The sequence below is a fragment of the Cryptomeria japonica genome, chromosome 2 (assembly GCF_030272615.1).
Source record: "Cryptomeria japonica chromosome 2, Sugi_1.0, whole genome shotgun sequence".
In the NCBI taxonomy this organism is placed as follows: Eukaryota; Viridiplantae; Streptophyta; class Pinopsida; order Cupressales; family Cupressaceae; genus Cryptomeria; species Cryptomeria japonica.
This window is the reverse complement of record NC_081406.1, coordinates 78577515-78865872: the sequence shown is the minus strand read 5'-3', so window position 1 is coordinate 78865872 and position 288358 is coordinate 78577515. Positions and strand designations below refer to the sequence as shown.

The window sequence follows — 288358 nt, the reverse complement described above, 5'->3', positions numbered from 1 at the left end:
GAACTTGAAGAAACCAGGAAGGAGAATGAAGAGCTTGAAGAACTTGAAGCACTATTTGCAAGAAAAATGTCGATTAATTGTTCCGGTGGGGTTGGTTCTCCCACCCATCCGTTATATTCCCAAGTATGAAGGTAAAGCACCCTTTAAATGTTTCAACTGCACTAAGATTGGTCATATGGCTTCAAGATGCCCTGATCGACATGCTAGACTAAGAGAAGAAGCTAGAAGGACATACAAACCTAATCCTGAATATCAAAGATACAGATTTAAGAAAAACAAAGATAAATCTTGTTACATTGCTGATGAAGGTGTGACTGATGATTCTGATGAGGATCCAGCAGACAACAGATGGGTCTTTGTTGCTATAATAGAAGATCAACCGGTACCTATTGCTCAACCGGTAGAACAAGCCCTAGCAGCTAAAGTTGAATCAAAGGATGAATGGATTATTGACTCAGGATGCTCACATCACATGACTGGAGACAAAGGCAAATTCTTGAACTTTCAAGAATACAATGGAGGTTTAGTAAGATTCAGAGATGACAAAGCCTGTTCAATCAAAGGTAAGGGTTCAATATCTCTTGATGGTAAACATAACACTGACAATGTTTACTATGTTGAAGGATTAAAACATAATCTTTTAAGTGTTGGTCAATTAGTTGAAAAAGGTTTTCAGTTACAATTTAAAAATGGAAAATGCAAAATCATGAATAGAACTAGTTTGGAAATTGCAACCGGTAATCAGACTAGAGGTAATATCATTCATTTGAATAACAATGAAAAGGCATGCTTAATTGCACATATAGATGAAAGTTGGCTATGGCATAAAAGACTATGTCATGTAAATTTTGATTTCATGGTAAAAATCAGTACTTCTAAGGCAGTTAAAGATCTACCTAAAATTATGAAACCTCATAATACAATTTGCAAGGAATGTCAATTTGGAAAACAAGTTAGAACTAGTTTCAAAAATATTCCAGAAAAATCCAATAATGCTCTTGATTTAATTCACACTGATTTATGTGGTCCGGCTAGAACTAAAAGCTTACAAGGTGATAGATATTTCATGCTAATTATTGATGATTATTCTAGAATGTGTTGGGTTACTTTTCTCAGGGAAAAATCAAAAGCACTTGGGAAGTTCAAACTATTCAAAGCAATGGTTGAAAATGAAACCGGTAAGAAAATTAAATGTTTAAGATCAGATCAAGGAGGAGAATTCACATCTAGAGATTTTAATACATTCTATGAAGTAAATGGAATCAAAAGACAGTTATCAGCACCTCGGACACCACAACATAATGGAGTTGTTGAAAGGAAAAATAGAACTATTTTGGATGCAGCAAGAAGTATGTTATCATAAGCAAATCTACCACATGTGTACTAGAGAGAGGCAGTAAGCACTGCTGCCTATACATTCAACAAAGTTCACATCAAAGGTGAAACCAGTAAAACCCCTCATGAACTATGGTTTGGTAATACTCCTACTCTTAAGTATTTCAGAATTTTTGGAAGTAAATGTTATATTAGAAGAGATGAGTATATTGGCAAGTTTGATCCTAGAAGTGATGAAGGAATATTTCTTGGTTATTCATCTAAGAGTAAAACTTATAGATGCTTTAATAAAAGATTACAGAAAATTGTTGAGACTACAAATGTAAAGATTGATGAACAATTCAGAGGAACTTCAAGGTATATAGACTCTGAACCGGTAACAAAAATTATGACAATGAACCAACAGTAAATCCACCGGTACAAAATGATGATCCAGTTACTCCGGTATCATCGGAGGATACCATAGTAATTGAAGAACAACAACAGACTAAGACACCCCGGTATGTAAGATTGAATCATTCTAAAGATCAGATAATTGGAAGCAAATTTAAAGGAGTCATGACAAGAGGAAGATTGGCGAATGAAGAAGTATGTCTTATTTCTCAAATTGAACCATTATCTATCAATGAGGCATGTGAAGATAAATTTTGGATTAAAGCTATGGAAGAAGAATTAGGACAAATTGAGAAAAATAATACTTGGACATTAGTTCCCCGGCCTGAAAATAAAAATGTAATTGGAACCAAATGAGTATTTAGAAACAAACTCAATGAAGATGGTAAGGTCGTTAGGAATAAAGTAAGACTAGTGTGTAAGGGATATTCTCAGAAAGAAGGAGTTGATTACAATGAAACCTTTGCACCGGTAGCCAGAATTGAGGCAGTTAGATTATTCTTGGCCTTTGCAGCTCACAAGGATTACAAAGTTTATCAAATGGATATTAAATGTGTATTTTTGAATGGAGATCTTGAAGAGGAAGTCTATATTGAACAACCTGATGGATTTTCTTTGATAGATAACAATGATATGGTTTGTAGATTAAGAAAAGCTCTGTATGGACTAAAACAAGCTCCAAGAGCCTGGTATGCAAGATTGGATAAGTATCTTTTAAAAATTGATTTTACTAAAGGAAATGCAGATAGCAATTTATATTACAAAGTAACTAATGATGACATTTTGATTATGGAAGTATTTGTTGATGATATAATCTTTGGAGGAGAAGATGGATTATGCAAAGAATTTTCTCTTAAAATGCAGCATGAATTTGAAATGGCTATGATTGGAGAAATAAAATTCTTTTTAGGATTGCAGATTTTACAGACTGATAAAGGCATATTTTTGAGTCAATCTAAGTACTTGAAAGAACTACTCAAGAAATTTGGGATGGAGAACTCTAAACCGGTAAGCACACCTATGACTACAAATGACAAATTATCTCAAAGGGATGAATCTACACCTGTTAATCCAACTAGATACAAATCTATGATAGGAGGTTTACTGTATTTGACACAAACCAGACCTTATATTATGAATGCAGTATGTATAGTTTCTAGATTTCAGAGTAATCCCAAGGAAAATCATGAATCAGTAGTAAAAAGGATTTTCCGATACTTACAAGGCACAACAAATCTTGGATTATGGTATCCTAAAGATGAAAATTTTGATCTATATGCATACACAGATGCAAATTGGGCAGGAGATGTGGATGATAGAAAGAAAACCACTGGAGGAGCATTCTTTCTTGGAAAGAGATTAGTTTCTTGGTTAAGTAAGAAACAGAGTTGTACATCTTTATCAACAGCAGAATCAAAATATGTTGCAGCAGCAACAAACTGTACACAGGTACTTTGGCTTAAGCAAATGTTGAAAGATATAAAGGTAAAATGCAAGGAACCTATTGCTATATATTGTGATAACACTGCAGCAATTGATATATCTAAGAATCCAATATTACATTCTAAAACAAAACATGTTTCTATCAAATTGAATTTTCTAAAGGAAAAAGTTGAAGAAAAGGAAATAAAACCGGTTTATGTGAATACTAAAGAACAGCTTGCAGATATTTTTACAAAACCTTTGCCTAAGGAAACTTTTGAGTATCTCAGAGATCAGCTCGGAGTCTTACCTCCACTGGTAGAGACTTAGACAGATGATGATTGTCATCAACCAGCATAATTAAATGGACAAATCTTTTATTCCAGTATTTGATGAGAAAGCTACCTCTCAGGGGGAGTAGTTGGTATATTGAATTGGTTGGTATTTTGTATGAACTTGACCTTTTTGTGACTTTGGCATTTGATGTCAAAGGGGGAGAGATATATGGAAAAACATGAAGAAAAAATATATGGAAAAATGCATTATCTTTTTGAGGAGAGATTGGTATTGTAAATAAATCTTTGTATAAACACATATTACTCCTAGGGGGAGAATTGGTTTTTGTACTTGGCATTTCTATTTTGGCACTTTAATGGTTTTTCCATCTTGTGTTGCCATCAATGCCAAAGGGGGAGATTGTTGGTATTTTGGTATGGTTTTGTCATTGATGTCGACACCTGCTAAATACACCTACTTTGGAGATCCAGCAACATTCACCGGCAATCAGTAAACTATTCAAACAATCACTGGTATATGGTTAACCAACAGGATATAATGTTCAATGGTACCTGCAATGACATGGAAGACACTTGGTAATGTCGAAGACATCATGTGGACACTTTTCCTTGAAGTAATATCATTGGTATATTCTTATTTGCATATTTGCTTTTACCGGCAAATAGGTCCAGGTTATCTAGGGTTACACCGACAGGTTTATCTTTTCCAGATCAGCATGGCACGCTATGGAGATGATTTATTATTGTTATAAAAGCATTAAGCCGACATGTTCAATTGGTTATTGCATCGGATAATGTATTATTTGTAAAATGTTTTATTGTAATATCTTGTAGAGCCGACCTACTAAAATTGGTCTTAGGGTATGGTATAAATGTAGGATCTTATTTGTAAGATCAAATGTGGAATGCGAAAAAGATTTAAGGATATATGTGAGATCAAGAAGAGATATACACGAAGACATCATTTGAAGGTGAAGTTAGGTTTTTGTAGAAGCATATCAGCATTACACCGGTACTGAATCCAACATATGAAGATGTTATTTTGTGCAGTACATTCTCATTGGATTTAACCATCCAACTGTAGTCAGTGTGACTCCCATTTGTGTTTGAGCAATGAGCTCTAGGCTATTGGCCTTTCTACATGTGCAAACCCCTCTTTGTACACTTACTATCTGTAATAGTATCATCTGATTGTGGGTAAGGTTTCCCACCATGGTTTTTCCCCTTACAGGGTTTCCACGTACAAATATTTGTGTCATGTGTTGTGGTTGACTTTGTGCTTATGTTTCATGCATTAATTCTTACCGGTACAACATTTCCTGTTAACACTGTTTACTGGCACATCTAATTGTCTTACCGGTATTAAGCATTAAGTTGGTTAATAAGATTTTGGTTTGAATTTATTAGACAACTGATTCACCCCCCCCCTCTCAGTTGTCCCCAGGACCTACAACCTTTAGTCTGCTTGCCGGTTGCAATCAGTTCACCTTTTCTCCCATAGATTTTGCACATACCATTCTTAAACTCCAATGGGTGTCCTTTGCCATTGAGTTGAGCAACACTCAAAAGATTGTACTTTAATCCTTCAACCCAGTAGACATCGTCTGCACTACTCTTTTCATTAAGAGAAATAGTTCCCTTACCTTTTACCATGCAGGGTGAGTCATTACCAAATCTCACAACTCTGCCATCAAATTCCTTCAAGGTAAGAAATTTGCTCCGGTCATCGGTCATGTGATGTGGACAACCACTATCAATGATCCAATCATCAGAATTATTCATGCAAGAAACTAATGCTTTCTTATCAGATGCCTCTTATTTAATGGCTACAAAAACAATGTCTTCATTAGCATCACCCTCAGATTCCTCATCAGTGATACGACCATCAACTGCAATAAGACAATCTCTCTTGCCTTTTCCTTTGTACTTCTTTAACTTTTCTCACTTGTTCTCATTGTCATCATTAGGACAGTTAGTTGCAATGTGTCCAATCTTGTTGCATGCAAAATATTTCAAAGGTAATTTACCTATATATTTACCAATACCTCTAGAAAACTACTTGGCCAACAATGCTTCAAGATCAACCAAAATGTCTTCATCATCAACTTCTTTTCTGGATCTAGAGTCATAAATGTGACTGACATCTCTACTTTTCCTAATAGATGGGTTAGAAACTGAAGCTCTAAATGCAAATTCATATTTCTGAACACTACCATCATAACCATTTAATTCAAAAGCAGTAAGCTTACCAATGATGGAGTCAAGGGTTACCTTAGTTTTGTCAATTGACTTTAGCTCCTGAATGGTTGCAACTCCGATAGCATAGACCGATAGAAGGGTTCTCAAAACCTTGCTAACCACTGTGGAATCTTCCACTTTACCACCAGTACTCTTGATCTCACCAACTATCTATTTTATCCTCTGACCATACTGTTGAATATTCTCACCTTCAACCATCTGCATGTCATCAAATTTTCCTCTTAGACTCTCTTGTTTGGTAATCTTCACATGTTCATCATTGCTATAAATCTCTTCAAGTTTCTTCCATACCTCACAAGTAGTCTCCAGACCATGGACATCTACATATTCTACATCAGAGAAAAAACTGATAATAGCCTCCAGTGCTTGATTGTTTTCTTGTTGCTCTTTCTTCTAATCATCAGTCATAATCCCACTAGGTTCAACATATTGAGTACCAACATGTTCCCAGTATTGACTTCCTAGACTCTAAATATAATTTTTCATTCTATCACTCCATATCCTTTAGTTCTCTCTATTAAACTTCAGACCTTTCTTCTTCATCATGTTCTACAAGATCATTACCTCAAGCTGTTAGGCCTAGACCTTAGTGGACCTGAGAAGCTCTGATACCAATTGATGGTATGATGAAAGAATAAGGATATGGTCAACTTCTAAGAGGGGGGGTGAATCAGTAGATAGGAAACTGATATAAACTTTTACCAATCTCAAAACCAACCTCTCAAACCAAACTCAAAACTGACAAAGTCCAATATCACTATCAAGTTAAACCGGTTGACTGTTATAACAGACTAATAGTAAAACAACTTGAAACTCACAAACATCCAAATACTTTACTGACATAAGTAAAACCTCATTTCAGATTGTTGTCGGTTATCATAACATATCAAAGTGGATTTAGTAGTTAAGCAATTCAACTATAGTAAACATAACCACAAAAACATTTACTACTTGAAACAATATTTTTGACGTGGAAACCCAAATGGGATAAACCACGGTGGGGATGAATACCCACAAGTATTCTGAACTCTTCTGAAGTTCACCCTGTTAGGAGCCAAGTCTGTTAAAGCTTTTCAATAAGTCCTGTTAAGAACATATCATGTTAGGGACCACTCAGTTAAGGGATTGACTATACTACCCTATTAGAAGTAATACCATGTGAGGAGCAACCTCGGTAGAGAATTTTGAGATTCAAGATAATGGACCACCTGGTTAGAGGATTTGAATAACACTAAGCTTGTTAGAGCTTACCCAGTTAGGGGATTTGATTATTGTAATTGTTCGAAAACAATAGGGGTTTGTTGATCTATTTGAATAGCACTAGACTTGCTTGTTCAGATACCTTTCTTCCTCCTAACTACCTTTTCACAAACTGCAGATACATCATCCGATTTGGCAACCACACTCTCACTCTCAACTACAAATTGCCAAATCTGAAACAAAACAACTCATCGACCTTATAAACAAATGAATAGGTTGGTAACACAACACAAACCTAATTCTCTCATAGAGATTACAAACAAATCAGTTCAAGTATGACCGTTGGATTACATAATAATCTCTGCACATCATTCAAGATAGCCTCAACTGCTCCTTGATCATCGCTTCATCGAACACTGTAACTCATCATGCGGTTTGTATTACATGCAATATACTTTCTCATTCCCAAGATAAAAACTATTATCTCAATGCACTAAAAATCATTTGAAACTCTTCTCATACAACATGCATACATGTCATAATCATTATCGCTCATCATCAGATCATAAACCAATACAACCAATTCACCCAACTTCATCGGTTAGGGTTTATCATATCAACAGGTAGGGTTTACCAGTTGATCTCACTTCTTCTCTAGTAATATCGGTTTCCTCCATAAATTCACTTATTGATTGTAGATCCCTTCACTAGCTCTTCCTACCATTTACAAAACAATATTATAATAACATCATTACTGGTTAATTGACATCAATGACAACATAATATTTCATTAATGCAATCTTCATGCAAATGCCAACACCGGTTAATTCCACAGTATCAGTTAAACTCTTCTTAATCCTTGCCTGCTATTGCTTCTTTCTTGATGCTACTTCTTTCTGACCGGTTCAAGCACTACCAGTTGTCTTGACTGATGCACTTCTTGCAGCTTACCAGAATCTCAGACCTTTACTGGTTGATCACCTTCTAAGCTTTCTTACCAGTTGCACATTCAAATCCTTAGTTGCTTAACTCTCATAGTTAGATCAACTCTTTTCTTTCAACTGGCATCACACCTTCTGGCCGCATACTCTAACAACACCACCCTCATCGATTTGAATTGCATATTTGTAGGCAAATCTTCCCACCAAAACCCAATTCAAACTTCAGTCGGTTAGGGTTTCTTCATTGACCTCGAGACAAAAAAGATGCAATCATATATCCTTCTAGAGATCGACCACCTACAACAAATCAATCAAGCTTCATCAATCTCGCGTTGTCTAATACACATTTGCTAAGTTTAGCAAACATAGACAGTTTATTGGAAAGGCACTAGGTAAATCACCATAAATGGTTCAGCAGATTGCATCACCAACCTCGTTCTGCACCTGGACATTTCACATCAATCAATGCCTCCCTTCGATCACCTTTGTTCATCCTTCCTCAAGCCGCACACCTCTACAACACATCCCATGATTTTCAGCGTCTGCATTTAATGTTGAACAACTCTGCAACAACCTCATCGGTGCACATACCATCCACTACTGCATGCATGTCCACTACCTTGACTCCACATGGAACCTTTGTCGACATCCACCTTATCTCACCATGTCAATCCAACATGGTCACTAACCAATTACACACAACCGGTGTATGCGTCATACTACTGGTCCCCCTTTACCTATCGATTCTCTAACCCTGCCGATATATCTTGCCTTGCTGGATAACCTTCATACCTTCACCTTCCTTGTGTCGATGGATCATGTCAACCTGGTCATCAATCATGTTGGTCCTCAATAGAAATCTCAAATGACACATCATGTGCATCTTCATCAGACAGAGATCACTTCACTTTTGTCTCTCAGTCCACATGGAAGTATGTCGGTATGTGCCTTGTTTACCAATCGGTATGTTTTGCCTTCATACCAATAGTGTGCATGATATCTTCATGCCATCCATCTCCAATAATTATGCATATGTGGCAACACCACTTTCCATCTACATACTAGTAACTCCATGTGTGCAATTGCAAATCCTCATCTTCATTTGACCGGTTCTCTTCCCAATCGGTTTGCCAAGGAGGCAAACTCACCATCTTAACTCTTCATTCTCTACCCTGGTAGCACATCATGTCTTCACGTGCTAATCCAATGTACATCTCTGAACTCAACCTTAGGGGGCTTCCTCATCTTCTTCATTACTCATCTAGTCTATGCATCCAATTACCTGCATTTTCTTACACTGTCTTATCCTAGAGAGCCATAATGCATTCCATGCATGTTAGGAGATAAGCTAAGCAATTACCACTTACTGGTAGAAGTGAATTCTTGTCTCCTACGGGCCAATGACAAAAGAGAATCAGTTATCAACATATTGTGCTCTCCAGCTTCTAGTGTTGCACTAGTATGACCTCCTTGTATGAGCAGCTACATCTCCTACACATAATTCGGTAGACATCCCCTTTGTCTACATTACTAACTTGCAGCAATCCAAACTCTGTCGGTCATGTCACCATCCTATGATGACCTAGTCTTCCTATGGGAGTCCTGCAGTTTCACATCTACCTGCATACTAGTTTTGCACATTATCATTAGCTCACCCTACTAACTTACCAAACACATGCTTACCGATTGGCAACATCTCAATGCCAACACATTACTTTACCAGTAATCATACCATACGGTCTTCAATACTTATCATCAACGCAAGTCAAAATTAACTTGTGTATCAGTGATCTGCAATACTAGTTGACATCAAGGATAACAATACACTTCAACCTCCCATACCAGTTACCATACAGTACTAGTTGACATCAATGACAACACAATGCCAACAATCTCCCCCTATGGCATTGATGTCAACACATGAAGTATCTGATATACTACATATTCTTTCTCCCCCTTTGACAATAATGGCAAAGAGTCTTAACATCTAGTAAACTGCAAGATCTCTCTTCCCTTTTTGTACTAGTTGTTTGTTCCCTTTTTACCACTATGCTCTACAACTTCTCAACTAGCAGCACTTGAACCAGAGAGCTGCCACCAATCTATTTGACAAATTCTCCCCATGTGTAGGTAACTCACATCTTGTTCACATCTCCCTGTATATTGGTTCATGATGCAACACCAATGATACTTGAATTCCTCTGGTGTCAAGTGTATCAGATACCAATTGTAAAATATGACGATGAACACCTCCTGAATCATAGCCCTCTGGTCTTCATTTTCTATTAAGTCCTAAATGGATACCCCAACTATACTGTGTACTAGTGGAAGTGAGCATCTATACATGTTGATGGTCTTTCACTTCCATGACATCCATCCCATCTTCATGACATGATCTTACCTGACCACAATGCCAAGTCACACACCGGTTGACATCATTATATCTCATACATGTGGTATTGGCTACTGGTCGAACACATTGTTATTAAGGACAACTTAAAATATAATAAGAGACATAAATTCATCTCTCCAGGCCACCGGAGCCACTGCAACACAACAAGAACATATTGACTCACATATTCTTCAATACCGGTAGCTGCCCCTACCGGCAACATACTGCACATAATGGTTTACTGTACCAATCCAATATTTTTGCCAGTATACATTATCCACTGGATGTCCTTCCAATGTCACATTCCACATTGACACTTGCAGCAATGATCCATCTTGCCTATGTGAATGTGTAGCCAAGATACAAATTATACAAACTTTTTCATCTCAACTTTCTTCTCATGTCAGTAACTGCCCATCCTTAATCTTTGTCCTTCTCAACATTGTGGGTGAATGATCTGATCAACATTTAGCTCCCCCTTAGGATCTGCATCTCCTTTAATCTTTAGAAGATATCACCTCTGCATTGAATGTATAGTGTTGGTCCATGGTCATATTCTCTTCCTTCTTCCTCCATACTGGTTTGGACTCCCTTCTCTTCTCATTTGTATCCTTTTGAGCATGTCTCATCTTCTTCTGCTGATAGGTCTTTGCTTTACCAGGTTCTATAGTATGACTGGACACATTGCCATAGAAGCATACTACACTCATCCCAACTAGATGATTGGAAGACCTTCAATCAGACTGGTTTGATCTTCCTCTCAGGGTCATGTCATTGTAGCCCGCTACCAGTTTCAACTGGCTTCTTGATCTTGCAAGAGCAGTTCTCCTTTGGTAATAGCTGTTATGTCGGTTGCCATATGCATGAATCATCTTCTTCCTACACTCATTACTTCTATGGCCAGATCCATTGCAGTTATAACATATATAATTTATATTTCTTGAAGTAGCAAATGGACTCTAGTTAGCATAACTGGGAGTGGGCTTATGCAAGTTTCTACATTATGATGTTCTATGCCCAAATGCATTGCATCTTTTACACACTGAATTTCTATTCTTGGGAAAAGCACTTTTTCTATTCCTAGACATCATTTTCCATTCCTCTGCCCTATGGCCATATCCTTTACAAGTAAAATAGTAACTGAAGAATGAAGACTTATTACTTACCAATTCATTCTTCCAAACATGAGATGATCTGACTGGTTTGGCTTCTCCACTCCTACTTCTCTCAGGTGTTGCATCTCTTTGTCTTCCACAGTGGGGAGTCTCTTAGGCTACCTTCTTGTATTCTTATTTCCGATGAACCTATCTTCTCTCAGCTCTCTTTTTCTTTTAGGATTTGCATTATTTCTTCTTACTGCACCAATATTCATTTTTAGCCTCAAGTCCTCACCGATTATAGATAAGTTGACCTTCTTTCTTGGAGCACTTCAGATTGTGAAGTTCTAACCCTCGTTATCTCCATTAGAGGAGACAAACTGAATGTCCTCATGAGAGACATCCTCACTTGTGGAGCATTCACCAGCAGCATATCCTAATCTTCTGGTATCCTTGGTGTGTTTTTGTTTACTCAACATATTGTCCAAGGCCTTAGTGCTGCCATCATACCAAATCCTTACCTTGAGTTCATTTTGACACTTCTCAAGGTCTTTCTTGATGTTCTCAATTTCTCCTTTTAGGTCCTAACATTCTTTGTCCTTTGTCTCCACTTCTAGCTAGAGTTCCTCACATCTTCTCTCCTTAGCATCAAAGACTGATTTAAATTCACTAGTCAAACCTTTTGCCTCTTCTAGTTGAGTTGTCAATATGCAGATATTATTATTTGATTCTTCAAGGCATATTCTCAACCAACTGCAATCTTCATGAACTGAATCTTAGTACCTCTTAAATTCCTTTCTAACATTTTGCAGCTCTTCTAGTGCACTTACCAGTTCACATTCAAGATCAAATTCGACTTTATCTTCATCATCACTCACAAACACATCTAGCCGGTGGGATTTATCTGCATTGTCACCTTCTGATGTGTGCTCCTCACTTTCTATCTCTTGATCCATGAAGAGGTGGGTTCCTTCTTCATCATTTCTGCTGCAACAACTGGCTTATCTATATTCATCATTTGCACATGTGTTTGTTTCATTGATCTTCTTGCCCTCATAAACTGATTGTACAGTGCTAGGTTCATTTCCATAAATCTTCTTCAACTGGTCCCACAAACTCTTTGTCGATTTGCATCTATCCACTTGAGAGGAAAAATCATCCAAGAGCCCATGGAGTATAGCCTTCATTGCCTCATCATTATACCATTATCTTCTTTCTGCTTCTGAATTGGTGGGAGGACTGACATGACTAGGGAGACCATTAACAACTGACATCCAAATGTCATAACCTAAAGAGGATAGATAGACTTCCATTCTGCAACACCAAATAGAATAATTAGACCCATTGAACACTAGAGTTGGGATTGACTCAATCTTAACCATTGTGTCCTAATACCAGAATCTACCCAAGTTGGAGAAAGCTTATCTAATAGGGAACCTAGGCTCTGATACCAATTGTTGAACATAATGTACCACTGAGAGGGGGGTGACTCAGTGGTTTCCAAAAACTCTTTCACCTTTTGATCCTAAGAGAGATTATTGATTAGCAAAGAAAACACAATTAAACCTACCAGTGAGATAATACAAGACTCCACAATGCAATCACACAAAGGCACATCACATGACACTGGTATATACGAGGAAAACCCAAGATGGGAAAAACCACAGTGAGAAAAGTTGTTGGAGTCTACTACTCCAATCCAGCCTCACAATGAAAGCACTGGTTACAACATTTAGGGAACCAACCCTTGAGCAACACTACTCTTGATTTAAGGAACCAACCCAAGGAGCATCAACCCCTGCATTGAGATCCAACTCAATGAGATACAATAGATTAAATCTATATAATGATTATAATCTACTTACAAATGAGTTTTGTAACTTCAAAGATATGTTTCTTCACCGGTCCACCTCTACTCTAATCTCTATCGGTTCTCTTCTCACTTTCCCTAACTCTTCCTCTAAATGACCTCTGCCTTGTCTTCCCTCCTCTCACTCTCTTCCTCTTCTCACCTCTGCTCACTGCAACTCCCTTATCGGTTCAAGATCTACTGGTTGTCTACTATTCATCCTGGTTACCGCTTGCTTCCACAGTATCAGTTAAATCCTACTTAATCCTTGCATGTTTCTGCTTCTTTCTTGTTGCTACTGCTTTCCTACCAGTTCAAGAATTACCGATTGTCTTGACTGATGCACTTCTTGCAGCTTACCGAAATCATAGACCTTTACTAGTTGATCACCTACTAAGCCTTCTTACCGGTTGTACCTCCAAATGCTCAGTTGCTTAACTCTCATAGCTAGATCAACTCTTTTCTTTCAACTATCATCACACCTTCTAGTCGCATACTCTAACAACACCACCTTCATCGATTTTGACTTGAATATTTATAGGCAAGTCTTCTCACCAAAACCAAATTCAAACTTCAGTCAGTTAGGGTTTCTTCATTGACATCAAGCCAAACCTGATCCAATCAAATCTCCTTCCAGAGATCGACCACCTGCAACAAATCAATCAAGCTCCGCCAATCTCGCGACTTCCAATATATGTTTTCTAAGTTTAGCAAACATAGACAATCTATCAAAAAGGCACTAGGTCAATCACCATATATGGTTCAGTAGATTGCATCATCAACCTCGTTCTACACTTGGACATTTTGCATTGATCGATGCCTCCCTTTGATCACCTCTGTTCACCCTTCCTCAAGCCGCACACCTCTGCAACACATCCCATGATTTTTGGGGTTTGCATTTAATGCCAACCAACTCTGCAACAACCTTGTCAGTGCACATACCATCCATTGTTGCATGCATGTTCTCTACCTCGACTCCACGTGGCACCTTTGTCAACATCCACCTTAGCTCACCATGTCGATCCAACATGGTCACTAACCAATTACACACAATCAGTGTATGCCTCATACTACCACTCCCTCTTTGCCTACCAATTCTCTAAACCTGATGGTATATCTTGCCTTGTTGGATAACCTTCATACCTTCACCTTCCTTGTGTCGGTGGATCATGTCTACCCGATCATCAATCATGTCGGTCCTCAACAAAAATCTCAGATGACACATCATGTGCATCTTCATCAGATAGAGAGAACTTCACTTTTGTCTCTCAGTCCACATGGTAGTATGATAGTATATGCCTTGTTTACCAATTGGCATTTTTTTGCCTTCATACCAGTAGTGTGCATGATATCTCCATGCCATCCATCTCCAATAATTATACAAAGCCTCATCTTCATTTGACTGGTTCTCTTCCCTACTGGTTTGCCAAGGAGGAAAACTCACCATCTTAACTCTTCCTTCTCTACCCCAGTAGCACATCATGTCTTCACATGCTAATCTGGTGCACATATCTGAACTCAACCTCAAGGGGCTTCCTCATCTTTTTCATTACTCATCCGGTCTATGCATCAAATTACCTGCCTTTGCTTACACTGTCTTATCCCGAAGAGCCATAATGAATTCCATGTATGTTAGGAGATAAGCTAAGCAATTGCCACTTACTAGTAGAAGTGAATTCTTGTCTCCTATGGGCCAATGGCAGAAGAGAATCAGTTATCAACATATTATGCTCTCGAGCTTCTAGTGTTACACTAAAATGACCTCCTTGTGTGAGAAGTTACATCTCCTACACATAATCCGATAGACATCCCCTTTGTCTACATTACTAACTTGAAGCAGTCCAAACTTTATCGATCATGTCACCATCTTATGATGACCTAGTCTTTCGGTGGGAGTCTTGTAGTTTCACATCCACCTGCATATTGGTTTTGCACATTGTCATTAGCTCACCCTACTAACTTTCCAAACACATGCTTACTGGTTGGTAACATTGCAATTCCAACACATTACTTTATTGTTCATCATACCATACAGTCTTCAATACTTATCATCAACACAAGTGACCACTACCTTGTGTACTAGTGATCTACAATACTAGTGGACATCAAGGATAATGATACACTTCAACCTCCCATACCAGTTACCATATAGTACCAATTGACATCAATGACAACACAATGCCAACAAAGATGTCTATTCAATTTGTCTATCTATCAAAGTCATAATCAGGTTGCCCAGAATTATAATAGAACAGTAAAAGAATTTGATCATCTGTCATTGGGCCATCGGGTGATAGGAAGTGGAGTCTAGTTTACAAGAAGAAAACCTGCAAAGGAGAAGAAAAGAACTCACTTAACCATTTGTGAGCACAACGAGGGAGAGTTACCTACATAGGGGGATTATTTATCAAATTGATACCTGATTGCTACCAACAGATTTGTGTTAGTGCAGCCCTCACAAATTAAGATTGTACCATTGGCATCAGATTAGCACCAATTGTTATCAGATGGAGAAGATCTAGTCTGACCGATAGGTAAGTAGTATTCACTGACACATCTTTCAACAATTGGGTGTTTCTACAAATTGGTATCAGACTGGTATATAAGATTGGAATCAGTTAGTGTTTAAACCCTCCATCTCAAGTGTTATTGTTTGAGATGATGCAAAGTATATTTGTCAAAAAAAAATGGAGAAGCAACCAGTAGGAAGAGGGAGACATAATGCCTGTAGTTTACCAGATTTCAGTGCCCTTTCCCATTGTTCTCAAAGGGGGAGAAATAATCTGTAGTATACGGGATACTAAATGTGTTGAAATAAATGCCATAGGATGGAAACCGATAAGAGAGATTGATGAGTAGTATTGTCATTGATGCATACCAGAAATGGTGTCATTGATGTCAACTAGCATGACAGGTCACTAGTAAGGAAGAGAGTGTCATCTAGCATAATGGCCATTGAAGTCGCCGGTACACAAGTTAGTGTTGACTTGTATTGAAGACATCTACTGGAGCCCAATATTGGATAACAACTGGTAAGTGGTATGTTGGCAGTGCATTGTTGACAACCGACAAGTGAGAAAGAAGGGTGAGATAATGAAGAAGTGGCAACTGGTATGTTGTTGGATGTTTGGATGTGAAACAACAGGACTCCCATCGGATAAAGATGCAGTCACTAGATGATGTGAAGACTCACAGAGAGTGTGCCCAACTGGATCATATGTGTTTGTTTGAAAATATGCCTACTCAAACAGGGAAGCCATATTGGTGCATTGCAAAATGCAGATGTCAAGGATCCACTCCCACTGGTAAGTGGAGCTTATCCCCTAACATGCTTGGAATGCATTACATCTCTTCGAGATAGGTTGCCAAGAGTTAAAGGCAGGAGATTGAAGGCCCACACCAAATGAACTGGTGAAACACTAAGTTGCCTTAGCTGCAAATAATCAGAGATGTACACCCGATCTGCAAGGGCAAACATGATGAGTGGTCGGTACAAAGATTGAAGGATATGTTTGTCACTTTGATAAACTAGTTAATAGGAGAACTGGTCTATTGATGAAGAAGGCAAAGTTGAAGTTGTTGAAGATAGAGTGTAGTACCCCTACTTGTTTGAACTCATTAGACTCACATTTTATTATTGGTTGTTTTAAGTGGATACATTACCATGATATATTATTTAGATTTTTATGACATTATGCTTCATTTGGAGATGAGATGTATAATTTATTTGCAGTATTTCAGTATTTGTAATTTATGGCATTTTATGGATTATTGCTATGTACTGACATCTTACTTTATCTATGCAATGTGTAATTATATGTTGTGTGTTTGCGAGTGTATTGGATGCAAGGGGACGATTTTCCTTCACTCATTTCGGTGAGACAGGGAACATTGTGATTCTCCTTCATCGGTGTGTAAGCCATGTTTTCTATATTGTATATATATGCATGTGTGGTTTGATGATGCAGATTATTATAGGTACAAGTACCGGGTAGGTATGGGGTATCATCTCCACCTGGCTTCACAGGTCTGAGCATGCCTTATATTTTCTGATGGAAGTGGAGGAGATAGTAGTTGACCCTATTTTACTCAGTTACACTCGTATGAGTTTCGTCAGTTGGTCGTCTTGTCAATTAGTTCGGTCTTCGTATTTTGTCATTTTATCTTTTATGGTAATTGCTTGAGATTTGTTTAATTTGAGTGTTTTAGTGGATTTAATTAATTAATTAATTAAGTTTATGAAATTATCTCATTATTGTATTGTTTATGCATTGAGATTATAAATTTAGTTAATTAAAGAAATTATTAAAGTAAGCTGCATGGTATTAGAAATATATTTTTATTTCAAAAATAAATTAGATTAATTGTATTTATTATTTTCTAAAGTTATAATTAAATAAATGAATAAAAGGATTAATTGGAATTAAAATATTGTTTTAATTCTTTATTTAGAAAATTAATTAATGTGAATGAGAAAAGAAAAGAAAGAATAATGTTTTTTAATAATTGCATGTTAGCTTATCTTTTGTGATAAATTTAGAAAATAAAATAAAAATTACTATTATTCTAAATTTAGGTTTTTTGTGAAAAAGCTATTGAACCTAGAATTTTAGTTTAAATAGGGCAATAGGTCTTTATTTTAGTTACACAGGAACAGGTCAAGAATTTAGGTGAAGAAATTTATTGGAAGTTATTGAAAGGATTAGGGCTCTTCTACATATATCTTCCACGAAAGCTATACTAGGTTGGATGATTTCTTAGTTGTGGGTTTTTAGTAAATATTTCTATTTTTCTCTGCTTGATGTGTGTGTAAAATAATTGTCAAATCCAAAATCCTCTTCTGGTGAATCCGAGTTTTTGTTTTTAAATTCATGCCTGACGTGTATTTCTAGTTTATGGGAAGAATGTAATTTTGAAAAAAATTAGGAAAATTATTATAGAAAATTCATCAAGATTTTGTGATGCATGGAGAATTGTAAGATTTGTGAGAAAGGGTATTTACCTAAGAAATTATCTCCTTTCGTTTGATTTTGTTTTGGCTATGGCAGTTTTGTTTATTGATGGAATCTCTGAGAAATGGTTTTATTACCTTAAGAAAATAAATTTAATTACACATTAAATTTATTTGGGTTAATTAAATCTTTAAAAATATATATATATGTGTGTGATGAAGGATTAAATTCTGTAAAAATGGAATTATTGGAAAAATATTGTTTTTTATTATTACTGTTAAAATTTTATTAAAAAAAATATATTAAAAAAAAAAAATTTAAAAGGAGGCTATGCCTCTACCCACGCAGCAACTACCAAAGGTAGCGGCTGCTGCCATAAGGCAACAACGCTACCCAAAGGTAGTGGTTGTTGCCTACCCAGGGGTAGCGTTCGCTGCCATATGGTGGCACCGCTACCTTAGGGTAGCTAGTTAAAAGTTTAAATTCAATGTTAATTTTAATTTTATTTATTATTTTATTTTATTTATTTAGTTTTTAAAAAAATAAAAATAATAAATAAATAATAATAAAATAATTTTAATGTGTTAATATATATATATATAGTTGTTTGTCAATTTAAATATTTTTTTTGTTATATGAATAAAGAATTTAGAATTTAGTAATTTTCGAAAAAAACTTATAATTTTAAATTCGATATACATATTTTAAATACATTAAGAGATTAATACATATGTGAATTTATTTTACTTTATTGGACAAATGTCAAGTTTATGTATTAAATAGTTGTAAATTCTTGTTATCTGGAAATTCTTAAATTGCATGTTATTTGTGCTTTTTGGTTGTTTTTAAGGAAAGATTGTCTGTAATAGGATCTTGTGTATATTGTGTTCTTAGTCAAGCTTAATTTCATTGCAATTTTGGTTGATTTGTCATTGTGTCCTATGTTATTATTTCTCCTAGACCAGGTGTTGTTGTATAACCTATTTGATATGAGCCATTGTGTGTTTTTGTCCAAATGGTCAATCTTGGGTTGGTATTTGTGTATCCTTCACCTGTGCTTGTCAGGATTGTTTATGGTTGTTTGCTTCACCATATAGTTCTCGTAGAGAGAAACATTTCCTGTTAGTGTTCTATGAGAGAGAGTGGCTTTCGAGTGGGGGCCGTGCCTGAAGTGGATGACAGGATAACCCATCGAAAGTTAGTTAAAAAGTGATAACCTAATAATTGATTAGGGGGTGGGTAGATTAAATATTAATTAAGATAAATGTACCTCGTGCATAGGTGAGTGCTAGTACAGGGCTCATAATGTTACGAGAAGGCTTGGAATGGCAAACTTACCACCTTGTCTTCACGAAAGGATTGGTAGGGTCTGCATGAGACTTAGTTGGAACCAGAGGCTCGGGAGAGGTTACCAGGAGAAACCCGAGGATGGGGGCCGGGACCTATGGAGGCTGTACCATGGTAACCATCAAGCTATGTGATGACACTCTCTTCTTAGAGTCACTTGTGTTTTATGAGTTGAGTCACATGGATGTTTGCAGAGTCTTGTAGTCCTTTCCTACTTGTCTTACTTTGCTTTCTTGAGGGTTTTCTACTATCTCCTAGCACGGTGGGGTGGTTCCATTTCGGGATCACATGGTCGGGTGGTAGTGCCACTTCCCATCGGATGTTTTGGATTGTATCTTCAAGCGAGGAAAGGCTTCGCTAGTGTTTCTTGGTTCGTGGTTTATGTACCAGCTCTTGTTCGAGATCATTGTTCAATTGAAACCTTGTGGTCATTGTATTAGACTTTTATGTAACCTTGATATTGTATCTTTGTAATCAGTGGTATTATTGGAAGCCATGTATTTATGGATATTGTAATATTATTATGTCAGTGAAATGAATGTTATTATTTTGATCTTATGTTTAAAAGGTTTATGGAAATTGGATACATTGGAATACTTTTAATTCTTTATTATGAAATTTGGATGTATGTGTAGTTTTAAACTTAAGTTTTCAATTTATCTAATTAAATGGATTAACTGTGGTGTTAATATAATCTACAAAATTAATCTTCGTTGGTTACCCTTAGGAAAACATATGGTAGACTTCCGTTGTGTTGTTAAACGTGCAATGGTTTTAGTTAGTGCACTTAGTGTTTAACAAAAAAAAAATCATTTCACCCTTTAGTTGCCTAGTTGTGTTGTTTTCCTTTAGGGTTCCTGGCAAGGCATTACATAGAGAGTGCAACTGGATTGCAGATGTAGACAAATGGACATTGTTGATGGCTGATGACATGGTGTCTTCAAGGTTATTACCGGTAAAGTATGTCAACCGGTAATCTGACAAAGTACAGATACAAAAGCCTCCTATCTAATGAAGATGTGCATACTGCAGATTGGCATGTTTGATGACTGAGCAAATGTGATTCACTAGCAAGGAGAGAAGGCATGAAGGTTAATCGATTAGGTCTAATCGGTAAGGCAAGATATACCAGCAGGGTTAATGTGTCAGTAGATAAAGATGAATTGGTTGTGTGAAGCATACACCAGTTGTGTGCTATTGGTCGATGACCAAGTCAAACCGACATAGTAAGCCAAGGTGGATGTCGACAAAGGTGCCACGTGGAGTTGAAGTAGCAAGCATGCAGAGGTCGGTGAAGTGCCTGTCGGTGAGGTAGTTGGCAATTGATCGACATTAAATGTCGACTGTGTAAATCATGGGTTGATGACAGTGGTTTGTGGCTCGAAGCAGAATGAAAGATTGAGATCAAGATTGGTGACGCAAGGATCAATGAAGGATGCCTTGCTGCAGATAGGATTTGGTGGAGAAACCAAAGATATCATTTATGGTGAGTTGACCAAAACGTCAAGCCGACATACAGATAGTAGCTTGCTAAGTTTAGTAAATGTGCACTGGAAGGCATGATAATAGCGGTGATGTGAAAACTATCATCTCTGAGACAAGATCTGAGCTGATTTGATACACCTCGAGGGTGGTGGAAGAAACCCTAGCACAGAAATGTTTGAACTCAAGTTTTGGCAGGAAAAATTGGCTATATATGTAGAGACTGAAGAATGAGAAGATTGATGATGTTAGAGATAGAAAAGGAGGGCATGAGCATGTGAGTAGACCGGTCAAAATAAAAATAACAGAAGATCATAGTGACTGAGTGTAGGAAAGACTCAACCAACAATAGGTTTTATTTGAGGCTTAACTAGTAAGGTTAAAAGTAACCGGCAAGAAGCAAAAGAGGATAAGTGAAGAAGTGAATTGGTGGTGTTTAATCCATCTAGAAGGAAGTGCAGAGTGAAGAAGCTGCATGTGTCGATGGGAGAAAAGATCTGGCAAGTAGAGTGTAGAGAAAGGATAAATCGATGAGCAGAGTAACCGCTAGCAGGTATATGATCTGACTATTCATCCAACAGGAAGAGGTAGAACCGGTGTGTTAGTAGTAGTAGGTGAAGGTGAGAAGAGAGATAGAGAGAGATAGAAGGAAGAGTAGGAGTCAACCTGTAAGGAAAAGGAGGTGAGAAACTGGCAGGCTATAGTGTATGCGGTGGTTACAAGATTCACTTGTAATCAGACTATTACTTTTGTATTTGATTATGTTAATTGCATATCACTGAGTTGGAGCTCAGTGCAGGGGTTGGAGCTCCTTGGGTTGGTGCCCTAAATTAGAAGTTGGTTCTCTTTGGGTTGGTGCCCTAAATCAAGAGTGGTGCTCTAAATATTGTAACCGATGTTTTATTGTGAGGTTGGATTGGAGCAGTAGTCTCCACCGACTCTTGTCACCGAGGTTTTTCCCATCTTGGGTTTTCCTCGTATATACCAGTGTCATGTGATGTGCCTTTGTGTGATTACATTGTGAGGTCCCGTATTATCTCACTGGTAGGTTTACTTGAGTTTTCTTTTCTAACCGGTACTTTCTCTTAGGATCGAAAGGTTAAAGAGTTTCAGGAACCATTGATTCACCCCCCTCTTAGTGGTACATTGTGTTCAACAAAATGATGAAACCAGAGTTCATATGGAGTCTTACCGGAATCATTTTTTATATGCACTAGTTGAATGTGTAAACAACAGTGCTAACAAATTCTCTCCAAAAGGTTTGTGTAACATTTCCTTAAATCACCATAGTCCCAACAACACCCAAAATTGTTTTGTTCCTTCAACAACTTCATTTTGTTGAGGGGTTCTAGGAGCAGATAATTGTCTTCTAATTCCATTCCTCACAAAATAAATCAAACTCTCCTAATGTGAATTCTCCTCCTTTGTCAAATCTTAGGCACTTCAACTTCAACCCTATCTCAGTCTCCACCTTAGCTTTGAATATCTTGAATTTCTCTTGTGCTTCAGATTTCTCCCTTAGAAAGATAACCCACATCATTCTAGAGTAATCATCAATCAACAACATGAAATATTTGTCACCCTACATTCTTTTCACTCTTGTAGGACCACATAAGTTAGTATGCACAAGATCCAACATTCAATTAGATGAATACAATTTACTCTTGAATGCAGTTCGTGTTTGCTTTCCCAAGTGATATTATTTACATATCGAATTAGATGGCTTCACAATATTAGGCAAATCTCTAACAGCTTGAGTAGAACTTATCCTTATCATGCAATCAAAATTAACATGACACGTTCTTCTATGTCATTACCAACTTTCATCAATCTGAGCAATTAAACAACTTTTCTCACCAGCATTCAAGTGAAAGATATTACCTTTACTCTTAGTCCCTTATGCAATCTCTATACCGGAGGCATTAAGAATCTTGCACTTACCATTCTTGAATTGCAAATAATATCCCTTATCAACCATCCATCCAACACTCAAAATATTATGCTTCAAAGCTTCAACATATAAGACATCATCAATATTATGCTTACCATCAAAATAAATTGAACCTCTACCACAAATAACACAAGCTTTATCATCTCCAAATCTCATTATACGACCATCATAACTCTCCATATTCACAAATTTGCTTTTATCACCTATCATATGATGTGAACAACTGTTGTCAATTACCCATTCATCTTTCTCTTCAATCTTAGTAGCCAAAGGGTTCTCCTCAACCATGCAGCTTGTAGGATTCACTGGTACTGGAGCATCTTCCTTGATAGAAACAAATACAATCTCATCTCTAGAATTTCCATTCTTAGACTCTTCATTTGTCACACCTTCATCAGTAGTATAATAACATCTCTTATGATATCTGAACTTCCAATTAGTCTTATAGGGCTTATCATTCTTTTCATGCTTCTCATATCTATCATACTTATCAGATCTATCATGCCTTTCAAATTTATCATGCTTATCATACCTAGACATTCTTTCAGGGAACCTAGAAGCACAGTGTCCTATCTTATTACAGGAGAAACATTTCAAAGGTAACTTTCTATCATACTTATCGACTCCCTTAGGCAATCTCTGAGCAATAAGTGCTTCTATCTCATCCAACTACCTTTCTTGCTCTTCCATCTCTCTTCTCTTTCATATCTAGAAACCCAACATGAACTATCTCCCAGATCATACTTTTTCTTCCTAGATACAAAGTCTTTAAATGCAATCTCACATTTACCATGTGATTCTCCAAATTCACTTAGCTCAAATGCAGTAAGCTTACCAACCAACATGTCCCTTGTCACACTCTAGATTTCATCAATAGAAGCTACTTTATGCTTGTAAGCAGGAGGCAATAATCTCAGCACTTTAGCAACAATATCATATTCTTCAAGAGTTCCACTGACACGTCTGATGTTCATGACAAGTTCATTCACTTTAGCCCTAAAGAATATTATGTTTTCATCTTCTCCCATTTTCAATGCCTCATACTTTCCTTTCAAACTCTGCAACTTAGCTACTTTAACTTGTGCATCTCCTTCATACAAGGTTTCTAAATTTTTCCAAATCTCATGTGCAGTCTACAAACCCATCACATTAGTCAATTCTGAATCATTCAAGGCACCCAACAATGCTTCCTTGGCTCTTATGTTATGCTCAATATCCTTGATCTCAGCAGAAGAAACTAGTCCATTCTGAAAAACATTGTAAACATTCTTTTTGATCTTCCAATATTATTCTCCAAAACACTTCAGGTGAACTTTCATTTGGTCCTTCCATACAATATAGTTGCTTCCATCAAATCTTGGACTCTCCTTCTTGAACACATAGGTTGCCATCCCGGATCTCCTCAAGAAGTCAAACTTCTTCTAGAGGATCTACCTTTGATACCACTTGTTGGCAACAACAAAGAAGGAAAATTGAGATGGGGGGGGGTGAATCAATTTTCACCGGATTGAACAAATTAAGCACAATCCCAAATTTGATCAACTGCAACAAAAAGAAAGATAAGAGCAACAATAGAAACACACATAACACCAATATTTTGACATGCAAAACCTCGTTAAGGGAAAAACCACCGTGGGAACCTACCCACAATAACATGATACTCTGTAGTAGTATATGTAAATATTAGAATGGGGAATGCACATGCATTCAAACACACTACCTAGAGCTCACTGCTCAAAATATGATGGTCTAGAAGACTCCAACCCTCAGGGAAGGTTCACTACCTTACAATAATATTCGGGCTACAATTTGAATTACATGAACTAAAAGAATAACATCTGCTAATGCCTGATGACAGTTACGATTAAGTACATTTATCTACCCTGCACCAATCTCTGCTAAATACACCATACCAAAAGGTAGATTCTCTTATGCACACATACATCACTCTCTGATAATGCAGACACAACCACCATATCCGAATTACATGAATCTAACACCTATTTATACAGATCATCGACCTTGACTACAAGGTTGGCCAAATCCTCAACCCTTAATTACAAAATTACATCCTACGATACATAAATAAAACACTGGACCAATACAATGCCATAGACAATATTACATAGACCTAGATCAAATCCTAGAACATGCAACACCACCAGAAATCTCACCAAGGTCAACTGCAACATGTTTCATCACCAAAAATACCACATAACACGAAGAATATCACTGGACCCAAAAGATCTTCAATACCATGCATAATGATCAATGCGGACCACCAAAAAAAATAGGAAATGATTAGGAAACACCAACAAGCACGTGAGAACCATCCATAATAGCTACACCAACACCACTTAATCAAATCTTCATCAATCAACACGCTAACACTCAAGAGCACGTAACAACAACATTTCAGACTAGAAAGATAACTTGCAGAACACCAAATCACGAACCGTCTGAAATGTAGATACACATAAATATCCAAAACACTCTCCCAAATCCACAACCAAAGATCAGATCATATCGGAGCACAACAGATCAAATACCAGAATACTGCAACATTTAATGGAAAAGCCAAAACCTCAAACCAGATCAAATGATATGATCAAGTAAACTTTTGGATCACTGAAACTAATAAAGAATGAAATATCTTTGGTTGATTCAGCATCCCAAACAGATAAACCAACCAAATCAACTCACTACAATCATCGGATTACGAAACAGCTCTCTGCAATATAGGAATATGTTGACATCAATGACAACAGATCCTAGAAACAACAATGTCCAACAAGGAAAAGTGGATCCTTAGAAAGGATAAGAAAGACAAATCATGCCCCCTATGTGTAAGGACAATAAGAAGAATTACACAACCTCTAGGAGAGATTAGATATAAGTAAATGCATAATGTACTCAGATGAATAAATATTCCATGCAAGAAAATACATTATTATATGTAAAATGCAATTCTAAAGAAGAGGTAATCTTCAGAGAGAAAAAGAGATAATTAGAAGAAGGGATCACATATTTCGCTAAAGAGAAAGATTAATCATAAAAGGCATACCACAAGAAAGGATATTAATCAGTTTGTTGTGTATGCTCTTAAAATCAAGTAGAAATGATGCAAATGCTTTGAAATGAATGTCAAAAGATCCAACAATAAGCTGAGAATGAAATGCACTTGTTTTTTCTCTTTTCAAATGTAAATACATGAGTTCTAGAGGTAAAATGCATACCTACAACCAAGGAGCATTTTTACAAACACTTGGCATGTAAACTAATGTGCATCTACAACACGTTATTATATCTGATATGACAGTGTAAACTACATCTAAAAATCATGAAGAACCTGGTATGAATAAGCGCCCATATCTAATGAAGAGGTGGCAACATTAACTCATACAATGAGTACTCCTTGATGCCAAAGTACTGTACCATTTTATTGTTCACTTGTTATTGTAGCAGCAATAAGAAAAACTTGAAACTTGATCAACAATGTTTGTCAATGAATAATATAGGTCTGCTTGTTAAGGAGTCTTCAATCTGCAATGTTTGCCTTTTTAATTTGCTCTCAAACCCTGTTGTAACATTCTAGGATAAATATGCAACTGATAATATGAATTTGTTTGCAAACCCTAGCTGCCATTATGCTAAAAACATGAATTAAGAACCTGCAATAAACTCCATTGTGATTCCTAAGTGAAACCACCTCACAATGGTGCTTGGGTTTCCGTCCAACACCAAGAAATCCAAGGGACTTTGTCCTTAGAATATCCACTGACTGATTTCCAGCAACAATGAAGGAATAGTTTCAATATCCAATTCTCGTAACTCCTCTCAAAAGAAAGGATAGAGTTGCTTATATGGCTTCTTAAGTTGATGAATGCTTGTACTTTTAGCAATGTGGGATAAAACATTCTTTACCTTTAATTTCTCCATATGAAGTAGCTTCTCAAACAAGCTAGAGAGCTTTATGAATTAAAGTAACTTTATATTGTCAATTTATAAAGTCACTTTATGAAAATGACTTAAATACATTTTAACCCCCACCTTATGTCAACATTTCACAAAGTCATTTAATGCTATAATGACCCCACTCTTAATGACATTTTATAAAGTTAAATAATAACTTTATAATATAATCATTAGCAAATAATATCATTAAATGCCATTATAATTTTAATATCTCATTAATTAATCAGTAACTCTCTATCCCGTCTAAAACTAGAGGTCAACCATTGTTCCCACTATGCATCAAATTTCCTTACTAAAAATAGTAAGGGTCCCTCTTGATCAAATAGTAACTTACTATAAATATTAACTGTGTGAAACAGAGTCAAACTAAACCAAATGAAGAGCAATCCTAAACACTTCTGACCTCTGGAATAGGAATAAGCCTCCTGCACTACCAACTGGGACCCTCTAACCATCAATCTTAGCCTACGAGGGCTAATAATAGGCTAATCCAATCATAAATTATATCATCCCAAAAAGGGGACATTACACATTGTGCTAGGGTATGTCTATGAGAGGAAGATGATGTCATGTTTTTCTTCAATGCTTGCTCTCCATTAGAGAGATGATTGATAGGAATATTAGTTGTTTCTTCATTCACATTAGATACCCTAGGAGAGGTACAAGTATAAGTATAAGGTTTTCCATTAACGTCTCTAGGATTGGTATCTACAAAAGCCTTAATGTGATCTATATATGCAATGCATTTTCTTAAAAATATCACAATAAATCAACATGCACTATAAATGAAACCTTTTCAGATTTAATTGATTGAAAGGAAGAAATTTGGAGATTCTAAAATGCAATATGCCAAAGTGCTATGAATGAAAAGAAGCAATATGAAAAAACTCATTATCCAACACATAATTATGATAAATATAAGTGAATAGCAAAGTAATCATATGTGAAATAGCAAATAAATTAGATCTATTAATTACCATTATTAATTTTTTTTAAATCAGTTATGAAAATTAAAGTGATGAATTATGCAATCCAATTAACCAAAAGAAATTAGGGTTTTGATGAATAAACCTCTAAATTTATGTAGTTTGATTAAGATGAGATCTATGAATTTGAATTTGAGATTTAAAGTGTTTCTAAATAGGATCTGAAACAATTAATCCAAATTAAACAATCTACAAGCTCAATTTTAATTTTAAAGATTAGGGTTTTTTGTGAAATTAACCTCTAAATTTTTTAAATTCAATTGGAAATTAAACTTGTAAATGAAAATTTAAATTTTAAATTGCATACACTCAGATCTGAGAACATAAATCAGAATTAAATGTGCAAGGCGTCAGGTTCACCAAAATGTAATGGTAGAAAATTTAGGGTTTCCACCACAAGAAAGATAAAAAACTCTAATTTTACTTGGGGATCATTACATTAGGGAAAGATAGGAATAAGATAGATCTAAATTCAATACATCTAGATTCTGGTATGATTTCAGGGGTTTATGTGTGCCTCTTCTTTCCCTTGAGTTGTATTCAATTGTTGAAGATACTGGAATTAGGGTAAATGTGTTGGAATTGACGTAAAAATACATTAACAGTTGTTGGCATTAGGTTGTCACTGATGTCAACTGGTATGGCATGGTCACCGGTGAGTAAGTAGTCATGATAGGTATGGGTGAAGTAAGACATGATGATGTCAATCCATATGTGTGTAAGCAGACAGAAAAGTATGTTATCAGTACACATGAAATGCATCATCTATCGGTAAAGTAGAACCACCGGCAAGGCAAAGCAAGCAAGCAAAGAAGAACAGAAGAATGTGAATTGGTATACATAGAGATGTTTAATGTTACCGGTAAATGGATTTAGTAGATGGACCATCATGTTTGATGGAAGGCCAAGTTGATCCACCGATAGAGAAGAGGTTAGTAGGTATGAAGGACCACAAGTGATTTCGGTGATGAAGGTGAAGAATCTCAGTCAAACAATGAACCAGAAGAAGCATCCAATAAAGTCCCTAACTGGTATGTGCAGAAAAACCACCCAGAAGAGAATTTTTTAGGTAATAAGAGTGATGGTGTGCAGACTAGGAGAAGACTTGCCCGGAATGATGAACAAGTCAATTTTTGCCTTATAATTGAAGTAGAACCTAAAACATTCAATGAGGCCAGCAAAAGTCAGAAATGGATGGATGCCATGGAAGAAGAGTTGCAGCAGATTGAGAAGAACAAGACTTGGGAATTAGTCCCTAGACCGGAAAACAAGAACATCATTGGCACCAAATGGGTCTATCGAAACAAGATGAATGAAGAAGGTAAAATTGTTAGGCATAAAGGTAGACTTGTGTGCAAGGGTCACTCTCAAGTAGACGACATTGATTTTGAAGAAACATTTGCACCGGTTGCTAGATTAGAAGCAATTAGGATGTTTTTATCTTTTTCAGCCTACAAGGGTTATACGGTATATCAAATGGATGTAAAATCTTCCTTCCTAAATGGAAATTTGGAAGAAGAAGTGTACATGGAGAAATCAGAAGGGTTTCTGTTACATGATGATGAAACCTTTGTGTGTCGATTGAAGAAAGCCCTATATGGTTTAAAGAAGGCTCCTAGAGCATGGTATTCAAGGCTAGATCAGTACCTGAAGGAGCAAGGATTCAAAAAGGGGAATGTTGACAACAATCTATACACCAAGGAAAATGTAAATCATATGATCATTGTGGTTGTGTATGTAGATGACATCATTTTTGGAGGCAACAAGGACACTCTTTGCAAAGATTTTATTGATCAGATGCAATCAAAATTTGAGATGTCAATGCTTGGAGAATTGACATACTTTCTTGGTTTGCAAATATCATAGATGGATAAGGGAATCTTTATTCACAAACCAAGTATGCAAAGGATATGCTAAAGAAGTTTCAAATGGAGGACTACAAACCGATGAGTATCCCCAGTGACCGAAAGCAAATTAAGTAAGAATGATGAATCACCGGTAGTGGATCAGACCTTGTATAGATCCATGATAGGCAATTTGTTGTATCTTACTGCTTCTAGACCGGATATAGTGCAGGCAGTGTGTATGGTGGCTAGATTTCAAGCAGCACCTAAGCAGTCACATATGAATGCAGTAAGCATAATTTTTAGGTACCTGCAAGGGACACTCAATTATGGATTATGGTACACTAAACAAGGGGAATTCATCTTGGAAGCATATACTGATGTTGATTGGGCAAGTTGCATTGATGATCAGAAGATCACAAATGGTGGTGCATTCTTCCTAGGTGACTGGTTGGTCTCATAGCATAGCAAGAAGCACGATTCAGTCTCTCTATCAACTACTGAAGCAGAATACATTGATGTTGCTACATGTTGCTCTTAGGTGCTTTGGATGAAGCAAACCCTCAAGGACATACAAGTGGACATATTTGATCCTATTCCCATCCAATGTGATAATTCAAGTGCCATCAACATATCAAAGAACCCGGTGATGCATTCAAGGACAAAGCATATAGCCATCAAGTATCATTTTTTTAGAGAGAATGTTGAAGGACATGAAGTAAAGATGGAATATGTCCCTACAGAAGAACAAGTAGCAGACATCTTCACCAAACCATTATAGATAAGCACTTTTGAGTACTTAAGACACAAGTTGGGAGTTGCATCACCTGCCTCATATACTTAAGTTTGTAAGGAGATATATGGTTCAGGGGGAGTTCATAGCGGTATCTATATCTCTTGAACCATATGTTGATCATAGGGAAAGTTCAGGGTTGTATGTCTCAATACAGGTTGTAATCACTAAGAGAAGATTTGACTAAGGGGGAGATAAGTATGAATCAAAGGGGGAGAATGAAGTACCCTGACCCTTTGTCATTGTGTCAAAGGGGGAGAAATCTACCGGTGTGAAGACTTGCAGTGAGTTGGTGAGTTGACATCAATGCCAAAAGGGGAGATTGTTGGCATTAGGTTATCATTGATGTCAATAGGTATGGCATGGTCACTGATGAGTAAGTAGTGGTGACAGGTATGGGTGAAGTAAGACATGATGATGTCAATCCATATGTGTGTAAGAAGACAGAAAGGTATGTTATCGGTACACATGAAATGCATCGTCTACCGGTAAAGAAGAACCACCGACAAGGCAAAGAAAGCAAGCAAAGAAGAACAAAAGGATGTGAACCGATATACACAGAGATGTTTAATGTTATCGGTAAATGGAATTAGTAGATGGACCAACATGTTTGATGGAAGGCTAAGTTGATCCATCGATAGAGAAGAGGTCAACAAGTATGAAGGACCACCGGTGAAGTTAGGTTAATTTGGTAAGGTGAGTTGAACCGGTAGTCTATCTTGGTCAATGAAGGATGTCAAATCTAAATAGCAGACTGAAGATGATGCCAAACCGAGAATAGGTGGATGTCGACAAGGATGACAGATGGAAACCAAGTGGTGAGCACACAGAGGTTGGTGAAGTATTCATCGACGTAGTAGTCAACAAGAAGGTCAACATTAATGAAGAACTCAAAAATCATGGGAGGATGGCAGAATATTGCAGCTCGAGGAAGACAAGGTGGAAAAGTGATTGAATTGACCTTGTAAGAGGATCTGATCTTTGTACCCGTTTACCAAAGGAAATAGTCGAGCCATTAATGGTGATTGACAGAGAAATGCAGAAAAGCATGTCGTAGACATCCAAAAATAGAAAACACACATTGAAAAGAGAGGAGATGGTAGTGTTGTTTGGTGTGATGCAGATCACCATTCCAAAAAAGCAAATCAGATCAAATCTAATACGGTTCGAGTTGGTGAAGGTAAAACCTAACACGACACCATTTTAATGTTGCTTTTAGCGGGAACCCTCACAGATAAATATGTCAGCTCGAGACTGAAATTGATTGATGCTAGATGCGATCTGTGAGAGAAAAGAGAGCTTGAGCAAGAAGAAATACTATCTACCTTAGAGTTATTTCTCAGAGAGTTACAGTGTGTGTTAGCAGGCTGAATCGGTCAAAGGGTCTAACTGATAGGGATAGAGTAACCGATGAACTATTATAGTCTTAACAGTCAAACATACTAATAGGTATTGAAAGGTTAGGAAGGCATCCAAGAGTGATACCGTGTAGGGTGAGGTTCTGAGAAAGACAAGAAAGTCAGAGAGCAACCGGTAAGAGATCAGAAAGAGTAATCTGATAACCGGCAGAAGAATTGGTGAAACAAAGGAAGTTTATAACCGAAAAACTTTTGTTGATCAAGTGTTGTAGAACTCATTTGCAACTAGGTGTTATCATTGCATTAAAATTGTATTACATTATATTACACCGAGTTGGTGATTGGTGCAAGGGTTGGTGCTCATTGGGTTAATGCCCTAAATCAGTAGGGGTTGGTGCCCTAAATCATTGTAATCTATTATTTCATTGTGAGGTTGGATTGGACCAGTAGACTCCAACAACATTTCTCACTGAGCTTTTTCCCATATTGGGTTTTTCTCGTACATCTGGTGTTGTGGGTTATGCATTTGTGTGTTTGTCTCTTTTGATATCCACTCTTATCTTACTGGTTTGATTGTTTAGTGTTTAGGTTGTTAACCGATACTCAAGGCTTGGTTTTAAAGGAAAATTTTTAGGAACCACTGATTCACCCCCTCTCTCAATGGTACATTGTGTTCAATAACAGTAAGTTACGGTCATCGGATCGAGCTGCGAACCTGGATCTAAGGATTGTCAGAGGATTCAGACCTGTTCCGAGAAGGAGCTTCTAATTTGTCAGGACTAGTGTAACAATCACTCTGGTCCTCCACACTTTTTGCACTCCAATGGGGGATCAATTCATCTCTATAAATAAAGCTTATTATGAAGATCACGGCTTCATACCCACTTCCTACGCATAGAAAGGAGGGGAAATAGGTTGGAAATAGGGGTTTGCCTAAGTCAAACCCCTATTTAGGAACTAACCTTAAATGAAATATTGCAAATATTAAAATAAATAATGGAAAGGAATACATCAAATTTGCAATGGCTGATATTGGTGCTTTGCTTCTTGAATGTAATCACATATGTTGTATGAAATGGTATGAACATGAAAAAACCTTAATCACACACACATGCTTGCATATGAATGTTGTAACTTACTCCACAATGATTGAATAAAGGGAATGAAACCTTGGAGACCTCTGGAAATGCTTGAGATTGAATACTTGGAGTCTTAGGGCTGAAATGAATTGATTAATGCCTTTATATATGAGATCCTAGGTCAATTTACCGATTAGGCCAAACCCCAACGATCACATAGAGCCGTCAAATTCATTCTTGTCAGAGAGATAGGTCACACCTCTCCCTTCAAAGATAGGGGCCAGGGTGCTAGTGCCTTGGTCCTCCTCAATCACGGACCAAAATTAGGGTCCAGGGAGGAGGACATAGCCCCAAGGAATCATTTGGTAGGTGTGTGAGACATAAAAGTTGGAATTAAGGCACTGAACAGACCCAGATAGGAGATGAGGGGGAGATGCACTAAATTAGGGGAACAAACATGAGGTGTAAATTGTCCCAATGGCAATTTATGATGCTACACTACAATCTTAAGTTTGTCATTGCATTCCTTACTTTTTGAAATCTAAGCTTTAGCTTGATGATTATCCTTTTAGCCTTTATGAATTTGTTTTTGTATTCTTCACTTTTTACTTTGGCATTATCAAGAGCAGACAAGAGTTGTCCAAGATTTTTACTTGGAAAACCCCAAAAGGGAAAAACCATAGTGAAGATTAACTCACAATATATGAAACATGTTTTTACAAAATTTGATTTAGGCTCTCTCTCTCTCTCTCTCTCAATATATATATATATATATATATATATATATATATATATATATATATATATATATATATATATGAAGATCACTTCTCCATAGTAAGGTACAATGTGAATACAACAATATATATATCCCAAAATATTATGTAATACAAATTTAGCACACTTCATAATCATCTAAGAAATTAATACTATATTTCACACTTGAAAAACCTCCCATCAACTCTCACATGTTCACCAATGATTTGTTCTCCCTTATATATCCTTTGCACCATCCAAAAACATCACTTAGATTGGCTCAAATAGGACCTACCAAATGAAACATGTACCCCAAAATAGGTTGGTTCCAAACATATGCATCAACCACAAAATTAAGATGTGGATTATCCCAACACATAACTAAACACTAATCATATCAAAACACTTCTTTCAACACCAATGAAAAGGGTCTGGATGAACCACAATTGAAGGAACATATCGTGTTGGCCAATTATCAATACCACTATCAAGATTGCTTACTGTTAACCCCTTGATCATTAAGGAGAAACTTGAAACATCATGCAGACCAAGAACAAGGTATTGAAGACCATCTATAACCTTCCTACAGTAGCTCCTAAAGAAATCAATCATCAAGTGTTAGCGTAGAGGAATATTATTACTAAACTGGTAAATATTGTGCAGACTGAACCAACTCTATGAAGTCATCATGAAGAATACCATGCACCGAAGCACCAACAACCTTGGAAGTCTTAATATTGATCCAATACATTATCTTCAACCTCCTCCCAAAACTGCAAGATCATACTAATCATCGTTGTAGAATGCAAAGCTTTCTAATGATCCAACTGAGACACATTACATTGACAAGCTATGAATAGGAGATCCAACAATAACTTTTTCTATACAAATAATTACAACCTAGAAATTAATATAAAGGTACATTACATACTTCTAAGGATGATTCCAGAATACAACATCAAAATCATGCAAGGCGAAAGAATGCAAAGCAAAATACCAACACACAATCACAAGGAACTAGACAATTTTGTGCTTGGACAAATTCCCTTAAGCAACCAATCAATGTACTAAACTCAAACATCATAGCATTGGCACGTAGAGCATGTAGACTTTGACCAAGACATGTCAAGAATCAAATAAGCCAATACATACTATCTTCTCTATACAATTTTCTCTAGACCGGTATAATGTCATCGAGTGGTTCTCCTGACTGTCTTCTACATCTCTAATCAATGGCACAACTACTCTCGAACATCTTCAACATATACACACATTGTCAAGTGCATCAATGACCTCTACACATACTCCAATTATCTCCTTAATAACAATACATACTATCAAGCGTCAGGTTGACATTGCCAAGAGATAGGGCATTGAGGATTGTGTAGACACTTAAAAATAATTATTTTAATTATTTTTAATTCCTCGCATAATTATTTAATTAATTATGTTAATTCAAATTCCTCTCAATATTAATTAAATATAATTAATATTGTCACTATAGCATATGATTGATTTATTTAATAAGTCAATCCCTTTCTTTATTCTTCTAAAAAATCAAATCCTCACAAATCTTCCTCTTAGCTAAATAATTTCAATTAATTAGTTAACCTACATGATTCCTACAAATCATCTTCTTAATTCATTATTCTAGAAACTCCCTAAACTCACTTAACATTATTCTTCTAATTTTTTATTCCCTCCACTCATTCTCTCTCCTAGTCAAATTCTCCTACAAATATTAATCCCACCTAACATTTCCTTTAATCCCCCTCCTAATGAGTCGTTAATGGTTAATCATCATGATTAGTCACAAAGTCAACTCTTTGTCCTTTTCATCCAGCCACTAGCTTTAAATGCTCTTTTCCTAGGTGAATGTAAGATTTTCGAAATCACACATTCCTCTAGGCATCCCCTCTCCCAAAGAATTTTAAATTCCTTTTTATTCCTCCAATCCCCATGATATCCTTTTTTGGAGAATTTTTAATTCCTCCAATGCATCTTGTGGAGTGTGGAGATACGAAATGCCTTTAAGGAATATTTCTTGCTCTCCACACCCTCTCTTGGACCTTGTGTGAGCTCACAAGTAAATCTTAACCCTTCATCTCAAATTCATCCTAGCCATTCGTTTTCCTCTCCTCTTCCTATAAAATAGGGTTCCATCTCTTCATTCTAAAAACATCTTGAAATCTAGTAAGTTTATGCTGCCCTTTTGAGCCCAGGAAATCATCTTGGCAACTTGATCACCTCATCCTTATCATTTTTCAAATCAATTCCATTTGTGCACAACATTGGAGAGCCATCCACATCCAGCAATCAAAGGAGCACATCAAGTGGAGCATTATCAAGGGGCGCCTTCACTTCATCAAACTCAATCCGAAGGAGAAGATAAAATAGCAAGGTGAAATGACCTTTTAATGATATTTTAGCATTTTGCATGTTTGTTTCGTTATGTTTTGATCATTTGACATTCAAATTTGTTTTCCCCTCTTCATTTTGGTACGCCTGGTGAGACCTACGTCCCTAAGAACTAATGTTTTTTTTAGGTTTTTGTGAGTTGTGAGACGCAGGTTCCAGAATAGTGCGACTGCAGAAAAAAAAATCTTTTTTGCAAGTTCCAAAATAGCGCGACTATAGAAAAAAAATTAAAAAGTCTTTTTTGCAGGTTCCAGATTAGCGGCTCTGTATTTTGGCACAATAGCTTCTTTTATGTTTCTGTTGCGTTTTGGTTTCTATTCTTTTTCTGTTTCAGTTTCAGCATGATAGCTCTGCGATTAGTGCGAGCGTTTTTGTGGGAATTTGAATTCTTGTTATCCGATCTATTATTTGCTCTATTATCTGCTCTGTTTAATTATAATCTGTGTGAAAGTAGGAGAGTATGCTCTTGTCTATATAGACAATTTGAAATCTAGACCTTTCACTTTTCTATTCTGTTTAGCGTGACTGTATACTCTGACCGCAGGAAAGTGTGAAAATAGGAGAGTATGCTCTTGTCTATCTAGACAATCAAAAATCCGGACCTTTGGCACTTTTCTATCTGTTTAGTGCTACTGTCTGCTCTGTTAATCTATCTGAAATTTTTAGGCGCTAACTATAGTCTGCATTTCTTTTTTTTTCATTTCCTGTTATCTGCTCTGTTTAAATATAATCTGTCTGACCGCAAGAAAGTGTGAAAGTAGGAGATTATGCTCTTGTCTATCTAGACAATCAAAAATCCAGACCTTTGACATTTTTTTTATTCTGTTAAATTTAGGGTTTCTGCTCTGTTAAATCTAGGGTTTCTGTCTGCTCTGTTAAATCTAGGGTTGAGTAAATTTTGTCTATTTTTTCACCATATCTTCTTTATCTGGACTCCATTTTCCTCCAAACTCCACCAGATTCTCCGCATTGCCATTTTCCACATTTCCTTCCTTGGAGGCCTTATCCCAAAAATCCACTTTTTGAAGCCCAAAATCCCATATTTCTCTATTTTTAGGGTTTGTCATAATTCCTTCCCCTTTTATCCAATCACCTCCAAATTTTTCTCATATTATCCATCTCCAACTTTTGCTTCTTTGTCCCTCTTGGACAAATTTTTCCATTCCTTCATCTCTCCTCCAAAATCCCTATTTTTCGCTTGCCTATCCCTTGGAAAGTGGCAAAAACCTAGTCAAACCCCATTTACCCATCAAAGTTTTCTTCAAATCCACATTTGTCATTAGTAAAAAAGTTTTTATTCATGTTTTTCTATTCATTCCCAAAAAATCAAAAAATTAATATTTTTGTCATTTTGTTGTTTTTTGCAGGACGTTTGTTGAAGACTCTATTTTTCCAAACTAATCAAATTGTTTTGTAGGACGCTTGTTGAAGACTCTATTTTTCCAAACTACTAATCAAGTTGTTTTGCAGGATGCTTTTTGAAGACTCCATTTTTCAAACTACTAATCAAGTGGTTTTGCAGGTTGCCTAGCTGATTCAACCAAATATTGTGCATTTATTTAAATTAGGCACCTAGATATTAATTAAAATGGAATGAACCATTGTCTTATGTGTCTTTAAGAAAAGCGTAAAGGTAGGAAAGTATGCTCTCGTCTTACTAGACGATCAGAAATCTAGACCCTCCAACCTTTTCTTGTTTGATTGTGTGTTTACCTCTAGCGGGTCTACCCTCCCAACTTGCTTTTTGAGAAGGTAAGAGGGGAACGACCCAAGTGAGTACACCCGGACCTGGGGTTCCCAACTCACTATAATAAATAGGCCATTGACTACAAAAGGGTTAATGGTTGGGGCTATATGAGAATTCACTCTCACATTGGGTGCTTAGTAGGATCCTAGAGATCTCTATCATGCTTGCGTGACTACTAAGTTCTTGGTGCTTCGTTGAGCTATAGGCCTCAATTGCGCTTGCGCAACTTCGAAGGGTAGCTCCTAACGGGAAGACTTACTAAACACCTTGTTCATAGTGGCCAAAAAACCTTCTAGTCATTGGTGCAGGAGGTCGAACCTCTGAAGCGGCCCATATTCTTACGGCCCTTAGTAGAGACACAAAGTTCGCCATGAGGAGTTTTCATGGTAATTGATGCTTGGCTGCTCCGAGAAGTGAGTGCCGTGGAGGGGAGCCAATGGGGTCAAGCATCTAAGTGTCCACTTTGGGTAAGCGTAAATGGGAAACCAATTGGGATTCAATGACTATTGTCCTTGCCAACCTTAAGAATGTTGTATATGAGCATGAGTGTCTTTGATATAATATGCATTTGATCACTGTGTTTTCTTTGTTTGATACATACTTTGCCAAGAGTAGACTAAAAACACATCACTATCCCCAAACACTTTGCAAAAACATTTGTCAAGACACAAACAATTGTCCAAGTCATTACCCACACAAAGTCCAAAATTGCGTCAAAACTCTGTCTGTCCCATTTTTCATAAGCCCAAGAGAGAAGCTAAGAGTTTATCCTCTACGTCAACATTCAAGTTTGTCCTTTGAAACACCTATTATCGTCCAAATCAGGGTGGTCATATCCTTTCATACAACTTGCCATTCAAATCGATCCTCCATCACTACCATACCTTCTTCATCAATCATCCTCAAATTTCTTAAATCCTTTCATCCTCAATTTTCTTAAATCCTTTCATCACAAATTTCTCAAGTCCTTTCATCACAAATTTCTTAAATCCTTTCATCACAAATTTCTCAAGTCTTTTCATCCTGAAATTTCTCAAATCCTTTCATCACAAATTTCTCAAGTATTTTCATCCTCAAATTTCTTAATCCTTTCATCACAAATTTTTCAAATCTTTTCATCCTCAAATTTCTTAAATCCTTTCATCCTCAAATTTCTTAAATCCTTTCATCACAAATTTTCTAAGTCCTTTCATCACATTTTTCCTGTCTTTTCATCACAAATATCGTGTATGGTCACAACTCGATCCCAAAAGAAAAAGATGGCTGAATAACAATATGGCATGCCGGACATTGATGTCCTATATGAAGATCCCACGCAAGATCATACACAAAGTGGGCAACCTAGCGATCAAGATCAAAGTCAAAATCTTGACATGGTTAACCAAGATGAACTTTGTCCGGAAGTGCAAACTTTCCTAGCGGATTCTTATAACCAAGAGATAATGGAAAAGTTTATTAAACACAATCCTACTGCACTTCTAAAAACTCTCCTTGAACATGGAGCTCAACTTCCGCCTAAATTTAATAGATCCGCTCTCACCCAACAACCACAAGGAGACCTCGCTCCCACACAAAGTGCTGCACCTACTATTCAAACTCAATCAATTGCAACCCCATCAATCATCCAGGCTCAATCAATGCCACCCGCGATACCTCCCACCATGGTCTCCATCCCACCTTCTTCCTCCTTACCATCCATACCACTATCAAATCCGATCTCATCCATTCTCCAACAAACTTCTATACCACCTCCTTCTATTCAACCACAAATTTCTATTCCACAAACTTCCCTTCCTCCCAACAATGTCGCAAATTTTATCCGGGCCGTATTCAATCCCGTCACAACAATTGGCAGACCACAACCAACTGTCCCTCAAACCCCAGCGACATCGGTCATCACATCCCACATTCCCACCTCCTCATCATATCAATATGTTGGTGGTAGTGCACCTTCTTTGGTTCATCCAATTCTTGGGGCAAATACAATTCATCAATATCAAAGTCCACAACAAGACCTCATCAAGGAAATTCAAGACATGAAGAATATCATCAAGGACATGAAACAAAGGACTAATAAAAGGAAAACTTACTCATTCGAAGAGTTTTTCCCTTGTCCTTACGACCCGTCTATATCAGTTGCACCATATCCCCCGGGATTTGAGATCCCTAAATTCATCAAGTATGAAGGCAAAGGAGATACCTGCGACCATGTCCGAGAATTCCACATCTTATGCCAAGAAGTCTCCTATAGTGACCTTTATCTTCGCAGACTCTTTCCCAAGAGTCTCACGGGAGACGCCTTGGCATGGTTCTCATCTTTACCACAAGGTTCCATTGTCTCTTTTCCAGACTTGGCAGAAAAATTTGTGGTCCACTATGCATACAACATGGGTAATGATGTTTCTATGATGGACTTATGTAATACCAAACAAAGGCCCGGAGAAACCTTCGCCAATTTCCTACAAAGATGGCAACATCTTATCAAGAAATTCCAGTGGGACATGCCAGAACAACATCAAATTGAGCTAGTCCAAAAGAACTTGGTGCCTGAACTTTCAAGGCCTTTAATATCTCAATGTATCAAATCCTTCCAAAAATTGACAGATAAGGGCCTCGCCCTCGAACGTGTCTTGTTGGAGGAAGGAACCTTGAAACATTACCAGAAATCAACACAAAGTTCTCCCTCTTATTATAACGACAAGCCAAAATTCTGGTACAAAAACAAAAATGTGGTCAATGATGGTATAACTGATGCAAAGCAGGTCCAAACCGTGGCTGCTCCCCCAAAATCCACCATCAACAATCATCAATTCAACAACCAAAATCAATCACAAAAAACCTCACAACAATGTCTCAATCCGGGGACGACCACCTCGATCGAATAACAGGACTCCAACAGATTTCACTCCTTTGGCTGAGCCTATTGAAGTGGTGTTTCAAACAGATGATCAAGGGAAGGAACACGCCATTTACTACATCAGTCGGATGTTGGTAGGATATGAACTCAATTACACCCCCATTGAAAGAGCATGTTTGGCATTAGTGTTCAATACACAGAAACTACGACACTATATGCTAAATAATAAGACAAAAGTAATTGCTAAAATTGATCCACTTAAATATCTCTTGTCTAAAGCTGCTCTCACTGGCAAAACCACCAAATGGGTCATGCTCTTAAGCGAGTTTGACATTGAATATGTGGACAAAAAGGCAATCAAAGGACAAGTCATTGCAGATCAGTTGGCTGAAGCTCCACTTCCAGGCGACCATCCTCTTCTCACAGAATTACCAGATGAGTTCATTATGACTATTACCACATCCTCCACATGGAAATTGTATTTTGATGGCTCCTACAGTCAAAATGGATCGGGGGTAGGAATATTATTGGTCACACCTCAAGGAGATGGCATCCCCAAATCATACAAGATAACCTTTGCATGTACCAATAACATAGCAGAATACGAGGCCCTCATCACAGGTTTACGCTTGGCTATCCACTGGAAAATAAAGGAATTACAAGTCTATGGCGATTCCCAACTCATCATAAAACAAGTCAATGATGAATACCAGACAAAAGATGATAAACTCCTTCCCTACCATACCATGGTTGAAGATCTTAAGCAACATTTCATGACAATCAAGTTTGACCAAATCCCACGAACAAACAACGGGGTTGTAGATGCAATGGCCACCATTGGCTCTCTCCTTCAAATGCCAACACACAGTCAGAAGTGCGAGTTCTTTGTCGAGCAATTGTTTATACCGACATATGACCTACTAGAGTCTGAAATGGTGTGTGTTCTCGTTGGTCCCGAGTCCCCTTGGTACCAAGAAACCTTCACTTTCCTCAAAGACAACACCATTCCCCCACACCTCACCAAAACCCAACAGCAAACCTTCATCCATTGATGTGCCTGTTACACCATCCTTGCAGACACCTTGTTCAGAAGGCATTTTGATGGTTCCCTCCTAAGGTGTTTAGATAAACAAGAAGCGGAATGGGAATTACGCGAAGTACACGAGGGTATCTGTGGGGCACACTCAAGTGGACTCACATTGGCTAAAAAACTTTTGAGAACAGGATACTATTGGCCTAAAATGGAAGAAGATGTATACAGTTATGTGAAAAAATGCATCCCTTGCCAGCAGCATGGCGACAAGATTCATGCACCGTCACAAGAATTGTAGCCATTCATTACACCATGGCCCTTCTCGCAGTGGGGGCTCGATTTCATTGGGAAAATCCATCCTTCATCTTCCAACGGACATAAATTCATTATCACCGCCACCGAATACTTCACCAAGTGGGTAGAGGCTATCTCTCTTACTTTCACCACCGGCAAGCAAATATCCAAATTCATCCTGAACTACCTAATCTGCTGATATGGCATCCCAAAAGTTATCATCACAGATAATGGTAAACAATTTAAGAACCAAGATGTCAAAGAACTCTACTAAAAATTCAACATCCAACACCGCTTCTCCACTCCATATTACCCCCAAGGCAATGGCCAAGCTGAGGCTTCTAATAAAACCTTAATAAAAATCCTCAAAAAGACAGTCAATGAAGCAGGCCATGATTGGCACCTCCAAATCCATCCTGCATTGTGGGCCTACAGCACCTCCATCCGCACCCCCATAGGTGCCACTCCTTATTCCCTAGTATTTGGTTCCGAAGCCATCCTTCCCCTTGAGATCGAGATCCCCTCTCTAAGGGTATCGTTGCAAAACATCCTACCAGAGGAAGAATATAGAATTGTCTGCTTACAAGAGCTAGAATTGTTAGATGAAAGGCACCTCAAGGCCTTGAATCATCTCCGGGTATATCAAAACCGTCTGCGCATGAGTTATCATAAAAAGTCAGAACCCGAGAATTCCAAGTTGGAAAATCAGAAAAATCTACAAGAAAGAGAAAAGAAAGGCAAGTTCGAGCCTAATTGGCTTGGACCATATGTAATCACAGCGAAATATGGATCAGGAGCTTATCAGTTGGCTACTCCTGAAGGCGATCCTTTGGATGATCCAATGAATATCATGCACCTCAAAAGATTTTTTGCTTAGTCCTCAAAAAGTCTTAAATGGTCAAAAAAGATAAAAAATAAAGCAAAAAATTAAAAAATCAGAAAAAGATCCTGAAAAAATCATCACTTTGGTGAAAACCTGGCAAACAGGCACCTTATGACACAAAAAAATTTAAAAAATCAGGAAAAAAAAAAAAAAAAAACAATTTGTCCATTAGTGAAAATCACTTGGTGGCGCTGTGGACAAGTACCTTGGTGAAAACCTCTATGCAGACGCCAAGGTAAATAACTGGATCCACTATCTATCATGTTGATACTACAAATCATCTGCCATCTAGCCCACCCATGCGCGACATTCCTTCTTTTTTGCCTCCCAATAAAACATGCGTATGATGATGAAGTCTTCGCCTGAGTTATGAACAAGGAATGTCCCATTGAAACTGAGATTTTATGCCTCTGTGTGTAAGCTTCAAGAAGTCTTGAGAAACAATCCCAAGTCCATCCTAGTTCTACTCTTGACAAGAGGTATCATGTGGTCACAAGGAAGAGACTTGTTAGATTTTGTTAGATCTTTTCATATAGGCTTGCATCTTTTGCCCTACGACTGCCTGGGTTCTTCCATATCCAAGTACGTTATGATAGGTGCATACTGGGGCATATTTCATAGTATGGCATGTTTTGGATCCTCTTGTATAAATCGGCAACCTGGTACTAGTGTTTATCAACACTTACCTTCTCGTGTACAAGAGGTATCGGTGTATTTGAGAGTTTCCTTGCACGAACCCACAACTCTGTATTAGTGTTTCTTAATACTTGCATTTTTGTGTGCAAGAAATTCCCGTTTGTCTACAGAGGCAATCCATGCCCTGCATTTCTCATGGCATCCTGATTTCTATAATCAATGGTGCAAGTCACTCAGGGCAACATCAAACTAGGTTGGCTCTCCACATTTGTTGTGCACAAAATCTCGCCATCATTCCATCAAATCCTAAACTCAATAATCCCATGGAGTTCTCAATTGCCCCCATTTTCCTCCGCGGTCTCACATCTCGTATTCTTCTTTCCAAATACCTCACGACTACTTCATATTTGTTCCTCATATATCCCTTCCACCTTAATTTTTCTTCCTCTATTTTTTTTTCCCTCACATAATCAATTCTGATCCTGATTCATGTCTTATACAGGATGTATCCTTCCTAAAACCAGACGCTCTGATCATGTCTTATACAGGATGAATCCTTCCTGAAACCAGACATTGTGATCTGATCATGTCTTATACAGGATGAATCCTTCCTGAAACCAAACGTTGTGATCAGTCATGTCTTATACAGGATGTATCCTTCCTGAAACCAGACACTCCGATCATGTCTCATACAGAATGAATCCTTCTTGAAACCAGACGTTGTGATCAATCATGTCTTATACAGGATGAATCCTTCCTGAAACCAGACATTGTGATCTGATCATGTCTTATACAGGATGAATCCTTCCTGAAACCAGACGTTGTGATCAGTCATGTCTTATACAAGATCTATCCTTCCTGAAACCAGACACTCTGATCATGTCTTATACAGGATGAATCCTTCCTGAAACCAGACGTTGTGATCAGTCATGTCTTATACAGGGTGTATCCTTCCTGAAACCAGACACTCCGATTACGTCTTATACAGGATGAATCCTTCCTGAAACTAGATATTGTGATCAATCATGTCTTATACAGGATGAATCCTTCCTGAAACCAAACACTTTGATCATTTTTGTCTTATACAGGACGAATTCTTCTTAAAACCAGACTGAATCTAGATCTTATCAATCGACTCAAATCAAATCTATCAGGATATCAATTTCGCAAAACTCCAAAGATCAAATACCTCAATTGATCTCCCGAGGGGGCATCACCATACCATAATCTATTAATCAAGAGCCAAGGCATCCTATCAAACCAATATCAGCATCAAAACAAGATTATTCTTTGAATCAATGTGTCATCACACCTCGCTTCAAAGAGGGGCAAAATGTAGACACTTAAAAATAATTTTTTAATTCCTCGCATAATTAATTAATTAATTATGTTAATTCAAATTCCTTTCAATATTAATTAAATATAATTAATATTGTCACTATAGCATATGATTGATTTATTTAATAAGTCAATCCCTTTCTTTATTCTTCTAAAAAATCAAATCCTCACAAATCTTCCTCTTAGCTAATTAATTTCAATTAATTAGTTAGCCTACATAATTCCTACAAATCTTCTTAATTCATTTTTCTAGAAACTCCCTAAACTCACTTAACATTATTCTTCTAATTTTTTATTCCCTCCACTCATTCTCTCTCCTAGTCAAATTCTCCTACAAATATTAATCCCACCTAACATTTCCTTTAATCCCCCTCCTAATGAGTCGTTAATGGTTAATCATCGTGATTAGTCACAAAGTCAACTCTTTGTCCTTTTCATCCAGCCACTAGCTTTAAATGATCTTTTCCTAGGTGAATGTAAGATTTTTGAAATCACACATTCTTCTAGGCATCCCCTCTCCCAAGGAATTTTAAATTCTTTTTTATTCCTCCAATCCCCATGATATCCTTTTTTGGAGAATTTTTAATTCCTCCAATGCATCTTGTGGAGTGTGGAGATACGAAATGCCTTTAAAGCATATTTCTTGCTCTCCACACCCTCTCTTGGACCTTGTGTGAGCTCACAAGTAAATCTTAACCCTTCATCTCAAATTCATCCTAGCCATTCGTTTTCCTCTCCTCTTCCTATAAAATAGGGCTCCATCCCTTCATTCTAAAAACATCTTGAAATCCAGTAAGTTTATGTTGCCCTTTTGAGCCCAAGAAATCATCTTGGCAACTTGATCACCTCATCCTTATCATTTTTCAAATCGATTCCATTTGTGCACAACATTAAAGAGCCATCCACATCCAACAATCAAAGGAGCACATCAAGTGGAACATTATCAAGAAGCGCTTTCACTTCATCAAGCTCAATCCGAAGGAGAAGATAAAATAACAAGGTGAAATGATCTTTTAATGATATTTTAGCATTCTGCATGTTTATTTCATTATGTTTTGATCATTTGACCTTCAAATCTGTTTTCCCCTCTTCAGATTGATTATAGTATGGTTATCTTCCTAGTTAGAGTCAACCATTTATGTTTCCATGAAAGAATTCTTTTTGAGATGGATGCAAGTGTTTTATCCAAAATTCATGTTTTCCTTTCCCTAAGTAGAAATGGATCCCTAAATATTCACATGGAAGAGATCCAACAATGAAGCCCCAAAATTTTAGCAATCTCTAATGAATAAGGTAAGGCACATGAAGAAGGAAGACTTTAGATTTTTCTTTATTGATTTCTTGTCTTGAGAGGGTTGTGTACTCCTCTAATACTTTATTTATTACCTCTGTAATTGGATTGTTGTTTTAAGGATAATAACTACATAAATTGCATCAACATTGCCATCCTTTAGTCCTACAAATATATAGCCTACGAAAATACTTTTCAACTCTTGTTGCAACAAAAAAATAATATCTATGCCTTCTTAGTGATATCCTTTCATTGAGAAACAATGATTTGACTTGTATTCACCATGTGTTTTCCTTAATGCTTTAATGGGTGATTTCAAAAACCTTAGTTTTTGATTTCTAATAAATGGTTAAGAGATCTTTGTGCTACAAAAAAACATTGTAGCCCTTAGACAATCTTCTTGGCCTTTGCAATAATATTAAGACAAGATTAACATGTAATGTAATTGGTAGAATTAAATAGATAAGCAATCACAATAAAATAATGAAAGATCAAAGAGAGAGACTAGATACGATAGTACCTTAGTATACCAATTACAATTTAACATTTCGATAGTGAATGGTAGACAAAAAGGAAATATCTATATTTTTATATGTTTTGAATATCTACTCTTCAAGTAAATTTACCATGTCTCAAATTTGTAATATACAAAGTGTCCCACATTTAATTCGGATCATAAGGTAGAATGCATAAAGGGCGTATTTAAGAGGTCCATTAATAACAATAGGGCAAAAACACAAAAAAGAATCATGGAGATAATAAATCTCGATATAAAATCAAGGGGAAAAAAGCATGATTACAAGAGTACAAACTAGTTATGCATCTAACACCCCCTAAATCTTAACTTGCATGGAAGTCAAACCCACAAAAGTTTTTTTGAGAAAAAAGGCTTTCAAAATAGCTTCAAAGAGGTAAGGATGACTACAACAATATCTTGAATGAAGAAGACTTTCACTACACATGTTTGAAGAAGTTCAATCCTATGACTTGTAGGCCACATAGCTAGTACTTGCAAACTTTTGTGAGGTGTACTATTCTCACACTTTCCGTAATGAAAACATTTAACAAATGACTAAGTCCTAGTGAAAATATGCTAGTCATCCATGTCATCTCAAAAGGCCCAAGGCTACCATATTGTCACTACACACATAAGAGGGGATGACTACTAAAAACAGTACCCAAGCAGCCCCAAGGACACTATTGGTGTCATATGTAGGGCACAAGGATAGCTACTTGGAATGCCGACTATTTCTAAATGAAGGATGGTGATCTCTAATTAGAAAATAGTCCTATTTTTAAAAAGATAATAGATGAACAATCAACCTCAAAAGAAAATGCTACAAAAGAATCATCAAACGAATTCAAGCTTAGAGACAAATCTAACCACCAAACATAGCACCAAACAATGTTTTATAAATTGTGTGATCCTTAAAAGTAGCACCAAACATAGATTGCAATAAAAGCATATCAAATATCCCATTTTATCAATCAAGGACGGAAATAATATCAAAGTTTAGACCATGCATATAGAGAGGCAAATCACACTAGCATGACTCTATATCTCAACCACACTACAAACCAAGCTAGGAAGCACATGCCTGCATCAACACACATATGCTCTATATGAAAAAAAGAAAACATCAAGATGTGAAAGTAACTAATTGTTCAACTAAAGCAGAATATGATTTTCCCTTGGAATACAAGAGCCTTCTAAAAATGTCTCATAAATCAACTCAAACTCTTCTAGCTCTACAACTCATCATATCCAACAATAAGCCTTAAATGGACACCATAGAATATCATTAAATGCTGTTGTGAGAAAGACATTAATCAACTCTCAAATAAAAACATGTCTCTCAACCCTCTTCCTTCACTTGGGTCTAAATTTACCAAGAAGCTACACAATTAGATGTAAAAAGATTTATTTAAAAAAAATGCACTAGAAACAAACCATTCTTAAAGCAAAAAACTTGATTATGTATTCATAATAGGCAACATGACATACATCTAGTTGATGAGCAATGAGGACACTTTCTAAGGTGTGTAGCACTTCATCTACACTAAACATTTTTTTTTAATCTGTTCAGATAGAGTTTTAACATTTATTGGAAAGTCGCAAATTAAATAAAAACAGAAATAATATAAAATAAAACGGAAATATACATAGTGTTAAAGGTTACCACTTGTGATTTGTTTATTTAATTCAAGTTTCCTATATCTCTACCTTAATTGGAGATGTCTTGTACCCTTTTGATACTTAACATATAAGATGAATTAATGAGACCATCGACAAAAGTGGCCATATGTGAACATCAGTATATCCATTTTGTTTTAGTTAACACTTTAGTAAAAGATACATATACAATACCCAAAAAAGAAAATTGCATATAATACAAGCCATCTTTCTCCTCAACAATGCAAAAGTTGATGTTTATCTCTTCTTCCTTGCCAGTGGCCATATGTGAACACTTGTATCTCCTTCCATACCAGTGGCCATCAGTATATTAGTTTTGCTTTTGTGAACACTTATAGTAAAAGACATATACAATACTCAAAATCACATATAATACAAGAAAGCCATCTTTCTCCTCAACAATGCAAAAGTTGACGTTTATATCTCTTCTTCCATACCAGTTAAATCTTCCTTTGGCACAATCATTGGAGCAAACTAGAAACATATTCCAAAGAGAATCATTAAAACATTCCAACAAAATGAAGAGAATAATTAATGTTCTAAAGACCTAATTTGTATGCATAGAAACAACTGTATAACAAACCTCATCATTTTCTTCATAGCTGTAGGTAACATTATCTTCGAAAGACCATCCAAGCCTGCCTTCTAGCATCTCCTTTAATCTTTTTGCCTGTTGAGAAAAATGATTCTGTTATGCACTTCTGTGAAAAGGGACAGCAAATTACATTTTAATTTTAATATTGTATGTAATTATCTTTATAAATGACCTCTAGAAACACAACCCAACATAAAAAAGGAAAAATATCAATTATCATAATCATTTTCTCTAGTACTGCTAAAAGTTGCAAGCTATAACATTAGTTAATATTCTAAGTAAAACAAAAGGGCATCCTATTTAAAGAGGTAACTATCCACAATTGAACATCCTGTCTTGTTCGATCTCTACAATTTGGTTATGATTCCAATGAGTTTAAACTACATACATGTACCACTACCATGCTTTGGCCTACAAGATAAATACATTTTGAAATATTGAAACTTATCTAAATGATAAGAAAATTTTGAATCCTTGCAGGTGTTTTTCTTTTAAACTTAAATGCTAAAGTGAACATATTGATATCAATTTGCAAAAGTTTCAATTTTTGGCATGATGTTTGGAGATATTGCTTTCTCACTAAACCTTGCCTCCAAAGAAAGAAGACAAAAGCATTTGATTATTAAAAATTTAACTCAAACTCAACCTAGCATTTACTTGGTTGTAAGGTTTATTCCACCTTAAAAAGTTGTTATCTTATTGCTAAAAGAGCTGTTGTTGAAGAAGAGTGAGAGAACACTTCCTCAAGATCAGAAGGAAAAGTTATTTTGTCATTCTGATATCATTCCAGTCATTCAAGTAATTAGGTTCTGATGCAGACAAGACTGGAAGGTCTTATCAAACTGCCCAATCTTGCAGCCTTAGCATGCCAACCAATCCACTATGCCAGAACAAAATCTGAAACATATATTTATTTCAACCATCATATATACATTCATACAATAATTTCCTCAAAAACAATAACATCTACAAAGGATTTCAACAATAAACACACTTCAAAAATTTTACAATGTTTCTAGGCACTTCATACCTACAAGGATTTAAATCTTTATGCCTTTACACCTTCTTGGCTCCAGTCCTCATCTGAGGTCTAATATTTTCTCTATACTACAGCTCTCATGGCTGCCTTTAACACCTCCAATGCACCTGCAAAACTCTTCTTTCTCTTCTTCTATCTTTCTCCTCTTGACAAGCTAATTGCCTACACTCTTCCTTAAGCAATTCCTTGGAGCGACCTACAAGTTCTTTCTCCAACCTTGCTGCTGTTGATTGCTACCTATTAAGACCATTAAAGGCTGCATTTCATAGAGGTTAAAACATTTTTGAGACACCAAAATGTGGCGACCATATCTGCTCTTTCATTTCCCTCAACCTCACAAATTCCTTCAAAAACATGAAATAAAATATACTTTTTGCTTTCAAAATGTTGTTGCACCATATACAACACCTTGCTGATGTATTTTCCTTTGGAAAATAAATAGAATATTCAACCAAGTCGCGCTCCTTCGGTAATTGAAGTATTGATTTTTTTTCCAATATTTACTAGTTTTTCCCTCCATTTTGGAACTGAATTGAAAGAATAAGACAAGAATGAAATACCATAGGTTACTTTCTTTATGCAAAATTATAACACTCCTTCCACAAGATGCTATTGAAACCCACCTACACTAAAAATGCAAAAATTAAACAAGGAGATCCTAAACTTCGTCTCCATAGGCATCCCTACTGAACTATACAATATCCTCCAATTTCGGAATGTTGGCTAGAGGTGTGTATCCATTGCATGAGTCAAACCAAAAAGATGCATCACAACCACAATTTATCATCCAAGTGAGGTGATTGGTCTTGCATTTGAGAATGAAATTCCAAATTTGTGATCCTTTCAAAGGGTTGGCAATTAATTATCGATATTCACTTGAGGTCAACATCATCTAAGTACTTCATTCTAAGTAGCCTGCTCCACTATGCATTGGGTTTGGGAAATCTCATATCTGAGTTGACTTTTGGTTTATTGTTCCTGAAATTCTTCTTTTGGGGCTATGGACTAGGATGTGAAGTCTCAAGGTCTAATGCCATCAAAATAGCATCCTGTAGAATATTAGGCTTGAAAGCCTTTACCAATCCTCTCAAATTATGATTCAACCTTTATGTGAACAACATTACCACTCTTCTCTTTGGTATATCAGGAACCATAACTACCACCACATGAAATTCATTGATGTAACTATCTACGTCCCCATGCTGTTTGATCAAAGCCAACTCACGGAAATACTGTAGTTGGCATAAACTGCTTATTGTTATATTTGATAATATTTGTTATCTACCGAAGTATTAATTATTTGTATTAAGTGGGTTGTCACTCTTGGGTAGTTAGGTGTCGGTTGGTTGACGGTTGTGTACCTCTTGGCAACCGTCAGGTTCTTTAGATATATTGTGTACTGCCAAGGAAGGTAGTACAGTATAGTCATGTCTATTGTAATCCTTGGCCGACCATCTTTGGTCTCTTCTCTGTAATAATTGTATGTGTGAATAAAGATATATTTTACTATTGTGTTTGGTATGCATTGTCAAGTACATTATTATTTTCTGCATTTAATTTATCAGTTGTACCAGCAAACATTTTCGCATTGTTGCCTTAAAAGAAATCGGGTCAGCCTTGTGTGATTCATGCTCGTAGACCCCATTAAAGGTGAGAAGAGGCCACAAGGTGGTCAAGACCAAGCAATTAGGTGATCCGGCGACCCTCGGCCAGAGGGAGCACAGAGATAAGTCGGAGCCTGGAAGTACTCGGAGTGTTCAGACGCTGGAGGTGGACGTGTAGAGGACGCGCACGTGTCTGAGAGTGCAAGGAAAGAACTGGAACGTAGTGGTCAGAACAGTCCACCAGAGTGTTGGGGACGCTGAAGGTGGACGTGTAGAGGACGCCTACGTGGATGAGAGTGTAGGGAAAGCACTGGAACATAGTAGTCGAAACAGCCCACCCAAGTCTGGCACATAAGGCGAATACACATGGCACCTTCTGAGTGAAAACAATGGTGAACACCCAGGAGAAGCAAAAACTGTTGAAGTTCACGAGGGGTGGATCAGAGGACCCCGTACGACATTGTAAGACATGTATAACAATATGGGAGGCGAGTGGCCAAGATGACAAGGACTACTGGTTGAAGGCATTTCCTGCCACCCTTCGGGGGATTGCCATTGGCTAGTACACAGACCTCGACGCCCAACACAAGACGAGATGGAGTGATCTAAAGAAGCCAGTCCAGGAGAAATTCAAACTCCTAAGGGATGACAACGAGATCGTGACCAAAATCTATAACACCAAGCAAGGGAAAAAATGATAGTGTACGCGCTTACAATCGTAGGCTCAAAGAATTGTTGAACAAGATGGAGAACCAGCCAACCGACAGGTTGAAGAAGAGGTGGTTCACGGAGGGATTGATACCCTTATTGCGCAAGAAGATGAAAGTAGTACCTCCGTCTTCGTACGTCGATGCTTACAATCGGACGATGGACAACGAGAGTGAAAACAAAACCTCCTCTCGAGGGAAGAGGAAGACTGACGATGACGAGAGCACCGAAGGTAGCAGTGATGAAGAATCCAAAACCATACAAGCCCTTCAACAGGATATGTTGAGAATAATGAAAGAATTGAAGTCTGAGAAAGGAATCAGCAAAGAAGGTAATGAACTATGGTGTACTAAGTGCAAAAGTGAGGGGCACATGAAAGGTAATTATCCTAGAAATATGTTTTGTGAGATTTTCCTAACGCTTGGGCATTCAATCCAGTAGTGCCCATACACTTTGAAGATGAGAAGTGCACAAGTACTCTTCACATAGGGAGAGTCTAGCCCATTGAAATCACAGAATGTATCACCAAGCAGTTATGGAAATCAACGAGGGCGAAACCAAATACAGTACAACTCCAGAGGACGTCCTATCATACAATGCCGACAATGTAGCAAATGGGGACACTTTGCGAGAGACTGCCACAATAAGAAAGACATTGTACAATTATTGTGCAAATGGTGTGGACCAGGTGACCATGAACACACCAACTGTCCAAAGCAGAAAGGGGTAAATATGCTAGACGTCAAAGAGCCAGACGAGGAGGTACTCACAATCACGAGGTTACAAAGCAAAAAAGCAGTTTACCCTGATCCCTGTACAGAGACGAAAAAGACTCCGAGAGGCAAAGGCGGATGTTGAACGAGAGATGGCGGAGGAGCGAAGGGCCTCACATGATGCCGCCAGTACTCCACCACGGTCGAAGTCCGAGAAAACTATCATAAAACAAATGTTGCAAGCTACCGTACTAGTATGGGTATCTAACCTTCTGCAAACTATGCCACAATTGAAAATGGCCCTCACAAATGTAGTTGGCGATAATATCATCAGCCAAGAACGTTGCGAGCTAGCAGCAAAATCACCTGGCACATCTTCCATGGACCAGCCAGTGGCAAAACCATCTAGCACATCGACAGCGGACCCCATGTTGCTCACTATGAGTATTGGTCGAGAGCCAGTTGTAGTAGAAATGGAGATCATGGGACAGAAGCTGACAAATACCATCGTGGACGGCGGCTCTGGAGTAAATGTATTGCCAGAAGAAACATGGAGGGGTCTGGGCAAACCAACTCTCTGGCCACCAACATTATAGCTTGTAGGTGCCGACCAACATGGTATCAAACCCTTGGGAACACTTATGGCAAAAAAAGTTGTTATCGGCACCCAACATTTCTTCCTCGACTTCATTGTCATTCCACTAGAGAAAAAGGCCTATGATGCCCTCCTCAGAAAAGGTTGGCTGATCATGGCGAGGGCAAATCATAACTGGAAGAAGAAAAAACTCTCCATTGAGAGTAAAGGGCATAAGTCTATACGAACTAAACCCTACAAGGATTCTTCATGGCATTTGAAGAAGTCTGTACAACAGCATGAAAATATAAATCCATACAAGGAGTTTGTACGCCGATTGGAGAAGCATATATGGTTTTCAAAGGGAGCAAATCCGTACAAGGAGTTCGTACGCCGATTGGAGAAGCATGTACAGTTTTCAAAGGGAGCAAATCCGTACGAGCAATGGCAATCGAGGAAGTTCTTAAGACATGAAGCAAAAACCGTACGTAGGGGTAGTTTGCAGAAGGTCATAAGGGTTCAATATAGGAGACAAATTGGCAAGTTGTACACATAGAGAAGGCAGAGAGAACCGTACGGCTAGTTATACATTGCGAAATCTTCATTTTCTGGCTTCATCAACGATGTTTTTGGCCTCTTAAAAAATCAGAAAAATGATGTATGCAATGGAGTTTCCAATATACGATATAGGAAGGGGCGCTGCCCCTTGACCTCGTTGGCGGTGTTGGCCCCAAACCCCCATTTGATTTGGCAAGTACATTACCTACACTCTTGTCATTAGTCTTTCCAGTACAAGTCATTTCCTACACTCTTGTCATTAGTCTTTCCAGGTGTTACTTGATGTTTACTTGTCGTCTGGAAGTTTTTCCTTTGGGGGGGGCAATGTAGTTGGCACAAATTGCTTATTGTTATATTTGATAATATTTGTTATCTACCGAAGTATTAATTATTTGTATTAAGTGGGTTGTCACTCTCTGGTAGTTAGGTGTCGGTTGGCTGACAGTTGTCTACCTCTTGGCAACCATTGGGTTCTTTAAATATATTGTGTACCGCCAAGGAAGGAAGTACAGTATAGTCGGGTCTATTGTAATCCTTGGCCGACCATCTCTGGTCTCTTCTCTGTAATAATTGCATGTGCGAATAAAGATATATTTTACTGTTGTGTCTGGTATGCATTGTCAAGTACATTATTATTTCCTGCATTTAATTTATCAGTTGTACCAGCAAACAAATACTCCTCTATATCTTTCATGTCAAAGCAAGCAATTAATTTGCTGCAAAATTCCTTATAGGACTGAATTAGTGCATGATTTTGTGTCGCCAATCCATGAAGCCACCAAGCATATGCAAACTTAATTGCTTTAATCTTCGGTATTGGTTTCAGATTTAGGAAAGTGTCCAACTTGTGTATCTAGGCTTGAGTTGTACCTTTACCACTACCATCAAAATTGGGAAGAGTATGTTTTCCCAAAGCATGCTGATATTCCCTTTGTAGCCAAGTGATCTTTGCTCCTATTGTGTCCATTTTTTGTCCCTGCATTGAGTCATATACTGGTAGTGTGATCTCATTTTTCAATGCATGAGGAAGTGAATTATATTCATCATACACTTACACAACCTAATCTGCCATGGGCTGCTCCTCTTCAGGCTGTATCCCTTCCCCTTCCTCTCTAGGTACAAATGTGGGTTGGAAAGGTCTACTAGAGCCTCTTGCACTAACTCTCCTAGGTGTACCATTACCTACATTGCTACCTTTCTGATGCAGGAGCATCCAGGGTGTAAGAGAAATCTTGCATCACCCAAACATATTGTTTAAATTTTCAATAAGGGCTATTTTTGACAAGGTTACTATTTTTAGTAATTTTGCATTTGGGCATTTATGGACTTGAAATTCTTTTTATCTCAATATCATGTATCGTTTGGGAGATATTAATGTTTCAATGTTCAAAAATCCTAAAGAAAATATTCAACTTGAATTTTGGAACCTTAAATGATCAAATTGGACCTCGATTAAAGTCTGATCAATTGATGATCTAGGGAAAGCATGATGTAGATCTCTTTGAGATCTTCAGTTTAAAAAATGAGCAGCAACCTCGTAATAAATTTCTCAAACACTCAAAACTCGTTAGTGCATAAAAAAGTGGTTGCAGGTCTGCAATATTGGACTTTTTCACAGATATGAAAGGTAAACAGGTTTAAATCATAGCCAAAAGCACTCAGAAATATGAATAACAGCTTGGTAATGAATTTCACAAACACCCAAAACTTGATAGTACTTAAAGAAGCGGTTGTAGGTCATAATAGTAATGGAATACTATCAAAATATCTGCAACCAGAAAGAAACAATGAACTACATGCAAACAAGTGCTGGCAGATTGACAATGAATTTTCAATTATGAATGTATATTGAGAATTGACAATCAATTCTGAATTATGAATGCATATTGAGTATTGACAATGAATTCTGAACACAAATGTGGTATGTTAAGGTTCTATAATGTACATATACATGCTTTATCCATGTTTTCATATGAATATAAATTAAATAATGTATATATGCATGGTTTATCTATTTTTCATATGAACATTTAAAATTTCCCTATATATAATTATATTTTAAATTCTCCCTATATTTTATATAGTTGTCCCCCCGTCGTCTCCATAATTGGCAAAAAAAATTGCCGTCTCGGAAACTCATCTCGCCATCCTCGTCCTGAAAACTCAAGGTAACATAGATGATTACTTTAGGCAACATATAACTGGGCATTAATCCTTGCTCAATATTGATCTATCAAACTTTCTTCCGCACAAGCACATAATAATAAACCCAATAAATATTTGTCTCCTTAATTATCATATATCCTTGGCGTATCAATAGGCTCCTCTTTATTAATTGCGGAGAACAATAAGATAAACATAATTCCCCATTTCATCAGAGTAGCCAAACATTAAATAATTTGGGCCTTTCACACACAATAATGTTCAACGGCATTCAGCAAAGTTTGCCCATAAATAAACTCTCCTAGTATAATTGTTATCAAAACAAAGCTTCCATCACACCTCTTATGCTAAACATAGGTGGCCATTACTCCATAATTGTAATGTCCCCACTTTGAAATAGAATTTAATAATAAATAATAATAATATTAAAATACAAAAGAATAAAAAATAAAATTAAAATTAAAATATAAAATAATATAATTAAAATTTAATCAAGTTAATGAATGGTCAAAAGACATGGAAAGAAAAGTTGTGACTACCTCAAACATGGGATATGAAAGGGACAAGAGAACCTCATTTGAGAAGGGGATAATAGTGGAATCAGAAGTGCAGATCTGATCATGAAAGGTCGTGTCCCTTTCAAAGGGCAGATATAATGAAGAGTTGCACTCTTTCAAAGGGTGCTAGTGGTGGAAAGGGCATGTCTCTTGCCAAAGGGCATACATGATAAAGAGGTCTGACCTCTCTCTCACATTGAGAGATATAAAGGAAAGGAATCAAAAGCATCTAGTGACATCACCATGGATCGGATCAGATCAGATCAGAACTGTTATTAAGTTATAGGCAGTAACATCTTTGTTCTTGGTGGTATGCATGGGGATGAGCTGAACATGCATGCTTAATATATGAAGCCTGATAATATTCTTATGCAGAATTTAATAGTACTATTAATATAGACTGCAATATGTATGACAGTTTAATAATGCCTTTCTATCACTAACTGTTCATATGATGATTAAGTAAATTATATGATGGATTATGTAATATCTCTCAATCTCACCATCCGATTATGGAGGGAGAATACAAGGAAGCAAGAGCACTAGGCTCCAGCAGGTGCGCCAACCCCGAGTGTGGTCCAAGAGGCCAAGTTGATGAGGTCCTTGGTGCTCTTGGGCTTGTTGCAGAGGGATAGACTTGAGGCGCCTTGGGTGATTCTCCTTGAGCTCCATAATGGAATTGGTGTAGGGAGAAAGGGTTGTTGAATCCTTCATATAACTATGCAATATATAAGAATGTTGAATATATAATATATCAAGGCATAATGGAAATGTTGACTAATCTGTTGTGCAAGGTCCAAACCAAGCTTAGTTGACAACAGTGTCCCTCTATTGCAATCACTATGCACTAAAATTGTGATTCAAGGTCAGAATATAAGAGGGTCCCTTTAGGGGACATTACAATAATATAGAGCCCACATCAAGGAATCTTAACCAGAAGATTTGAATTGCCCAATAATATTTGTTTAACAATGACTTTTATTTTATTCTCCATTCACAAGATATACGATCCCTCTGTCTTGTTGCTTTATTCAGGGAAATATTAATAATATTCTATTTATTTCAGATAGAATTCATCACACCAGCAATAATAAATGGTTATTCTAAAAACTGGATTCGTACCAATGTAAATAGTCCATATTCACTGTTGAATTTGATGATCAGAGATGTAAGCAGTCAGATATGTTTTATGGGTGCTCACCTACATATTGTCTATTCATTCGTTGTATGTGTTCATTACTTCAATTATATATATGTTGGTGGTGTCCCTTCACTAAGGGTCACCACTTTTGGCCTAATAATTATATTATGTTATTATATAACATAATTATATTATTATATTAATAATATAATATAATCTTCAATAATATAAGATAATTATATTATATAATATATATAATCTCAATAATAATAATAATAATAATAATAAAATTATTATGTCATAATAATTATATTATCACAAATATTATCCCAATATAATAATTATAATGCCTATCAATATAGTTATTATATCACAATAATTATCACAACCTTTAGGTTATCTATGTCAGCCTGTAGGAATCTGATCAACACTTCATCTTCCTCAGACTGGAAGTGATAACCAACGCTGCCAATCTTCAACACTCCCTCTCAGCTAGGGAGGATACTTCCAACTGCACAAAACATATCACCTCAAAGTAATGTTGACCACAATGGCTACATCGATATGTGGAAAGGAAAGATATCACCTTACTGTGATATCAACCATCATGACTCATCCATAGACATCACCTCACGTGATATCAACCATTATGGCTTATCCACGGATATCACCTCGCGTGATGTTGACCACAATGGCTATATCCATATGTGGAAAGGAAAGATATCACCTTACTGTGATATCAACCATCACGACTCATCCATAGACATCACCTCACGTGATATCAACCATTACGGCTTATCCACGGATATCACCTCACGTGACATCAACCATAGATATCTCCTTATGTAATATCCACCATTATGGCTTGTCCCAGATATCACTTCACATGATATCTACCCATTATGGTATATCTAAAGATATTACTTCATGGCATGTCCACGGATTTCATGTCACATGAGATCCACCATGAATATCTCTTTATGTAATATCCACCATTATGGCTTGTCCACAGATATCACTTCACATGATATCCACCATTATGGCATATCCATAGATATTACTACTAGAGATATAAACCATTATGACATATCCATAGATATCACGTCCCATGATATCCATCATAATGGTATGATCAATCAATATCGTAAGATCGTCACCTTACGATAATGATCAGATGTACAAATGTTCACTATTGAGAGATCGTCACCTCACAATAATGTTCACAGGGGCTCATCAAGTTCTGAACCAAAATTGTCATCCACCATGAACCATATCAGAGGGTGTAGATAAGGGCGTTCTCCTTAAGTCTCTCTCAAAGAGAAATGCAATCGCTAGAGTTTACACTTTAAAACATCTTTTGAAAAGAAGAATACATTAGTGAATAGCATACCTTTCCACCATGTCTCTAACATAGTGATACTTGATCGCTACATGCTTTGACCTTTCATGAAATACAAGATTGGAGTCTACATCACTCTTGATGTATTCCAAGCTCACCAAGTATCCATCTATCCAGGAATATCATGAACTAGGAGTAAACATAAAGGCCTTCCAACCTACATGCATGGGACTCCATCCCATGAATCATAGTCCTCTGACTATTGATCATTAAAGAAACCATCTTGACATGGTCCACAACCTCTAAATCAATATGGTCAAGATCCTCGAATATCAATCGAAGCATATCTTCTCAATTGCTCCCTCTAAAGCTGGAAAAGTCAGGCTCCCTATTCTGACCTCTTCATCCAAGGTTACTTCTAATGATATATCAAACTCCCACTGAATGTTGATTCTTCTGTAATATCTCAGATAAATTTTTATTTTTTTTTAAGTGCAATAGGAATTATCAACCAACACATAACCTGTTAAGGTTAGAAAGCATAAACTCAAAGCTTGTGGAAAATGCAACCCTTCCACTTTTTGATCACCAAGTGCCCAATGTGGGAAGGTGAGAGCATACGGTGAAGAGGGGATCGTTAGATCACAAATCTATTGAAATGATAAAGTAAATACAATACTGGGTGGCAAGCCAGCCCCTTCCACTTATCCAGCAGGAAAGCAAGAGACTTGGCGGTGAACCAACCAAGAGAACCAAACAGCAAACACAAATCACTCGACCACAGTATTTCAGCGGGAGGACTGAATTACAAAATACTCAACTCGACCGCTTATACAACGGGAGGACCATTACAACCAATCATCACTCGACCGCTTATGCAATGGGAGGACTGAATTACAATTTAACAGATGTAGGCGGCAAGCCAGCCTCTTCCACTTTCCAGCGGGATGAGAGATTACAATCCAGAATGGGTTAGTAGTACTACTACTTAACCTTACAATAAAAGTGAGAGTGAGAGTAGAAGAATAATGCTGAACATAAAAGATAATGATCATGAAACTCTTCTAACATCAAAAACAGCAAGCTGGAAATGCATAACCAGCAGCTTATAAACCCACTAAATCACTCATATCTCTCTCAATACTCACTCAAAACACCCCAAATCACTCCCAAACTAACACTTTAACAGCAGCGACCAAAACAAAACAAATGGAAGCCCTCAAAACCCCCCACATTATTTGGCACGCATCCCAATGCACCCTCGAAAACCCATGCCTAGCTAGGAAAATTTGATTTTCTTTAATAAATTCAATACTCAATGAAAGGTGCCACAAAATTATAGTATGAATCACCAACACCAGGAAAGATGGTTGAGCCAGTACCCAGAATGACCAGACACCCAGGCAGAGAGGTGTGATAAAAAAACGTGCTTCAGCCACAGGGAAACCAACAACTCCAGAAATCACTCCAAACACCAAAAAGACTGCGATATGCAATGAAAGTATGGTAGATTACAGCACACAGCTAGGTACTATATTTCAAGTACGAAACTGGAAAGCACTAGCGAGCCAGACTCTGAAACCTCAGAGTTTTGATGCCAATCCGGCAGCATAACAATGCAAATTTTCAAGATAGCTAGAATGAGAGCCCAAGGCTCATATTTATAACTCCACGCCTTCCCAAATACAAATGCAAATGGCGCCAAACTCTATTCAAATTCACCTTCATTTCGCCTTATGTCTCCCCACTAACATGGCACCCACTTAGCTTTCCTAGGCAAGTTCGAACTTCCTCAAGGTGGCGTCTTTTTTGCAATATTAAACATTAGGCCAAAGATGTTTAATTCCCTAAATGGCCACCACAAATTTGCCTTGTGACTTAGGAAATAATCATATGAATATTAATTAATTATTTTTCCTAAGTCATCTCCACAATTAATCAGTAACTGCAAATATTTAAATATTAAACCTTTGACAAGGAAATAATATTTAATTAAATTACTTATGACTTCCATACTAATCATTAATAGAAACTAGGATGAAGCGGAGTAAAGAAGACCAAAGAACTACTGCAAGACTAGGACCCTGTCCACTGCCAAAATTAGAAATACTCCATATTGCCACTTACTAAAAATATTAAGTCATGAATTATTGCTCCAAAAAGCATGATCTTCGCACCCAGTGACAGAGCATAGAAAGCTCAGTAGGATAGTATCATCAAAACAGCCAACCCCTAACTTACTAAAAATAGTAAGTTCTCGCCGCAACAATGTTTGAAACCCTAATTCTTCATTCCACATAGCCTACGGGTCTCAGGAATAGGCCAATGGACCACTGAAAGTACATCATCGAGAGGGGACATTACAGTCCGCCCTCCCAAAAATTGCTTGTCCTCAAGCAACTGTAAGGCTGGATGCAATTAAATCTCCTCATTTTCCCATGTAGCATCCTTTGCTAGTAAATTTTTCCATTTGATCAAATATTCCTTGATCACCCTTCTCCTCAAAGAACGTTCCCTGAAATCAAGGATAGCTTCAGGAACCAAAACTAGCTCTCCCTCCTCATCAAGCGGGGGTAACTCAGCTAAAGCAACAACATTGTGTCCCAAAGCCTTCTTGAGGCGTGACACATGAAATACATTATGAATCTTGCTGCTTGCCGGTAATTCCAACTCATACGCCACTTCTCCAATTCTTTTGTTGACTCTGAACAGGCTCATAGAATCATGGCTTCAATTTCTCAACCCCACTCTTCTTGAGAGTAGATTATCTTTTGGGTTGGAGCCTCAAGTAAACCATGTCGCCCACCTCAAAGGTGCGCTCCATTCGCTGCTGATCAGCATACAACTTCTGCTGATTCTGTGCATGTTGGAGATTGTCTATCAGAATCCTTAGAATATCCTGACTTTGTTGCATCATATCCTTCGCCTGAGGGGTTCTGCTATCACCAAATACTAAGTCAACGAAGCTAGGAGCTTCATAACCATATAGTGCCATGAATGGTGACATCCGAATGGACATGTGATAGGAGGAATTGTAGCAATACTCTCCCAGGTGAAGCCATCTCAACCATGCATTCTACTGCTCTGAGACATAGTTTCTAAGATATCCTTCCAACCACTTATTCACTATCTTGGTTTGCCCATCAGTTTGTGGGTGATAACTTGTGCTTGGAGTGAGCACCGTACCACATAATCTGAAAATCTCCTGCCAAAAAGCACTTAGGAACTTGTTGTCCCTATCACCCACAATGTTCTTCGGTAACCCATGTAACCTGAACACCTCCCGGAAGAACACTTCAGCAACCTGAGCTGCTGTAAAAGAGAAGGTGATTGCGAAAAAATGAGCAAACTTAGTTAGTCTATCCACCACCATATAGATATTGTCCTTCCCTTGAGCCTACGGCAGCCCAGTGATGAAGTCCATGGAAATACTTTCCCATTTTTGACTGGGAATGGGCAAGGGTTGTAACAAACCAGCTGGCAGAGTGTGCTCATCTTTGTTTCTCTAGCATGTGTGACACTCCTTGATGTACCTCAAGACATCATTTTTAAGTCCCTTCCAAGAAAATCTCTCTCGGATCTGCCTGTATGTTTTGAAGTAACCTTGGTGACTAGCAAGGGGAATATCATGGAAAGTCTTCAAAATCTTCTCCTTCATCTTAGATTTAGCCACAATGAAGATCCTTCCTTTGTATAGGATCAACCCCTCAACCAATTTGTACCTTTCATCATGAAAAGTACCTTCTATAATGCTGGTTGCAAACTGATTTTTGGCATAATCAGCAAGCAACAACTCCCTCCAATTAGCAGTAAGCTCGCACAGTGAGCTCAAATGGGGCTTTCTAGACAAGGCATCAGCCACAACGTTGTTCTTTCCCTTAACGTACTCAATATCGAAGTCATAAGCCTGTAGCTTACTCACCCACTTCTGCTGCCTTTCATTCAAATCCTTCTGACGCATGAAGTGTTTAAGACTATTATGATTAGTCTTAACAATGAACTTACTCCCCACCAGGTACTGCCTGAACTTCGCAAGGGCATGCATTATGGCAAGCATTTCCTTGCCATATATCGAATACAGCCTTTTAGGTCCTATCAACTTCCTACTCTCGAAGACTATAGGATGCTTATCCTGCATGAGGACTGCACCAACACCTTCTCCAGATGCATCACACTGCAGTTCAAAAGGTTTGGTGAAATCAAGTAAAGCCAAAACGAGGCAGGAACTCATGATCCCCTTAAACTGATCAAAATCTGTCTGTGCCTTTTCGGACCATTCAAAAGCTCCTTTCCTTGTAAGATCTGTGAGGGGGGCAACCAACTGTGAGTATCCCTTCACAAACCTACGATAAAAACCACACAGACCCAAGAATCTCTTCAAGTGTGTTATGTTTTCAAGAGGAGGCCAATCAATGATGGCTCTAATCTTTTCAGGGTCTACCTTCACACCACCTGCATTGATAATGTGACCAAGGTAGAGAAATTCTTCCATTCCAAATTCACATTTGGACTCCTTGGCAAACAGGGATTCGGATTCCAGTATGCTTAGCACTTCATCCAAGTGTTGTAAATGCTCCTTCCAAGATTTGTTGAATATGAGTATGTCATCAAAGAATATAAGTACGATCTTCCTCAGCTATTTCTAGAAGATTTTGTTCATGCATGACTGAAATGTGGTAGGTGCATTCGTCAAACCAAAGGGCATGACTAGGAACTCAAAATGCCCAAAGTGGCATCTGAAAGTGGTCTTCTCCACATCTGAAGCTCTCATCCTAATTTGATGATACCCTGACCCGAGGTCAATCTTAGAGAAAAACACTGCACCATGTAGCGCATCAATGAGCTCATCAATTCTCGGGATAGGATACCGATTCTTGATAGTTTTCTGATTCAGGGCCCTGTAATCCACGCACATGTGCATGGTCCCATCCTTCTTTCTCACCAAAACAACAGCCGAAGCAAAGGGGCTTTTGCTTGGCCGTATGAAACCCATGTCAAGCAATTCCTGGATTGCTTTCTCAATCTCATCCTTTTGCTTCTTAGGATACTGATAAGGAGTAGTCATAACTGGCTTAGCTCTTTCTTCAAGCTCAATGATGTGTTCTGCACCTCTCTCAGGGGTTCTGCCAGGAGGTGGGTTCTCAAACACCTTGCTTCTCTTGGTTATCAAGGCTTGAATATCTTCAAGATAGTTCCGATTTTCTTTTAGTGGTTCTGAGGGCATGACCATGACCTTACTTCTGTCCGTGATCAATGCTTGAATGTCTGCGGAATAGCTGCCCTTGTCTACCAATGGATTTGAAGGTATTATCAAACACTCTGTTGCCCACTCCACATGGTTATGGCGGATCAGCCTCTCCATCCTTTTCAAAGATACAATTCTAAGTCCACCATGCGACATTCCTCTCAATACTACCTTCTTCCCTTCAGACATGAATTTCAGCTCCATGGTTTGCAAGTTTAATGTAATCTCACCAAGAGATCTCAGCCATTGAATCCCAAGGACTGCATCATCAGTCCCACCAATGCTAACCATAAAGAAATCATCTCTGATTTCATGATTTCCCAACTTAAGAGACATGTTGGAAACCATCCGGTTGCAAGATATAGTGGAGCCATCTTCTACCACGACTTTGAAGCCCTCAACTTCCTTTGCCACTAGTCCCCTCTTAACAACAATCCTTTCATCAATGAAATTGTGAGTCGCTCCTGTGTCAATGAGAGCAATAACACGATGCTCTCCAATCACACCCCGAACTCTAAAGGACTCATTCTTGTGAATGCTCGAGAGTTAAGCAACCACTCCTTTGTCTTCTGACCCAATTATAGGCCCTTCAGGAGCCTCTTCATACTCGTCCTCAACTTCAATTTGCTATTCGGAAATTTCAGAATCTGACCCATCCGCAGAATAGTACTCCATCTGATGCAAATTGCCCTTTCCATGACACTTATGTCCTGGGGCCCAAGGTTCTTTGCAAGAATAACAAAGATTCTTCCTTCGAAGCTCTTGACGGAGCTCATCATCCATTCGCGAAGGGAACCTCTTGGTCTGATTTGTGAATTTATTCTTATCCTTTTTGAAAGGAAAAGGCTTGGACTGAATTTTATTCCTTGGGGCAGCCAACTCCATGCTTCGAGATTTCTTAATAGCTTCTGCTAAGGTGGGCAAATCAAATGCTTTAACCCAACCTTTCAAAGGTTCCCCAAGTCCTTCAGTGAAAAGGACAACTAACCGCTTCTCAGAGATGCTACTTACCATAGCTGATAGATTTTGGAATTCAGTTGCATAAGTGTCTAACGAACCTTGTTGTTTGAGTTGAGCAAGTTCTCTAAATTTCACCTCTAGATCCTTGGTGTCAAATCTCTCAATCAGCTTCTTGGTGAAACCCGCATAGGTGGTGATTAAGTTATGACCAAGGGTGACCAACCCATGGTACCACCATTCGTGGGCCACTCCATCCAAGTGCAAGGTAGCGAACTTGATGACGTCTTCTTTCGGCGAAGGCCTCAAGGACAAGTAATTGTCCAACTTCTACACCCATGCTCTAGCTGTGCTTTTAGTGCTTCCATCAAAGTGTGCTAAAGTCACTCTTCCAAGAGCTTGCTGATAATCTCTTGGGACAGCAAATCTATTGTCATTCCTCCTTCCTAGCTTCATTTTTTGATTCATGAATTGGTCCAAAGTGAGGATATCTCAGATCTCTCCAAGGAGAGAAGCATACTCCATATAGTTGTTCCTTATTTCATCAGTTGTAGGTATCTCCATTTCAGCTTGTTGTGCTTCTCTTGGCAAGAATACAGGTTGTAGAGGCCTTGGGGCTGAACCTCCACTACTGCTCCCGTTGTTACTCCCATTTCCATTGCCTATAGGAGCATTAGAAGTGTTGGCTTCCGGTCCATTATTGGGTTGGTTAGGGGTCCCAACAACATTTTGGTTAAGTTTGACCAGCAATAGAGACATCATGTCCATCATGCCATTGAATTGTCTCTCAGCCTTCTTATCAGGTACCTCATTCTATTATGCAGCCTTGTCTGCCATTGAATCCACTGAATCTGCAGAATCCAAATCCTTCCCCCTGTTTCTCAATACCTCTGAAAATGTATCCTCTTTCGGCACTATCCGAATCTGAAACTGTTGTCTCTTTTGTTCTCTGTTCTAGTATCGAACGTCTCTATCACTCATGGAGAACTCTGACTCCTCTGAAACTCACAGGCTGGCAGGAAAACCAGCTCTGATACCACTGTAATATCCCAGATTATTTTTGTTTTGTTTTTTAAGTGCAATAAGAATTATCAACCAACACATAACCCATTAAGGTTAGAAAGCATAAACTCAAAGCTTGCGAAAAATGCAACCCTTCCACTTTCTGATCACCAAGTGCCCAATGTGGGAAGGTGAGAGCATATGGTGAAGAGGGGATCGTTAGATCACAAATCTGCTGAAATGATAAAGTAAATACAATATTGGGCGGCAAGCCAGCCCCTTCCGCTTATCTAGCGGGAAAGCAAGAGACTTGGCGGTGAACCAGCCAAGAGAACCAAACAGCAAACACAAATCACTCAACCACAGTATTTCAGCGGGAGGACTGAATTACAAAATACTCAACTCGACTGCTTATGTAGCGGGAGGACCATTACAACCAATCATCACTCAACCGCTTATGCAATGGGAGGACTGAATTACAATTTAACAGATGTAGGCGGCAAGCCAGCCTCTTCCACTTTTCAGTGGGATGAGAGATTACAATCCAGAATGGATTAGTAGTACTACTACTTAACCTTACAATAAAAGCGAGAGTGAGAGTAGAAGAATAATGCTGAACATAAAAGATAATGATCATGAAACTCTTCTAACATCAAAAATAGCACGCTGGAAATGCATAACCAGCAGCCTATAAACCCACTAAATCACTCATCTCTCTCAATACTCACTCAAAACACCCCAAATCACTCCCAAACTAACACTTTAACAGAAGCGACCAAAACAAACCAAATGGAAGCCATCAAAACCCCCCACATTATTTGGCACGCATCCCAATGCACCCTCAAAAACCCACGTCTAGCTAGGAAAATTTGATTTGCTTTAATAAATTCAGTACTCAATGAAAGGTGCCACAAACTTACAATATGAATCGCCAGCAGCAAGAAAGATGGTTGAGCCAGTACCCAAAATGACCAGACACCCAGGCAGAGAGGTGATAAAAAACGTGCTTCAGCCATAGGGAAAGCAACAACTCCAGAAATCACTCCAAACACCAAAAAGACTGAGATATGCAATGAAAGTATAATAGATTACAACACACAGCTAGGTCCTATATTTCAAGTACGAAACTGGAAAGCACTAGGTAGTTGCACTCCGAAGCCTCAAAGTTCTGATGCCAATCCGGCAGCATAACAATGCAAATTCTCAAGATAGCCAGAATGAGAGCCCAAGGCTCATATTTATAACTCCACGCCTTCCCAAATGCAAATGCAAATGGCGCCAAATTCACCTTCATTTCGCCTTGTCTCCCCACTAACATGGCACCCACTTACCTTTCCTAGGCAAGTTCAAACTTCCTCAAGGTGGCGTCTTTTTTGCAATATTAAACATTAGGCCAAAGATGTTTGATTCCCTAAATGGCCACCACAAATCCGCCCTGTGAAATAATCATATGAGTATTAATTAATTATTTTTCCTAAGTCATCTCCACAATTAATCAGTAACTGCAAATATTTAAATATTAAACCTTTAACAAGGAAATAATATTTAATTAAATTACTTGTGACTTCCATACTGATCATTAACAGAAACCAGGATGAAGCGGAGTAAAGAAGACCAAAGAACTGCTGCAAGACCAGGACCCTATCCACTGCCAAAATTAGAAATACTCCATACTGCCACTTACTAAAAATAGTAAGTCATGAATTATTGCTCCGAAAAGCATGATCTTCGCACCCAGTGACAAAGCATGGAAAGCTCAAGAGGACAGTATCATCAAAACAGCCAACCCCTAACTTACTAAAAATAGTAAGTTCTCGCCTCATCAATGTTTGAAACCCTAATTCTTCATTCCACATAGCCTACAAGTCTCAGGAATAGGCCAATGGACCACTGGAAGTACATCATCGAGAAGGGGACATTACATCTTCCTCTGTAAAGAAATGCAATCTCTGATTCGTCCTTTTATAATTTTGCTCAACAATGGAATTTCCATCCATACCAAAGCATCTAGCGAATATCTGATGGTTGTGTGGCCTTCGGCCCTCGCCATCCCTCATCATCTATCTTTAGCTCAATGACAACATATAGGGATCGCTCAGAGCTCTCAACACAGCAGACTGAAATATTTTGTGACCATCCACATAGAGTCTGCTCAGTTTTCACTAAAGAGGATAAACCTTAAGGCCATCAGGCTTGAAAGAAGGATTCTCAAAGAACTCTCTGAAACTCTCTGTATCTCGTTCCACGCCAACATTATTCCACGCGGCCAGCATATGGGAAGCTACTAACACAAAGGATACGTTGTCTTGATGTATTGGAGCAAGAGGAATTTCTCTGATTTAGACAGTTCGAATTTGCCATCGGATTTCCAAGGAGGAGAGCTTGTTGCTCTGTGCAGATCGCCCCACTGCTATCTCTATTCGATCTCTATTGCTGCTGAGGCGTGTCATGATGTGGATGACCCATGACTGTCGTGGAGCCTTGGGTGCCGTGTTGCCTATGTGGCGGGCCGAGATAACTTTTATTTTTTTCTTTTCGCTTTCCGCAGGGTGGCTATGCATGCCAAGGGGTGTCGCCTGAGTGTTGTAGACCCCCGCTCGTCGCCGCTCTGCAAAGGCCACGCGGAGGAGCCCCCATAGACCCCTTTCGCCTCTCTGTGCAGCCCACATGGAGGAGGTGTGATGCGTTGTTGCGTAGAGCCACTGGCTAAGACGTATACCTTGCCTAGAGGATGAGTGATGGAAAAGACGAAGGTGTGGGTCGAGGGTGAATGCGCACAGTAGCAGTCAGATGCGCAGCGTGGATGCACAACACCGTTTGTCGATCACCAAGGGCATAGGTGGGAGGGTCATGGATGGATGACAATCCGCCCTTCAAAACCCTTCGCACGGATGATGGAATGTAGGTTTGATGCAAGGTCCAAGATACAATTCGAGTGTCATCCATGACTCCCAAACATCCATGATTCCCACTCAATGAAAGAAACTGACACCACAAAAGCTCCGACTTAGATGAGGAGATGTATAGATTGCTTCAACAAATCTAATCAAATTTCGCAACCTGCTCTGATACCATGTTGAATTTGATGATCAGAGATGTAAGCAATCAGATATGTTAATTGGGTGCTCACCTACATATTGTCCTAGATAACTCCTTGCACATTGATAGGATCAGTTGTTCAAACAAATATCGCGATCACCGCCCTCCTTCTAGCGCCAATTCTGTTGACGTGTATTTTGTACACCATCATACACAGAATAAAATACCTAAGGGTATCTTATCCTCTCTTGAATAAAGTCGCTAACTGCTGAAGATTCGCATGAAGGATCAGTTAGGATGACTTCAAGGTTCCTTTTGGTAGGGTCTCTACATGTGGATAAGCTCTTCGTGGTACGATGTGATTTGCTGGAATCACAAGGGGACTTACATTGAACTTCCGATCTGCTTTGCTGGACACAGGCTCTGACTAACTTAGATTAAAAAAATGGAAAAAGGATAAGGGCGAAGAGAGGATCTAATCCTAATACTAAGAATGTAGGAGCAATGATTGATTTTTGATGAAACTCTAACTAGGTCTTGTTTTGACATCAATGGAACATCTACACAAGACTAGTGCGATCTTCTATGGGAAGCTTTATGATGTTCAAATCATCACCGCAGGCATAGATACCATCCAAGTTGATGCATATCAATGAAGAGGCGACAAATTGAAATTGAGCTTAGGCTGAACGATTCCAGTTGACTACGCAAGGCAAGTCTGCAATCAACAAACTGCTAGTAGTATGGATATACGAATTTCACCATCAATCAAGCACATTTCCTCCATTCATCTAATTATCTACCATCTAAGATTGAAGACTCAACAAGAAACCATGCAAATTGCAAGAAAACGACATATTTCACCATTACTTCAATGAAAATGGAGTTTGTTTACAATCAATGGCAACAATTTCTTGCCTTGTCCTCCTATTCTACTCTCTATCTACTAACTACTTTCAACTATTTCTAACTATCTCTCTAATTATCTCTAATTAACCTTTACAAAATGAAATGTCTGGGCATATATAGTGCCCACAATACAATTTGATGGCTTAGATCAATTCAAGATCAATGGCCAAGATTCAACAACGAAAACCCTAATTAGGGTTTGTTACAACCATTACATAACATTTAATGCTTGACCAATGATAAAATTGTATTGCTTGGACACATGTCCCTTCTAGAAAAATCGACCAATGGACCGCCAGGGTAGGTACATCGGAGTTTGTGCCACCTTCCATGAGTTAAGTACATTGAATCTGGACATGCTGAGGTGGACCTCACTGATTGGAGAAATGATGACTAGGACGCCACCTCATTTGACACTTGTAACTTGGTAGATATTCAACTTGATGTTGTTGAGAAGCTTGCTTTAATTAATTCATCTGGAACTATTTTGCTTCTTCAACGAGCCCTTGTTCTAACTCCTTGCATCCTTGATGTGCAGGAAGATGATGTACCTCGCCTTGGAACGCTGGATTGAAAGAGGTCGCCCATGTCCTGGCTAAGACCGTCCCGGCGAAGACCGTCCTGGCGAAGACCGTCCTGGATCCGGCTTGATTTTCCTTGAAGAGACCTCCATTTGATGCCTACAGAAGATTTCAAAATTAGTACCATGATTTTGCAATACATAACATAAATTAGAGAGCAATTTTTTAGGAAACTTAATGATAAGTCCTTCATTAATCATTTCCTAAAAACGATTGAGCTAAGGAAAAACAAAATTTCAAAATTCAAAAAATAAGGCAATGACGATCAAAATTCGAGATTAAAACAAGAGATCAATATCGCCATACCTCTTTGAGAGCTTAACTCTAAAATGCAAAATAAATAAAATTGCCTAGGCAAAATTTGAAATAAGATGGTCTTGATGTGATCTTCAAAAGAACGTTCCTCTTATCAACTTCGCCACCCTTCAAGTCTTGGACGTGATCTCCTCTTCAAGTTAGCAATTTCGCCATCTTTGATATGTCTTTGACGTCCTAGGCAACTTCGCTCAAATGGAAACTTCAAGTTCGCACCACCTTGCTTTGAAATAAAATTCGCCCCTTTGAATACAACTTCGCACTTCGCCCTTTGATCGCATTTGAATGATAAAATGGTGATGTAAAAATGAAATCTTTCACCCCCCTTATATAAGCGCTTACACCATCAATTCATTGAGGCCGACTTGGTAAAAATAAAGCAATTATAAACGATTTTTTAATAAATAAGAAAGGCCGACTTTCATAAAACAATAAAATACCAAGCGCTCCTTTTGATTTTTTTTAATTAATAAATAATTAATTAAATGCCTTTGTTTTTAATTTATAAATTTCGATTTTTAATAAAGGCAAAATAATTAATAAATGATCAACGCCATATTAAATGCTAATTTAAATAGGATTTTCAATTTTATCGAACTTAGCATTTAAGGAAAATTTGAAATGTTTATTTGGCGCCAAAATTATGAAAATGAAAGGGACGTACCTCATCGCCCTGGTCCCTTGGAGAGGGACAGGAGCGATCCCCATACTATCACGTTCAATATGCATCTTTGATCTTCGATCTTTCATTGTGAAGCGAATAACATCTTTGTTCGTTCCTTCTATGCTCGTTCCATTTGTTTGCATGTGGTGTTTGGACATTTAGAGGGATCATCGCCCTTGTCCCTTGGAGAGGGACAGGAGCGATCCATGTCTTTCTCTTTAATCTTAGCAACTTTAAACTTCGATCTTCGTTGTGATGTCTTCCAAACGCCGTCCTTCACCTTGCCCATCCTCGCCTTGCCTCAACTTTGAAGGAATATGAGTGTTTTTGATGGGATCGCTTTGGTCCTTGTCCAAAGGACAGGAGCGATATGAGCTCTTTAGCATGATTAGCAACGTTTGGACGTTCAAAATTCTTGCATGTCCTCTTCAAACGATGTCTCGAACCTCGTATGACCTTATGAAGTCTTGACTTAGCACGCATTTGAAACAAAATGGAGAGTCCAAGGCAAATCACCCTGGTCCCTTGGAGAGGGACAGGAGCGATATAGTCTCTATGTTCAACTTGGTGATTATTTTACGTTTGAAATCTTCATGCATCACCTTCCTATCATACCATGGACCCTCTGAGACCTTGCAAAACCTTGACCTTACGTAAATCTTGCATGAAGTGGCCAATATACCTAATATCGCTCTGGTCCTTTCCTGAGGGACAGGAGCGAAGTTCATCATTTTGTGCTTGTTCTTGTTTTTACCAATTTGCAACCATCTTCATTACGTGAAATGATGTCCTTTCGACCCTCTTGGTTGCTCGAAACTTGTTTGTCCTTTGAAATTTATGCCATTCTGTAGATATCGCTCTGGTCCTTCAGTGAGGGACAGGAGCGAAATTGACCCTCTAGGCAATAACTTCATCATTTCATTGTTTTTGATCAAGTCTGGATGTTCTATCATGCTCATTTCGTCCTTCACCATGCCTTTGATGTCTCGATTCGTCCAAACAAGGTCAGGAATGGCTCAACTAAGCATTTTCGCTCTGGACCCTTGGTGAGGGACACGAGCGATTCACCTTGGTCCCTTGGAGAGGGACAGGAGCGCATTTCGCTCTGGACCCTTGGAGAAGGACACGAGCGAAATTTGACTTTCGAACTCTCTATCAAGATAACTTTTATGGAATATAACATTTAAGTATAAGTTTTCTTATACTTTAAGTTATATTCCATATATACTTTCAGGATGTTTGAGAGTGGTTTCAGACCTCCAGGAGTTATATTGCAAAATCTAGTTTTTGGAGGTTTTTTCAGTTTCCAAACTTAGTCAAATTTCAGGGTCAGGACATTCCAGACTTAGCCAAATTTCAGGATCAGAACCTCACTCAAGCCGGACTTGCTTATCCATGTGATCTCCCCGACAGCACTTCAAGTTATATTCATTTGATAAAATGTACCTCTTTGGACCTTTTCACATCGTCAAGACGTTAAAATCCTGCAAGGACAAAGCAATATTTGATTTTAAGCTCCGGTCCTTCACTGAGGGACAGGAGCGATTTTGCTCCTGGAGGCATTTCTGTGCTCATGAAAATCTTCAATTTATATTCAATGGAAAGATCTCGCCTTTCTCCATCACTTCCAATTCGTAATTCATCTTGACCCTGCAGGAATAGTAAGATATTTGAAAACGAGCTCCCGTCCTTCACTGAGGGACAGGAGCGATTTTGCTCCTACAGGCCAAAATATCATGATTTTACACATTTTATCACTTCACAAGGCGAAAACAAATCATTTGAAATGCCTAGGATCAAAATTCAAAAAAGTCAAAATTTGGACAAAAATATTCAATTGGACAAAAATTCACATTTCATCTTCAACACTTAGACAAATTTAAGCTCTGCATCAACATTCCAATTGAAAATTAGACCATTCTGGCGAATTCATTTCATTCAAAATTTGTATCCTACGAAAGGAAGCTCAAAAAGCTCTCAAAACTGACTGGATTTTGGTCCGAAAAGACGGTAATTAGAACCCTAAGGCTTGACCCTAAATCCAGACAACTAACAAACTAACAAAACCCTAGAAAAAGCAAAGCGAAAACGAGCAAAACGAGCAAAAAACATGGGTCCCCATTTGCAATGGGACGATGTGTGAAAACGTCACAACAGGTCTCCAATAACTCTATAATAAATTCCCCTATGCAATCCTCTTCTCGTCTCTGCCACCTTTTATAAATTATTTTGGGCAACTGTTTTGGCAACTCCCAATAACAATTATTTAATTTTTAAGCCACAAAGTGATTTTACAAATATTATATTCTCAACCAAAAAATCACTTTATTTAAATAATTATTAATTAAATATTGATTGCCTTAAATAATCTAAGACAGATTAATAAATAATTTAATTTCTCATAGCCGCCAAAAAAGGAACATTACAAACTAAAACATGAATATAAGGAAAAAGATAAAAAAGACTAAGACATCATACAAAGAAAAAAAAAAGAGGTTTTAGCAGAACAAAGCCATGGAAAGCAGCAGCAAATGGTAGTGAAAGGATGCATTTGCAGATTTAGAGCAGCTCGCAGTGCATTTGAAGCAGCCATGGTACATTTGAAGTAGTAAATTTCAAGAGGTATGAATTTCTTTAAATCCTTTTGCTTTCTTTTCTCATTTACCATTCTATTTTATATTTAAGCTAGGTAACTGATCTTAGTAAGGGTTCAGGGGTTCAGTTTATGGATTCGCTCGAAAAAAATTTGGGGTTGAGTTTGTACATCTAAAAATCACAAATTTATACAAATTTGGAGCCAGCCTAAAATCTGAAATATTAGAGGCATCTAATATTTTTTAATGTACAAGAATATTCATAAGCTGTATACAATATTAATAAGGTTAATATATGATATTATAGCATAAGTTAATTATTAATATTATTATTTCTATTGATAACAATAAAATATACAAAATGAGATGTATGGCTTTACATCTACTAATTGTATTTGCTTAAGTGTTTCCAAGGCCTTCTCAACAAATTATATCAAGCATGGCATTCCAAGAGACCACAAGTTATTGAGGCATTTTGTCAAACAATTCACATGCCAACTGTATACTTCCACACTTGGCATACATATCTATCAAGGCCCTGGAAAGTCCTACTACATGATTAAAATTTACAATCAATTATGCTTTAATGGATATATATACCATAGTTGGCAAACTCTGCCTTTACTCAGATTAACAAACCAAAAAATTCCTAAACCACTTAAAAAATATTTAAATTTCTTTAAAAAGATATAAATTATGCAAAATAAAATTACAAAAAATATCAAATGAGTCATGAAGCCTCATCAAGAACATTATTTTATGCATATCTTGCAATCATTGTATTCTATGATACCACATTTTTTGAGACATCTTGTCAAACTGTTTGTGTGCCTTGTGTATGCTTTCACATTTTGCATAAATATCTACCAAGGCATTTCCAACTACAATACCTAATTAGAAAACCCCTTTCCATTATGGTTTGATATATGATCATATCACGATTCAAGTCTCTTATATTAGCATAGTCCAAAGTATGCTGGCAAAAGTGAACTGATCAGTCTAGACATTTGTTTGTTGCATTTGATAAATAGTGTCAATCCTTGTGAGGATCCCTATGATTTCTATTAGCTGCAATTAAGGCATTCCATGATAAGACATCTCATTCTATTGGCATGAATGACGCACTAAATACAAAAATAGAAAAAATCACAGAAAAATGAAGGGTTTGTCATGGTAGGAGCAACAAAAGCAAAAATTGGGACGAGTTCATCTTGGGCATAGACCTATTTTATCAAGTATTGCTCTTCCAGGCTAAGTATGCATACCGGTATGGTTCGAATACTAGTTAAGTTTTGATTTGCCCAGGGTACACCTAGGCGCTTCGGTTCATAGAAGGCCCCACAACAAACCCAGGTGCCCAAGTGGTACCTTCGGTGTACTTGGGGTGAACCCAAGTGTATCGGCAGCTTTGGACACCAAAAAAGTAACTTTTTCAACAAAACTTAAACTCACACTCCCTACAATGCATCCATTCTCCCTAAAGTGAGGGTATTTGGTGTTTGCAACTCATTTGACAAACACAAAACACCAAGAAGATCATTTTTTTTCTCCAAGCTGCCATTGTTTTTTTTTTAGCAAAAATTGCTACAAAGGAGGTAGCTCCCATTCAAAGAAATGGGACTCGGACTCGGCTCGAACTTGGCAAGGCCGACCCGGACTCGAACTCGGGACTCGGAATCAAACTCGACTTCAGACTCGGCTGGACTCCGAAAAGTGAAAAACTCAAGAAATTTAGAGATTTTTAAAGATTTAAAACTTGTTTCATGCACCCTTTATTGAATACACCTTAAAGACACAATAACATCATCAAACTTGGCTCATTTGATTACATACACAAGTATACATCAATCACATAAGCATAAACGCAAATTGTAGCTAAAGGAAATAACAAACATAGATATATAGATATTGTCAAATGTATACGATATTACAAAACTCATGGAATACAAAATCCATGTCATCATATGATCATCATCAAATGTTCCATACAAATACCAAAGGTAAATACAACTACAAGCCTATGGCTCAGAGGAGCATGCACCCTCCGGCCCCAGCCTCGGCCCCCTACGAAGGCATCTAAGGTAGGTCCCGATGATTCGACAACCATAGCTGCTCCACGTGACACCATGGCATGCTCACCAACATTAGGAACATTTGTGTCACTATCTGCCTCTGAATCTCCTGTCTCTGCTCGTGCTCTCCACTCCTCTACCATGGCTACAGTCTCAGCCTCTATATCTACCTGGTCAATCCAATCAGTGTTAGACTCAGAGGTTAAATTTTCCCTACTTCTATCAACGCAATTTCCCCCCATATTTTTTGATGGGGGTTTGGGGGCAGCGCCCCCAAGGTGTTATTTTATTATTTAATAAAGGCGTCGGGTGTTATTTTTTTATTGGCTGACATGTTCTAACCCTAATTTTTCTCATTCTCAGGTGGAGGTTGTAGTGAACAAAGACGAGATCATTCATTTAAAAAAAACTTTTTAAAATGTGTTCTTTTTTGTCATTTTATTTAACCCAGCCGACGGCCGAGTTTCAAGCACTGGACTCGCTGAGTTTCGCGATTTTAGGCCAAACTCGCCAACTCGGCGAGCCTGGCGAGTTCACCCCCTGGACTCAGATGAGTCCGAGTCTGAGTCCGAGCTCACCAGACTCAGGGGGCATAAATCGTACTCGGACTCACCGAGTTTGGCGAGTCCTGGGCGATTTTCCAATCTCTGCTCCCATTAGATTAATTTCGAAACAAAATTACAATTTGAATCCAATACATTCTTTCCACTACTTGGGCTAATTAGTTAAAAAATTAATCAGCCCTATGGCAAGCTCGATCATCTTATCTATTTCTACATCGATGAGTAGTCCCTTATTGGATTTAGTGTTATCAAAAAACGGTTGTAGATTCTTCTTAATACAAAACACTATTGTATGAACCAACATATATCAACAACGTATACAAGCTAACAACTAAAGCAGTCATATCCCAGTTCTCTACGCCAAATTTTAAGCCCTACACCATAGATATTTTCAAATAAATTTTGTAATTAACGGTAGCAGTAGTAACAACAATGAGAACAATAGCACTACAACAGAAATAAAGAGGGAATTAATATTGATGAGTACCTGGAAAAGAAGTTCTCCATCAACTGGTTGAGCTTCCTTTATCATAGAAAAGAACTCCTGTAGACAAAATTCTTAACCTTTCTGATAATTGAAAGTGATTAATATTTCAAGACACAACTGTAAAATAGTGAGTGATCTCCTAGGCAAAACACGTGAGGAAGTACCTTGCATATAAGTTGTAAGAAGTTGTCCTCGGAAAACCAAGATTCATCTACGAATGGAAAGTTTCCTTTCTCATGCTCACTAGAATTCATTTGAAACCCCTGCTTAAGTTGAAAGTAAACCACTTCAAGGAACTGCAAGATGGGGTACAATGAACAAGAGAAGAAATGAGGTAACTATGAAAAGTCTTATTAGCATTAACCAATCACAATAGGATCCAGAAAGTAAGTACATTCTAAGAATAAAATAAAGCAATTACAGTCCATCTAGCAAGATGATTAAACCATAAGCATCATCACAATTTCATAATGAAGAGAGGGGCTTCCATGAATCAACTAGATCAAAATCATTGCTATAAGTTTAGAATTCTTCACAAGTAACCTACATCACAGAACTTGGAAAAGCTACTATTGTAATTCAGTTGTCTTAGTGCAAAATAGAGCAAGTTTCATTAAATCATTTACATTCTACCTTGAAAAATTAATCTTGGACCTTTATAGTCCAAAAGGATTTGAGTATTTGATGAAATGACAATGTAATGTCCCCCCTATGGTATTGCTTAGGAAATAAGGGAACAGTTGATTTGTAAATCTCTTGCGAGAAACTTATTTCCAGAAACCTCTTAAAACGATGATAATTAATAAGAATGATAGATTATATTTCATAGTTGTTATAACTTATAATACGATGATATAAAAACAACTATCTCTGCAATCTCTGATTCAACAATTAAATATACGCAAGATGATCTTGATCCATGTATCTGATACTAAATTATGTAATCAATATAGTGTTATCACTGCTGTCTCTAAAATGACAGTGTATTTTATGCTACCTGTTATCTCTCAACCACTGGTAGGTATAGTGTGTTGTAAACTCTTTCCTTAATTGCTTATAGCGATGTTATAGATATGTTGTTCCGATTAGAACCTTGAAGTATGTAGTGATCTTCTCAATATCGCTTACAGTAATGTTGTAACTGCTATGTCGGACTGGGCTATATTGATCTGTATAAAACTGGTAATGATTGGTTAAGACCTTCAATCTATATATGAATGTTTGACAGTTATGTATGACTGTGTGACAGTGGCGATTGCATCTGAACTTCCGGAATGGCTGCTTGCCGGAATTTTTATGCGTATTATATAAACTCTAAAGGCGTTACTCCTGATATGTATTGCTGGAGAATATACATCCGGAACCACCGGCTGTATGCCTAATGATGATTTACAGAATAAGATATCCTCCCATGTCCTTTTCTAAGTGGACCCAATTGCCATAATATATCATGCAATATGAATGGATCGCACCTCCTAACGAACGATGAGACACATTCTTTCTTCATCATCTCTCTTCATAAAATACCAATTAGTTTATAATTGTTTTTTCTAAATGACTAATCGATGTTGGCATTAAGTAAAGTAATCACTGCCTAACATTGGAAAAGATGGTTATCATTTCATTAGAGATTACTGTCATTAGCAATAGTAGCATTATGATCTTGGCTGCATCTCAAGAGGCTCAAAGCTTCTACTTGTGTCCACATCCTCAAGACGAAATATTCACACCACAACAGAAGATCAAGTTGCTGCGAAGTCTAACACACGACTCTTAATACCGCGGTGTGTGTATTCCCTTCTAGCGGAAGATATCAACATCGTCTACATTATTAGTTCGACTTTTCACAAGGTAATCGTCGTCTTCCTTAATAGACTGCAACACTATCACATATAATCTTGTTTACTTTTAACACATGCTGTTATGATCGGTGATCATGGCTTAATCAATTGATATCATTTGGTAGCGATACTTAATGGAACTGAGTGTTTTTCTAAATATCGTCATCTTCTATGTTATTCCTCCCCCATCCCCCTTATTCTCCCCATCCCCGTCCCTAAATACTCTGGGATAATCAGCTATACAGATGTGACTCCTCGGGAGAGGCACCGCTGACAAGAGTCGTGTCTTACCATCGGTCCTCACTGCCCATGGTAACGCGACTCCAAGAGCCGTCGCATAACAAGTATTTGTTAATATTAACATTTGTTATTGATATTACTTTAGAAAGGGTCATTGCCTAATAGACTTGGGAAATCCTTGTTAATATTGATAATTGATTATTAATATCGATATTATTATTATGTTTTTTTATATTGTTAGAATTAGAGTTGTTATAGCTTTATTTATTTAAATTAATTTGACAAGTTTTTAAGTAATTTTTATACAAAGAGAATATAGGGGATAACAGAGATGCATTATAATTGTTTGATAGTTACTATATAATAATAAATAATAATCATATATAACAATAATAATAAATAATAATCATAATAAATAATAATAAACATTAATAAATATATATATTAGAGGAAAATCATGAAGTCTCATAAATGAGACGATTTTTCAATATTATTAAATGTTAATTTAATAAATGTTTTAATTATCGTATTTATTTAATCCAATGTCCAAAGAGGGGTTATGACAGACAATAGCTTTACTAATTGTTGATTTAGTGACTACTAAGAGAAAACTTCTAGCACCAAGATTTTGCAGGAAAAACTCCCCAAGTTGCAATCATGAGTTTCTTAATGAGTTTTGGGTAATTTGTTGGCAAGTTTTGAAAAGATGTCATGTCCCCCCTTGATCGGTATATATATCCTAAATGAGGCAAGTATTACTATTGATTAATACTATGATTAACAAATGATTATTTTTGAAATTTATTTATTTATTAAATAAATTATTTAATTAATATATATATATATATTAATATTTATTCTGGAAATGTGATAAAGTCAATTATTAAATATATATATAAATATTAATATATTAAATAATCTTAATATATATAATAAATTATTAGAAAATACTAATATATTTAAATATATTAAAAGATGAAAATATGAATTATTAAATGTTAATATTTAAAATTAAAACATGTTAAAATGACGGGCATAAGTATGGGATGACCCCACGTGGAGAGCTAAACTCCACGGTGGCCCCTCCCCACGGGAAGTGGTGGGACGGGGGATGCAGCCTGGGCTGCGACCACCATCACACACCTTCCTGCGGAAGGGACCCCGTGGGGGGATGCGACCCTTCCCCTCCACGGGGTATTAAGGGAGGATCGTCGCAAGGGGGAGGAGAGGGCAGGTGGAGAAAAAATGAAGGGAGACGAAAGGACATGAATCAAGAACTGCGGACTCCATTTTGCAAAAGGCAACTACAGGGGCGAACTCCAACAGCAGGTTGCGATCTGCCAACAGGTAAGGGATATCACAAAGTATATGTAAAGGAATATAGTTGATAAATATTCTAATATATATATTAATGAATATTAGAAAATATATATATATTAATGAATATTATTAATAAATATTTTAATATATATATTAATGAATATTATTAATAAATATTTTAATATATATATTAATGAATATTATTAATAAATATTTTAACATATATATTAATGTATATTAATAATGAATATTTTAATATATATATTGATGAAGATAAATAATGAATATGTTAATACATATGTTGATGAATATAAGTAACGAACATTTTAATATATATGTTAATAATTGGTTCTTAGATGTAAGGAATGTGTATAAACATAAGTAGGAAATACATATCAATGAATAGTAGGGATATATGTAAGGAATAAATGTGAATATTGGTTAATGAACATTTTATATATGTTGGGGAATACATGTTAAATCAGGAATATGTACATTTGGATTATGGAATAGGAAAATGGTAATAAAAGGCAAAAATGTAATATAAATGTAATCACATGTTGGAGGCTATAGGGAGGGAACTCCCTTAGTCTAAGGGAGGGATTATGATAATCCCTAGGGTAGTATATATACTGAACATCTATATGCATATGTATGGCTTGGTTGACTAAGTTCAACCAAGAAGAGATGGATCCGGTCAGTCCCCTCTGAGGACTTGGGTGATGAGGTGCATCACCCAAAGCAAGGAATGGACATAGGGTCCTCCTTGGATGGCTTGGGTGTAAGAAATTACACCCAAGACAGGAATCGAATTAACCTTCGATTTCCTGGAGGGCTTGGATGTAAGAAATTACACCCAAGACAGGAATCGAATTAACCTTTGATTTCTTAGAGGGCTTGGATGTAAGAAATTACATTCAAGACAGGAGTCGAATTCACCTTCAACTTCTTGGAGGGCTTGGAACTAAGATGGGTTCCAAGAAGGCGAGCCTCACGGCCGCCTAAGGACATATCTTCGTATGGCATTCGTATCCTTTTTATTAGATGAGAATTGTGATTATGTAATTAAGTATTTTAAACTTAGATTGCAAGTTAAATTACTTATATATATATATATATATATATATATATATATATATATATATATATATATATATATATATATGTTGTATTCTAACAATCTGTTTAGCAGGACAGTGATCTCTAACTAGTAGGGACATTACAATGGTATCAGAGCATAATCCTGCCATGCTGTGGGACAAAATTACAACATTATTCTTTTATATGTGTGTACTTTACAAATGAGAAACACCAAACTTATTGTGCATTTATGTTCCTTACCTAGTGGGTATTCATAGGTGTATGGCTCAGGACATAAAGGTTTCAAATGCTTCGTGTTCTACGTACTAACGCACATGTTTCCTGCTTTAAAGTCTAGTGGCATGAATACATGTGTTTGCAATGAGTGCCTTACTTGTATTTATGTGTTTCACATGTGTACTTCATACTACATGTGTATGCTTTTGAAAGCTTCTTGCCTTAATAATTGGCAATACAATAGTATCAAATTAAATTGAATTCTTAACCTAATGATTCCAGTGTTCTGATTCTTCACCTTTCTCTAGATGCTTGCAAAGATAGGGAGTGTGTGGGGGGAAAGGTAGAATAAATCAGTCACATAGCAAAAATGTCCCAAGACAGGTAGCAAACCTTGGGGGAGCCACATGTAGACTGTGTCATGCGCCCTTGGCGCACTAAATCTACCCTCTTGTAAGGTAAAGGAGAATGAGGAAGGGGAGACTCAAGCAATCTATGTGAGCTAAGCATCCAACAGATTAACGACTATTCACCATATTTGATAATTCTTTAACCTTTCATTATAGGTGTCTTGTATGTCTATGAGATTGCTCAATGTTGTCATGTATGCCTTGTGTCTTTATGTGTGCCTGTGACTAATGTGTCTATAGCACGATCACAACCTGACTGCCTTTTCTTATACATACGTGGTACCTTATGTTTATTTAAGTACATACTCCATGCCTTGAATTAATGCTTGCAGACAATTCACCTATACTCCTATATATGATTCACACTTGTGTTTAGATGTATATCCCATGCTTAAAACGATTTATATGTGCTATATACATTCACTTCTTGACCTAAGTGAGTGCCTATGTGAACTCCATGTTACTTAAGCAAATTCAAGTGTATACTCCATACTTTATATACTACATGTATTTCACATGTGTGCTGCATGCCTTAATTGTATCCATGCGCATTACATATGTTGCACACCTTGAATGTACTCACATACATATATGATGAATACAGGTATTGTGCATAAACTTCACGTGTGTCTCATACCCTTACATATGTATACCTGGTGTTTTTATTGGGAGACGATTTAGTTCGAGAAAATTGTTATTTGCTTGAGGACAAGCAATTTCGGGAAGGATGGACTGTCATGTCCCCCCTTGATCGGTATATATATCCTAAATGAGGCAAGTATTACTATTGATTAATACTATGATTAACAAATGATTATTTTTTAAATTTATTTATTTATTAAATAAATTATTTAATTAATATATATATATATTAATATATATATAAATATTAATATATTAACTAAAATTAATATATTAAAAAAATTATTAGAAAATACTAATATATTTAAATATATTAAAAGATGAAAATATGAATTATTAAATGTTAATATTTAAAATTAAAACATGTTAAAATGACGGGCGTAAGTATGGGATGACCCCACGTGGAGAGATAAACTCCATGGTGGCTCCCTTCCGCACGAGAAGTGGTGGGAAGGGGGTCACAGCCTGGGCTGCGACCACCGTCACAAACCTTCGTGCGGAAGGGACCCCGTGGGGGGATGCGACCCTTCCCCTCCACGGGGTATTAAGGGAGGATCGTCGCAAGGGGGAGGAGAGGGCAGGTAGAGAAAAAAGGAAGGGAGACGGGAAGACGTGAATCAGGAACTGCGGACTCCATTTTGCAGATGCCAACTATAGGGGCGAACTCCAACAGTAGGCTGCAATCTGCCAACAGGTAAGGGATATCACAAAGTATATGTAAAGGAATATAGTTAATAAATATTCTAATATATATATTAATGAATATTAATAATGAATATTAGAATATATATATTAATGAATATTATTAATAAATATTTTAATATATATATATATATTAATGTATATTATAAATGAATATTTTAATATATATATTGATGAAGATAAATAATGAATATGTTAATACATATGTTGATGAATATAAGTAACGAACATTTTAATATATATGTTAATAATTGGTTCTTAGATGTAAGGAATGTGTATAAACATAAGTAGGAAATACATATCAATGAATAGTAGGGATATATGTAAGGAATAAATGTGAATATTGGTTAATGAACATTTTATATATGTTGGGGAATACATGTTAAATCAGGAATATGTACATTTGGATTATGGAATAGGAAAATGGTAATAAAAGGCAAAAATGTAATATAAATGTAATCACATGTTGGAGGCTATAGGGAGGGAACTCCCTTAGTCTAAGGGAGGGATTATGATAATCCCTAGGGTAGTATATATACTGAACATCTATATGCATATGTATGGCTTGGTTGACTAAGTTCAACCAAGAAGAGATGGATCCGGTCAGTCCCCTCTGAGGACTTGGGTGATGAGGTGCATCACCCAAAGCAAGGAATGGACATAGGGTCCTCCTTGGATGGCTTGGGTGTAAGAAATTACACCCAAGACAGGAATCGAATTAACCTTCGATTTCCTGGAGGGCTTGGATGTAAGAAATTACACCCAAGACAGGAATCGAATTAACCTTTGATTTCTTAGAGGGCTTGGATGTAAGAAATTACATTCAAGACAGGAGTCGAATTCACCTTCAACTTCTTGGAGGGCTTGGAACTAAGATGGGTTCCAAGAAGGCGAGCCTCACGGCCGCCTAAGGACATATCTTCGTATGGCATTCGTATCCTTTTTATTAGATGAGAATTGTGATTATGTAATTAAGTATTTTAAACTTAGATTGCAAGTTAAATTATATATATATATTGTATTCTAACAATCTGTTTTGCAGGACAGTGATCTCTAACTAGGGACATTACAAAAGACTTGATCAATCGAGGTGTAGAACTCATGGAGGAGATCATCAATGTAAGTTTTGAAGCTTCAATTGACAATTTATTTTTTAATTTTCTAATATTACTATTTGCTGATTTTGTTATTATTGTTATATCTAGGTGTCAGAATCATTGGTGAGGGTTCTATGAATGGTGGATGGGAATCAAAACCCCATGGGGTATCTATATGAGGCCATGGATAAAGCCAAAGAGGGGATTCAAAATTTGTATGGGTCAAACAAGACCAAATATGAACCCATATGGTGCATAATAGAGTAAACAATGCAATTTTGGAAAGCAATATAGAAACAACTTACAACTACTGAAATTGATTTTCAGAAAGTTTGATTTATTAACAGCAACTAACAAATACCAAGAATAAATGAATTTCAACACTAACATGCCAATTTGGCCTACCAAGGGTCCAACACCTTGCTTGGAGGGCTTCTTTATTGACTTTATTGAATGTAATTGCTACTACAAGAGCTTCCAATGTGCATCAACAGCTCCAATGGGCTTTATTCTTCATAACAATAATTATCAAAAACAATTTAATGGAAGAATGGCTGATCTGGAGCTTATTCTGAAATCTTGCCAGGAGAGACCACCAAAATTGCTTCCTTTTCCTCTCTAATTTGCTGATATCATCCAAATATGTTGGGGTTTCACCAAATTGACTACAAATCTGCATTAGTTATCCCCTGACAATAATTTCACAAGCAAGAGCTGCTCCAAAACCCTTTTTATTTATTTACTTGCAATCCTAGGCTGCTGAAAGTGGTACGGCTGACCTAGGAATGGTATGGCTGACTTGAATGTGCTTCAAACTTGCTGAAAAGTGTGACCAAATTGCTCAGATTTGATTGTCATTACTAACCCTGCAATCTGATACAAAATTCCACGTGATTTGACCCTTGAATGGCCTGAAAATTGATCTTTCCTGAGTGTTGAAGAAGGATTAATGGCTGGGGTATCGTCCAACCTGCCTGTAATTGAAGGTTTTCGTCTCCAATTTGGGCTCAGACACCTACAATTGCTAAATGCTCTCAAAATAATAAAATTCCAATGATGCCAAATTGTACGTTCAAGGCTCTTTTATGGTTTCCAGCCCTAATCGAACTTCTTTAGGGCATCCAAAGAATATTCCAAAGCATCTGTTTTCCTCCATGTGGTTCGCCCAGTTTGAGGATCAACTTATCATTGCATAATGAACACCTTTTATTATAATATAATCTTCTAGGGTGATGTGCAAGGTAACTTTTTAAATAAAGTTACTTTTATTAACTTTTGAATCATAAGGTTATAACGTCATAAAGTTACTTTTATTAAAATTTTCTATTAATAGAAAAAAGTAACTTATAAGGTCTTATAAGCTTTTATAAGCTTTTATTATAAACTTTATTGAATAATTTCCCACCAAGCTCCAAAAACAGCTAAGTATAGCTCCTCCTGGTGAACCAAACATCTCATAACCCCATCATTTGCCTACGAAGACGGCTCACAGGCAAATCTAAGATTCTTGAGTGATTATTGGAAAAATGGGGACATTACATTGCACTATCCCTGTGAAGTTGTGAGTATATCTATGGTGAAGCAAGGGTTAGTTTATGGAAATCTATCTACCTTTAGCACCAGTTGTTACCATCACTGTACTTAGAATCCCCAAACCCTTCTCTTTTGCATTTGTTTTCCGCAGTCTGAGAATCGCAACATTGTCAGATGCAAGCCAGCTTGTTGTAAATATAAGCCCCCTTGTGATACCACCAAAACACATCATCGCTGAGTTATCCTTCAGTCAAGACCTGACATTTGGAACCTTGAGGTTGTCCCCTTTGATCATCTAAAACAGCATTAGGGATTTCCTTATTCAAGAGAGGATAGGATACTCAGCATTCTATTATGTGTTGACCGGAAAGAGTCGAAGTGTGACTTTAGCCACATCAACATGTTCCTAGTTGTTTAAACTTGGACATATAGAACTAGATATCAATAAAACTATTAGGATATCTCCTAATCTTGTCATTTTTACCATAAAATATTTCAAGAGTGTCCCAAGCCTCCTTAAGTGTTATAGATGACTCAAAAATAAATTGTGAATCAAAAGACACTAATGAGCAAACATAACCAAGAGCTTTCTCATATTGTCTTTCCCACTCCTTGGCTTCATTCTTTCCCATGCATTGTAGATAAATTCCTTCATAGTTCTTATTGTAAAGCATTGATCCTTGTACCATGTATCTTTGACTTTTGATTCATAACGCCCTTTTCTATATTGGGTTCAAATGTGAGGGGCACCTTTGGTTTAACAGATAGCATATGATGTCCTTGTACCATTCGTCTAGCTAATGTCTTGAAGCTGATACACATGTTGCACCAATCTTGGCCCATCAATTGTAATCGTCTATGTGAGTGCTTGTCCTCGCACTAGCTTCATAGGTTGTATTTCAATATCATACTCTTGGATAGTGGGGGCGCACTTTCCTCTTCTTTCACCAAGCTCATTTTGCATCAACAATGTCTTGATTGCTATGTCTGGGACAATGGAATGCACTTTACTTCTTACAATGTAGTGACGAAATTTCTTGACTTAGCGTCCTTAAGCGATGAACTCATGAATGCGATCGGATGTTCATCCCTTTCCTCGGATTTGTGTAAGAATGGTCGCGCAAGTGTGTTTTGATGCAAATGAATATAAGTAAAAGGGTCTTGTATAGTCTGGACTTATGAGGACAAGAGCATTGGCAATTGTTTGTTTGATCTCTTCAAATGCTCTCTTGGCTTGCAGAGTCCATTCCATCTTTGCATCCTTTTTCAACATCTCATTTAATGTCCTTATTATCTTTGCAAATCCTATTATGAACTTCCTGACAAAATTGATCTTTCCAAAGAAAGACTTCAATTCTTTCTTACTAGTAGGCATGTTGATCTTAGATATAGCTTCTATTCTATTGGGATCGATGGATAATTCCCTTTTTTGATATTACATATCCTAGCAATTTGCCCTCTGTAACCCCAAACATGCACTTCTTTGGATTAAGTTAAATTCCATATCTCCTATACCTTCGAAATATTTTCTTGAGATTCAGGACGTTGTGTTCTCTTTCTTTAAGAATACAGTGAGGTCGTCCATATAGATGATGATGCACTTTCCTACCAAGTCTTGGAATGCAATATCCATAGCTCTTTGAAATGTAGCTCCAGCATTTATCAACTCAAAAGGCATCCTTCGGTATGCAAATGTATCCCATTTGGTTGTGTTGTGCGATCCACACCCTACCCCATCTTTGATGACAACCCCCTGCTTGTAACCTGCTCCGCTAAAAGAGAGAATTGATCCCAAACAAGTAGGTAGAAGTGAGAAATTTTGGACATTGCCTTCATATCCCTAAACAAAATGTCGAATGATATCAAGCAAGCACTCAAGAAGAAGCGAATTCAAATGTCTTCTTTTTAAGATCATATTTGCTAAGGTATGTTTGCCATCACCTCTGAAAAACGCCAATGAATAAGCCGAAGATAGTTCTGGAGAATGAAAGGGGGCTTACAAATATTGTGCCCCTCTAAACTCCTCCAGATGGCATGACAAATACCGAAAGGTAAGCTCAAAAATGGGTTCAAAAGCACAATTTCAAGCTTTCTGAAACCAATGCAAACCTTGTCAAAAATCCGAAGAAGGGTCAAAAGAAATTCATAAGGCCAAAGTAAAAGTCGAAACTACATTAACATTCAAGCTCAAACCAGAACAAAAATTCAACTCCTTTCTTTTGACGTCCTCATTCGCGCCAAACTAAACGCTGAAAATGCTAACGCAATGAGAAGAAAGCAATGCTAAGAGCAAGAGCAAAACTATGTTCGAGATTTCTTGCTTCGAAAGGGTAAAAGTCGCATTTCGGCCTCCTTAATTTTGCTGATAAAAATACTAAATCATGTCCATACGGTATTAGAAAATTGAACAAGATTAAAACGTTGGCCTTTTTAGATGCGAGGGTCAAAATTGAAGGTCATCTGTCATGTCCCCTCCTTGATCGTTACATATATCCTAAATGAGGCAAGTATTACTATTGATTAATATAATGATTAACAACGAATGATTCTTTGAAATTTATTTATTTATTAAATAAATTATTTAATTAATATATATTAATATTTATTCTTGAAATGTGATAAAGTCAATTATTAAAATGATGTTAATATATTAAATAATGTTCATTGTAATGGACACCCTGGAATGCCCAAAAACCATACCAACTGCTGCTAGGAATTTTATCAAACAGTTTGCATCCAACTCCTTATTTCTCCGTTTAATGTTTTAAATTCCCTTATGGCTCCGGAAATGGAATGTTGGTTTGTTTTACATGGAATTGAAATCACAGAATATGAACAAGAATGAAACTACAATAATATGCAAGCTGGAAATTGAACTACTACTGATAAGATGTTATTTTCAGATTTTAATAAAATCAAATACATGGCAGATTATCAACTCACTGATTACTCCAACATTATAGACAAAATGCTCCAACAAATATTTTCAATCCTGCTGCTACAGTGACATGAATAGTACCCGCGTGAATAGTGACCGTGTGAACAGTACCCGCATGAACAGTACAGCGTGAACAGTACGGCATGAACAGTACCACGTGAACAGTGTTGCGTGAATAGTGTCACGTGAATAGTGCCTGAGTGAATAGTGTTGTTGCCTGTAGCTAGAAATGTGCCCAATCTGCCTGATAATGAAGCTGATAGCAATGGATTCCAAAGGCCAAACCCCAAAGGAATGACGTCTAGAATGTCACAAGAGAGGATAGGCGTCCTCTAATGCCAAGAACGAATCTACAACTCACACATCAATTTCTTCTCATATCCAACCTGCTGAATGAAGCCACAAAAGCTTCCTTTTATTCTTTTTCCAAGGGTCGACCCAACTCACTTGAGCAATGTGTAATAAAAGATGTGCAATATAAAACATATTAAAATATTCACTTATGTCTCCCTTGGGTGCCCCTTTGATTTGCACACATCCCCATAAAATAAATATTAAAGTAACACTTTAATATTTTACAATTAAATTAAATGTTACTTTAATAACACTTCAGGCATTAAAATATATTAGCAATCGGACTCCGAATGGCATGAGTGATAGCTCATCAGAAAGCTCTCACCGAGGAGTATCGAATCCAATCACCAAAACTAGTCTCCGTTGTGTCCTGCTGACTTACTAAAAATAGTAAGTATGCCTGAAACTAAGTAAATCAACTCCATTTTGGCCCAAACTGGAAATGATTAGGCCAAAACACTCCAGGATCCCCTTAAACCCTTCGTTAGCCCTCGGGACCATGTAGAGCTAGGCTAACGCACATACACTTGGTCAACTGCTAAAGTGGGGACATTACATTCATATATTAAAAGAGGAAATGAATTATTAAATAATATTAATATATTAAATAAAGTTAATATATGAAATAAACTATTAGAAAATGTTGATATATATAAATATATTAAAAGATGGAAATATGAATTATTAAATGAATATATTTAAATATTACATGACATATGGTTTAATAAGTTACGTGCATAAACACCACGGGGGGCCTTCCCCCCGCGGGAAGTGGTGGGACGGCAGTCGCAGCCTAGGCTGCAACTACCGTCACACCCCTTCCCTCCGAAGGGAAGTGGTCGGACGGGAGTCGTAGCCTGGGCTGCGACCACCATCACACCCCTTCCCTTCGGCTGCGACTACTGTCACACCCCTTCCCTCCGAAGGGAAGTGGTGGGACGGGAGTCGTAGCCTGGGCTGCGACCACCATCACACCCCTTCCCCGGAAGGAACCCCGTGGAGGGACACAACCATCCCCCTCCATGGGTATATAACAAAAACAAACGCATGGCTAGTGGGGGGCACGGGAGAAGTAATAAGGGAGGAAAACGGGAAGGCTGCACCACAGACAGCGAAAAGGTAAGCGGTCAGTCTGTAGGTCACAAGGAAATATGTGTGTGTGGACGTGTGTGCCACACACACACATATATGGTACAAATAGCATTGTCGTAGGTGATTAATCACAAATCACGTTGACAGAGTTGTAGTTTTTTTAATAAATCTGTTTGTCTCAGGTATATGTATGCGGTATATATATATATATGTATGTATGCAGCATGTATATATATGTATGTATGTGGTATTTATATATGTATGTATGCAGTATGTGTCTATATGTATGGATGCGGTCTTTATATATGTATGTATGCAGTATAGATATATGAATGGATGTAGAATATTTATATGTATGTAGGATCAATAATGGGAATTAAGGAATATGTAAATGTAGGCATAAATTATGGATTGAAAAATGATAATGAAATGTAGAATGTTATATGAATAATGTGGCTATATGATGGAGGCTATTGGGAGGAAATCCCCTTAACCTAAGTCAGGGATTATGATAATCCCTGGTAGGCAGTATATACTGAGTATTCATATGCATATATGTTATGGCTTGGGTGTCAAAGGCTCACCCAAGAAGAGACGGATCTGGCCAGTCCTCTCTGGTAGACTTGGATGATGAGATGCATCATCCAAGGCAAGGAATTGGTCATATATGATGGTCTTCCTTGGTAGGCTTGGATGTAAGATGTTACATCCAAGACAGTAATCGAATTATCCCTCGATTTCTTGGTATGGCTTGGAACCAAGATGGGTTCCAAGAAGGCGAGCATTACAACCGCCTAAGGACATGTCCCAGTACTACACTCATATCCGTTTTATTAGATAAGAATTGAGATTAGTTTTAATTAAGTAATTGAAATTTAATTGCAAACTAGATTAGTTATATATATATTGTTGCATTCTAATAGTTTTTTTTGCAGGACAATGATCTCTAACTAGTAGGGACATTACATCATCATTAGGATTGGTCAGAATCGAAGGTCAGAATCGAGGGGCGAGTTAGGATTTTTGTAGCATTGGCTCTTAGCATTGGTTTCTTTTTAGATTCGTCTCCTTTCTTTTGACGTCTCCTTGAATATAGTTAGTTTGGGTTTTTCTTTTCTGTTTTAGAGTAGTTTGTTTTTCTGTTTTTAGTTTGGCTTTCTTGTTTTCTACTTTAAGGTAGTTTTGCTTCATGTGCTTTAGCGTAGGTTTGCTTTCGGAAGGGGTTGTCTCCCTGTCGTTTTTTGTGGGGGTATGTGAGTTTTGCTCAACTTTGGTGTATGAAGTCAGGATGTTTTCCAGTTTGTTTCCTGAATGTCGACTTTTGTAGGGCACCTAATTGACGGTTGACCCCATAGTCAATTCATTTGGTCCAAAGCTTACTCATTTTAAAAATATAGTTGCATATCATGTCTTGTCACCAATGTTGCGATCACCGCATATTTTACGCTTAATATTGCTTAGGTATGTTGTTTTGTCAAAAGGAAGTCATTGCAAGTGAAAAATATGAAGCTCTGCTTCAGTGACCACTGTAACGCTCAATCCCATGTAGGCTTCATTGCTTACATCCCAAAAGAGTGAAAATAAAAATAAAAAGAGAAATAATCAAAAGAAATATCAAAAAATGCTTGGCTTTGAGAGTGTAGACACCTCTACTAGTATTCAAAAAGAAAATTTATTGGAAATAGAGCAATCTCTATGAGCTTACAGGTGATAACCTCACTGAGGCTATAGACGCTCGTTGGCAGCAGGGCAATAGCTAGGTTTCTTTTGGAGTTCGAGTTGCCCCACGTAGCTTGCTATGAGTGAACAATGATGTTTCAACTTTCTTTAAGCTGGAATGAACTTCACTGCACACACTTGATTCCCAAGATCAGTGACTTGACTCGGTTTGTAACTTCATTTTTGCTTTGAGTTTGTCTTTTGTCATTTGGTTTGGTCTGTGGGGTATAGACCAAAGATTTTGGGTTCGAACTAGATAGTCATCCTTGAAATGTTAAAGAAAATTTCCCACCCAAATGGCCATTTGTTGTGCGATGCACAGCCCACCCCATCTTTGACAAGGACCCCCTGCCTATAACTTGCTCCGCTAAGAGAGAGAACTGAGCCCAAACAAGCAGGTAGGAGTAAGAAAATCTGGACATTGCCTTCATATCCCCAAACAAAATGTCGAAGGATATTAGACAAGCACTTAGGAAGAAGCGACTTCGGATGTCTTCATTTTAAAATCATATTTGCTAAGGTCCGTTAGCCATTGCCTTTGAAAAATGCCAATGAATAAGTCGAGGATAATTCCAGAGAATGAAAGAGGGCGTAGCAATATCATGCCCCTCTAAGCTCCTCTAGATGCCATGAGAAATACGGAAAGGTAAGCTCAAAAATGAGTTCAAAACCACAATTTCAAGCTTTCTGAAACCAATGCAAACCCCATCAAAAATCCCAAGAAGCGTCAAAACAAATTCATAAGGCCAAGGTAAAAATCGAAACTATAATAACATTCAGGCTCAAATCAGAACAAACAAAAATTCGACTCCTTTCTTTTGACATCTTCATCCGCGCCAAACTAAACCTCAAAAATGCTAACACGATGAGAAGAGACCAATGCTCACAGCAAGATATTGCATTTCGGCCTCCATAATTTCACCGATAAAAATACCGAATTATGCCCATACGATATTAGAAAATTGAACAAGATTAAAAAGTCGACCATTTTAGATATGAGGGTCAGAATCGAAGGTCGTCGTTTTGACCTCTTGTAATATGCCAAAAAACAAAGATATACGCCAAGAAGGAGAGATCGAATTAATAAAGCTCATATTCTTTTCAAAAGCCAATCACCTTCACCTCACCCCATAAAGGGCCGATAAAAAGCCTGAAGGGAACCTTGAAAATGGTCAAAAGAGCGATTTTGAAGAAATATGGATTCAAGTTGAAGTGTCAAGTAAAATACTGAGCATTGCAAAAAATAAACGCTTCACAAGGCCGAAAGAAACACCAGGTATGGTATTCAGATATTCAAATTTGAAGGGCCCAACAAAAGTTCAAAGTCAAAGTTGAGCCAAGGCAATAAAGATCAAAATATTACAAAACAAAGCCACTCCATGTTGCCTACTAAACCCGATAGAAACCCCCCCCCCCCCCCCCTCCCACATAATTGTCATAGTTAGAATCATTGAGCTTAGGCGTTCTTTTAAAAAAAAATGGGGGAAATGAAAAGTTTCTCCTTAGCAATGCCAATGAAAACACCAAAAGGTGTCAAGGCATAATTAATGAAATAAAGATGAAAAATAAAGTTCAGCACTTTCGAGTAATTCATTTGTCATTTCGCCTTCTTAAGAAGCCTTGGCTAATATTGATAATAATCCCAAGGAAGGTCAAAAGACTTGAAACAAATCCATAAGGCGTTTAAAAGTTGAGGTGCTTAGTGTTAGAAGGCGAAAACAAAATTGACCTAGAGCTCCCTTTAAGCAATGAAACACCAAGCATTAAATATGTTAAGATCAAGGAAAATATCATTGTTTTAAGGTTTGTTGAAGCCAATCAAAGCCCAAGTAAAACCCTGAAGTAAGTAATTGTGAGGCATAGGAAAATTGATTCGAAAACAATAAAGTTCGAATCTTGGTGATATGCAGTGAAGTTTGTTTGCGTTTTTGTTCGTCCTTATTATCCTGTCAAATGCATAATTTCAGTCTTTTGGTTTTGGGGGATGAAATCGTAGAAGACATATAAACTATCTCCACACCTGAGAATACCTTCATGGAGTCTCAAGGGGCATTTCCAGATCAATAAAGAGAAAACCAGATTTTATTAGCATTCATGCGTTGACATCAACTCACAGCGATGCTGAATAATTTTCTGTCTTTTCAAGTCTAAGGCGTGAAATGACTGAGTGGTCATAAAGAAGAACATCTCAGCGGCTTGCAGCGCCAATGAAGAATGTGTCCCAAGGATAGAAAGGGCAACCACCCGCAAGACAACAAGTTGAAGTCCAGAGCATGAGATTGAAGGTTGATGATCACACATAATGCTACAAGAAGGGTAGAATCAGAAATGCACAGCTGGAATTGACAGCAAATTGAATCTGTTTGTAAAAAAATGGCCTTATTGTAAAATGGCTACTTGTCGGCCCTATTTAATGCAATTTAAAACAAAGGGGACACAAGTTAGTTATTTCTTAGCTACTTGATTTACTTCATGCCCAGCAAAACTTTGTCCTCTAGCAGAATTAATTGAGAACAATTGCAAGTAGTTGAAGAAGTGGTTGAAAAGGGGGAAGTCGGGAGAAATGAGAGTTACTAGGCATGGGCTAAAGCTATCAGGCTTCTAGAAGGTAGATCAAAGCCATTGGATGGTTTCAATCCTAGCCTTTGATTCAAAATGTAAAAGCTATAAAAGGGCAGTGCCTCTCTCTTTGCAAAGGGTTAGATAGTTAGATTTTTAGGAATTAGAACAATTAGACAACTAGCAAATTAGGAGTAGAAGTAGAGTAGGACAGCTGAGTAGTAATTGTTGTAATGGCAATTGAAACAAATAAATAAACATTGAAATATGGTGTTTGTCATTTGTTCTCTTATGTTTGCATGGTTTCTTTTCATGTGGCTAGTTAGAGTTAGAGTTCAAGTCTTTTATGGTGAAGTGTGAGGGTATTTGATGTGATTTCAAGTTCATATCATTGGAGGCTTGTTGATTGTCGGTCCCTATGCATAGTTAGTGTGAACCTAATGATTGTTCTTAGTTCAACTGTGGGTATTTGTCTCAGACTGCACCAGAATTGGGTGCCTGAATGAATATTTATAGTCTGAAAATCCTTTTATCCCTTGGAGCTTGCACTATTCTTGTGAAGTTGCGAGTATATCCCTGGCAAAACAGGAATTAGTTATGTGAAATCTATCTACCCGCAACACTAATTGTTACTATCATTGTCCTTATGATTCCTAAACCCTATCCCTTTTGTTATTTATTTTTCCATCTTGAGATTCAAAGCATCGTCAAATCCAAGTCAGCTTGTTGCATTTGTACGTCCCCTCATATTTACCAGCAAAACACATCAATCACTGAGTTATCCTGAGCAATCAAGACCTGAAAGTTTGAACCTTGAGGTTATCCCCTTTGATCAGTCCGAACAGCATTAGGGATTTCTTTATTCAAGAGAGGATAGGATACTTAGCATTCTATTCTATGTTGAAAAAGGACTAGCGCGTACTTGACCTCTTCATTAGTCCCCAAATTTATCGTTTCGCATTTGTCTCCTTGGGTACTCTAGTACTTGAGCGAATTCAAATTATCTGCATCGAAGATCCTTTCAGATTGAATCATCCCTCTTGGGATAGTGTTCGTCTTTAGGTTCATAATTCCTTCTGGATTGAACTTAGCTTCCTCAGCTTCTTCCTCATCAATGATTTGTGTAAGGAATATGTCTGAATTTGTCAAAAATTCTAGAATATGCTTGTCGTCATCAAATCCCTGAAAGTTGGTAATGTTATCTGGGACAAATGGTACCGATGTCAATTCAACCGTGAATTTCTTCAATCCTTCCATATTGAGTGGTTCCAACGAGCTTGCAACTTGGACTAGTGAATTTGCCACTTGATTCTTTGAGCGATAAATTGATTTGATATTAAATGCCTCGAAGTTCTCTATCAAGTCCCAAACTCTATTGCAATAATGGGTCAATCTTTTATCATGGCAGACATATTTCTTTCTTACTTGCTTGACGACCACTTCAGAGTCTCCAAATGCATGTAGTGTCTTGACTCCTTTTTTGATGGCTAGAAGCAACCTGTGAATCAAGGACTCATACTCCACTACGTTGTTGGTACATGGAAATTGCAACCTATGAGCAGCGAGATATGCCTCTCTTGATGAACTGATTAATTCAAAGCCAGCCCCAGCTCCCTTCTTGGAATCAGATCCATCAAATCGTAGAGTCCAAGTTTGATTTTCATTTTGTGGAGGCTGGCATTGCTTCTGACAGTCATAGGGTTTTTCAGGTTCTTTTAGCGATGCAATTTTCTGTACTATAGGCATCTCTTCTGGATTATTGCATCATCATCAGGTAGCTCGATCTTTTCTTCCTTTAGTGCGTGTGGGATCTTATTGTATACTTGTTCTAAAGCAAGTTTGCACATGGCACATGTAAATTCTGAATGAAAGCCACAATAGTAAGTTGGAAATATTGTCATTGATGTCAAAGGCCAAAACAAGATTGTCATTAATGTCAAGATAAAGGGGACAGGGTATATGATGAAGAATGAACATGTTTGTTATTGTATTAAGGCATAATTCATGTCAGTTATGCATGAGTGACAAAGAAGCATTGATTAGATCTTAATGGCAAGATGTTAAGAAACAAAGATATATGTATTAAAGTAGCACTTACACTTGAAAAGAACAGTGACTAGTCAGAAGATATGTCAGCAAACAGACTGCTAAATGGATGAAGATTATAGATAAGATTATTATGTTGAAAATGCTGACGAATTAGAAGATTATATTCTGGTCCATTTGGTTAGTTGCAGTGACAAATTCAATCTTCTGATCTTCATGTTACAAAAGCCTCTTGCACCTGTTGATGAAACTAATGCACTAAAAAATCCAGATACATTACAGATCCGGTTACTTTGAGGTAAATAGAGGCAGCAATTAGACATAAACAGATTAATTTTTATGTATGGCTGACTTCATTGGAGGATGGTATCATTAGGAATGGAGTCGACTTCATGTTTTATTGCACCATTCTATGGATATGGTCGACATTTTAAACAGCAAATGGAGCAGCGACTTCATTAAGATGGTAAAGATGATCTTAATGAATTTGGTTAAGGCAGCTGTTATTAAAGACAGTGATTGTGTCTTAAGGAAAAAAAATGATGGCAAATTTAATAAACAAAAATAGGAGGCTACCATTGTCAAGTTCTGAATTAATAAACATTGAATGACTGAACAGCAACTAGTGTCCTTTATACTGTCGACTACATGCTTGAATGATTTCATTATTAACAGCAGTGAATTTCTGAGCGGATTAATAAAGGAAGTTATGCGCAACAATTGAAGTAATCGACAATGCACTCGACTGAAGAATATGGTGAAGCATCGACTGCAAAGAAATAGCGATCCTCCTTATGACAAATAATAGCAACAATCTATCTACATGGTGGCAGGTTGTCCAAAGTTCAAACTATTAAAGCAATCTGAAATAATCAGCGATCTGCAAAAGTCAGAAATCTGTATGAAGACTCATTAATGAAAAGGTGTAAACAACGATTCATAAAAGACCAAGGTGAGTGCTCTAATTATGACAAATAATAGCAACAATATATCTGCATGGTGGCAGGTTGTCCAAAGTTCAAACTATTAAAGCAATCTGAAATAATCAGCGATCTGCAAAAGTCAGAAATCTGTATGAAGACTCATTAATGAAAAGGTGTAAACAACGATTCATAAAAGACCAAGGTGAGTGCTCTAATTATTGTTGAAGACCGAGTTAAGTGATGGTGCGATTAGTAAAGAGTCAAATGTGCAATTCCTAGAAAAGTGATATATGAATTAATGGTAGTGCTTTTGATTAATGAAGAAAGCAGCAATCACAAAGCCAACATTTATATATATCAAATGGCAGCAATAAATGTTTGTTAAGCATCAATAAGCCTCAATGATTTGATTAGAGGAATCGATTATGTATAAGAGCAACAATTGAAGATTTATAAATATACAACAGCAAGGTCAATGCACGTAAGCAATGTTTGAAGAAAAGATACTACAGTCGACTTTGCAAACCGACTAAGCAACATTAAGATAAGCAACAGTGATTAAATGATGAATAAATTACAGCATTTAGAATATAATATAACATTATAGACAGGCAGCGATTCCATTGGCTACAACAGTCTAAAGAACACTAAGTTTGAGATTCAGGATAAAACGATTCATTATTATGATCATCTTAGAGACAAGCCACGATTCATTAAGAAAATTACAAAATAGTGATTTAATATTAATTTGCATGAGATGCGATTTGATAAGAAAATGTGCAAACAACTAAACAACAATTCATTAATGAGAAGGTGTAATTTGAAAAGGTACGATTTGCAATACACATTAGAAGATAGCATTTATTCATGAAGAGGTGCGGTTAGAGTATAGAAAAGGAATCAATCAAAGTTTGTAATAATTGTTAATATACAAGGTACGGTTAGAGAAGAGAGCAGATCAATTAGCAAGGAAAACAATATGATGGTTTAGAAAAGTCACCACCGATTGGGTTAAAAAGTCACAACCTTTCTATGAAAGGTTATGTGAAAGATATAAAAGGGAAATGCAATTCATTGTTTGGATTGTGCGTGGGGGTTGTGTGTAATGCTGGAAAGAGAGTCAAGGCATAAGGAGAATATATAATATGCAGATCTGAATCAAAATTACACCAGATCCAATTAGAAGAACATCTGCAGATATGCATAAGGTACTGCAGTCAATATAAGAAGTTTATGAATAGATTACAAGCAATGGTCATGAGCAGATTTATAAGATTATTGTAATCAGTGTTGTTAAAAGTTTTATACAAGATTGAGAAGAGTTTGGGTAGATTTAAAAAAGAGAATAAGAAGGAAATTTTAATGAAGACATAGAGAGAGTTTTTGTCATCCATTGAAGAAAACATAATTTGTGGAGGAGTTTGCAATTGTCCATCATCCGTTGAGATAGCAACATTGTCAAGGTGGAAATTAATATTGTTAAGGTTGGTGACTCATATTGGGAGTTGGTGCTTCCAGTGGGTTGGTTCTCACAAATTGAATTAGGGGTTGATGCCTCTAGTAGGTTGGTGCCTACAAATTCAGAAGTGGGAATTGGTGCTTCCAGTGGGTTGGTGCTCACAAACTAAGTTAGGGGTTGGTGCCTCTAGTAGGTTGGTGCCTACAAACATTGTAAAAGAGGAAATATATAAAAGGATTAAATTGTCATGGTTTTTCCCATCACAGTTTCCACGTAAATATTGTGTTCTCCTTATGTGCATGATTATTTAAAGTTAGTGAATAATGTTATTGTGATTGATAAAGTGGAAATTGGTAAAAATTTATTGTTATACTGATTCACCCCCCACCCCCTCTCAGTATAACCGTGTGCTCTTTATAGTATACTTTGGGAATTTAGAAGACAATCTTAACATTGAATGTATGCATCATTAATGTGGCTCTGTTTAAGTTTATCTGATTTAAATACCCCTAGTTCCAAAGTTCACAGTCAATCTCTTAGGTTTAAAAGCTGTATCCCGTTGTTACTCTGTAATAATAAGCCAATTGTCCATTCCCCCTGTATAAAGACTCCTTGTAGTCCATTAACAAATGTATCTTTAAGATCAACAAAGTTAATCTTCATTAGAGGAATAATTGCAAATATGCTACTAAGTTGTACACCATACCTTTACAAAAAATTGTGTCCTTGTGCGCAAGGGCTGCAGATAAGTACAGTGAAAACAAAAAAATGATTTAGAATTTAAAGTACGGATTAGTAAAAGAACATAAAGATTCAAATCTTTTATCAATTATTAATAAGGAATATATTTGAGACCTATTTCTTTTCATTGTCAATATAATCATTTTATTGCAAGCCTGAGAATATAGGAAGTATAAACCTAGTCACTAGGAAGAATAAATGACATGCAATTAATTAGGAATTAAGCAATTCTCCTAACAATGAAAGACTACTCTAGTTCCGTCGAAACAAAAAATAACAACAAAGATCACGGGGATCGTGTGAATTGATGAGATGAAAAAATTTAAATCAACTTCAAAAGATGACCACAAACAATCTCTGCTTTAATCAATAGATGGTACTATCATATAGCTGCATTAATAGAAAATCATCATTCTGCATTATAGAACTTTCAAATCTTGTGCTCCAACCTTTGAGATCGAAAAGATGGATCAAATTTGTTTTCCAGTATTTTTTTTCCATGCAAACCCCCATAATAAAATTGTATAGTGGGCATAAATGGCAAGCTTTAGCACCCACCATGGGGCATGCATTGCTGAAAATCTCTTTCACATGAGAAATGACCATTTGGGCTCATGAAGCTCCTATTTTGCAACCTAATTAAAATCAGAATTGAACAAGAACAAGATAACATTCTAGATAGTCTAAGGAATTTTGCTTCCAATCAAAAGAAAAATCCTAAAAACTGAAGAGCAACCACCATCATACCAGACAAAGAAAAGAAAAGAGCTCCTTGTATTAAGGAAAACAACCTCCTGCTTGGAATCAAAGAAATCTGGCTTATAAAGTTTACACAATGTCTCAAAGGAAAGTGGATCCTTCTCAAAATACCTTTCCATCTTTTGATCAACCATCCACAAGCAAAAGTTATCTTCCATCCATTCATGAACTCATCAAAGTACATTTTGCACTAGACAAAGAATCACTTGATCATATGATGGGTGATCACAACAATTGTGACAAGAATCAACTTCCACCTCTTCTCCTGCCTTAGGGAAATAATATTGGGCCTCTTGCATTTCAAGCTCACAAGATTTCAGAGGGCTCCAGAAAGGAGTCTCCAAAATTCAAGGATGATGGCATTCAACACCTAAACGAACACATTTCAACCTTCACCACACCTTGCAATATATCTGCAGTTTCTCACGAAAATGTGGCACCTCAGCTTTTTGTTAAAACTTGGGAGGGACATATGAATGGTTTCACCATCTTGCTACTAGTTCCATCACGGTTTGGGACCACATGACTGAAAATTTTCTTACCCCTTTCAAGCAAACTAAAGATGGACATTGCTTGCTTGTGCTGTTATCAACTTCAAAGAAATATTACAATGAGTCTATGTGAGAATTCATTCCCTATTTCCACCATGTTGTTGGAAAGATCAACATGACACTAAGCCACTTCTCCTCAAACATTGTTAAGCCACTTCATCAATGAACTCCCTTTCAAGATCACATTTTTAATCAAAACATGTGAAATATATCAACTTGAAGAGGCTCAATCCCAAGTAGTCAAGCTGGAAACTGATATGATCACCATTGTGGAACTCAAGAGAAATTCAATCTGTCCTCTAATCCAAAGTTCAGTTCATCCACTATTGCAAAATGTGGTGAACAAAATGATCTCATGGAGCATCAATTTTTTGAAAAATACACCAAATCAGCCATATAAAGGTGCACCTTGCAAAAACTTCAATCCCTCAAATGTAATGAACAGACCCAAATTACCTACTACCCCTGAGAGACTTGCTAGAGAACAAATAATTATCACCTTTTCATGATACAATGATGCCAACAATGGCTTGTGATACATAAGATGTTGCTACTGATTTCTCTATCCAAAGTAAATAATCAAGGGTTATCAAGTAACCCAAATCTTTGTCCAAATGAACCTGATGGCAACTCTAGAATAGGTGTCATGTCCCTTCCCTGATCATTATATATATAAAACCTAAATGAAATTATTATTACTAATTAATATAATATTTATTAATGAATGATTAATTGAAATTATTAAATACTTGTTTATTAATTAATATTATTATTTAATTAATATTCATTAATGATAATATTCTGAAGATAGATATTCATGTATTATTCATAACTAACAAAACCATGGCCACAGTGGCACTAATTTAGAAGAAGTCGATGTCAACTAAGTAGGACTGATTCTATAAACAAGCTACGTAATTATCAGAGTAAGTGATCAAAGAAAATTCAGAGATTATGTTTTCTAAATAATCAGTTCTGGAATGACGATCGTATTATGAGGCCCATACACAGAACAGCAATATCCATGCAGCAATTTGTTTAAATTTATCTAAGCGATTCATGGTCCAAGATTACAACAAGTTGCCATACCAAATATAAATAATATGGAATTGTTTTATAAGTTAGCGATTTGTTAAAGGAAGTATAATGAGAATACAGTAGACGTGGGCAAAACTCATTCACAAGGAGGACCTGGACAGAAGAATTCAAGTGGTAAGTGTATAACTTGGTCAAAACATAAACCGTAAATATTTTGAAGTGGTGAGATCTATATCAAACAAAATGATTAATGTGTTGCAAATGAAATGGTGGCTATTAAGTAATGTCTCTTCTCAAAGAGATCTCTTTTGTAATAAGACGTGTCTCTTCAAAGATAAATGAGACACATATTAATAGAGTTTGGAATTAGAAATAAAAGCAGGAAAAAAGGGGAGAAGACCAGTTCAGAACGGTTATAAAGTTTACAGATAGCAACGTCCTTATCCTTGGTGGAATGTACAGAGATGCGTTCAATAAGCATGCTTAATATGTGAAGCCTGATAATATTCTGATGCAGAATTTTAATAATTATATAAATATTAATAATAATATAATTATTATAATAATTTCTGGAAACTGCTCTGCAGTATTATTTAATAAATCATATAATAGGTAACTCCGATCCAAAATAAATAAATAGGTAACTAATAAATATATAAATGATTTATAATACAATATAATTCATTTATTTGTTTATTTAGATGCTCAAATCAGAATAAGGATTATATATATAATGTCTAAATCAGACAAATAAAAATATTAGATTTGGTTCATGTTAAGATGGAATTGTTTCCTAATCAATCTAGTTAAGTCATAAGTATATGGAAATAGATTAATTATGGTTAAACAGGCCTAAACTTAGTAGGGGACATTACAGTAGGCTATATCAAAGATAAACACTCGTGTAAGGAGTGATGGATTGGTCCCCAAAATCATTTATTCATTGTTCTCACTTGTACACAAAATCAAAGATTCAAAAAAGAAATGTTGGAGAAAGAGAAGTTAGATCAAATGAAAGAAAAGAAATCTTAGTTCAGGCCCAGCTTCATCTCAGATTTATAAGTAAATCCCTGAATCAATCGAAACTGCTCCAAATTTTCATATCTTTGAATATATGGTTAAGACCAAAGATAGATATCTCAACTTCAACTATTTGAAAATCATCTAAAGCTGCCGGAACAAGTACTCAACTGTCAATAATGGGTCTAAATCAACTCAAATCCCTCAAATTTGGTAGAAACATATGTAATTCTTCAAAGAAAAATAACAAAGCTTGAAGAAAAACCAAAGCTCTTCTATGTTTCTTCATACATAAAAGGCTATGTATTCATCAATAACTACCAAATTTTTAATTTCTCAGAAAGGTAAGTTGCATCCTTTCTCATCTCACTCACAATCTGATTGCAAAAAATAATACTATTTATGATCTGATGTTAGGATCGATGACTGTTGCACGTGAGATGCTAACTTTTACAACGAATAAATTGAAGGTCTTGAAATTCAAATTGAAATTAAAATGCTTAAATAAACATCACAATGATTAAACAACGAATTAACAACAAAGAGAAAGAAGAGAAGACAAAGAAACACGAGTTGATAACGGAGTTCACCAAACGGCTACGTCTCCGGGTCTCTCTCCAACAGAGTGACCAATCCTTGATTATGCTCCAAAAAAAGGTTACAAGGTCTTCAACTTGTTACAAAGTCTCCTCACGTCTCCTTGAATGATAATGAATTACAAAAGTCCTTCTCCAACAAGTACAACAAGCTTGAACTCAAGCTCCCAATGCATAGAGTCAAACAATCCACTATCACAAGCTAACTCTCCAAATTACTTAGCTCTCCAAAAATTCTCTCACAATTCACTCACAATTCTCCCATGTCCTTCAACACAAAAATCATCCCCCTTAGATACTATTTTACATGCCCCAAAATGGGTTAACAATATTATCTCCAAAAATCCCCTTAAAATAACCCTATAAATTCTTTTTTTAAGTTTTCGGGCTTGGTTTTAAAATAATGTATTTTTTGGGGGGGGTGTGTATGTGTGTGTGTGGGCTCAACTAAACCCGAGTCCCTATTTCCAAGGCTCACCCCAAACACTTAACAAATATTAAACCCACTACGATATATTGCGCGATCCTCAGGGCCGCACTAGCGGAGAGCAGTGTGCGGGAAGTGGAGGGGGTTGGTGGTTCGATCTCCACGATCCCCATTATGTGGATCATTTTTACATCAAATAACAGTCGCGCCCTGTATATAGCAGCAAGGATCTCGAGAGGCAACGGTGAGGAGAAAAAAATAGGAGATGTGAGGTTGGGGGTTTGATTCCCCCAACCAGCTTTTGACCAAATAGACCAAACCGTCCGCTACAGGAGGAGTCTACAGAGGTGCCACATGGAGCATCTAGAACAATCTATTTTGGTGAAACGTTTATCCACCCGGATCAATCCTCCCCACTAGAGAACTTTTGGACCTCCAAAAGTTGCATTTATCCAGAAATTAAGTGAGGGCATGACCTCCCTACTTGTCCTGTATCATTTGTCCATCTATACACCTAGCTCATTACCACAATCAAGATTGCAACGATATTGTTGAACATATGCATCATTCGATTACTTCCATAAGCATCTACATCAATTGCTATAGCCATTAACGAATAACCACTGACTAATATCAAGCTGACTAACAATGTAGATACAAAAGCAAATGAATCAACAACATCTATTTTTCACAACAGGAACATTTTTACCCAAGGGAACCTTGTAATGTCCCCTACTTGATCTATTTCAATATACTAAAATTGATTAAGAAACTAATCATGAAGCCAATCATTGATATTCGTCTTCAACTTATTAGTTAGTAACAAGTGCTTATTTATTTTCCTCATTAGACGATTAATTTCATTATTCATAATCGCTTACTATAGATATCAGACCCTGCTACTACTTCAGTTTTAAGGGAGAAGGGTTTATAGCGCTTAGAGACCAAATACAATAGGTTCCCTCAAAGTTTACAGATCCAAGCCCTTACCTATCTTGGGTCTATACCCTCAAGGCTTATGGGTCTCTGATCCCCACCCTATCTTGGGACTTAACCTATTGCTTGAATTTAGACTGCCCCTCTTTGGAACATCTCATTCCCATCTTCTTAAATACTGACAGTAATAACTTGATTCAAACTATGACTATACTAACTTCTCATGTATTATGAATTTATATGAAATTAAGTATGACCGTCATACATATTGCAGTCTATATTAATATTACCACTAAATTTTGCATAACAACATTATCAGGCTTCATATATTAAGCATACATTTTCAACACACCCCCATGCATACCACCAAGCACAAAGATGTTACTGTCTGTAACTTAATAACAGTTCTGATATGATCCAATCCATGGTGATGTTGTTGGATGCTTTGATTCCTTTCCTTTATATCTCTCAATGTGAGGGAAAGGTCACACCTCTTCATCATGCATGCCCTTTGGCAAGAGACACACCCTTTCACCATTAGCACTTTTTGAAGGAGTGCAACTCTTCATTATTTCTGCCCTTTGAAAAGGACATAACCTTTCATAATCAGGTCTGCACTTATTTAATTCAGATGTACACTTCTCATTTCGAAATTCTCCCCTCTTCAAATGAGTTCTCTTCTCTCTTTTATATCTCACATTTGAGGGAGTCACAACTTATCATTTCATGCCTTTTGACCATTCATTAACTTAATTAAATTTAATTAAATATATTTCATTATATTCTTTATATTTTAATTTAATTTTTTTAATTTTTTTCGTTTGTATTTTAATTTTGTTATTATTATTAAATTATATTTCAAAGTAGGGACATTACAGTCCGCCCCTCCCAAATTTGCTTGTCATCAAGCAATGTCGATTTTAATTTTCTCAAACTAAGGCATCTACCAATATGAATCAAAAACACAGAGCATACGCATGAAAAACACAAAGCATACACATGGATATTTGCAAACACGAAGCATACACGTGAATACACGTATTGTTAGAATTCTTCTTATTGACTAGAACGATTCATTGATTCATCTATACCTGCGGCAGGATCATAGCTCTAATACCATTTGTAATGTCCCCTACTTGATCTATTTCAATATACTAAAATTGATTAAGAAACCAATCATGAAGCCAGTCATTGATATTCTTCAACTTATTAGTTAGTAACAAGTGCTTATTTATTTTCCTCATTAGACGATAAATTTCATTATTCATAATATCTTAATATAGATATCAGACCCTGCTACTACTTCAGTTTTAAGGGAGAAGAGTTTATGTATGTTACCAAAGCGTTTAGAGACCAAATACAATATGTTCCCTCAAAGTTTACAGATCCAAGCCCTTACCTATCTTGGGTCTTGTTGATGTGTTTTTTATGCACATGCGAACACAGAATAAAATACCAAGGTATCTTATCCTCTCTTGAACAAAGTCTCTCATATGCTATGCTTCGTGATCAAATGAGACAACTCCAAGGTTACGAAATGTCAAGTCTTGACTTGTGGATAAGTTCAGTGGTTTGATGTGATAATGCTGGAATCACAAGGGGACTTACGTTGTACATGAATGCTCAATCTTATCATGGATTAGGATAGGTATGCTGATAACTTAGGATTTGGCAATGAAGCTCCGAACTTAATTTCTAACAAGACACTAAAAAGAAAAGGCAAAAGGGAATAGGGTTCAGGGAATCTATTCTAGGCCTAAGAATGTAGGAAATGATGAACAAATCTAGTGGAATCAAACTAGGCAAGGTCTCACAAACAGGTATTGACACAAGCTTAGTGCAATCGTCTGAGGTATACTTAAGGATTTTCAAACTATTACCATCAAACGTTGACACCATCCAAGTTGATGCTTGTCAAGGGACGCATAATAGTTGAAGTTAAGCTTACTCAAATTTCCAATCGACCACACAAGGCACACTTACCAGCGGCAAGAGGCTAGTGGCATGGATTAAGGATTCCACACAAATATATTCAACAAATCTTTCACTAAATCTAACAAACATGAAAATAAATCTAATCTAAAATTCTAATCTTACTTGGAGGAATTCAAAACCATGAATGCAAAGACAACATTTGAAGAGCAAAATCACCAACAATTGAACAATGATTTAGATTCAAATAGCTGCAGCATATACCAACAATTCTATAAAAACTCTCTTACAAATGAGAGACAAGGAGGCATATATAGTCTCTTACAAAATGGATGGTCAAGATTGATACAAGATCAATGGCCAAGATCATGCCAACAAAACCCTAGAATTGCCCTAATTAGGGTTTACATCAAAAATGGCGCCACCAACATATGGCCCAATAAAAAGATACCTAGTCATCAAATAGGGAATCTTCTAGAAGATTCCTCCTTGCATCTCTCTCTCTCCTAGCATACTCCAAGAATCTAGCCAATACAGAATCTAACTCCTCCATGGAAATGCTAGGCAAGGTATCCTGTTGCAAATCAATCATGTCTAGTGAATCCGAGCAAGTGTCCAAAGTGTTCTCCCAATCTAGCAATGAGCTTCTGCGAACTATGAACATGAATCAACAAAGAGATCATGTCATCTATCTAACTCTTCTTCAAAGAGTCCAACTGGCAAAAATACATAAATTTCATCTCGTCTCTTAATTCGGCTAAGTGTAAAGCACTAGCATCACTAACATCAACACCCAATAACTCCTCAATTGAGGCAAGGATCTTCATCTGAATGTCATGAATCAATCCCTCCATCTCCATACAGCTCAACTGGGCGTTCTCATAAGTTGATCTCTTCACGACCAATGAACAATACCAGCCATGGAAATCGTATCTGTCTCCACTCTACACAATATTCTCACTGACCAAGGTGGAATTAGGAATCTTCTTCAAAGCCTTAAGGCGTGGAATAGTCTTCTCCTGAATAGGCCGGAATTCTTCCCAAGCTCCCTCCAAATACTAGATTCTAAACACGAGCCCTGTTGTCCAATCATATGCCTGGACAAACTGAGTAAGGAAATCATCCGCCTGTTTTCTTGCACTCTCAATCCACTTTTCCACCTCCGAGAGTGTATCTCTCGTTGCCTCATAGTGTGAATGTAGTCCATGATCAACAGCAATTGGGGAAATAAGAGTGGGATTCTCACGCCTTATCCCCGCAATATACTCTCTAAGTCTGATATTCTCTTCTCTGTACTTTGCTATCTCTTCAATTTCTCTGTCTAACCTTGCGCTAATTGCCTTGAGGTTATCACCAACCTCCTGAAACTCTTGCTCTCTTGATGTACGGCCAAGGACAACTAAAGTAATCTGGAAATCCATAGGAGTAGCAATGTCCGTTGTCACACCTACAATAGGAATAGCAACCTGCGCAATCCACATTCCTGTCTCATCTCTAGCTATGTCCGACAAAATCTCAGCTCTCTTAGGTTCCTTCTCCTTAGCACTCCTAGCTAGGTAATCATCAATGTTATCAATAGGCTGTACCTCTATCATTTTCTTACTTTTCTCCATACTTCTCATCAGCCAATCAAGAATAGCGGCCATCTCCATACCATCATCGAGACACCTCTCGATCAAACCCTCTCAATGCGGAGATAACATCATCATCACCATCAGGATTATTCCTGATCAAATCGTATACCTCATTTCCCAAACTAACTTCCAAAAGGACAGTAGGGGATCTCGATTGATCATCATTCTCATTTGGTGGAGCAGATGTCGCTGTGGCATGTAACTCCTGAATATTTTCTGGTAGTATTACTATGTTGGAACATTGTTGGGTTTCCTTATTCTGCTCTGTTATTTCAATCACCTTAATTGATGAGACACTAAGAGGTGGTGAAGGAATGATAGGTGGCAGAATGATAGTCTTTTATTTCTTCTTCTTCACCTCCTCAATCTTCTTCCCTCTGGCTTGACTCCTCCTGGCATGTTTTTCCTTCTCTTGGGAGCTTGACTCTCTTCGTCTGCATGAATCCTAACATCACTGATAGTCCTCTAATCATCCTCAAAAGTAGACTCTTTCGGCTTCATCTTTTCATAACTTAAGGAAACACCCATATCAACTAACTTATTCATCTGAATATCTACCCATGTGTGGGAGAAACTCAAGACCTCTCTCATCAATACATTCAGATCAATCTCTTCTGATTCTGACCAATTAGGCAATAAGATTGCCTTCTTCATTTCATTCTCATACTGTGGATGCGTATGATCCCTGTAATCTAACACTTGATCAGGAATGAGGAAAAGTCCACACTTCGTCATGAAATCCACTGACATTCTAGACCACATTCGTCTCTTCACTGCCTACTCATCCATCAGGTTGGCAAAATAATCTTCTATGTCTACCTTGTGGATGAACTTCTCTCCCCTGATCCTTCCAACTTTCTTATCTAGATCAAATATTCCTCTTTTCTTGAAGGTTGCAAATCGATAGAATGCAAGCTCCTCACTCGCAGTGCTGGCGGCTAAGGCAGACTGGCAAACCTCCAATGTCTTCCCAACTGAAATAGGGAATGCCATGCCTGTCCTATGCTTCTCTTTTTGAATGGAATCAAACTCTAGAAGTTGTCTCACCACTTCCAACAAAATCATTCTGTCGGACGGATACCTAGGAAGCCTGTAGGGTTCGGATTGAAACCCATGAATCCTAAGGTACATGAAAGTGGAAAACTGAATATACCACGATCCATATTTCTCTATTAGCTGTGTTGCCTCCTTGGACAATTTTTTGTGGATTCCGCCTTGTAGCATCTGCGTGATGTACATGGTGAATACACTCTCTTATAATCTTCAATTCTATACAAGTTCAGCTGGGGATAACACTCATGACTCATGAATTGTCCTTGTCCATTCCCGACTTCACCTCTGCATATCAATCCTTTGTATGAAACGAACCGTGCAAGCAGGTATACCAAGTAGAAAGTCATGGCGAATGACTTGGACAGCTCTACATTCCTCAGCTGAAAGTCCAGATTGTCACTTATGATTCTAGAACAATTTATCAATGTCCCTCTAAGACAATCCTGGATGAAATAGAACATCCATCCATCGAATATTGCACACTGCGGCATCCCCATCACTCTGTTGAGCAGCAATACTAAGTCACTATATTCCTCTTTGAAGTCTGTGCACATGAGTGTCTTGGGAGCCTTGGAATGATGAAGCCTAGGCTAAATCATCCATTCTTTGTTTATCATACTCTTACATGCATCCATCTTCTTCGTGTACCGCTCTTTATATTCATCCTTACTTGCATCCTTCATATCTGCTCCACGTAGAATTCCAAACACCTCATGAATCGCATCCTCAGCAAGATAGGCAATAACAACGCCCTTAGGAGTTTTGATCATTCGTGAGCGAGGATCATAACATCATGCACACTCCAAGATAAGCTCACTGGATTGTATGGACTGTGGAAATCCAGCAGCATGAAAAATACCACTCTTCATAATGTTTACATATGCTGGGGAAGGGATTTGATTTCCGTCTCCAAACATCCGCTGTCACATCAGGTTCAGGTTCAGGAAATGCATGTTTGTATCCATAATCTCCTTCCATCTGGATGACATCTTGGGCTCTGGATAGAATCCAGTCTCTAGTATCTTTTGTTGTTCTTTTCTTTCCTTAAATTCGGAGTTCAACATCGTACCTGTACGAAGCTTGAAGTTAGAACTTAGGAAAATAAATAATATTCTTAATAGAATTCCTGACTTCCTAAAGATTTTAAGCTAATTAGAGCATGAAGTCAGGAAAATAGTCCACACTCTTGGTAGATCTTAACAATTAGATTCGAAATGTGACAACGTTAGGGTATGAAACCCTAATGAAATTCATTAACACCTCCTTATACTTAGAAATTGTGTAAACTAAAGTGCAAAGGAGTATACTGGATCAACGGTGACTAAGGAAAGGTGTGAAAGGTTGTGCTTTCACACAAAGTATGTTTGAGGACACCTTCCGCAGTCAACAATGGAGGTCAATTAAAGACAACCTGAAAATTAAACTTCTAAAACATGTTGCAATCACCTAGATATGCACAAATTTGATGAGAATCAACCTTCCAAGGCAAACATAAGAAAATTTGAGCATGTATGTAGGGCTGGAAATGAAAACTTAGTCTGAAGACAAGTCTGAAAATGAAGTTTTCAGACTTACCAGCACCCTTAGGAATGATAAAATACTCAGAAATAAACTCTGAAATGAAGCAAGAATGCTTCCCTGTAAAGTTCCCTGACCGTACGGTGCAACTGGCAAGGGCATATGAAATGGCAAGGGAAAGGTTTGTACGGTAGATAGGTCGTACAGTGGTGAGAGGAGTGGTCGTATAGTGGTATGGGAGGGGTCGTACGGTGCAGATGTTTGTACGGTGGAGTGGAGGTTGTATGGTAGTGAGTCGTACTGTGGGTGCTGGAAGGAGAGCATGGTAGTGGGCCGTACGGTGGGTGTTGATGGGAGTGTACGGCGAGTGTTGATGGGAGTGTACGGTAGTGAGTTGTACGATGGGGTGAAGGTTGTACGGTAGTGGGCCGTACGGTGGCTGCTGGATGGAGCTGTACGGTGGGTGTTGATGGGAGTGTACGGTCGTGAGTCGTACGGTGGGTGAATGCTCGCCAAGTTCCGCCGTCCGAAGTTGTATAGCATAGTGGAATGAATTATTATTATTCCAGGCACAAGAGACTTAAGTGTAGATAATGAATATTCGCACAGGCACAAGAAAATATATTGATAATGATCTCACAGTAGATTACACAGACTCGGAACAGAAGCAGAATAGGGTGAGGAGAACTCCCATCGAAACTGCGGATGCCAAGTAGGGAGGATCTCTCACCTCCGAAATGACAAACAAGCTGAACTCCAACTGGAATTCGCACAAACAAGAGTAAATACCAAAATTCGCATACCTAAGACAAAGACTAACTCGGCCATATATATGGGCTCCGGGAACTTCCCAAAGGGTTACGAACAGGCCGACACGACCAACCAAGACTTGTCTAATCTAATTAAATAAAAGGGCCCGAAAGATTGTTATTAAATTTGGGGCCTTACAATAAAGTAATTAAATTTATTATTTAATTACATCGGGGACATCACAGCCCTCCCGGGCCAGAAATTGCTTGCCCTCAAACAAGTGCAAGCTTGGATGCTCCAGAATTTGCTCGCCTTCCCAGGTGGCATCCTCAATGGGTAGATTCTTCCAACGCACAAGGAACTCCTTGACTATGCATGATCTCAACCTCTTTTCTCTAACGTCGATGATCTCCGCCGGCTCCAGAATTAGTTTCCCTTCTTTGTCGATGGGTGGCAGATCCTTGGATGCTGTGACGCGCTGCCTGACGGCCTTCTTGAGACATGACACATGAAAAACATTGTGAATCCGACTCCCCTCAGGAAGCTCCAACTCGTAGGCAACTTCACCCACCCTCCTAACCACCCTGTAGGGTCCATAGAAAGGAGGATTGTCTGTACGGTTGAAGTCGGAGGTATACCAGATCGCCAACCTCAAAGTTTCGTTCAACCCGGTGTCGGCCAGCATACATATTTTGCTGGTTCTGAGCCCTCTGCAGGTTATCTTTGAGAGATGTCAGGATGTCTAAACTCTCCTGAAGCCAATCTTTGGCCCTCGATACACGACTGTGTCCCAATGCCAAGTCAACAAATGAAGAAGGTTCATAACCGTACAGAGCTTTCAAGGGTGGCATGCCTATCGATATGTGATAGGTGGTGTTGTAACAGTGTTCACCCAAATGTAACCAGCAAACCCAAGCCTTCTGTTGAGCTGAAACGTAGTTCCCAAGATAACCCTCCAGCCATTTGTTCACAATCTCGGTCTGTCCGTCTGTCTGCGGATGGTAGCTCGTGTTAGGTGGCAACTCGGTTCCTGCCAACCGAAATAACTCCATCCAGAAGTTACTCAAAAAATGGCTATCCATGTCAGTGACGATGTTTCGCGGTAGACCATGTAAGCAGAATACCTCACGGAAGAACAACTCGGCCACTTGAACTGCTTGGTATCTTGTGGGGATGGCAAAAAAATGTGCATACTTGGTCAAGCGGTCAACTACGACGAAAATGCAATCCTTTCCTTGCACTTTGGGGAGCCCAGTAATGAAATCCATCGAGATGCTATCCCATTTCTAGTCGGGGATTAGCAGTGGTTGCAGCAGTTCGGTCGGTAGGGTGTGCTCATATTTGTTCTGTTGACAGTTGGAACATTCCCGCACATACTGCAGGACGTCGTTCTTAAGCCCCTTCCAGGAAAACCTTTCTCGGATTTGTCTGTGGGTTTTCAAGTATCCCGAGTGTCCAGCCAAGGGAGAGTCGTGCATTTCCTTCATAATCTTTTCCTTCATCTTGGACTCTAGTACCAAATAAATTATGTCCTTGTAGTAAATGATGTCATCAACCACCTTGTATCGGTCATCCTGCACTTGACCATCCATCAGTTCGCAGGAAAAAGTATTCTTGGAGTATTCAACCAACAAGTGTTCCTTCCAATCCGCTGAAAATTGGGATAAAGAACATATGGCAGGCCTTCTTGACAGGGCATCAGCTACCATGTTATTCTTCCCCTTCACATATTCAATGTCGAAATCAAATGTTTGGACTTTGCTCACCCACTTTTGTTGTCGTTCATTCAGATCCCTCTACTCCAAGAACTATCGCAAGTTGTTGTGGTTTGTCCGCACAACAAACTTTGCCCCGACGAGGTACTGCCGAAACTTCATCAGTGCGTGCATGATGGCGAGCATCTCCTTGTCGTAGATGGAGTACAACCGCTCAACTCCCAAGAGCTTCCGACTCTCGAATGCAATGGGGTGATGGTCTTGCATCAACACCGCTCCAATGCCTTCTCCCGAGGCATCGCACTCTAGGATGAAAGGGTGAGTGAAGTCTGGTAGTGCCAAAACCGGACACGTACTCATACCTTCTTTTAATTTGTCAAAGGTTTGTTGTGCCTGCACATTCCAATGGAAGGATCCTTTCTTTGTCAGATCTGTAAATGGTGCACCAGGTTGTAAAAATCCTTTCACAAACCTCCTATAATAACTGCACAATCCAAAAAATCCACGCAGCTCCGAGAGAGTCTTGGGTGGAGGCCAATCCAAAATTGCCTAAATTTTCTCCTAGTGAACTTGTACCCCCTGGGCACTGATGACATGACCCAAGTACAGGACCTCGGTCATTCCAAATTCACATTTGGACCTTTTGGCATATAATGATTGCGATTTCATAATCCCCAATACTTCATCCAAATGTCCCAGATGTTCCTCCCAAGTCTTGCTGAAGATGAGTATGTCATCGAAAAATACCAGTAGGAACTTACGTAGTTGCTTGTTGAAGATGTGGTTCATGCAGGACTGAAAAGTGGCCGGAGCATTGGTTAATCCAAACGGCATGACCAAGAACTTATAGTGTTCGTAATGGCAGCGAAAAGTTGTCTTTTCTACATCTTGCTCCCTCATACGGATCTAATGGTACCCGGAGTGGAGATCAATTTTGGAAAAATAGACTACGCCATGTAGTTCATCCAGCAGCTCATCAATCTTGGGAATGGGGTATCCTGTTCTTGATAGTCTTCTTGTTCAGTGCACAGTAGTCAACACACATTCTGAGAGTTTCGTCCTTCTTCACCAATACCACCGAGCACGCAAAGGGGCTAGAGTTGGGCCGGATCCATCCTTTATCAAGGAGTTCCTGGATGGTTTTCTCTATCTCTTCTTTGAACTTTTTTGGGTGGCAGTAGGGTGTGGTGATAACAGGTTTTGCTCCTTCCTCCAACTCAATGGTGTGCTCGAACCCTTGGTGTGGAGGTATACCAGGTGGGATGTCAGCGAAGACCAAACTATGCTTATCCAGAACCGACTGAAGTTCCTCATCCTGGTAGTAAGTCGGATGCTCTTTCACAGGTTTTGTCGAGATCAAGCAATGTGCTGCCCAGACTATTTCATCATGCCTGAAGGTGGCTTCCATCCGTTTGGCAGAAATCTCCCTCGGGCCGCCATTCAACATTCCTCTGAGAACCACCTTCCTGCCATCTACCTTGAATGAGAACTCCATCCTTTTGAATCTCTGTGTGTACTAGTCAAGGGTCTCCATCCATTGAATGCCCAATATGACATCCGTGTCATCCAAATCTACTACAAAGAAATCGTCGGTCACCGTGTAATTTCCCATGGTCATGCTCACTTGTGGGACCAAGTGAGTTCATGATAGGAGATTGCCTCCTGCCACCTTGACATCGAACCCTTCATGCTCCTTTGTACACAAACCCCTTCGGGTGACGAGTGATGAGTTTATGAAGTTGAGTGATGCCCCACTGTCGAGCATAACCAAGACTCGTTGCCCTTGGAGTATACCACGTACCCTAAATACACTGCACCTTGGGGTACCCGCCAGTGTGGCAATGACCCCTCCCCTCCGTAGCAATGTGGAGATTCTCTCCGCCAGGCTGGTCTCCTCGACAGATCCTTCCCTTGGTGGTTCATTTTCCTTAGGCTTCTCTTCTCCATCGGACATTACTTCAATATAGTGAATCTTTCCTTTGCTCAAACATCGGTGTCCCGATTCCCATGGCTCCTTGTAGGTGAAACAAAGCTTCTTCCTTCTAAGTTCCTGTTTTGTGGCTTCATCAAGAAATGATCTCTTCGGAAAGGGTTTATTATCCTTCTCCTTCGGAACGAGAGGTGGTTTGGTATGTGCAAAATTTCTGGAAGAGGAAGATGTTGCCATGTCACGGGCCTTTTTTATTGCTTCCGTGAGCGTGCTGGGGTTGAACCCTTTTAGCCAACCTTTCAGAGGTTCCATCAATCCGTTCATGAACAAGACTACCAATCTCCGCTCTGAGATGTCTGTTACCAACACGGACAGTCTTTGGAACTCTGTGATGTATCCGTCCACCGGTCCCGACTGTTTTAATTGCGCCAGCTCCTTGAAATTGAGTTCTGGATCCTTCCCGTCAAACCGATCTATGAGCTTCTCCGTGAAGTGTCAGCATAGGAAGTTATTTGGTCATGGCCGAGAGTGCCCATTCCATGATGCCACCATTCGTGCGCGACTCCTTCCAGGTGAAGTGTCGCAAACTTGATAGCTTCATCTTCGAGCATGGGGTTGAGTTGGAAGTAAGTATCTGCTTTTTGAACCCAAGCTCGTGCCGAGGTTACTTCGGTCCCATCAAAGGATGACAAGTTGATCTTGCCAACCTTCCGCTTGATGTCATTGTTATAGTGTCCATAATAGCCCCAGCTTCTGCCACCCGAGTATTTCATCCGGAGCTCAGCATAATCCTTGAAGGATATGTCTCCCTCGAGATTTGCATCCGTCCAAATTTTGGTTCAACTGTGCTTGCAACTCCTGAAAGGTGGGTTCATGTTCCCTGCGTGGCGCTTCTGATTTCTGAGGAAAAGTCGACATCAGCGGCTGTGAATGTGAGCGTTGGACATTTGACCTTCCAGTGACTAAGTCATCACCATGCCCATTTTGTTCCCCATTCGTCTTTCCAAGGCCAATTGCCGTAAGGTTTCCTCCATGATTTGTTGTTGTTGCTCCCCTCTGGTTATGGTGTCGTTGAGCTGAGCTTGGCTTCTGGTTAGCTCCCTTAATAGTGCCATGACTTCTCTTGCAGTATCCTATGGTTCCCCCATTCGATCGGCCGAACGGTACCTCCTTCTAGTGTACACTTGCATCCACTACACGACAGGCTGGCAAGATCACAGGCTCTGATACCAATGTAAAGTTCCCTGACCGTACGGTGCAACTCGCAAGGGCATATGAACTGGCAAGGGAAAGGTTCGTACAGTAGATAGGTCGTACGGTGGTGAGAGGAGTGGTCGTATGGTGGTATGGGAGGAGTCGTACGGTGCAGATGTTTGTACGGTGGAGTGGAGGTTGTACGGCAGTGAGCCATACAGTGGGTGCTAGAAGGAGAGCACGGTAGTGGGTCGTATGGTGGGTGTTGATGGGAGTGTACGGTAGTGAGTCGTACGGTGGCTGAATGCTCACCAAGTTCCATCGTCCGAAGTTGTATAGCATAGTGGAATGAATTATTATTATTCCAGGCACAAGAGACTTTAAGTGTAGATAATGAATATTCGCACAGGCACAGGAAAATATATTGATAATGATCTCACAATAGATGACACAGACTCGGAACAGAAGCAGAAAAGGGTGAGGAGAACTCCCACCGAAACTACGGATGCCAAGTAGGGAGGATCTCTCACCTCCGAAATGATAGACAAGCTGAACTCCAACTGGAATTCGCACAAACAAGAGTAAATACCAAAATTCACATACCTAAGACAGAGACTAACTCGGCCATATATATGGGCTCCGGGAACTTCCTGAAGGGTTACAAACGGGCCGACACGACCTACCAAGACTTGTCTAATCTAATTAAATAAAAGGGCCCAAAAGATTGTTATTAAATTTGGGGTCGTACAATAAAGTAATTAAATTTATTATTTAATTACATCGGGGACATCACATTCCCAAATGAAATAGCAGGGTAGGTAGGTGGCTGGAAAAATTTGTTTTCTGAGGATAGCCCCCTACAATGGAGTTTCAGACCTACAACAATGGAAGACAACTCTGAAAATTGATTGAGAATGCCTCCAATCAGCGCTTCGGATAAAATCGCCTAAGGCACAAATTAGCTGGGAACAAGATATAAGTCTGAAAATTGATTTTCCAGCCAGTTATGGAGGTTGAACCAGCTGCAACAATGGAGGATAAACCCAGGTCTGCAACACATCAGCAAGTGAGGAGTGATGGAGGAGACCAAATATGCATGGAATCCACCCAAACAATGGCACAAAACACTTGCTCAATCAAAATCGTATTTTCCAGCTATGGCGCCAACATTGGAAAATCTGAAAAATGTCTTCAATCTAACTCCATTCTGCATACAATCTGCAACTAAGGTCTGGGAACAGCAAGCAATGATGGAGGTGTCAAGGCAAAATCATCAAAGTTCTTCAATCACCAAAAATCACCATCCTCACAAAAATCGCCAAACTCATAAGTCTGAAAAAAATCATGGCATGAAGTCATTAATGGCAGCCACCCAAAGTTGCCAAGCTGAAAAAAATGGAGGAGAAAAGAGTCTTCAATCCAACACTTCACCAAAACACTTTGTCAAAATTCACCAATAAGAGAGAAAAATCGCCTTGCATGGAGACACTTGGCAAATACCACAATAAAATAATGTTGGAGACTCCTCTCTTATACTTGTTTTTGTCCCTCACTTTTAACACACAAGCAATGTGGGATAAAAAAACTTACTCTTATACATGCCTGGCAAAACTAACTTGCTTCTAGAAGGGGTAAAAACATTAAATGCTTATTGCAAATTTTTTAATTTTGCTTTTAAATTTTAAATAATCACCAACCATCATTTAAAAACAATTAAAATGGGGCCCATTTATTAAAGTATTTCAATTCAGGTCAAAAATTGAGCCATAAGGGAAAATCGATTAAAGTAGGGATTAAAATATCCCATTGAAATCATTTAAAATGTCAAAATTTTCCCCACAAGGGAAAATCAATTTTAGTGTGGACAAAAACCCTCATCAAAATTCACATAAAATGGGCCAGGGGAAAATCGACTTGGGTATGGATAAAGAATCCAGCTCAAAATTCACTTCATTCACAAAAATACTCCCTGGTGGAAATTCGACCTCAGTCTGGATGAAAATCCAGACTCGAATTATAAAATGCACTCTCAGTGGAAAATCGTTGAGTCTGGATAAAAATCCGGACAAAAATCCTCAAAAACTTGTCACAAATTCCTGGTGGAAAATCGACCTCAGGTGTGGAATGAATGCAAACATTATCAGCAACCTATCCATACCTCCCTGGTGGAAAAACGTAGGTAGTCAGGATAAATCCTAACACTTAGTCAAAATTTAAAGGCTTCCAAAGGAAAAACGACCTCAGTATGGATTATCAGTGGTGGAAAAATGAGGCAAGTATGGATTTCAGGGGAAATCCATGTCCAATCTGGATTTTGAGTGGGGAAAACCATGGGTAGTCAGGAATATGAAGGAAAAAGCACCTCTAGCATGGAATTTTGACCTTTTAACACTTAGAATATGGATTTTACTCCGGAAAATGATGATTTTTCCACTCTAAATCACTTGGAAACTCTAAAACTTAATAAAACTCAACTAGACTTAGAGAAATTCATCAAAAAATGGAGAGTAACACAAGGAAAACTATCGGGATAAAGTGCGAAATCAACTTGAATAATTCTCTAAGAGCGAGAAAACAACTCCAAAAGGTCTGAAAACACCTTAGCACTTAAAATCACCGACAAGGACATTTAAAAACACGTTAATGCTCTAAAAAGTGTTTACACTTAGACAAAACTAAGATCATTTAGAAATCTCAATTTTCACGCACTTCATCCTATAACCTCAAAAACCCTAAACAACACTAGGCACGATCAAAACTCCGAGACTCGGGCACGAGAAGCACAAAATTGCACACTAAGCAGCCAAAACCCTAACCTAACAACGCAGAAAGCCGGAAAAGAGGGGGTCCCCGTTAGCAATGGGGCGATGTGTGAAAAGGTCACAACAGGTCTATACCCTCAAGGCTTATGAGTTGTTGATCCCCACCCAAATCTTGGGACTTAACCTATTGCTTGGATTTAGACTGCCCCTCTTTGGAACATCTCACTCCCATCTTTTTAAATACTGATAGTAATAACTTGATTCAAACTGAGTATACTAACTTCTCATTTATTATGAATATATATGAAATTAAGTATGACTGTCATACATATTGCAATCTATATTAATATTACTACTAAATTCTGCATAACAATATTATCAGGCTTCACATATTAAGAATACATTTTCAACACACACCCCATGCATACCACCAAGCACAAAGATGCTATCGTCTGTAACTTAATAACAGTTCTGATCTGATCCAATCCATGATAATGAATTGTAAAATGTAATATAAAAAATGTGATTATATGATGGAGGCTATAGGGAGGAAATTCCCTTAGCCTAATGGAGGGATTATGATAATCCCTGATAGGCAGTATATACTGAACATCTATATGCATATATGTTATGGCTTGGTTGACAAAGTTCATCCAAGAAGAGACGGATCTGGCCGGTCCTCTCTGGTAGACTTGGATGATGAGATGCACCATCCAAGGCAAGGAATTGATCATATCTGATGGTCTTCCTCAATATGGCTTGGGTGTAAAGAATTACATCCAAGACAGGAATCGAATTAACCTTCGATTTTCTAGCATGGCTTGGGTGTAAGAAATTACATCCAAGACAGGAATCGAATTAACCTTCGATTTCCTCGTATGGCTTGGAACCAAGATGGGTTCCAAGAAGGCGAGCTTCACAGCCGCCTAAGGACATGTCCCAGTACTGCACTCGTATCCTTTTGTATAAAATAAGAATTGAGATTAGTGTTAATTATGTAATTGAAGTTTAATTGCAAACTAGATTAGATAAATATATATATTTGTTGTATTCTAACAATCTGTTTTGAAGGGCAGTGATCTCTAACTAGTAGGGACATTATAGTGGTATCGGAGCATAATCCTGCCAACCTATGGGAAGGATTCTTAGTTTATGATCACATATCAGAGAAAGAAAGGCGCAAAAGCAATGGCTGATTAATTAGCCAAACAACTTCAGACTTTCACAGAGCAAACCAATGAGAAATTCGAAAGAATGAGCCAATTAATCCTCCAAAGTACAAACAGCAACAATAGAGATATTCCAAACCCTAGAAGAGAGACACACTCTAATCACGTCGATAACGAACGATCTCCTCAAAGTTCTAGACAAACAATTCCCGAATTTCTTCCTAGAGAGGAACATGTGGGGGGATGAAGAGGAACCAGCCACACTTGGGGTGGAAGAAATCGCCCAAATTTATGTTAGATTAGAGCCAGAAGTTTAGAGGGTGGTTTCCTTCAGGAACTTCTATGAGTCCAAGACCAATGAAGGTAGAAGGAGAAAACCTATGGGTAAAGACCTTAAAGCTAAAGTCAACAAAATGTCCCTACCATGCTTTGATGGGTCAGGGAAGGATATCGCCCAAGCTTGGGTCCAAAAACTAAATACATACCTTTCATACAGCCCCATGACCGAAGGAGATGCTATAAAATTTACCATACTCCATTTAACCGAGGCAGCCCATAATTGGTGGCATACCGGTCTCATTACCCTAGGACACAAAAATATCTCCACCTATAATGAGTTTACCCAAAAGCTCATCAGCCGGTTTGACCAGAAAGACTCTGAATCGTACTTCCGAGAGAGAGTTAACATACCTTAAGCAATCAGGAACCATTGAAGACTATATAGACCAATTCCAAAACCTATCAGTAATGGTCCCTGATCTATCCCAAAGAAGGCTTACTTACATGTTTTTAGAAGGCTTGAAAGACTATTAAAAATTTTGTAAAACCCTTGGAACCACAGAATTTAATAGAGGCCATTAAGAAAACTAGGATGGTCGAATTTAGTGCTCCCAAGAACACCTCAACCAAAACACCTTATAGGAATGAGGGACCCCAGAGGGACCGCCGGGAGAGGCCCTGTCGCTTTTGCAAGAAACCTTGGAGTTTGAATCACCAATGTAAGGAGAGAGAGGAACTCATGGAGAAAGGGTTATGTTTCAAATGCAAGGCCCCATGGGGAAAAGGCCATGAATGTAAAAGAGGACAGTTAAATAACACAGAAGAAATACGGGATGAGGAAAGACCCTATAAAAGGGCCAGGTTTGAAAACAATGAACCAAGTACCTTGTCAGTCATCACTCAAGGAAGTGAGAATAGATGCTTCAAACTCAAAGGGACTATCAAAGGACAGAAAGTAATCGCATTGGTAGACACAGGAGCCTCACATGACTTCATTAGCAAACACTTAGCAGAAAAGAGAAGGTTAAAAACTCAAGAGTTTGGAGGGTTTGAAGTGATCATGGGCAACGGAGTCATAGACAAGTGCACTAAAGTTATACCTCAATTGGAAGTCACCCTGGGGGGGCATACAATTAAGAGGAACTTCTTTGTGGTGAACCTAGAGAATGACATCATTTTGGGGATGCCATGGATAAACTCATTGGGACGGTTCACCATGGATAGTCCAAATCGGGAGATATGCTTCCAACATGAAGGGAGAGAGAGATAACATTAAAAGGAATTCCCGATGGCTCTCCAAAGATAGTATCATGTAATAAAATGGAGAAAATCCTTAGGCATGATCCAGGAGAGTGGGTCGCCCAATGTATGGTCTTGGATAAATCTCCGACCGAAGGTCAAATCGTTCATAGTGATATACAACCCATCCTTAGGAGACACAAAAAAGTCTTTGAAGACATTCCCCCGGGCTTACCCCCAAAAAGGGGATTTGAACACTCCATTGAATTAGAAGGAGCAAAACCTGTCATTACCATTCCTTACCGCCACCCCGACAAATTCAAAGAGGAGATTGAAAAAACCATAAAAGAATTATTAGAAATGGGACACATCCAACCGAGCAGCAGCCCCTTTGCTTCATCAGTGGTATTGGTCAAGAAGAAAGACGGGACGATGAGAATGAGCATAGATTAACGGGCCCTGAATAAAAAGACTATAAAAAACAGATACCCTATTCCGAGAATTGACGAACTAATGGATGAACTACACGGAGCAAGATATTTCTCGAAAATTGATCTAAGGTCAGGATACCATCAGATTAGAATGAGGGAAGAGGATATTCCCAAAACAGCATTCAAATGTCACTATGGACATTTCGAGTTTTTGGTTCTACCATTTGGTCTCACTAATGCCCCGGCCACCTTTCAGTCATGCATGAATCATACATTCAAGCAATAGTTGAGGAAATTTCTCCTAATATTCTTTGATGATATACTCATTTACAGCAAGACATGGGAAGAACATCTCCGGTACATTGAGGAGGTATTTAATATTCTTGATTCTGAATCCTTATATGCTAAAGTCTCCAAGTGCAAATTTGGGATGAAAGAAATCATCTACCTGTTGACGTGTTTTTTATGACCGCATCTAACATAGAATAAAGTCACCAACGGTCACCTTATCCTCTCTTGATCAAGATTAGTCCGTATGCTAGGATTACTTAAAGTTCAAATGGCTAAATCCCAAGGTTCATTCAGTGCGTGGATGTGACTCAGTTGTTTGATGGGTTTGCTGATAACCCAAGGGGCCTTACGTATGTTGAAGAAACTTATGCAAGCTCAAGGATTTTTGTACGGATGATTTGTAATGAAGGCTCTAGTTTTGGATCTTTTGGATTTTGAATTATGCGGAAAGTAAATAGGAATAGGCCAGAGAAAAAAGTAGACTAAAAGTAAGCTAATCCTATGAACAAGGAGACGGGGTAACCTGCGCAAAATCCAACCACGCTTCGCTTTGCTAGCAACGCACAACTACACGAAGGCGGTGCAATCTTCAGAGGGCGTGTTAAAGATTTTCAAATCATCAAGAGAAACCATCAAATCGAACAATCTCTTCTGATAACCGAAGTTAAACATACACGTATAACGGAGGCTCAAGCTAACTTTGCACGGTATGCAACAATCAGCTGCACACCAAAAGTATGAGCACGAATTTTGCAACAAGCGATCCTATCCAATCCAATTCATCTAACAGCATGAAAGCAAATCTAATCTATGAAGAGAATGAGACCATGCGAGCTCCAAAACAACACAAGAACACACCAACAATTGAACAATGTATTAAGTGTTTGCTTCAAAAACTCTTAGCAACAATCTCTGACGGTAGTCTCTCCTGATTACAAATGAGGGGGTCACCCCCTTTTATAGGCCTCAAGCCATGATTACATGCAAAACCCTAATTAGGGTTTGCCCTATAAATTCTCCACTCAAGGTGCAACAAGGTGGGAATCGGCAATTAATAACCCATTATGCCCATTTACAATAAATTTAAAAGAGCCTAAAATAGCGCCCACTAGCACATTAAATGTGCCCCATGATGTTTATTATACCTAGAATATAACCGATGCCATCATAAATGCCCATCATTCTCCAAGTGATGATGACATGCACGAAGAATTTGTCATAAAACCATAATGAGAAGGCGACATGCAAGAAGATTCCCAATCCGGTGGTGTCATGCATTGACTGGTCCCACGCCTAGTCAATATTCCTTCAGCAATAAGTACGCCATCACTATTCAGTCAAAAGACTTTCGTCCAAAAATGGACGACCATTATCTCATTCATTTATGTCGTATGCAATGAATCTACCGACGACAGCTTCTAGTTCTCCGATGGAGACACTTGGCACATTCTCAATGTTGAACTCCATCAAGGCAATTTCTTCTTCGCTTCTGGAAAAGAAGCTTTCCCACTCTGCCATGACTTCCTGCATTTTCTTCATCATACCAGAGAATGAAGAAACATTTGCAAAATGTTCCTTAGGGAACGAACCGACGAAGAAGAAATCGTGCAACTGGGATTTCAAGGAGTTCACCGTTATTCCTCCGTCACTGAGTTTCCTTGAAAATAAAGCTTCCATGGCACTAAGGATTTCTTCCTGTATCCCTCTAATAGACTCCTTCAAGGTGACAGAGTCAATGCTGAATTTGTCAAGGGTGTTCTTTCCCGAACAAATAGCGTAGAACCATCGGGGGAAATCATAAGCTTCATTCTCTTGGATCACTTTCCCGTCCACCAGAGTTTGCCTTGGAGTCTTCGTCAGAGCCCTGAGTCGAGAAATGGTTAAGTCTTGGTAAACATCTACATCCTCCCACAGTCCTTCTGTTGTCTCTAATCTGCTTAGGAGGGCCATGAACTTTGAATGAAGCTAAGCTAGATCCTCAATGAATTTTCCTACCTCGGCATAGACACCCTCTACCCATTCCCACCCTCTACCCATTCCCGGGAATTTTGTGCCATTGCTCTAATAAATTCTACATCATCAACTACTTCCTTGGGAAGGAAGGGAGGAGGAGTGGATGAAGGACCTGCTTCCCTGAGGGGTCTTTTGAAACTCCTGACGTATTCTCATAGGAATCTATTTTCCTCCCTCAGCCGCTTACATTTTGCCTTTGATTTCAGCAACTTCTCCTCCATGGTTAAGGAGGAATCTTCAAAATCCCCCACAACTTGACCGGTGGAAGCATGGCCAAGATCAACTTGTCTGATGACGTAATCCTCGTCTAATCTCACTCCTATCCTTATCCACTACAGGTTCAGCAATGTGCAAGGTCCGGGATTCAAATTCTTCCCTGACCACCTTGGAAAACTTTCGGGGGGCGTTTCTTTCTGGTGGCCGATCCATCCTCTTCAATAATTCTTGTAACTCCTGAGCAGGATTGGTTCCTCCTTCTGCTTCATTCCCCAATTTGCCTATCAAGCAATCTGGCGTGGGGATGGAATGGCTATGATCGTCTACATGCTCCTGTTCCTGAGATTCCTCCTCCATTTCACCAAGGATAGTCTCCACGAAGCTATCCTGATGAACTTCTTCCTGGTGTGGGGGACTTTCTTGCCTCTGACTTCTTGGTTGATGATGGCCTTGCGAAGCGTTGATGCTGAGTATATCAGGCGCTGGAACGTTCCCTGGAAGTCGGCCTATGGGATGTGGAAACATCTCCACTTCCTATACGCTCGAGGAGCTAACTGGTGAATGCTCCCTTCCTATCCTTGCTCTCTTTTGTGGAGGTTCCTCTTGCTAGGCTTCCTGTTGAACCTCGTGTGGGGTTTCCTGCTGGATATCCTTCATCTTTGTTGCCCTTGGCCTCTTTGGGGCATTTTTTCCCTTGTCCATCCGGGCTTCCTTTCTTGTCTGAACCTGTGAAGAGCTTTCAGTTCCCTTACTGTGGGAATCCAGATTTCCGATTAGCTGGTATGTTAGATGAATATTTTCTTCCACCAACTTCCTTGTCTGCCTATCAATCCAGTGCTTAGTGAATTTTAGCACTGGTCTAGCTAAGATGTTCAAATCATCTACCTCAGGCTTTGACCAATCTGGCAACTGGATAGGTTGATCCTTTACTTTCTCGAATTCGGGTTGCGTCAAATCTGAATCTTCCTTCACCTGATCCGGTACTTGATGAATTTCACTTATTTTGATGGTGTCGAGGGGCAGTCTAGAATGCATTCTTCTCCTGACCTCAAGGTTATCCTCAGCACTTGCCCAGTAATCCTCTAAGTGAAATCTGTGTATGAATTTGACACTGGCAACCTTCCTAATCTGGCTATAAGGATCATATTGGGCCCTAGATGTGTAAAATGGTAGGCGATAGAATGCCAATTCCCCTGCTGCACTTTTAGCGGCCTCCAAACCTGGGCATATCTCCATGAAATGCCCCAAGACAATTGGAAATTCAATAGATTGCTTCTTCTTCTTTCTTCTGCAGCTGATCATAGGCAGTTAACTGCCTCATGAGCTCGAGCAATATAAGCTTGTCTGACGGATATCTGGGCAATTTGTAAGACTGGAAGGAGAACCCTTACGTCTTGATGTAGGTGAATTTGAGGAATTGCAGGAACGCAGTGCCATACCTCTAGACCAAGGCACTTGCTTGTGGAGACAACCTCGTGTAACTTATTTTGCATAAGTCGTGTCAGGTACATGGTGAAGGTGTCATTCGCCAACCTGTAAGAGCTAACATTGGAGAGATGTAGCTGAGGATAACACTCATGCACTTTTAACTGAGCTGGTCCGCAGCCCATGATTCCTCTTGCTGGCAGCCCATCGAATCCTCCCCTTTGTGCAAGCATATAGAACAGGTAGGAGCTCATGAAAAAGGACTAAGACCTTTTCTCTTTCAGGTTCTTCAATTGTTCATGCAAGTAGTGGCTGATCAATCTAGCCCAATCGATCAATGTATTTGAATTCATGATCTCGCCTATGTAGAAGAACATCCAGGCCTCGAAGTTCACCGAATGTGGGCATCCCATTACTCTGCTCAGCATCTTTATCAGGTCCACATACTCTTGCTTAAACTCGAAGATTGTGAGAGTTTTGGGCATCTTGGAAGCGTGCACTCTAGGCTTCAACAACCACTGCTTATTGATCAAATCAGCACACCTGGCAAGGCCTACTTCATATATTGCCTGAGCTCCGTTGCTGGTCCTGTACGTCATGGAATAATGTGAAGGGATTCTTAAAGCTTCACCAATTGACTCTGGAGTCAATGTCGCCAGTAACTTGCCATCTGGCGTTGAGATTGTTTTCCGCTCTAGATTGTAATGTTTTGCACATTCCAAGACCAGATCTGGGCATTGAATAGCGGGAGGAAAACCAGCTGTTGCAACTATTCCACTTCTCAATATTCTAACAGCAGTCGGGGATGGATTATGCCTTGCTGTTCTGAACATTCGGATCTTGAATGCAGCCAAGTTGAACGTGCCAAGGTTAGTATCGCTGATTTCATCCCATCTTGAATTCAACCGAGAATGAGGAAGAAAACCCCTCATCTCCGCTTTGATCAATGCCTGTCTGGAGATAGTAGCTGCCTTGCTTGGTTCCGCCATCTTGGAAGCACTTCGAAATGATGAAAATAGAGACTAAGTATGAATATTCTTCACTTCTCCACTTCTTCTTTTCTGAATCTTGCACATGAGAAATGAAATGCCTTTCTCAACTTATATAAAATTCTCAAGAGGCATTAATTTAGTAATCGCATTCATAATGCATCATACTTTCCTCAATTACTACGCCATGCAAAGGCAGCTTCCCATGCGTATGAGTTCAAATTTAGAATTTTCCTTAAATGCTCCAAGTCATGCATCATACTTGGAAGATTCCTTCTGCTAACTCGTTGATTTCATTCTTTCCAATTTTGGAGGGAAATCGAAGGATTTTTCTCAAGATTTGCTCGATTCCACTCCAACTTGTCATCTCCTGCTTTCGAAGGAATTTTCATGCCTCTTCTCCACATCACTATTTTTTAGGGATCTTCCTAAAATTTAGGAGTCAGGTTCATAGGATGGAGAATGTCATCCCGATTCTGAATCTATAAAATTTTCCACACTTGGTCGAGATTTGGTGTCTAAAAATAGCATATTCGAAAATTCGCCCGAGGGGAATTTTGCTTTTTATTCTTCCTTGACTCCTTGGATTCCATGCCTTAGGCAAAATTTCAATTTTTTAGCTTGGGTGAAATTTTCACCATGCCAGGGATTCATGGATTTTCCTTCTCTCCTTGGCATCTTCAATTCAGCGCCTGACTCCAGACTTGGGCGCATTTTGCTTTGTCCGTGGATTCACGGATTTTTCCTCCTGTGAATGCCTTTTTCATTTTGGCGCCCCAGTCCAGTCTTGGCCGCATTTTGGCTCTGTCCATGGATTCACGGATTTTTCCTCCTGTGAATGCCTTTTCCATTTTGGCGCCCCAGTCCAGTCTTGGGCGCATTTTGGCTCTGTCCGTGGATTCACGGATTTTTCCTCCTATGAATGCCTTTTCCATTTTGGGCATGGATTTTCAGTACTTGACCTATTTCTGGCTTCATTTGTCTGCTGTCTAACTTTCCGGAATTAGAATTGTCTGTGAATGCCTAATCCTTGTCGCCTTGTCTAACTGACCCTGCCAGTACTGACTTTCCAAAAATAGAAACTTTCCAAGTGTCAGCGTTAGATCTCTAAACAGGGTGCAATAATGACTTACTATAAATAGAAACTTACTAAAATAGAAATTACTAAAAATAGTAAGTTTGATTTTTGGCAAAATGGCGACATTCTGAAACTCGGAAAAATCCCTAAAAAATAGGGACTTTCTAAAAATAGAAAGTTGCTCCATTTCGGCTCAAATTTTACTGGAAGGTCCCTTGAAGGGTCCTAATTCCAGTCGTATGCTTAGTTTTCACGAAACCCTAACAGGAACCCCTAAAATCTAGGAGAAAAGGCAAAACCCTAGATAAAGGACAAAACAGGCCCTAGACTTCATAGAATTCGCTTGATAGAGAAGCAGATTAACTCTAACTGACCCCCCAAACATCCACAACTCGAAGAGACTGCTACCACCACACACAAAATCCAAGACCAAACGACCAAAAGAGGCCTAAAAGCTGGGGGGGTCCCTATCTGGGATGGGGTGATGTGTGATTAGGTCACAACACTACCTAGGACACAAAATTAGTGAGGCCGGAGTAAGTGTGGATGAGGAAAAATTCAGGGCCATCAAGGAATGGCCCACCCCTAGAACCTTAACACAACAAGGGGATTTGTGGGACTATGCAGCTACTATAGACGTTTTGTAAAAGGGTTTTCCAAGATAGCAGCATCCCTCACCGACCTAACTAAGAAAGGATCCTTCACATGGAATGACCAAGCCCAATAGGCTTTTGAACAACTTAAAATAACCATGAGCTCATGTCCAGTATTGGCCATTCCCGACTTCTCTATACCTTTTGAACTACAATGTGATGCATCCGGGGAGGGAATTGGGGCAGTCCTCATGCAAAAGAAACACCCCCTAGCTTTTGAGAGCCATAAACTTACCTAAGCGGAAAGACACTACTCTATTTATGACAAAGAAATGTTAGCCATAATGCACGCCATGGCCAAATTTCGCCAATACCTCATCTGTGGGAAGTTTGGTGTGAAAACCGATCATAACAATCTACGCTTCTTCTTGAGCCAAAAGGACCTTAATGATAGGCAACAAAAATTGGTCAGCAAAATACAAGCTTATGACTTTGATATAGAATATGTAAAAGGTGTCGCCGGGAATAATCATTATGTTATGTTGTCATATATGTTTATGTTGTCGTCGGTAATACTGAGTTACGGCGGTCAGTTAGTTAGTCGTCACGAAGGGCAATTGGACGCAACGGTTCGTCGCACCCCTTCGGGTATTATATATTGCGTACCTTTCCTTCGAAGTGGATCATGATAGTCGTGTCAAATGTAATGTTATAAGCACTTGATGTACATGGACTGTTGAATTAATACAGAGACTGGTTATTTAATGTATTTCCATTATGTTCTGTGTATTTACTTTCTACATTTAACCGTTTACCCGAGAGGGCAAACAAAAGGGGTGAATAATAGGGCAGCAGATGCATTATCCCGAAGAGCCCACCTCAATGCCCTTACCAGCATCTCAAAGGACTGGAAGGAAGAAATCCTTAATGAATATGACCAAGATCCACAAGCAAAGGAAATCTTGGAGGGAAACCTTCGCAATGAAGATTTTAAAGTTAGGGGAGACCTCATCTTGTACAAGGGAAGGGTATACGTGACCCCTCAGACCAAATTCAAAAACAAAATCCTAAAGGAATTCCATGATAACCCCCTAGCAGGACATCAAGGATACTATAAAATTATAAACACATACGGGAAAAGTATGCATGGAAAGACCAAAAGAGAGATGTCCAAAAATATGTACAAGAGTGCCTAACTTGTCAATGCAATAAAACCGAACTCACCCACCCAGCTGGATTGCTTCAACCATTACCTATTCCCAAACAGAAGTGGGAGAGCATTTCTATGGACTTCATAACAAGGTTGCCAAGGACACAAGGAAAGGACAGCAATTTTATGGTGGTAGACAAACTCACAAAGTATGCCCATTTCCTTGCAATCTCCACCGAATACAAAGCCTACCAAATAGTCGATCTATTCTTCAAAGAAATTTTTCAAACTCCACGGACTCCCTCTGAATATTGTCAGTGATAGAGATAGCAAGTTTATTAGCCAATTTTGGCAGGAACTCTTTAGAATGGCAGGAACAGTCTTGACCCCTAGTACCAATTACCATCCTCAAACTGATGGGCAAACAGGAATAGTGAACATATGGATAGAGGGTTACCTAAGGAATTATGTTACAGGGCAACAGACCGCTTGGGTCAAGTGGTTACACCTAGGAGAACATTGTTAGAACATGACACACCACATGTCAATAGGGATGAGTCCTTTCCAAGCGTTGTACGGTTATGAGGCCACAAACTTTGGAGAGTTAATAAACTAAGAAAGCAAGGTACCAAGAGCACAGGATTTTGTTCAACAAAGTAGGGATATCATGAAGACCTTGAAAGAAAATTTACAACAAGCCCAAAATCAACAAAAGATCTATGCAGACAAGAAACATACGGAAAGGACATTCGAGGCCGGAGATCTGGTGTTTTTAAGGCTACAACCTTATAAACAATCTTCCCTCAAGAAGAATGGGGCTGAAAAATTGAAACCCCGGTTCTATGGACCCTACAAGGTAATTTGAAGGATTGGGGAAGTAGCTTATGAAATAGAACTCCCCAAAGAGAGTAAAATACATAATGTGTTCCATGTCTCCCGACTCAAAAAGGTTCTCGAGCAACACTTGTCTCCATGCAATAAACTTCCTCCCCTAGATGATGAAGGGAAACTCACTTTGTACCCTGAGATCATCCTGGACACATGGAAAAAAGAGCTTAGGAACCGAACCATTACCGAATACCTGATTAAATGGAGGAATCTCCCAAATGAGGATGCTACTTGGGAAAAAGAGGAGGATCTAAATATGCTTGAGGACAAGCAAAATTGAGACGGAGGGACTGTGATAAACCCGGATTTATCACTTGATGTAAATTTGTTAAATAATGTTAATATACTAAAAGTAGAAATAAATCACTAAATACCGTTAATGTATGTTAAATCATTTATTTATAAAAGTTAAATATAAATAAATTAGAAAAGCATTATTAATGTTAATATATTTTATATGTAAAATAATATATTTAATATGTAAAATAATATAGAAAAGCATTATTAATTTAAAGTGATTGATGAAAATAAAACATTGAAATTAAAATGGCGACATAGTATAGGGAAGAACACCACGGTGGCCCTCCCACAGGAAGTGGTGGGATGGGGGTCGCAACCTAGGCTACGACCACCGTCACGCCCCTTGCTGTGGAAGGGACCCCGTGGTGGGTCGCGACCCTCCCCCTCCACGGGGTATAAAGAAGGCCTCCATAGAGCACAAGGGAGGTAGCAAGGACGAAGGAGAGGACTTCAATCAGGAACTGCGGACTCCCATTTGCAGACGACAACTACAGGTTGCGAACTTCAACAGCAAGTTGCGATCTGCGTATAGGTAAGAGGTGTTACGAGTCATAAGATATATATGTGTGTGGACGTATGTGCCACACACACACATATATATTAAATACATATTTATGAATATATATATATATATATATATATTACTGAATGTTTACTTATATGTATGTGGCAATAAATATAGGTACCCATGCAGAATATTTATGTATGTCTAGGATCAATAAAAAGGATTAAAGAATATGTAAATGTAGACGTCAATTATGGAATGGAAAATGATAATGAATTGTAAAATGTAATATAAAAAATGTGATTATATGATAGAAGCTATAGAGAGGAAATTCCCTTAGCCTAATGGAGGGATTATGTTAATCCCTGGTAGGCAGTATATACTGAATATCTATATGCATATATGTTATGGCTTGGTTGACAAAGTTCATCCAAGAAGAGACGGATCTGGCCGGTCCTCTCTGGTAGACTTGGATGATGAGATGCACCATCCAAGGCAAGGAATTGATCATATATGATGGTCTTCCTTGGTATGGCTTGGGTGTAAGAAATTACATCCAAGACAGGAATCGAATTAACCTTCGATTTCCTGGCATGGCTTGGGTGTAAGAAATTACATCCGAGACAGGAATCGAATTAACCTTCGATTTTTTGGCATGGCTTGGGTGTAAGAAATTACATCCAAGATAGGAATCGAATTAACCTTCAATTTCCTGGCATGGCTTGGGTGTAAGAAATTACATCCAAGACAGGAATCGAATTAACCTTCGATTTCCTGGCATGGCTTGGGTGTAAGAAATTACATCCAAGACAGGAATCGAATTAACCTTTGATTTCCTGGTATGGCTTGGAACCAAGATGGGTTCCAAGAAGGCGAGCTTCACAGCCGCCTAAGGACATGTCCCAGTACTGCACTCATATCCTTTTGTATAAAATAAGAATTGAGATTAGTGTTAATTAAGTAATTGAAGTTTAATTGCAAACTAGATTAGATAAATATATATATTTGTTGTATTCTAACAATCTGTTTTGCAGGGCAGTGATCTCTAACTAGTAGGGAAATTACACCTTGATTGCTTCAAGTTCATGCCTAGAATCACCTGATCTGACAGACATAAGAGACAAATCTTTACTTGCATTAATCACCCTCTTCAATTGCCCTATGTTTGCAAAAGACCCATCAATCTTAATCTTGTGAGAATGTACAATATAATTGATGCCATTTTTGAAAAAATGATACTAATTAAATTCCCTATAGAAAATAGCCTTTCGATCATATAAATAAGGGCTACCCAACACTAATCCACAAACTCTAGTGGAACCGCATCAAATTGCACCTTATCAACATACTTACTTGAGATTGCGAATCTTAAAGTGCATTGCCTTGTTACTTGCAATTCATTGTTTTCACAAACCCAGCCTAGTGGATAAGGTCTTTTATGTGGTGTAGTTTTCAATACCAAATTCCTTACAACATCTTCTGAGATTAAGTTAGTTTAGGATCCACTATCTATGAGTGCATCAACTTTAGTGTGTTTAGCAACAACCCTTGTATGAAAAAGCTCATTTATTTTCTTATCTTCAGGGACATCATAGACTTGGGAAGTAGAAGCACAATTAGCAACAAAAGCTTTACCTTTCAATCCCATTGTTGTTATCTTAGTTTCATCTTCAGACTCTGAACCAAGATCCATAACACCATTTGCAGCCTCCTTACCTTTCTGTTTTCAAGCCCATTTTGGCTTCAATTCTGGATGCAACTGCCAGCAGTGATCTTCATCATGCCTTTTCCTGTCACAATGAGAGCATGTGAGTAGATCATCCTTCTTCTTAATGACAGTTGTCTTCTTCCCTTTTCTTGTCTTTGCAACTTTAGATGATTTTTGTACAAAATTATCATTGTCAACATTCTTACCCCTAGACTCTAGATGTGTGGCTTGAACACTGACTTCATCCAAATTACTAGGATTCAACATCAAAATAGAATGTCTTAGGTAAGAATGCAAACCACCTATGTACTTAAGCAAGGTATCCTGAGTATACAATGGAACATTCAAAGCAATAGCCCATTTCCTAAACTCATGGGTGTAAACTTGGACAGACTAACCCTTAGCTTGCTTAAAGGTTTGCCAATTCATTGTCAATTGTTGCATATGACCTAAAGGGTAGAACTTCTTTTTGACAGCAGCAACAAATTCCATCCAACTCATACCAACATTACCATGGCGAGCAATTTCTGCTCGAGTCCTACTCTCCCACCAGGTGAGAGTTGTTCCTCCCAACCGGAGAGTAGCTAACTGGATCCTAGAAGCATCTTCTACTAGGCCTTGAATCCTACAGTACACTTCTACTTTCTGGATCCAATCATCTAACTTCTCAGCATCTAACTCCCCACAGTACTTAGGTAATTCAAATTTTACATCCAGTTTAATTACAGGCTTCGATGTGCTCTTGAAAGGATTAACAGAAGTAGAAGAAGAAGAAGGGGGAGGAGGAGAAGGAGATGGAGGATTTTTTGGTGGCGAATCACCACCTCTTGATCGTTTCCCTTTGTCCTCTCGATCTTCATGGTCCTTCGATGAATCTCCTTTTTCATGCTTCATCTGTTCTTGCCTCTCTTTGTAGAGTACTTCCACCATAGCCTTCATTTCAAAAGAGGCTTTCCGAAAATCTCTTTCATTGACCTCGGGGTATTCATGTTCAATTGCAACTTCTGACATCTTTGGTGGAAAGGTCCTTCATTCACCGATCTCAAGATTATACTCTGCAAATGTGCCTTCTCCTCGTTGGCTCTTAGATCGCGTTAACATCCACCTCTGCAAACACTAGTCAAACGAGCTCTAATACCACTTGATCTGATGTTAGGATCTATGATTGTTGCACATGAGATACTAACTTTTACAATGAATAAATTGAAGGTCTTGAAATTCAAATTAAAATGCTCAAATAAACATCACAATGATTAAACAACGAATTAACAACAAAGAGAAAGAATAGAAGACAAGGAAACACTAGTTGATAATGGAGTGCACCAAATGGCAACGTCTCTAGGTCCCTCTCCAACAGAGTGACCAATCCTTTATTATGCTCCAGAAAAAGGTTACAAGGTCTTCAACTTGTTACAGAGTCTCTCACGTCTCCTCGAACGATAATGAATTACAAAAGTCCTTCTCCAACAAGTACAACAAGCTTGAACTCAAGCTCCCAATGCACAGAGTCGAACAATCCACTATCAAAAGCTAACTCTCCAAATTACTTAGCTCTCCAAAAATTCTCTCACAATTAACTCACAATTCTTTTGTTTTTTTTTTGGGGGTGTGTGTGTGTGTGTGGGGGGGGGGGTTGATTAAACCCGAGTCCCTATTTCCACGGCTCACCCCAAACACTTAACAAATATTAAACCCTTTATGATATATTGCGCGATCCTCAGGGCCGCACTAGTGGAGAGGAGTGTGCGGGAAGTGGAGGGGATTGGTGGTTCGATCTCCACGATCCCCATTATGTGGATCTTTTTTACATCAAATAGCAGTCGCACCCTGTATATAGCAGCAAGGATCTTGGGAGGCAATGGTGAGGAGAATAAAATAGGAGATGTGAGGTTGGGGGTTCGATTCCCCAACCAACTTTTGACCAAATAGACCAAACCGTCTGCTACAGGGGGGAATCTATAGAGGTGCCACAAGGAGCATCTAGAACAATCTATTTTGGTGAAACGTTTATCCACCCGGATCAATTTAATATGAAGCCTTTCTTCTTGGGATATGGAATGCAAAATAGATGGGAATCAAGTTGTTCAAATTCAAAGAAGATGCAAAAAAGATAGTGCAATAGGTCAAGGAATAGTTTCATGTAAAGAGAAATCGGCTTGTCACTATAAGAATCAAGCATGGGATTATATTGAATTCTTTGATGCATTTACTATTGATTATAACCCCAAAGATTTGAATGGCAGGGAGGATGCTTTAGCCATCTCACCCTCCTTGTGTGTCCTACTTATTACACTGAAGAGTAGTGGGGTGATCAAGAGGAACTTCAAACTCAGTCATGAACCATTGAAGCCAAACAACCTCCTAGCTACCCAAAATTACCCAATCTCTATAAATGATAATGCAATGGTTGTCTATTTATTGCAAGACTATGCAATCGAAGTAGAACCAAGGAAGAAAAAAACACCAAAAGTAGACTTTCAATCATCAAAATCGCCAACCCAATCTAAGTTAATAAGCCTACAAACCAAGTAACTCTTGAAATGTTGTGAACGCTAAAATGAGATGTGTACTAGATATATCTCAACATACATTTGGCTGCCTTCCAATGACTTTCTTAAGGTGCCTAAGAGAAATGGGAGAAGGTCCAACCGCAAAGGAAATATCAAGATGATTGTGTGCCAAGTACAAACAATTGCCAACCAATAGTCGATGTCAGAGTTTTAAGACTCGTGGACTCGCCGCGGACTCGCGAGTCCAGTGGCGCCACGAGTCGACTCGCCATGGACTTGCGAGGCGAGTCCTAGTGAGTCTTTTTGAAAGACTCGCGAGTCTTTCTAATTGACTCGCGCGAGTCTTTCACTTGGACTCGCAAGTCTTTTGAATAGACTCGTGCAACCCAGAAAACACATCAAAAAATTATCTAAATCTTTTTTTTCAAGTCAGTCTCATTCCCTTCATTAGAATATATACATGAAATATAACATTTAAGTATAATACTTTAAGTTATATTTCATGCATATATTGGCAGGATGTTTGAGAGTGGTTTCGGGTCTCTAGGAATTATAATGCAAATTCTAGGTTTTAGAGGATCTTTTAAATTTTCAGACTTAGTCGAATTTCAATAATCAGTAGGCTCTTATTAGCATTCTCTCGCCCTCTCTATCTCACTCACTTTATCTGCCTCGAATTTTAGACCTATCTATCTCCCTATCACTCTTCCTCTATCCCCTCTCTCTACCACTCTCTATCTCAGTCTCTCCTCTCTCCCCCAAGATCTAGACCTATCATTATATGTAATTTTGCAAACATTTATAAACTTATGCTTCTATTATACATTTTAAAGTTTGAAACTATAAGTATGAATGATGAAATTTCAAATATTGAGTGTTTGGAGATTATATGGCATGTGTAATGTTTCAATTATGGCTCTTATGTTCTCTAAATGCATTAATTTCTTCATGTTTTTTTGTAAAACTATGGTTTGTTTTTTTTGCCGAGTCCGTGGTGAGTCCGAGTTTAAAAACTTTGGTCGATATAATGTACTATCATATATGAGTATAGTGCAATTGGTAGATAGTATGAAAGTTGACTAAAACGGTGTCAGCATAAGCTTGCAACTAGCCATGTCAAATATCTAAACCAAATGAAAAGCATACTTTTGCTGAAATATGAAAATCCCCTCAAAAAACTGAAGAACCTACAGACCAAGGAAGAAATGCAAATAACCAGGATCTATCATATCAAACCATCCACATACAACACAAGAATCAAAAGATCCTTCCCACAATCGTAAACTATCATATCAAAATGGTGGCAAGAGAAACTACAACCGACCAAGAAGCTATCCATTTTCTCATTTTAAGCCCAAGGAACCTGTTTGAGACCATACAATAAATGGCAAACCTTGTAAATAGGTGAAGAGTCCTACATAAGATCTGAAAATTGTTGGAAATAATGTCATTGATGTGAAAGGGGATTGGAAAAATTGTCATTGATGTCATGTAACTGCTTAAGGAGAAACAATTCAGAAGTTTTATGCTCAACAACATTAAATATAAATGGAAATATTATTGTCTTTCAAGTCAAAATTTTATCCTTTGTGTGGGCCGACCTTACATTGTGTAGTAACTTGAATAAATTTAATTAATCTAACCTGGGCCAGTGATAAATTTAATTATCTTATTTGGCCGACCTCCTTGAAACTACCACCCACCTTGGCAAAGAAATAAAAAGCAATTAAAAACATATACATGTTTGCCTGGCCAACCTAATTTAGAGGGATGTATCCTTTGATAAAGGAGTGCATATTGAAGGGTATATATAGATAGAAGATCTTTGAGGGTTATTTGATCATGCAATTCAACAAATATCTTTCCATTCATAGCAGATCTGGAGAAGACCTTAGAAGCAGATGTAAGGTGAATATAAGAGCAGAATTTAAGGAGAATTATTGAAAACCTAAAGGCAGACATTGAAGGTAAATTATTGAAGACTTTGAAGGTGAATTGTTGCAGACCTTAAGGGTAAATTATTGCAGACTTTGAAGGTTAATTATTGCAGAACTTAAGGGCGAATTATTGCAGACCTAAGAGCAGACTTTTGAGGTGAATTTTTGCAGATTTTAAGGGCGAATTATTGCAGAACTATGAGCGAAAAAATTTTAAGATCATAAGCAGATTAAAAGAAGCAATTTTGAGCAGATTTGTGGAGGACGATGAGATCTGATTCAAGAAGATCAAACACTTTTCACTTTGTCTTTTTGGAGGTTAGTGCCTCGCTTTACAAAGAGATTGGTGTCTCTTGCTGAGTTGGTGCTTAATTGTGGGGATTGGTGTCTCCAATGGGTTGGTGCCTACAAATATTGTAAGAAGTTTCTAATAGAAAAGAAATATTTTGTCGTGGTTTTCTCCCGCAAGAGTTTCTATGTAAATCATGTGCTCTTCTTGTGTTTCTACTTGCTTGATCTTGCATTTGTGGTTGATTAAGTTTTGAAGTATTGCTACTATAATTAATCAAGTGTTCAAATGTAAAAGTGTGTTATCATACCGTTGTGACGTATTCACACATCGCCCCATTGCAAATGGGGACCCCTACTTTTTGCTTTCTAGGGTTAGTTTTCTTTGCTTAGTTGTCTGGTTTTGGCTTTTAGCCTTTGCATTGGAAAGTTGCCAAAGAGATCATTAGGATAGCAAGGTCTTCTTGAGTTGAGGTGGGTCAGTAGGTGGTCCAGGTCAAGGTCTCTTTGAAAGCCTTCTCTAGGTCAGGCCTTGCCCTTGTTTCTAGGTTAGGTCTTGATTGAGTTTGAGGAAGTCCTTATATCCTGCTAGGGTGGCCTTGCCTTTAAGCCCTAGGGCATTTAGTCAAGGAAGTGATAAAGAATTTGAGCAAAATTGCCAAATTCGTTCTTGACCCTTCCAAAGGGACAGGAGCGAATTTCCTTAGAAACCTCTTTTGCTCCTAGTCTAGACCTCAAAGCTTGCTCCTACATCTTGACTAAATGAGGAATGACCTATTTTTGCCTTGTGAACAAGTTGGAACGAAATGAAATGAGGAAATTGAACCTAAAACATGAATTTCGCTCCTGACACTTCCAAAGGGTCCAAAGCGAATTTCTCTAAAAACCTCTCCTGCTTCTAGCATAGGTTAAAATCCTTGATTCCACGCCTTGAGTGAATGAAAAATGGACTCATACATGTCTTTGGAAATGAGCTAAACCAAATGAAATGAGGAAAAGTGAGGAATTTGTGCAAAAAAGCAAATTTCGCTCCTGACCCTCTCAAAGGGTCCAGAGCGAATTTCCTTTGATCTCCCTAACTTGCATCAAGCTTAGGTTCCATAGCATTAATTGAGGTTGATTGAACTTAGAGGCACCCTTAGACATGCATTTGAGTAGGTCATGCTCATTAAACGTTAAGAATTTGAGCAATTAGGCTAATTTGGCTCCTGACCCTTCCAAAGGGTCCAGGGCGAAATTTATCCAAGCTCCTGACCCTTCCAAAGGGTCCAGAGCGAAATCCTCCAAATGGCCTAATTCCTCACTAGAAACATTGAATGGTGGTCATGCATGGCAAAGAAAAGGACCAAAGATCAACTCTAAAGAAAAGCTAAGTGAAAAAGGATGAGAATTGAGCCAAAAAGAGCAATTTCGCTCTTGACCCTTCCAAAGGGTCCAGAGTGAATTTCTCCATGAAGCATTATATCTTGCTCAAACCTTCGAACTAACTCATTCCCAAGCATTTTTTTGAAGGCAAAAGACTTGTTGTTGATGATTAAAGGATGAGAAATGGAGTTTTGTGAAGGAAAATCAAGCAAAATGTAAATTTCGCTCTTGACCCTTCCAAAGGTCCAGAGCGAAATCCTTAGGAATACTCTCAATTTCACCTAGTGCACTAAATGAACCTTGTTTTGATAGCAAATTGACTTGATGGTGATGGGAGGAGGTATAGTAAGTTAAATTCAAGACAAAGAAAGGATGAATGGATGAATTTGAGCCAAGAATGCAAATTTCACTCCTGACCCTTCCAAAGGGTCCAGAGCGAACTTCCTAAAACCTCTATTTCGCTCCATGTTTGAAACCAAGATCTTGGTTCGTAAGGCATGGTTGGGAAAGGATTGATGTGTACTTGTCCTTGAAAAGTGATTTGAGACAATGAGATGATAGAATTTGAGCTAAAATGCAAATTTCGGTCCTGACCCTTACAAAGGGTCCAGAGCGAAATTCCTAGGAGGTCTAATGTTTTGCCTAGGTCCTTGAGCAAAACCTATTCCTAGGCAATTTTGGAGGCGAATGATTTGATCTTGGTAAGGTAAGGTTGAAAATGAGGTCTGATTGAGCAACTTTGTCAAATTTCGCTCCTGTCCCTGGAGAGGGTCCAAAGCGAATTTCATTATAGGGTCTGTCCTTCCAGAGGGTCTAGAGCGAATTTCATTATAGGGCCTGTCCTTCCAGAAGGTCCTGAGTGAAAATCTCATTATAGGTCCTGTCCCTAGAGAGGATCCAGAGCGCATTTTATTATAGGTCCTGTCCTTGGAGAGGGTCCAAAGCGAGTTGATCTTAATGCCTTCTTGTTGATGATTGAAGGTGAGAAATATCATGTTATAATGACTATATCATGTATTCTTAATCATCTTTAGTTTGTTTTATAGGTCAACAAAATTAGGATGGAGGAAGATCAAGCCAGGACAGGGGCGACATCTTCCAGTTTCATCATCATCAAGAACACCTCAAATGCATGGAGGAAGACTCAAAGTAATTCCAAGTTGGAGGACTTCAAGTGTTCAAAGGAATTGCAAGCGATGGAGCTGACCATCCTCAGGGACCTCATTCTACCACATGAAGAGATCACAAGATATCAGAAGAAGGATCTTACAAACACTTTAAGGCAAAGTGAGCTACTAGAGAAGGTGACTTGGCCATGACTTCCTATCACCATTATGCAAAATCAAGAGGCTTCATCAAACACATGAGAGTCAAGGAGAGGTACATCATGTTGGTGTTGGAAATAAGCCACACCCGGACCGACGATGGACTTGTCCAAGAGGGGCCAGTAGCTCAGTGGTAGAGCACTCCAACAGCGTTATGGAAGGTCCTAGGTTCGAGTCCTAGCTGGTCCATGTCTTTTACATGGTATCAGAGCCAAGTTGATCGAACTTGAGGCTATTTAATTTTGTGAAACAAATTTAAGAACAAGTTTATATACTACATCACATTTCTTCAAATGGCCAGTGCTATCAGATTCGAAGACAGACTTGGAGGTGGCGATGATTTTTCAGCCTGGAAATTCAGAATTCAAACGATCTTAAAGGAGAACAAAGTGGATTCGTTTGTTCAAACCAAAAATGATCAACCCGAAAATGAACCTGAAAAATCAGCATGGATTGAGGGAAATGAAAAGGCAATAAAAATAATAGTTGATGGGGTGAGAAACAACATAATGCCCATCATAAGAAAACATCAGACAGCCTATAAAATGTTCAAAGCTCTTGAAAGCACATTTGAGATATCAAATGCAAGTCGAACTCTAGCATTAAAACGAGAAATAAATCACATCACCATGAACAAAGGGGAGACAATCAACGCCTACTTTATGCGGATATCAGTTCTAAAAGATGAACTTCCAACTCTGGACTATGAGATCCAAAGCAAAGAGTTGACACTCATTGCTTTAGATGGGTTGCCTAGTGGATGGAGCACATTCGTCCAAGGCATTAGTGCAAGGTCCAAATATCCCAAGTTTGAAAGATTAAGGGATGACTGTCTCCAAGAAGAATCAAGATTGAACAAGATGGGAATGAAACACAAGAATATAGATGAAGACCTACAAGTTCTAAACACCAACTCCACCAAGCATAACAAGAAAAGGCAGTTTAGAAAGAGAAAAGGTCGTCAAGGCAAGAATACTTCAAAGAAGGACTTATCTCACATTCAATGTTACAGATGTGATCAGTTCGGACACTTCGTTGCAAAATGCCCGGAAAGAACAAAGAAACATGCTACATTTGTTAAAGCAGGAAAGACTAAAAGGGAAGATGACTCCGAGAAATACGTATTCTACTCAGCACTCACAAGTCAAGCTTCTAACAAAATCAACTCATGGGTGATTGACAGTGGTTCATCCAGGCACATCACTGGGTTTAGAGAAGTACTTGATTCCATGACAGAGGAGAGTGATGAGGACGTAACCATCGGAGATGACTCCACACATCCAGTCAGAGGAGTAGGAACCTGCACCATCAAATTGAAGACAGGCATAACCCTACGGCTTGAAGGAGTACTATATGTCCCTGGCATCAAAAGAAATCTAGTCTCTATATCGGCACTAGAAGATAACGGATACAGAGTGACATTCATGGACAACAAAGTATTGGCTTGGCCAAAGAACTCCTCCATCAAGAAGGCAATGACCATTGGACAGAGACGGGGCTATTTGTATGAACTGTGCACGGAACCTAATCTAGCCCTAATCCATGAAGCCACTAATGCAAATGAAGTTTGGCATAGAAGATTAGGTCATCTGAATTTTAGGGCTTTATCTTCAATGGGAAACCTTCTCACAGGTCTACCCAAGTTAAAGCAAGATCATTCAGGGGCATGCAAAGGATGTGCCCTAGGTAAGAATACCAAAGGTGCATTCCAAAATAGTACTAGGAAAACTAGCAAAATTCTAGAATCAGTTCATTCTGATGTATGCAGACCTATGTCCGTATCCTCTCTAGGGGGATTCTTGTATTATGTAATATTTGTTGATGACTACTCTAGGAAGACTTGGATCTACTTTCTAAAAAGTAAAGAATCAGAAGAGATCCTCTCTAGATTTAAAGAATTTAAATCACTAACTGAAAACCACTCAGGAAACAAAGTTAAAACCCTAAGAACCGACAATGGGGGAGAATACACATCAGATTCATTTAAAGAATTTTGTAGAGATAATGGGATTAAGAGGGAGCTTACTATACCTTATAACCCTCAACAAAATGGGGTAGCGGAAAGGAAAAATAGGACCATAGTTGAAGCTGCCAAGGCCATGATCCTAGATCAAAACCTTAACACAAATCTCTAGGCAAAAGCATCCAGCACCGCTGTATATATACAGAACAGGTGCCCTCACTCCCATCTTGAGGACAAAACTCCTAAAGAAGTATTCACTAAGATTAAGCCTGATATTAGCCACCTTAGGATATTTGGATGCCCTGTCTATATCCATATACCTAAAGAAAAGAGACTAAAACTAGAGCCTTCTGGAAAAAGAGGATTACTTGTAGGATATAGTGAAACCTCCAAAGCCTACAGAATCTATGTACTTGGTCAAAGAAATATTGAACTAAGTAGGGATGTAATATTTGAAGAGGATCTAGCTTTCAAAAGAGCTCAGAACTTCATAGAACCTGAAATCTATGTACCTACCTCTAACTTAGATGAAAATCCTGCTCCTGAGTTTCAGAGGGAGAACCTAGATGAAACTGAAAATGAAAATGAAAACTCACCTAGAAATCTCAAGAAAAGACCACTATGGGCCACCAAAACAGTAGAAGAAGCTCAGACGTTTGCTGCTCCTTTTGGAACCTTCAGAGAAAGCAAAAGACCTAATAAATTTACTAGCTATGTTGCTCTTATGAATGATCTATCTAAAAACGAACCTGACAATGTGACAGATGCCCTTAAACATCAAGTATGGAAGGATGCTATGTCTGAAGAGTATCAATCCATAATGAAAAATGATGTATGGGAAATTGTTCTCAAGCCAACTAAGAAGTGTGTTGTTTCTTCTAAATGGCTTTTCAAGATCAAACATGTAGCAGATGGCAGCATTGAAAAATATTAGGCAAGATTTGTAGCCAGAGGATTTTCTCAAAAGGAAGGAATAGACTATGAAGAAACATTTGCTCCTGTAGCCAGATATACCTCAGTCAAGGTTGTACTAGCCATTGTAGCAGCTAAAGGATGGAAGGTACATCAAATGGATGTAAAGACAGCTTTTCTTAATGGAGAGATATCTGAAGAAGTATACCTAGAGCAACCTGAAGGGTTTGAGATCCATCATGTAGAATCTCATGTGTGCAGACTCAAGAAAGCTCTATATGGGCTCAAACAAGCTCCCAGGGTCTGGTATGAAAGAATTGACACATATCTATCAAAACTAGGCTTCTCTAAAAATGATGCAGATCCTAATCTCTACTACAAACAGAACAAAAGTGATATGCTAATAATAATTTTATATGTTGATGACTTATTAATCTCTGGAGAAGATCACCTTATAGATCAATGCAAGAAAGAGCTATCCAAAGAATTTGATATGAAGGACTTGAGATTCCTTCATTATTTCCTAAGGTTGGAAGTATGGCAGAATCCTGATAACATTGTTCTAAACCAAGGCAAGTATACATTAGACATCCTGAAGAGATTTGGAATGCTCAACTGCAAACCTATGACCTCTCCAATGGAGACCAATCTTCATAAACTCAAAGAAGCAGCAGCAAAATCACCTTCTACTGACCCCACTCTATACAGGCAAATGATTGGGTCTCTTATGTATCTGATAAATACAAGACCAGATATCTGCTATGTAGTAAATGCCTTGAGTCAGTTTATGTGTGAGCCAAAGGAGATACACCTGGTAGCAGTAAAACACATTATGAGATATCTACAAGGCACCTTAAACCTTGGTCTCAAGTATAAGAAAATTGATCTTAATCTACACGGATTCTCAGATTCAGATTGGGCTGGAAGTGTGACTGATCGAAAAAGCACCTCTGGGTGCTGCTTCAGTTTGGGATCAGCCATGATATCCTGGATCAGCAAAAAGCAATCTTCTGTAGCGCAAAGTTCCACCGAAGCCGAATACATTGCAGCCTCCATGGCTGCCCGAGAAGCGGTGTGGCTTAGAAAGTTGCTTGTGGGATTGTTTGGTAACCCGATGAAACCTACAATCATCCATTGCGACAATCAAAGTTGCATAAAACTTTTAGTGAATCCAGTATTCCATGATAGATCCAAACATATTGAGATCCCATACCATTATGTATGAGACATGGTAGACAAAAATGTGATCAAATTAGAATATGTTAGTACGAGAGATCAGACTGCAGATATTCTGACCAAACCACTTTCCAGAGTGAAGGTTGATCACTTCAGAAAAGGTTTAGGTATGATAGAAAGGTAATCTGCTTTGTAAATAAGATGTTGAAAATGTAAAACTTCTTTTGTCATGTTCAGACATTATGGGTTTTACCCCCTGTGTTCATATCTAAGAGGTGACAATGTCTCAAATTATGAACACTTGTATGCAGACATCATAAGGTGACGATCTTATGATTCTCAAACTAGTTATCATGTTGGATCTCTGGTATGTCATGGATGTACCATGATGGAATAAAATGTTTGTGCACATATCACAATATGGATAAGATGAGAATTTAACCATCCTCATATGTTTATCCTCAGTGTTGCGTGTTTAGGCAATACTAATATCACATGTCTAGGTGATATTTTGTTATAATAAAATGATGAATCCTTTATATCACATGATTGGGTGATACAGAGTAAAATCTTATATTTGTATCCTATGTCCTGATGATACTTCATATCATATGTAAAGATGATATATATTCTTGGAGACTGACATTATGAAAAGAAATGTGATGCAGGTTACTTTATCTATCTTCCAAAAGCTAAGAGGGAGTGTTAATGCATTAGTAGCCTCTGCAAGATAAGACTCTCCTAACTCTCTACTCTATTATTAGTTTACTCATTCATGCTTTATGTTTATCAGACTATAACATTGATCATAATTATGATATTGATATTGGATAATGATGGATTAGATTGACGATCTACTTAACTATGTTAAGCGTCAATCTAAAGGGCTATCGGGCTACTAACCCGATAGCATATTAATGTCAATTCATATATGAATCGGCATTAATATGCTATCGGAGTATTAACCCGATAGCATATAATGCTAACCGTAATCGTTATTGTTTACTTTATATTGATCCATTATAATATGCTTGATACCGATTCATTATCAGGTATGTTTTATCTGAAACAATTAACAAATACCGATTCATGATCGGATGTGTTTATAAGCGTTGTTATCATTAACAGTGATACCGATTCACCATCGAGTATGTTCATAAGCATTAAACGATTCATTATTGGGTATAAGCATTGTTATCATTATACCGATACATTAATGTTTATAGCACCAATTAGTTATGGATCGGTTAATGTTAGTAAGGGTCACGACCAAGTGACATCTTGGTCGGACATGTCTAAAAGACATGTCCAATCAAGGTGCCACTTGATCGTGGCCATCCTACTACTTATACATTATTCAAACCAAAGGAGATGACATTGAAATCGATACATGTTCATCCTCCTAACCTACAGTAAAAAAAAGATAGCAATATTAGTGTCATAGTCATAATATCAAAATTAAAATACACCATCCTGCATATAACCTGTTCATTAAATTGGAAATTACAATACTTTTACATGGTATCAGAGCCAAGTCCAGGCTAGGAGCCCCAAGCACACGAGAGGTGTGGCTTAAGGGGAGTGTTGGTGTTGGAAATAAGCCACACCCGGACCGACGATGGACTGGTCCAAGAGGGGCCAGTAGCTCAGTGGTAGAGCACTCCAACAATGTTATGGAAGGTCCTAGGTTCGAGTCCTAGCTGGTCCATGTCTCAACACATCATTTATCAAGTACATCAAGGACGAAGGAAGATCAACCAAGGTCAGTGCAAGGGTACGTTGAAGAAGCAGATAGTTTCAGAAGAGTTAATCAAAGTTAGCTTCTCACCATCATCACATTGAATATCAAGAAATACAACATTCCTTGATTAACCAAGCACAAATGCAAGACAAGGTGGCATCCCAGTCACTGTTCCTCCTGTCAGATAGGTCCACATCAGCATGTCCAGATTCAATGTACCTGACTCACCAGTGATGCAACAACTTCGAGGCACCTACCTCGGTTTCCTATTGGTTCTCATGTATTAAATGTAATTTTCTCATTGGCTAAGGGAAGTTTGTTGTAACAAACCCTAATTAGGGTTTTCATCCTGAAATCCTAGCCATTGATTGTAAATCAATCAGAGCCATTGAATTGTAAAGAGCTCTCTATATAAAGCTATGGCTCTTCACTTGTAAAGGTTAATAGTTGGTTAATAGAGGTTAGAATAGCTAATAGTCAGTAAAATAGAATAGCAATTAGAATAGAATAGGAGGAAAAGGCAAGAAATTGTTCTCTAAATTGTAAATGAACTCCATTTTCATTGAAGTTATGGTGAAGTGTGTTGTTTCTTTGCAATATGCATGGTTTCTTGTTGAGTCTTCATATTAGATGGTAGATAATTAGATTGAATGAAGGAAGTTACTAAATGCACTCGCGTGGAATCCGCCTAGTCCAAACCACTAGCCTCTTGCTGATTGTAAGGGCGCCCTGCGTGGTCAACTGGCATAGAATGAGTTTAATCTCGAGTCGTTACGCATCTATTGTTCATGCATTAACTTGAATGGTGATCAGTGTTTGATGGTGTAACGATTTGAATATATTCAAAGCATCCCTTAGAAGATCGCACGGAGTTGGTGTCAAATTGTTCAACTTGATAGTGAGACCCAACCTAGTAGGACTCCACCTAGTTGTTCATCTATCTTCTGACATTCTAAGTCTTAGATTAGACTCTCTAAACCCTTGTACCTTTTTCTATTTCTTTATTATCCCGGTGAGTAGTTAGGACTCAAGTTCCAGCAGATTAAATGCTCAGGCATACAAACGTAAGTCCCCTTGTGATTCCAGCAAAATCACATCACACCAACAGAGCTTATCCACACGTAGAGACCCTACATATAAGAACCTTGGAGTTATTTCGATTGATCCTTAGGCAAATCTTCAGCATTCGAATAACTTTGTTCAAGAGAGGATAAGGTACCTTGGTATTTTATTATGTGTTCGCATGTGCATAAAAAACACATCAACACATACCAATTCACCTCCCCATTGTGTGCTCTTCAAATGGTATCAAAGATGGTTCCTTCGGATAAAGTCCAACCACTTGAAAGAAGATCTATAAGAGCACTTATGTCCAGGCAAGAAGGATGTGGATTCTCATCAAACAAAGCACCATTCTTTGAGGTAACAAATTATGTCTTTTGGAGCATAAGGATGGAGACCTACTTGAATGTCCTAGGATATGATATTTGATAATTAGTGGTAAATGGCTACACATCCTGCCAACTCCCACAACAAATCAAGCCGGGAATAAAGCAAGTGAGAACAATACAAAAGCCAAGCATGTGATTTTGTGTAGACTATCTAAATTCGAGTTCGTGAAGGTTATGCATTGGGAATCAGCTAACATATGGGATAAGTTGAAAAATATTCTATGAAGGAGATGATAAAGTGAAGAAGGAAAAGTTTCAAACCCATTGAAGACAATGTGAATTCCTTAAGATGAAAGAAGAGAACAGATCCTCTTATTTGCTTCGTGTTGAGGTGATTGTGAACACAATCAAAGGACTTGGTAAAGAAGTTGATGAAGCCGTAATTCTTCTTGTCGTCAACATTGCTAGCCCAAATCTGCATCCATATATGTTGTAAGGGTGAAGTCTTCACCTCTTGGATACCACAATGCAAAATCCATAATCCCTTTCAAATATTTCAATATTCGTTTAACTGCATTGATGTGTTTCCTTCATAGTTGCTTGAAATCGTGCCACCAAACCAACTGCTTGCATAATATCGAACCTTGTAGTTGTTAGATATAGCGAATTTCCAATCAAAGATCTATACATACTATGATTCATTGCAGCAGATTCGTCATCTTTGCTCAATTTACAACCAATAACCAGAGAAGTACTTGTTGGATTACAATCTTCCATCCTGAACTTCTTTAAAATCTCTTTAACATACTTGGTTTGAGAAATAAAGATCTCTTTATCTAATTGAAAGATTTGTAAAACCAGGAAAGAAAGATATAACTCAAATTCATTCTCCTTGTTGGCACATTCCCTCACAATCTCCTCTAAAAATTATGTCATCCACACAAAGTTGAATGGGTACAGGGGTACTTGGAGACGTTGGAGACTATTACTAGTACCGGTACAGCTATTTTTTCAAAGTAGGAGACAGGGGGTACTTGGAGAGACAATTTTTTTTTTAATATAATTTAATAATTTATAGAAAATCTGAAAATATAATGACATTGAACTTTCAAAACAAGAATTAACATTAACTAAGAAGTTTAGGTACATAAATGTGGAATGAATCAAATCAAAATGTCATACAATCATTGTGTCAAAGTTTCAAATTGATTAGTGATTACATATTGAAAATAGCTTGATAAACAGCATGCTGATATGCAAACAAAAAACTGAAAACAAAAATCAGAAATCTTATATCTATAATCTACTCTTCTTCGCCATTATCATCCATATCAAGGTCCTCAGCTATGAGGCTCTCCAAATAGTCATCACTCTCAAATTCAAGTTCCTCTAATGGTAGAATAACAAAGGGTAAATCAGCTAGTCCATCTGCTTCAACCATTTCATCCACAATGGCTGCAACTTCTCCATCAAGTGAAATTTGATCCCATTTTGCTAAAGGACCCTCATTGTATCCAGGATCTACACGAGAGAGAAGACGAAGTGAGCTATGAATGTACACCAGGTTCTCTGCTTTCTTTGATCCTAATCGGTTCCTCTTTAGTAAATGAATGAATAAACCCATAAGTACTCCAATTTCTCTCACAAGATGAAGAGTTGGCTACTTGTAAGAGCAATCGTATTGCAAATGATTGACATTCAGGGGCTTCACCTCACCCACGGGAAAACTTATTCCATTGAGTCCTCAAAACTAAAACATCCTCACCTTGGCCATAAATCTTTTTAACTGCTGCCCAAAATCCCTTCATTGCCTCTCTATCCTAATGTGGAGCCCTCTTTTTGCTCACTTCTATATCATACCATTTTTGATTAAGAGCATAGGCAACACAATGAAGAGGTGTGTTAAGTTTGTTCCACCCTTTTCCTCTATCAAAGGATATAGAGAAATATCTTTTGCATCTGTTATCTTCTTTACTCTTTCACACATGGAATCTATTGCTTCGTAAACCTCTCCCAAACATGCCTTTTTTGGATCTGCAAATCTGACCACCTCACATATGGGCTTAATAAAGTCCACAACAAACTTAACATCAGCCCAAAAATGCTCATCAAGAACCATATCTCTCACCTCAACTGCAATATCTGATGTTGATTGTTTCCAACCTGACCATTATCATGGTAATAAATTTCTCCTATCATTGTTTTCCAGAGTTACATAGGCCAAAGAGATTTTTAAGTCTCTATGCCATTCCCAAAGCCCATGGAGCTTGAAGAGGAAGAGCTTCACAATATGCTCTCCGTGAACTGAATAATGGAAACTATATGATCACATATGCAAAGCCACTACAAAAACTATGAATAAGATATTTGTAGTAAAATATGGAAAAATGGAAGTGCTGCCCCATCAATTTTCCAAGAGCATTGTAAATAAGATGAATACACAAAATAAAAGACAATATTGCCAAGAAGAGGCTATTCTAAAAATATAGAACAAATCTCTTGTTTTCGCATGGTATTGAGTAAAAGCTTGATGTTGATGTTCAAGGAACTCAAAATGGATAAGAATGGTGAACATAACAATGTTCAATGCTTAATGTATATGACAAAGACCACTCCAAACGTGAATGCCCTATGCCAGCACATAAATATAGTAAAACCTGGGAAAAACAACTCCCAGCATTTATCAATGTCATTTCATTTTGAAAAATGTATTTGACAGATCTGACTGCAACTCATTTTTTCAAGTCAAATACATGATATTTAAAGTATATAAAAGAAATCAAGAATAAGAGTCATCTATTACAAATTATCTGCAATCATTGCTTCCATAGCTACAACAATCCACCATTAAATCCATGAATTTTCCTCAAACTTCTTTATTTCTCTGGTGATTCTATTAAGATCTGTGAAACTCAACTGATACACCTTCTTACATTAGAATTCCCTAACACAAATTGAATCACGTGCCTGGGTACAGATCTATGTTAATGTAAAATTTGGAATTTCTACATTATTTTGGAGCACTGGCAATGAAGTGCCAACATAAATCGTTAGACAGTCTAAAAGTCTTTTTATGTGGATCACTGAGATCTGCATTAAGGCTGTTAACTTTCTATTTTCCTTTAAACTATAACTTTCATTTAGATCTTTCTAATTTTTGCAAGGCCTTCTACAATTTGATATCATATAGACAGACAGATGTTTTTGGGAACTGATAATTCAAAATGAACCAGTGGGCAAGACTGTTTTGTATACAAAAGAAAAATAGGATACTTACTGCTTCTTCGCAACTCAGAAGAAGGCACAAAATAGCTTTCCATTGGCTAAAAGATTCAAGTGATTGACCCATCTGCGTTGCTCAATAGGCAATTAAAATCATTATCAATAAACAATTTCTGCAATCGAAAATAAAAAACTAGAAGAATAAAACATTAGGTGGATGACTCACAAAAACATGCATACCAAGAAAGCTATGAAGGAAAATTGAAGCTCTCCGAGAAGCAAATCTTCACATCCTCCATATTTTTGTTCTAAAAGCATGTCCAATAGTTTTGTCTGCAAAACAAAAAAAGAAATTATAAACCGAGATATATGGCTGAGACAGGGAGCATGCTACAGTGAGAATTATTGCCGTACTAGTTAGTAGGAAGAAATAATCTACAAATGTACTATAGAGGAGAACAATAATGGACATGTTGTACCTATATAAATAGTAATTTCTCAAGGCAAAACACTTTCATTCTTCACCTAGTGAGTCCTTGTTGAATCCTCATATCCCATGGTAATGAATATTGTATTTGTCATCTATAGTCAATATGTTTCCAGAATCAACCAAAGGAGCTTCCCAATACATCAAGAAAGGCAAAGATCAGAGCTTGGATGCCAAAGATATGTCAAGAATGGCTAAGCCATTAAAGTGCCCAAAATACTCTTTGTAGTACTCCACAAGCACTTTTGCCCAATAAGTTGGGAGGTATGAAAAAGTATTTAAAAGTGGTCTTGAGAGCATTATAAGATGTTTTGGGCAAAAAGGTCCTAGCCTACAGGCATGTCACATAAGCCTTTTGACCCAAATTTTCAAAAAGTGGAAAAATGTCCCAAATAATCCCAAGCATGAGCCATAACCTCTTGTGACCAAAAAGTTCAATAATAAAAGATGTGGGTAAAACACCACCAAGTATTCACCATATGGATTTCGCCAAATATTTCGAAGTTTTAAAATTCCCCCAAAAGACAATGGAGAGCAATTTGGTCACTTATGTTTAAAACTTGCAAATTAAAAGGTGGAAAGGGATGCTTGAAGTGTGTGCCTAGCAGTAATTTGGCCACAACACTTGAAAGCAGGAAAGGTTTTCACACAAACAAATGAACACCCAGCCAGGAGTATTCACAAAAGGAAAACACAAGAAAAACAATAATCAAAACCTGAGTTGTGCAGTTATATGTGAGTTTCAGTATCTTTCAAAAGATAAAACACAAAAGCAAGTGCCCTTTTCCTTCATAAGGGCGATAGGATGGTTTTGTTCATCCCATTTTTGCAAGGAGGAAAAGTAGTTTTATTGAAGATTTCAGCAAATTGCAAAAGATTTGCAGTGTTTTGGAGAGCATTCATCAGATATCTAGCCTTTATAAGGGCTCTGTAACAATGTCAAAAGTTTCAGCAGGTATTTTGATAGCTTTAATGGATCAATGTAATAACCTTGGTCTGGTTCAACACACAAACTTTTGGACTCTTTCCCAGTCCAATGTTATTTATGGCATTTTGACAAACAGTTTGCATGCATCTACTAATGAATGTTTGTCTACATAGTTTATTGATATAGGATGTTTTCATGATATCATGCTTACATACACAGAACAACTTCTTTATAGAATTTGCAAATACAAAGATAAAGGTATTCAATGGCACAAGAATAATAAGGAAACTTCATCTACAATTCTGCTGCAAAAAACAGAATTCAGTAACACAGTTGCTAACCTTAAGATGACAGAACTGAACTCCTTGAATGCCAAATAGATTTGAATGCGCAAGAATTCTGCTTACCAACAGATTGAGATATACAACCTCCTTCCCTTGATTTGTATCTTTGACTAAACAGAGCAGACCAGAAGCCATATGCAGTTGCAATTACAGTGCTAGCCAACTATAGTGAATTCACTTCAAGAGAAATACGCTTACAGCCAGATTCACATAACAAACCAACAAAAGCTTGAGTAGACATGATTCACTAATAATTATTCCTGTAATCACCTTGCATGGATAGTAGAAATGCAAAGAAACTCATTTCATCTCCCAAGTGTTACTTACGGCTTGCTTACTGTTGCGCTCGCACAACTCACCCCGTCAGTTGACAGGGGACCCCCCATGTCGTGTCTGTCTGCCCGAAACTTTCGAAGGAGAAGGTAAACCCGAAACTAGCAAAATACACAATTTGCCCGAAAATCATTCAAAGCTTTCCAAAAACTCACGAAATCCCCAATACGCCCGAAACTTGCAAAATAACCTTTCATGCCGACTTTCAAAATGGCTCAGAGAGCCGAAAATGGCAAAAGACGAAATTGCGCAGTAGGGGGGGGGGGGGGGGAATGGCCGAAAACTTAGAAGAGTCTAAATCACACAAGTCCACCAAATGCCCTTCCAGCCCGAAAATGGCGTAACTTTCAAAATAACCTTTCATACCGAAAACGCAAGGGATGAGGGAAAGGCGTCATTTTTTTATGAAGTTTGCAGAGTGCCTCCCTCAGCCGAAAATCGCGAAATAAGGTAAAGCATTAAACTTCAAACTTTCAAAATCCCTCTCCAGCCCGAAAACAAGTAAGGCTTTTTTTAAAAACTTTGCAAAATGGCCGAAAATATAAAAAAATAAGAACGTCGCGAAAATTGGTAGTCTGTTTTAACTTTAAAAAACTTTGCAAAGTGGCTTCTTTAGCCCGAAAATGCCAATGTTAAGTAAAGGCGTTATAAATATAAACTTTTCATAATGCCTCTTCACCCCGAAAATCGCCAAGCAAGTGAAAATCGCGAAGTTTGCATTTTATGCTTCCAGCCCGAAAATGGGCAAACATCATGAGAATCGCGCAATACATAAGGGCATCATCTTTACAAGCTTGCAAAGAATGGTTTCAACCCGAAAAATGGGCAAAAGGTGAAAATCGCGTTGTTTACATTTTGTTCTTCTAGCCCGAAATGAAAACAAATGAAAGAGGCGTTTAAAACTAAAACTTTCCAAGACCCTTTTTCAGGCCGAAATTCACGAAAACGCCCAGGAGGCCGAAAAGGTCAAGTTTGCATTTTGTTCTGTCAAGCCGAAGTCGCTAAGTATAATGGAGAAAGTGAAAAGATTAAAAGATACATCTCCCAAAGAGCTTCCAGCCCGAACTCCACCGAGATGAAGCCAGGCTTTAAAATTTAATATTTGTTAAATTAATTTTAATTTTTCAAATTGATTGATTAAAGTGAAATCAATAGTTTGCAGGTCGCAGGACGTCATCGCAGAGAACCAAGAGAAGGCTTGAAAACGCAAATCGAAGAAGGATCACAATCAAGGCCAAGCGTTGAACGCTGAAGAAGAAGATGCAGGAACATGCTCCAGGAGCGAGATATCTGAACCGAACATTGCGAAGCATGCCACTGAACAACAAGCTAAAGTCCACCACCCGGACCAAAGACCGAAGAACACTCCCAATGCGGCAAGTCTATGCATTCTCGAGAAATAAACAACTGGATTTAATTCCAGAAGTTCAATTTCTGAAAATTGAAACTGTTTTATTGTAAAACTGCCTGTGGGCCCCACTCAAGATATTTTGAAACAAAGGGGAAACAAGTCAGTTGTGGACAGTTATTTCCAACTACCGGATAGCCTCAAATTAAAGCCAAATAGTGGCAGGTAGTTGAGATAGTGGTTGGGTGGATGACTGAGAGTTTAATGGGCATGGGTTAAGGCTACCAGCTTCTGGATGGCAGATTGCAGCCCTTGAATGCAGTCAATCCTACCCTTCGATTCAAAATTGTAAATTCTATAAAAGGCAGAAGCCTTTCTTTTGTAAAGAGTTAGATAGTTAAATTTTGTAGTTAGATTTTAGAAGTTAGAATAGGTTAGATTTTAGCAGTAGCATAGAGATGCTGCAGAAATTGTTGTAATAGGCAGCTGAAGCAAATATATGAACATTGAAATATGGTGTTTGTTGTCTTTGTTTCAGTCTGTTTGCATGGTTTCTTTCAGCTGGTTAATTTTAGAGTGTAGGGATTTTAATGGTGAAGTGTAGAGGGGTATTTGATGCATTTCTGGTTCATACCATTGGTGGTCTGTTGATTGTAGGTCACTGTCCATGGTTAGTCTAAACCCAAACTGTGCTTAGTTCAACTACAGGTGTTCGTCTTAGGTTGCGCTGGAATTGGGTGCTTAAAACGAATGTCTCCGGTCTGAAAATCTTTCATCCCTTGGAGCTTGCGCCGTTCCTACAAGGTTGTGAGCTATTCTGGCCAAGCAGGGATTGGTTATGTTGAATCCGTTTGCCCACATACCAGTCTTGTTAGTTTTAGATCTCCTATCCCTTCCCTTTTAATTTTATTTCGCAGTCCAAGAATCGCAGCAGACCAGCTAGTTGCAAAATCGTAAGTCCCCTTTGTGCTCTCAGCAAAACACATCAACTACTAAGCTATCCTGCAGTCAAGACCTAACAACCAAAACATTGAGGTCATCCCCATTGATCAAATTAACACAGCATTAGGGATTTCCTTATCTCAAGAGAGGATAGGATTCTTAGCATTTCTATTCTACGTTGGCCGGATGAAGTCGTAGTTCCGCGACTTTAGACACATCAACACTTACCAGGAGACATCTCTAAATCTCATGCTGGAATTATGAAGCTTATGCCAATCATTCTTTACGCCACCAGTAGCAAACACACATCAACAAACTCTGTTGCTTCCAGAAAATCTCATAAATAACAGGGTACACTACTCTCAAAGAGAAGAATATAAACCAGATCTTTCCCAACACATCAGAATAACTTTAGTAGCCGGCAATGAATAAAAGCAATATCACCCCAATTCGTTAAAAAGAATCGGAAACTCCAGTGTATTGAATATGAAAGGGATTCCTTAATCACTGCCATACTGTCTCAACAATTCCATTAAAATATCCAGGAGATTACCCTCGTATGAATGCTACAACACATATATAGAAATAGGGACAATGAAAGAACTTCCCATGATGGCAGAGGAGTCAGCATAACTTTCAGTCTGCCTTTTTACTTCATCAACCCAGAGTGTTTGAAAGAGTAGGGCTCCGTGTTAAGAATCGGCCCGGTTAAGGAGACGACCAAATAGAATAGTTCCGAGAAGCATCAGTATACCCAATACACCAATATAAATATTTCTCCAAAGTTGTTTGATCAAATATTATGAAGCCAAGATAATATTATACAATTTCTCCTCCAATATAGTTCAGCCTATAATTTTGACTCGGGCTTCTCCCACACACTATTGAAATTCTGATACAGAGGCATAATGAAATTATTTCCATAAAATGAATATGCACAAACCGGCTTTGAATGTCTGACTGAAATTATTTGCCAAACATAATCAAGAACTGGGAATAAATATTAAAACCTTTTCAATTATTAGCTCTGAAATACATGGCACTATACTGGAAAACTGCATCAAATGGTCCAACTGATTACTCTGGCTGAATCTTCCAAGGCTATCTAGGTCAGATCTTGCACTGACAAAAAAGATAATCCCAGCTCTGATCCCGAGAATCTGTGTTTGAGAAAACTCTCCAAACAATATCAATTGATAAAATATTCAACAGACAATTTCCTCCAATCCCAATGACATCATTACAATGTTACTTTTACCATACAAACAGTTCTGCATAGTTATTTATTAAAAGTAACTTTATTTAATTAAAGCTTAAGTCATTTTATTAATTAATTATTTAACATTTCCTTTAATTTTCATTATAAGGTAAAAAATATTAAATAATTAGTCTAATTTCCCTTCTATGCACTTAAATCTACAGGAAAAAGGGACATTACAATCAAGGAACACCAATGATTTGTCCAAATGCCCAAGGTTTCAGCATTGACACCTTGAATCTCATCTTTTATCATGCTCAAGGGTTTTCAAACATGCAATATCACAGATTTGTATGAGAGCTAGGGTTTGAAGTGTGGATTTTCACAGAAAAAAGTGATTTTTCATAGATTTAAGTCACCAAGACTAGGCAACTTTCATTTTCTAGAATTTCACAATGAAGTATCACATACAAATCATGGAGGCCCTTTTCATGTTGGAATGTGAATTGGAAGGTCAAGGACACTGTAATAGGGCACATGAATGCGCAGAATAGGAGGAAAGAATCAAAAGTGATAAAGAAATTGCAAATTGGTTACACGATTGAGGACTCGTTGAAACTACTTATTTTCTTATTTCTGCCCAAAATAAAGAGTTTGTGATCGTTTGTGCAGGGCATTATGACCTTGAGAAAAGGAAGATTCACACTATAAGTGACTTAAGTCCACACAAAATTTGATATTGATTCCACTGAAAACACTTTTAATCTTTAGTCATATAAAGAAACACAAGATATAAATCTTGATGAATGTGAAGAAATATTCAATCAGAATCTTTAGGAATGCCTAAAACAACTTAGTAAAATATTGGTCAAAGGAGACAAGGATGAAACAATTGCCAAAATTGATAAGGAGGAACGAGTTCAAAGATGAGTTCACCTTGATTATCATATTGCTAAACCATATAAGAGAACAAGAAGCAGAAAAAATATTCAAAACTTGGATGCTTTTCATTATGAGTTCAATTTGTGAAGGCGTAATACACTTTGATTGGGCAGTTTTGACCAATGATTGCATACACAAGTGATTGTCAAAATTTGAACGAACCTTAGAGTTTCACATGGTATCTTATTGATCTATGCCATGCCTAAAGCAAGGTCATTTTTTGGATTGAAAAAGGTTGACATAAGACATAGGTAGGCATTGTGGAAACATAGGCAATTGGAGGAAATCGTTTGTTGGTCGTTTTACCTATTATCATTTAGGTATTGCTATTGTAGGAGGTCATGGGCCTTTGAGAACCATTTTTGCTGGCCACCGTCAATCAACCAGAAGGCGTGGGGATTGTATGTGACAACAGTAACCTTTAGATGGGACATGAGGGTCTGAAATCCATATGTGCAGCTGTATTGGGAGTTCTACTAACAGATTGAGGGGTGATGTGGACCAAGAGGAGCATGAACTAACTTGGAGTTGGGTGATTCTTGACCAGCAATCACTTGCATATCTAAATCTACTGTCAAAAGCAATGAACAAATTATGCAAGTGATTAAATTCAAAAATCCCTTCATATTTATATGCATTCAAAGTGTTTGACAAAATCTCAGTTATTTAAAAATCAAAAAATATAAGTTTGGCCAAATATCTTGGTACGGCATATTACAAAAGTTTCTTTAAGGCAAAAAACCTTTAGAGTTGCTGGTTTCAAGGAATAAAACCCCCCTAGCCAGCTGAGTTTCACACAGAGACCACCATTGTGCTTCAAATCAGAGTTTCAAATTGGGAGTTGTAATCATGGATGTTTTTGATGTATTTTGATGTTGCAAATTGCTTAGGGTATTTGTGAAGTTCGTTGAAGGTTTTATTCTAGAAAGATGACAATAGGAGAAATTTTGTAATTGCTGGATCTGTAATGTCCCCTCCTCGTTGATGTCTTTCCAGTGGTCCATCAGCCTATTCCTGAGACCCGTAGGCTAGGTGGAATGAAGAATGAGGGTCAAGCATTGATGAGGCGAGAACTTACTATTTTTAGTAAGTCAGGGGTTGGCCGTTTTGGTGATACTGTCCTACTGAGCTCTCCATGCTCTGTCACTGGGTGCAAAGATCATGCTTTTCGTAGCAGTAGTTCATGACTTACTATTTTTAGGAAGTGGCAGTATGGCATATTTCTATTTTTGGCAGTGGACAGGGTACCGATCCTACAGCAGTTCAATGGTCTTCCTAGCTCAGCTTCATCCTGGTTTGGCAATAATCAGTATCGGAGTCATAAGTGATATAATTAAATATTATTTCCTTATCCTAAGGTTTAATAATTAATTAATTTGATTATTTTTACTATTGATTAATGACTATGGAAATTGCGCATATTATCTCCTAAGTGCTAGGCGAATTTTATGTCTGGAAAGGGACGCCAATTTGATGTGGGAGATATTATTTTATTCACCACAAATGTTTGCTAAGTCAAAATCGTGGTCTTGTGCTTTTTGGCATAATTCTTTGACTTATGGTTTGGGCGCCATCCTTGGGTCCACGTGGTAAAGGAAATGCAAATGAAGAAGTTGAATTTGGGCAAATTTGTAAGCATTTGCATTTGGTTTTGGGGAGTTAGAAGTTATAAATAAGAGCCTTGGGCTCCCATTTTGGTTATCATATGAATTTGCATCATTATGCTGCCGAATTGGCGATTGAAAATCTGAGCTTCGAAGTGTGCCTTCCTAGCTAAGTCTCAGTTTCGTACTTGCAAGATAGTACCTAGCTGTGTCCATGTATTTCCAATGCTGTTGGTGAGTGAGTTGCAGATTGTGGAGTGTTTTGTGTGAGATTGGAGTGTTTTCTGGTTGCTGGTCGTGGAACTGCTGAAAGTGTATTTTGCTCATACCTCTTGGCTAGGCGATTCCATCATTCTGTGTACCGGTTCATCCATCTTTCCTACCACTGGCGATGCATCTTGTAAGTTTTTAGCATCTTATTTTGAGTGTGGAATTTTATAATGAAAATCAAACTTCCCAGGTTAGGCGTTGGGTTTAGTGAGTGCATTGGGAAGCGCGCAAAATAAATATGGGTGTTTTGATAGCTTCCTTTGGGTTTGTTTAAATTGTGGCTGGTGTAGCTTTAGTTTAGAACTGATTTTGGGTGAATTGAGTGAGTAATGAGAGAGTTATGAGCGTTTTAGTGAATCCATAGGCTGTTGGTTTTGCATTTCCAGCCTGCAGATTTTGATGTTAGTAGAAATTTCATGCTTATTATTTGGATGTTCAGCATTACCCTTCTTCCCTCACTATCTTGATTATTGTAAGGTTAAGTAGTAGTACTACTAACCAATTCTGGCTTGTAACTCTCATCCCGCTGAAAAAGTGGAAGAAGCTGGCTTGCCGCCTATTTCAAGTGAATTGTAATTCAGTCCTCCCGCTACATAAGCAATCGAGTGATGATTCATTGTAATGGTCCTCTCGTTGCATAAGTGATTGAGTTGAGTTTGTTTGTAATTTCAATCCTCCCGCTGAAATATCGTGGTCGAGTGATTTCTGCCTTTGTGTGTTTCGCTTGGCTGGTTCACCGCCAAGTTTCTTGCATTCCCGCTGGATAAGCGGAAGGGGCTGGCTTGCCACCCGGTATTGTATTCCACTTCATCTTATAGCAGATTTGAAATCTAACGATCCCCTATTCATCGTATGCTCTCACCTTCCCACATTGGGCACTTGGTGATCAGAAAGTGGAAGGGTTGCATTTTTTAGCAAGTTTTCAGTTTATGCTTTCTAACCTCAACGGGTTTTCTGTTTGTGGATGATTATTATTGGCCTAAAAAAAAAAAAAATCTGGGATATTACAAGATCATACTATTTCTAGTATCGGCCGCACCATCTATTGCTAGCCATTCATGTGATATATCTCTAATGTTTGATGTTTTTTATCCTGTTTTGGGGTCGCTTGTTTCTTCATTTGTACAGTCATACAAGTTAACGAATGAAAATTTGTTGTTTGGAGCAGAACATACCAATAATGGCAGTCTTTGAGTTTGGCGTGAGGGTTCTTTGCCTCAGCGTTGTCCCTTTTGTGATTTACTCTTGTTGATATAAAACGCTTTGATATTTGGAGGAAATTTACCAAGGTTTCGGGTTGAAATTTGACATTTGTATGAACATATAGGAGGAAGTAAACCTATTGTACCTGTTGCACATGCCAATTCAGTGCCAAAACATGCCTGCATATGACTGAATGTAGTTTCCAAAATGATGTATATTTCATTTTGGGTATTTGAGTGAAGTCTATTATGTTTGGAGTTGATGTTTACAGCCTATGTGAATATTTTACTGCCCAGACCTGTTGCAGCACCTTTTCCAGTGCATTATTGAAAGATGCAAACTAAGGAATGTAGTGAACTGACTTACTTTTCTGATTTTTGTATTCTTTGAACAGCGAGAAGGAAATTAGTTTTGTTTGTTTGTTTTGTGATTTTTCACTTTTTTTGTGTTTTTTCAAAGTATGTATGCTTGGGAATTTAAGTAATGCAATTGAAAGACAATAATAAACATAAGCTAATGACTGAAATTAAATTTCAGATTGACTGAATTTGTAACAGCAATTATTAAAAGCCAATAAACAATGGAATTCACCAAAGACAAGCCAAAATTGGCCTACCAGGGGTCCAACGCCTTGCCTGGAGGGCTGCTTTATTAGCATAAATGAGTCCAGGTGCTGCTAAATATGCTATCAATGAGTCCTAACTGGTCCAATGAGTTTATTTCCTCTAGTTAATAATTACCAAAAACAAATCTAACATAAATTGACCAAACTATTGTTGTTTCCTTCAAACCCCCAAGAGACTTCACTGTAAATGGGCAATTTTCCACATTGATTTGCTCCTATCTCTCTCCAGTGACATGATAAGCTTGAAAGAATGATTCCAATCTTTATTCCTACTACTGACAATGAGATTTGTACAAAAAATCCCAAGTAAAACCCTTCAATTTATTTTTTATGGATTCCGGGCAAGTAGGGAATGTACAGCTGGCCCTAGAATGGTACGGCTGGCATTTAGGAGAGGAAAACATGCTATAAAACCTTCCAATCTGATCAATACTTGCTGTCCAAACCCATCCTTGCTGCCTCGGCTGATAAATCACTCAATTTGGTCCTCCAATGACCTGAATTACTGAAAATAGTGCCAAATCAGGTAGGGGCTACGTCCAACCTGTAAGAATATGGGAGATTTCGTTCGCAAATCCTTACCAAAACCTGCAGATCTGAATTTGCAGAATAGCTCCAGCTATGAAGATGAAGAAAATAAACCAAGAATACCAAAAATGAGAGCCAAAACAAAAATATAATAGCTTCCAACCCTAATCGAACTCTTCCAAGGAATCTTTTAAGATTCCAAATGAATCTTCTTTTCTTCCAAAAGCCACGCCCAACCTTGGCTTTGCACTTTATGAAATCTTAAAACATTTTAAAATGTTATATGCCTCTTGGGGGACATGCAAGGTGGGCCCAAGTGCTCACTTAAGCAAACACTTAATATAAAGTGCTTTTATAAAGTTACTTTATAAGTTTATTTTTCTAATTTAAGAAAAAGTAACTTTATCATTACTTTATAATAAAATATTATAAAGTACATGTATTTATCCATCCAAGTCAAATAAATGACTAACTATAAGCCCCCAAAGATGGAAAATATCACCTCCTAACCAATTAATTTGCCTACGGAGGTGGCTAATAGGCAAAACTATGCAACTGAGTGATCACAGGAAAAATGGGGACATTACAATTATAGACCTGTACAAACAGAATATCCGTCAATTATCAAGCTACATTGCCAATGTTTCAAGTTGGGTGCATCTATCCGTAATTAGGGTACTGTTTGGGGTGTTAAAGCAGTTCTTATTTACATCAACACTTGTCATCTGCAAATAATCTTCTTATTTTGATGTATACAATGCATATGTGTTGGCTTTGTAATGCTGCAGATGGTTATACCGTCAAAAGCTATCATTCCTATGCACTTTATTTTGTATGCACTGGATGGTACTGGTTCAAATTTGTTATTGTTGATGTACTTACCCCATTGAACAAATGGACTAATTGTGTAAGCTTTCCCACTGAATAAGTGAAATTGCCCTTGTAATTCCCACTGAATAAGTGGTATTGGTTGGCTTTTCTGCTTGGTGCTTTCCTTCAGTTGTTGCATTTTAGTTAATTTGTAACCCTAAACACCATATGCTCTCACCTTGCTCATTCTGTAATGTCCCCTTATTGTACCAATTTAAGATGCCTTACTTTAATGATTAAGTGTATAATATTGCAAATGAACCAGTGCTCTCTAAAGGATTGCATTGCATGTTACAACTGAATATATGAATATCTATATATATTTCACTAATGGCTTAGTAGACGAATGAGGAATTCAATCAAGATTATTGCCAAATGATCTTATGATGACAAGATTTGAGTTTATTATAAATTATGCATTTCTGGTCCAATTAAGAAATCTGATATGAACATTGACCTGAGAAAGGATGGATGTCTGATAAATCAATCCTTCCTAAATGTAGATACTATGGAATGTATTGTGAATGTATATTTATATATGAACAGATGTATATGCTACATCTACAGTCACTGTCTCAAATTAATATCAATGCATTCACACAAGTACTCATGCGTAAGAGACAATAGTCTGAATCTGATCACTATGTCTATTTGTAAGATTACAATGGCGATCTCCCTTGGCAGTGTTTTGATATATAATGTTGCATATATGCGCCCTAGTTCCTTACGGCTTGTTGGTGTCTATTTTATCATCTACCAAACATTAGGATAGGATACCTGAAGGTATTCTTTCCTCTCGTGAAAAATCACTACTGATTCCAAGGTCTATATGTGCGAACAAGCGACTTTAGTGGAATAGCTTCTTGGGTAGCGTATTGTTGTGATGTATTCACACATCGCCCCATTGCAAATGGGGACCCCTGCTTTTTGCTTTCTAGCGTTTGTTTTCTAGGTCTTTTAGGGTTTTGTCTGTTAGCCTTTGCAGGATGAGTGTTGTCGAGGGGATCGTTGGATTACAGCCTTTGCTTGAGCTAGGGTGAGTCCACAAGGCCCCAGAATTAGGGTTTCTTTGAGAGTCTTCCTTAGGGCCTGGTTTTGCTCTCGTTGCTAATTGTGTCTTGCTTTGTGAGTGGATATCATTCTTGAAGGTCCGAGCTAGGTCGAGTTGGTCAGTGATGAAGTCTGAAATGTCATCCTGATCTTCAAATGCCCTAAAATTTGGCTAAGTCTGGAATGTCCTGATCCTGAAATTTGACTAAGTCAGGAAAACTGAAGAATCCTCCAAAAACTAGATTTTGCAATATAACTCCTGGAGGTCCACTTATACTTAAATTGTATATTCCATAAAATGATCCTGATGGAGAGTTCAAAAAGTCAAATTTCGCTCCTGACCCTTCCAAAGGGTCCAAAGCGAAATTCTCCATAAGACATTCTACTTTGACCAAAACCTAGAACTAACGCATTCCCAGGCTTGAATGAAGGAAAAAACACTTGTTTGAATGAAGAAATGTAAAAATGAAGTCAGGATCTTGGCCAAGATTAGGAATTTCGCTCCTGACCCTTCCAAAGGGTCCAGAGCGAAAATCTTTATAACTCTTGTTTTCCTCCTTATTTTGGCTAGGCGTTGGCTTGATGGGAGATGAATGGGTATGTTTTGCCTTGAGAGGGAGTTTGATTGATTTTGAAGAACAAGATTTTGGCCTAAAGGAGAATTTCGCTCCTGATCCTTCCAAAGGGTCCAGAGCGAAATTCATCATAAACCCTATTTCTTGCTTTGGATAGACTTGCAGCCTTGTTCCTAGCCTAGAAAATGACCTAACTTTGCCTTATGAGGTAGTTTGAAACATGAAAAGTGAACGATCTGGCCTGGAATGGAGATTTCGCTCCTGACCCTTCCAAAGGGTCCAGAGCGAAAATCTTATTAAACCTCATTTCTTCCTAACTTTGGCTAAATTTTGATGTGTAGGGTATCTTGGAGGGAGGATTGAACATTCTTGTCACCTTTGAAGATTTGGAAGCATGAGTAAATGAGGAATTTTGGACAAAAAGGGAAATTTCGCTCCTAACCCTTCCAAAGGGTCCAGAGCGAAATTCCCAAAAGCTCTTATTGTGCAGTGAAGAAGGTCAAATTTTTTGGCATGAAGGGAAGGGAGATAGCTTGTTTTTGCCTCTTGAAGATGTTTTGAATTGAAAAAATGAAGGATTTTGCCCAAAAGGGAGAATTTCGCTCCTGACCCTTCCAAAGGGTCCAGGGCGAAAATTCTTCAATCACCTGTTTTTCTTGCAAAATCAAGTCAAGCTTGGGTTTTTATGGCTTGGATGAGAGAGGAGTAGTGTCTTCTTTCCTTGAGAGGTGAATTCAACTTGAAATGATGGTGGAATAAGCCTAAATTAAGAAATTCGCTCCTGACCCTTCCAAAGGGTCCAAAGCGAAAATCTCTATAGGAGACATTTCTTGCCTTGTTTGGTCAAATTGAGGTGTCCAAGACATGATGAAAGGAAGAATGAGCATATTGAAATCCTTAGGCATGTTTAGAAGTTGTGAAAATGAAGGATTCTAGCCAGGAGAGTGAATTTCGCTCCTAACCCTTCCAAAGGGTCTAGAGCGAAATTCCTTGTAAACCTATTTTTTTAGCCTTTCTTGGACATGAAACTCTATTACTAGCACAATGAAACATGAAATCCTACCTTGCAAAGAAGTTTCAAGTTTAGAAAATGATGATTTTTGGTCAAGATTGAGAATTTCGCTCCTGACCCTTCCAAAGGATCCAGAGCGAATTTTCTCAAAACTTCTTTTGCTATCAAGTTTTGCTAGAACAAGTGTGGGATGAGGTAAAATCAAGAAGGAATTGCCCGTGGGAGTGACTTCAACTGCTAAGAAATCATTGAAAAGTGAAGGAATTGAGCCAAATAGTGAATTTCGCTCCTAACCCTTCCAAAGGGTCTAGAGCGAAAATCCTAAAGATTATCCTTTCTTCCAAATTTTGGACAAAACTAAGCTTTAGACAAGGGTAAGATAAGCCCTTAAGATTGCCTTTGAATGGATTTTGGCCACCGAAAATGTAGATTTTGAGCTAAGACAAGGATTTCGCTCCTGACCCTTCCAAAGGGTCTAGAGCGAAATCCTAGATAGGTCCTGTTCCTAGCTAAGTTTTTGAGCGAATTCTCCTTTTTGGGCCTTGTGAAGATCAAACCAATGTTGCCAAGTTGGGAAGTGGACTTAATGTGGGGGAGTCCAGATGAATTGAAGTGAAGGGTAAAATGAAGCCTAAAGAAGGAATTTCGCTCCTGACCCTTCCAGAGGGTCCAGAGCGAAATTTCCAAAATCACCTAGTTTGCCCATGAGGAAGGTCAGGTTGTAGATTCCTAGCCTTTGGTGAGGAGAAGGATAAAGTATGCTTGCCTTGGAAGACATTTTGGAGTAGAGGCATGATGGAATTTGTCCAAAAATGCAAAATTCGCTCCTGACCATTCCAGAGGGTCCAGGACAAAATCTTTTGAAACTACTATTTTTCACCTTGTTTGGGCCAGGCGAGGAGCTGGTTGTGAGGTAACGTTGAAAAGAGGTTCAAGTTGGCCAAGAATGCTAATTTCTCTCCTGACCCTTCTAGAGGGTCCAGGGTGAAATTCTTATAGGGCCTGTCCCTAGAAAGAGTCTTGAACTAACTTCATTTTAATATCTTTTGTTGATGATTTAAGGTGTGAAATACTATGTTGAAATGAATTTATTATGTCCTTAATCATCTTTTGATTTGTTTTTGCAGATGAAAGAAGATCAAGCCAAGACAAGGACGACCTTCTCCAGCCCAGCATCAACAAGGACGACCTTCTCCAGCCCAACCTCATCAAGGACGACCTCTTCCAGTCCAACATTTGAAGGAAAGACAAGGTGGCATCCCAGTCATCACTCCTCCAGTCGGGTTGGTCCACTTCAGCATGTCCAAATTCAATGTACCTGACTCATCAAAGATGGCACAAACTTCGATGTACCTACCCCGATTATCCATTGGTTGAATATTCCAGAGAAGACATGTGTCCAAATAATGCAATTATTTCATTGGCCAGAATTGAGTTTGTTGTAACAAACCCTAATTAGGGTTTCATTGTAAAATCTTGGCCATTGATCTCAAATTGATCTAAGCCATTGAATTGTATTGTGGGCACTATATAAGCCCTGACTCCTCATTTGTAAAGGCTAATAGTTAGTCAGGAGTTAGAAGGTGAATAGTTAGAAACAATGAATAAGTCAGTTAATAGTATAGCAATTAGAGTAGAATAGAAAGAGAAGGCAAAGATTGTTGCCAAGATGTTGTTGTAAAAGGCTTGTAAAACTTCATTGAAGAAATGGTGAAATCTATGGGTCGACTCAACAATTTCCATGGTCTTTATACTTCTCAGTTTTGATTTCATGTTATTAGATGAGTGGAAGAAATGTGTTTGATTGATGGTGAAATTTGTATATCCATACTACTAGCAGTTTGTTGATTGCAGACTTGCCTTGTGTAGTCAACTGGAATCATTCAGCTTAAGCTTAACTTCAATTGTCGCTTCTTCACTGATATGCATCAACCTGATGGTGTCTATGCCTGTAGCGATGATCTGAACATCATAAAGCTTTCCTCCGAAGATCACACTAACCTTGTGGAGATGGTCCTGGGATGTCAAAACAAGACTTCGTTAGAATTTCACCAAAGGTTATTCATTGCTCCTACATTCTAAGTGTCAAAATTAGATCCTTTCCTCGCCCTCATCCTTTTTCTTTTTTTTTTTTCAAAATCTAGGCCAGTGAAATCTTGTGATTCCACCAAATCAGACGTTCAGGTCATCGAGTGTAAGTCCCCTTGTGATTCCAGCAAAATCACATCATACCACAAAGAGCTTATCCACGAGTAGAGATCCTACATAACAGGAACCTTGGAGTTGCCTCGACTGATCCTTCGGCGAGATCTTCAGCAATCGGGAGACTTTACTCAAGAGAGGATAAGATACCTTTGGGTATTTTATTCTGTGTTTGGTCGTGTACAAAATACACATCAACATGTATGCTGAAATTTCAAGGGCGACTTACGTTGACAAGTATCTTGAACTACTGAACTTAGATGAATTTGGCAATTTCAGGCTCTTCTTTTTTGGGGGGTGAATTTTCTGGGGATTTAGACTTTCAAAAGAAAGGGGAAAAAGGATAGGGTTTGAGAAGGCTAATCTAATCCTATGAATTCTGGAGATAGTATCAACTGGGTGCTCTTAAGAAACCAAACCTTGCTTCGCCACACTAGGGACAACTACACAAGGCTGGTGCAATCTTCAATGGGTTGTGCTTATGATCGAGATGTTGGGATGCACAAGGGATGGGCTCAGACTAACTTTGCACGATAGAATGGAAATCATCCATTTACCAAAAGTATGAGCCAAGATACACCATCAATTGATACTTATCAAATCCTTCATTCAAATTAACAACAATGAGAGGAAATCTAAGTTAATTCTAACTAAGTGTTGAGGCAATTGAAACCATGCAAATCATTCAAATAATAGAGATTACAAAGCAGCGCACATGCAATATATTATCTGGAAATGACCTTAAGCAACAATACATCAAAAACCTCACACTCTCCAAATGAGAGGAGGCAACCTTATATAGGTTTTTCAAAATCAATGAATGGTCGAGATCAAACAACGATCAAGGGCCAAGATTGAAAGTCTCAAACCATAATTAGGGTTTCCAAAAATGCTATCAGTTCAAACAAATGGAAGAGTGACACGTGGCGCAGCTGCTAATTTCACTGGGGTGAGTGGCCACTTTCTTCTTTCAAAGATTCAACGTATCTGGACACAATGAGCTTGACCTCCTCCATGGTGACACTTGGCAAACAGCCAATCTGGAAGTCGACGAGGTCCACATCATCGGTACATGTGGCAAGGATGCCTTCCCACTCAACTGCTTGGGTGAGGAAGGCATCATCGATGGAGAGGAAGTTTGCAATCTTTAAAAGATTGCCTTTGTCAATCATCCCTGAATCTGTGAAGAAGCTTGCCTGAATCCTGGCTCTCAGGTTCTCTGCTTGTAAATGCTTCTCCCTTAGGCTTTCCTTCTTCCAAATCTTTGATGCCACACGGAATACCTTGCCCAGGATCTCTCTAACACTTGCCTCTGTCTCAAAGCACTTGGTCTCGGATTTCTTCAGAACCTCAATCTGAGTGACCAAAGTATAGTACCATGTGTCGAAGTCGTACCTGTCTCCTGTCTGTATGATGCCTGCATCCACTAAGCTTCTCTTTGACATGCCTCGGATAACCTTCAAATGAGGGAGTATTTCATTCTGAATCTCATCCACCTCTTCCCAATTGGAGGCTAGATCCTGGATACGATCAATCAATAAAGAAGTTGCCTCGTGTGTCGATACTAAGTTTTCTACCAGTGTGTCAACACGCACCGAAGCATCTGAAATCCATTTATTTTCTTGAGTGTACGAGCCCTTCATATCATCATAGTCCTTCATTGATCCCTGCTGAAGAGGCTGTGGCGGAGTAGTCGGGACTTCACGATTGAGTGGGCTGGTAAGATGGAGAACATACTTCTTCCACTGTTGGTTCTCTTCTTCAACTTTCTTCCTCTTTTCCTTTTCATGAGCCAACCTCGTCTTTAGAACGTTGCAGGAGTCATCAAAATATTGGATCTCTTGGTCCTGGGTGGGCTTACCCAACTCTATGGTGGTAACCTTGTAATCATCTGCGTTGACATTGTCCCTAGTCTTCCCTTCTTTGGGCACCACTATCTGGACTGTCCTGAATCCGGCACTGTCTCTCTGAATTAGGAAAAACTTCCTAGCGGGTTTGGGTGGTTTAGCTATAGCAGGTTCATTCACCTTCTCCAAGAATGTTGCGGTGACCTCCTCAGTTGAGTGGGCCTCTTTGGGAACCTTGGCCTTTATCCTTGCTCTCAGCCAATCCGGAATGGTTGATTGTTCTACAGTGTTCCGATCAAACTCATCATCTGCCTCTCCTGGGTTTGCTGGTATGCCATCCAAGAAAATTGTAGGTGCTTCAATTTGCTCCCTGTCTGGACTTTGGAAGACCTTTTCCACTACTTCCTCAACTGGCTGGGAAAGCACTCTTACTTCATCATCAATCACACAGATGTTCATCTCTTGCTCCCCAGTTGCACTCTGATCGAGCGCAATGGAAGCAGCACTTAGGATGGAGTGACTCTCGCTGGATTCTCTTCTCTCACCTACAGCCCTTTTCCCTGTGACCTTTGTGGAGCTTCCAACCAACTCCTTCCTCTTTTGAGACCCAACACTTTCTGGATTTCGAGCATCACCGGCGAAGGTACAAGGATTGACGGACAGAGTATCATGTACTCCCATTAGTTCATAAGTTAAGGTCACACCTTTGGCCTTCAACTGTTTTGTCTTTTCAGATGCCCACCACCTTGAATACTCAACCACCGACCTCATGAGGTCTGCTAGATCTGATTTCTCTCCCTCTGTCCAATCTATTAAGACTAAGGGTTCATTTTTCATCTTCTCAAAGCCCGGCTGTTGAAGTTCTAGGCTTTCTTCTACCTGATCGGAAACTCTGAATACTTTTGTTGCTCTCACCATACCCAACGGGATTCTTGACCAGAATCTCTTCCTGATCTCGAAGCTAACGGCTACATTAGCTCAGTAGTCTTCCAGATCCAATCTGTGTTCAAACATTGTTCCTTCGATCTTCTTTATCCTATGGAATGGATCGAAATCTTTCCTTGCCTTGTATTGATAGAAGGGATACCAGGCCAGCTCCTTCTCAACGGTTGCAACAGCCTGTGATGATGGACATGTTTCCAACCCATTACCAATTGTAAGTGAGGACGTGTTGTGACCTTTTGCACACATCGCCCCATTGCAAATGGGGACCCTCTCTTTTCCTGCTTTCTAGGATTTTGTTAGTGTCCTGTGACCTTTTGCTGCAGTTTCACCAAGCCTTGTCCAGTTCGGAGCATTTTAGGCCCTGATGATTGAAAGTTAGTTTTTGCAAGTTATGTGATTCCAAAGTGTGAACGCCACCAGAGTGCTTAGAGAGGCCAAAGGACGAAGATCGCAATTGATTTGGACGAATTTGGACAACTTTCTATTTTTAGAAAGTTTGCTTTTTGCTTTTTTCCTATTTTTTAGGAAGTTTCGTTTTTGGCATTTTTAGCCCGATCCTCGGTATGGCTATTTTTAGAAAGTTTTTCCTATTTTTTAGGATGTCTGCTTTTTGCTTTTTCGAGATGCAAACCTAGGGTTCACACTTGCACCACTGACCTGCTTCGACCGGAATTCGAAAATTCCAAGTTTTGACCTAAAAACGCTGAATCCCTAGATTTTAGGCTTTTTGCTTTTTCCGAGATGCAAACCTAGGGTTTACACTTGCACCATCGACCAGCTCCGACCAGATCTCGAAAATTCCAAGTTTTGACCTAAAAAGCTAAAATCCCTAGATTTTAGGCTTTTTGCTTTTTCAGATGATCCACCTAAGCACGGATTTCAAATTTCAAGTTAATCCGGTTAAATTAGATTAAATTGTGAAATTTTGAAATTTCTTTGAAAATTCTTCTAAGTCTCGCTAACAAGGGTTTTAAAGTGTTTCTGCGGGTTCAAACCCCATCACGAAGGTTGAAGAGGCCATGAAGGAGCCTTGCATGAAGTCCGCCATGCCTTAGGAGGCTATGTGGGTGCTCTCATCAAAGTCCGCCATGCCTTAGGGAGGCCATGTGGGTGCCTTGCCTGAAGTCCGCCCCACCTAAGGAGACCATGTGGGTGCCTTGCTTGAAGTCCCCCCCACCTAAGGAGATCATGTGGGTGCAAGGGCCAAAGTCCGCCCAGCCATGAAGAGGTCATGAAGGAGGCCAAGCCAAAGTCCGCCAAGGAAGGCGCCTACTCCAAAGTCCGCCCAAGGGAGAAGGAGACCATGAAGGAAGCAATGAAGGAGGCCAAGCCAAAGTCCGCCAAGGAAGGTGCCTACTCCAAAGTCCGCCCAAGGGAGAAGGAGACCATGAAAGAAGCAATGAAGGAGGCCAAGCCAAAGTCCACCCAGCCATGAAGAGGCTATGTAGGGGCTAAGGTAAAGTCCACCCAAGTTTGACTGGGCCACGAAGGAGCACTCTCCAAAGTCCGCCCAAGGTTGAGAAGCCACAAAGGAGCACTCAACAAAGTCCGCCCCACCTTGATGGAGACCATGAAGGCACTAGGCCTAAAGTCCACCCACCTTAGGAGACCATGGAGGTGCAAGACTTAAAGTCTGCCCAAGGCATAAAAGGGGCCATGAAGGAGGTAACTCCAAAGTCCGCCCAGCCATGAAGGAAGCCATGAAGGAGGTGACAACAAAGTCCACCCAGCCATGAAGGAAGCCATGAAGAGGCCATGAAGGAGTCAACATCAAAGTCCGCCATACCTTGGAGAGGTTGGCTAAATTCGCCAAAATTTGAAAAAGATGGAAATAAAATTCGAAAAAATCAACCTACACATGGAAGGTCAAACAAAGTCAACATGATGTCACAAAATCCACAGAGATTTCAAAATTAGATCCAAAGTGAAGAAATATCCAAAAAAAAAAAAAATCCTCAAAATAAATCCAAAATGGAATGTTTTTTTTGAGAATATTGAGTGAATATTAAAAATTTATTGAGATATTAATTCAAAATGAAAAGTTTTTTTTGAAAGGGAATATTGGAGGATTAATAAATATCTTCAAACTTAAATCAAAATGGAAAGATTTTTTTTAGAATTAGAAGTATGAGTTGGATGATTTTAGGGGTTTTCTTGAAACTTGTCTACAAATACTTCATTATCAAATTCATTATTACATCAAGAAGTTCAAAATTACTAAGGAGAGCTTAGTAAAGTATGTCAGTTTGAAGATCATCTGGAGGAAATTCTAGATATTGCTGGAAGTAGGATAATATTTTGGCAGAAGGCTTACAGATTTCTGGAGAAAGGCTTCTTTTCTGAATTTTCTCAATATTTTGGAGAAAAGTCTAGCCAAGTCAGAGGTAAAATTAAAATTGTGAATTTTCTGAATATTTTTCTAGAATTTAATAAATGATTTTGGAGAAAGAAAATTCAAATTTTTTGGCTAAGTATGAAGATTTTCGAAAGTTTTTAACACTTGATGGTAACTTCAACCGACCTCAAGGCTGAGGGTCTGGAGGTGAAAATTCAACTTTTTTGGCTAAGTATAAAAATTTTTCGAAAGTTTTAACACTTGATGGTGACTTCAACCAGCTTCAAGGCTGAGGGTCTGGGGCTGAAAATTCAACTTTTTTGGCTAAGTATAAAAAAATTTCGAAAGTTTTAACACTTGATGATGACTTAAACCACCTTCAAGGCTGAGGGTCTGGAGGTGAAAATTCAACTTTGGTGACTAAGTAATGAGAGTAAAAAAAAAAAAAAAAAATTCCAACACTTAGTCATTTTGTGGCCCCGTTATTTTTTTCGAAATTCTGCAGAATTTTTTCTAACTTAAAGTTTTTATCATCCATCTGCAGGTTTTGAGCACCATGAAGTTCCAGGTAGATAAAGATGCTCCTCCAGAGTCAAGGATGACTTCCAAGTGGAAGAACATCAGCGACACCAACCTCGGACACATTAATCTGAGGGAGTTTAAGAAGCGAATGTTTGGTTTGGACAACCTTGTGCCTACCACCATTGCACGGAAAATGATGAAGAGTAGTATCGTGCACGCTGCCGGTTTCCTCCCCACCATGCAGTGCAATGAGCTAGTAGTTGAATGTGCCAAACACTACAACCCCATCAGTAAGGATATTGTTGCACCTGATGGAAGAGTGTTGGCAAATGTCAGCGATAAGGCCATCAAAGAGGCCTTCAGGATCCCTGAGTACCACAACACAATATATATGACCAAGGATGAAGCTGACAGTCTATACCATGATCACTTGGAGGAATATGATGCCATAGTTAATCATTCCTGGTTAGACAAGCCGAGGAAAGGCGCCTCTAAACTCCAGAGAAAGAGCCTAGTACAAGCATACCTCAAGGAGGACATTGGGGACATGATTGTCTTACTCAATAGAATAATAGGAAATCCTCAGGGAGCTCCATTCGAACCCTGGATGTATTAATTCATTAATGAAATAATCAATGGAGTAAAAATGATAAACTGGGCCCATATGATCAGCGACAGTTTAGATAGCCAGCTAAGGAATCTGGAGGCAAATAGGACTCTCTTCATGAGTTCTTACTTGTTCTATTCTTTAGCCAAGACCTACAGGTACAGAGGTCTCACTTGCAGAGGAGAAGTTGGGAACAAGGAGAACCAATTCCCAGTATATGATTGCTATCCCCAGCTCCATATGGAGGAAAAGTTCCATTTCAAAAGGGTGAATGATGCCTTCCTGATGCACATTACCCGGACCCTTCAAGGTGGATTGCACCAAAGGCTCTCTCAAGAGTCTATGGACTTCATCGGTCGGTTCGGGTGTTGGTACATCCAATATCCAAAGTTCACTTACCTTCGAATTCAGGGATTCTCTGGTCCCCCATACAAGCTTCCAGCTTACCCTACCAACCGAGTGGTGTTGCTCGAGGTTGTGAGACAATTGGAGGAGTATATAGTGATTCAAAGGGATAAGCAGAAGAAGGCAGGCACATCCTCACTTACAATTGGTAATGGGCTCGAAACATGTCCATCATCACAAGCTGCAGCTACCGCTGAGAAAGAACTGGCCTGGTATCCCTTTTACCAATACAAGGCAAGAAAAGATTTTGATCCATTCCAGAGGATAAAGAAGATCGAAGGGACAATGTTTGAGCACAGACTAGATCTGGAAGACTACTGGGCTAATGCAGCCGATAGGTTGGAGATCCGCAAGAGGTTCTGGTCAAGAATTCCTCTAAGTATGGTGAGAGCAACGGAAGTGTTCAAAGTTGCCGATCAGGTGGAAGAAAGCCTAGAACTTCAGCAGCCGGGTTTTGAGAAGATGAAGAATGAACCTTTAGTCTTGATAGATTGGACAGAGGGAGAAAAATCAGATCTAGCAGACGTCATGAGGTCAGTGGTTGAATACTCAAGATGGTGGGCATCTGAAAAGACAAAATAGTTGAAGGCCAAAGGTATGGTTCTAACTTATGAATTAATGGGAGTGGATGATACTTTGTCCGTCCACCCTTGTACCTCCGTCGGTGATGCTCGGAATCCGGAAAGTGTTGGATCTCGAAAGAGAAAGGAGTTGGTGGAAGCTCTACCAAGTGCATAGGGAAAAGGGTTGTGGTTGAGAGAAGAGAATCCAGCGAAAGTCACTCCATCCTAAGTGTTGCTTCCATTGCGCCTGATCAGAGTACAATTGGGGAACAAGAGATAAATATCTATGTGAGTGATGATGAAGTAAGAGTGCTTTCTTAGCCAACTGAGGAGGTGGTGGAGAAGGTCTTCCGAACTCCAGACAGAGGGCAGGATGAAGCCCCTATAATTTTCTTGGACGACATACCAGCAAACCCAGGAGAAGCAGACGATGAGTTTGATCAGAATACTCTAGAACAATTAACCATTCCTAGTTGGCTGAGAGCAAGAATAAAGGCCAAAGTTCCCAAGGAGGTCCACTCAACCGAGGAGGCTACCGAAGCATTCCTGGAGAAGGTGAATGAGCTTGCCGCAACTAAACTGCCCAAACCAGCCAAGAAGTTCTCCCTGATTCAAAGGGACAGTGTCGGATTCAGGACAGTCCAGATAGCAATGACCAAAGAAGGGAAGACTAGGGACAATGTCACCGCAGATGACTACAAGATCACTACCATAGAGATGGGTAAGCCTACCCAGGACCAGGAAGTCCAATATTTTGACGACTCCTGTAATGTTCTAAAGACAAGGCTGGCTCATGAGAAAGAAAAGAGAAAGAAAGTGGAAGAAGAGAACGAGCAATGGAGGAAGTATGTTCTCCATCCTACCAGCCCGCTCAACCATGAAGTCCCAGCTACTCCACCACAGCCTCTTCAGCAGGGATCAATGAAGGACTATGATGAGATGAAGGGATCGTACACTCAAGAAAAGGAGTGGATTTCAGATGCTGTGATACGTGCTGACACCTTGGTAGAAAACTTAGTATCAGCGCATGAGGCAACTTCTTTGTTGATTGATCGTATCCAGGATCTATCATCCAATTGGGAAGAAGTAGATGAAATTCAGAACAAAATACTCCCTCACCTAAAGGTTATCCGAGGCATGTCAAAGAAGAGCTTAGTGGATGCAGGCATCATACAGACAGGAGACAAGTACGACTTCGGCACATGGTACTATGCTCTGGTCACTCGGATTGAAGTCCGGAAGAAATCCGAGACCAAGTGTTTTGAGACAAAAGCAAGGGTTAGAGAGATCCTGGGCAAGGTATTCCGGGTGGCGTCAGAGATCTGGCAAAAGGAAAGCCTAAGGGAGAAGCATTTACAAGCAGAGAACCTAAGAGCCAGGATTCAGACAAGCTTCTTCCGAGATTCAGGGATGATTGACAAAGGCGATCTTTCTAAGATTGCAAACTTCCTCTCCATCAATGACAACTTCCTCACCCAAGCAGTGAAGTGGGAAGGCATCCTTGCTACGTGCGTCGACGATGTGGATCTCGTCAACTTCCAAATTGGCGGTTTGCCCAGTGTCACCGTAGAGGAGGTCAAGCTCGTGGTGTCCAGATACGTTGAATCTCTGAAAGAGGAAAGTGGCCATTCACCTCAGTAAAATTAGCAGCTACGCCACTTGTCACTCTTTCATTTGCTTGAACTGATAGTATTTCGGGAAACCCTAATTAGGGTTTAGGACTTTCAATCTTGGCCCTTAATCACTGTTTGATCTCGTCCATTCATTTATTTTTGAGAAACTATATAAGGTTGTCTCCCCTCATTTGAGAAGGGTGAGGTTTTTGAAGTATTGTTGCTTAAGGTCATTTCCAGATAATATATTGCATGTTGGCTGCTTTGTAATCTCTATTATTTGAATGATTTGCATGGTTTCAATTGCCTCAACACTTAGTTAAAATTAATCTAGATTTGCTTTCATTGTTGTTAATTCGAATGAAGGATTTGATAAGTATCAATTGATGGTGTATTTCCGCTCATACTTTTGGTAAATGGATGATTTCCATTCTACCGTGCAAAGTTAGTCTGAGCCCATCCCCTGTGCATCCCAACATTTCGATCATAAGCACAACCCATTGAAGATTGCACCGGCCTTGTGTAGTTGTCCCTAGTGTGGCGAAGCAAGGTTTGGTTTCTTGAGAGCACCCAGTTGATACCGTCTCCAAAATTCGTAGGATTAGATTAGCCTTCCTGAACCCTACCTCTTTTTCCCTTTCTTTTGAAAGTCTAAATCCCAGAAAATCCCCCCCAAAAAAAAAGAAGAGCCTAAAAATTGCTAAATCTATCTAAGTCGAGCAGTTTAAGAATACTTGTTAAACGTAAGTCCCCCTTGAAAATTTCAGCATACACTACCCAAGAAGCTATTCCACAAAAGTCGCTTGTTCGCACATATAGACCTTGGAATCAGTAGTGATTTTTCAGGAGAGGATAGAATACCTTCGGGTATCCTATCCTAATGTTTGGTAGATGATAAAACAGACAGCAATAGGACATCCCTGCCTTCTTCTACTTATCCCTTTGAATCACTATATACTCCTTCAATTGTCTCACAACCTCGAGCAACACCACTCGGTTGGTAGGGTAAGCTGGAAGCTTGTATGGAGGCCCGGAGAATCCCTAAATTCGGAGGTAAGTGAATTTTGGATATTGGATGTACCAACATCCGAACCGACCGATGAAGTCCATAGACTCTTGAGAGAGCCTCTGGTGCAGGCCACCTTGAAGTGTCTGGGTAATGTGCATCAAGAAGGTATCATTCACCCTTTTGAAATGGAACTTCTCCTCCATGTGGAGCTGGGGATAGCAATCATATACTGGAAACTGGTTCTCCTTGTTCCCAACTTCTCCTCTACAAGTGACACCTCTATACCTGTAGGTCCTGGCCAAAGAATAAAACAAGTAAGAACTCATGAAGAAAGTCCTATTCGTCTCCAGGTTCCTTAGCTGGTTGTCTAGGTTGTTGCTGATCATCCGGGCCCAGTCTATCATTTTTACTCCATTGATTATTTCATTAATGAAATAATACATCCAGGGTTCGAATGGAGCTCCCTAAGGATTTCCTATTATTCTATTGAGCGGGACAATCATGTCCCCAATGTCCTCCTTGAAGTATGCTCGCACTAGGCTCTTTCTCTAGAGTTTGGAGGCGCCCTTCCTCAGCTTGTCTAGACAGGAATGGTTAACTATGGCATCATATTCCTCTAGGTGGTCATGGTATAGACTGTCAGCTTCGTCCTTTGTCATATACACTACGTTGTGGTACTCAGGGATCCTGAAGGCCTCTCTGATGGCCTCATCGCTGACATTTGCCAACACTCTTCCATCAGGTGCAACAATGTCCTTACTGATGGGGTTGTAGTGTTTGGCACATTCGACTACTAGTTTGTTGCACTGCATGGTAGGGAGGAAGCCAACAGCATGCACGATACCACTCTTCATCATCTTTCGCGCAATGGTGGTAGGCACAAGGTTGTCCAGACCAAACATTTGCTTCTTAAATTCCCTCAGGTTGATGTGTCCGAGGTTGGTGTCGCTGATGTTCTTCCACTTTGAAGTCATTCTCGACTCTGGAGGAGCATCTTTGTCTACTTGGAACTTCATAACGTCTGGGGCCTGCAAGCAAATATTGAAATTTTAAAGTTAGAAAATGATTTGCAAAGTTTTGAAAATAACGGGGCTGCAAAATGGCTAAGTGTTGGAAAATTTTCCATTTTTATTCTCATACTTAGCCATAAAAATCGAATCTCCACCTTCAAACCCTGAGTCTTAAGGCTGGTTGTGGTTACCACCAAGTGTCAAAACTTTCAAAAAAAAATCATACTTAGCCAAAAAAAATGATTTTCTTCCTCAAAATTTTTGAAAAAAAACATTTATTAAATTCTGGAAAATATTCAGAAAATTCATAATTTTAATTTCACCTCTAACTTGAATAGAAGTAAGGCTAGAATTTTCTCCAGAATACTCAGAAAATTCAGAAAAGTTTAGATAATTCTTCCTCGTGCTAGTTGCCTTTCTCCAAAAATCTGAAAAACTTTTGCCAAAAAATATTATCCAACTTCCAACAATATCTAGAATTTTCTCCAGATGATCTTCAAACTGACACACTTTACTAAGCTCTCCTTAGTAACTTTGAACTTCTTGGTGTAATAATGAAGTTGATAATGAAGTATTTGTAGACAAGGTTAAATCTTCAAGTAGAAACCCTTAAAATCATCCAACTCATACTTCATGTTTCCCAGTTTTAAGACAATATCTCAAAAAAAAACATTCCATTTTGATTTAAGTTTGAAGATATTTATCAATTCTTCAATATTCCCTTTCAAAAAAAACTTTCCATTTTGATTTAATATCTCAATAATCTTTCAATATTCTTTTCCTCAAAAAAAACTTTCCATTTTGGATTTATTTTGAAGATATTTAATAATCCTTAGATATTTTCTTCATTTTGGATTTAATTTTGAAATCTTTGTGGATCTTTGTGACATCATGTTGACTTTGTTTGACCTCCCATGTGTAGGCGGACTTTTGGAAGTTTGTCTTCATCTTCTCCAAGTTTTGGCGGACTTTGCCTACCTCTCCAAGGTAGGGCGGACTTTGGAAGGTCTTCCCATGTGTATGGCGGACTTTGGAAGGTGCTCTTGGGTGGACTTTGGTGGCTTCTCCATCATTTGAAGACCTTGGGCAGTGTTTTGAAGGTCTTCTACATATCTTGCTAGGGACACCAAGGGCTACTAAGACATAGCGGAATTTGAAGAGGGCTCAAGGCATGACTCCCACCTTGGGCGGACTTCGGAGACACCTCCTAGGGTGGACTTTAGGCAAGGCTCCCACCTTGGGCGGACTTTGATGGCTTCTCCAACTTATGGCGGACTTCAAACACCTCCCCTCATGGCCTAGGCGGACTTTGAAGGTTGCTCCCAACACTTAAGACCTTGGGCGGACTTCAAGCACCTCTCCTCATGGCTCTCTAACCTTTGGCGGACTTTAGACTTGGCTTCTCCATCACTTGGCATGCTTGGGCGGACTTTAGAGTGTTGGTCTTCATGGCCTCCCAACCTTGGCAAACTTTGGAGAGTGCTCCCACATGGCCTCCCAACCTTGGGCGGACTTTGGAGAGTGCTCCCACATGACCTCCAAGACAGTGGCGGACTTTGGAGAGTGCTCCCACATGACCTCCAAGACAATGGCGGACTTTGGGGAGTGCTCCCACATAGCTCCCAATGCATACATGGCGGACTTTGATGGTTGCTCCATGCAAGGCGGTCTTCAACACATCCCCTCATGGGCGGACTTTAGAGTGTTGGCCATCATGGCCTCTTCAACACATGGCGGACTTCTGGATAGTCTCATTTGTACCTGCAAAAACCCTTCGTTAGCCAGACTTAAAAGATTTTTAGAAAAATTTCAAAATTTCACAACTTAATCAAATTTAACTGTATTAACTTGAAATTTGAAATCCATGCTTAGGTGGATCGTCTGAAGCAGCAAAAAGCCTAAAATCTAGGGATTTAGCTTTTTTAAGTCAAAACTTGGAATTTTCGAGTTCTGGTCGAAGCTGGTTAGTGGTGCAAGTGTAAACCCTAGGTTTGCATCCCGAAAAAGCAAAAAGCCTAAAATCTAGGAATTTAGCTTTTTTAGGTCAAAACTTGGAATTTTAGAGTTCCAGTCGAAGCTGGTCGATGGTGCAAGTGTAAACCCAAGGTTTGCATCCCAAAAAAGCAAAAAGCCTAAAATCTAGGGATTTAGCTTTTTTAGGTCAAAACTTGGAATTTTCGAGTTCCAATCGAAGCTGGTCAATGGTGCAAATGTAAACCCTACGTTTGCATCCCGAAAAAGGAAAAAGCAGACATCCCTAAAAAAATAGGGAAAACTTTCTAAAAATAGCCATACTGGGGGATTGGGCTAATAACGCCAAAAACGAAACTTCCTAAAAAATAGGAAAAAGCAAAAAAGCAAACTTTCTAAAAATAGTAAGTTGTCCAAATTCGTCCAAATCAATTGCGATCTTCGTCCTTTGGCCTCTCTAAGCACTCTGGTGGTGTTCACATTTTGGAATCACATAACTTGCAAAAACTAACTTTCAATTGTCAGGGCCTGAAATGCTCTGAACTGGACAAGGCTTGGTGAAATTGCAGCAAAAGGTCACAGGACACTAACAAAACCCTAGAAAGCAAGAAAAGAGAGGGTCCCCATTTACAATGGGGCGATGTGTGAAAAAGGTCACAACACGGGTGAGGCTTACTCTTGATCGACCCAATACTGGATAGGAAATGAAATATATAAACTCCACGATATTAATGATAATAGCTATGGTCAGACTCCTTCAGGGCCGACATAGCAAATGTAAATGTGTAATTGGCCTATCGACATTACACATTTAATTTGTTCGACTTATATACCTTGACATTACACATTTAATATATAAACTCCACGGAAACACGTTTCCCCCTCCCAGGCTCAAGTCCCCCCGTCCCCGAAACCCATCCCCGAAACTTTTTCCCTTTGTCCCCCCGTCCCTGAAGCCCGTTCCCGCGTCCCCCCGTCTCCCCATCCCCACCATCCGTGGAACACTGAAGATAACTAAAACATGTTTGTAATCACCGATGATTAAGAAGTGACTTTTAGCATTAATCGGTTCTTAATAAAGATGCGATGATAGAGAGCCGACTTTCCAAGAAGATGTGTTGGTTCGCGCCACCTTGTGTATGGGTATATAGAACCATTCGTCTCTCCTTCAAAGCATCGAATTAATATACATCATTATCTCCAGCAGTTTGCATCATCTACAAAGCGAGCAGATTGTGGTTTCTTTATTGAAGTTCTAGTTTATTCTGAAGCAGATCAGATTCATTCCTTACATCATATTGATCATTATTATGTGAAAATCTCCTTCAGCAGATCGACTAATATAGAAGTCAGATTCATCAGCATAGAAGTTCGGATTTCTTGCTGCAGTCTAGGATAAATTTATATCATCATCTTAGCTTCAAGTGTGAAGCAATTTCTTGTAAAGGCACTTGTCCTATTGAAGAATAAAGATATACATTGTTGCTGTGTTTTTCACCTTCAAGAGGAAGGTTTTCCCAGGGTAATCTCTGTGCAATTGTGTGAATTATTGTCTATCTAATTTGATCACTAAAACTTAACATGGTATCAGAGCCACGGTAAAGAAAGATCGTGATCAGATTTCCCTACAACTGCGAAGTTTTCTTTGCTCTCTCACTTTCAAGATGAAACTTTAAAGCCTCCAAAATGGTGAACGGTCTTAAAGTCGAGGATAGACTTGAAGGAGCATCAAACTTCACCTCATGGAAGTTTAGAGTGCTTATTGCACTTTAAGAAAAAAAATATTCTTCAGTTTGTGGAGGAAAAGGATTTAACTGAGCCAGAAGATCAAGAGGAGAAGTTTCAATTCAAGAAGAATTCCATAAAAGCAAAGAAGATATTAATTGACTCCGTGAGGGATCACTTAGTGCCTCTCATCTCCAAGATGACAACTGCGAGAGACATGTTCAAGACCTTGGAAGGTCTATATGAGATTAACAACACAAGTAGGGCTCTTGCGTTGAGGCAACAACTTCATCAAGTAAAAATGGCGAAAGGAGAATCTGTTATGTCATTCTTCATGAAAATTTCAGAACTAAGGGATCAACTAAGCGCTATTGGAGACCAAGTGATTGATAAAGACCTTGTTATGTTGGCATTGAATGGTCTTCCTCATTCATGGGAGCCATTTATTCAAAGTATAAGCGGGAGATCCAAACTACCTAAATTCGATCGTCTTCAAGCGGATTGCATTCAAGAAGAATCAAGGTTGGTGGCTAGGGGAATTGTCAAAGGTTCTCAAAATGAAGACACTCATGTTCTTGCCACCCAATCTACCAAGAAAGGAAGGAATTGGAAGAAGGGCAACTTCAAAAGAAATAGAGATCAAAGATTAGATTTCGCACCTGATTCAAAGAAGAAGAAGAAAGATCTCTCTCACATTCAGTGCTTTCGGTGTGACAAATTTGGCCACTATGCAAGGGATTGTTTGACGAGGCCTAAGCAACAAGGGGCAAACATTAATGAAGTCTCAACTCGGAAGGAAGTTGAAGATAACTCCAATGGATTCCTCTTCATAACAGCATTATCAAGCAATGTTCCTACGGATAGTGATACCTGGCTGATTGATAGTGGAGCTTCTAGACACATCACCGGCTATCAAGAGCATCTCTCAGATTTGGTGGAGTCGTCTAATCTCCAAGTGATCGTTAGAGATGATGCACGCTATTCAATAAGAGGATTTGGTGCCACACCACTCAACTTAGAATCTAGAATCTCTCTTCACCTAAGTGATGTTTTATTCATGTCAGGAATCAAGAGAAATCTCGTGTCTATTTCAGCCTTGGAGGATAAGGGCTATCAAATTGCATTTTCAGAAGGGAGAGTTCTTGCATGGCCAAAGAACTCCAACATCAAGACTACTCGTATGATTGGGAATCGACATGAGAGTTTGTATAAGCTCTCCACTCATCCAGTTCAAGCTCTTCTTCATGACTCTTCCAGCTCCAGCAAACTATGGCATAGAAGACTTGGGCATCTACATTTCAGGGCTCTTCCATCATTGGAGAAGATGATTAAAGGTATTCCTAAACTCAGTCATGTACATGATGCTACTTGTAAAGGTTGTGTTGTGGGTAAAAATATTGAGTCCATTTCATAGCAGTGAAAGTAGGTCGAAGGAAATTCTAGATCTTGTACATTCAGATTTATGTGGTCCAATGTCAATTCCATCCCTAAGTGGACTTTTGTATTATGTAACTTTTATAGATGATTACTCTAGGAAGACTTGGATTTATTTCTTAAGGTCTAAAGAGTCTGATGAAGTCCTAGGTAGATTTAACGAGTTTAAGGCTCAAGTAGAAAATTTATTTGGAAAGAGAATTAAAGTTTTAAGGTCTGATAATGGGGGTGAGTATACCTCTAGCAGCTTTCGTGATTTCTGTATTGAGGCAGGGATCAAGAGGGAGTTTTGTGTCCCTTACAACCCTCAGCAAAATGGGGTTGTAGAAAGAAAGAACATATCCATTGTTGAAGTTGCAAAAGCCGTGATCCATGATCAAGACCTTCAAACCTTTCTTTGGGCAGCAGCTTCTAGAATAGTTTTGTATGTTCAGAATAGTTGTCCTCACCGGATATTGCAGAATGACTCCAAAAGAAGCTTTTTCAGGGATTAAGCCTGATGTCAGTCACATGAGAATCTTTGGTTGTCCTGTGTACGTTTTGTTGATATGTCTAAAGTCGTGTCGCCACAACTCTCTATTGGCCAACACAGATTAGAATTTACTAGTTGAGTATCATATCCTCTCTTGAAATAAGGAGATCCCTAATGCTGTTTGGATTGATCATTTGGGCATGACCTCAATGTTTCGGTTGTCGGGTCTTGATTGCACGATAAGTCAACAGTATGATGTGCTTTGCTGAATACACAAAGGGGACTTATGGCTGGGTAGAGTCAGTTTTGTTCGTACAGGTTCCCTAGGATTCTATGGTTTTGATTCCATCAGATTTTACTTTAACACGATGTTGTTTCAACTTCCACTTGATAAAAAAAGGAAAAAAGGGAAAGGAAAAGAGAGAGAAAATCCAATTAATCTACCTAAGACAGCATGTTCAGAAAAATAGACAGAAACCTTAAAAAAACCAGATTAAACATCATCAGCTAATGAAGCACAACTCTGTAAAAACTAGTGCAATCTTCAATGGGAGTTAGATTTTCATGTTATTAAACATAAACACAGAATCAGATATTCATTCATTTAGTGTTTAATAACCGAACAAGAGCATAAAACTGGTTCAGATTAACCATGCAAGAGGAAATGACAATCAGTCAATCCTTAATGGTGTGAACACTAAGGTTTCTACTAGATATAATCCTAAAAATACCATCTAAAATTAGACTACATAACAGGAAAAATAAGAGATGAAAAAGGAGACCATGCACTCACAAAGAAACCAGACAGCTTTAATATCCATTAAATCTTCATAAATTTCGCCAGAGTTTCAACAACAATCTTAAACTTCTTACAAAATGAGGGAGAAACTATCCCTTTTATAGACATTCAAAAATGGATGAATGGCCAAGATTTAATCTTACAAGTGGCCCAAATTCATCCTATAAAACATGGCTGCCCATACCTATTGATGAAGAACAAAATATCATCACCAACCATCAACTAACTAATAACTACCAACTACCAAACATAAAGTTGCTCCAAAAAGTGCACTTGCACGGAGCACAAAATCTATAATGACTTTGGTAGTTGGAAAGAAACTTTATCCTAAAAAGTGCATTTAGAATTTAAAAGAAACAAATACTTTTCAAGAAAGCACTTTTTCTTTCCCCGAGGCAGACTCTTTCTCCAGAAATTCAACTTCTCCTTGCAAGTAGTCCTTCCAGATATCCCAATTTGTTGCGCGTTCTACCCGAACGTAGTTCTAGAATCTTAAGCACAACTCAAATACTTTTGTTCCTGGGGCATAGGAGGATTAAGCATTTTGTATTGAATACCCTCTTGGTGGTTATCTATATTCTTCAGCTCTTCTCTCCAATATGATTTACGAGCTTCAAAACGCAATATGTCTGCTTGTAGCCCACTAGCAAATTCTAGGTCCTCTGTGAAGTAGGTGATTTTATTGGTTTTCAGCCTATCCTCCCACCACGGTTGTATCTCATTATCTTTCATGCTACTCTTCCAGGCAAGGACCATCGATCTTAGGATCTTGTCACCAACGTCCTCCATGCTTGACAAAGCTTCCTCGCACTCATCTTGCACTTTGTTGATGTTGCCCATCATCTCATTCTTCATGTTGAGAATCCAATACCACTCCTTGAAAGTATTGATGTCATAGGGATCTAGGATAGTATGCAGTGTGGGGATCTGAGTGTGGGTCCAAAATAGAGCCTTCATGAGGGGCAATGCCTCGGCAATCGCTTCCTGAGCATTGAAACACTCTTTCTTAAGCTCAAACACTTTGACATGAGTGGATTCCCTATGGAAAGCCATTTCTCGCACATCTTTGATGATTTGCTCTCCCTTTTTCTTAATGCCCCGAATCCATTCCCTAACTGCCTTGGCAGTGTCACGCACTCCTTCAAATTCAGCTGTATTTTTTTGTGCTAACGCCAATGGAGAAATGTGGAACTCAGCGGTATGTTGCAGCGGTCTTAACAGATGATCTATGTACCCCTCAGCTTGCTCAGCACGAGCTCGGTACATATCCCTTTCAGCAGTTATTTCATCTAGCTGTCTGAACATATTCTGCACGGAATCTTTGAATTCTTCCCTCTCCTACTCTTTGGTTGCTCGCCCTATGGGATGGACATGACACTATAGTCAGCCAATGCAACCTGATCTGCTGGTTTGTCTACAGACGGGGCAGCAATATGAATCGTACGATTCCTTTGCTCATACTTAGTGATTCTGGAGTAAGTCTTCGGCTTTTTCTTTCCTTTAGCTTTTATTTCTCCTATCCGAGAGAAGATATGCTCCAGGTTGATTGGTGACTTGACAGTTGCCTTCCGCTATGCCCGAGCTATTAACCAATCATGAGGGATAATCTGTCCAGATGTGACTATTAAATCCCCACTCTGCCCTTTGGATGCCCCAGTCGATTCACTACCTATCCACAATTGATCGGACACAGGAGGAGGAATAGGTGCAGTATCCAATCCTTTACTCACGGTTGAGTTTTCCCCCACCTCACTAAGCAACTGAAGGATATCCTCTAGTAGTGGCTGATCTTCAGTTCTATTGGGTTCTTCGGTTCTATCTTCTTCCCTTTCTCCCTCAACTGTGGTGTCATCCTTGTTGTTGGCTTCCTCCTGCTGCAACTCATGTTTGCTCCCTTGTGTGGGCTCCTGTTTGTCAGCTCCTTGATCTGGTGCAATCTCCCCTTCCTCGACCTGATTTTCAGGTCCATCCAAACCAATGATCCTTGCCTCCTTTCCTTGTTGACTTTGTATTTGCAGATCATTTGCCTCTAATGCAATAGGATCATCCTGTGAAGGTGGAGTTGGCAGGTGATCAAGTTCAACTACATCATCCTCTGAATTGGGGTCTTTGGATGAGGAAGTCACCTCTAGTCTCCTGATCGGCATCTTTTCTCTTCTTGTCCTTTTTGACGTCCGAGTCCCCCTATTGGCTCTTGCTTTCTTTCTCTTTTTTTGAGGTTTCTCAACCTCTTCTTTTGGCGCGCTTGATGTTCCTTCGTCTTCTAAAGATTAGGAATTGAGACGACCCATCAAATTCTATGTAAATTGGGTTCCCTCATGGGTTAGCCTCTCTATCTGTTGGGATAGCCAATTACCTGTGTATCTTCTTGGACCCTCCATGGCAGCTTCAAAAACTGTGATAGGGTCCTGAGTCCAATCAATGGATGGCGGGAGGTCCTTGAGTGCCTCAAACTCTTGGACTTGCAAGCAATTCCCATAGTTTGTTACCTGATCTGGGACCTGGTGGTACTCATAAAGTCGCATCTGTTGAACACTCAACCTCGAATATTCTCGCCGATGGACCTTAAAGTCATCTGAACAATTGCTCCAGTAGTCCTCAATTGATGCCTTGGCCCTGTAATGCTTGTCGTAGGCCTTCTTTCTCAATTCAGCAAGATCAAAGCATTTACTGGGGAAGTTCTCCTGTAAGCAATATGACGCCATCTCGTCGAATGATTCCTCAGCCTACACCGAATTCTTGAAGTGCACATCAAGGTTACCAAAGATCATAGGGAAGGTGAATCCTGACTTCTTTTTATCTCTGAGTATGTTGCCCGTTGGGTGTGCTTGACTTGCTACCTCCATGAGGACTAATCTATCTGATGGGTAACGGGGAAATCGATACGGTGTTCCCTCAAAGCTTGATATTCTGATGTAGGTGAATTGGGGGAACTAGATGAACCATGCACCGTACTTCCGGATCAGGGTGGTAGCCTGCTTTGATAATCTTATGTGTAACACCCCTTGCATTAATCTGACCATGCGCATTGTAAAAGCATCATTCACACGCTCATACTGACCAATCACACATGCAATGTTATTCTTTTCTCTTTGAGCTATGTCATAGTAGTGCAGTTGAGGGTAGCAATCATATGCTTTCACCTGATTTGGCTCATTCCCAATCTCACCTCTTTTGATTAATCCTAGTAGTGGCTGATGTCGAGCAAACATATAGACCAGGTAGGAGGTCATGGCGAAGTACTTTGCTCTTCGAGCTCAACCAGCAGTGTATGAATGTTATTGCTGATGATTTGGGCCCAGTCAAACTTAGATTTCCTAGCGAAGACTTGCTCGGTAAACTAGAACATCCATTCCTCAAAGAGATTAGATTGCGGAAGTCCCATGAACCGGCTAAGCAAGGTAACCATATCACCATACTTATTGTGGAAATCGCTTCTGTGGGTCTTCTTACCGATCCTAGTTCTCGGCCGTCTTCTTTCTTTGAACCATTCTTCGTTTATCAGTGTTTTGCACAGAATAGGATTCATGTCATAAGCAATTCGGGCTTCATCAATGGTTACAGCAATGGGACTATCAAGAAGCGGGATATCAAAAGCTTCCCCAATGGCTTCAAGTGTGAAGTCGGCCATTACCATTCCTTTCAGCACCACCAATCTGGTTTCCGGCTGATAATGCTTGGTGGCTTCTGTTGGTGTTGGAAATAAGCCACACCCAGACCGACGATGGACTGGTCCAAGAGGGGCCAGTAGCTCAGTGGTAGAGCACTCCAGCAGCGTATGGAAGGTCCTAGGTTCGAGTCCTAGCTGGTCCATGTCTCAACATGGTATCAGAGCCAGGTCCAGGCTAGGAGCCCCAAGCACACGAGAGGTGTGGCTTAAGGGGGGGTGTTGGTGTTGGAAATAAGCCACACCCGGACCGACGATGGACTGGTCCAAGAGGGGCCAGTAGCTCAGTGGTAGAGCACTCCAGCAGCGTATGGAAGGTCCTAGGTTCAAGTCTTAGCTGGTCCATGTCTCAACAGCTTCAACCACCAGCTCATAATTCTGCACGACCGATGGGAAACCAGCAGCCTGAGCAATACCACTCTCCAACATCCGTTTGGGCTTGCCATAGGCGTTAGGAGAGTATACTCTGATCCTGAAATACTGAATGTCGATATGTTCGAGGTCTGTATCTCCTATATTGTCCCACACACTTTGGACCTTTGACTCTTTGACCCTCCCCCTTGGTACTGATATTTCATTTTCTCAAACTTGCGGGGAATGTCAGCTTTGGATGTCCGTGATGCTCCGGTTGCATCAGGTGCCTTTGAAGACTATCGCTAATTTAGGCATCTATCCTACACAGCCGGACACGAATTACGAGACAGACCTTAATGAGAAAAATCTGGGTTAGCAATGCCAGAAGACGGTGTTAGCGTAAAAAATTGTTAAACGGCCAGATAGCTTAAAACTCGAAAGCATGCTTAACGAGATATTCAAATTTTGCGTTTTAGATTGCGATCCAAATATTTGAAAATCAGTTGATTTTGGATATTTTGGTTTGAACAAATTTCAAAATGTTGCTCTTTACGATGCTGACGATAAAAGTTGCCAATGTTATTGGATTGCGTGATTTAGCGTTTTAAGTTTTCAGTTTCGTAGAGTGTTGATTGTTTCGAAGATGATTCTGCGTGCAATTTTCCAGAAAGATGATCCTATGTGTTTTGTAATTTTGGGCCAGGATTCCTAAATTTTACTAAGTTTCGAATTTCCGGCTGGGGCGGTGATTTTAACGAATGATTGTTTGATTGTTGATGTTTCCTTGGCTTAAACTTTAAGATTTGCTTGAATGCTTTCTACATACCAACCCTAGTTTAAACAATATGATCATCTTGCAAAGTGTTAAACATTTGAAAGGGAAATTTTGACTTACCTGAAAGTGTAATGAAGAAGTTTATTGACTGGAAATGTTGATGGTGCGTTAACCCGACGTAGCATGGTTTTGACCCTAACGGTTTGGAGAGATCTTGCAGTTTCGGCCAAATGCAAAAAAATGAGAGAACGCCTCCGTTTGTAAACTCGTCAAATCCCTCCTGAATGCCTTATGCCCTAGAAGAAACTCGCCTTTCATAAACTTAGGGCCTTTCAATGCATCTTGTGTGAATTGTCTTGAGGTTTTTAGACGCCCACCTTAGTTGAATTCGGTCCCTTTGAAGCGAAAGGGTAATTTTGCTTCTTTTCATTTCAACGCCCCTTTCCTTTGCTTGAAACAAACTTCGTTTATTTTGCCTTATTCGCGCGATTTTAACTTTCTGATCATTTTCGGCTCAAATCGCATATATTGCGTGATTTTTCTCCTTGGATGATTTCGGCTCGAATCACATATATTGCGCGATTTCGGATCCTTGAATGATTTCAGCTTGAAATAGGTTTAACGGCGCAATTTCGTATTCTATTCTCCCCTTTTGGCTTAAGAACTCTCCTTGCTCAATTTTGGCTCCTTGAATGATTTCGTGAACTATTCTCACGTTTCGGCCTTAGAGATCGATTTGTGAGCTTTATCTATCATTGTGACCTTATAGGCCGAACATAGCTTTGTCAAATTTGCACTTCGGCTTTCATGCTGATTTTTGAGTTTTGATGCTTTCGTCTTTACCTTTTCGGCTCACTAGCCGATTTTGCAAGCTATAGAGCCTTTACTAATTTTTGGGCTTGATGGTCATTTTGCGTGATTCTCCCTTTTGGAATTTTTGACTTTAAGAATCGATCTGACACGAATATGTCTTTTCGGCCTATTGGATTATTTTGTGAGACTTGGCCTTTTGTAATTTTCGGCCTAGAAGCCGATTTTGGGAGCCTCAACTTAGCAATTCAGGTCAATAGGCCGATTTTGACAGTTGAACCTTGTAATTTTGCTCTTTGGGCCGATTTCCCTCATTGCTTGAATTTCAGCCTTGGGGGCCGATTCGCCAACTTCGGTCTTTTAGCCTAGGGATGACCTTTTGACTCTCAAACTTCGGCCTTGGAGGTCAATTTTAACTTCATTATAGTATTCCGACCCTTTAAGCCGATCTTGGAGTTTTATGACTTCGCAATTTTGCTTTTTAGGCCGATTTTAACCTTTTAGTTGCATTTTGACTCGAACTTCGGCCTTTCAGGCCGACTTGTGAACCTGACTCTGTCGTTTTGGCCTTAAAGGCCGATTTTTGAAAAACGTTGTGTTCACTTACCCTAGTCACTTTGCAATTCAGTCAAAAGGTGCGTTTTGATTTGCCTTAGGCATTCTTGCTTCAGGCCTTAAACTTGTTGATGAGCAACGTTGACTTGACAATGTTTTGCGATTTGAACTTCAGGCTCTTCATTCATCTTTTACTTAGCAAACAAGAATCGCGATCAACTTTCAAGGTGAATTCCCTAGGACTTAAGACGTAGGTGGGCTCAATCTTCAGAAGGATTAGCTCCTTAACGCCTCAAATTCTTAACTGTTGCAACTCCTCTCTGCGAATTACCAAAACTTCCTACTCAGAACCTCAACGAGGACGAGACGAAAAAACAAAGAAGGGGGGGACCCTGTCGATGACGGGGAGTGTGTGCAAGGCACAACATGTTCATATTCCCAAGGACATGAGGACCAAATTGGAACCTTCTGGCAAGAGAGGAATATTTGTGGGCTATAGTGAAACCTCCAAAGCCTACCGTATTTACATTCCCACTCAGAAGCAAATAGAAGTAAGCAGAGATGTCACGTTTGAGGAAGATGTTGCATTCAGAAAATCAAAGGGCTCTTGCATGGAGATAGATGATGAAAATCATGAGACTCCTCAAGACGTGGACATTGATCATACTCCTGAGATTCAGAGGGAGTCCACTGAACCTTTAGCAGATGATGATCCAATTGAACCTTTGGATCCTACTGATGGGCCTAGAGATATTATTGTAAGCCGAAAGAGACGTCTTTGGGCAAGAAACACTATGCAGGAGGCAGAACAGTTTGCAGCTCCTAGAGGCACATTCAGAGAAAGTAAAAGACCACAAAGATTTTCTAGCTATGTTGCATTGATGTGTGATCTTATTGAGACTGAACCTTCCAGTGTTAAGGAAGCCTCAAAACAGCAAGTATGGAAAGATGCAATGGATGAGGAGTATCAATCCATTATCAAGAATGATGTGTGGGATATTGTTCCTAGACCTGAGGGGAAGTCCGTTGTATCTTCCAAGTGGTTGTACAAGATTAAGCATACAGCTGATGGAAGCATTGAGAAGTACAAGGCTAGATTTGCGGCTCGTGGTTTCTCTCAGAAAGAGGGAATAGACTATGAAGAAACTTTTGCTCATGTTGTTCGCTATAGTTCCATCTGGGCCATCATTGCCATTGCAGCAACTAAGGGATGGAAGTTACATGAGATAGATGTGAAGACAGCTTTTCTCAATGGTGTGATTGAGGAAGAGGTCTACATTGAGCAACCTGAGGGTTTCGTGATTCATGGGAAAGAGTCTCGTGTATGCAAATTGAAGAAATCCTTATATGGTCTTAAGTAGGCTCCTCATGCATGGTATGAAAGAATTGACAGATACTTAACGAGTTTGGGTTTCTGCAAGAATTATGCTGATCAAAATCTTTACTTCAAGGTATTCAATGGTGAAATGTTAATTCTGGTACTATATGTTGATGACCTATTTGTTACTGGGGAAGATCATCTCATCCTTAGATGCAAGAAGGAGTTGACTTCAGAATTTGAGATGAAGGACCTAGGACTCATGCATTTCTTTCTAGGTTTGGAAATATGGCAAAGGCCTAATGAGATTATCCTAAGTCAAGGAAAATACACCATTGACATCTTGAAGAGATTTGGAATGTTAGATTGCAAGTCTATGTCTACACCAATGGAAACTAACTTGAAGAAATTAAGGGAAGTTGCAGCTAGTTCAGATCTTGTGGATCCTACTATGTACAGGCAATTGATTGGATCCTTGATGTATCTAGTCAACACTAGACCAGATATTTGTTATGCAGTGAGTACACTTAGTCAGTTCATGTGTGAACCAAGACAGATACATAAAGTTGCAGCCAAGCATATCTTGAGATACTTGCATGGCACAGTTGGATATGGCTTGAAATATTCTTCGAGTGCGGACCTGAATTTAGAAGGCTATTCTGATTCTGATTGGGTAGGGAATGTTACTGATCCGAAGAGCACCTCTGGTTGTTGCTTCAATTTGGGATCTGCTATGATTTCCTGGTGCAGCAGGAAGCAGTCTTCAGTGGCACTAAGCACCGCAAAGGCAGAATACATTGCAGCATGTGTGGTAACTCGTGAAGCAGTGTGGCTTCGGAAGCTCCTTGCAGGATTGTTTGGACAATCGTTGGAGCCTACTACTATTCATTGTGATAACCAAAGTTGTGTGAAGCTTTCAGTCAATCCAGTGTTCCATGACAAAACAAAGCATGTTGAGATCCAGTACCACTACATCAGAGATATGGTACAGAGGAATGTTGTTCAGTTGAGATACATTTGTACTGAGGAGCAGACGACTGACATTCTCACCAAGCCTCTTGCCAAAGTGAAGTTTGTGCATTTTCGAGAAAAGCTTGGAGTTGTGGAAAATAAAGCCCTTGTTGAGAGGGACTCTCTACATCAGTAATTTTTGAGATGTACTATAATGCATTCTTCTATGTGAGAGAAGTTTGAGGTGCAAACTCTTGTTACTACATTCTTCTCTGTGAGAGAAGTTTGAGGTGCAAGCCCTTGTTAATGCATTCTTCTCTGTGAGAGAAGTTTGAGGTGAAAGCCCTTAATCCACCCTCCGAGTAGGTATGGTGGATCCACCCTCTGGGAGTAGCCATGGTGGATGCAATGGGAGAAATTCCATGACTTAGCACTTGTGCTTATTCACCCTCTGGGAGTAGCTATGGTGAACGTCATGCTGAGATGACGACATCACAATTCAGTGATGGGCACTTGTGTTTATTTGTTTTCCATCCATGGGAGTAGCCATGATGGACCCACCCTCTGGGAGTAGCCATGGCGGATGTCACTATGTCAGTTATTGAGAATGATTCCTCCCTAGCTAAGAGGGAATGTTAATGATAATAGCTATGGTCGGACTCCTTCAGGGCCGACATAGAAAATGTAAATGTGTAACTGACCTATCGGCCTTACACATTGTTGACGTGTGTTTTGTACACGATCATACACAGAATAAAATACCCAAAGGCATCTTATCCTCTCTTGAATAAAGTCTCTAACTGCTGAAGATTCGCATGAAGGATCAATTAGGATGACTCCAATGTTCTGGTTAGTAGGGTCTCTACGTGTGGATAAGCACCAGTGGTCGTTGTGATTTGCTGTGTCCTCAAGGGGCCTTACGTTACCGAAGTTTTTGCTGAACTAAACAAACTTTTACAAAAAATAACAAAAGGATAGGGTTTTGCAAGAGATCTAATCTAACCCTAAGAATGACTTCATGTGGACAAGACTTGGCAAGATTCAACCAACTTCAATATTGCCATAAAGTAACAACTCAATTGAAATTGATGCGATCTTCTAAGGTAACAAATGGTTCTTCAACACATCAAAGATCAAAGACACTACCACGAAGGTACATATCCAAGATACAATAACGATTGAAGGTTAAGTGATTCGAGTATTCTCCAGTCGACCACGCAAGGCATTCTTACAATCAGCAAGAAGCTAGTGGTTTGGAAAGCGAATCCTACCAAAGATCAAGTTCAACACTTTGTCCTTCGACTTAACACACTACTTTGATTGAGAAATGATTCAAGGAAAATGAACAACCATGAAGATAACCAAGAGAATTGCAACAAAACACCATAACTTCAATATTTCATTGATCTCAAAGCCATCATATACAACAATTGTTTGAATTCTTTCTTCAAAGCTCAATCTTGCTACAAAAAGTAAATTGCTTCTAAACTCTAATCTCTCTCTAATACTGATTTTCTAGCTATCTCTCCTATTGCAAAATGAAATGAAATGAGGGTATAAATAGTGCCCTCAATACAATTCGAAGGCTTAGATCGATTCAAGATCAATGGCCAAGATTCAACAATGAAAACCCTAATTAGGGTTTGTTACAACCATTACATAACATTTAATGCTCAACCAATGAAATAATGGTATTGCTTGGACACATGTCCTCTCTGGAAAAATCGACCAATGGATAGCCAGGGTAGGTACATCGGAGTTTGTGCCACCTTCCATGAGTTAGGTACATTGAATCTGGAAATGCTGAGGTGGACCACACTGACTGGATGAGCGATGACTAGGATGCCACCTCATTTGACACTTGGAACTTGGTAGATATTCAACTTGATGTTGTTGAGAAGCTAGCTTTAATTAATTCTTCTGGAAATATCTGCTTCTTCCACGAACCCTTGTTCTAACTTCTTGTGTCCTTGATTTGCAGGATGATCGATGTACCTCGCCTTGGGATGCTGGATTGGAAGAGGTCGCCCCTGATGACGTTAGTCCAAAGAAGGCCGTCCTTGTCGATGCTAGGCTGGAGGGAAGAAGGTCGTCCTTGTCCTTGCTTGATCGTTCTTGATCTGGCTTGATTTTCCTTGAGAAGATCTCCATTTGATGCCTACACAACATTTCAAAATAAGTAACTAGATATTGCAATGCATAACATAGACTAGATTAATTTTAGGAAACTTCATGATAAGTCTTTGAGTTATCATTTCCTAAATAACGATTGAGCTATTGAATTTCAAAATTTCAAAATTCAAAACTTGAAGCAATGACGATCAAAATCCGAAATTCAAAACAAGGGACCATATCGCCATACCTCACTTGAGAGCTAACTCTAAAATGCAAAATGAAGAAAATCGCCTAGGCAAAATTAAAGTTTGAAGCCTTTTCCACGTGAATTCTCAAGCGAACGTCCTTCCTATCAACTCGCCACCCTTGGGGATGTCTTTGACGTGATCTTCAATGTCCTTGGCAAGTTCGCTCAATATGGAAACTAAGGTTCGCACCTCCTTTGATGATGCTTGCGCCTTCCTTTGCTAAATTCGCACTCTCTAAACACAATTCGCACTTCCTCTTCCAAGATCGCATGTGAGATGATAAAATGATAATGTGAAAATGAAAATTTTCACCCTCCCTTTATAAGCGCTCACCTCATATTCACCTCTAGGCCGACTTTTTGCAAAATATAGCAATTAAAACGATTTTTAAATAAATAATAAAGGCCGACCTCACAATCCAAGCGCTTCATTTAATTTTTTTAATTAATTAATTAATTAATTAAATGCCTTTGTTTATTAATTAATAAATTCGATTTTTTACAAGGCCAAAATAATTAATTTAATATTTTGCGCTATATTTTAAATGCTAATTTAATTGAATTTTCAAACTTTATCGATTTTTAGCATTTAAATAAATTCAAAAAATGTTTGCTTTGGCATCAAAATTTGAAGATGAAAAATACAAACCTCATCGCCCTGGTCCCTGACTGAGGGACAGGAGCGATCCATCAACTTGGTCTTGATTCTTGCACTTTTGACGTTTAAAATCTCCATCCTTACGTTGGAATTGGCATTTTTACTAGGAATTTCAAACTTGGGTGATTTGATCTTGCAAATGAGTGCCTCTTGAGGTGATATCGCTCTGGTCCCTTGGAGAGGGACAGGAGCGATCCCTATGTTCTTACTTGAAGTTCTTCGTTCTTGATTTTAACTCCTCGTTCATTGCCTTCCAAACGACGTTTTAAACCCTTTGCAACTTTGTTTTGACATGATGTTCTAAGGATAACAAGTGTTTTAGCAAATATCGCCCTGGTCCCTTGGTGAGGGACAAGAGCGATCCTGGTGTTTCTCTCCTTGATCTCGCTTCTTTAATCACCAATCCTCTTTATATTGCAAGCAATGACATTGTCTCTCCATTCCACGCTTGTTTCACTTGACTTCTACAAGGCATATTTGATGTTTGGAGGATTATCGCCCTGGTCCCTTGGAGAGGGACAGGAGCGATCTTGAAGCTCTAGCCAAAATTTGCCATCTTTCAACCTTTGTTCTTCGATCATCACCTTCCAAATAACGTCCTCGATCCTTTGTACCTTTGCATTGTCATGATTTTGAAGGAACATGAGTGTTTTAATGAAAATCGCTCTGGTCCTTGCCTGAAGGACAGGAGCGATATAGCTTCCTTGGCTCAATTGATAGTGGTTTGACGTTTGAAACCTTTGTATATCACCTTCTTAAGATACCTTAGACCCTTTACCACCTCGCATGATCTTGACTTAACGTGATTTTTTGAAGGATTTGGCCAATATGAAAAATATTGCTCTGGTCCCTGCCTGAGGGACAGGAGCGAACTTTAAGGTTTTGAGCTCATGCTTGCTTTCATCAACTTGCCATATCTTTCATCGTGTAAAATGAAGTCCTTTGATTCCCTTGGCCACTTAATACTTGATAAACTTTCAAAATCTAGGCCTTTATAGGAATTTCGCTCTGGTCCCTGCCTGAGGGACAGGAGCGAACTTAGGTATTTAGTGCAAAATCTTTATCATCTTAACTTGCAACTATCTTCAAAGCGCAAAACAATATCCTTTACTCCCTTTCAAACATTCAAAATGCGAATAGCAACCCGAATTTAGCCTCATTTGAACACTTTCGCTCTGGTCCCTGCCTGAGGGACAGGAGCGAACTGGGTGTCTTGGTGTAATATCTTCAACATTGGCGACCTTGGATACTTCGTTCTTCATTGAGACGTTTCGAAATGCCCTTGCCACCCTTCACCTTGACTTGGAGAGGTTTGAACTTTAGCGAAAAGGCAATATAATCATCATATCGCCCTGGTCCCTGACTGAGGGACAGGAGCGATCTTGCTCTTGTAGGCTTCATCTCACTTATCCATGCCTTGGAATTTGCTCTTACTTGGCAAGAAATTTGTCTAAAGTAAAAATCGCTCTGGTCCCTGACTAAGGGACAGGAGCGAACTTGGGCATTTGGGTCCCTTGTAGATGTTTTGTAATCTTCAATTTATCTTCAACGGGTTCAATTCACCTCCTTTCTTGCCTTCAAACTTAAAACTTGCTTGATCTTTGCCTAAAACATGCCTTATAAGAAATCTCGCTCTCGTCCCTGGGAGAGGGACGGGAGCGAACTTGGATTTCGCCCTGGTCCCTGACTGAGGGATAGGAGCGATTTTGCATGTTTGGTCCACTTTTCTTCATGTTTGTGCCCTCAAATTATATTCAATTGATAAAATGCATCTCTTTGGACTTCTTCAAATTGTCAAGTTGTTAAAATCCTGCAAGAACAAAGCAATGTCTGATTTTAAGCTCCGGTCCTTCACTGAGGGACAGGAGCGATTTTGACTCCTGGGGCATTTCCGTGTTCGTGAAATTCTTCAATTTATATTCAACGGAAAGATCACGCCTTTCTTTATCACTTCCAATTCGAAATTCATCTTGACCCTGCAGGGACAGTAAGATTTTTGAAAACGAGCTCCGGTCCTTCACTGAGGGACAGGAGCGATTTTGCTCCTACAGGCCGAAATATCATGATTTTAGGATTTTAATCACTTCACAAGGCAAAAACAAATCATTTCCAATGCCCGGGATCAAATATCAAAAAACTCAAAATTTGGTCAAAATTACTCATTTGGACAAAATTCACAATTTCATCATCACACTTAGGCAAATTTGTTCAAAATTCCAATTAAAAATAGACCAACTTACTTAGCTTCTGGCGAATTTACTTTATTCAAAATTGCATCCTGCGAGAGGAAGCTCAAAAGAGCTCTCAAGACTGACTGGACTCTGGCCTGAAAACGTCAAAACGGGAACCCTAAGGCTTGACCCTAAATCCAGACAACTAACAAACTACCAAAACCCTAAAAAGCAGAGAAAAAGAACAGGCAAAACGAGCAAAAAGAGGGGGTCCCCATTTTAATGGGGCGATGTGTGAAATGGTCACAACACACATTTAATTTGTTCGACTTATATACCTTGCCATTGAACCGGTTTTGTTAACTAAAGATAACTAAGACATGTTTGTAATCACTGATGATTAAGAAGTGACTTTTAGCATTAATCGGTTCTTAATAGAGACGTGATGATAGAGAGTCGACTTTCCAAGAAGATGTGTTCGTTGGCACCACCTTGTGTAAGGGTATATAGAACCATTAATTCTCTCCTTCAAAGCATCGAAATAATATACATCATTATCTCCAGCGGTTCGCATCATCTACACAGCGAGCAGATCGTGGTTTCTTTATTGAAGTTCTAGTTTATTCTGAAGCAGATCGAATTCAAACCTTACATCATATTGATCATTATTGTGTGAGTCTCCTTCAGCAAATCGACTAATATAGAAGTCGGATTCACCAGCATAGAAGTTCGAATTTCTTACTACAGTCTAGGATAAATTTTTATCACCATCTTAGCTTCAAGTGTGAAGCAATTTCTTGTATTGAAGAATAAAGATATACTTTGTTGCTGGGTTTTTCACCTTCAAGAGGAAGGTTTTCCGAGGGTAATCTTTGTGCAATTGTGTGAATTATTGTCTATCTAATCTGATCACTAAAACTTAACACACGATTCCTTTGTGAGGATGTGATACACCTTTAATATGTCTTCAAGGTTGAGACGGCGAGGAGTTGTGCCCTTATGTTTGGAGAGATAAACCTTTTCCTAATCGTGTCCTCTCACAAATATCTAATTGCACATCTTAGTTAGCGATTGTTAACACATAATTGGGTTCCTTAATGGATCGCATGGTAAGGCATTATTCTCAAATGATAAGTGGTTATCACCATGCTTCATCTATTAAAGATAGTCACAGCAATCTCCGTTAATGACTGGACACGAATCACAGGCAGATTATTATTTGGTTGTTATGTTACTTATAGCTTATTTATTAGTTCTCCTTCATTTAGTTATTATATATTATTATTATTTAATTTTAATTTTATCATTATTATTTATCGTTAAATCATATTTCAAAGGGGGGACATTATACATTCTGAGATTTTGGTGATCAGAAAGTGGAAAGGAAGTTGATTGTATCTCATTTCCATCGCAATAAATTAATAATTTAAAAAATAAATGTGGTGGTTATTATAATCAGTAATTGGGGAAGATTTAAATGAAGCACCTGGGTAATGGATAATATGAAACTCCATTCTGAAAGACAGATGAAATTTAATGGTAAGGGACCAGGAGGTCAGGGGGAAAGGGAAAGGTATGCTGAGAAGGGAAGTCTAAAAAGCCAATAGGGGCTAAGGGAAAAGGTGGTGATTAGCAAAATGGCACATTCTGATGAACAATCCGTAAAATCTGAAAATATGACTACCTACACAGACTTAGGAAATGACCCAAACAGACCGAACACGTGAAATTTTTAAATCTTTGCAACTTTCAACACAATAAGCATACAGGGGATGACACAATGGCAGCATTTTAATCAACATGTTGATTCATAGAAAACCCACTTATACTATCTCAAATTGTTTATAAAAGTTGGGCAAGCATAAAGCCAATGCAACACAGGCAGAGCAAAGAAAAGAGACATAGCAAAATAGAGTGCCAACATTGTGCTTGGTAGATCCTCTATTGGGTTGAAACTTGAAAGTAAGTGCCCAAAGCTTCATAAATTGTCCAAATTTGTTGAGGGCGAGGGACCTCCTCAAAAATTTTGGTGTACTATCCCTTGCAGGCAAAAATCCCAAAAAAAAACCATTGAGCAGCAGTTGAAGATCAACCAATCCACTAAGCTTCCAAATTTATTGAGCCTAGAATTTGAGGGCCCTAGGTGCAAGAAAAGCTTCCATAAATCCATAGATCAAAGCCCATTCCTTGAGCATCTGAATTCTTTGTTCCATTTCCTCCCCAAAGGAGTTCTTTGGGGGTGTAGCCTATTTCAGGGAGCACTTATTGTATTTACGAAAGGGAAAACTAGACTTTGGCATGCTTTGTTGTGCGTACTAGGAGATAGAGGACTGAAGGTTTGATTTATTTTTTTCTTGCAAGGAGCTGATTTGCGGTGGAGCTAACATATACTAGAGGGAGAACACCTCCTTCCTAGCCAATCAGTTTAGATTTGAGCTTGTCCAGATCAAGGAGATTGCTGTCGGGAGAAGGGAAGGTGACAGCCATGGATCTAATTCAAGACCAGATCAACACATAATTCAGCACAAAAAGGACTTTAAATTTTAACCAGTAACTATAGAAAAAATAAAGAAAAAATATTTTCATATAAATGAAAAAATTTATATAATAAACATATTTACTTTCTCAATATTTGCTGCAGTAAGCTCCTCTGCAGTCATCCCTTTATACTTAACAGAAACTGGAATTGGTGTATAGAAACACCTTTGACTGGTTGATGTGGGCTTTCCTGAAGATGCTGATTTGTGCCCATGCCATTCACCAACATCTGGAAACTGCTCCATTAAACGTATCTCTGCTGCTGTCTGACGACCCTTCCCAATAAGTTCAGTTTCAGACATTATGGTTATCTCACCTCCAATGGGTTCTGTCAAGACAAACTATTAGCAAATACAATACCTGCAAATCAAATAAGCACTGAACAATGACAAGTACACACAAGTACATAGAAACTGCAAAGTAGTGCAAGAAACACAAAGAAAAACATCATATGAAATACATGTGATTTTAAAGTACAAAGGCACTTGACATGTAGACTCAATGTTGGAAAAAAGAACAAAAAAGAATTTAAAAAGCTTTGATTATGGATATGTCCATGCCAAATTAACTTCCAAGGATTGCGTAAAAAAGTATGGCATTTCGTTGCAACTAACTGTAACTCAAAATCATATTCAATGTAAAAAACTTTAGTAATATTTAGGGCATCTCATTTTGGAAAGAGATTAAGATGGATTTAATTCACAAATGGTTTGTCATCCCTCGTCAACAATTGCCACCTAGCTTTGGCACATGCAATCATTTGGGATTATAAGAAGTCCATATTCAGATTTTCTGGAATCTGAATATGTTATATTCTCATGCTTTTATTCCCATGTTTTAGTTCTAAAAATTATGACTTTTTATATTAAGTTGTTGCAAGTTCAGGTTTAGGTTTGAGGTTCAGAGTTCGCCAAAAAAGATTCAGGTTCAATACAGCTAGGTTGAGTCATACAACATATAATATTAAACATACATTAAAAACAACCATAATTTTTTCAAAACATACAAAATTGAGAATGCAGCTAATAGTAATAATTGATAATTAAATTCTCATGCTTTTATTCCCATGTTTTAGTTCTAAAAATTATGACTTTTTATATTAAGTTGTTGCAAGTTCAGGTTTAGGTTTGAGGTTCAGAGTTCACCAAAAAAGATTCAGGTTCAATACAGCTAGGTTGAGTCATACAACATATAATATTAAACATACATTAAAAACAACCATAATTTTTTCAAAACATACAAAATTGAGAATGCAGCTAATAGTAATAATTGATAATTAAGTTTCAAATTTCAAAATCAATACAAAATTACAAATCAATAATCATCATATTTCTCTTCATCAAGAGCATCAATTGGTTCATTAGAACCACAAGCAGCCCTGGTACCATTCACACTAGCCCCACCATGTAAATCCTGTGTGGCAACCTCATTCCATTCATCCTCAATTCAGATGAAGAAAATGTGCAACAATAGCATCCAAGTCAGTATTCTTAAAGGCTACATCCCAGTTCCTCATCACCTTTTCCTTGTACGCGACTTACTTATATGGAAGGAGGCACAACTTGGAATGCACATTGACCAACTCCTCTACCCTTTTTAGTATTTTACACTGTCATGTCCCTTTCTCAAAATTAAAATAATTGAGAGACTCATTATTTTATTAGGTCTATGATCTTAAATTGAATTATTGGAAAATCCAGCAAAGGCTAGCATAGGTTTTCTTCTATTTGAGTATAGGTATCACAAAGTTAATCTTCCATACTGTAATGTCCCTACTAGTTATAGATCACTTTCCTGCAAAACAGACTGTTAGAATGCAACAAAATATATATTACTAATCTAATTTGCAATTAAACTTCAATTACTTAATTAAAACAAATATCAATTCTTAGGTAATAAAAAGGATACGAATGAAGTATTGGGATATGTCCTTAGGCGGTTGTAATGCCCGTCTTCTTGGAATCCATTATGATTCCAAGCCTTACCAGGGAAATCAATGGATAATTCGATTCCCGTCTTGGATGTAACATCTTACATCCAAGCCTACCAAGGAAGATCGTCATATATGATCAATTCCAGCCTTGGATGATACATCTTATCATCCAAGTCTACCAGAGAGGACCGGCAAGATCCATCTCTTCTTGGGTGAGCTTCTGACACCCAAGCCTTTAACATATATGCATATGAGTACTTAGTATATACTGCCTACCAAGGATTATCATAATCCCGAATTAAGCTAAGGGGGTTTTCTCCCAATAGCCTCCATCACGTAGCCAAATTATTGTTATTCATATAACAGTTTATATTTCATTATCATTTTTAATTTATAATTTATGCCTGCCTCTACATATTTCTTAATTACTATTATTGATCCTACATACATACATATATATATGTGTGTGTGGATACACACATGTACGTATATTTGTACATATTTATGAGACAACATTATGATAAGACTATAACTCTGTCAAAGAGATTGGTGATATATCACATATGACAGATCCATTATAAACATATATGTACGTGTGTGGCACACACGTCCACACACATATATTCATGCGGCATACAAACTAACCTCTTACCTTTTTCGCAGTCTACTGGCACAGCTTCTCTTCCTCCCGTTTCCCTTTATTATATGTGCTTCCCTCTTCGGTCTGCAAGCCGTCTTACTTTGTACCCGAGGTGGGGAGGGGTTGCGTCCCACCACGGGGTCCCTTCCGTGGGAAGGGTTGTGACGGTGGTCGCAGCCCAGGGCTGCGACTCCCATCCCACCACTTCTTGCGGGGGGTAATAAACAGTGGCATTAACTCTTTTTTTTTAATGAACTTATATAATATATTAATACTATTTAATAATTTATTTCTTAATATATTAGCATTATTTAATTATTTAATAATTTATTTCTGTTTGCCCTCTCGGGTAAACGGTTAAATGCAGAAAGTAAATGCACAAAACATAATGGAAATACATTAAATAACCAGTCTCTATATTAATTCCACAGTCCATGTACAATAAGTGCTTATAACATTACATCTGACACGACTATCATGATGATTCTCTAAGAAGGAAAGGTAGTGCAATATATAATAGCCGAAGGGGTGCGACACAACCGTCGCGACTCCAACTACCTACCCGTTGGCTAACTAACTGACCGCCGTAACTCATTATTACCGACGACAACATAAACATAATATGACAACATAACATAATGATTATTCCCGGCAACATCATCCCCCCCAAGAAAAGAAGTCGACTCCGGACGACTTAATACAAAATAGAGATGACATTAAACAAAACCAAGGTAGAGAACTGCAGGAACTGCTGACGCCAATCGAGCCCGGAACTCATACACCTGCTGCGTCCTCGCCTGAAAATCCTTTTCTGCTACCATTCGATGCTCAAGTGTGGATTTCACCATTATTGCTTCCTTTGACATCCCAGTCCTCCTGTGCCTAAACCAAACTTGTCTGCAAAACACGTTTTTCAATCTCAGCCTCCACCAACCACTACTCAAATGATACTGTCTCCCTAGCCAATTTGTCCTCAATAGCCACCCGTGCTGCTCTCCCGGCATCCAACTCCTGCATACGCTGAACTAAGTCTCACGCGACTACTGCCTCCAACCTGGTGGTCAGCTCCTCCTGAGCCCTCTATGCATCCACCAAGGCAACCTCACGTCCAACCAAGACATACTCCGAGTTCCTCAAAGCGTACCAGTCATGCCTGGAGGTGGCCACAATCCGCTGGCACAAATGTTAGGAGACACCTCAAATCCTCCATCACGCTCCCCCAAAGCCTAAAAATTGAACTGAATAACTCCCTGGTGTCATACAACAGCGTGGACCTGCAATGCCTTCCCTCAAACTCTGTTTGTTCCCAACCTCCAAATCCGTCTCCCTCTACGGCTTATGGCTTCCCCGCCAATGCTTAGCTGCAAGCTTCTTTCTCACAATACGGACAACCACAACACTTCCCGTGGTCTTCTGTAGCTCAACATAAACTGGGGGTCTAGGGGCAATGCCCCCAGCGGGGTCGAGGGGCAGCGCCCCTCGCGGGGTCAGGGGCAGCGCCCCAGCGAGGTCGAGGGGCAGCGCCCCAGGTGCGCTCCCTGTCGCAGTACAGGGCGGGGTCAAGGGGCAGCGCCCCCGCCGCCAACACCAATTTACAACCTTCAGAACCCCACAAAAGTCCATGGCACGCATCATTTCTGTGATATTTTAAGATGCCAAAAACCCTTCTTTTCCACTCTGAATTTCCAGTGTCCTAGCTTCAAACTCCAGCAAATCATTTTAAATCTGGCCGTCGTCGTCGTCGTTTTTTTTTTTTTTTTGGCACTGATGGCACCCCGGCCATACAACCTCCCTGTATGGTCAACAACAGCATTGGCACCTCCGATCGTGTGGTCGACACCCTTCTTACCATACGGACACACCTCCGATCAACAACAGCACTGGCACCTCCAATCGTGCGGCTGCTTGGTCTACCTGTGGCGGTCGTTTTGCCTTTACATGGCTGTGTGGATTGTGCGGGCTTGGTCTCTTTTTTTCTTTTTCCTTTTGCGGCTGCTGCGCGTTGGTGTGCGTAACCCTTGCTGTGCGTGTTGATCGGGCCGTGCGGTGCGTCTTCCTCCTCCTGTATCCCTTGCTGTGCGGTGTGCGGTGTTGTGCGATGGTCGGTGCGGTGTGCGGTGGTGGGTTCATGTCTCGGCAACAACCTTCGGTGGCTCCCACCGCACGGTGTGACCGCCGCACGATGGTGTCACCGTCAGTGGTTCCACCGCACGGTGGTGTCACCTTGGTGATTTCACCGCACGGTGGTGTCACCTTGGTCCCACTGTACGGTGGCCATTTTCTCTTCTTTTTTCTTTTTTTGACCATACGGTCGCTGTCGTACGCCCATGTGATTTTTTTCAAATTTTTATTTCCTCTTTTTTTTTTTTTTTTTTTTAAATATTGTCTAGAGAGTCTTCGGCTCGACTCCCCTATCTCTGGGATCGCTCTTCATCCTTCTCAGTTTTCCTCACCCAAAAGTCTCCTGCTTTTGTCCCGTGCCTCTCGAGTCGTTTGCCCGGCCTCTTAGGTCCCCTTCCATCCTCTCGGGTCCCCCTTCGGGCTCTCGGGTGTCCGTCCGGCCTCTCGGGTCCCCTGCGCACTTCGCGTGGTAGGGTTTCAATTTGGGCCTGTTGGTGGCAAGTCTATTTTCAATGGCCATCCGAAGACCTGGAACCACAAATTCTACAGGAACCACGGTCTCCTTCCCGTACATAAGAAGAAGAAGTATAATAAATATTTTGAAGGCTGCGGCCTTCCACACAGGGTTCCAATCGTTGCCGACACTCTTCGGATTATTTACGTCGCCAGGGTTTGGGGCGTCTCCCTTCCAATATTCTCTGTATTCCGACACGTACACCTCTGTTGGTTGCTCTGGTTCCTCTACTTCGAGCCTGTAGCTTTGGAACATTTTGTAATCCTCCATTTGCCAGTGGAAGAGCCCGTTAAGTGAGCATACCTCATCTTCAGAACATCCCTCCAATTCGAGCACCCCTTCACTGTTCGGCTCCATCGCGTTCTTGCCCTTGCTTTCATCGGGACCCCCTTCCCCTTTATTAGAGTCCTCTGAGTCCGAGTTGGAAGAGGCGAACTCTTCGCCAACATCTTGGGTGTGTAGGTCAATGGTATATTTCCGCCCTCCCTTCTCCATGGAAAGTGTATTTTTCTTCCAGTTGTGGTTTACCCTCGCGTTGATCAACCACGCTCTCCCCAGGATGGCGTCATAGCCTTTCTTCTTCGAGGGAATAACCACGAAATCTAACAAGAATGGTTGCGTACCAATCGTCACTTGCTGGGCCATCAACAGGCCAAGTGGCTTAATGCCGTGTTGGTCCGCTCCCACCAGGTTGAATGTGGGTGGCCATAGGGTGGGCTTCCCCAGCCGCTTCCATGTTTCTTCTGGTAGTACATTCACCCCAGATCCACCGTCCACAATGGTGTCCTTCAGAATGGTCCCACGGACACCCATTTCTACCACAGCTAGGTGTCTACCACTGCTCAAGGCTAGTAACATCGGGTCAGTCGAAGGGCTGACGGAAACCTCCACCTGTGGTGTACTCTTCGAAGCGGTGGCGAGAACCCCTACCTGTGGTGCACTCGATGATGCGGTGGCGGGAACCCCTACCTGTGGTGCACTCGACGATACGGTGGCGGGTACCCCTACCTGTGGTATACTCGACAATGCGGTGCTTTGCACATTGGTGAGGATGGCAGTCCTCAATTGTGGCATAGAGTCTAGAAGGTCTTTTACCTTTATCAACACCTCCATCTGCAATATTTGCCCAATGATGTTATTTTCCGCTTCCGTACGGAATGATGTACTCGCCACCTCGTTGTCCCGTCGTTCGGTCGTCATCTCACGTTCAATATTGGCCTTTGCCTCCCGTAATCTCTCCTTCTCCATACGGGGGTCGGGATAAGTGGCTTTTTTCGTCTAGGCACGGGTGATCGCCAGTACTTCTTTCTCACCAGTCTTCTCAGCCTTCTCAATGTTGAGGAGATTAACCCCTGCCTGCGGGCAATTTGCGTCCTCATGGTCGCCTGGCCCACACCAACGGTAGAGGTGCTGAGGGGTGGCTTCCTTCGTGTAATCACGGGCGAAGTGCCCCCACTGATTACAGGCCCTACATTGGATAATTGGCCAGCCCTTGGCGTCATACTGGATACGGCTTCCGTTATTGGTACTGTTGCTATTCCTTCCGCCACCGCGTCTGTTGTCCCGGTATCCTCCAGATGATGCCGTTGTGTTAGTATGTTGGCCGGTACCCGCTGGTGCGGATGTTGTGGCCTGCTCCGTGAACAGCACCTGGTTCATTTGCGTACCTCGGGTTTTCATGTTGTATGGGCACTCCTTGGTGGAGTGTCCCATCACTTGGCAAATCTCACAGAATGCCTTCTTTTGGCAAGTACCCTTTGTGTGCCCTTCCTCTTTGCACTCAGTGCACCATATGTCCCCTTCGTTCCAACCAGTGCTTCTCATTATTTTGAATTCCTTTCTCATTCGCTCCATGTCTTTCTGGAGCGCTTGCACCCGTTTGCCAGCCTCGTCGTCGCTGCTGCTTTCCTGTGAAGAGTCATTGTCCTCGGATGAGGATTTATTACTTTTCTTCTTCTTTGATGTTTTTTGTTCGCTCTCCAGGTCCATCGCCCTATTATAAGCGTCGTCATATGACGTCGGGGGTACAATTTTCATCTTCCTCCGTAGGGAGGATTTCAACCCTTCAACGAACCATCGTTTCTTCAATCCATCTGCGGGTTGGCTTTCCATTTTACCCAAGAGTTCTTTCAGCCTCCGACTGTATGCCCGTACTGTCTCCCTGGTACCTTGTTTGGTACTGTATATCTCCGTTACAATTTCATTGTCATCACGGAGCAACCGAAACTCCCCCGTGAATTCCTTCTGTAGATTGGCCCACGTGGCCACTTTTTGCTTGTCCACATCGGAGTACCAATCTATGGCAACTCGTAACGTGGCTGGGAACTGCTGTACCCAATCATCCTGGTCTGTTACTCCGTTGGCGGACCAAATGGTTTCACATGTACGGCAGTGCCGTAAGGGGTCTTCCTTGCCCTCCCCTGTGAACTTTGGCAATTTTTGTTTACTCGCCATCCCACCGCTGGGTCTCGCTCCTCTAATTCCTTGTGTGCTTGTACCTGGCAATCCTCCGCCTCCTACAACTGAACCTCCACTCGTGGGTCCTCCGAAAAAAGTTGCTGACACCGAACCAAACAAATTGCCTCCCGTACGGTACCCTTGTGCTCCCTCGGCACCTTCGGTCGTACCGTCACCTTCTGTTGTCTCCCTCCGGTTGTCCTCTAAAATGGACAAATTCTTTAGCAAGTCTCTGGTAGCGTCGATCAGGTTTAGACTTCGCCTTGTTTGTTCCACCAACTCTTCGCGGCTTCTTACCCTACGGTGGTATTCTGGCGAATTGTAGAGTTCTCCTTCGGCAACCTCCGTGACTCCTTCTGGCAGCCCTACAACAGTGTAGACAGTGTAGTTCTCTCCGTCTATCTTTGCCTCCGCAACCTCCGTGACACCTCCTGGGTTCCCTTCGGGCAACCCCTCGGCCGGTCGTCCCTCGGCAAGCTGCCTTAGCCTACGCCTTCGTTCTATCTGCTGTCTGAGATTCAACGCGGTTTGTGCCACTTCCCATTCGTCACTTTGTATCTTTTTATTTTTGTCCTTATTTAGTCTATTGGGCATAAGTCAAAGGTTCAATTTCCTCCTGGCCTGGCGCCATCTCGTTCTGTTTCCCGTCGGCTGTTCTCTTCGTAGCGTTGCAGGATTTGTTGTCGTCGCTCTTCCTGGGCAATCTCCTCCAGGCGGGCCTGTTGTGCCAGCGATGCCTGTGCAAGCAACCGGGGGAGGTGGTTCATCAACCGGTTTACTGTCGGGCTAACCTCCAGCGCTGTCCACACGGCACTTGGTGGGATTTCTGCCTCCGCCGCCTCTCGTCGGACGTAGGTCTGAATGGCTACCTGGAGCAAAATTGAAAATTCTCGTGTTGTCGTGTCTTCTCCTGTGTAAAGTTCTGTTCGGGCGTCGTCGGCCTCTGGGTTTATTTCACCAATGGGTAGGCCCATTGTGTCTGTGCGCCATCCGTGTCTTCCGTTCCCGAGTTCATCTAGGCAACGGCGCCAAATGTTTGCCCTCTCGGGTAAACGGTTAAATGCAGAAAGTAAATGCACAGAACATAATGGAAATACATTAAATAACCAATCTCTATATTAATTCCACAGTCCATGTACAATAAGTGCTTATAACATTACATCTGACACGACTATCATGATGATTCTCTAAGAAGGAAAGGTAGTGCAATATATAACAGCCGAAGGGGTGCGACACAACCGTCGCGACTCCAACTACCTACCCGTCGGCTAACTAACTGACCGCCGTAACTCATTATTACCGACGACAACATAAACATAATATGACAACATAACATAATGATTATTCCCGGCAACAATTTCTTCATCATTTAATATATTAAATATATTAACATTATTTAATTATTTATTTCTTATATTAACATTATTTAATTATTTATTTCTTATATTAACATTATTTAATAATTTATTTCTTCATTTAATAAATTAACATTATTTTAATAATTTATTTCTTCATTTACATATTTCTAATGAACTCATTAATATACTAAGTTACCGGTTCCGGTTCGGATTCGGGTTCGGATTCGGGGACGGATTCGCGGATTCGGCAAAAAAAAAAAAAATTTGGGTACGGGTACGAGTTCGTCCGTACATATATATATATATATATATTAATTTTTTTTAATATATATATATATATGTTCAAACTTCAAACATCAAAATTATATATGTTCACAGTTCAAACATACAAATATGAAACATCAAACATACAATGTAACTTTCCCATACAATGATACATAAATGATAACAGATAAATCATAAATCATAAATCCATAATTGCCAATGCCAATTGTGGCATAGAAATTAGGATTCATCACAAGATAAGTAGATCAATCAAAACGTTAAACATGATAGCTCAATCAAAAGAAATACTCATGAAATGAACCTAATTCCAATGCACATTCAATAGAGGTATGAAAATGAAGCATTCAAAAGAAAACATTATGCAAACCAAACTCAAGATTGAATACTCCTTCCATGCGGCTCCATTGTTGTTCTTTCCTCTTCAATAGTTTTGTGGATCTCACCTACAAGTGCTCTCACAATTGAAAGCAAAAAGCTCAAGAGTACTAGAACTAAAATTTGATAGTTTGACAGCAATTCGGATTTCAAGAAGCAATTGAAGGGGTTGATTGAAGAAAAATTATCCAATTTATAGAGAAATTGGAGAAGTGACAAGATTGGCATGATGCAATTCAAATGGAAATTGCAAATCAATATGTTAATTATGACAAATTATGCAAATTATGCACTTTCCATGCACAATTTTGATTGATTGATTATGACACATTTCATGTCAAAATTGATTGATTAATCAATTATGACAATTTCATGACAAATTAAAATGCCACTCCCATAGAATTAGGAGATGAAATAGGAGGGAAAAAGAATTAGAAATTTGAAAATTAGCAAAATTGAAATTGATGACAAATTAGGAAATTGGAATTAGAAATTGATGAAAAATAGGATTTAGTGAATTAGTGAATTAATTAATAATTTTTTCATTTATTAATCAATTCACAAAGAAGAATAATTAGCCAATTAAATAAAGATTTAATTGTAATAAGAAGACTTAGGATAAATAAGTAATTTATTTAATCCTAAAGGAAGAAATGACAAATTAGGTTAAATGACTAAATCATAAAACCCTAGAAGACGAATTAGAAATGCGAAAATGACAATTAGGTCTTGATTAAAGATAATTAATGTCATGATTTTGAATTGATAAAGGACCAATGCGACAGAATGATTTGATTGATAGATGCGCCAATTGACAAGGAACAATGACAAATTGATCCAACTTGACATAATTGAGACAGACAATGATCGATAGCAAAATTGATTGCAAAATGACAAAATTGACAAAATAGATTGCAAGATGACAAGATTAGACATGACCACGATCAATGACAAATTGATCGTAAAACGACAAGATTGAAGGATTGATGATAAATCGACAAGATTGATAAGAGGACAACGATCGATGACAAATTGATCGTAAGATTGACAGGATCGATAAGAGGACAAAACCCTAATTAGGATTGACGATGTCCAAAATGATGAGATTGATGATAAGATTGATAAGATTGACAGGAGGACAAAACCCTAATTAGGATTGACGATGTCCAAAATGATGACAAATGAATACGCACATTGATGCGACAGGATAAAATTGATCAAAATCATGACTGGATAATGTTGTCGAGAAGACCAAATTTGAGGACGAGATGATTGAATAATGTAGAAGAATGACTCGATGTTCGCAAATGATAAAGACCAAGTGCGTGACATAGGAGAAATGTTAATGCGACGCAAAAACCTAAAATGAGGCAATGCGCAAATGTTAAAGTATGACCTCGCAAGCGTTGACCATTTTTGGGTGTCTACACCAATAAATATTCTGATATTGATGCGTGTCTCACACCTTCGTAGTCGTCACCTTCGAAGAAAAATACAAAAACTAAGAAGCCTGATTGTAGAGAAAAAATCTTCAAAAATGCAAGTGGAATAGGTTGAATGCATGTTTTGATGCATGAAATGCATCATAGAGGGGCGGATTAGGGTTTAGATGTAATTATAAGATTAAAAATATTGTTTTTTTATTGTTTTTAATTGCTTGCTAACCCGTGGGCCCCGTTTTTGGGAACCCACGGGCTTGGGTTCACCCGGGTCCTCCTGGGTTCACCCGAGTCCTCCTGGGTTCGCCCTGGGTCCCACCCGGGTCCTGCCCAGGCGGTTGGGTTCCCTGTGGGTCCTGCATGGCAGGACCCACAGGGAACCCAGCCGCCTGGGCAGGACCCGGGTGGGACCCAGAGCGAACCAAGCTGGGACCAGGACCGGGCATGGACCAGGACCAGGACCCAGCCAAAATAGGGGAGAACCGGTATCTGAGTTAATATATGCTATTATCATTATTGATGTATTCTTTCAACCTTTGCATAGATTTATTTAATTATTATTAATAACTTCATACATTTATTGCGGGTAATAATCCTAGTAGTGTTTACGAATGCAAAAATAAAGAGTAGATTTCTATGATACCGAGGTAAGATTTACATCATGTGATACAGTAGAGGGTTATCACACATACATACCAATGCGTTCAATAACATTCACAGTAATGTAGCTTGTAATCTTCTTCCAGTCTTGATAATGGTGAAGATCATAAGCTGCAAGATACCTATCGAACTCAAGATTCTTCACCCCATGAGCAAAGCGCTCTTCCTGCATCAATTTACATCATTAAATGACAGCAACCAGAATATTGAATTTTTTTATTATGTAACTGCTAAGTGATAATAATAAGTTCTAGTTTAAAATCCTAATAATGTAGTAACAGCAACCCTCAATTGATATAAAATATTTTGAAGAATGCATTTTCTACCAAATATTTCATTTAGTAATATTGTTTTTCTGGAAATGGGCAAGATGTATCTATAAGAAACAAATGTACCACAACATTGCAGTGCAAAAGTTGGAATTTAAGAGCAAACCATGAGTGAGAAAACCTTAATATCAATATAAAATCAAAAATTCAATATAGAAGATCATCATCAAAAGTAAACGTGAATGGATTGTTTGATGATAGGGATTCCCTTTGGCACTCACAACAGAGAAAAGGCTGGAGGAAGAATCTACGACCAATGAGAGGAAGCATTATGTCTGAGTTAATTACCATATTCTTGATGCACGAAGTATTAGACTTAACAACTTGCATTACTACAGTTTATTCAACAGGTTCCCATTCGTGATCAAGTTCAGCAAGGAAAAAATTCAAAACAAAATCATCAATGATAAAACTCAAATTAAAAAAAATTGTGATTGACTTCAGAGAATATAAATCTACTGTTTGTCTTATTCTTATTGAGATATTAAAATACTTATTAATATATTACATTATTATTTAATAATATTTTTTCCGTTCAAGGGACCTATGGTATCAACCAACAAAAGGTAAACAAAAGAATCATAAAATGGCATCCAACTCCAATGCAATGCCTAAAGCTTAATTTTGATGGAGCAACGTATGGAAATCCAGGTATGTCAGGGTCTGACTATGTCATTACAGATTGAGAATTGAATATAGTCTACACTACCTCCAGAAAACTATTACCAAGAACAAACAATGCGGCAAAAGCACAAGGCCCTCTACTAGGTCTGTAATATCCCTACATTAATAATACCATTATTACCATTTCTTTCCCCTTGCACTTAATATATGTATTAATGATTCAATAGATTATAAATGAATTATTACTATTATTGTATATGAAATGATTATAAAATTAGGTATTCATATCAATACTAATATTAATATTTATTAATCTTAATATTAACATTAATGTATGTGAACTAACAATATTAATAATATTACCATATCTACATTCAACTAAGAAATGACATTAAAATATTATCATTCAACATATATAAACCTTATATTAAGAAATAACATAGAAAAATAAAAAGAGAAAGAAATATTAATAATGGTCATACACGAAATGGCACATTAGTATCTATTTTTAAGATGCGTTCTTTCCTAAAAGAAGTCACACCCATATTCAAAAAGGAAGGTGTGACTTTTCAAACACCGACGGGTATATTAAGATGGGCAAAATTCCAACCAAGGGGAAAAAAAAAGGAAAAAAAATAAGAGAAGAGGATCGCAGGACTGGGCACAAAGGGTGACAGGCTGGAGTGATCTTATTGGTGAGTATACCTTTCTCAGTTGCTGACTGTATTCAACAGCAACTTAACTCAGTACTTTCATTAAATACGATTCTATTCTTTGTGAAGATTTTCTTATTAATAATATTAATAATGAAAACAAAGCAATAATAATGATAATAATTATATATATGTATATATATAAGAATATTGGGAAGAACAATGGAAATCTGAGCAAATATATGTATATGTGAACAAATTAGAGATCTGTTTTGCACAGCAAATAAACAGAATTAAAGATTCACCAATCTAATAAATACAATGGATTAAAATACCTAAAATGTGACTACAGTAATTAACTATAACATTCTGAGATAAGACTGAAAAGTCAGTCCACAGAGTCTTGTAATAGAATTTTTTAAAACTAATCTAATCTTCAAACTAATTCAGTATTTCTCCACATCCCCAAGGGAGATGGGGGCTGCTAGGGAGGGGTGGAGTAATTCCATCCGATAGGATGCCCCAAGGGTGAATGGACTGAGTTTAGTAATCTGGGCTGCATGCCCCAAGGGTGAATGGACTGAGTTCAGTAATCTGGGCTAACTTGAGAGTTGGTTTCAAGTGCCCTAGACAGCCAAACCCTCTTCTGGGAATAGGGACGGAACAGTAGGAAATTATAGGATGATTTTTTAAGAAGTTCTCTTATAAGATGCGGTTAATTATGCCTAATTAAGGTAGTAACATAGATATTGTTTGGATAATTGGCAGAGTATAATTAGGGGACATTACAATTGGTATCAGAGCACCATTCCTGCCAGCCTGAGGAACAAAATAATTTATGCTACGTACTAGGAGGGCTACATCCACCATGAATGAACAAATGATCAATGAAATAAGAGCCTTCATGGAGAAAACAAATCAAACATTCATAGATCAGAATGCAAAAAATGAAAAAACAAACCAAGCACTACTTCAGGCCCTACAGAATATAGGGAATACAACCTACAAAAACAGTCCCTCCAATGAGAGAGATGTCAGTTCAAATCAGTCAAGAAATAATAACGGATCATCTATACCTAGAGTACCCCAACCACCGTTCCTACCCAGGGAAGATACTCCAAGGGAAGAAGATGAAATTGACCCTCCTTCCAATAGCACGAAGGAAATTGCTAGAGCATATAGAGACTTGGACCCTGAGGTTAGGGAACTCATAACATTTAGGGAGTTTTGTGAAGCTAAGAGACAAGAGGTACCTAGAAAAAGAAAAAAACAACCAAATAAGGAATTGAGACATAAGGTGAATAAGGTAACACTCCCTAGCTTTGATGGGACAAATAAAATCACAGCTCACGCTTGGTTACAAAAACTAAACACCTATCTCACACTCAGCCCAATGACAGAAGAAGATGCACTCCAATTTGCTACCCTACACTTGGAAGGTTTGGCCCACGATTGGTGGCACCATGGACTCCTCACCCAAGGGCGTCAAAATATAACCTCGTATGAAGAATTCTCACAAAAACTCATCAAGAGGTTTGAAAGGAGACACTCTCAAGAATATTTTAAAAGGTTGACACAATTAAAACAGCAAGGATAAATAGAAGACTATATAACAGAATTCCAGAAAATCTCAGTCCGAGTCTCAGGAATAGAAGAAGACAGACTTACCTACCTATTCATAGAAGGCTTAAAGCACTCACTCAAGGGGTTAGTGAGCGCACTCAATCCACTATCCTTAGAAGATGCCATTGAGAAAGCATTAAAACTGGAAGTAACAGCAGCTAGCAGCAAACCCTCTTTCAACCATGGCAAACCCTTTTCCAAAAAGAATGAAGCACACAAACCCTCCCAATCTAAGGAAGGTCATAATGAACTCAAGAAAAAGAACTTATGTTACACATGTAAAGAGCCCTGGGAACGAGGACATTCCTTCCAAAAGAAGGAAAAACTATGTTATAGCTGTAAAGAAAAATGGGAACCAGGTCACAGATGTACCAAAAGGGGTAGAGCCCAAATGATGGAAGCAACCTCTGAGGATGAAATGGAGGAAAATGATAACAAAAGAGCTAGGGCCGAAGAAGATGAACATGTAACCTTAGCTACCATCACAAATACTTGCAAAAATCAATTATTTCGCATCAGAAATACACTTAGAGGGCAAAGAGTTATCGTCCTAGTGGACAGTGGGGCGTCCCACAATTTCATTAGTGAAGCATTAGTGGCAAGAAGAAAGATCAAAACTGAAAATTTTAGAGGGTTTACAGCAGCAACAGCCACCGGAGACATGATCCAATGCAACAAAATAGTTCCACAACTGGAGGTACTCTTAGGCAAACATCCCATCAAGGAAGATTTCTACGTCATACCTTTAGATGTTGATATGATCCTAGGTTCACCATGGATATGCTCCTTGGGATGTTACATGACGGATCTTCCCAACCTAACAATCCGCTTTCAGCATGAAGGAAAGGAAGTTACATTGCAGGGTATACCTAACGGGACCTCAAAGGTAGTTTCTTGCAAAAAGATGGAAACAATTTTTGGGTAAGTTTGGGGGCACAAATATTATCAATAAAGTCAAACTATTGTTTCTTGGTAAACAAGCTTACAAGTTTATTTTTGTTGTAATATTTAGGAAAGGTCAAGGACAATGGGTAGCACAATGTTTGGTCTTTGACAAGTCTACTTCCCAAGGAAGAGCTGTACACATTGACATAAAACCCATGCTCAAGAAGCACAAAAAGGTCTTTGATGACATCCCTCCAGGATTACCCCCCAAAAGAGGATTTGAACACATAATAGAATTAGAGAAGGGAGCACAGCCAGTAATCACCACTCCATATAGACATCCCCAAAAGTTTAAAGAGGAAATAGAGAAAGCTATAAACGAATTACTTGAGATGGGACACATTCAACCTAGTTCCAGCCCTTTTGCATCATCTGTGGTACTTGTCAAAAAGAAGGATGGAACAATGAGAATGTGTATAGATTACAGGGCATTGAATAAGATAACTATTAAAAATCAGTATCCTATTCCAAGGGTGGATGAGCTTATAGATGAACTCCATGGGGCCAAATACTTCTCCAAGATCGACCTAAGATCAGGATACCACCAAATCAGAATGAGGGAGGAAGACATTCCTAAGATAGCATTCAAATGCCACTATGGACACTTTGACTTCCTAGTCCTTCCCTTTGGGTTAACCAACACCCCGGCCACATTTCAGTCTTGTATGAACCATACTTTCAGGAAACAACTTAGGAAGTTTTTGTTAATATTCTTTGACGATATCCTAATATATAGTAAAACATGGGAGGACCATCTTAAGCATATTGATGAAGTATTGGGAATACTGGAGCAAGAATCACTATATACCAAAGCTTCAAAATGTGAATTTGGATTAAAGGAAATCCTATACCTAGGCCACAAGATCAGCGAACAAGGTGTAAGCGTTGACGAAGAAAAAATCAAGGCTATTAAGGAATGGCCTAGACCCAAAACCTTAACTCAACTAAGAGGGTTTGTGGGGCTATGTAGTTATTACCGGAGGTTTGTGAAAGGATTCTCCAAGATTGCAGCTCCCCTCACGGACCTAACCAAAAAGGGAACTTTTGGATGGAATGAACAAGCCCAACAAGCCTTTGACAGCCTCAAAGTGGCAATGAGTACATGTCCTGTTTTGGCCATCCCCGACTTTGGCTTACCTTTTGAACTACAATGTGATGCATCGGGAGAAGGCATTGGTGCAGTCCTCATGCAGAACAAGCACCCAATTGCTTTTGAAAGTAGGAAACTCACCACGATCGAGAGGTTCTACTCCATATATGACAAGGAAATGTTGGCTATTATGCATGCCTTGGCAAAATTCAGGCAATACCTTGTTTGTGGGAAGTTCTTGGTTAAAACAGATCATAACAGCCATAGTTGAAAAACTCGGACTCGCCACGGACTCGGCAAACCAAAAATTTGGACTCAAACTCGGACTCGTGAAAGACTTGTGAAAGACTCGGCAAGGACTCGGCAAAAAAAAAAACCGTAGTTTTACAAAAAAACATAAAGAAACTAATACATTTAGAGAACATAAGAGCCATAATTGAAACATTACACATGTCACATACTCATAGTTTCAAACTTTCAACTCTAAAATGTATAATACCAAGATTTCTTCAATGCTAATTATGCTTTTATATGGAGCCTAATCAGACTCAGAGGTTAAATTTTCCCTACTTCCATCGGCGCAATTTCCCCCTATATTTTTCGACAAGGGTTTGGGGGCAGCGCCCCCAAGTTGGGGTCAAGGGGCATCGCCAAAGGATCCTGAAATTTGACTAAGTCTGGAAAATTGAAGAATCCTCCAAAAACTAGATTTTGCATTATAACTCCTGGAGGTCCGAAACCACTCTCAAACATCCTGACAGTATATATGGAATATAACTTAAAGTATAAGTGAGCTTATATCTTTCTTCTTTCTTATACTTAAATGTTCTATTCCATATATGAATCCTGATGGAGAGACCAATTTTTTTCACATGTTAAACTCAATTTTAAAGCTTGCATGACTTTTTTTCTGGGTTGCGCGAGTCCATCTGAAAGACTCGCGAGTCCATGCAAAAGACTCGCGCGAGTCCTTGCAAAAGACTCACGAGTCTTTCAAATGGACTCGCCAAGGACTCAATTTTAAAGCTTGCATGACTTTTTTTCTAGGTCGCGCGAGTCCATCTGAAAGACTCGCGAGTCCTTGCAAAAGACTCGCGAGTCTTTCAAATGGACTCGCCTCGCGAGTCCTTGGCGAGTCGACTCGTGGCTCCCATGGACTCGCGAGTCCATGGCGAGTCCACGAGTTTTAAAACTATGATAACAGCCTACAGTTCTTCCTGCAACAAAGGGATCTTAACGATCGACAACAGAAATGGGTAAGCAAACTACAAGCCAACAATTTTGATATAGAATATGTTAAGGGAAAAAACAATATGGTAGCTGACGCATTATCCAGAAGACCCTATCTATGTACCATAACGGATATCACGGCCGATTGGAAGCACTCCATTAATGCAGAATATGCCAAAGATCCTCATGCAAATGGCATCATCGAAGGCAACATACAACATGAAGACTATAAAGTGGTAGAGGAACTCATCCTCTATAAGAATAGAATATATCTTACACCAAGTTCGAAAATGAAGGAAAGAATTATTAGGGAATACCATGACAACCCTATGGCAGGACATCCAGGATATTATAAAACATATAAACAGGTGAGAGAAAAATATTCTTGGAAAGGTGTTAAGAAGGATGTATTGAAAAATGTCCAAGAGTGCATAACCTGCCAGCAAAATAAGGCAAAGCAAACTCATCCAGTAGGACTACTTCAGCCTTTGTCGGTGCCAGATCAGAAATGGGAAAGTATTTCCATGGACTTCATAGTAGGCCTCCCAAAAATTCAAGGGAAAGATTGCATATACGTAGTAGTGGATCGACTGACCAAATATGCACATTTTATGGCCATATCTACAGAATATAGAGCCCCTCAAATTGACGAAGTCTTCTTCAAAGAAGTGTTTAGACTACATGGGTTGCCTAAGAACATTGTCATTGACAGGGATAGCAAATTTCTTAGCATGTTCTGGCAAGAACTCTTCCGTCTAGTGGGCACCGAATTGACACCTAGTACAAGTTATCACCCTCAAACCGATGGACAAACCGAAATTGTTAATAAGTGGATAGAAGGATATTTGAGGAATTATGTTACGGGACAGCAAAATGCATGGGTAAAATGGCTACACCTTGGCGAACATTGCTATAATACTACATACCATCTATCCATTCGAATGAGCCCCTCCAAAGCACTATATAGTTATGAACCTACTTCTTTTGGGAGTTTAATCCATCCAGACAACAGAGTACTAGGGGCTAAGGATTTTGCACAACAGAATATTGATATCATGAATGCTCTCAAAGATAACTTACAACATGCTTAGAACCAACAAAAGCTATATGCGGAATAGAATCGAACTGAACGAACATTTGAGGTTGGAGATTTGGTTTTCCTATGACTGCAACCATATAAGCAATCATCTATCAAAACTAGTGGAGCAGAAAAACTTAAACCGCGACTCTATGGCCCCTATAAAATATTGAGAAGAATTGGTGAAGTAGCATATGAACTGGAATTGCCGGGAAACAGTAGAATTCACAATGTCTTCCATGTTTCACGACTTAAGAGAGTTTTTGGACAACATACTATACCAAGTGAAGAATTGCCCCCACTTGATGATGAGGGTAAGCTCATATTAGAACCAGAAAGGGTCCTCAACATGAGGGAAAAGAGGTTGAGGAATAAGATAATTCCAGAATATTTGATCAAATGGAAGGGACTACCTGAAGAAGATGCAACATGGGAAGAAGCAGAAATTTTTGAGCATCCTAACCTTAAATTGCTTGAGGACAAGCAATCTTAGGGAAGGGCGGACTGTAATATCCCTACATTAATAATACCATTATTACCATTTCTTTCCCCTTGCACTTAATATATGTATTAATGATTCAATAGATTATAAATGAATTATTACTATTATTGTATATGAAATGATTATAACATTAGGTATTCATATCAACACTAATATTAATATTTATTAATCTTAATATTAACATTAATGTATGTGAACTAACAATATTAACAATATTACCATATCTACATTCAACTAAGAAATGATATTAAAATATTATCATTCAACATATATAAACCTTATATTAAGAAATAACATAGAAAAATAAAAAGAGAAAGAAATATTAATAATGGTCATACACGCGTTCTTTCCTAAAAGAAGTCACACTCATATTCAAAAAGGAAGGTGTGACTTTTCAAACACCGACGGGTTTATTAAGATGGGCAAAATTCCAACCAAGGGGAAAAAAAAAGGAAAAAAAATAAGAGAAGAGGATCGCAAGACTAGGCACAAAGGGTGACAGGCTAGAGTGATCTTATTGGTGAGTATACCTTCCTCAGTTGCTGACTGTATTCAACAGCAACTTAACTCAGTACTTTCATTAAGTACGATTCTATTCTTTGTGAAGATTTTCTTATTAATAATATTAATAATGAAAACAAAGCAATAATAATGATAATAATAATATATATATGTATATATATATAAGAATATTGGGAAGAACAATGGAAATCTGAGCAAATATATGTATATGTAAACAAATTAGAGATCTGTTCTGCACAGCAAATAAACAGAATTAAAGATTCACCAATCTAATAAATACAATGGATTAAAATACCTGAAATGTGACTGCAGTAATTAACTATAACATTCTGAGATAAGACTGAAAAGTCAGTCCACGGAGTCTTGTAATAGAATTTCTTAAAACTAATCTAATCTTCAAACTAATTCCGTATTTCTCCACATCCCCAAGGGAGATGGGGGCTGCTAGGGAGGGGCGGAGTAATTCCATCCGATAGGACGCCCCAAGGGTGAAAGACTCCTCCTGAAATCTGGGCTGCATGCCCCAAGGGTGAATGGACTGAGTTCAGTAATCTGGGCTAACTTGAGAGTTGGTTTCAAGCACCCTAGATAGCCAAACCCACTTCTGGGAATAGGGACGGAACAGTAGGAAATTAGAGGATGATTTTTTAAGAAATTCTCTTATAAGATGCGGTTAATTATGCCTAATTAAGGTAGTAACATAGATATTGTTTGGATAATTGGCAAAGTATAATTAGGGGGCATTACAAGGTCCTCAAGTTTGTGAAAAAAAAGGGCTAAGTACAGTACAATTCTAGGAGATTCAATGATAATAGCCGATGCAATAAAGAACAAGTCAACAGTGAGCTAGAAACTGAACAATATCAAAGATTGGATGTGGCTTTTACTTGATAAAATGACATCCTTCTTCATAAACCATTGCTATAGAGGAGGGAATCAATGGGCCGATCTTTTTGCAAATTTTGCAATTGATCACTCATCAGAAATGATTGCAAACAACTCGCTTAAAGAATGGTTAGGTAAAAAGAATGCAAATAAGTGCCAAAAGGGCTCATCAAATTCTGAGTATACCTTAAGTGAGCAGAGGATAAGGAAGGTATCCACAATACGTGTCTTCTCACACACTTGGACAGTTTTCCACTGGCATTCCTAGATTCTCCACAAGATCACATTGATATTTGTTTTTCACCCCTATTAAGTTTGCCCTTGTGAAGATTGTGATTATGCATGTTAATGGCATGATGAACAACAGGATTTGTATTCCAGTGGGCAAATGAGAAACAGATCCACCTAGATAGAATGATCACAACCACATTACCTCAACATTTTGCATGGGCAGTCCACAAGCTGAAGAGGCTATTCAAATAGTCACTAAGAATGATCTCCTGAAGCAACATCCTAACAACTCTTCAACAACAACATCATCTCTGCATTTTTGTCAAAACTTATGGAAATCCTACAAGACGCAAGCATCGTGAAAGGATTGGCAAACTAATATATTGGAAAAATGTACAAACAAAGAGCTATGGCAGCCATTGATGGCTAATGCCTACAAATGGGAAATGTGTACACTGGGGACATTTTCACAATAGACAAACTGGTTTTGTCAACAAGTGTGGCAGAGATCCTCTCAATGGTTATCAGTGGACACACTAGAAAATCATGCTTTTGCCCGATCCACACTTGCATACTCCCATTTTATAATTGTCTGCTGCCTTGCAGCTATATGCAGTCATAGAATTTGCCATTGATGAAATGGGCAACAACTCTATGTTGCCAGTCAACAGGGGTACGTTTTCATTGCATAGTTGTATGCAGTCATTCAACAACTGTAACTTTTCTTTCCATGGTTGCATGCAGTCACACAATTTCCCATTGATGAAAACAGTAAGAAATGTCTGTTATCATTTCATTTTCATTCTACAGTTGTATGAAATTATTCAACAGTAAGAAATGTCTGTTATCATTACATTTTCATTCTATAGCTGTATGCAGTCAATAAATTTTCTTTTTGTATAGTAAACTTTTTAAAATTAAAAAAATTTCAGACTACCAGGGGGGAAATGACCATCCCTGAGATGGTTGAGTGACATCTCAAGGACATTAGGCCCACTTGGATGTTATCCCAGGGATGTGTCCCTGATTTCCTGCTGACAAGTCCCACTGTACAGGGGACGTGGGTTGGGAGATGAGGGACATATCCCTGTCTAACCCTGCAGAAGACACATACAGTTAGCAGTTCCATTTATGTTTTTCATTAGTGCAGGTATGGATTTTACCTTCAGAAAACTTGAACTAGAAAAGTTCATAACATCACCAAAGCATGGCTAGGAAAACTTTCTGCCATGTTTTCTACAATACTTATGTACAGAGTATTTAAATGCTCGTGAAAATTGACATTTCCAATTTTGCCTCCATATTTCTTTATTTATTGTCAATTAAAGTTGTAGTAATTGCTCCCTTCTCAAGTTTGAAGTCCCTACACATTCTAATTTATGGTTCCTAAATTCTTTATAGGAATCAATATAAGTTCTACTTTTTCATGTAATTCTCATGAAGATTCAAATATACCATAGAACTTCAGACTTCAGACTCTTGTAGGCTAAAAGACCTCAGAGATTAGTTGAGTTACAATACCATGTTCAGTCATATCTCATATTATTAAAGGTAATGTATGTTAAAAGAAATTGGTGCCACCCTCAAATTTGTTAGTATCGTGAATTTTACAAATTCATTCACTCCAAGATATTCTGGTTAGTCCAACAAACAGTCTCTTCTACAGAACAATTGGGTCTTGACTCTAAAGGTTGTTAAAAGATATCATCAACATAATGCAAACTAAACATTTGGATCTAATAACATTTGCTTAAAATTCATATTCCTTTCAGTGTTCATAATTCCATTCCAAAAAGTTTGAATCCCTTCATGGGTAATTTATTGCACTACTCCGTTAACTTTCTCCACATCCCACAATGCAGATGATACATTAGCATTTAGTTGCTTCTGCCAAAAGCTAGTAATTTAAATTTCTTTCACTCCTACCAATGCTAAGTATAGACATTTGATAAAGCATCTACTTAACTTCGATGCAATGCATGGCATAATCATGAGATACGCTACCATACATGCTTACAAAGTCAATGGCTACACACCTCACAATCATCCGCAAGTTTGACAAGGCGCTCCTCTTGCACATCCCATTGCTTAACAATGACCTGAAATCCATATCTGTTTCATTAATCAAAGTATACTATTTTGCACAAACCAACAATACTCATGCTGTGCTCACAGCAGGAGGCACCTATCACAGTATTTTAATAGATTTCAAAATCATTATACATGTAAGAGCCAAACACTATAAAAGAAATAAGATGAAATGAAATCTAACAGACATCAATTCATATGAATAAAGATCAAAATTTAATGCTTCTACGAAATCAAAAGAAATTTGAAATAGATTGTAAATTTGTAACTAAAAGTAAATTGCTATTTCATAAAGAACCAACTAACCATTTTTTGGATAACTAAAAGATAATGAAAAAAGAACATCGAACATAATTTAGACAAAATAAAAGATGCTTAACAAAATAATATTAGATATAATTTAATGTTAGACTGTTTATGTTAAGAGATGTATGTTAATGATACAATAACATCATTTAAATATGCCTAAAAGGTAACTTAAAATGTAAATTACAACTACCAAGTGATTTCCCCATTAAATAATAAATACAAGCCACATTCATTTAAGTGTGTTCCATCTAATTCTCTAAAGCCTACCAAAAATCACTAGTCACTGTCATGTCCCCTTTTTTGGATTAAAATAATTAATAACAGTTTTTTAAGTTGGGCCCAGTCACTTTTATTGTTGGGGCAACTTACAAAATATTATTTTAATATATTTTTAAATACTTAAATATAAAAAATATTTTTAATACTTGAACAGAAAATAAAATTAAAATTAAAATATTACATATATAAATATATATATGGAGGGCCTAAAAGAGGCAAATATAAAGAAGCCCTTTTCGCATTCAAGTTATCCTTTTGCATCCAATTTTCAGATTTGAGCAGTAAGGCATTGAAGAACAAAAAACCTCGGTTTGTTCAGGTTTTGAGAGGATAAAAACTGTCTTTTATTCCACATTTGAGATCAAGGATGAAAACCCTTGTTTCACAATTTGGGTGATTCCATTCAGGGGTCACAGTTGTGCCAATTTGTTAAGGATTTGACGACATTTTTCAATCAGCTACAGTAGTGCCACAGTGCTTTTGGCAAGCAAAAGTCATCTTTTCATCACCAACATATATTTAAGCATCTATATGTTGAGTTTCAGTTTTGGCAAATTTTTGGGCATCCTAAAGAGCTGGATCTCAGTTGTTATAGTCATACCAGCATTGGTTAACATAATTGGAGGGTTTGGCACTATTTTTGGAGGTAACCCAGCTGCACAAAAATTCAGAAATTATTTTTCAAGGATTTGCATGCACATTGGTCACTGTTTGCCTAGCATTTATTCCAAATCAATGGAATACCAGCACTTGTGGGTTGAATTAAATTAGTCATACAACCAACATCATAGCAGCCATTCTCCATCTTTCTATATTGTGTACCAACATCAACGAGGGTTTGATCAGACTTGGGGGAACTGTGCCAGCATTATATGATGCTGCACAGAAACTCTTTACACCATTTTACCAGGGGCCAGTCCTAAATTCCCCGCCACAACCTACAACAGCCATATCAGGTATTGGAGTGTTCCATGACATGTCCAGACCTGCATTTTGTGAGTGATCTTTTATAACTAAATCAAAATAAAATATTGTTTCATGCATTGTAATCATTTCCGGCTCAGTGGTCAAATAAAATCAGATCTTTGAGGCTTCCCAAATTGACCATATGACATGGAATGATGCTGACATGATTATTTTGATTCAGATCTGGGCGTTAGGAATAACCTAGGGCTTATATCAACAATTGTAATTGATGAAATTAATCATATGAAGAGTTAAATGATTGTATCAGCAAATGTAGGTTTCCTACTGGTCAGTTGTTTTCAATTTTTATTTGCTGTTCCAGTTAGGTATGGTTTTCAAAATTCAGAAAACCACAATAAATCATAAAGTTGTACAAAATATTGCATGATTTTAATTGGGGACATTACAATCACAGAAGATCACAGCAAACTAGGAGCCCCATGCATCGAAGCATGGCTCAAAGGATATGTTGAAGAGATATGCACACCTAAACCGTAATAAAGAGCCTACCAAAAAGCCCTTGCCATAAAGAGGAGTGTCATAGTACAATGGTGGAGCACCAAACCATGCATGTGGGAGGTCCATAGTTCAAGTACTAACTAGTGTTGTGCCTTGCAAACACTCCCCATCGTTGAAAGGGACCCCCTTTCGTGGTTTGCCTCATCGAGGCCCTAAGTAGGATTTTGTTAGGTTGGGCAGAGTAAGGAAGCTGAAATATAGAGAACGGGATCCCAAGGAGCTATGAGACATGAGACAATGTTGAGGCTATGATTTCAAGTTTTGCAAAGTCTAGGACAAAACAAAAGGACCAATGCTTAAGGAAACCAGAAACAAGAGGTCCATCAAAGCAAGTTTGGACCATTTGAAGGCAAAGTAGTGCAAATTTGAACCTTTTCACAAGTCCAGGTATTGCCCAAACCTCGAACTAAATTTTATAAGGATCCAAATATTCAAAGGGGAATGGTGCAGATTTCAAAAGTATGAGCTAAGGCAGATGTCATTTTAAAATGAGGGGCTTTGTTATTTTGCCCTCAGAATGTCGAACTTGCCAGATCAAGTGAATCGAAGTTATAGGGTTAACTTGAATGCCTGAGTGAAACAAAAGTCTTCATTCACCGATAAAATTCCGAGCCTGTGAGGGGCATAAAATGGACTTAGGCGTAGAGTTAAAATTGTTTTTGAAATGCCTTCATTCATCGAGATTAATGCCAAAAATGGGAACCCATCCTAGCGTTTAAGTTTGAGATTGCCTTATTCGCATTCCGTGTTTTAAAAGGCCAAAAAGCACTAATGGAAGGGGATGGTATTTAAAATTTTAGGCAAATGAGAAAAATCAAAGCATCTAAAGAAAATCGCCTCATAATTCGCCGAAAAAGAACCGAAGTGAAAAGGGGGACACGATTTAGACTAAATCCCTATATCAAAATTAAAACGCCTTTGCTTCATTCCGTACATTAAGTCACCGAAAAGTAAACCGAAGTGAAGAAAGGAGAGAGAGTCGGGTTTTTTAAACAAAGTCGTACGTTTTTTTTTATGAGTAAAGCACCTTGCATTTTCGCCTTAAAACGCCGAAGATTATGCCGAAGTAAGGGGGGCATACGAAGTCAAGTCCCTGTGTTATAAAGCCTTCCCCCCCCCCCCCCCCCCCCAAGCACTAGCAACGCCATAAGATGAAGGCATGTTTTAAAACTTCACCTTCAATCACTGAGTAAAACCCAATAAAAGGCTCAATGCATTTTAGGATACCAACGTTAAAGGGAGCAAGAGCGAACTAGGTTAAGTTTGCGTGCCTCAAGGATTTAGGTTAAAATACTTTTATTCCCCACGTCACCTCCAAATAGTCGAAAAGAAACTAAAGGGGCTGCCTTAGCATTCAAAACGCCTTCGACCCACCTTCATCTTACGATCTTCTATTACCAAAAGAAATGCCTAAGGGTATTTGGCTAAAACAAGGGTAAGCCTGAAAGTTTATATCAGAGAGGCGCTGGAATAAAAACAGATTGCGATTTCAACAAACCAAAATGCCTTTGCAATTATTGAGCATTACACCGAAAAGGCAGGGAGGTACGCCATACATGGAGTCCATTTAGGTTGGGGCAATTAAAAAATATATTGTGGCATCAAGGCACTTTGTCATTTCGCCTTACACAGCCCAAATAAGATATCGAAGTTCCCTGAAGCCTTAAAGGGAGCCGATTTGAGGAGTCGAGTGTTTCATAACTAGGGCACTTTCTTCATCTAGCCCTATAAAGATATCTGAGGCTTCCTCCCAAAAAGCATTTCCAGCACCTCTCATATCGCCCCAGTTAAGGCATCTGAAGCAAGCTAAACATCTTGATCACTTTTCAGGTATTCTTCTATTGCCAGAATCTTGACAAGTGTTTCTTTTTTAAATGTCACATTTAAACCTAAGGTTAATTGATCAAAACACATGTGATTTATGTTCTACATATTTCATTCAAGAATCAAACCCTAGGTGTACAATTATTGCCAAAACTCAAAATCATACTTTGACAATTTCAACCTGGCCAAATTTTCGGAGAAAACTTGAAACATTAATCAAGAGGGCTTGCAAATATTGAAATTTTCCCATCATTTGGCAAAACAGGTCCAAAATGGCAAAATACACCAAGCCAACAAAATTTAAACTTAAAAACCACGCCAAAACCAAGATTCCTAGCTGTTGTGACCTTTTCACACATCGCCCCATTGCAAATGGGGACCCCCCTGTTTTTGGTTTTTAGGGTTTTGCCTTGGCATCGCAACTGCTAAGTCCAATCTTTTTGCAATGAGGAGTTAGAGTTTTTGAGAAGTCATCTAGGTCAAATAGGGAATTCATGCTCGGAACAGTGTCTGGACATCGTCAAAGTGCTCAGAAGGCCCGGAGGACGAAAATCACAATTTCTTAGGGTCAATTCTGACACCTTCCTATTTTTAAGGAATTCTGTTTTTTTTATTTTTTTTATTTTTGACCCTTTGGGACCAATCCGAGAAGCAGCTTTTTGGCTTGCTTTTTGCTTTTTTGCTTTTTGCTTTTTGCTGCTTTTTTGAAAGTAGACCTAGGGTTGGGTCCCTCAGGTCATGGCATTAGTGCCTGTGTCTTCAAAATCAAAAAATTATGTCTCCAAGTGTAAAAAGAAGGGTAAAATCTCCAGGCTAGGGTTTGTTCCAGAAGATCCAAATAAGCAACATGGCAGATCAATCATCGCCATGGCAGATCAAACTTGAGGATGGGAGAGATGGAAGGGATTCAAACATGGCACATGGCCAGACCAATGTCAAGTCCGCCCTAGAAAAGCATCCATCCACTTCGCCAAAATTCTCGCCCAAGGTTTAGACACGTCTGAAGAGCCTACCAAAATTCTCGCCCAAGGTTTGGACATGTCTAATCAGCTGTGAAGTCCGCCCAGCCAAGTTGCAAAACGTCCAGCACAAGTTGAAGTCCACTCAGCCAAGTTGCACAACATCCGGCACAAGTTGAAGTCCGCCAAGGTAAAAATTCAAAAAATTGGTTGTGTTGATACCAAGGGGAGAAAAAAAAATTCAGAAAATTGGCTAAGTGTTGATACCTTGGAGAATAAAATTTCAAAATTTGGTTGTGTCAAGGAAATTCCCTAAGCAAGAAGCAAATCCACCCAAGGAAGATGGAGGAAAATTTGCCTAAAGTGTTTGTGGATTGAAAGAAAAGTTGAAAATGTCCAATCTATGATGAATTTCGCTAAAGAAATGGCCAATCCAAAGTCCGCCCAGCTATGTAAGAAAGTGGCAAGGCATCTGCAAAGTCTGCCCCAAGCTTGGCAAAACTATGATAAACTCCGCCAAGGAAAGAGTCAAGAAAAATGTCCAAACACTTGTCAAGTCCGCCCCACCCAAGGAGAGAGAGTAAGGTTGGATGGCGAGACAAGCCAAAAGTCTGCCCAGCTAGGGAAGGTGTCCAAATATACATGAGGTTCTCCTATGGTTGGAAGACTATGAAGTTTGGCATAGACAGAAGGATGATCAAGTTTGCCAAAGAGAAGGAAAAGATGGCTTGAAGAGGTTAAAGTCCGACCAGCACCTAGAGAAGTTGGCCAATCAACCTACACATGACTAGACATCTACAAAGTTCGCCTAGGGAAAATTGAAGGTAGCAAGGTAAAATGGCACAAAGTTAGTATATCCAAACATGTGCGAAGTCCGCCATGACTAGAAAATGATGGCAAGATAACCAATTCAGCCTAGCAAGAGACCAAATTCGCCATGAAAGAGGAAAATGGCTAGAGAAACAGACAAATTGGACAAGAAGCATGAGATCCACCATTGAAAGATCAATCAAGATTGAAAGGGTTGGAAAATAAAGCTCGAGACCTAAAATATTTTTTATATTTTTTCAACACTTCAATTATTTTCAAAGGGAAAATAAATTCAACACTTGGAGAAATTTTCAAAAAAATCAACACTTGAAAATTTTTGAACACACATGAATTTCTAAAGGCTCTTTGCCAACACATTCACCTACCCAAGGAAAGGAATTTCCAAAGTCCAACCCAAGTGTTGGAATTTGCCAAGAGAAAATAAAATAAAATAAAAATGGCTAAGTGTGGAATTTTCCACAACAAAAGAATCAAATTTTGACTAAGTGTTGGAGAGAAAATAGGAAGAAAGAAGAAGAATAAAGAGGAAAAGTAAAGAGGAAATGAATAAAATCCTTGTCCGAGGGTGGAGTTTGTCCTACTTAGCACAAGCCAAATTCAGAGTTGAGGGTAAATCCACAGGCAAAGTTCATTCGAGCATAGAGATGGCCCAAATCTCGGCTAGGTGTTGGAGGGTTTGCATGAAGGTGTCACAAAATGAAATTGAATAGCCAAAATTTGGCAAAGTATGGGAAATACTTCACAAAGAAAATTCCAATTTCCTCCATTGTGGCGAAGGCATAGGGGATTTCTTCTCCAAATTCAAGGCACATGAAAGAATTTCAAGGCATCAAGAAAGAAAAGTCTTCAGACTTGGCGAAAATATAGAAAGAAATTCCGGACTTCTTGAAGGATTTCATTTACAAATCCCAGACCTATTGAAGCAATTAGGGCAACTTCTTGAAGGATTTCATCTCTTAAAGAATTAAAGACAAACTCCCAATCAAAATTAGATAGGGGCAAGAAGAGTATTCCAAACAAATTTCCATACTTTAGACAATTTTTTGACACAAATTGAAGAATTCAAGGAGGGCATCCAACATTCTGAGGTGGCACCTCGTCATCTTCCAACCAATCAAATTGTTCCAGGTCAACATGTCCAGGTTCAATGAACTTGACTTATCCATGAGCTTCTAAAAGGCACACTTCACAATACAACAACCTTCTATCTTATTATTGGTTTATATTTAGCAAGAAGGACAAGTGTCCTCAAATGTAATTTGCTCATTGGTCGACAGGTAGTTAGTTGTAACTGTTGTGCCTTGCACACCCCACCCCTGTTACAAGGGACCCCCTCGTCTTTTCTTTTGTAGTCTGCCCAAAGGAGAGAAAGAAGTAAGAGCTCAACATGTTTGCCCATTTCGCAAGGAAAGGAATACTCGAGCTCTGCATAAAGCAAAATTGCAAATTGTTAAAGAGAGATCCGAAAAGAATGAAAATTGCTCATTTTTCCCTAGAATCCTGAGTTTGTAGGGTAAAGCAAAAAAAAAACCAAGAATGGACAGCGTTTGAAACATAAATCTCACTTTGTTTCTTAGAGGCCCGAGCTTCCATACAAAGAGAAAGGCATTCAAACACAAACTCACGCACTATACTCTGTAAACCCGAAGCCCTAGCCGTCGCTTGAACTGAAATCGCGCATTCTTATGAAAATCCCCGAATTTCTTCCAGGCGAATGGGCGTATAGATTTGGCGATTTGAATGATTTCACAAGGAATGCAAAATCATGCATTTCCATTCTTAAGCCTGAATTCTTCTAGGAAAGAACGAAAATAAAATGAAGCAAAGTAAGGAAATTCAGTCATTCTCCTGAAATCATGAAAATCTCAAAGTAAATCGTGCATTTTCACTGCAAGTACCGAGGTAGGGACAAGTTGACCAAAGTCGCACATTCTCATGAGAGAGACTGAATTTCTTGAGCAAAAGGGGGAGATAAAGTTTGTGCATTTTAATTAAAATGGTTGAATTTCAAGTTTGGTAAGATGGGCACTAAAGCTTAGCAATAAAAGTTCGCTCATTTTTTTTTAAAGTCCGAAATTCATTAAAGTAATGGCCAAGTTTGCTAGGGGGTGTTTATAAAAAGTCGCATATTTCTTCTAAATTAGCCGAATTTCTTCTCAAAGAAGAGGGTTAAAGGGCAAGTTCAGCACTTTCCTCAATTTTGCAATAGGAAATAAAGTCACACAAATACATCAAAAGGCCCGAATTCACTTAAAGGGGTATAAGAAATTCGGCATTTTTTTTTTTTTTAAAAATTTGCAAAGCTTGCCGATTAAAGTATGAGCAAAAGAAGTTTGGTCCTTACAAATTTGTGAGTTTTAAAATAATTGCGCATTCCCCCTTAAACCTGAATTTCTCCCTTGAAGTGAAAAGATAAAATGAAAATATGGGGGAGGGGTCGATTTATTATCAAGTTCGGTGGCACGATAAGCCGGAAATGAAATAAGGAAAAGAGGATTCAAATTATTTAAAGAGTGAATATTTTTATTTTTTCCTCTTATTCATTGAATCAAAGCTCGACATTGCCTTAAAAATTTAATATTTGTTAAATTAATTTATTTAACTTTTCAAATGATTAATCCAGGTTGAAATTGATTGTTTTCCAGATCAACGACGTCGAGAAGATAGGATCGCGATTGACGCCGCAGGCGAAGATGCAAAGCTCAAGATCAAAACGACAATCCCAGGCACTACCAATGAAGAACACGCCACAAAGTGCAGGATCAAAACAACGAAGCACAGGGAAGCGCGCCACCACCTGAACCGCAAAGTTGAAGTCCACCCTCTAGACCGAAGATAAAAGAACACTCAGAATGCCACAAGTGTGTGCATTCTTGCAAATACACAAGTGAAATTAATTCCAGAAGGACAGTTTCCAAAACTAAATTGTTTAATGTAAAAGACTGCCTATGGGCCTCATCTAACAAATGTGAAGTGAGGGGAAGGGCCACAGGTTAGTTATTTGCAACTACCAAATTGACCTGAATTGATGCCAAATAGTGGTACGTAGTTGAGGAAGTGGTTGGGAGGATAACTGAGGATTAATTAGGCATGGGTTAAAGCTGCCAAGTTCTAAAAGGCAGATCAGGACTGTTGGATGCAATCAATCCTGGCCTCTGGTTCAATTTGTAAAATCTATGAAGGCAGGACGCTTCTCTTGTAAAGGGGTTAGATTCTAGATAGATTGTTAGAAGGTTAGAATTTAGTAGTTAGGAATAGAGTAGAACAATTGCAAAAATTGTTGTACAAAATCAATATATGAACATTGAAGTCTGGTGTTTGTTATCTTGGTTTTCATTTGTTTGCATGGTTTCCTTCAGCAGGTTTAGATAGATCCTTTCTGGTGTGCAGGTATTTGATGGATTCGGGTTCATACCATTGGGGATATGCTGATTGTGTATCCCTGTGTATGGTTAGTCTGAGCCTTTAAAATCATGCTTAGTTCAATTGCAGGTGTCCATCTGAGCTGCGCCAAAATTGGGTGTTTAGGCATGCACCTACAGTCTGAAAATCTTCTAAGTCTCCCTTGAAGATTGCACCGTTCTTGTGAGGTTGTGAGTTATTCTGGCCAAGCAAGGATTGGTTATGTCAAATCCGTCTACTCACACACCAATCTTGTTAATTTTAGGTCTCTTAACCCTATCCTTTTACATTTTTTTTCCCGCAGCATCTTAGGATGCAAACCAACTTGTTGCAAACATAAGGCCCCTTGTGTTCCCAGCAAAACACATCAAATCACTAAGTTATCCTGCAGTCATGAACTGACAGTTGGAACCTTGAGGTCGTCCCTGTCGATCAAATAAAAACAGCATTAGGGATCCCTTATTTCAAGAGAGGATAGAATACTCAACAAAACATTCTATTCTACATTGGCCGGATTGAGTTGTAGCAATACGATTTTAGCCACGTGTTGTGACGTTTTCACACATCGCCCCATTGCAAATGGGGACCCTTGCTTTTTGCTTTTTAGGGTTTTTTTTTAGGTCTTTTAGGGTTTTGTCAGTTGGCTTTTGCATTTTTGAGTGTTGTCGGGGAGATCAATAGGATAGCAGGTCCTGTTGGAGTAAAGTCCTGATCCTGAAAATTTGGCTAAGTCTGAAAGTCCTGATCCTGAAATTTGGCTAAGTCTGGAATGTCCTGATCCTGAATTTGACTAAGTCTGGAAACTGAAAAAACCTCAAAAACTAGATTTTGCAATATAACTCCTGGAGGTCTGAAACCACTCTCAAACATCCTGAAAGTATATATGGAATATAACTTAAAGTATAAGACTTATACTTAAATGTTATATTCCATAAAAATTATCCTGATGGAGAGTTCAAAATGTTATATTCACTGAGGATCCAGAGCGAAAAGTGCTCCTGTCCCTCTCCAAGGGTCCAAGGCGAATCGCTCATGTCCCTCACCAAGGGTCCAGAGCGAAAAAGCTTAGTGGAGTCATTCCTGACCTTGTTTGGACAAATTGAGACATCAAAGGCATGAAGGAGGACGTAATCAACCCATTGAAGATAGTTTTGAAAGTTAACAAGGCATAAATGAGCTCATAAAGGCCAGGGCGCTCCTGTCCCTCTCCAAGGGACCAGAGCGATTTTCCCTCAAGACAAGTTCTTGGCGAAAGGAAGGCAAGTTTCGCGTTTGAGGTGGGTGAAGGAAGATGCAATCGATCCGTTGAAGATAATTTTCGAAGCTAGCAAAACACAAGTGAGCTTATAAATGCAAAATCGCTCCTGTCCCTCACCAAGGGACCTGAGCGAAATTTTCAAAATACTTAATTACCTAGCATTGTGAAATACTATTTCTTGCTTCCAGGACTCAAGATGAAGGGGGGAATGATATTCTACGTCTAGAAAGTGATTCAAGGTTGATACGATTAAGAATTTGTGCAATAAACTAAAAGGCGCTCCTGTCCTTCAGTCAAGGACCAAGGCGAAATATACATTGTCAAGTCTTCCCCTCCAAATTTGGATGAGTCCAAGTCAAGACACAAGGTCAAAATGATATTTAAAGTGCTTCAAGAGGGTACGAGATTGCAAAGACCAAGGACAAAAGATGAAATCGCTCCTGTCCCTCACCAAGGGACCAGGGCGAAAATGCTTTAAGGTGCACTCATTTCAAAGATCGAATAAATTGAACTCGAAATTCTAAGTAAAAATGCCATCTTGGACGTCAAAAATGAGGTCTTGGACGTAAAAAACAAGAAGTGTGAGGTCCAAAAGGTATAGGCGCTCCTGTCCCTCTCCAAGGGACCAGAGCGATCTTGTTAATAGCCATTATTTTTCATGATTGGGCGCCAAATATCCTTCAAATTACATTAAATGCCAGATTCGATAAAACCTTGAAATATTTTTGGCATTTAATAAAAGCGCATGGTATTTAATAATTAATTTTGAGCCTAAAAAAATCGAATTTTTTAATTATAAAGGCATTTAAAATTAATTATTATTATTTTAAAAAATAAAATAAAATTGGAGCGCTTGGGGTATTATTTAATGTTTTTATCAAGTCGGCCTCTTCTTTTATTAATTTTTATTTATCTTTTGGCCTATTTTTCCAAGTCGGCCCATGGAAATAAAATGGTGAGCGCTCTATATATTTGAGGCATGTTTTTCATTATTCAAATCATTCACTCATCATTTCAAGTCCGATTTGGAAGAGCAATTTGAGGAGCGAATTTCTACCAGGAGTGGAGACTAAGAAGGGCGAAATTCATATTAAAGGCTATGGGAGAGGCGAATTTCTTGCTACATTTGAAGGCGAATTTCCAGATCTTGAAGAAGCTAGCTAATGGAGGCGCAATTTTATCCAAGGGAGAGCTTTGATCTACACTTTGCCTAGCAAAATTCTTCTTTTTACATCATTTCTTAGAGTTAATTCTCAAGAAGAGGTATGGCAAAATCATCTTGACACCTTTATTCAAGGTTTGATTTTTTTTAGACATTTTTTAGAAAAGTCTAAGTATTGCATGGTTAATTAGGAAATGATAACTCAAGATTTATCATGAAGTTTCCTAATTTTTAGATTTCAAGATATATTACTAATTTTGAAATGTTGTGTAGGTATCAAGATGGCGATTCCAAGCTCGGAAGATCTACAAGTTGGAAGACTCTCCTCAAGGAAAATCAAGCCAGATCAAGGACGTTCAAGCAAGGACAAGGACAACCTTCTTCAATCCAGCCTAGCATCAACAAGGACGACCTTCTTCGATCCAGCCTAGCATCGACAAGGACGGCCTTCTTTGGACTAACGTCATCAAGGGCGACTTCTCCGATCCAGTATTCCAAGGCAAGGTACATCAATCGTCCTGCACATCAAAGACGAAAGAAGTTAGAACAAGGGTTCGTTGAAGAAGCAGATAGTTCCAAATGAATTAATTAAAGCTAGCTTCTCAACAACATCAAGTTGAATATTTACCAAGCTACAAGTGTCAGACGAGGTGGCATCTTGGTCATCACTTCTCCAGTCGGATTGGTCCACCTCAGCATGTCCAGATTCAACGTACCTAACTCATGGAAGGTGGCACAAACTCCGGTGTACCTACCCCGGCTATCCATTGGTCGATTTTTCTAGAGAGGACATGTGTCCAAGCACTACAATTTTATCATTGGTCGAGCATTAAATGTTATGTAATGGTTGTAACAAACCCTAATTAGGGTTTTCATTGTTGAATCTTGGCCATTGATCTCGAATTGATCTTAGCCATTGAATTGTATTGTGGGCACTATATAAGCCCTGGCATTTCATTTGTAAAGGCATTAGGAGAATAGAATATAGTTGGAAGCAGTTAGAAGATAGATAGAGAAGTAATAAGATAGAATAGCAATTAGAGTAGAGTAGAGAGAGAAGGCAAAGATTGTTGCCAAGATGTTGTTGTAAAAGACTTGTAACTTCATTGAAGAAATGGTGAAATTTATGGGTCGATTCAACAATTTGCATGGTCTCTATACTTCTCATATTTGATTTCATGTTATTAGATGAGTGGAAGAAATGTGCTTGATTGATGGTGAAACTCGTATATCCATACTACTAGCAGTTTGTTGATTGCAGACTTGCCTTGCGTAGTCAACTGGAATCATTCAGCTTAAGCTTAACTTCAATTGTCGCTTCTTCATTGATATGCATCAACCTGATGGTGTCTATGCCTGCAGTGATGATTTGAACATCATAAAGCTTTCCTTCGAAGATCGCACTAGCCTTGTGGAGATGGTCCTGCGATGTCAAAACAAGACTTAGTTAGAATTTCATCAAAGATCAATCATTGCTCCTACATTCTTAGTGTTAGGATTAGATCCTTTCCTCGCCCTCATCTTTTTTCCTTTTTTCAAGTCAAAGCTAGTGAAGATCCTGTGTTCCAGCAATATTCACAGCAAATCAGAAGTTCAGGCATCAAATGTAAGTCCCCTTGTGATTCCAGCAAATCACATCATACCACAGAGAGCTTATCCACACGTAGAGACCCTACATATAAGAACCTTGGAGTCATCCTGATTGATCCTTTTTCACGATATCTTCAGCAATCAAAGGCTTTATTCAAGAGAGGATAAGGTACCTTTAGGTATTTTATTCTGTGTTTGATAGTGTACAAAATACACGTCAACACCACGTCAACAGTAACAAACCCTAATTAGGGTTTTATTTTGTAATCTCGACTATTGATTCAAAATCAATCTTGGCCATTGAATTGTAACTGAAGAGCCTATAAATTGAGCTCGCACATCATTTGTAAAACATGGGAGCATGTTGCAAAACATGTTAAGATAAGCAAATTGTTATTTATGACTGCCAAAGTAATAACTGATGCATTGTTCAAATTGATGGTGATTACTTCTATTATTTTGGAGTTTACATGGTTCTTATCCCTCATCATAGTTTAGATTTTATTTCATGTATGTTAGACGAATGCAAGATCTGATAAGTATTGATTTATGGTGAATCTGCCGCTCATACTTTTGATGAACAGATGATTTTTGTTCATTGTGTAAAGTTAGTCTGAGCTTACATTGTGGATGCTTAGCTTCTGTCTGGATGAATATTGTTCGATTTGATGGTAGTGACGTGAAAATCATAAGCACATCTCTTGAAGATTGCACCCACTTTGTGTAGTTGTCCTAGCGTGGCGAAGCAAAGAGTTGTTATTGGTTTCACCGAGTCAATACCGTCTCTTGAATTCTTACGAATAGATTAGAACTTCTAAACCCTTATCTCCTTTTCAATTTTCTTGAAGTCCATGATCCAAGACCCAAACGATAGAGCTTCATTGTCTAGATCTTCATTGTGAATTGAACGAGCCAAGCGTAAGTCCCCCATGTATTTCAGCATACATAACTAAGGTAGCTATCCAACACAAAGTCGTATGTTCGCACATATACACCTTGGAGTCGCCATGTGGTCTTTCTCGCAATCTTGGCACATGTAGTGATTTTGTTCAAGAGAGGGTAGAGTATCCTTGGATATTTTATTCTAATGTTCAATGAATGATACAACGTGAACCAACACCAACCATGCAACAAATCTGAAAAACTAGAACAGCAGATTACAACAATTTTTCAAAACTCGCCATTATGTTGTTATGTTGTCACTTTGCTGATGTTTTTTTACTAACGACGTTGTTGGGCACCGCTGACCCCATTTACGCATTTAAGACCGCCTCCTAATTCACAACCTAGTGTGCAGGGTAGATGCCTCCCAAGCGTCTAACTCCTCTAAGGCACCTAAAGCACCAGGAACATCTCAAACGTCTAGGATTGAGAACACCCGCAAGTTAGAAAAAATGAAATATGAATACCAGGGAGTACTGCGAGACTCCAAAGTTCAGAGTAGTTGGGATAATATGGAGGATACGAACTTCGAGCATATTGATATTCAGCAGTTCAGAGATAGTGTATGCCACGAACACCCACTAGAGAGCAAAGAAAATGGTGGAAGGGGGGATAGCTCACGCTATCGAATTCCCGCTGGCCATCCAGAATTATGAGCTTATTGCGGAAAGTTCCAGACACTAAAATCTAGATGACAGAGTGGTGTTGTAACGACACAGTGATGGCAGATTTCACTCCTGAGGCCATTGCAGAGGCTTTTGACATCCCTATTCATGAGGAGGCAATTGTGGTACCGATGGAGGAAGCGCGAGCCATATATGATCAAAATCTCACCAAATGTAAAGGCAAAATAAACGACAACTGGTTTAAGGACAAAAGGCCCCACAACTCCAGGATCCTCAAGAAGGTATACAGGAGTGAGTTCAATGAAGAATACAAGGATATGGTCACCCTTCTCAGCCGTGTCATGGGGCTACCCCACTCCAATCTGTTTGAGTGGATGTTTTATTACGCAGAAGAGGTATTCGTGAGAAAAACCAAGTTTGATTGGGCTTCACTTTTACAATATAAGCCAGAGGGAGAAGAACAATATAGCATACGCAGTAGGTCAGTATGAGCGCGTGAATGATGCCTTCACCATGCGCATGGTTAGAACTATGCAAGAGGGATTGCAGCAAAGGTTGTCCAAACAAGAAATCATAATGGAAGGTCCCAAGAGACATACTGATGCCTAGATACATCAGCATATCAAGAACTGGCCCATGATGGGGTACAGTTTACCTATAACCTGATGGGAGACCTCGAGTCTCACTCATCAGAAGAGGACGAGGCATCAAGTGTTGTGAATGAGAGGGAAGGCGAAAAGAAACCTGAGAAGAAAAGAAAGAAGGCAAAGGCCAGCAAAGGGTCAAGGGCATAAAAGAGGTCCGGGAAGAATAAAAGCCAATCACCCGAAGCTCACACTCAAAAGAAATTAACAATAAGGAGACCATCTGCTGCCACCTCGCCAAAAGATCTCACCACAGCAAAAGATGCAACCGCTGTAGGGCAGCAATCTACCCCTCCTATGCAACAAATGGAATCATCTATCATTGAAATAGCAGACCAGGAAGAGCCTAATGTATAAGAGCCAAAAGTACAGATCATTGATCTAAAGGGCCTTGAAAATCAAATTGAAGGAGAAATCCAACCCAATAAAGAGGACAACAGGGAGAAAGCCGAAGAGGAAGAAAAGGAATGTAATAACCAAGGTGATGAAGAAGCTGAAAAGTATGAGGGCGAAAATAAAAGCAAGGAGGATGACAAGGATGAAGATCTCCCTAGGAATGAAGGACAGCAAGAGGTTGAGATCCTAGCAGTTGTTGAGTGAGGTCGGACAAAACTCGATCGTAGAAAAAGAACAAGATGCAGAGAGGAGCCAACTTTTGTCCCTAATTGATCATCCTAAGCCAAAAACTGAATCACCTGCAGCATCAAGAGAGAAGGGCAAGGAGGTGGTTGTCACTTCGGGACAATCTGTCCCTCCCACATGGTTGCAGGCTCGAGCTAAGAAGAAAGCGGCAGTAAGACCACCTATAAGCCTCGAAGACTTATTCTCCTGAATAGGACAGTCTCGAGTTAAAGAGAAGAAGAAACCGAGGACCTATTCCAAGATGACCAAAGATGCTCAAAGGAACCAGACAATACACATTGTTGCCCCACCTGAAGGCAAGTTAGCCGCTGAAGTCACATTGGCCAATTATAATGTTGTGTCAATCTCGGTGGGAAAGGCAACTAAAAGGCAAGAGGTGGAAGAATTCAAAGTCTGTGGATATAATGTTGAGCCAGTTGGAGAAAATGACTGCAAAAAGGGAGATGTATAAGGTTCGAGCAGAGCAAGCTGAAAATTATATAGACCATTTGCTAAAGCCGCTACAACATGCAAATGAGGCCTATGTCCCTCCTGTAGCATTACCACAGAAAACAATTGCAAAATTTGAGAGTGTTCGTGACACAGCCAAGGCAACTAGAGAGTGGATAAAGGATGTAACAAAGATGGGGAACCAGATATTGGAGGATGTGGTATACTGCGAGCGATATGCGAAGCAGAATGACCCCACCTTAGGATGATTAGGAAGCACCCCTTCCTTTTTCTACCACTATTTATGTACATCCCCATTTAATGCCCCCTATTCTGCTTTTCACTTAGCAGCGCCATATTTGTCGCTTGGAACCAACCAGGCAGTTCCAGCCGAATGCCTTTCGGATGCTTTCGAAGAGAAGTCGACTGGCTCTTCCAATAGCTATATCCAAACCTAAGGGCCTTTCATTGACACGAAGTAGTAACCCAAGAGTACTGAAATGAGGTTATATCAGCCCCTGCTATTGGCTGACTGTATGAATAATGTTTGGACATGAAACAGAACAAGATGGTCAAGCATGATGTCGGCTCTCCCTAACAGTCAAGCATTTCATCTCTTCCTACCATGTACACCAACCAACTTGCCCAAGCAAACATACCAAAGGGTCAAAGCCCTCAAGAACGAAATTGAGGAGATGCAAAAATCAGTTGATGCGCCACTCCCAATCATGAAGATGCTATTTTGGACCCATTCCATGATCCCTACAACACAGCAGATCTTTGAACCTCATGATTTCAACCAAAGAAACGAAACTCGGACTCGGCTCGGACTCGGCAAGGCCAAATCGGACTCGGACTCGGGACTCGGCGTCAGACTCGGCTTCAGACTCGGCTAGACTCGGGAAAGTGAAAAACTCAAAAAATTTAGAGATTTTTTAAGATTTAAAACTTGTTTCATGCACCCTTTATTGAATACACCTTAAAGACACAATAACATCATCAAACTCGGCTCATTTGATTACATACACAAGTATACATCAATCACATAAGCATAAACGCAAATTGTAGCTGAAGAAAATAACAAACATAGATATATAAATATTGTCAAATGTATACAATATTACAAAACTCATGGAATAAAAAATCCATGTCATCATATGATCATCATCAAATGTTTCATACAAATACCAAAGGTAAATACAACTACAAGTCTATGGCTCAGAGGAGCCTGCACCATCCGGCCCCAGCCCCCTGCGAAGGCATCTAAGGTAGTTCCTGGATGATTCGACTGCCATAGCCACTCCCCGTGACACCATGCCATGCTCACCAACATTAGGAACATCCGTGTCACTATCTGCCTCTGAATCTCCTGTCTGTGCTCGTGCTCTCCGCTCCTCCTCTGCCATGGCTACAGTCTCAACCTCTATATCTACCTGGTCGATCCAATCAATGTCAGACTCGGAGGTTAAATTTTCTCTACTTCTATCGACACAGTTTCCCCCATATTTTTCGACGGGGGTTTGGGGGCAGCACCCCCAAGGTGGGGTCAAGGGGCAGCGCCCCTTGCGCGCTTCCTGTCGCGATACAGGGCGAGGTCGAGGGGCAGCGCCCCGCGAGGCCAAAAAAACTTATTACAAGTCTGAATTAGGGTTTCTTTGAGAGTCTTCCTTAGGGCCTGGTTTTGCACTTGTTGCTAATTGGGTCTTGCTTGGTGAGTATCATTCTTGAAGGTCCAAGCTAGGTCAAGTTGGTGAGTGATAAAGTCTGGAATGTCATCCTGATCTTCAAATGCCCTGAAATTTGGCTAAGTCTGGAATGTCCTGATCCTGAAATTTGACTAAGTCTGGAAAACTGAAGAATCCTCCAAAAACTAGATTTTGCAATATAACTCCTGGAGGCCCGAAACCACTCTCAAACATCCTGACAGTATATATGGAATATAACTTAAAGTATAAGAAAGAAGAAAGATATAAGGAAATGTCACTTATACTTAACTTATTACTTTTTAAAAAAACTTTTTAAAATGTTTTTTTTTTGTCATTTTATTAACCCAGCCAGTAGCCGAGTCTGGGGCTCAGGACTCGGCGAGTCTGGCGATTTTGAGCCAAAATCGCCAACTCGGCGAGTCTGGCGAGTTTACTCTCCAGACTCGGCCGAGTCCGAGTCTGAGCCCCTGGGACTCGTTTGGCCTGACTCGAACTCGGACTCGCCGAGTTTGGGCGATTTCGGGCGATTTTCGTTTCTCTGATTTCAACACTTTTGAAAGTTGGTACCGAATGTTGGGATTAAAGAATGACGTTTTGGACCTCCTCAGTGATGGATGGGAGGAATGCGAAAAGGTCATGCTCAATGTTGGAACTAATTGCACAGATTTCTGGAGAAATTGGTGGGTGAATGGAGGCCAAATATGGAATGTGATGACATAAAAATGCGCTGGAAAAGCCCAATGAAAAATGATGGAGCCCCATATACTAAAGATGATATAAAGTGCGCCAGCAAGTTCCATGCAGCTATGCGGGACTATCAGACCAACAAAATTGCTTGGTTTCAGCAAGTAAGAGAGGTAGATGATCGCCGTGTGGACACTAGTTTCCGAATGAATAGCCCTATCTTGCCCCCTCTTTTGCAGTTAAGGGTTGTCTACATAAAGTTTCAAGAATATGTTCGGATAGAGCGAGCTATAGGCCGAGATATCAAGAAAAGGTACTTGGATGGTGAAAATGAGTTTTTATTGTAAAAGGGAAAATATCTACTTTGGGATGACAAAAAGTGCAGTCCCCAGAGTTAGTTATTCCTCTCAACTACCAAAGTACATTTTCAGTTTTTGAGCTCCGTGTTGTGTACCGTTTTGCGATAGCTTTATGGCTGGTGGTTGTTAAGTTAGATGGGAGGGTAAGCTCCATATTTACTAGGCATGGGTGCACATGTTGTATGGAAGAATTTGAGCCACTTGTTTAGTTGAATCTTGGCCATTCATCCAAATTTTGAAAGTCTATATAAAGGGATCTAGTTCTCTCCTATTTTTGGTAAGAAGTAAAAGAATTGTTATTGAAACTCTGCCAAAATTTATACAAATTTGATGGAAAGCAAATCTGTGTCTATTTTCTTGTGAGTGCATGGTTCCCCTTCCAAAATTTAATCTGTTATGCATTTCATTTACAAATAATTTAGTTGGGTTGATATTTGATGGGAATTTTCTATTCATACCATTAAGGATTAGCTAATTGTTCATCCCCTTGTATGGTTAGTCTAAACATTTTAATGAGCTTAGTTCGACTACGTAATGCTTAGTTGGATGAATGTTTTGAATTCAGCATATGTATGTAGTAGTTTGAAAATCAAGTTATCCCTTGAAGATTGCACCGGTTTGTCTAGTTATGTTTAACTGCATGGTAATTTGAAATTTCTGTCTATTTGCCCAAAGATGTTTTAGTTAAAAGTAGCTTAGTTTCCTTCCCACACTCTTTTTCTATTTATAATCTGAAGTTGACATCCTAAAATAGCATCATGTCTAATGTAAATTTGATGAATAGAATGCTTGTTAAGTCTTAAGAAAGACCTGTAGAACCCTTGAAGCCAATCCTTGTCACAAGCATAAGTCCCCTTAGTGTTACCAGCAAACACATTACCATTGAGTTATCCCACAGTCAAGACCTGACAATTTAAACCTTGAGGTTTTCTTCTTGTGATCGTCTTTAGTAGCACTAGAAACCTCCTTATGCAAGAGAGAATGGGATTATCTCAATATTCTATTATGTGTTCATCGAAAGAGTAGCAGTACAATTTCACGCATCAACTAGTCCATGGAAAATAACATTTGGTGGCAAATACTAAGAAATAATTAGATTATCCTAATGTCTCTATTGAAAATGACAACTATAGTCAATTGTTACAAAATCTTGCACCTGTAATAGAAACAAAATATACTTCTAGTGGATTTAATTCAATTTCTTATTTAGAAAGTCACTTTTGTCTGATGATGAATTTAACATGAAAGAAGCCTGAACAAATCTAGAGGTATTTTTTGCAAATAAGGTGGAGATGGTGTTCACTACTATTTCTAGTAGCACTCAAAAGTTTGCAATACTAACTACTTGATTCTTCAAATCAATTATATGTTTCCAACCCTTGTTCTTAATCGAGATTGTTTTCTTTTTCCAATTGTGATCAACTTTGGCTACCACTAACCAACCTCGACCTAACAATGCATCATACACTTTTTTCCTTAATAAAATGACCACAAAGTTCAACAAAAATGGTTGGGTTCCAATAATTAGTTTTTGTCCCATTATAACTCCAAGTACCTTAATACCATCTTGATCTCTAGGTATGGCAACGGCCAACTCAACAATCCTCCATTCGCCTTAAATTTGTCCTATACTACATGCCTAGCAATGTTTATTTGAACACCAACAAAGTCTAATACTCACACCCACCATAATTAAATATTGTACCCAGCATTTGGTGGTTCCTACACCTGACAAGGTCAATAATAGCGACACCCATAAAGAGAAGATAAACGCCCAACAAATTAAAATATTACCTTCAATGAATTCCTTCTATGTGGCATCCCTTTCTAAGATTTTAATTTTTCCTTATTGATAAACTCCTAATATTCTTCCCTTCAAGTGTAGAAATCAGAGAAACAATAATCTTTAGAAAATGGTGTCCCACTATATTTCCTATAAATCTCATAAATTTGTATTTGTATACAAATCCCACAAATTTATCAATGAAACTTTCCCTATAGAACAAGTTCCCAAAACCTTTGAAGATGATATATCATTAGCACAACCAAAACTTCAAAGTCCAATCTAATAGATGCACCTGTAAATCCTAAGCAAACTCACCAAGGGTTGCCTGAAATGGATTTTCGTCCAATCAACCAAGAAAGAACCCAAGGTTTTTCATCCTAGGGTATGCTAAATTGAAAGCGGAAGCTCTCAAATCTCTCCACGAAAAAAACAAGTAAAGAATGAATTTCTTTTTGGCTCTCAACCCCTTTTATATCCCATCTTTGAGAGAATTAGCTTATTTTATTTTCTTTTATTTCATTTTGCCACTCATAGAATGACCCACTTTATAATTTTCCACTAACATAAAAGAAAGTCACTTTATTAAACTGACCAAGGTTCAACTTTTAACTAAATATAAATAATCCCGAAAAACTTAGGACTATTTAAAATTTAATTATTTAATTATTCCCTACCAATATCCGACTTAGCCTACAAGAATAAATAGACTAAAGATCTCTGATAAATGACTCATTCGGAAAACAGGAACATTACATGATGAGGTACAACTGAATGGTTTTACTTGAGCAACCAATTGTTTTTGAGTGCAGCAGCACTATTTGTTAGAATTACTATTGGAGATGGACATGCTAAACCATTTGTCAATCTTGGATTGTTGGGCACTATATTCATCATCTATGTTTGATGTGTTGATCTTTCCTCGATCGTTATAGCTTTTATTCATTTCAAAATTCAACATCTTGTTTCAAGTAATATCTAAAATTTTGTCAAATGACTTGGAACCTAAGTCACCAAGTTCGAATTCGAGTTTGAGTTTGGCGACTATGAAATTCGGATAAAGTTCAGCAAGGGCAAAAAATTCGACATTAAACTCGCCTTATATAAATTAATTTTTTAAAATATAAATAATATATTCAATAAATTATCAAAATAGTTTAAAATTACAAAATAGATTTGAAATTATTATAAAAATGTCACAATTATAAAACATTAATAAAAAATAGTATAAATAGAAATTATAAAATAATAATAAATTTACCAACGGAAAAATATAATACCTAACAAAAAAAAGTCATTCTTCAAAATTAAAAATCATTCGAGCAAAATAAAAAACCTAAAAACTAAAACGAGCGGCCTACCTAAGACTCCAACGTAGAGTTCCAGTCTTCAACAGAGAACTCCATAGTGGCACTCCAGTTTTCAACAATTTACTCCACAGCAACACTCCAATCTTCAACAAAGTCTTCAACAGATCCTTCAACACTAAGCAGTGAGTAGAAGTGTCGTGAAAACAACGAGCAGCAAATTCGCAAGGCTTGAAAAAACGCTTTCTTAAAAATATTTTATGACTTTCCCTTTCTCGCCATATGAACATGAAGCGAATTTTAACGAATATTTTTTTTATATTTAATAGTTTGCTGAATTCTGAATTTGAAGCCGTAAATTCAGCGAATGAAGTGACTTAACTTGGAACGATCACTATTAACTTATTAAGACTACTCTTAAATTTTACTTCATGTTTAAAGGTATACATGCAAGCATCTTCTAATTGACTGATTTAATGAAAACCCATCTCAATTTTATAGGGTCTCAAGTATGACTTGTACTTCAAGATTTGGGTTTTCTTGGAATATTGAAAATATTGGTATAATGTTGGACAGATTGATCCTGATTGTGAAACTTGTCACAAATTGATGAGTCTCTCCTCATAGTTTCCAAGATGGTAATGTAAGCTTTCAAGGCATCAACAAAACTATACAAAGTTTCTAAAGGAATTTCACTGTGCTAAAAACACATTGAAATAGCTTTCCTGCCAATTTTTCACAAGCGTGTAGAACTTTCACAACAAAAAAAGTAATATTTCTAGAATCAAAGGAAACATCTGGGAGTCTCATAATTTACTTTGTTAATCCAGCTATCCTCTTATATTAACTTGGGATTTGCAGAAAATGCAAGATTTACTTGTACGTTATACAGTGCTTGACCTCCAAACAATCTTTTGAATGATGAAGGCAATTGCTCGTGTAGTACAAACTACACTCATTTTGAGAGTCATGCAAAGATATCAATCATTTCAGTCCTTTACTGTTTGAGGCATTCTATTTCATTACTCCTTTTTGTTAGATAATTGTCGTTGATGTCAAAGCTTGATGCATAAATCAGTTTTTACAGCTGCCAAGAAAGGAAAGGAAATCAAAAAGCTGGCAGCCACTTTTAGAAGGAAACAAGAAAAGAATGTTCAAGGATATGAGCTGCCAAGAAAGGAAAGCAAATCACATAAAGATGGCCGCCATTTTTAGAAGGAAACAAGAAAAGAATGCTTGAGGATATGATAGATTAAAACCGATTCTTTTATTTGTCATAAAAAGAATGATTTAATGTGACATGAAAAGAAAGCTTTAAAATTCTGATTTATGTCATAAAAAGAAATATTTAATGTGACGTAAAAAGAAAGTTTTAAAATTCTGATTTATGTCATAAAAAGAAATATTTAATGTGACATAAAAAGAAAGATTTAATGTGCCATAAAAAGAAAGATTTAATGCAGATTTAAAAGCAGATTTGATAAGGTTTCATAATCAGATTTGGGCGCCCAAAATATTATAGATATATTCCATTTTTGAGAATCCAAACAACGGTGCCATTTTTAGTAGGTTTTATTCTTGAAGAATTTTAAGGATATGAATGAAAAACAAGGAAAGCTTTTTGTGAGATTATTAAAAAAGGAAAATGCAATTTCCAGGTGTGAATGTTGTTTTTGTGATTGAAATCAGAGATAGTGTGTGATGAGCAGAGCAGGAAGGACAGATTTATGAAGATTGAGCTAAGTACAGAGATGATTTTCGAGCAAAGTTTATTGGAGTTTGGTGCCTCATACTGAGTCAGTGCTCAAAGGGAGTTGTTGCTTCTAGTGAGTTGGAGCTCAAGTTTGTAAGATCGGTGTCTTAAGCGGGTTGTTGCCTACAGTTTGTAAGAAGTTAATAAGAACAATATTTTGTCATGGTTTTTTTGTTGATTGTAATTAGGGAATGGCGGATTCCAATTGCCTTGGGCAACATTGGAATCCGCCCAAAGGGGCCACCAAAGGGCTGGCCCCTTTCTTCAACGTGTAGGGCTGGGCCCTAAACCTCGCGGCACTACTTAAATTGCTCATGCCACACTCAACGTGTTCCCCCAAAATAGGGCCAACCCTATTCCATCAAGGCATTTCGCTAAAAAGAAAAGCAATAAAATTATAAAGCAAGCCGACCTAACTAAAGACCTTGCTCCACATATAAATAAATGACAACTTCTCATTATCAAACACACTCAATATCCTTCTATGTGAAATATATGTCTGCCTAAATGCAAAGTTGAAGAAGCAATATTAGCGAAATATATCTGTCATTAAAGGTGCGAATTTCAAGTGCAAATACCATCATAAGGAGAGCGAACTGATCTAGGTCTAAGGTGCTAAGGTTGCAGTCCAGCAAAGGTGCAGACTTCAAATGCAAATAATGCAGACCTAGGGTTTGGACCAGATTGCTGTTTGAGGTGTTAAAGGGGGCAGACTTGAAGACTTGATGCTTATGAAAGTGCAGTCTTGTGGAAGACCTTATCAGCCCTAAGTGCAAACATCTTCAAGTGTTTGAGATAAGTGTTGTAATCATTATATGACTATAATCCATAATCAGATCTGAGGATCTTTTTTGGCTGGGTTTTTCCTCCTAGGAGGTTTTCCCAGGGTAACCGTGTCTTGTTCTTATTTCTTTGTTCATTTCTATGTTATGCCTAAATCTAGAAATCTCTAAATCTTTCAGCTAATCAATCTAGTTAGAAACTAAATTCTGATTTCTGAGTTTATATTAATCTGAAAGTATTAAAATCAACATTTTTCCCTTAGGGGTTTTCAACGTAATTTCTATGTTCTTGCATGTGTTGTTTGCTTGATGGTTTTGAAGTTATATTTGCAGATTTGAAACAAGTGTTAAAATTTGTCCTAGTACTGATTCACCCCACCTCCCCCTCTCAATAGCATGTGCTCTTCACATTGTTGCAAAGCACCCTTTATATACTGGTACCATAACAGGTAAAGAATCTCTAGTGTCAATTTGTCTTCCATCAGTAATAACTGTAGAAAATGTCAAGAAGGATTGAGAAAGGGGACATGAGTTTCAAGACCAAGAACCAAACCTCATTTGGTGAGACCACGGGCTGGCGCACCACAATCAGACTCCTAAATCCTCCTAGATCACTTCATCAACTATGACATTATATTAATCACTATTACAATATGTTTCTTGACTTTTACAAGACAACCACATTGAGCTAATGACAAGAAAACAGGCATAAAGCCTTCCAGAACTATGCCCCCAATTCATTTTTTCTAAAAGTTCACTTCGACCTGAAATTGATACTATCTATATTATTTTCATGCATTTCATTGATGCAATCAAATCCCTTCTTTTTTCCTAATCCATCAGCATAAGGTAAAAAATGAAGATAAAATATGTCACAGACCTCTGATGGTGCCACAAAAATGAAGAAGCCGATGACAGGTGAAGACTCATTACCATACCTGTCACAAAATCAAGAATTATACAAGAACTAAAAAGCATATGATACATTTATTTCATTATTGGAAAGAAAATCTTTTTATGTTGAAAAATTAAACATCAACAGAAACATCTATCATACGAAAGATTCAAATTCTAAATGGAAAACACAATCTCATATATCTTTTATACTATTTTAACATAGAATAAAGGAGATACACCAAAGTATGGCAAAAATAAATTGTTCCTCTACTACTCTTTAAAAATTTAAAAGCAGAGCACACAATGAAGACCATAATAGCAACAAGTAACAATCTAATTTCACGTACAAAAATACAAGGTGCAGCTTGTACAAAGACTATTCATGGCCTTAGCCCTGAATAATATATGCAAAGACAATTATTAAAGATAAACAACCACATACTGAGCCTTATCAGCAAACTAAATCACATCAGGATTTCTAGACACCCTATCCCTATAAGTTTATGCTTAGATCAAAAAAAAATTTCTCCTTAATGAATGACAAAATTTTCACCAATAGTTTTAAAAAAAGGTTGCCCAGAATTGCATAAGCATTACATTTTTTATATCGCAGTTTAATTTTCACCAAATGTTTGAGCAGCTAACAAACATCAACACAACCACAGGCTATAACAGAGTCTAATCAATCAAAGTAAATTCAATCACAGGAATGATTCCCCTTGGAAGAATTCAACTCGGCAACTGTTGTATCAGAAACAGGTCCCTCTATGACAAGACCAGTTCCCTCAGAGTCCACAGGAGTAACAAGTGCATAAAGCATAACTTCATGAATTGCATATAATATTTTAAAAATTCTAAATATTTGTGAATTGTGTTTTTTGCTATAAATTGTCACTTCATAAATTTTAGACGCATGCACTGTCTCTCAGAAGATAACATTTATACTCTTGTCCTTTTGAACAATACCGTAACCAATATCAAAGTAAATCAAACCCAAAAGAAACATCTCAGTACTGACCTGCTAACTCCGCTATAATAAATGAAGTGAGGACCAGGAGGAATCATCTTGATTCCTTTAAAATTTGAACCCACTATAAACATCTGCATGGATCAAGAAACTTATGTGATAAAAGATATCGAATAATGCACATATAAGTTTTACATACTAATCATGTCCTACAACAAAATGTTTTTAGTGATTGTTTTCCAGGGATATAGTAATTCATTGTATAACAACAGAGTTTAAGGCCAGTATCAAAAAGGTGCCAAGTACTGCAGCAGTCCCCCTCTCAAAATATCAGCTAAACAAAGCTCACACTGTGGAAATGGAAATTCTAATAGGTTAATATACCTTAATCTTAAGTATGAAAATTAAAAAATCATATTGTGGGAATCACCTGGATTCTAGAAAAAAAATCGATTTTGTTTCAATCACAAAATACAATTTATAACTACAAAATTTAGAAAATATTGCAGTGTTTGTTGATTAGTGATCTACATAAGGTGGGAGCTAGACAGTAAGCAGCTAAACAAAAAGATACCTATATAACAAATCAGACAATGAAATTTTAAATTTTAAATCAGCCACAGAAATGTAAAAGTATGGACCCAAATGTCCCAAAAGACAAAGGTCATCACACCACATTACTTAAACTAAGTTGCACAAAAAGGTTTAAGTCTTGAACCAGTTTAAGTCCTGGTACAGATCTTTGTTCCTATATGAGTTGTTTCAGAAAATATTCAAAACACCTGGTTCTTCCTAGAAACATGAAATGCATTTCCAGGTTTTTCCTGGAATGTATCCACAACATTCAATGCCTCGAACTAAAAATTAAAAAGAACTATCATATCTAACCCAGACTTAATGCCCCAAAGCTTATCCACCCCTCTCTAAACTATAAGGCAAAGATAACAAAGCAAGAAGAAAAAAAGCATACACACTCATTTTATCATGCATCTATAGCTCAAACTAGACTGAAACTACCCAAGAATATTGAATTGACTGTTCTTACCACATTGAGGCTCTATTGATGCCAAGGAATCTGCCGAAATAACCGAGTAAGAAGATTTCAAAGTTGATTTTCTTAAGTCTTCAAATCTATGTTACCAAATCAGCCAAAAACCTGGGTGCACCCAGGTACAATTTGTTTCAGAACAGGAATCGGGTTTGATTTGCTTGTGTATTTGTCCAGGGTACAGTTCTTTGTTCATGAATTCATTTGGAATTGCTCATGAGCATGCCCAGGCAACTCCAACAACGTTCAGGTGATTCTGGGGTAATGAGACTCTTATGTTTGTGATTGACATCATGTCATACCCCCGATCTGTCACACACCCAAATAATAAGTTGTCTTACGATGGTAAGACTTCACAACTTCTTAATCTGATTGTCAATTAACAGCAGTCCGTGTTCATTATTGTACCCATGACAAATTGCATTAAACAAGGTTTATAAAGAATAATAATTATCAATCGATCTCTTCTTTCCTCAGAGCCATGATCTTCCCTAGGAAGTAAGAACAATACATTCATAGTAGATGAAAGATTGTTATTATATTAATGGCCTAGTCTTTAATCATTTTCTATTGCCTTTGAGAGGATAGGTTGGTGTGTGTAGGGAGAGGCAGAGTAATTCCTCACAAGATAGGTAAGCCCAAGATGGGATATGGATGGAGTACTGAAACCTTGGGGGAGCCTACTTGTAGACTGGTTTCCAAGCGCCATATGACAGTAAATCCCCATCCTCCGTTAGGGTTAGAAAAGAAGTAAGGATGGGGCCTAAATATAATAATTTGATTACATTATGAATAATTAATTGTTTTTCAATTTCAATAATCTGATTGAAGGCATGATAAGTGATGATGATGTATGTTTAATTTTGTGAAACAGGCCTACTCCTAGTAGGGAACATTAGAATTGGTATCAAAGCATAATCCTGCCATCCTGCGGGACAACTACATGATCGCCATACAATTAGGGTTAATTATAAATAAGCCGACATTGCTCTTATAAGTGTATGCTTCCTACCTTTCAAATATTTATGATTCCTAAATTTAATCTTCATACCTTTAATGTATTTATGCTTCATTGGCTTCATGCCTTACATACCTTTATGTGTATATTTAATGCCTTACGTGCATTTATGATTCATACCTTGCATCTATTCAATGAGTATAGGTTTCCGGGTTTATGTAATTTCACATGTTTAAAATGTATGGGTATGCCTTGAATGTATTTAAGTATGCTGATACATTTGTACGTATGCTCTAAGCCCTATGTGTATACTTCTTGCTTTAAATGTATTCACGTGCCTTATGTATATTTCTCTTAAATTTATTTGTGGATATTTGTGTTTGCTGTGTCTTCAGCGTGATTGCTTCATTGTATGTTTTATACATGTACTTTTCTCATGTATACTTGTATTGTATGTATCCTTAAGTGATTGCTCCATGTTTGTCATATTTAAGCATGATTACGTCATGTGCCTTCCTAATGTATGCTTTATGTCTTGAATATGCTTCATGTCATGATTGATGTGTTTTCAACATGTTTATTCCATGTGCATTTTATGTATGCCTTTCTCAAAAGCTTCATATCTTAAGCATACTTACTTCATGACTGATGTGTTTTTAGAGTGTTTACTCCATGTGCATTCTCATATATGCTTGCACCTTATGTGTATTTAGTAATTTGTGCATTACTTCATGTTTTGTGTATTCATACGTATGATCTGTGCTTTACATAGCCTTATGTGCATTACTTCATGCCTTACGTATACTCATGTGTGTTGCTTCTTGCCTTACATGTGTCCATTATTTCATGCCTTATGTGTACACTTCATGTCTTCTGGTGTTTATGTGCGTTACTTCATGCCTCATATACTTTATGCTACATGTATTCATGCGTATACCTCATGCCTTAAGTGAATTCATGTGTATATCATGCTTTATATGTTACATGTATTCATGTGTACGCTTCATGCTTTACATGTATTCATACCTTATGTGAATACTCCATGCTTTATGTAGATGCTTCTTGCCTTATGTGCTTCGTGCTTTACACCTTATGTGTATTCATGTGTATGACCCACGTCTTATGCATTCATGTTCATGTTTCATACTTGATATATTGGATTCATGCATAAAGTGTTTACTCCGTATGTGTTTCATATGTATGCTTTGCACCTCTGTGATGTATAAACTTCATACCCTACATGTATTTACGGGCATTGCTTCATGCATTACTTATATTTATGTTTCAAGACTTACATTTATACTACAAGCCTTGTGTGTAATCATGCAATTGCCTTATGCTTTCCATGTGTTTATGACCATGCTTCATTTGTATCCATGGATCTGCTATGAGATTGCTTCATGTATTTTCAGCATGAATTCTTTTTATCGTGAATAGATGCTTCATATCTTACATGTTTCAATGCGATTACTTCATGTGTGTGTGTGTCTGCCTTATGCTTAGGTTTGTAATGTCCCCATTTTGAAATAGAATTTAATGGTAAATAATAATAATAAAATTAAAATGCAAAAGAATAAACATGTATCGCCTGGTGGCAATGGAAATCGACGAGGGCAAAACCAAATATAGTATGACTCCAAAGGACGTCCTATCATACAGTGTCGACAATGTAGTGAATGGGGACACTTTGCGAAAGACAACATACAATTATTGTGCAAATGGTGTGGACCAGGGAAACATGAAGACACCGATTGCCCAAAGCAAATGGGTATTAATATGTTGGATGTGGCGGAACAAGATGAGGCAATTCTATCAATCACGAGAACACGGACAAAGAAGGCGGTGTATTCAGACTCTTGTACAAAGAAAGAACGACCCCAAGAAGCTAGCATCGAAGTAGAACAAGTGCTAGCGAAGAAACGAGTAACCTCCAATGGAACTGCTAGTATGTCATTGTGGGAGTCAGCGAAGAACATAGTTCAGCAGGTGCTATAGACAACCATACCCATCAAGGTGGTAGACATTCTTCAAACTATGCCGCAACTGAGAATGGCAATTACCAACATAGTCATCCAGATACAATGTAAGCCACAAGAGGAACTGACGAGAAAACCACCATGTGAAGGGAATGAGGCCAATGTTCCAATGTTGCTGACAGTGAGCATCAAGAAAATGTCGGCAGTCGTCGAGATGGAAATAATGGGGAAGAAGTTGACAAACACCGTCGTCGATGGAGGCTCCATAGTAAACGTACTACCAAAAGACACTTAGAAATGTCTAGGGAAGCCGACACTTTGGCCGTCAACCTTCCACTTGGTAGTAACCAACACGGTATCGAGTTGTTGGGAACATTGATGGCACAACAAGTAATGTTTGGGACACAACACTTTTTCTTGGACTTCATAGTCATCCCATTGCAGAAGAAGGCGTACAATGTACTCCTTGGGAGAGGATTGTTGATTAAGGCCAAGTCAAATCATAATAAGAAGCAGAACACACTCTCAATCGAGAGTGATGGGAGGAAGCACGTCATTGACTTGAGGAACCAGGCGGTGAGTGAAGAATTGGCATCCTCTAACTCAAAGTCCCAGGGTGGAGAGTTAAGTATGGACGAAGGGAGGACAGGCATGTAACTCAATGATGAAGGGGTGCTAGAGTTAGAAGACTGCTTTGAAGATGAGACAAGTTCCTTGAACAGACTATTCCATTGGCAAATGGAGGACTACGAGGTATTTTCTCCAACATATAATTTTCTTGAAAATACAACTCTTTGTGAAGAGCAACCGATGAAGGCTTGTAAAGTTAAGGATGATACATTTGATAGTACGAAGATGGAAAGTGGAAGGGAAAAGCCCACGAAGGAAAAACTGAGGCGGCACGAACAAGGTAGCCTACACAAAAGGAAATCATACCCATACAGAGTTAGGTTGTACGCAAGTATACTACCATACAAGGGGCTCGCAGGTAGCACTAGAATCACACAAGTTGTATGAAAGTCGTACGTGGGTACCATACAGCAGCATCATCTTGCTCATGTGCGGTCTCCATTTCATATTGGATGGCAAAATATGATACCACATTATAAAGTAAACCTTATAAAAGAAAGATTGACAAGACATTATGAGGCCGCCAACTATAAAGAAAAATGTGCGAGACTTATTATGGTACGACCAGCGAGGCGAGAATCATATCTTTCTGGTGTTGGCATTTTTTATGATGATGTTGTGATTGTCATTGATGGACACACACTTGCTTTGAGATCACTTTTTGTATGTATGAGTTATGCTCAACCGGTATTTGTTCCAACCGGTATTGTGTATTATAGTCTTTAGACTATCGGTGTTTTGCAGAAAGTGTTTACCGATCTCAAGCGGTATGAGGACCCAAGCGGTTCAAGGATCCCAAAGCGGTATGAAGGAACAAAGCGGTCGTTATCATTTTTCCCAGTCTTCATTTTGACAAACCGGTAATCAGTAAAATATGTGAACCGGTAATAGGTAAATGTATGAACCGGTATTACTCTGTGATGAGTTACCAACCGGTATTATTTTTGTGATAAGTTATCATCCACCGACACTTTGGCAGTGATTCTGTGTCGTGTTACCAAATGTGTCCAGATGCACTGAACTTAGAAACTTGCAATGTAATCCTATTGGATCGACATGAAATCAGATTCCTTTATAAGGACATCATGTCTAGGGTTTTAGATGTAGTTAGGGTTTTAGGTGGTTGATGAGGTTTTTGCATGTGCGATCACAGAAGAAGATTAGGTCTGTGTGAAGAAACAGAGTGTGGAGATTTTGAAGACTGAAGTAATGCTGAAATGCATTAACAATGAGCTATCAAAGATCTAACCAAGCATACTATGCTAGTATTTAGATCACTCACTTGTTGATTACTCACATCTTCGACAAGACTGAAACCCTTAACCGGGTAGGCCTGGCAAAGCCTTTGCAAATCCTCTAACAAGGTGGTTCACAACTGTGGATCTGAAATCCTCTCACAAGGTAGTCTTTAATCGGACTTATCTCCTAACAGAGATTGAGATTCCTAACAGGATCTGTTCTGGTGAAGAACATTGTATGACCTTAACCGGTCTGACCTTAACCGGTCTGGTTACTATTCTGTAGATAGTTACTTGTGAGTTTCATCTCACCGTGGTTTTTCCCATTTGGGTTTCCACGTCAAAATCTCGTGTTATGGTGATTGTGCTTCTGTGGGTGAATGTCTTATTTGCTGTTTGGTTTGCATTTGTGTTAACTGGTTTGTTAGTAAAACTGTTATACCGGTTTACTGCTAAACTGTTTAAGTGTTTGAGTTCAGTATTTTTTGGTATACTAATTCACCCCCCCCACTCTTAGTATTCATCAATTGGTATCAGAGCCAACCTTTCTATAAGTTTAACCACTTGGAAGGAGATATGGGGGAATACACTGTGAGGGAGCTTACTCATCGTCTCACTCAGACTGAGAAAGCCTTTGATGAGCTCAAAGTCAAATATAAAGCCTCTCTAGCAAAAAGAAGAGAGCATGCTGAAAAACTAATGGAGCTTACTGAAAATAGTTCCTCCAATGAAGCAGACATGGAAGCCCTAGTTGAAGAAGTTGAAAAACTGAATGAATCTAATGCTAACCTAAGAAGGGAACTGGAAGGACTGACTATCAGAATGTGTCAAGAACTTGAAAACCGGAGGAAAGCTAAAGATCTGGTAAAAGACAAAGATCATGAGATCTCCAAGCTGAAGCAATAAATCAGTGCACTTACCGCTCATCTCCAAGAGAGTAAAGTGGAAAAAGAAGAAATGCAAGGTGAACTAAACATGGCTATTTCTGAGAATGCAACCTTGAAGGAATCCAATGCTGCTATTTCCAAAGAACTCACTGAGTCAAAGGAAATACTTGCCAAATTCAATAAGATCACTGTTAAGCTAGAACAAAAGCTTGAATCAGCAAAACCGGTAAAGAATACCACTGGACTTGGTTTTTCTGGTTATGAGGAGGTGAGACCTCTGGAACAAAAGATGGAGCATCAAAGAAGCAACCGGCACCAAAGGATAAAGGTAAGCAAAAGTTCAAACCTGTTTGTTTTAATTGTCTCAAGGAAGGACACACTGCCAATGTATGTAGAAGTAAGGCTTACAATAATTTTCCCTACTTTCTAAACAATAAGCCTAGATCCAATAGATTCAATGGTAACTGTTATGCATGCAACAAGTTTGGGCATAGAGCATTTGAATGCAGGACTGTTATACAAAACACTGGAAGATATCCTCAAAGGAGTCAAGGAGTTTTTCCTGAATTCTCTATGAACCGGAATCCAAACCGGTATAATGCCTATGACCATCAGTCGGGTGGTGGTGGCTATCAAGCAGCAACCGATTGGAGAGCAACCTGTTTGATTTGCCATGGTAGCGGTCACACTGCTGCAACATGCAGGAGGAAGAATGGTAGAATGAACAATGGACCATGGAGAACACCTGGAGTGGTATGCTATCATTGCAACAAACCAGGACACCCTGCCAGAACTTGCAAAATGAGAAAGAACATATCAGATGATATACCGGTCACTCTGGAAGGAAAGATTGATGTTGAAACTGTTCAAGCAGATATGAAGACAACATGGAAGAAGAAACCTGAAGAAGTGTCACAAGAAGAACCGGTTTCTACACCTAGTGTGGAAGTCGTTGAACCGGCAAACTAAGTTTCAGAAAAGCTTAGGGGGAGCAAATCGGTGAAATGTTTCGAACCCCCGGTTTGCACCGATATGTGATACCTGTCAATTGGCAGAAGACCGGAAACAGGAAAAGGCAAATTAGGGTTTACACCCTAATGGTGGAGCATTTATTATGGTAGGTGAAGAATTCGTTTAAAAGGGATTTTCAAGTCATTTTCACTTATCAATTTGCGAGCGAAGAAATTCTCAAGTGCAGAGCAACCAAAGGCGATTTGTTTTACGATTCAGAGAGATTTCAAAAACTTTGAAAGAAGAATCCGGAGATAATATCAATCAATCAGGTGAAGAACACAAAGCGGCAATCCAGCAACCGAAGTAGTGTGTGGCGAAGCTGAAGTTGCAAACCCTAAACTACGGATTTCTGAAGGTATTTATCGAAATTCTTGTTTATCCCTGTATCATGGCTTCTGCATTGCACTCTAGTTCTAGTGCACCTGATGATTCAGTAGATTTCATCCAACGGAAGGCGAAATACAATGCCCTATCCCAGATACCCGCTGGTGTTATAGTTGAGGAAGGTATTTCAGATTATATTGATTGCAAAATAGAAGACCTAGGATCTCTAGTGATCCATTCTCAGTTAAGTTTATTCTGCGGAAAGGACAAGAAGATCAAACCGGAATACAGCATCTTGGAAAGAAAGAAACTTCACAATGCGGTCTATTTTCTTAAAGAATTTACAAAAGATCACATCCGCATCATTCTAAGTAGAGTGCACGGTGACAAAATGTATCTTGAGCGGACACATGACATCACACCGGAAGCGATTCATGTCATCACCGGTTTCTGTAACGTTGGAGATGTGCCAGCCCTAAGAAAAGTCATTAAGACGGAAATGACCAAGCTCACCGGTTCTGTAAGCAATCAACGGGAAATGACCGTCAATACCATCAAGGACGATCTAGTCAAGTATGCTTGTATGGTGATAGGATACTGGACGTTCTATGCTAGTAGAATTAACTCTGTCTCTGCTGCAGCAGTAAATGCCGCCTACAAGATGATCATGGAAGATGCCTCGTTTGATTTATGCACCTGTATGCAAAGGCAACTTCTGGTGAACCTGAAGTCTATTAAACAGAACAATGCCTTAAGATTTAAATTTGGACAACTATTGGTAGGATTGTTTTTCTACTTTCAAGGCTATTTCCCAGGAGTCGGTGATATACAATGGTCTGCTGACCAACCGGTTACCAAGCAAATCAGAGAGAGTCTTCAAGCGGTAGGAACCGGTTATCCTAAAGTCCTGAACAAATACTTTGATGAGTTCAAACGCAAGATGAGCCAGAGGATGAGAATATCTAGTGATATTGTCAAGAAGTATGAAGAGGACATTTGCTTTATCATCAGAGTAGATGAGTGCATAATGGAGGCGGTTGAGCCTAGAAAAGAAGAAGTGGAGCCCATGGGATATGAGGTAATGTATGACATGCTAGATGGGTATGCCTCTACCCTACTTACTTGCCTCACCTCTTGATCCTAAGAAGAAGAGAACCGGCACCTATTTAGAGAGGATAACACCGGTTGAAGAACCTTCAGTGAAGAAAGGAAAAGCAGTGCCATCGGTATCGGCACTGGTTACTTCAGCAAGTCCTAAAGTGACCAAGCGGTCAGCAGCAAAGAAGAAACCAGAAGTTGCACCTGCCAAGGTCTTTGAAAGGAAGCGGAAAACTAAGAACACCTCATCAGATTTTGAGGATACAGAACCTGAGGTACAGCCTAAAAAGACTAGGCAAACAAGGAAGAAGACAAAGACAACCAGCAATGAACCGGCATCATCAGCACCGGTAAATATAGACATTTCCTCTTACAAACCTTTGACACATTGTCAAAGAACTAACAAGAATATTAGGAGAAAAGTGCTAAGTGATTTAATAGATCATTTTGATGATTTTAATGACAATGAAAAGGAGGAAGTTGAACAAGAAGTTATCCAATATTTATGTATTAATGACCGGTCACCATCAGAAATTAGATCTGTGATACCGGATTCTTTATATAATTCTTTAGATAACAAATGGTGCATTGCCATAGAAAAGGAACATGAAATAAGAGAAGAAATTTTTGCACAATATTTTCCTGATGTGTCAAATTCATAACTTTATGAAGTTATGGAAAAGTACAAAGGCCTCTTCTTCATGAGAAGAAGAAGGCTCTTGTTATTGGAAGGGAAAGTCCCTGAAGTGGTAAAAGATACCCACTCGCATGCCAAAGCCGCTCTAAAAGGCTTCACCAAGTGTCTGAAGCCAACAAGAAGGCTGAGCAAGAACCGGAAACTGGAAAACCGGATGAGGTGTATGACAGTGAAGGAGAACCAGTCAATAAACAAATGGACACAATTGACGTTGATGCTTTGGATGGTGAAAATGTCACTTCGGATGCAGCAAAGGAAAAGGCTAACAAAGAGAGAGTGGACAAAGAAAAGACTGATAAAGTGCAAGCGGAGAAAGAGAAAAGGAATAAAGAGGAAGAGGAGAAGAAGAAAGAGGAAGAGGAGAAGAAGAAAAAGGAAGAGGAGAAAATGAAACAAGAAGAGGAGGAGAAGAAACAGGAAGAGGAGGAGAAGAAAAAGGAAGAGGAGAAGAAGAAACAGGAAGAGGAGAAGAGAAAAGAAGAAGAGAAAAGGAAACAGGAAGAGGAGAAGAGGAAAAAGGAAGAGGAGAAGAAGAAACAGGAAGAGGAGAAGAAAAAAGAAGAAGAGAAGCGGAAAGAAGAAGATAGAAAGAAGGAAGAAGAAAAGAGAAAGAAAGAAGCAGAGGAGCAAAAGAAGGCTGAAGAGGAAAAGCAAAGAGCCAAAGAGAAGGAGGAAGTGGCAAAGAGCACACAAGTGGAGACCCCAAAGGCAACCGGTAGTCAAGCCAAACCGGCTGACATTACCAGTCCCATTGACCTCCAATCTGCAAATGAAACGGAGCTGCTCCAAAGCATTAAGCTTGCCCAAGAGCGACTAGACGCGCTAAGGAGGAAGAAGGAGCAAGATGTTATTCAAACTACGGTGGAAACTCTTACCAGTTTGATTCCCGGTACCAACCTCCCCAGTACCGATTCCTCTCTGGCCCAACTGAAACTTTTATGCACAGTTGTAGAGGACCAAGTGCAATGCCTGGAAGATGTTGCAAAAGCCAATGCACAAAAGAAGCATCAAAAGGCACTGAACACTGCCTTAGTGAAGAAATTAAACGAGCTTCGGTCTGAACTTTAGAAAGCACAGAAGGACATAAGAGATGCTATGGATGAGGGGAAATTACTGCTCAGTAAGATAAGCCAACCCCATCTATTCTGTGATAATGTGCTTGCTCAGAAAGACAAACTGCAATCTGATTTGCAGGCATATATAAGCACCTTCAAGATGCCCTATGATTCCTTCACCACATATGGGCAAACCGTTCACCTGTTTCAACTCCAGACTGCCAGAATAGAGTTGGAGATCAGCAATCGGACCCGAGATTTGCAGGAACTTCAACTGATTCTACTACCAAGACTGCAAATACTTTAGAAATGCTATCTCAATCTGGATGCCTTAACGGTCACTCAAGAGATGAGTACCTTGGACGCCATGGAGGAACAAGTATCCCAGATGCAAACGGAAAGTGAGGTTGCTACCTCATTGCTTGAGTCATGGTTCTTATCCATGAAGACCTTCATGCAGGATTTTAAATCGGTTTTTGATAAGTTTCACTCATTATTGTCATAAAACATTTATTATATTAATGATAATGAGAAACAGGGGTTATTCTGCAAAACTTTGTCATTGTTGGCAAGGGGGAGTAGTATTTTTGTATTTAAAATTTTGGTGAATGCTATGTATACTTTCATGTTATCTCTTTAAGGGAGTAGTATACATTGTATTTTCTGCAAAAGGGATAGTGTATATGCTTAAGGGGAGTAATTTTGATTATGGCATATTTTTGTTGTAAAACACTTAGATGTCAAAATTTTTCCTAAGTGTTGCCATCAATGCCAAAGGGGGAGATTGTTGGCATTTTTGATGATGATGTTGTGATTGTCATTGATGGACACACACTTGCTTTGAGATCACTTTTTGTATGTATGAGTTATGCTCAACCGGTATTTGTTCCAACTGGTATTGTGTATTATAGTCTTTAGACTATCGATGTTTTGCAGAAAGTGTTTACCGATCTCAAGCGGTATGAAGACCCAAGCGGTTCGAGGATCCCAAAGCGGTTGTTATCATTTTTCCCAGTCTTCATTTTGACAAACCGGTAATCGGTAAAATATGTGAACCGGTAATAGGTAAATGTATGAACCGGTATTACTCTGTGATGAGTTACCAACCGGTATTATTTTTGTGATGAGTTATCATCCACCGACACTTTGGCGGTGATTCTGTGTCGTGTTACCAAATGTGTCCAGATGCACTGAACTTAGAAACTTGCAATGTAATCCTATTGGACCGACATGAAATCATATTCCTTTATAAGGACATCATGTCTAGGGTTTTAGATGTAGTTAGGGTTTTAGGTGGTTGATGAGGTTTTTGCATGTGCGATCACAAAAGAAGATTAGGTCTGTGTGAAGAAACAGAGTGTGGAGATTTTGAAGACTGAAGTAATGTTGAAATGCATTAACAATGTGCTATCAAAGATCTAACCAAGCATACTGTGCTAGTATTTAGATCACTCACTTGTTGATTACTCACATCTTCGACAAGTCTGAAACCCTTAACCGGGTAGGCCTGGCAAAGCCTTTGTAAATCCTCTAACAAGGTGGTTCACAATTGTGGATCTGAAATCCTCTCAAAAGGTAGTCTTTGTTGGTTGAAAATTTTGTACACTTGGGGAAATGTACAAAATTGTGGTTTCAACCACAGCACACGAGTAAAAACTCTCCTAATTAAGGGAAGGCTCCCCCTATCTAACTACAACTTGGAAAATAAAATGGGATGGGACAGCAATCTTTCTTCTTTTTTCAAGAAAGACAATATCCTTTTCTCTTCACAGAAAAGGATAGCGATTGAATAACACCAGTAACCTCTTTCAAGTGAAATAAGAGAAAGGAAATGAAGTTTCCTGAAAGCGCAAAGACTTCCGTCACTTCCTTCGGGACGGGACGGCAATATCAAGCTCAAAGACTTGACTATTGGAAGTCCTATCTACCCTTTGCTATACTAAATCTTTACAACGAATAAAAGATAACAGCTCAAAGACTGGAATAATCTATTCTTTCAACACAAAGATAAGAACTAATGCAAGCTCAAAGACTTGCTGCTATTTCTTATCAAACAATAATTTTTACTCAAGAATAGACGCAAGCTCAAAGACTTGCTGCTCCTTCTAGAGATTTCCTATTTTAATTAATCTTCTCTACTTGCAGCTCAAAGACTTCAAATCAGATTGGACTAAGCTCCTTTAGAAACACTTTGCATAGAATAAATAAAAAGAATCAAACTCAAACTTGTAGCTCAAAGACTCAAAACTTGAGTAATCCTTCTTTATTATTCTTCAAAACCTTCAATTCACATACATAAGCTCAAAGACTTCTTGCTGCAAATTTGGCAGAGTTTTTGCTTGCTTTCCCAAAAGATATCAATTACAATGAACTCCTCAAGTATTTATAAAAGAGGAGCCTTGAGAAAAAGGTGGGAGGATCCTAACTAACTTGAGAGATTCTCTCAACCACCAAGACTCATTCAATAACTAACTGAGACTTCATTAACTAACTAAGAGTTACTCCAACTAACTAAGACTTATTCCAACTACAGTCCTAATCGGACACAACTTGTAGTTGCCTTACATGTAATTACAAAAGTGCAAGTAATGTGTAACTTGCTTTTTACAAAAAATACTTTTACATGCAACTTGTCAAAACTAAATTACAACTAAAGATTACAAAAGAGGGATAATTCAACTAAGTGTTGAAAAACACTTAAGTTGCATTTTGTGAAGACACAAATCCTCGAAATTTCTGGATGCTCGCTTGTAGTTCCTCAGGATTCGGTTCATGGGTGTTCTTGGCAACAACCATGGTCTTCACAATAGTGTCGTGACAGCGGAAGAGCGCAGAATTGTTTTTATCTAGGATAGATTGGATTTCATGCAGAAAGGCTTGGTGTTTCATCAATGCTTGAATCGAAGCTGCCGAGAATTGTTCGCTCCTCCATTCATGATGAATCCTCATTTGTAAATCAGCAAGAACTTCTTCTGGAATCAACTCTCCATCCTGACTTACTATGTTGCAAGAGGCCCTTTCACAATGTGAGACAATATCTCGGTAATCTTCGCCCCGAAATCTCTTTGCATCACCGATCTCCTCAATTGGGGATTTAAGAACAAGGGTCTTGTTTTCCAGGAGTTCTTCAAATTCCAAGTACATAACCCTGAAAGAGATGATGGCGTGCTCCTGTAGAACACTCAGCTGTTGTTGGGGCATGGTACACCATATGTCAAACTTTCTTCAACACTTTCCAGATTCCTTTTGAAAGTATTAGAAGTTTGATCTAGTTTCTCCTCAACAGTTTCCAATTTAGACATTATTTGAAAAATGTCTTTCATTACTTGTACACATTGATCATGAAGCTGATCAACCCAGGAATCCAATGCTTGTACTTTTTGAGCAGCCCTTTGCACTCCACGAATCGATTCTTGGGAACCAGAAGAACCTATGGAGTTACTCCTTTCAGCAGCAGGTTTTGTGATTTTATGAATGGCTGTCATAAGCTGTCGGTTTTCCTCTTCTAGTTTGTCTTTCTTCGCTAGAAGATCATCACATCTTTGCACCAATGAAGCAACAGAAAACTGAGCATCATGTTTAATGACCTCATGAGTTTGCTTGCCCAACTCTATCCTCGTAACCTTATAATAAGCAGCTGACATTTCATCAAGTGGCTTATCTGCAATAGGTTCCACAATTTCAACTACTTTCATCTTGTTACTGTCAATCGTTACTCTAGAGATAGTCTTGGCCTTCTTAGCAACTTTAGATCTGGACTGTTTCAGTTGCTGATAGTCAAAGGCATCAGGTGAGATCTCTTGCTTCTTCCTTTTCGGGGTGAAAGAACTAAGCCATGGAGGCAAAGTCATCAACTCTCTTCCAGTAGCAGCCGTTGGCAAAGGAGAAGCAATTTCTATTTGAATCACCGTGGTCATCCTGGGAGGAATATCTGTTTGGACAGCGACCACGGTTTGCTCAGTTACCAATGGGCATGAAAATTGCCTCATGAATTCTTCAAAACCAGAAGTAGAAGTATCAATTTCTGATAACTGAATGCAAGTAGGAATATTCTCAGGAACTTTCAACACACTTTCTTGTTGATGATCAGGAGATGGCTCGTATGCTGAAATGGGAATTGCATTCTGAGGAGACTCATCCACGAGCAAATCAAGAGGAGAAAGAGGCATCTCAATGGAAACTGGAGGAATGACCTCATGAGGCAAGTCTGAAACTGGAGACTTAGGAGCATCATCAGATTGCTGCCCCTCTTCTGGATTATTCAGATCGATCACCTGAACATGGAATCGTGATTTTTCCTTCCCACGAACAGTCGTCTCCTCAGGAGGAAGCACTACTGCACGACTGACTCGTAACTTGATCCTTGTGCCCGAAGATGAAGCACCCTCCTTGTTGTCAATATGAATCTCAGATTTCCGTCCAAGAGGCCCCGTAGAATCATCTTCTCTACCAACCTTGATTTTGATAAGTCTAACAGCATTACTTTTCAGCCATGAGTTGGTGTTGGCCAAGATAGGCTGAAATCTGTCAAGGATGGATATGCACTCCTTGTGCAACCATTGAATCAAAGGAAGTGGAGCTTCCTCAACCCTCCGTGAAGTGTATTCAGGATCAAGTATATGCCCGTCATCAATCATCCCTTGTGGGATATCCACCAAGTTCAAATCAACAATTTGCTCAACAGTGAGCCTGCAGTAATCCATCTTGAGGACTTCGGCTTCTGTGCGGAGGTCTACCCAGATGTCTTCAATGCGATGAACATGCACAAAGGAATTCTTGATTTTCTCCTTCATACCCCTATAATCGAAATCAGCTCTAGGTTTAAACCTTTTGAGCTTGATTTCCTGCAATTCAGTTTCCATGGCCTTAGCCTTCACAGATGTGACAAGGGAGTATCGGCCAATTTTCAATAGGTTTGTGGTAGAGATCCCCATTCCAACCTTGTGCTTAGCAGACCGAAAAGTGTGAACAGCCATGATCTGTCTTCCCAACTCCATAAGAATTATCTTATCGGTTGGGTATCTCGGGAGCATGTATGGCTGACCATCATAGCATCCTATCCTCATATAGGTGAAAGTGGGAAATTGCAGAAACAAACACCCATACTCAGACACCTTGACCCATGCCTCATCTGATACGCTTTTGTTCCTGAGATTTCTGTCAAACTGACACATGAAATATCCGAAGAACGCATCTTGGACCCTTCTAAAATGCAGTCTACTAGGTCTCAATGGCAACTGGTCATAATATTCCCAAACTAGTATAAGCGAGCGATCACCCTTAGTAGAAAGACCTGGAAAGTGTCTAAGTGATGCTGCTAAATATACCAAATAAGAATTCATGAAGAAGGTCATGGTGGTAGGAACTACTGCAAGTTATTCGCACAAGGCATCACTGATGACTTCTCCCCGTGAAATGTGATGTGACTGTTGTATGAACATAATGAATTGATACATCCATGGCTCAAAGACATTGGAATGCTCAAGGCCCATCATCCTGCTAAGAAGAGTGATGGTGTCTCCTATCTCCCATTTGAAATCACAGCGATACAACTTTGCCCACCTTGAGAAGGAAGGTCGTGGTTCTTGGATCCACCTATTGATGTGTCACTTGCAATCTTTTTCCCTTTTCACATAATACTCTGCTGCACTTTCTTTGGAGATTTCCATATAAACTGGTGCAGGAGGTATTCTGAAGACCTTCTCGATTGTATCCGCATCGAGACGAATTATAGCTTCACCATCATCATTTTTGATGACTCTTGATTCCTTGTCAAAATGATGGGCGCATGCAAGAACAAACTCAGGTTCTAGGGCAGCCACCGGGAAGGAAGATGCATGATGGATATGGCTGTCCAACAGCCGCTGCAAGTTATCATCCAGTGGATCTTCTACCTTGTTGACGAATTTTGCCATATCAATGTGCCCTATCTTCGTGTCTCTGATGCAATCCAAAGGAGAAGAAACCTGGGAAGGTGCAACCTCATTCTGATATTTCTCATATTTGTATTTCATTTTCTTTGGAGTTGGAGATGCCGGCAAATCTGTCATTGATTGTGAACCTGGAATACTGGGATGAAGACTTAAAAGGGTTAAGGCAACATCATAGTCAGCTGCAAATATCATTCTTCCTTCTCCAAATGGGTAAAACTATGATCCTTGAACTTTACGATTTTGTGAGAGGAAGAGGGGAAATATGTAGAAAGGGGAAAAACTTGACTTTGACCAATTCGGATCTTGAGAGAATTTTCGCAAGTATACAAGTTGGAAAGGACATACATGCAATCGGGGTTTTAAAACCCGAATACAAGTACACTTGTAAATTCGAAAATGGAGAAATGGACGAAGAATGAGATTTTGACTTGCGGAAAATGACGGAAATGGAAAGTACGGATATGGGGAACATGAATGGATAGAAATGGGAAAATCCGGGAAAGTCATTTTCATGAAAATGGGAAGAACTCTTCAACATGTAATCCAGTTTTTAAAACCCAAATTTGCAAGGGAGGGGTATTTCAGACTTTTCAACTTGGAATTTTAACCAAAAATGGTTAAATTCCTTAACCGTAGGGGAAGAACGAGAATTTCTAGCGAATTTGTAATTGGGATTAAAAATCTCGAATACAAGTAAAGAGGGAAAATTTAGGGAAGAACAATGCAATTCAAAAATTGCATACCAAGGGAAGAATCCTCTCACAAAAACCGATTTTTGGGGGAAGAACTACACATAATTACAAAACATAGAGAAAGAAAAACAAGAAAACAAGAAAATAACAAAATGAAGGAAAGAAAGGAAAGAGAACATACCTTTCTTGAAAATGCAAAATGCTTCTCCAATAATGCAACAATTCTTGGAATGAAGAAGCAAAATCAATCAATAAAGCAATCCATAATGCCAAACCCTTCACACGTTTTTGCAAGAATGTCTTATATGGAAAACGTGGCAGCAAAATGCAAACTTGGAGGCACAAGAAGAGGTCAAATCTTCCTCAAATCCCAACGCTTTAGCATGGAAAGCAAAAACGATTCATCTTGTCAAAGATTCGTGGCATTAAACCCTTCCAATTTGCAGCCAAAGGAATCACGTGGAGGAAAAACGTGGTATTCAATGCATCATTGATGGATCATTAAATAGCTTAAATCTTATCCCAAACTCCACGCCTAGGTGAGAGAAGGGAAAACGATTTAGGAGAATGCAGATTTGTGGAGTGAAAAACGCCCAAAATGTGGATTGAAGGAACCACGTGTTAGCTGATTTAGCTCAAAAAACCAGTAATGATAAACCCTAAATGGCGTAAAATGTGTTTGTAAATGCATGAGAATAGGATAGAATCCTAAATGCCTTGCATCTCCAACAAATCTCCACAAAAAATCGCTTTGACATCTTCAACAAATCCGTTTTTCTTGCAAATCGGGTTTTGGGAGACAAACAACAAGTTCGAATTGCCATGAAACAATGAAAATTGGGTTTTGGGGAGGAAATAACAAGTTTGAATTTCACTTTTTCAATTTACAAGCCAAAATCGGGATGTTTTAGACAAACAACAAGTTTAAAATTTACTTTTTCCACTTGCAAGGCAAAATCGGGATTTTTGGAGCAAACTGCAAGTTTTAATTTTATTTTTTCCACTTGCAAGGCAAAATCGGGATTTTTGGAGAGGACTGCAAGTTTTAATTACTTGTAAAAGGGAAATAAAATCCCTACAACAAGTAAGAAAGACTTGCACATATGTAATGGGGATTTAAAATCCCTATTACATGCAAAAACCATTAAAGTAGGGGTTTTTTGACCAAACTACAAGTTTACTTGTAGTTGAGCCAAAAAATCCCTATTTTAACTACACAAGACCAAAAAACAATAAAAAAGACAAAAACAAGTAAGGGAAATTTAAAACAAATTGCAAGTAACATCTTTTAATAAAAATGCACATGTAATAAGCTAAAAATTCCCCTACAACAACCAAAACAATGAATATCATTAAAACTTGCAGTTTGAAGAAAATTCTCCACCTACAATCGAGGTTTTAAAACCCGAAATTGAAGGAAAGACATAGCAAACGAACCCAGAATTTGACGAAATTCGAAACGTAGTTCGAGGATAGACTGAGGATTAAGCCAGTCCAAGGATTCGTCAAAATTATGCCTCGAGAAGCGTGCCATAGAATAAAAAATTTCATTTTTTCACAAAAATTTTAATGTAGTGGTCTTTCATTTTTGTTTCCAAAAATGAGGACAACAGTCTTTAATCGGACTTATCTCCTAACAGAGATTGAGATTCCTAACAGAATCTGTTCTAGTGAAGAACATTGTATGACCTTAACCGGTCTAACCTTAACCAGTGTGGTTACTATTCTGCAGATAGTTACTTGTGAGTTTCATCTCACCGTGGTTTTTCCCATTTGGGTTTCCACGTCAAAATCTCTTGTGTTATGGTGATTGTGCTTCTATGGGTGAATGCCTTATTTGTTGTTTGGTTTGCATTTGTGTTAACCAGTTTGTTAGTAAAACTGTTATACCGGTTTACTGCTAAACTGTTTAAGTGTTTGAGTTCAATATTTTTTGGTATACTAATTCACCCCCCCCTCTTAGTATTCATCATCTGGAACAACCTTGGCCGTAAGAGCACTATTGGCACAAACTCCATCCCACATACGGGTACCACTTCCAAGAGTATGACATCAGTTGACAAGTATACGGGCATGACAAATCTTTTTCTCTCCAAAAGTACGACCTTGGTCCGTACAAAGCAACTTGTGTGGCAACACTATCATAATACGACCTTTCTAATGTATCACCGTGCAGCATATTTGTGGAGTAACCGTATGGGTCTTTTTCAACACCGTACGACATATTTGTGGAGTACCTGTACGACATATTTGGGGAGTAACCGTACAAGTCTTTTTCAGCACCGTACAGCATATTTGTGGAGTAACCATATGGCATATTTGTGGAGTAACTATACGGACCTCACAACGGTCATTGGGTTGTGTCGTAGGGCTTTCAAGTATACACCCCGTACGGCATCGTATCCCTCATTTTGTACAACATCGCAGGTCCATTCATCCCGTACGATAGCACCAACATGTCATTCTTGTACGCAAGTACCAAAATTCCATACTCGTACGGAATCTTCATCACGTACAACAGTACCAACATTTCATTTCCGTACGGCACCATCAAATTTTTGGAGTACAGACTCGTATCAACAGACACGTACGATACTTTCATTGTGACATTGTATGGCTTGGCATAATCTTTCCCATCACACAACTTGTTAGGAACTTTCAAAAGCTCGTGCGACTTCCTTGGGTTGTCGTATGCAATCATTGGCAGATGCTAAACGCTTTCACCACTCAACAACATTTTTTTTAGTGGTACGGCAAAGTGGTTTCCTCACAACATGTCGCATATGTTGGTTATAGCTCTTCTCTGGCTTCATCAGTACTGCTTATGGCGTCTTTGAAAAACAGAAAAAATGATGTGCACCATGGAGTTTCGTGTGATTCTGAAGGTCTTAATTTGGGTTTGGCGATGGGGGAGCTGCTCCTCGACCTCACATGGGGGGCGTTGCCCCCAAACCCCCATTTGATTTGGCAGGGACACTACAAGTTGGGGTTGTCCAGCCCAAGTCATTGTCTGTCATTAGTCTTCCCAAATATTACTTGATGTTTACTTGTCGTCTGGAAGACGACTTTTTCTTTTAGGGGGATGATGTAGTCGGCATAAAATGCCTATCGTTATATTTGATAATATTTGTTATCTACCAATTATTAATTGTTTGTATTAAGTGGGTTGTCACTCTCAAGTAGTTAATGTGTTAGTTGGTTGATGGTTGTGTTCCTCTCGGCAACCATCGGGTCCTTTAAATATGTTGTGTACCACCAAGGAAGGTAGGAGGGAATAGGATCAATTGTAATCCTTGGCCAACCATCTCTGGTCTTCTTCTCTGTAATAATTGCATGTGCGAATAAAGATATATTTTACTGCCTTATCTCGTATGCCTTGTCATGTATATTATTATTTTATGTATGATTTATCAGATATAGCAGTAAACAACTCCATTTTAAGTCAAACTCCAGGAAATAATATACAAGGGTACAGCTCTAATATATATGAAATAGAGTCCATAAGAGGTAGGTATCGGAACAGAATCAAGGTCCTTGACCTTATACGGAAGTTTCTTGGTGACTGGTCAATCGCCAATCATCTGCCATTAACATAAACTCGGTATAGCTATAAGCTAGGCCTAGCTGGGCTAAGCTGTCAAATGGGAATCGTGTGGATATACTTGTAGGAGATTGTATTCCTACGCTTGAGGTGGGAAGCTGTATAAGTCTATTTATCATTTAGTCGGGGTTGGTAATCAAATCCTTGAACTCCATGACAAGGGCATATATAATTCCAGATATTGAAATTTATTATATAGCTTAGTTCACACCCTATCCTGAAAGAGGAAAAATTAATTAACATGTTTTACTCGAGGTTCTAAGGTCTCGCATTAATAATGGGATCAATATTATGTTCGCAAAGCTACCCACCAATAATTGGACCACACCCACTCGAAATTACTATATGCAGAGTTGTTCCCTGAATTCCTCCTTAATCAATGAGCTGAAATTGTAATAATAAAACATGCAAGAAGGTCTAGATGAGGAATTTCAAAATATGAAGGGTAAAGAGTAAATAGGATGGAATATTACCTGGGTATCGATGCCAAAGTTTGTGGAAGGAGGAACATTGAGCAAAAGCAAGGAAGCTCCGTGTTTCACAAGTTCCAAGGCCTTGTCAGGATACATCTCTATTTTGTAAGGACTCTGCTGATCCATCTCCATCTTTCACAATTTGACAATCAATACTGACCTATAATGGCTTTCGAAACTGTGAGAAAAAAACAGGATTAAGATTTCTCTCTTTACAACTCAAAATTTCTAGAACGTGCCTGCCCATGCAATTTTTTACTCGTTCTTTTCTGTTCTTAAATTTAAATTACACAAGAAACCAAAACCATGGTGGGAAGGCTTTGAGAAACATACATTATTTTTCGAATCAATTTGGATTACGTTTTAATGCTCTCGCTCTCACTCTCACTCTCTCTTTCAAAACGAATGTGAGGGTTGATGTACGCTTAACGGTAAGATGTTCGGCTTTTGATTCGGGAGAGACTGATTTAATTCAATTTGGAAAAAATTTGAAGCTTTTGGGCGTTATTATTATTATTTCATAGACTAAAAAACATTTAGGAGGTTAAAAATAGTCTATAGGATATTCAATTTCTGTTTCCTATTGAAATAAATGCTAAACATTGGGTGTATCTTTTCAACGGTCTCTTTTTACAATAAATTGTGTCAAGAAATAGTTGTCATTAAATTGGCATATTAAATTGGCATGTTGTCTTTGATGTCCTTGAAGGTATTACATTTTATAGTAAAGTGTTTTTTTTAATTCTGCTACTCTAATATTACAAAAAATACACACCCTTTCTTCATATTCTTCTTTAAGTCTTTTACACCTTCTCATTTCATATTGGAGTTGATTTTTTGCTCTCCACAGAATATTATTTGCTATGTACGTTTGTTTTTTTTTGTATGGTCACATGTGAGATTGAACTCTTTAAGATAATACTTATATTTTTCTTCCTAGCACTTTACCCCACATGTGTTTGTGGAACTTATCTAAAACAAAATATTTTATCTATTTGCTATTTGTTGGACAGACATTCAAATAAATATTCTATTTTCTCATCCATTTATTGTTTTGTTTCATCCATGACCTTTTGTGTTTGCTCGTAATGTCACTAAAAAACCTTGGACCACCTACTAGCTTCCAATTGTTCAATTCCTTTTAAATAATTTATGTGACACACCATTGCAATCATTTTAGTAGGTGTAGCCCCAATCTCACATAGCATAATCTCACATGAAACTGAACCTTTTTTTATTTTGAACTTGCTTGTCATCAAACTCTTTTGAACTCTCTCAATTTGTTCCACTTAGAGTCTAAAGTAGTGTTAGCCCAAAAATCACACCCATATAGCACCATTGGAGGCACTAAAGGCTCAAAAGAATCTAAATGATTTTTCAGTCTCATCTCTCCCTCTCTGGATCTATTTTAGGGAGCATATAAAACTTCCCAACTTGCCAAAGTTCTCTTTTTTCTACAATCCTCTTAGTTAAGCTTGTTGTTGGAGTCAAATTCAAGGTATTTGTACTTAGTATTTCAAGATTTTTTTTTCGAAGCAGAACTTATGTTGATCTTTTTTTCTGTTGTTGGAGAAAATCGTGATTTGGGTCTTGCTTGTATAACTTACATCCCCACTACTCTATAGAAATTATCAAGGGCATGTATTAATGTTCTTGTGTTAGAAATTAGGATCTTAGGATACTAATCATTATAAACAAGATTATAAAGTAAATGAAATATGAAACATACATGCAAAATGTACACAGTACACAAGATATACATGGGGAAAACCCTTTCGGGTAAAAAACCCATAAAGCATCATTTAATTAAAACACTTACAAATATAGTCTATAATAAAATAGACATGAACCTGGGGACACTCCTCCAATACTTCCACATGGCCAATAATACCTCATATGCATAGTGATACAACTCACAATAAAGCTCCAAATTCACATGCCTCTCAAATGAGAGAGAACCTCCTTAAATATAGGAGGAAGGGTGACTTCACTAGTCACACCTTTTCAATAACCCCCACTCAAATAATTAATAATCTAATAGTTATTAGATTATAATTATTTCAAATGGGATATGCTTATAAAGTATATAATATATAAGGTTTTATAACCTTATATTAGAACATTATATATAAATGTTATAAGGATGTGATCCCTAATAACATTATGTTCTAACACTCCCCCTTAATGTTAATAGGAGATCACATGTCAATTTCCATAAAAGAAAAAATGAAGCACCCCAATAACGTAGGTCTTCTTTGACGGTGATAAACAGGGACATAAATATATGCCAACATGAAGATCATGCATTCCGAACTACATGAAAGTCATCTTGTCATAATTTATAATCCCAGTGTTCATTAAAAGTTATGAGCTCTTAAAAATTATATTGGAGCCGCGGTCTCCTCAAATTAGCCTCTCCCCAGGTTCATTACATAGTGCTCGTAGGTCTTAATACAATGCTTTTACAAGTGGAAGTTTTACAAGGAGAAGAATTTACAATATGCCCGTAGGTCTTACGATACTGTGCTCGTAGGACTTAAAAAAAATATGCCTGTAGGTCTTACGATACTGTGCCCGTAGGACTTAAAAAAAATTTTGCCCGTAGGACTTACGATACTGTGCCCGTAGGACTTAAAAAATAAAGGATTTAGCCACTAGGTGGTGTCATTGACATGCACACTCCCCCTCAATGGCATCACCTAAGGCCAAGCATTATTTGAATTTGGAGCATATAATGCCTAAAGGTCTTATGCCTGTTAGGTCTTAAATCTAGGATTTAGCCACTAGGTGGTGTCATGTACACTCCCCCTTAATGGCATCACCTCAAAGCCAATCACTGCATAGAGGATTTAAAAGTGATGGCTAAAATTATAATATATAGTATGTGCCCATGATCTTCAAAGTGTCTTTATTATAGAACGATTTCACTTGAGTGAGGTGCTCATGATCTTCAAGGTGTCTTTATTATAGAATGCTTTCACTTGAGTGAGGTGCCCATGATCTTCAATGTTCATTTTGATCTTTAGAAATGATATTCTCTAGAAAGAGTAAAGTAACTTCAAGTAATATGGTACTTTCATATGTATCCAAATGGAATTCTTCAATAAATCTTCAAGGCCATATTGATTCTTCAAGAGCTACATTCATATTTTGTCCATTTGATTCAAAGACACATATAAGATAGTCTTCTTATTAAAGTATTGCACCATCCATGTAATAGCACTTGCACCATATGTTTTGAAGGCATAACCTCGCCATAGAAGAAACAATATAGTTAGTAACTTAGTAATCAACTTCATTTTTGGTGCAAAGAAAGAACATAATATTATTTTTTTCTCATTTGCCAAAGATCATATAATATTCCTTATAAATATAAAATACAGTCCAATGATTGGTAGAAAGGAGATCAACATATATTTTCATGGGAATAGGAATAATAATTTTTTGTCTTGTTTAAAATACAAAAATAGACATGCTACTACATATAGTAATGATCAATAAAAAAATTAGGCAACGGGTGAGCTATCCTTTCTAGGTTTGCTCCCCAGATAGTTTATAAGGGCGATAGTCACCCGTTATAAATAGTATGATTGAAAAAAAATGGATCAAATATAGAATAGAATAACAAATCACTTGGATCTCCAAAAAATGATGCTAATGAGAAATTTTTTAATTTACTTATGCATATTTACTAGCTTGTACATTTCATAAAAAAATATTTTACCCTACATTTATAGATAGATAGATGATTTCCTGTTTATCATTGTGATAGTTTGATATCAAGGAAATTGCTTATCAAACATACTATAATCAAGAATATTCTTAATGTTAACATAAGTCATATCCTCCATCAAATACCTATAAAAAATTAAATTTGAGATAAATCATGATGTTCCTTCCTTTATTCCTACTAGTTCACATGTAGACTTGAAATGATCAATTGCTTGAATGCTTGAATGCTTGAATGCTTGAGTAGAGTTTCCACGCTTTTTCCATCATGCCAAATGAGAGAGGAAAATGTAGTTTATATACTTGCCAATTAGGGTTAAAAGACTGATTTTCCCGACCTTAGGCCAACCAGGAAATATTAATTTCCACTTTGCAAACAAAAAGACCCGAAGTCCCATAGGAGACCGGGCCCAAAATAGGGCCAGGGACTAGGGCGCTGGGCGCCCTGGTCCTGAAGGACCAGGGCGCTGGGCGCTCTGGTCCCACCTCCCGGGACAGCAGGGTGCAAAGGAGGTTCAGGCCAGGGTGCTTGAAAATGCAGTTTTTAGTGTCGTGGACAGGTTTCGGGGTCTCCATTCAGGTTCGGTGTTGCGTCGCCATCGTGAAGACCGAAATGCAGTCAAAATTGCAAGTGTCGCAATTTTAGGACGCTACATTTAGCCCCCACTTTAGCGGGAGTATGTATGCTCATACTTCCGGTAAAGTACAAGGAAACAACATTGAAAGACTTTCACCACGTCAAGGAGGCAAGACACACCAAGCCCCCAGTGGACTAAGGATCTTACGACTTCGATTGACAAAGTAAAAGGGAAGATCACGAGGGAGAACCATGACTGTTAGTAGTAAGGTTCTCTCACTATGAGTCATGCAAGAGAAATACCAAAAATTTTCAAGGCAAAGCTAAGTTCGCCAAGAAATTTTCAAGTATCCTGAAGGGATAGACAGGGTGTATGCCCCCCTACATTAAAGCGATCGCACACGCCTCAACGGGGGTGATTGTTTTAACGTAGTGATACACATAAGAAATGAGAAAGGAAAGGAGCACGTTATCGCAAAGATTTAGCCCCCAAGTGTGAGATAAACCCAAGGATAATAGACACAAAACACAAAGCACGAGGTGACTTTGCTTTCCTCGGGGTCAGTATGCTGTATGATAAGTCATGTATATATATCATATGTATGTATGCATAATTGTTCTTCATTCCCCAATCAAGGAAAGTCACCTAGAAGAAGGGAACACATGTGTCTTTTGAGTTAACATGAGAGAGACCAAAAGAGATCTCAATGCTTTGCATCGTCCTCAAGTAGACAACACTAAGGACAACAAATAGAAGAATGAGAATAACATATAGAAGAAGTAACACAAGAGAGGAGGAGAGAATCTTCTATGCTAATGTAACTAGTCTAGCACGTCATCTACCCCCCGATCTTGCTGATCAATGTTTCGGGAAGGCAGGGAACACGCTAGAGGAGGAACATCCAACACAGCAGATGGAGCTATCACAAGGTCCAAACAAGGGCTATGTTCATGTTCCAAGCCACGTTGTTCTTGTCTAGGAGCTAGGATAAGTGCTTTAGAAAATTCGTTAGATAAATGGTTATCAATATCAACAAGTTCATATTCACTATCAGAAGCAAGAGGAGTAACATTTTCATCATGAATAACATTTTCATCTATATCATCATCAAGATTTATAAAAATAGGGTCTTTAACCCGTACAGGATCAAGACCATCATGCATCTTATGTTTAGGAGATTTGGGAGAAAATGGAATAATGCTTGTTGAAGGTGTTTTTGGAGATTGTAAAGTTTGAGAAGCAGCTACTTGAGCTCTAAGACGATGTTTTCGTCGATGTTCGCGTGCAGAATGATTTCATCTAGTCTTAGTAGGAAGTGGAGAAGATTGAGGAGGAGGAATGTTCTCATCCTTACCACTTGGGTGTTTAGGTTGTGGTCTCTTAGGCTGAATAATAGGAGAAGAAGAAGGTCTCTTCTCTCTATAAAAAGAAGGAGGAGGAACTGCTCCATATAAAGGAGGAATATTTGGTTTAGGAAGAAGACCAAGTCCATCATGACGAGGAGGTATAGGTCTACTTTTAGAAGGTTTATTAGGCATAGACATAGTCACATCCATAGGGATGGGTTGGGAATCTTCTTGAGGAAAGACATTAGTTTTATCTTTCAAAGGAAGAACTTCCTTCTCAAGAACGATAGGAATATCAAGTTTGGGTGTTCTAGGTTCACTTAAAGATAGGATCATATCTGTTTTCCATTTTTGATAAGATTTGAAAAGATGATCACTTCGCGGAGGAAGGGATTGGAATTGTTTAGGCCAAAAGTAATCAATAGGAACGCTAGAGGTTCTTTCAGCTGGTTTAAAGAGACTATGATTGACAGTAACAACTTCACCATTATGGGGAAATTTCAAACACTTGTGAATAGGAGAAGCAATAGCTTTCATGGAAGATAGCCAAGGATAGCCAAGCTTCACACGAAATTGTTCGGACGAAGGAATAATAGCAAAGTTCACATCAAGGGATTTGTTATGAACTTCAATAGGCAATGTAATAGAACCAATTGCAGGAGAAGAAAATGCATCAAATAATTTCACAACCACATCTGTTGTGTCATTGATCACTTGATTCAATTGCAAAGTAAAAAGAAATTCTTCAGTAATAACATTAACCATGCACGAAGGATCAATAAGCACTCCACGGCAAGGTGTATTCTTGACTTTTGCAACTATGTATAAAGGACCATCAGGTGCCCTAATGGTTTCACTAGAATCAAATGTGATGGAAGGTTCTTTAGGGTTTTCTTGCTGCTCTACAAAGTTAATCACATTCGGAGTCATAGACACAAGACCATCAGATGAGAGAGAGGAATCATTAGTCTCAATCGCATTAGAGGTATGAGAAGGTAATGGATCAGTAAAAATTTGAAGATTTTGGTTAGGAGGAGCTACAGATGTATTGCCTTTATCATTCACTCCAGAAACAGAGATAGTATTATTATCAATCAAATCTTGAATTTTACCCTTTAAAGAAAAACATTTTTCAGTATCATGCCCAGGTTGACGATGAAATTGACAAAAAGATTTGTTATCAAAATAAGGTGAAGTAATCTTTGTAGGATCTATTTGCCTTATAGGAGGGAGAGTAAGCACATTTTGTTCCAATAACTTATTCATAATACTATGCAATGATTCATTCAAAGGAGTATACTTTCTTTCTTTCTTGAAAAACTTAGAAATAGGAGGCACACCTGATGCTGCATTCACATTGTTGTTGATGATGTTTTCATTGAATTTGATGGAATCTCTTTTCGGTTTAAACTTCCCAAATGGTTGTTGACTGCTATCACCCTTATCACTCGGAGCCATAGGATGTGATTGTTCCATTTGACTCACAGTCAGTTGATAATTATGAAGAGTTGCACACAACTGTTGGAAAGAAGTAAACTCAGAAAACAGAAGTTTGTCTCAAATATCTTTTTGTAAATTAGAAATAAAGATTCTTTGAATATCATTGTCAGGCACAGGAAAAGAAATTTGAGCATACAAATGCTTATATCTACCAATGAAATCAGTCACTTTTTCTTTAACACCTTGTTTACAATGCATTAAATCAATCAAAGTAACTTTAGGACTTATATTGTTTTGAAATTGTTGAATGAAAGCATTTGCAAGTTGTTCGAAAGAAGTAATAGAATAAGAAGGCAACGAGCAATACCATTGTAGGGCTTTGTCTCTTAATGTCCTAGTAAACAGTTTTGCAAGCAACCTTTGGTCATAAGCAAAATCGGTACAAATTGTTTGAAAAGTCTTAACATGTGTTAGAGGATCTCCTTTACCATTATAAAGTTCCAAATGCGGGATTTCAACATGTTTAGGAGGGATAGCTCTAACAATGTCAAGAGAAAGTGGGCTCGCAACATCAAATGTGGGCACACTAAACTTAGATTGATTCATAGAGGCAATTTGTTGTTGTAAAGAAGAGACAGTTTGTGCAAGATTGTTAATGGTCGCTTCAGTCGAAGAATTCATATTAGATGTGTTAGATTGTGATGGAGGTGTTATGTTATTGAAAGAAGGTAAAGAGTAAGGTGGTGGGACTCTATGATAGTTAGTCATAGGAGATGATTGGACAGGAGGAATGGAATGGTTAAATGAATTGCCCCCTTGCGTCATGTTCATTTGCGAAGATGTAATAGGAACACTCATTGAAGGAATGAATGAAGGAAGAGGGTTAATTGAAGAAGAAGGATTGCCCCCATGACTGATGATCACAGGAGGAATGTCTTGTGTAGAAGTAGCCATTATGTTTGATGTAAAGGTAGGTATGCTAGCAATAGGAGTCGTCAAAGGAATAGAATGATTGACTTGAGTAGGAGGTTGTGTATAACCCAAATTTTCAGCACAACTCTTCATAGGCATCACATTTGAATCCACAATGTGTGCAATACCACGCAAAATATCAATTCCATTCTTATCACTTTGAAGCATGCGTTTTAGACCCTCAATTAAAGGAAGAGCTTGACTATCAGGGTATTCTTGAGACATCCATTGTCGAAAATCGTCAAATTGGTTATCCAATTTTGAAAGTTGTTCTTCAGAAACCTCATGGAGAGCTTCTTCATCATTAGGAGGATTAGAGGAATTACCCATGTCCTCGTTAAAAAGGCTATTCAAATTAGGTTCCATCTCCTCAGTAATTAAACCTCGGAAAGACTTAATTCTACGGCTTCGTCTAATGGGAATAGTGTAAGTAGGGTTTATTGTTGTAAAACTCATGCACTAGAAAGAGAGAGAAGATTTTGAATTTAGAGGTAGCAATTTTCAGTAAAATCAGCCAATCTTCTGGATTTAAGCTGTTAAATGCAATCACGACAGTCTCCCAAAATTTCGGAAAAAATGTCCGGGACCGTGGCGCTCGGAGTGCAACACGGTCCTTCCAACTTTTTTTGAAATTTGCAGGGATGAAAGGTATGATGATTTTAAAGCTAATCTAAAAAAAATTGAGTGATTTTACGATCTGTAGATAGGCCAAATTAAAGTTGCAAATTCAAAATTGAACCCTATCAAGATTGTCGAAAAATGCAAAATTTGAATTTTGAAAAAGAGAGGGAAACTGAAATTTTGAATTTTATGATTTTAGAGGGAATGCCAAAAGCAATGCAAGTTCTGAAATTTAAAAGTTGACTCAATTTCACGCAAAATTCAATTTTGAAAGCGGAAATTAAAGTTGTTGTAATTAAACACTTAATTTCAAAAGTCACAAATTGCAAGAATTTGAATAAAGCACTGAAATTTCGAATGAATGCAAACACACTTTTCAAATTTAGGATAGTAAGAACACAATTTTGACACAAAATTTCAATTTCGATGATTTTTGAATGTTTAGAAGCCTTAAACCAAGCAATCACAAGACCAACTTTGACTGTAATTTTGAAAGTGTTATAATTGATAAAATCAGCCAAAATTCTGGATTTTAGCAGGAAAATACAGTAAGATCTAGCTCCCGAAATTTCGGAAAAAATGTCGGGGACGATGGCGCTCGGAGTGCACACGGTCCTCGCAACTTTTTTCCAAATTTTTAGGGATGAAAGATATTGTGATTTTATTGCGGAATCCAAAGTTACAGCTGATTTGGAGATGTTTTGATCGGTCAAATTGTCGAACAAAGGTTGAATCAAGAGGGTTTCAAAAATTAGGGTTTTGACACTTAACCACTTAATTTTCAAAATTAAAGCACAAATATGAATTGATAATTTTTAATAGAAGGGTAGATCTGAAACAAGCATTAACATTTAGACATTTCACAAGCTTAATTACTAAAAAGAAAATTTAGGGTTTTTATGCAATCACCTCTAAAATTTTGCAAAAGATCAAACATGGAAATGTAATCAAGGAATCAATTTTCAGATCTAATCATGAATAATCAGAAAGGATGTTCACGTCGAGCTCACCAAAATGTAAAACGGCGCTCGAACCCTAGTTGCTCTCCCCTCTTCCAACTCAAAGGAGAGAGAAGGGAGGTTGCTAGGGTTGATGGTTTTCACTTGGGAGACTTTACATTCAAAAGAGGGGTTGAAACCCACAAGATCCAATCCCATGCAATGCAAGATTGGATTTTAAATGAGTTTCAAGGGTTAAGACAGCAAGGCTACCCTCTTTTGTAAAGATTGTGCATAGAAGAATTAAGCTAGGAATGCATAGAAAGTGACAAAGATTCGCTTATAAACTGAGTTAGGGATATAGGATGAAGCTGCGGACCTGGAATTAGCAGTAAAATGTCGATACGGCGCTGTCCTGCAAATTTGAGCGAAAGTTGCCGGGACGATGGCGCCCGAGCGCCATGGTCCTCCGAAAAATCCACGAAACGAAGGGGGATCTGTTCGTCTCTGCACAAGGATTCCAGATCTTCAATTTCAGCCGCGTACCTACAACCTACACACAGAAAAGCAAAGACGATTGGGGGGTTAGGGATTAGGGGTTTGCCTTTAGGTCAAACCCCGGTTTTGGAATTAACCAAGAAATGAGCAATGCTGTAAATGTAAATGTCTGTAATGTAAAACAAGTACTAATACCTTGTTGTAAGGATGTTTGTATCCTTATGTGCGAAGGTATAGATGTTGTATGTTGTATGTTGTATGTAGTATGTAGCATGTAGTAAGTGATCTCCTCTTCAATGGTTGAATCCTTGTCTTGAATGCAACACTTAGCCTTGAATGGAGACTTGAAATGATCAATTGCTTGAATGCTTGAATGCTTGAATGCTTGAGTAGAGTTTCCACGCTTTTTCCATCATGCCAAATGAGAGAGGAAAATGTAGTTTATATACTTGCCAATTAGGGTTAAAAGATTGATTTTCCCGACCTTAGGCCGACCAGGAAATATTAATTTCCACTTTGCAAACAAAAAGACCCGAAGTCCCATAGGAGACCGGGCCCAAAATAGGGCCAGGGACCAGGGCGTTGGGCGCCATGGTCCTGGGGGACCAAGGCGCTGGCACCTTGGTCCTGAAGGACTAGGGCGCTGGGCGCTCTGGTCCCACCTCCCGGGACAGCAGGGTGCAAAGGAGGTTCAGGCCAGGGTGCTTGAAAATGCAGTTTTTGGTGTCGTGGACAGGTTTTGGGGTCTCCATTCAGGTTCGGTGTTGCGTCGCCATTGTGAAGACCGAAATGCAGTCAAAATTGCAAGTGTCGCAATTTTAGGAGGCTACACCAAGCCATGATGGGATATGATGAACTGATCTTCAGATAAGCAAGGACAGTGACTACGCTAAGTATGTCCGGGATGATGTTGCGTAAAAAGTGTTGGGCGATGGCTATTAGCTTTGACTTCAGATGCAAAAGATACGAGTAATGATAGATAGAAGAGTTGTTCCCTCACAAATAACGCCTTTTTCCAAGTTTTCACCACTTGTTTTTATTACACCTTTTTGTTGTTTTTCGGATTTTTTTTGTATTTGCTTTGATTTTTGATTGATTTATTTTTTGTATTTTTCACTTTTCCGTGCATTAGACCACTCAAGTATAGAATTTATTCAGATGGATGTTGTTGGTTGGTTCATCGAGCACATTTCCCTCTGAAGATGTGTTAGCACCCCCCCACAATTCTTCATTTAGAATGTCCAAGCTTGCGGGTAGCCATTTGGTGTCTCTATTCTTTTGGGTCTTTTGTACCTCTTTGTTGTGAACCTAAATTGTTGAACTTTAAAAATAGTTCAATCGGTTCAAGGTTCAAGGTTCAAGGTGCGTTTTAGTTAAATGTCTTTAGCAGCCTTTATCTCCACCAAAGCAAGTGCATTATTGTTATGCGTTTTGAACATTGAACCCGTGAACCTTTATTGGTTCAAGGTTCAAAACGTCTTTTTGTGAGTTGTGGCTATGTAAAATTATTTAATGAGCAGGTGTCAATGTGTTTTAAGTCGGTTTTGAACTTGAACCTTGAACCAATTGTCATTTCAGTTCAACAATTCAAGCTTCAAAGTTCTTTGCTTGTTAGTCATGGTTATTGCTCGTTCCCAGTATTGTTTTGAGCTGCTAGTTCACTGTTGTTCTTCCCTGATGAACTTGAACCATTGAACTCTTTGTAAGATGGTCCAAGGTTCAAAAGGTTCAGTTCAAGCTAAATCTAAAGAATTTGTTAACACTGGAGGTAGCACAGCAAGAAGGAATATTACTGTCATCTAACAATTTAAAATTCTAAATTTGGAAAGTAATCATGAGGACATTAACTATTTGTGTGGAAGTGATGTGCAATTAAGAAAGTGTCAGGTTTTAAGTCATTTCACTGTTACTTCACACATTTAAATGAATCATTATGAAGCGTGTGTAGTTTTCCTCGGTTTTTTCCCATCTGTTCAAAAAGGATATACAAATTCATCTTCATAATTTGCAAGGGTTGTAGTTGCTATAATTGAGCGAATTGGAGACGTCGAAGGTAAATTCAGCTCTACTTTCCTGAGAAGGTTTCACAGATTCATGGTGGTAATGGGTAAGTTCAGACTATGCTGTATTTCTTTAGTTCTGAAGATTTATCAGTGTAGGAAGAAAATCTTTAGTTTGTTGGAGTAGAATTCTACCCTGGTTTAGAAATTGCTTGATTAGAAGTATAGATAGGCACCATGAGGCTAGTATTGCCAAAGCTTGGTCGGACGTCATGTTTAGAGCATATTACCAGAACTAGATGATACTTCCTTGGCTCACACCAATCTAGGGGATTTATTAGAAAGAACCAAGAACCCTCAAGCTGGTTCAAAAATGGAGAAAATAGTGAGAAGTGGTCTTGTTGAAGCCGCTGCATTTCCACTTGCTGCACCATGTCCAGATTTGGTGATAGCTTGTATGAATGGGTATGATGCTGAGAATAGATGCATAAGAAGCAGTAATGGTGAGCTATTAGTTGGTACTACAAGTAAATAGTAATGGCGGTGATGGGAATCCCACACAAGGAATCATATGAGGACTGGTCAATTGGGACCTCATACACCTTCTCTAAGAAGAAGAGTGTATATAGAAGTGTAATTGCAAGAAACTGGCTCCTTAAAGTTCAAAAGGGAGGGTCATGGCTGCTGAAACCCCTTACCAAAGAGTACTTCATCACAGAAGTGCGAGACATTGTTATACTGCTAAATATGCTCAAAGAGAATTCACACTCCTTTTACTGGGAAAATTTGATGTATTTTTACATTCAAGTGCTATTATCAGGTGACAAATATCTTGACTAGGTGCAGGTAATTGCAGAGAGACTCCATTAAGGTTTAAGTAACTTTGTGGGTATGTCTAGTTTTTATATGTACTCTTATCTTTTCTACATATTAGCTTGTACTAGAGATTGGCCTGGTTTGCTCAATGAACCATGGGTGGATGGAATGAAATTTTATGATTACTATCCTTTGTTATAGCAGGAGAAGCATGTAAAAAATATTGCCAGATGGAATGGTGTCTTCGCAGGGAGACTTTCTTTTGAACTACAAGGTGATGTGTACAAGAGAATATCGGTTGAAGCAATGAAGTTGATAAGTATTTATGGCAGCTTCTTCATCAAACTTCCTAGGTTCACCAATCTTCAGGTAGGTGGTTTCGAAGGTGAACCATTCAAGATAACTAGGCATGCCTTCGATAGCTATGTACTCATAGAATTGAGAAGGAAACTAACTCATATTGATAAAAGGTTGGGGGCAAAAGGTAAATCTGGAGTTGCCTTTCCTATTGAACTTGGATACTACAGCTGTAAGTCCGTATCCGATGCTTTAAATTTGGAATTGGAATTTAAGAGGATGAACCTATAGCCCTATGTTGCTAGATGTAGGTTTGATAGCAGAGGCTATGCCATGGAAAACCTAAATATGGACGACCACTTCTATCATGAACCCCAGTTGGAATATTACTGGGAGAATTGTAGTGATGAATATGAGGTAAGGAGAAGACTGTGGTCCAAATTTACTCTGCAGCAGATAATCACCATGAATCTTCCTATCAATGTATCTGGAGTACAGGAGGAAACAGGGGAAGATATTCTGGATCTTGAATTCAACAAGGAAGTTCAAGGAAAGCCAATCCCTGAGATTGACTGGAATAAAAAGGAAGATGATAATATTCAAGCTAAAACTTTTAATGTTGTAAGGAGAACTGAGAAGTGGTTGAGAGACCAGAAATTTAAGAAAGGATCACTCATATCCTCCCATGAACTAAGAGTTGATTCACATGCTATGACTCAACTTTCTATTTCTTCCACTAATGAAATTGTTG

At 38.6% G+C, this 288358-nt stretch overlaps 1 protein-coding gene across 4 annotated transcripts; it reads right to left on the bottom strand.

Moving 5' to 3' along the window:
* Positions 1 to 48506: 48506 nt before the first annotated feature.
* On the bottom strand, positions 48507 to 274860 carry LOC131078866 (uncharacterized). Of its 4 annotated transcripts, none has more exons than XM_058016693.2 (15): positions 274706 to 274860; positions 274373 to 274550; positions 252800 to 252882; positions 251765 to 251822; positions 226077 to 226139; positions 214365 to 214494; positions 202630 to 202874; positions 152910 to 153002; positions 152725 to 152796; positions 100716 to 100748; positions 77982 to 78113; positions 77818 to 77874; positions 48982 to 49068; positions 48836 to 48872; positions 48507 to 48682 (listed from the first exon to the last, which is right to left on the bottom strand). In XM_058016693.2, the coding sequence occupies exons 2-15, from the start codon at positions 274502 to 274504 to the stop codon at positions 48636 to 48638; spliced, it is 1269 nt and encodes a 422-aa protein (XP_057872676.2). In that variant the 5' UTR covers positions 274505 to 274550; positions 274706 to 274860; the 3' UTR covers positions 48507 to 48635. The 4 variants fall into 4 exon arrangements, with proteins under 4 accessions (XP_057872676.2, XP_057872677.2, XP_057872678.2 ...); XM_058016694.2 differs by having other exon boundaries at positions 77982 to 78080; XM_058016695.2 differs by lacking the exon at positions 252800 to 252882 and having other exon boundaries at positions 274706 to 274846.
* Positions 274861 to 288358: the final 13498 nt, after the last annotated feature.

Coding starts and splice junctions, on each gene's coding strand:
- LOC131078866 (XM_058016693.2), bottom strand. CDS start 274,504: ATGGAGATGGATCAGCAGAGTCCTTACAAAATAGAGATGTATCCTGAC. Junction 226,140..251,764: donor TTTTTGTGGCACCATCAGAG/GTCTGTGACATA, acceptor TATGGATTTCAG/GTCATTGTTAAGCAATGGGA. Junction 100,749..152,724: donor TTCTGAGTTGCGAAGAAGCA/GTAAGTATCCTA, acceptor ACTTATCTGCAG/CCCTTGCGCACAAGGACACA.